The sequence below is a fragment of the Podospora anserina genome, chromosome 7 (genome assembly GCF_000226545.1).
Source record: "Podospora anserina S mat+ genomic DNA chromosome 7, supercontig 1".
Classification (NCBI taxonomy): Eukaryota; Fungi; Ascomycota; class Sordariomycetes; order Sordariales; family Podosporaceae; genus Podospora; species Podospora anserina.
Window position 1 is genome coordinate 151,514 of NW_001914854.1, and position 257,029 is coordinate 408,542.

The 257,029-nt window shown below is 52.6% G+C and overlaps 88 protein-coding genes across 88 annotated transcripts, besides 27 other annotated features; 47 read left to right on the forward strand and 41 right to left on the reverse strand.

The window, feature by feature from the left end:
- Positions 1-3: 3 nt before the first annotated feature.
- PODANS_7_4590 (uncharacterized protein) lies at positions 4-885 on the reverse strand (the record flags this gene model as incomplete). Its single annotated transcript, XM_001907512.1, has 1 exon — positions 4-885. A coding segment is annotated over one exon (882 nt), but the record flags the coding sequence as incomplete, so codon positions are not given.
- Positions 886-1,943: 1,058 nt separating this feature from the next.
- PODANS_7_4580 (uncharacterized protein) lies at positions 1,944-2,932 on the reverse strand (the record flags this gene model as incomplete). Its single annotated transcript, XM_001907513.1, has 3 exons — positions 1,944-2,310; positions 2,375-2,457; positions 2,771-2,932. 3 exons carry the CDS (start codon positions 2,930-2,932, stop codon positions 1,944-1,946), a joined length of 612 nt encoding a protein of 203 aa, XP_001907548.1.
- A 312-nt stretch (positions 2,933-3,244) lies between these two features.
- Positions 3,245-3,760, forward strand: PODANS_7_4570 (uncharacterized protein; the record flags this gene model as incomplete). Its single annotated transcript, XM_001907514.1, has 1 exon — positions 3,245-3,760. The coding sequence occupies one exon, from the start codon at positions 3,245-3,247 to the stop codon at positions 3,758-3,760; it is 516 nt and encodes a 171-aa protein (XP_001907549.1).
- Positions 3,761-4,570: 810 nt separating this feature from the next.
- On the forward strand, positions 4,571-5,788 carry PODANS_7_4560 (uncharacterized protein; the record flags this gene model as incomplete). Its single annotated transcript, XM_001907515.1, has 3 exons — positions 4,571-4,775; positions 4,848-5,076; positions 5,140-5,788. 3 exons carry the CDS (start codon positions 4,571-4,573, stop codon positions 5,786-5,788), a joined length of 1,083 nt encoding a protein of 360 aa, XP_001907550.1.
- Positions 5,789-5,915: 127 nt separating this feature from the next.
- On the reverse strand, positions 5,916-7,726 carry PODANS_7_4550 (uncharacterized protein; the record flags this gene model as incomplete). Its single annotated transcript, XM_001907516.1, has 2 exons — positions 5,916-7,356; positions 7,428-7,726. 2 exons carry the CDS (start codon positions 7,724-7,726, stop codon positions 5,916-5,918), a joined length of 1,740 nt encoding a protein of 579 aa, XP_001907551.1.
- Positions 7,727-9,088: 1,362 nt separating this feature from the next.
- On the forward strand, positions 9,089-11,436 carry PODANS_7_4540 (uncharacterized protein; the record flags this gene model as incomplete). The annotated part of the gene is made up of 2 exons (XM_001907517.1): positions 9,089-9,478; positions 9,544-11,436. 2 exons carry the CDS (start codon positions 9,089-9,091, stop codon positions 11,434-11,436), a joined length of 2,283 nt encoding a protein of 760 aa, XP_001907552.1.
- Positions 11,437-12,241: 805 nt separating this feature from the next.
- Positions 12,242-12,721, reverse strand: PODANS_7_4530 (uncharacterized protein; the record flags this gene model as incomplete). Its single annotated transcript, XM_001907518.1, has 1 exon — positions 12,242-12,721. The coding sequence occupies one exon, from the start codon at positions 12,719-12,721 to the stop codon at positions 12,242-12,244; it is 480 nt and encodes a 159-aa protein (XP_001907553.1).
- Positions 12,722-15,366: 2,645 nt separating this feature from the next.
- PODANS_7_4520 (uncharacterized protein) lies at positions 15,367-18,422 on the forward strand (the record flags this gene model as incomplete). The annotated part of the gene is made up of 3 exons (XM_001907519.1): positions 15,367-15,486; positions 15,694-16,045; positions 16,165-18,422. 3 exons carry the CDS (start codon positions 15,367-15,369, stop codon positions 18,420-18,422), a joined length of 2,730 nt encoding a protein of 909 aa, XP_001907554.1.
- A 3,383-nt stretch (positions 18,423-21,805) lies between these two features.
- On the forward strand, positions 21,806-23,164 carry PODANS_7_4510 (uncharacterized protein; the record flags this gene model as incomplete). The annotated part of the gene is made up of 3 exons (XM_001907520.1): positions 21,806-22,571; positions 22,631-22,870; positions 22,935-23,164. 3 exons carry the CDS (start codon positions 21,806-21,808, stop codon positions 23,162-23,164), a joined length of 1,236 nt encoding a protein of 411 aa, XP_001907555.1.
- Positions 23,165-24,006: 842 nt separating this feature from the next.
- On the forward strand, positions 24,007-25,698 carry PODANS_7_4500 (uncharacterized protein; the record flags this gene model as incomplete). The annotated part of the gene is made up of 1 exon (XM_001907521.1): positions 24,007-25,698. The coding sequence occupies one exon, from the start codon at positions 24,007-24,009 to the stop codon at positions 25,696-25,698; it is 1,692 nt and encodes a 563-aa protein (XP_001907556.1).
- A 444-nt stretch (positions 25,699-26,142) lies between these two features.
- On the reverse strand, positions 26,143-26,616 carry PODANS_7_4490 (uncharacterized protein; the record flags this gene model as incomplete). Its single annotated transcript, XM_001907522.1, has 1 exon — positions 26,143-26,616. One exon carries the CDS (start codon positions 26,614-26,616, stop codon positions 26,143-26,145), a length of 474 nt encoding a protein of 157 aa, XP_001907557.1.
- Positions 26,617-27,216: 600 nt separating this feature from the next.
- PODANS_7_4485 (uncharacterized protein) lies at positions 27,217-27,854 on the reverse strand (the record flags this gene model as incomplete). The annotated part of the gene is made up of 2 exons (XM_001907523.1): positions 27,217-27,280; positions 27,343-27,854. 2 exons carry the CDS (start codon positions 27,852-27,854, stop codon positions 27,217-27,219), a joined length of 576 nt encoding a protein of 191 aa, XP_001907558.1.
- Positions 27,855-27,974: 120 nt separating this feature from the next.
- PODANS_7_4480 (uncharacterized protein) lies at positions 27,975-29,451 on the reverse strand (the record flags this gene model as incomplete). Its single annotated transcript, XM_001907524.1, has 3 exons — positions 27,975-28,665; positions 28,708-28,985; positions 29,044-29,451. The coding sequence occupies 3 exons, from the start codon at positions 29,449-29,451 to the stop codon at positions 27,975-27,977; spliced, it is 1,377 nt and encodes a 458-aa protein (XP_001907559.1).
- A 1,661-nt stretch (positions 29,452-31,112) lies between these two features.
- On the forward strand, positions 31,113-33,093 carry PODANS_7_4470 (uncharacterized protein; the record flags this gene model as incomplete). Its single annotated transcript, XM_001907525.1, has 2 exons — positions 31,113-31,273; positions 31,341-33,093. The coding sequence occupies 2 exons, from the start codon at positions 31,113-31,115 to the stop codon at positions 33,091-33,093; spliced, it is 1,914 nt and encodes a 637-aa protein (XP_001907560.1).
- Positions 33,094-33,692: 599 nt separating this feature from the next.
- Positions 33,693-35,740, forward strand: PODANS_7_4460 (uncharacterized protein; the record flags this gene model as incomplete). Its single annotated transcript, XM_001907526.1, has 3 exons — positions 33,693-35,176; positions 35,246-35,659; positions 35,734-35,740. 3 exons carry the CDS (start codon positions 33,693-33,695, stop codon positions 35,738-35,740), a joined length of 1,905 nt encoding a protein of 634 aa, XP_001907561.1.
- Positions 35,741-38,843: 3,103 nt separating this feature from the next.
- Positions 38,844-40,889, forward strand: PODANS_7_4450 (uncharacterized protein; the record flags this gene model as incomplete). Its single annotated transcript, XM_001907527.1, has 3 exons — positions 38,844-39,213; positions 39,281-40,091; positions 40,157-40,889. 3 exons carry the CDS (start codon positions 38,844-38,846, stop codon positions 40,887-40,889), a joined length of 1,914 nt encoding a protein of 637 aa, XP_001907562.1.
- Positions 40,890-41,957: 1,068 nt separating this feature from the next.
- Positions 41,958-43,435, forward strand: PODANS_7_4440 (uncharacterized protein; the record flags this gene model as incomplete). Its single annotated transcript, XM_001907528.1, has 2 exons — positions 41,958-42,419; positions 42,476-43,435. 2 exons carry the CDS (start codon positions 41,958-41,960, stop codon positions 43,433-43,435), a joined length of 1,422 nt encoding a protein of 473 aa, XP_001907563.1.
- Positions 43,436-46,202: 2,767 nt separating this feature from the next.
- Positions 46,203-46,221: a sequence feature (primer 7G7B).
- Positions 46,222-46,337: 116 nt separating this feature from the next.
- Positions 46,338-46,422: an STS (microsatellite 7G7 NON POLYMORPHE).
- A 74-nt stretch (positions 46,423-46,496) lies between these two features.
- Positions 46,497-46,514: a sequence feature (primer 7G7A).
- A 135-nt stretch (positions 46,515-46,649) lies between these two features.
- Positions 46,650-47,243, reverse strand: PODANS_7_4430 (uncharacterized protein; the record flags this gene model as incomplete). The annotated part of the gene is made up of 2 exons (XM_001907529.1): positions 46,650-46,997; positions 47,064-47,243. 2 exons carry the CDS (start codon positions 47,241-47,243, stop codon positions 46,650-46,652), a joined length of 528 nt encoding a protein of 175 aa, XP_001907564.1.
- A 625-nt stretch (positions 47,244-47,868) lies between these two features.
- Positions 47,869-51,800, reverse strand: PODANS_7_4420 (uncharacterized protein; the record flags this gene model as incomplete). Its single annotated transcript, XM_001907530.1, has 3 exons — positions 47,869-50,797; positions 50,853-51,575; positions 51,637-51,800. The coding sequence occupies 3 exons, from the start codon at positions 51,798-51,800 to the stop codon at positions 47,869-47,871; spliced, it is 3,816 nt and encodes a 1,271-aa protein (XP_001907565.1).
- Positions 51,801-53,294: 1,494 nt separating this feature from the next.
- PODANS_7_4410 (uncharacterized protein) lies at positions 53,295-58,691 on the forward strand (the record flags this gene model as incomplete). The annotated part of the gene is made up of 1 exon (XM_001907531.1): positions 53,295-58,691. One exon carries the CDS (start codon positions 53,295-53,297, stop codon positions 58,689-58,691), a length of 5,397 nt encoding a protein of 1,798 aa, XP_001907566.1.
- A 406-nt stretch (positions 58,692-59,097) lies between these two features.
- Positions 59,098-60,777, reverse strand: PODANS_7_4400 (uncharacterized protein; the record flags this gene model as incomplete). Its single annotated transcript, XM_001907532.1, has 1 exon — positions 59,098-60,777. The coding sequence occupies one exon, from the start codon at positions 60,775-60,777 to the stop codon at positions 59,098-59,100; it is 1,680 nt and encodes a 559-aa protein (XP_001907567.1).
- A 2,667-nt stretch (positions 60,778-63,444) lies between these two features.
- Positions 63,445-67,214, forward strand: PODANS_7_4390 (uncharacterized protein; the record flags this gene model as incomplete). The annotated part of the gene is made up of 2 exons (XM_001907533.1): positions 63,445-65,257; positions 65,317-67,214. The coding sequence occupies 2 exons, from the start codon at positions 63,445-63,447 to the stop codon at positions 67,212-67,214; spliced, it is 3,711 nt and encodes a 1,236-aa protein (XP_001907568.1).
- A 569-nt stretch (positions 67,215-67,783) lies between these two features.
- On the reverse strand, positions 67,784-68,551 carry PODANS_7_4380 (uncharacterized protein; the record flags this gene model as incomplete). The annotated part of the gene is made up of 1 exon (XM_001907534.1): positions 67,784-68,551. The coding sequence occupies one exon, from the start codon at positions 68,549-68,551 to the stop codon at positions 67,784-67,786; it is 768 nt and encodes a 255-aa protein (XP_001907569.1).
- Positions 68,552-69,239: 688 nt separating this feature from the next.
- Positions 69,240-70,347, reverse strand: PODANS_7_4375 (uncharacterized protein; the record flags this gene model as incomplete). Its single annotated transcript, XM_001907535.1, has 3 exons — positions 69,240-69,290; positions 69,432-70,031; positions 70,114-70,347. The coding sequence occupies 3 exons, from the start codon at positions 70,345-70,347 to the stop codon at positions 69,240-69,242; spliced, it is 885 nt and encodes a 294-aa protein (XP_001907570.1).
- A 3,587-nt stretch (positions 70,348-73,934) lies between these two features.
- On the reverse strand, positions 73,935-75,224 carry PODANS_7_4370 (uncharacterized protein; the record flags this gene model as incomplete). The annotated part of the gene is made up of 4 exons (XM_001907536.1): positions 73,935-74,144; positions 74,204-74,459; positions 74,513-74,895; positions 74,967-75,224. The coding sequence occupies 4 exons, from the start codon at positions 75,222-75,224 to the stop codon at positions 73,935-73,937; spliced, it is 1,107 nt and encodes a 368-aa protein (XP_001907571.1).
- A 1,463-nt stretch (positions 75,225-76,687) lies between these two features.
- On the forward strand, positions 76,688-77,962 carry PODANS_7_4360 (uncharacterized protein; the record flags this gene model as incomplete). Its single annotated transcript, XM_001907537.1, has 1 exon — positions 76,688-77,962. One exon carries the CDS (start codon positions 76,688-76,690, stop codon positions 77,960-77,962), a length of 1,275 nt encoding a protein of 424 aa, XP_001907572.1.
- Positions 77,963-78,475: 513 nt separating this feature from the next.
- Positions 78,476-79,811, forward strand: PODANS_7_4350 (uncharacterized protein; the record flags this gene model as incomplete). Its single annotated transcript, XM_001907538.1, has 2 exons — positions 78,476-79,536; positions 79,592-79,811. 2 exons carry the CDS (start codon positions 78,476-78,478, stop codon positions 79,809-79,811), a joined length of 1,281 nt encoding a protein of 426 aa, XP_001907573.1.
- Positions 79,812-81,235: 1,424 nt separating this feature from the next.
- Positions 81,236-82,324, forward strand: PODANS_7_4340 (uncharacterized protein; the record flags this gene model as incomplete). The annotated part of the gene is made up of 1 exon (XM_001907539.1): positions 81,236-82,324. The coding sequence occupies one exon, from the start codon at positions 81,236-81,238 to the stop codon at positions 82,322-82,324; it is 1,089 nt and encodes a 362-aa protein (XP_001907574.1).
- A 504-nt stretch (positions 82,325-82,828) lies between these two features.
- Positions 82,829-83,955, forward strand: PODANS_7_4330 (uncharacterized protein; the record flags this gene model as incomplete). The annotated part of the gene is made up of 3 exons (XM_001907540.1): positions 82,829-83,368; positions 83,432-83,618; positions 83,693-83,955. 3 exons carry the CDS (start codon positions 82,829-82,831, stop codon positions 83,953-83,955), a joined length of 990 nt encoding a protein of 329 aa, XP_001907575.1.
- A 1,683-nt stretch (positions 83,956-85,638) lies between these two features.
- Positions 85,639-86,071, forward strand: PODANS_7_4320 (uncharacterized protein; the record flags this gene model as incomplete). The annotated part of the gene is made up of 3 exons (XM_001907541.1): positions 85,639-85,813; positions 85,877-85,962; positions 86,024-86,071. 3 exons carry the CDS (start codon positions 85,639-85,641, stop codon positions 86,069-86,071), a joined length of 309 nt encoding a protein of 102 aa, XP_001907576.1.
- Positions 86,072-86,563: 492 nt separating this feature from the next.
- PODANS_7_4310 (uncharacterized protein) lies at positions 86,564-87,514 on the forward strand (the record flags this gene model as incomplete). Its single annotated transcript, XM_001907542.1, has 1 exon — positions 86,564-87,514. One exon carries the CDS (start codon positions 86,564-86,566, stop codon positions 87,512-87,514), a length of 951 nt encoding a protein of 316 aa, XP_001907577.1.
- A 1,055-nt stretch (positions 87,515-88,569) lies between these two features.
- On the forward strand, positions 88,570-92,076 carry PODANS_7_4300 (uncharacterized protein; the record flags this gene model as incomplete). The annotated part of the gene is made up of 3 exons (XM_001907543.1): positions 88,570-88,987; positions 89,056-91,382; positions 91,456-92,076. The coding sequence occupies 3 exons, from the start codon at positions 88,570-88,572 to the stop codon at positions 92,074-92,076; spliced, it is 3,366 nt and encodes a 1,121-aa protein (XP_001907578.1).
- Positions 92,077-92,472: 396 nt separating this feature from the next.
- PODANS_7_4290 (uncharacterized protein) lies at positions 92,473-94,212 on the forward strand (the record flags this gene model as incomplete). The annotated part of the gene is made up of 1 exon (XM_001907544.1): positions 92,473-94,212. One exon carries the CDS (start codon positions 92,473-92,475, stop codon positions 94,210-94,212), a length of 1,740 nt encoding a protein of 579 aa, XP_001907579.1.
- A 1,075-nt stretch (positions 94,213-95,287) lies between these two features.
- On the reverse strand, positions 95,288-97,625 carry PODANS_7_4280 (uncharacterized protein; the record flags this gene model as incomplete). The annotated part of the gene is made up of 4 exons (XM_001907545.1): positions 95,288-96,553; positions 96,612-97,317; positions 97,385-97,507; positions 97,573-97,625. 4 exons carry the CDS (start codon positions 97,623-97,625, stop codon positions 95,288-95,290), a joined length of 2,148 nt encoding a protein of 715 aa, XP_001907580.1.
- A 673-nt stretch (positions 97,626-98,298) lies between these two features.
- PODANS_7_4270 (uncharacterized protein) lies at positions 98,299-100,149 on the forward strand (the record flags this gene model as incomplete). The annotated part of the gene is made up of 2 exons (XM_001907546.1): positions 98,299-99,771; positions 99,901-100,149. 2 exons carry the CDS (start codon positions 98,299-98,301, stop codon positions 100,147-100,149), a joined length of 1,722 nt encoding a protein of 573 aa, XP_001907581.1.
- Positions 100,150-100,907: 758 nt separating this feature from the next.
- On the forward strand, positions 100,908-101,349 carry PODANS_7_4265 (uncharacterized protein; the record flags this gene model as incomplete). Its single annotated transcript, XM_001907547.1, has 2 exons — positions 100,908-101,137; positions 101,229-101,349. 2 exons carry the CDS (start codon positions 100,908-100,910, stop codon positions 101,347-101,349), a joined length of 351 nt encoding a protein of 116 aa, XP_001907582.1.
- Positions 101,350-101,778: 429 nt separating this feature from the next.
- Positions 101,779-103,329, reverse strand: PODANS_7_4260 (uncharacterized protein; the record flags this gene model as incomplete). Its single annotated transcript, XM_001907548.1, has 2 exons — positions 101,779-103,055; positions 103,107-103,329. 2 exons carry the CDS (start codon positions 103,327-103,329, stop codon positions 101,779-101,781), a joined length of 1,500 nt encoding a protein of 499 aa, XP_001907583.1.
- Positions 103,330-103,831: 502 nt separating this feature from the next.
- Positions 103,832-106,067, reverse strand: PODANS_7_4250 (uncharacterized protein; the record flags this gene model as incomplete). Its single annotated transcript, XM_001907549.1, has 4 exons — positions 103,832-105,105; positions 105,166-105,298; positions 105,440-105,600; positions 105,719-106,067. 4 exons carry the CDS (start codon positions 106,065-106,067, stop codon positions 103,832-103,834), a joined length of 1,917 nt encoding a protein of 638 aa, XP_001907584.1.
- A 365-nt stretch (positions 106,068-106,432) lies between these two features.
- Positions 106,433-108,758, reverse strand: PODANS_7_4240 (uncharacterized protein; the record flags this gene model as incomplete). The annotated part of the gene is made up of 3 exons (XM_001907550.1): positions 106,433-107,986; positions 108,049-108,477; positions 108,531-108,758. The coding sequence occupies 3 exons, from the start codon at positions 108,756-108,758 to the stop codon at positions 106,433-106,435; spliced, it is 2,211 nt and encodes a 736-aa protein (XP_001907585.1).
- Positions 108,759-110,167: 1,409 nt separating this feature from the next.
- On the reverse strand, positions 110,168-111,258 carry PODANS_7_4230 (uncharacterized protein; the record flags this gene model as incomplete). The annotated part of the gene is made up of 2 exons (XM_001907551.1): positions 110,168-110,372; positions 110,432-111,258. 2 exons carry the CDS (start codon positions 111,256-111,258, stop codon positions 110,168-110,170), a joined length of 1,032 nt encoding a protein of 343 aa, XP_001907586.1.
- Positions 111,259-112,078: 820 nt separating this feature from the next.
- PODANS_7_4220 (uncharacterized protein) lies at positions 112,079-113,001 on the forward strand (the record flags this gene model as incomplete). Its single annotated transcript, XM_001907552.1, has 2 exons — positions 112,079-112,264; positions 112,348-113,001. The coding sequence occupies 2 exons, from the start codon at positions 112,079-112,081 to the stop codon at positions 112,999-113,001; spliced, it is 840 nt and encodes a 279-aa protein (XP_001907587.1).
- A 1,209-nt stretch (positions 113,002-114,210) lies between these two features.
- Positions 114,211-115,443, reverse strand: PODANS_7_4210 (uncharacterized protein; the record flags this gene model as incomplete). Its single annotated transcript, XM_001907553.1, has 1 exon — positions 114,211-115,443. The coding sequence occupies one exon, from the start codon at positions 115,441-115,443 to the stop codon at positions 114,211-114,213; it is 1,233 nt and encodes a 410-aa protein (XP_001907588.1).
- A 1,723-nt stretch (positions 115,444-117,166) lies between these two features.
- On the reverse strand, positions 117,167-119,164 carry PODANS_7_4200 (uncharacterized protein; the record flags this gene model as incomplete). The annotated part of the gene is made up of 3 exons (XM_001907554.1): positions 117,167-118,613; positions 118,668-118,879; positions 118,937-119,164. The coding sequence occupies 3 exons, from the start codon at positions 119,162-119,164 to the stop codon at positions 117,167-117,169; spliced, it is 1,887 nt and encodes a 628-aa protein (XP_001907589.1).
- A 4,317-nt stretch (positions 119,165-123,481) lies between these two features.
- PODANS_7_4190 (uncharacterized protein) lies at positions 123,482-124,240 on the forward strand (the record flags this gene model as incomplete). The annotated part of the gene is made up of 1 exon (XM_001907555.1): positions 123,482-124,240. One exon carries the CDS (start codon positions 123,482-123,484, stop codon positions 124,238-124,240), a length of 759 nt encoding a protein of 252 aa, XP_001907590.1.
- Positions 124,241-124,372: 132 nt separating this feature from the next.
- On the reverse strand, positions 124,373-124,913 carry PODANS_7_4180 (uncharacterized protein; the record flags this gene model as incomplete). The annotated part of the gene is made up of 3 exons (XM_001907556.1): positions 124,373-124,643; positions 124,691-124,763; positions 124,838-124,913. The coding sequence occupies 3 exons, from the start codon at positions 124,911-124,913 to the stop codon at positions 124,373-124,375; spliced, it is 420 nt and encodes a 139-aa protein (XP_001907591.1).
- Positions 124,420-126,418: a repeat region (rgion duplique sur le chromosome 2).
- PODANS_7_4170 (uncharacterized protein) lies at positions 125,731-125,954 on the forward strand (the record flags this gene model as incomplete). Its single annotated transcript, XM_001907557.1, has 2 exons — positions 125,731-125,826; positions 125,898-125,954. The coding sequence occupies 2 exons, from the start codon at positions 125,731-125,733 to the stop codon at positions 125,952-125,954; spliced, it is 153 nt and encodes a 50-aa protein (XP_001907592.1).
- A 922-nt stretch (positions 126,419-127,340) lies between the features above and the next one.
- PODANS_7_4160 (uncharacterized protein) lies at positions 127,341-128,276 on the reverse strand (the record flags this gene model as incomplete). The annotated part of the gene is made up of 1 exon (XM_001907558.1): positions 127,341-128,276. The coding sequence occupies one exon, from the start codon at positions 128,274-128,276 to the stop codon at positions 127,341-127,343; it is 936 nt and encodes a 311-aa protein (XP_001907593.1).
- Positions 128,277-129,092: 816 nt separating this feature from the next.
- Positions 129,093-130,064, forward strand: PODANS_7_4150 (uncharacterized protein; the record flags this gene model as incomplete). Its single annotated transcript, XM_001907559.1, has 1 exon — positions 129,093-130,064. One exon carries the CDS (start codon positions 129,093-129,095, stop codon positions 130,062-130,064), a length of 972 nt encoding a protein of 323 aa, XP_001907594.1.
- Positions 130,065-130,514: 450 nt separating this feature from the next.
- Positions 130,515-131,597, reverse strand: PODANS_7_4140 (uncharacterized protein; the record flags this gene model as incomplete). Its single annotated transcript, XM_001907560.1, has 1 exon — positions 130,515-131,597. One exon carries the CDS (start codon positions 131,595-131,597, stop codon positions 130,515-130,517), a length of 1,083 nt encoding a protein of 360 aa, XP_001907595.1.
- Positions 131,598-132,085: 488 nt separating this feature from the next.
- PODANS_7_4130 (uncharacterized protein) lies at positions 132,086-132,973 on the reverse strand (the record flags this gene model as incomplete). Its single annotated transcript, XM_001907561.1, has 1 exon — positions 132,086-132,973. One exon carries the CDS (start codon positions 132,971-132,973, stop codon positions 132,086-132,088), a length of 888 nt encoding a protein of 295 aa, XP_001907596.1.
- Positions 132,974-133,284: 311 nt separating this feature from the next.
- PODANS_7_4120 (uncharacterized protein) lies at positions 133,285-134,692 on the forward strand (the record flags this gene model as incomplete). The annotated part of the gene is made up of 2 exons (XM_001907562.1): positions 133,285-133,657; positions 133,713-134,692. Coding segments are annotated over 2 exons (1,353 nt in total), but the record flags the coding sequence as incomplete, so codon positions are not given.
- A 525-nt stretch (positions 134,693-135,217) lies between these two features.
- On the forward strand, positions 135,218-136,159 carry PODANS_7_4110 (uncharacterized protein; the record flags this gene model as incomplete). The annotated part of the gene is made up of 1 exon (XM_001907563.1): positions 135,218-136,159. The coding sequence occupies one exon, from the start codon at positions 135,218-135,220 to the stop codon at positions 136,157-136,159; it is 942 nt and encodes a 313-aa protein (XP_001907598.1).
- Positions 136,160-136,792: 633 nt separating this feature from the next.
- On the forward strand, positions 136,793-137,479 carry PODANS_7_4100 (uncharacterized protein; the record flags this gene model as incomplete). Its single annotated transcript, XM_001907564.1, has 1 exon — positions 136,793-137,479. One exon carries the CDS (start codon positions 136,793-136,795, stop codon positions 137,477-137,479), a length of 687 nt encoding a protein of 228 aa, XP_001907599.1.
- Positions 137,480-140,761: 3,282 nt separating this feature from the next.
- On the reverse strand, positions 140,762-144,871 carry PODANS_7_4090 (uncharacterized protein; the record flags this gene model as incomplete). Its single annotated transcript, XM_001907565.1, has 4 exons — positions 140,762-142,749; positions 142,935-143,009; positions 143,126-143,235; positions 143,442-144,871. The coding sequence occupies 4 exons, from the start codon at positions 144,869-144,871 to the stop codon at positions 140,762-140,764; spliced, it is 3,603 nt and encodes a 1,200-aa protein (XP_001907600.1).
- Positions 144,872-147,909: 3,038 nt separating this feature from the next.
- On the reverse strand, positions 147,910-148,977 carry PODANS_7_4080 (uncharacterized protein; the record flags this gene model as incomplete). Its single annotated transcript, XM_001907566.1, has 1 exon — positions 147,910-148,977. One exon carries the CDS (start codon positions 148,975-148,977, stop codon positions 147,910-147,912), a length of 1,068 nt encoding a protein of 355 aa, XP_001907601.1.
- A 2,229-nt stretch (positions 148,978-151,206) lies between these two features.
- PODANS_7_4075 (uncharacterized protein) lies at positions 151,207-152,412 on the reverse strand (the record flags this gene model as incomplete). Its single annotated transcript, XM_001907567.1, has 1 exon — positions 151,207-152,412. One exon carries the CDS (start codon positions 152,410-152,412, stop codon positions 151,207-151,209), a length of 1,206 nt encoding a protein of 401 aa, XP_001907602.1.
- Positions 152,413-154,317: 1,905 nt separating this feature from the next.
- On the forward strand, positions 154,318-154,989 carry PODANS_7_4070 (uncharacterized protein; the record flags this gene model as incomplete). The annotated part of the gene is made up of 1 exon (XM_001907568.1): positions 154,318-154,989. The coding sequence occupies one exon, from the start codon at positions 154,318-154,320 to the stop codon at positions 154,987-154,989; it is 672 nt and encodes a 223-aa protein (XP_001907603.1).
- Positions 154,990-155,105: 116 nt separating this feature from the next.
- On the reverse strand, positions 155,106-156,338 carry PODANS_7_4060 (uncharacterized protein; the record flags this gene model as incomplete). Its single annotated transcript, XM_001907569.1, has 3 exons — positions 155,106-155,519; positions 155,583-155,726; positions 155,784-156,338. The coding sequence occupies 3 exons, from the start codon at positions 156,336-156,338 to the stop codon at positions 155,106-155,108; spliced, it is 1,113 nt and encodes a 370-aa protein (XP_001907604.1).
- An 849-nt stretch (positions 156,339-157,187) lies between these two features.
- Positions 157,188-158,400, forward strand: PODANS_7_4050 (uncharacterized protein; the record flags this gene model as incomplete). The annotated part of the gene is made up of 2 exons (XM_001907570.1): positions 157,188-157,535; positions 157,621-158,400. Coding segments are annotated over 2 exons (1,128 nt in total), but the record flags the coding sequence as incomplete, so codon positions are not given.
- Positions 158,401-158,474: 74 nt separating this feature from the next.
- On the reverse strand, positions 158,475-161,679 carry PODANS_7_4040 (uncharacterized protein; the record flags this gene model as incomplete). The annotated part of the gene is made up of 4 exons (XM_001907571.1): positions 158,475-160,741; positions 160,812-160,977; positions 161,102-161,341; positions 161,410-161,679. Coding segments are annotated over 4 exons (2,943 nt in total), but the record flags the coding sequence as incomplete, so codon positions are not given.
- Positions 161,680-162,476: 797 nt separating this feature from the next.
- PODANS_7_4030 (uncharacterized protein) lies at positions 162,477-162,995 on the forward strand (the record flags this gene model as incomplete). The annotated part of the gene is made up of 1 exon (XM_001907572.1): positions 162,477-162,995. One exon carries the CDS (start codon positions 162,477-162,479, stop codon positions 162,993-162,995), a length of 519 nt encoding a protein of 172 aa, XP_001907607.1.
- Positions 162,996-164,031: 1,036 nt separating this feature from the next.
- PODANS_7_4025 (uncharacterized protein) lies at positions 164,032-164,445 on the forward strand (the record flags this gene model as incomplete). The annotated part of the gene is made up of 1 exon (XM_001907573.1): positions 164,032-164,445. One exon carries the CDS (start codon positions 164,032-164,034, stop codon positions 164,443-164,445), a length of 414 nt encoding a protein of 137 aa, XP_001907608.1.
- Positions 164,446-164,689: 244 nt separating this feature from the next.
- Positions 164,690-165,505, reverse strand: PODANS_7_4020 (uncharacterized protein; the record flags this gene model as incomplete). Its single annotated transcript, XM_001907574.1, has 1 exon — positions 164,690-165,505. One exon carries the CDS (start codon positions 165,503-165,505, stop codon positions 164,690-164,692), a length of 816 nt encoding a protein of 271 aa, XP_001907609.1.
- A 758-nt stretch (positions 165,506-166,263) lies between these two features.
- Positions 166,264-167,007, forward strand: PODANS_7_4010 (uncharacterized protein; the record flags this gene model as incomplete). The annotated part of the gene is made up of 1 exon (XM_001907575.1): positions 166,264-167,007. The coding sequence occupies one exon, from the start codon at positions 166,264-166,266 to the stop codon at positions 167,005-167,007; it is 744 nt and encodes a 247-aa protein (XP_001907610.1).
- A 3,499-nt stretch (positions 167,008-170,506) lies between these two features.
- Positions 170,507-170,694: a long terminal repeat (LTR centrolene).
- Positions 170,695-170,747: 53 nt separating this feature from the next.
- PODANS_7_4007 (uncharacterized protein) lies at positions 170,748-171,572 on the reverse strand (the record flags this gene model as incomplete). Its single annotated transcript, XM_001907576.1, has 2 exons — positions 170,748-170,941; positions 171,230-171,572. The coding sequence occupies 2 exons, from the start codon at positions 171,570-171,572 to the stop codon at positions 170,748-170,750; spliced, it is 537 nt and encodes a 178-aa protein (XP_001907611.1).
- Positions 171,573-172,384: 812 nt separating this feature from the next.
- Positions 172,385-172,530: a long terminal repeat (LTR centrolene).
- Positions 172,531-172,584: 54 nt separating this feature from the next.
- Positions 172,585-174,499, forward strand: PODANS_7_4005 (uncharacterized protein; the record flags this gene model as incomplete). Its single annotated transcript, XM_001907577.1, has 3 exons — positions 172,585-172,791; positions 172,877-173,592; positions 173,656-174,499. 3 exons carry the CDS (start codon positions 172,585-172,587, stop codon positions 174,497-174,499), a joined length of 1,767 nt encoding a protein of 588 aa, XP_001907612.1.
- Positions 174,500-175,583: 1,084 nt separating this feature from the next.
- Positions 175,584-175,663: a long terminal repeat (arthroleptis).
- A 1,017-nt stretch (positions 175,664-176,680) lies between these two features.
- PODANS_7_4000 (uncharacterized protein) lies at positions 176,681-177,982 on the forward strand (the record flags this gene model as incomplete). Its single annotated transcript, XM_001907578.1, has 1 exon — positions 176,681-177,982. The coding sequence occupies one exon, from the start codon at positions 176,681-176,683 to the stop codon at positions 177,980-177,982; it is 1,302 nt and encodes a 433-aa protein (XP_001907613.1).
- A 1,733-nt stretch (positions 177,983-179,715) lies between these two features.
- PODANS_7_3990 (uncharacterized protein) lies at positions 179,716-180,333 on the forward strand (the record flags this gene model as incomplete). The annotated part of the gene is made up of 2 exons (XM_001907579.1): positions 179,716-179,882; positions 179,946-180,333. The coding sequence occupies 2 exons, from the start codon at positions 179,716-179,718 to the stop codon at positions 180,331-180,333; spliced, it is 555 nt and encodes a 184-aa protein (XP_001907614.1).
- Positions 180,334-180,544: 211 nt separating this feature from the next.
- Positions 180,545-181,692, reverse strand: PODANS_7_3985 (uncharacterized protein; the record flags this gene model as incomplete). The annotated part of the gene is made up of 2 exons (XM_001907580.1): positions 180,545-181,228; positions 181,291-181,692. 2 exons carry the CDS (start codon positions 181,690-181,692, stop codon positions 180,545-180,547), a joined length of 1,086 nt encoding a protein of 361 aa, XP_001907615.1.
- Positions 181,693-183,654: 1,962 nt separating this feature from the next.
- PODANS_7_3980 (uncharacterized protein) lies at positions 183,655-185,508 on the forward strand (the record flags this gene model as incomplete). The annotated part of the gene is made up of 1 exon (XM_001907581.1): positions 183,655-185,508. One exon carries the CDS (start codon positions 183,655-183,657, stop codon positions 185,506-185,508), a length of 1,854 nt encoding a protein of 617 aa, XP_001907616.1.
- A 1,042-nt stretch (positions 185,509-186,550) lies between these two features.
- PODANS_7_3970 (uncharacterized protein) lies at positions 186,551-188,239 on the reverse strand (the record flags this gene model as incomplete). The annotated part of the gene is made up of 3 exons (XM_001907582.1): positions 186,551-187,311; positions 187,375-188,002; positions 188,087-188,239. 3 exons carry the CDS (start codon positions 188,237-188,239, stop codon positions 186,551-186,553), a joined length of 1,542 nt encoding a protein of 513 aa, XP_001907617.1.
- A 3,880-nt stretch (positions 188,240-192,119) lies between these two features.
- On the forward strand, positions 192,120-193,976 carry PODANS_7_3960 (uncharacterized protein; the record flags this gene model as incomplete). Its single annotated transcript, XM_001907583.1, has 1 exon — positions 192,120-193,976. The coding sequence occupies one exon, from the start codon at positions 192,120-192,122 to the stop codon at positions 193,974-193,976; it is 1,857 nt and encodes a 618-aa protein (XP_001907618.1).
- Positions 193,965-194,203: a long terminal repeat (schoutedenella).
- A 183-nt stretch (positions 194,204-194,386) lies between these two features.
- Positions 194,387-194,621: a long terminal repeat (LTR crapaud).
- A 156-nt stretch (positions 194,622-194,777) lies between these two features.
- Positions 194,778-195,180: a long terminal repeat (LTR crapaud).
- Positions 195,181-195,595: 415 nt separating this feature from the next.
- Positions 195,596-197,974, reverse strand: PODANS_7_3950 (uncharacterized protein; the record flags this gene model as incomplete). Its single annotated transcript, XM_001907584.1, has 1 exon — positions 195,596-197,974. The coding sequence occupies one exon, from the start codon at positions 197,972-197,974 to the stop codon at positions 195,596-195,598; it is 2,379 nt and encodes a 792-aa protein (XP_001907619.1).
- Positions 196,171-196,188: a sequence feature (primer 7G6B).
- Positions 196,259-196,316: an STS (microsatellite 7G6).
- Positions 196,407-196,424: a sequence feature (primer 7G6A).
- A 220-nt stretch (positions 197,975-198,194) lies between the features above and the next one.
- Positions 198,195-198,618: a repeat region (rgion duplique sur le chromosome 1).
- Positions 198,619-198,633: 15 nt separating this feature from the next.
- On the reverse strand, positions 198,634-198,918 carry PODANS_7_3940 (uncharacterized protein; the record flags this gene model as incomplete). Its single annotated transcript, XM_001907585.1, has 1 exon — positions 198,634-198,918. One exon carries the CDS (start codon positions 198,916-198,918, stop codon positions 198,634-198,636), a length of 285 nt encoding a protein of 94 aa, XP_001907620.1.
- Positions 198,635-198,932: a repeat region (rgion triplique avec 2 copies sur le chromosome 3).
- Positions 198,933-199,127: 195 nt separating this feature from the next.
- Positions 199,128-199,222: a repeat region (rgion duplique sur le chromosome 1).
- Positions 199,223-200,606: 1,384 nt separating this feature from the next.
- Positions 200,607-200,748: a repeat region (rgion duplique sur le chromosome 1).
- A 93-nt stretch (positions 200,749-200,841) lies between these two features.
- Positions 200,842-201,080: a long terminal repeat (LTR crapaud).
- Positions 201,081-201,114: 34 nt separating this feature from the next.
- Positions 201,115-201,385: a long terminal repeat (LTR grenouille).
- A 25-nt stretch (positions 201,386-201,410) lies between these two features.
- Positions 201,411-201,873: a long terminal repeat (bufo).
- A 260-nt stretch (positions 201,874-202,133) lies between these two features.
- On the reverse strand, positions 202,134-203,810 carry PODANS_7_3930 (uncharacterized protein; the record flags this gene model as incomplete). Its single annotated transcript, XM_001907586.1, has 1 exon — positions 202,134-203,810. The coding sequence occupies one exon, from the start codon at positions 203,808-203,810 to the stop codon at positions 202,134-202,136; it is 1,677 nt and encodes a 558-aa protein (XP_001907621.1).
- Positions 203,811-204,428: 618 nt separating this feature from the next.
- Positions 204,429-205,613, forward strand: PODANS_7_3920 (uncharacterized protein; the record flags this gene model as incomplete). The annotated part of the gene is made up of 3 exons (XM_001907587.1): positions 204,429-204,628; positions 204,684-205,364; positions 205,400-205,613. The coding sequence occupies 3 exons, from the start codon at positions 204,429-204,431 to the stop codon at positions 205,611-205,613; spliced, it is 1,095 nt and encodes a 364-aa protein (XP_001907622.1).
- A 2,377-nt stretch (positions 205,614-207,990) lies between these two features.
- PODANS_7_3910 (uncharacterized protein) lies at positions 207,991-210,029 on the forward strand (the record flags this gene model as incomplete). Its single annotated transcript, XM_001907588.1, has 3 exons — positions 207,991-208,279; positions 208,332-209,018; positions 209,071-210,029. 3 exons carry the CDS (start codon positions 207,991-207,993, stop codon positions 210,027-210,029), a joined length of 1,935 nt encoding a protein of 644 aa, XP_001907623.1.
- A 969-nt stretch (positions 210,030-210,998) lies between these two features.
- Positions 210,999-211,149: a repeat region (MITE discodeles).
- A 1,535-nt stretch (positions 211,150-212,684) lies between these two features.
- On the forward strand, positions 212,685-213,786 carry PODANS_7_3900 (uncharacterized protein; the record flags this gene model as incomplete). Its single annotated transcript, XM_001907589.1, has 3 exons — positions 212,685-212,754; positions 212,817-213,573; positions 213,630-213,786. 3 exons carry the CDS (start codon positions 212,685-212,687, stop codon positions 213,784-213,786), a joined length of 984 nt encoding a protein of 327 aa, XP_001907624.1.
- A 1,847-nt stretch (positions 213,787-215,633) lies between these two features.
- PODANS_7_3890 (uncharacterized protein) lies at positions 215,634-216,119 on the forward strand (the record flags this gene model as incomplete). Its single annotated transcript, XM_001907590.1, has 1 exon — positions 215,634-216,119. One exon carries the CDS (start codon positions 215,634-215,636, stop codon positions 216,117-216,119), a length of 486 nt encoding a protein of 161 aa, XP_001907625.1.
- A 2,431-nt stretch (positions 216,120-218,550) lies between these two features.
- On the reverse strand, positions 218,551-218,994 carry PODANS_7_3880 (uncharacterized protein; the record flags this gene model as incomplete). Its single annotated transcript, XM_001907591.1, has 1 exon — positions 218,551-218,994. The coding sequence occupies one exon, from the start codon at positions 218,992-218,994 to the stop codon at positions 218,551-218,553; it is 444 nt and encodes a 147-aa protein (XP_001907626.1).
- Positions 218,995-220,650: 1,656 nt separating this feature from the next.
- On the reverse strand, positions 220,651-222,702 carry PODANS_7_3870 (uncharacterized protein; the record flags this gene model as incomplete). The annotated part of the gene is made up of 5 exons (XM_001907592.1): positions 220,651-221,207; positions 221,319-221,593; positions 221,689-221,849; positions 221,920-222,250; positions 222,305-222,702. The coding sequence occupies 5 exons, from the start codon at positions 222,700-222,702 to the stop codon at positions 220,651-220,653; spliced, it is 1,722 nt and encodes a 573-aa protein (XP_001907627.1).
- A 3,282-nt stretch (positions 222,703-225,984) lies between these two features.
- PODANS_7_3860 (uncharacterized protein) lies at positions 225,985-227,828 on the forward strand (the record flags this gene model as incomplete). Its single annotated transcript, XM_001907593.1, has 3 exons — positions 225,985-226,332; positions 226,402-226,513; positions 226,564-227,828. 3 exons carry the CDS (start codon positions 225,985-225,987, stop codon positions 227,826-227,828), a joined length of 1,725 nt encoding a protein of 574 aa, XP_001907628.1.
- Positions 227,829-228,649: 821 nt separating this feature from the next.
- Positions 228,650-229,397, reverse strand: PODANS_7_3850 (uncharacterized protein; the record flags this gene model as incomplete). The annotated part of the gene is made up of 4 exons (XM_001907594.1): positions 228,650-228,659; positions 228,730-228,986; positions 229,057-229,323; positions 229,389-229,397. 4 exons carry the CDS (start codon positions 229,395-229,397, stop codon positions 228,650-228,652), a joined length of 543 nt encoding a protein of 180 aa, XP_001907629.1.
- A 1,201-nt stretch (positions 229,398-230,598) lies between these two features.
- PODANS_7_3840 (uncharacterized protein) lies at positions 230,599-231,730 on the forward strand (the record flags this gene model as incomplete). The annotated part of the gene is made up of 3 exons (XM_001907595.1): positions 230,599-231,243; positions 231,538-231,627; positions 231,686-231,730. 3 exons carry the CDS (start codon positions 230,599-230,601, stop codon positions 231,728-231,730), a joined length of 780 nt encoding a protein of 259 aa, XP_001907630.1.
- Positions 231,731-232,115: 385 nt separating this feature from the next.
- Positions 232,116-232,547, reverse strand: PODANS_7_3830 (uncharacterized protein; the record flags this gene model as incomplete). The annotated part of the gene is made up of 2 exons (XM_001907596.1): positions 232,116-232,408; positions 232,466-232,547. The coding sequence occupies 2 exons, from the start codon at positions 232,545-232,547 to the stop codon at positions 232,116-232,118; spliced, it is 375 nt and encodes a 124-aa protein (XP_001907631.1).
- Positions 232,548-233,590: 1,043 nt separating this feature from the next.
- PODANS_7_3820 (uncharacterized protein) lies at positions 233,591-235,615 on the forward strand (the record flags this gene model as incomplete). Its single annotated transcript, XM_001907597.1, has 1 exon — positions 233,591-235,615. One exon carries the CDS (start codon positions 233,591-233,593, stop codon positions 235,613-235,615), a length of 2,025 nt encoding a protein of 674 aa, XP_001907632.1.
- Positions 234,614-235,613: a repeat region (rgion duplique sur le chromosome 1).
- A 742-nt stretch (positions 235,616-236,357) lies between the features above and the next one.
- Positions 236,358-237,428, forward strand: PODANS_7_3810 (uncharacterized protein; the record flags this gene model as incomplete). The annotated part of the gene is made up of 2 exons (XM_001907598.1): positions 236,358-236,696; positions 236,757-237,428. 2 exons carry the CDS (start codon positions 236,358-236,360, stop codon positions 237,426-237,428), a joined length of 1,011 nt encoding a protein of 336 aa, XP_001907633.1.
- Positions 237,429-238,173: 745 nt separating this feature from the next.
- Positions 238,174-238,564: a long terminal repeat (LTR crapaud).
- A 59-nt stretch (positions 238,565-238,623) lies between these two features.
- Positions 238,624-238,990: a long terminal repeat (LTR crapaud).
- Positions 238,991-239,106: a repeat region (LTR hyla copie 86).
- Positions 239,107-244,413: 5,307 nt separating this feature from the next.
- Positions 244,414-244,500, reverse strand: a tRNA (tRNA-Lys).
- Positions 244,501-244,880: 380 nt separating this feature from the next.
- PODANS_7_3800 (uncharacterized protein) lies at positions 244,881-251,862 on the reverse strand (the record flags this gene model as incomplete). The annotated part of the gene is made up of 3 exons (XM_001907599.1): positions 244,881-246,448; positions 246,511-251,626; positions 251,686-251,862. The coding sequence occupies 3 exons, from the start codon at positions 251,860-251,862 to the stop codon at positions 244,881-244,883; spliced, it is 6,861 nt and encodes a 2,286-aa protein (XP_001907634.1).
- Positions 251,863-256,210: 4,348 nt separating this feature from the next.
- Positions 256,211-256,775: a repeat region (rgion duplique sur le chromosome 4).
- Positions 256,776-257,029: the final 254 nt, after the last annotated feature.

Below are 257,029 nucleotides of genomic sequence, written 5' to 3' on the forward strand. Positions count from 1 at the left end.
CCTAACCCAATCCAACACCCTGCCCCAAACCTCCACTCCATCGTGCTGCCTTTCCATATCCCTCTGGATCTTCCCCAACATCGTCACCCTTTCTTCCTCTTCAGACTCTGACGACCCGATCTCCCCTTCGCTCACACTGTTCTTCCCAAGACTATACCACCTAACCGCATCCCCCACCCTCAACTTGGCACACCGAGCATCCTTTTCAGGATGACCCTGAAAGGTCAGAATCGCGTTATTCTGGCTGACAAAAGCCTGGTTGTCAACCAACAATTCGTGAAACCCCTTTGGTGTCGTGCCAAGCGCGCGACGGTGATGCTGCTGAAGACTCAAAACCTTCTTCCCCACCTTTCCATGCGAGGTGCTGGCCCGGTGCTGCTGTTGATGATGATGGTGATGATCCCTCGAACCGAAAAACTTCTGCCCCAGCGGCGTTAGAGCCGCCTCGGTCACCCCCAGCTCGGGATGTTCCAGATCAATCACCTCGCCACCAAACAGCATCCCAATCGTCTGGTGTCCCCAGCATATCCCGCAAATTTTCTGCCGCGGGTAGTTCTTGACCGTGTCAAGAATGAACTTGTGAACCCTCAAGATCCACGCGTGCCTCTTCCTCGGGTCGGCGTTTCCGCCCCCGATGACGATCAAGTCGTAGTTGTCCCGGCTCAAATCAGGCAGGTCGTTCTCCTGCTTGTAGTTATCGGCCGGGTAGAAAAAAGAGAGTTGAGTGTCCGGGTGGTGGGTGACCTGGGAGAGGGAGCGAATGTACGAGTCCCTAATCTCGTGGATGAAGGGTGAACGGTACGAGTTGAGCAGGATGGCGAGTTTGAGAGGCCTGCTGTGGGGTACCGTCTTCACGATAGAATGGGGGGATTCTAGAATAGTCATGTTGAATAAATTTGGAATTGATGAGTTGTGTTATTGGATCATGAATAACATGTAACACACACACACACACATACCCGCGGGGTTGAACCTTGGGTGTTTTGACGTGTGTGGTGTTGCGAGTTGGGAGAGCGACTCTTTTGGGAGAAGAAAACAAGAGCCGAAAGAGAAATCAACCCCAGAAACAGTGGGGATTTGCTGCTTATATATGCATTTATTTTCGAATTCCAACACCTGCCGAAAAGGCGTTTGACAAGGGGGTGCACGGTTGGAATCGTGGATGGTTGAAGCTCAGGGGTGGTAGTGGTATTATTAGTGCGTCAGCTGATCACCCATATGGGGACCAGCCACCTGGCGCACCCGACGACACCATCTTCGAAACTCATGATATCACTGCTCCAGTTTCTCTCAATGATAAAGAGGTGATGGGACGGGCCTACATCATCAAACAATGCCTTGTTGCTCTTGACCATGTGGTTCTCTTCTTTGTTTTCTGCCCTTCCGCCCAGACTCTAGAAAAACAGGGCCAACGGTTGAACTCCACTGGCGGACAAGGTACCGCTAGACATCACTTCGAAATTGATGCTTCCCAAACACATGGAGGGCCGAACGTTACCCGACCCGAGGAATGCAACGCCAGGAAGAACGGATGAGGCCCCGTCCGGATGGCATGTCAAGAAGTGCATTTTCATATCACGGGACAAATAGCGAGGCCGCCACAGAAGTGATAGGTCGATCAATATGCATGTTCAGCTTCTCTGCGTCGGACGAAGTTGTTCCAATTGAGATGCGCACCTTCTGCGCAAGCCACGAACCAATATCACGCTCACACTATTGTCACCAAAGCAGCACTTTGAAAAGTACTTCATACCAGGCTTGTATTTCTGGGGTTGGGGGTATTGGACCATATGAATCAAGCTTGTATTTACCCCAAGCTAGCTAAGACGCCGTCCCATTTTGGTTGCCATGCATGCAGTGCACCCGACCCGAAACCCGAATGTCAAACCCAAATCAAAGACCCTTGTGACTCCCCATTGAACAAGCTCCAGTTAACGAGACCTCTAGTACTCGGCGGAGCCGGTCTGGGGGAACTCGAAGATGACACCACGGCCGGTGAGGCGCTTGTAAACCTCGGAGTAGGTGTCGAGTCTGTAGTCAACACCACCGCGCTCCTTCTCGTCAAGGATGACCTTGAGGGTCTTGGAGCCGTCCTCTTTGGTGCGGATACGCTTGCCGACGATCTCGACGGGGTAGACGAGGTCGGTCAGGATAGCATCGTGGACAGCGGTAAGAGTGCGGGAACGGGGACGCTTCTGCTTCTGGAGGTTGCGGGAGCGGGTGGAGCGCTTGGGGCGGGGGAGAATGCGGCGAGCAGCGAGGATGAGGACGTGGCGGTCGGAGAACTTCTTCTCGAGCTCACGGGTCAAGCTGGATGGCCAAGTCAGCAACAATGTTGTTGTTGACAACGGAAACATGAGAGGCAAAAACTTACCGCTGCTGGACACGGTGGAAACCCTGCAGAGAAGGAACGGGGACAAAGATGACAATAGCCTTCTTGCCGTGGCCAACCTCGATCTATTTCAGATCCAAGTCAGCATGCGAGCTCCTGGATGACAGTGCAATCCATGGACCGCTTCCCGTCCTATTCCGCGCTGTGGTATGGATGTCATTGATGTCAGGGCCAGCGGACATAGAGAGGGCCGGCGCTGGACTGGAGCGTCGCAACACTCGCCCTCGCCCGTTTTCCCATTGTGATATCAATCTCCCCAAATAGTGCGACTGCCCGACGCGCGGCGAAAATGTGTTTCGAGGTTCGCGACGTCGGTGGAACAGGATGTCCGGGTGTTTGGTTCGTCTGTCAGATCATTTGAGTTCAGTGTGGTCTCACCTCGCGAGCAGAAGTGAACTGCAGAGGGCGGAGGGCAGCCTTGAGGTCAGCAGTGTTGCTCTCGAGGTCGTAGAGAGCGCCAGCGATGGCCTGCTCAAGCTCAGAGGGCTTGGAGTGCGAAGGGCTGTTAGCCGCGATCTTGCTGAGCTGAGGGGTAGACATTTTGGCCGTTGTCGTCGATGGTCGGGTTCCGGAGAAGTCTCGAGATGGGCTCGCTGCGAGGTTGTCAAAGTGGTTGATGGAAAATGGATTGGCCAGGCCTTGGCGGATAGGGTTTGAAAGCCCTGGAGAATTTTCGGTGGGCCTGACTGGCAATAATAGCAGGCGGTGAACTGTCTGTTGCCCCACCATGGATTCTGCCAGGCAGATGGCCAGAGCTCGAAGCTTGGACCACCCGTCAGCTGCAATCCCCACAACATCCCCAATCACCTTTTCAGGGGCAGACATCACCGAGTGTCGATACCTAAAGTAACAATGGCCGCCTCAACTCAGTCAACGGCCCCTGCGCCTAAAGCTCAAAAGAAGGGCGGGTTTTCACTTCCTTTTCTCTACCGATTCTTTTTCCTCCTTGTCGAACCCATCTCGGCGCTCGTTGGCGCATATTTTGCCCTCTTCGACCAAGAGACCTACCTCAGGCTCACTCACGCCGCCTCTGCCGCTTCGCCGATCCCGACAAGCACATCGATTGTACTGTCTCAGCTTGGGAACCTGTATTTCTTCTTTGCTATCAACGAAGCTCTTGTGCTCAGAGCTACATCTGATATCGTCGTGTGGAGGACCGTCCTTTTCTGCCTTCTCGTTGGCGACCTCGGCCACCTGTATACGGTCAAGCAGCTGGGCGTGCAAATCTACTGGGACATCTTCAACTGGAACGCCATTGATATTGGGAACATTCCGTTTGTGTGTCTTGGTGCAACCATGAGAATTGCGTTCTTGGCCGGCATTGGTTTCTCGTCGACGAAAGGGACGAAATCAGTGAAGGCAGCATAACTGCACGACCATGGAAGACGCGGCAAAGCATCAGGAGCCCCAAAATGATACCCCATTGTCAGATCGCAAGCGAAGCGCAGGACTCTTGGCCCGTTGGTCTTCCATGTGCCCTGAGTGCTGTCCATCTTTGCGTCTTTCAAGATCGACAAAGCGGGTAGGCATGATGAGGCTCTACGGAGTCTGATATGGGGATCTGGGAATCGAAATATTCAACGGTGCCTGAATCTCCATTCTACCGCCTCCTATGCGCTCGCCTCGACGAACATGTTCTCCCGACGTATGCCAGCCCAGTCTCGGAACCTCGCCCTGTGATTTGTGGGAAAATCGGCATCCGTCAGAATACCAACTGTGGGTGCGACGGCAGCGTGGGGGTATTCTTTGGACCTTACCAAGCGCTGTCACGCTTTGAGCGACGTCGTGGCGGAGCATGGTGGGGTCGGAGGGGAACGAAGAATAACACGGCATTGGTCGGAATGAGGTGGGTGTTGACTCCATGAAGTTTTGCCTACCAACTTCCAGCAGCTCGGGAAGAACAGTTCTATGCAGGTGGAAGTCCGGCTTAATTGGTTCTGTTGCACCGCTGGACGGGTCTGGATAATATCCGTCCCTCAGTCAGGGGTGGTAAGAAAAGTTGGGTTTACCCCTCAGATCATGTCTCGATCAACCCAGGAGGGTGACTGAATAAAAGGCGGGGTGGCCGCTGTTACTATTGTGTTGTTATCTCGTGAGGGACTCCGTGCTTTACAAGAGAAGAATCAAGCGTCCTTGCCTTGCCGTTTCCCACGTCGCTGTCTACTACCTGTCGCCAACATGCCATATCCCGAGACCTTCACCGGGTTCCAGGTGAATGGACCGGAGACCTGGACCGAGTTCCACAAGAACGAGTTCCAACCGAAGCCATTTGGCGATTACGATGTGGATATCAAGATTGAGGCTTGTGGTGTGTGCGGGAGTGATGTCCATACCATCAGTGGCGGCTGGGGAGAGCAGCATTTCCCTCTTGCAGTTGGTCACGGTATGGCTTTTCATGACGATTTCGCCTGTTTATGCACGGTCCCTTCAGCTCGCTGACATGAGGGATGAATAGAAATAATAGGCACCGCTATCCGCGTGGGATCAAAGGTGTCTCTTATTAAAGAAGGCCAGCGCGTCGGTGTCGGAGCTCAAAGTTATTCTTGCCTCGACTGCCGACAATGCAAAAACGACAACGAAACTTACTGCCAAAAACAGCTGGACACGTACGGCGCCAAATGGCCCGACACAGGCATCGTCTCCCAAGGTGGCTACTCCAGCCATGTGAGAACACACGAGCACTGGTATGGTTGTCACCCTTCCACGATTTGACTTTGGAAAGGCACATACTGACATCTCGTCCCAAGGGTCTTCCCCATCCCCGACGCTCTCCCCTCTACCGTTGCTGCCCCTATGCTCTGCGCCGGCTTGACCGCCTACTCCCCCCTCGTCCGTAATGGCTGCGGCCCCGGCAAGAAAGTAGGCATCGTCGGGCTCGGCGGCATCGGCCATCTGGGTCTCCTGTTCGCCAAGGCCCTCGGCGCCGAAGTCTGGGCCATCTCCCGCACGCACAGCAAGGAAGCTGATGCCAAAGCCATGGGCGCTGACGGGTTTCTGGCCACGTCAGACAGGGACTGGAACGTGCCTCACAAGATGACCTTCGATCTCATCATCAACACGGCGAACTCGTTTGAAGGGTTTGATCTGGACGCGTATCTGAGTTTGTTGGATGTTCACGCCAAATGGGTCAGTGTCGGTTTGCCAGAGGATGACGGAATCAAGGTCCGGAACCAGACATTTTTGACCAACGGGTGTTTCTTTGGAAGCTCGCACTTGGGGAGCAGGAAGGAGGTGTTGACTATGCTGCAGCTGGCGGCTGACAAGGGGATCAAGACCTGGGTGCAGGAGGTCCAAATCAGCAAAGAGAATCTCGCCGAGACGCTAACAAAGCTGCACAACAATGATGTACGGTATCGGTATTGCCTGACTGGCTACGAGGAGCAGTTCGGGGCCTGATTAGATCTCTTTACCGATTTGTTGATTCGTAGCAAGGGCAAATGTAGCGAAGTAACTCTTGATCTATGGTATCAGCTACCATCATGATGTTTGAAAGAACGGGGGGTATCTACCATGACCACTCTCATCAACCCTGTTTGATCCTTCCCAGCCCAAGCACACACCAATATGCCAATTCTTTCTTTTCCTTTTGATCCTTGTCCCGGCCGGTTCCTGAAGCAGCATCATCACCTCCACCCTCCGCCTCCCATTCGATCCGCACAAACATGGGAATCTCCAACACATCCTCATCCTGCTTCAGCACATCCCGACCTGGTTCCAACTTCAAGGAAGCAGGAACAACCTCGACGATAATACTAACCCAGTTCCGGCCTCGCTCCCAAATCTTACCGACCTCGACCTGAAACTGGCTCTCGGTCCCCGCCCGGCGTCGACTCCTACCCGACGACTCGCGGTCGTTTTCCTTGAGCGCCTCATCCCAGACGTCGGTGTTGGCGTCAATGTCAAACTGCGGGCAAAGAACCGTCACCTTACTGGGGAACCTGCCTGGAGTTTTGGCCGGGGCACCGAGGGTTACTTTGAGGGATTCGAAAATCGGGTTCTTAAACGTCAGAACAAAGTGTACCGGCTTGAGGGGTTCGAGGAGATCGCCCAGGATGGCGGGGGCAGCGGGCCCATTAGGCCCCGGGAGGTTGAGACGGCGGATGGTGATGCTTGGGATATAGCTGCCTGCTACCAACCTGATTCTGAAGCGCGTGGTCTGGACTTTGGCTTCGGGCTTGGAGATGATGTGACGGCAGACAGGGCAGCGCTTGGAGCGTTTTGTACGCAAGAGGTAGGGAACTGGCCGCAGAGACGAGTTGAACCGGGCAGCTCCATAAATATAAGTTTCTCCCAGGTTGGGCGGCTGGGAGCAGATTTGGGTGCTTGACGCTGTGTCGAGAAAATCTGATTGATGGAGTTGAGTGATCAGTGAGGATTCGTCGAGGTCTGTCTCGAGTAGGCCTTCGTCGGCCGTGATGGCTTCGCGCATGGCGCCCAACTTGGACTTGGCTCTTGGGTCATGGAGCTTTCCGCCCGTGTACAGGTTCATTATTCGTGACAACGAGGACGGCGACGAAAAGCCGAGATCTCCCAGAGACGAGAAGCCGTTATCTCCCGCGTTTGGATCGGCAAGCTGACTGTTATAAAAAAGCTTGAGATTCGCAAACTGTGTTTCCAGGTCCATATCTTGCCCTGCAGCAGCTTCACTTGACGCTGCTAGTGCTGCCTCCCCTCCGCGATGGGACAACTCCTTACGCCGTTCCTTACGTTCCTTAGCCGTGAGTCTGGAAGCGCCCCCATTGCGGATTTTGGCGAGCTGAGCGTGAATACTATTCGGCTTGTCAAACTGAATGCCAATTTCGGTCGAGCTCCAGCTGCAATAGGAGCAAATCAGCGAGTATGTCGTGTGCGGTGTGCCAGCGCGGTCAGGGACAAGTAGACTTGGGTCTGACGGCGGTGCCTCTATGCTCGTTACGGAAAGGGGCCCAATGCATATTGGGCACTGGAAACAGCTGCGAGTACATCTGAAATTGATCTCTTATTAGCAATGCCTACCAAGGGCAAGCCGGACACCAGACATAGACGACGAACGGACCTGTTGCCTTCACTCTTAAGGTTGCTGCTCGGCACTTCAAACAGACAACTGGGACAGAAGTAGGTCGCAATCTCCTCAGTGATACAGCGAGGGCAGCGAATCTGGTGACAGTCTTCGCAGTACAAGAGATACTCGAGGGGGTAAAGACTGAAGTTGGCTCGCGGGGCACGGGGATCGAAGGCGTTATCTTCTTCGTCACCGTCAGCACTGGTCGGCGATGTTGCGTCTGAAGGCCGCCCAAGCGATGCTGAGTCGGAGCAGGGACATTGAATGTACGTGTATGGATTCAAGGGCGCCATTACGCCCCAGCACTATATGAAAACTGCCACAAGCAAGAAATGGGAAGTAAAAGTCGTCGGAGGCTGCCGATGCGTGGACACCTTCATGTGGCCCCGCACCTTTTCGAGCTGGAGTTTAATTGTAGCTTCCAAAAGTTGGGAGCTTGACGCGCTTGCTGGGCAGTTGACACGCGCCGCCAGTTAATTTTGGTGGCACCATTCCAAACCCTAACCCTTTGCACCCAAGCCACATCATCCCATCTCCTTCCTCTTCCACAACCTGGAATCCCCAAACATCAATCCCCATTGTTTTATAATCTCGTACAGTCAAAGCTACTCGCAGTTGCGCGTGAGTCGGTTAATTTTCGTCTTTTCCGGACCTAACAACAGACGATGATGGATCGCGGCACATCGCTTGCAGACAGGATAAGGATCATGCATCATTCGGTTTGGAATGCTGAGATATCTCATCCCGCAGACGAATCCGGATGTGCGATACAAGCGTATCGTGGTGACACCCATGTGCCCTGGGTCATGCAAAGCTGAGGTTAATTCCTGTGGCCCCCTCGCGGCTCTGCTTCACCGTAAGGTGAAGCAGATTTCACATCCATACTGTAGCAACACGTCAAGTGAATGGCGATAGTGGTCCTGGAGAGATGGCATATCTTACAGACTTTACACATCTTACCAGCAGCATAATCACACCATAACCTGCTTTAGCAGTGGAACTGAATGACCCGCCTGGTTCACCTACCACCGGAACTGGCGTCCGTCCAGCTAACCTTATTCTTGGTCGTCCGTTCTTGGGGCACTGGTGAACCAAACACCTCCCGGCACCCCGCGCTTCCGCCATCCCATCGCCGGCAGAGCTGCTAAGTGGCCAGCATCGAGCTCATAACCGACATATCTCTCACCCGGCGAAGAGACGGCTTCTCCAGCCAGGAACTGCCTCTGGCAGTGCGTTGACTTGTGGCTCCGAGTCTCCGTGGTCCTCTCGGATCTTTTGGAGCCGGTGAATAGCCACCTCAGAGCTTATGGAACGTCCATCAACCCCAATATCAAACCTCAAGAGGTGGGATGGCGATACCAAGGGGTGTACGGCTTGGGATAGCCTGAGAAGGGTACTTTTTCCATCAGCGTCTAGCACTGGGTCGAGGATAATCCTACTAACTTGGATTCCAGGACCCGGAGCTATGGTCTAGGGACGGGAGCTGCCTCGTCTACTTGTACGAGCAAGGTATCTCACGGCGGGGTCCCTCGTTCAAGGTCAATCTTGATGTGCTATTTGCGGCCAAATGCCACCCCTTGGTGGCGAGATATGCTTTGCGAGATACTCCTGATTGGACATCGTCAGACGCCGAAGAAGCTCTGGTGAACGAGCTCATGGGTGACGCCATTTCAAGTGATAGGGTCGAGCTCTACATCCCAAATCCTATATCTGTCGGCAGGCCAGATGTTCGGAACCATCAGATTTCTATTCGCAACCTCTTTGCCTGGGTGTTTCGTCGGCCTGTTGTGGGTGAGCACCTCGGGTCGGCACTCATCAGTCTGCTGAATAGCTTGAGAGAGTATCGTTGCCCTGATGAAGATAACATGGACAGCATCCTGGGCTACATAGATGAGCTGGGCTATCTGAACATGTCAAACCGACCCTTTCACGCCCTCGCTTTGGTACACTTTGCTGAGCACTTTCGACTAAAAGATCTATACACTGATGCTCTGTGTCACTGTGTGGGTATGTCTGACCATCTCAGTGACATTCCTGAATTTCAAGTGAGTTTGGACAGCATCTTTGTGAGGCTGCTGGGTATCGGTTTGTCTGACACATTGGGCTACAGATTATTAGCTCTCCAACGCGGAAACTGATACGACAAACCAAGGCTGAAATGAGCACATACTTGGGCAGAGCAGGTCAACAGCTCCGAGACTTTCTAGAAAGCGACTTCCGAGAAAGCCAGACGAAACTCACCCCAGGAGAGCATTCGCACTTGGATCGGTTTCGAATGTTTCTTGCGGCGTACTTTACAAAACGGCTAGGAAGATACCCACCGGCATCGATTGAGCCACCATATCTTGTATTTGAGCGGGATGTCTATGCCACAATGCATCAGGACCTGGACGCCCTGTACCAGCACCTTGCGGACACTACTCTTTGCACCACTAGCATGCCGACCTTGGCTCACCTCAAGACCGGCGGCACAATTCTACAGATTGTTCATGGATTTGACGAGCGGAATAAGTTCACGCCGCTGGACCATCCTCTACCTTTGGTGCCGGAGGTGATTCCGAAGCCGGCGACCCGCAAGTTATCATGGCTCAGCAGGAGTGACAAGGTGAAACCTAGACAAACATTGGTTGATCATGCGTCTTTGATCAAGGCCACCAACAAGCAGAGATCACTGATGGCAAATCCACTTGTTGTCGCTTATCGGAAGCTCGAAGAAGATGCAGTCTTCTTTCCTTCCAAAGCAGACAAGAACGAAAAGCTGACACACGCAGACACACGCAAGGCCCGTTGGGTTCTGATTTATTGCATCAGCCAAATACTGCGAAGTTGTTCATACTCCCCACCGACATGCCGGAACATGGAGGGCGTTCGGTACAACATCGCCATTGACCCCAGCACCATCATACATCCATGGGGAGACGAGCCAGAGCCCCCTTCTTCTCCGGCTCCAGCGTGTCCAATGCCGAAGCGATCAAACACTCTTGCCAACAGGCCATCATCCCCGATTTTGGGAAGGCCCGCTTTATCCGAAGCCAAACTTTCTGTTCCACCATCCTGCGACAGCCTCTTGACCGTGTCACCACCCAGTTACACCCCGGTGACCGTCGGGCCACCTATCGGGTCTCTCTCGGCTCGAAAACCACATCACTTCCGCGCGTCATCCTCATTTGCCAAGGCAACCCCTCTGCGTGCCTTCTCGACCTCCAGCCGCCAGCAACACCATTATCCCCATATTCCCATCCGAGTCGGCAGCACCCGTCGTGGCAGATTCCGCCGCCCTTCCTGTCACACTTTTGGCTCTGTCGACAGGTTTTCAGTCGAAGATCTCAAACCTCTGCCCCTCAGCCTGACAGCCCGCGGGCCACAGGCGAGCGGTATTTGCTCCTCATCAACAGATGGCTTGGCTTGGGCCAGCAACGATGCAAGCAGCAGAAGAAGCAGCAACAGCAACAGGAGCAGCAGCGGCAACAGTGGAGAAGACAGCATCGGGGACACCAGCAGCAAAGTCTCAGACGCGTCCACCGAGGTTACCACACCGGACAACATTAAATCCACTGAAGTTTCCGTCACGTCAGCTCCCGATGTTCTCTCCGGCCTCGCCGGGCTACGTCCCCCTCCACCACCGCCGCAGTCAGCCTTGCCACCTTTACCCCTTTCGTGGCCGCCTCACGAGGGGCAGCTTCACGGCGATGGTAGTCGAAGCAAGGTATCGTCTATGGGTGAGACAAACGGATATGAACAGCAGCGAGACGAGACCATCAATGATTTAGAGGTGAGCATGCAAAAGATGGCGTCGAGCGATTCCGTGTGCACGCTGTCCAGCAGCGTGTGCTCGGATGATGCGCAGTCACAGCATAGTTTGAATCAATTGCCACTGCCGCAGCCGCCTCCGTTACCTAAGAAGAGCAGCAGGAGGAAGCTGGCGGGATTGCATCCTAGACCTCTGCGGATCAGGAAGGTGGCGGCTACGGTTGGATTGGGTGGAAGTTCCCAGCAGCAGTAGAGCCTGAATGGGGGCGGGTATGGGGAATGGGCATAGGAGGTAAAGGAGTGTGGACAGTTTGTTGGATTGGTTCAAGTTGGGTTGACATGCGCACCTGGTTGTTGGGTTTATGACTTTGTACTGTCGATATCCACTCGGCTTGAATTCTGCAACATGTATCTATAACATGAGTACATAGTCGTCTCTTGTCAGGAGGGACAAAGCTTGTCCTCCTTACCGAAACTTTGGCTCGGAAATCCACAAGGTGATAAGAGTTGTAGTCCAGAGTTAACTTGGCAGGAACACAACATGGATTACACGGCCCCAAAGAACTCAAAACGCATTCCACGTGGCAAGGTGTTACTACTTTGGTGAAACAGTAGAAGCATTGTAGACACCACAACCATCATGGTACCAAGCAATACTCTCTTATCGTACAAGTTGTTGAACATAGGAACAGACCATAGCAACACAAACTTCCATGGTTCTCGGTCCGATGACTGGACACAACCTCGAGGTACAGCTTACCTGTGGGACAGAAGATGTGAACAAAGTTCGTATGCCCTTGTCTTGTACGCCGTGGTTATCCAAACTCTAAGCTCCCTGCTTGGATATGGCTATGTCGCGTCACGGTTGCAACCGAATGTAGATTAGAGTGTATCGTGTTTGTGCTGGCAGTACTACAGTTGCCCCATTCTCTCATGTCTATTTGTCCCGTTCTGTCCAAATTCTATCCAGGTGATCATATCAAGCCAGGGGTATCATCGCCCTCCCTCCCTCTCCCTTAGTCATACAGTAAACTCGGTATAGCCCACATAGTACCTTCTCAAGGCGCCCGGGTCTTGAGCTGGACACCGTGCCACTCCTTGACTAGGTCCCCCAGCGCGGCGTTGACCAGCCTCTGCTGCTTGAGCATGTTCAACCCCCTGAACTTCTCAGAAGAAATGTCGATGCCGTACATGGAGCCGCACCCGCCAGAGATGTCTTGCACCAGGAGCTGGGTCGGCGCAAACTCTGCCACGAGTATATCCCACACTTGTGCTTCTCCTTCTGTCAAGTCTTCTGGTCTGGGAAGAGCTGAAGGGGGCTCTGAGGACTGGGAGGCGGAAGCTGCGCTCTCTGACGAGTAGAGCCGTTGTGCATGGGCTGCGATTCGTGGGAATTGGTGTTGGGGGCGAGCGGGGATAGCGAAGTTGGTAGTGATTGCTGGTGCGCAGCGGGTGGTGGCGGCAAAAAGGGTTCGCTTCGGGACGGTGGAGGGGAGCCTTTGGGCGAGACGGGCGCGCAGACAGGTACGGCAGATCATAGTGGGCAATCTTTGGGTCTAACGCTGTGATATACTGAATGGCAGCGTAGTAGCGGTTGTGTGGCCGAAACGTGCTTGTATGGGGGGCTGACTCGGATCAAAATGCGTGAATGCCTTCACCAAAGAAAAAATGACGATGCAGCAAACAGGCCGAGATGGGAATTCCAGAAAACCGTTTGGCAATTCAATTGCTTGGCTGTGAAATAAACGGCCTCTGATTGGATGCCAACGGTTCGTGAGGCCCCACCCCCTCCGCGTTCCCCGCGATCTCCGGGGCCGGCAACTGATGGCCCCACTTTCATTCTTGAGCCATCCCGCCATGTCGAACAACAACCACAGTAGGTGAGCTGCCGCAATAAAACCAAACGATAAGGTTAATAGAGCAATAGATCTCGAGAATGATGTGCCTAAACAAGCAATCAACGGTCTGCGTGTATACTCAATATACAAGCCGCTTCAGGATTGTTGTGATGCTACTTGGGCTTACACCTTCCAATACAGGCGAGCAAAAGAGACCTCCGGCTCCAACTGGCAGGCATTCTCGTTCCACCGATGCAGAATAAGCCACCAGAACGTTGCTCTCTCGATGTCCGAAGCGGAGGAAACAGGCCAACTTCTCAACTCTCATCTAGGACGGTGTAACCGGCTGTGATCTCGCCATCATGCCGTGTGCTCGTGACACTGTCGACATGCTTGTCCTAGGAACCCAAGCAATATGTCCAAGAACCCTCGCAATCTATACTCAATACTCTCGAATCCCTGATCAGCAGCATGAGGCCTTGAACCGGCACTCGTATCGGCAGCGGCAGCACCGTGACAATCTGGACAATATATACGCAACGGCTAGATATACCCGATGCGTGCGACTTCGGCATATTTCACACCCTCTTCTCTGCGTTTCCAAGCATGCTGCCGAGAGCGCCCAATCTGGTAGGATGAGCAGGTTAGGATGTCATGGACATGGAATGGGAGATGCTACCTGTCAGCCTAGACTTGGTGGGGGGGAGAGAAATACACGGAGTCATGCCTACTACATTCACATTTGGCGATTAATTGCAACCATACTCAACTCCACAGATCGCCCAAAGAGACGGGAGTTGGCGCTCGTCTTGTCAAATTTCACTTGTGAGGGTGACTGTTGTCGACAATTCGGAAGCCCCTGAACCGGTGGATGCATGGCTGGGAGCAGGGGATCGTGCGGGGCAATGCGGGGTGCCCTCCCGGTTGCTGCCAGGGCTGGCACGAGGCAGCCAAGGGGCCGCCGCCATTCTCTCCTTGAGCTTCTCCAGTTCTCCAGCTTCTCCAAGCAGTTCCAATTCTCCAGCTTCTCCTCATCAACCGGCGTATGTTGCGCTGGCAGCAATCTGCAGGAACCGCTGGGAGGTGCAGAGGTGCATGCTTCAGCGAGGCGCAGCACAAGAATGTTTGGTCATGGCAACCTCTTTTTGTATGGCTTCCACCGGAGGATGGCATCCGCAACCCTGCCAGCTTCTCGCATCTTGTCGTCCCGATCCAGTTCGCTCATGGTGAGAGACACACATTGCGCTACTGTGGGTGTGGGTGGCTGGACAGGGGATCAATGCCGCTAACCTGAATATTCCCGACTGTGTAGCACCCTGTTAACGCCGTTGGGCAAGACTCGATCGATTCCATCGCCACAACGTCGCAACCCTCCAAGCCAGCCAAGCATGCTCCCAAAAATGGAAGCCGCCCATCTGCACCCACGGATAGCCTCTGATGCGCCAAGCCAAAACTGGACCTGGAACAAGAGGACCCTCGATTCTCTCACCTACCTCTCTGAGCCTCCGAATGAGCTCCCCCAAGATATCCCAAGACCCTTCCAAGAACCTATGGAGCACGGAGGATCCTGGAAACTCACGAAGGACGGAATATACGGGAGACTGATCAAGACGGTTCCCTGTCTCCGTCATATGGAACAAATGCTGCACCTTGCACATCTCTGCGCTCTTTCTGCAGATGGCCATGGTCTCTACCCGTGCAATGCCGTGCCTGGCCCTTCTTCAGCAACCTCAAGTCCCGTGGACCTTGCTCCCGTCCATATTAATAACGCTTGGCCATAGATCCCGAGGCCCAATCGAGGTTGCATTTTCCTCGCGCTGCGAGATGGGAAGGGAATAATAGAGCAGCAGCCCAAGCTGCCCTGCCCTGGCAAGGCAATATGGTACCACCCAGCGCTCTTTTTGCCAGCGCCCGGTCCCGGATCCTCTCAACAATAGGTGATTGTCCAATGGGATGCTCCAATCGTGCTGTCGATAAGAAATCTGGGTAAATTCGATCGCAACCTCAACTTGACGTTCCTGACCATTTGGGGGGGGGGGGGCGACATGATGGGACATGGGCAAGCGAACCGTAGCAGGCCCGAGGACGGCTCTGATGAGACCTCTCGTCACTCCCGAACGAATTCTCCGCGCAGTCATGGTCATATATATAATAGCGAAGCCATGGCACCACTTCAGCCTCCCGAGGACGACGCCCTCGCCGGAAGCCCGAGGTTGGTAAATCAAGTTCCAGGCCTTCGAGGAAGAGCGACTCGCCATCCCTTCATTCCTCTGCCTGTCTAGACGTCCTGCCTCCCATTTCGTCTTCTAAACGCCAGTCCCCTCATCCGGGACCACCAAGGCAACATGGTCCGGTTAGAGCTCGCGACTGTGTTGCTGGCGGTGGCAGCCGCAGTGAATGCGGTACAGGTTGACACGCCCGAAGTCCTGCCAGGTGCATACATTGTTGAGTATGAGAACGATCAGGTATGATACACCAACCAGTCCCGGATCTACGACACCAAGGCGTCCGTTGTATAATGCTGCGCACAAGGCGGTTCATACAAGGCAACTGTGTGCCCTGCATTATGCAGATGACGTTCGTTGGCAGCATCATCTTCCTCGGCCAACTATCCGAGACATGTCGGGCCGCTTCCCTAGCTTCTGCTCTGACACTAACAAACTCATCTTCAGGATACCAATGCTTTTGTCCGCAAGTTTGGGGGGAGGGCGTCACTTCGCAAAGACTTGCGCTTCAAACTGTTCAAGGGTGCGTCGATTCAGTTCAAGGACACCAAGAATGCCGAAGAAATGGCGGCCAAGGTGGCCAAGCTGCCCACCATCAAGCGAATCTTCCCTGTGCGACGGTACCCGATCCCACAGCACGATGTTCTTTCGACGGGCGACGATGCTGCTGCCCTCGTCAAGCGCCAGCTTGGCGGCAACGTCACCAACAGCTTCTCGCCGCACCTGATGACACAGGTAAACAAGTTCAAGGAGGCAGGAATCACAGGAAAGGGCATCAAGATTGCCGTTATCGACACGGGTGTAAGTTGATATTCAGGGCCATTGGTTTGGTGGACGGACGGACAATGGTTCCGGCTAACATCGGGGTGCCCTAGATCGATTACACTCACCCGGCTCTCGGGGGTTGCTTTGGTCCAGGCTGCTTGGTTTCCTACGGGGCTGATCTAGTGGGTGATGCGTTCAACGGTGCGAACCAGCCGAGACCAGACAACGACCCCGTTGATAACTGCAATGGCCACGGCACACACGTTGCGGGTATTATTGCTGCTCAGTCAAATAATCCCTACGGTATCGTCGGGGCCGCCGAGGGCGTGCAGCTGGGCGCCTACCGTGTGTTTGGCTGCCAGGGCGATGTGGGCAATGACCTCTTGATTGCTGCGTACAACATGGCATATGAGGCTGGAAGCGACATCATCACAGCCTCTATTGGCGGTGCATCAGGCTGGAGCGAGGACCCTTGGGCTGCCGTCGTCTCACGAATTGTGGAGAACGGCGTGCCATGTGTTGTGTCGGCTGGAAATGATGGCGCTGCCGGAGTCTTTTATGCTTCGACCGCGGCCAACGGCAAGCAGGTGACTGCCATTGCATCTGTCGACAACGTCATCACGCCCGCGCTTCTTGCCAACGCGACCTACCAAATCGATTCCAAGAGCGAGTTCTTTGGCTTTACTGGCGGCGACCCGCAAAGCTGGAACAGTGTCAGCCTCCCACTATGGACTGTTAACTACAACACGACAGATGAGGCTCACGGATGCGACCCTTATCCTGCCTCCACCCCCAATCTCTCTGGCTACATTGTGCTGATCCGTCGTGGCTCTTGCACCTTTGTGCAAAAGGTCGAGAATGCTGTTGCGAAGGGAGCCAGGTATGTCATATTTTACAACAACGTCCCAGGCACACTCAGCGTGACAGCGCGAGTGCCGGGTCTGTCGGCTGTTGCTACCATTCCCTCCGGTACGGGCGAGCTGTGGGTGAAGGCATTGGAATCCGGGAAAAGAGTGCTGGTCAACATGGCCAACCCGTCCACGGCCCCCAAGTTCCTCGCCAACTTTGACAATCCGACAAGCGGTGGTTATCTCAGCAGTTTTACCAGCTGGGGTCCTACCTTTGAAGTGGAATCCAAGCCTCAATTCTCCACCCCTGGTGGCTACATTCTGTCAACCTACCCTCGTCTTCTCGGTTCATATGGCGTTCTTTCAGGCACCTCGATGGCTTGCCCCTTGGCGGCGGCCATCTACGCCCTGGTCATGAACGTCCGCGGCACCAAGGACCCAAAGACGATTGAGAACTTGTTGTCATCTACAGCAAAACCCAATCTGTTCCGCCGGGATGGTGTATCCTCCCCATATCTGGCTCCTGTTCCCCAGCAGGGTGCTGGCCTGGTGCAGGCATGGGATGCTGCCAAGGCTACGACCCTACTCAGCACCTCTGGCCTTTCTTTCAACGATACAGATCACTTCAACCCTGTTCAAACATTCACCGTCTCCAACACGGGTTCGTCATCGGTCACTTACTCTCTGAGCAATGTCGGTGCCGCTACTGCCTACACTTATAGCTCACCCGGCGCTCTCACGCCTGCTTCTCTCCCCAGTGTCGAGCTGACAGGTAACTTTGCCTCCCTGGCGTTTACCCCTTCCACCTTCACCCTCGGAGCTGGCCAACGCAGGATCGTCACAGTCAAGGCGACGGCACCCACCGGCCTCGACGTGAAGCGGTTGCCCGTTTATTCTGGTTACATCGCCATCAACGGCTCCGACAGTTCGGCCCTTTCCCTCCCCTATCTCGGTGTTGCTGGCTCCCTTCACTCGGTTGTTGTCCTTAACAGCGACAACACCCTGCTTGCACGGGCCCGCGACAGCACCAACTCTCCTGTGGCGGCAAATCTGACCTTCACCTTGCCCCCACCTGGACAATCCAACATCACAGCCGTCCGCAACCGCGCCGATATGCCCAAGCTCGTGGTGACACTGGCTATGGGTAGCGCCATGATCCGCGTCGACGTCGTGCCCCTGACCAACTGTTCGACAGCAGCGCAGAACGCCAAGGTCGTGTTTGGTACTCGCACTCTTGGCCAGCCAGAGGAGTTCCCCAGCTGGTACAACCCCCGCGGGACCTTGCAGTACGCCTGGGATGGCAGGCTCGCTGATGGAAGCTACGTTCCTGCGGGTAGGTACAAGCTCACGGTGAGAGCATTGAGGATATTTGGAGATGAGTCCAAGTCCGAAGAATATGATGTCACGGAGACTGTGCCGTTCAGGATACGGTATCTTACTGAGGGCAAGACGCAAAAGAGGAAGAGGTTTGTCAAGGGGGAGAGGGCTCTATGGACGGTCGGGGTGGAGAGGAGGCAGACGCCGGAGCAGTGTGAGGCTGACGAGAGGACTCTCAAGCAGTGAGCTGGTCTGTTGGCATGAAGGGAGGCTGGAGAAGAGAAAACCAAGGGATGTTTTAGCATGAGATTTTCTTTTTTTTCTTTCTTTCCCTTAGTTGGTCGGTCTTTCTATTTTGGGTTTTTTTTTTTGGATCATGGGATGTACTGAGCAAGCAAGCGTAGCGCTGACATGCGTGAAGCGTACATGTAGCAAAGCAAAGCAAATTGGTAACAAAGTACTGGCTCATGTGATTTTGGCTCAATGTATCGTCATGAGTAAGGGAGAGGAAGAGACGGGGTAATGAGGGCTGGCTGGTGGGAGGCTACTGCAGGTATGGTTTGTTCTTATCTTCTTGTAATGACGGTAGTGTGTTTCATTCTTTTTCAGCTCTCTCTCATGGTGTGATCTATCGTTTTTTGTTCTTCTCCCTTAAGCCCGGCTCCACGATTGCCAAGTTCTCATGATGTTGCTTTTTGGTCAAGGTGTGTGAGGTGGCCTGCATTTTCAGCTCTTGGGGCTGGCGTCCCATTTCCGCCCTGGATTTGAGGTCCGAACATCCGAAGCCGAACACACGCCTGAGCATCCCTTGATCTTGCCGTCGGATTTGTTGACTTTTCATGGATGGCAGGTACCAAAGTTATTTTCGGAGAGTCAGTGGAGATGATTTTGATTTCTTGGAAAGTCTTGGTGCCTTTTTCAAAAAAAATTTCGTCGTTTTTACTTTTTTGAAGAAAAGAGCGTTGCATGTGATTGATGTCTGGCTCGGTTGTGTCATTGGGTCGCTTGAAATCACGAACTATTGGACGGGTGCAGTGTTGAGTTTTTTGATGGCGGTTTCGTTACCAGCAAAACACAGGTCGGTAGCGAGAACAGACGGACCAAAACACTTGAAGAAGGGTCATGAGGTTCCCCCCCCTCCGCAAGGGACTAGTTCTCGTGGAGGTGTTGCTATTTTGAGAGCGAGTGTAACCGCAACCCAACCCAACCCATCAGTCTCGGTTCAGTTTACCTGCCTACCTAGGTACTTGGACAAAAACATGGTGGCTTATGTGTCATGTGAAAGCGTGACATGGTGACAACCCGGGTCTTGGTGTCGTGCTGGATGTCCGTCACCGGTGTATTGCTTTTTGGTTGGTGACATCGCCGACACATGGAGTGGTATGGCAGGAAGGCTGACAGGAAGGACACACTCCCGTTACCAACGGTTATGTGTGTGATTAGAGAGACAATTGATGCTCAAGGGGCCAATACGAGGCATGAGTTTGTCATGACGTACACAAGAACAGAATCAAGTTTTGAATTCTGAAGACTGTCTCTTACTACTGGGTTAGGGATACAAGACAAGACATTCTAGTCAGCGGGTATCTGTTAATGCCGTGATACCCGAGCCGTGAATAACCTAACTATGAGGGTAGTTGAGTAGGGCGGGATGCATGAAATTTCCGGCTGTGTGAGATAGCTGTGTATGTGATTCGACACCTCTGTCACCAATGACCGTAGGTGTATGGCGTAAAAGCCCCGAAGAGCTGGATAATCTATGCACACAGCAAATGATCGACAGGTACCCGTCATAAATCAGGCAGGCAATCTGGGATTGGTTATGGTCCCAAGCCCTTGGTACGGCACCCAAACGAGGGACGGATATGTAAGGGAAAGAAAGGTTGTGACAAAGTTCCTTTTTTTTCTTTTTGAGAAGCAATTCGAGTACGAGCAAGCCACGAGGACGAGCAGCTTTCTCATTCGAGGTGTACCAAGGTTTTGTATACTACTTCAAACCCGTTGCCTCAATACTATGCAAACGCTCGGAGGACATGTCTCGCATTTGTGAATCACTTCAACCTCACTCTGTCGCCGGCAACCAGATTCCCGGCCTTCCGGGCAAAGAAGCAAGACTCAGACACGCATCCTGCAATTTGCTTCCTCGTGTTTTTGCTGCACGCATAGACCCCCAAAAGAGCGAAATTGGAAATGGCAAACGACTGAAAATGCAGAGAGAGATGAGTGGCCGACATCAAGAAACAGAAGCGGGAGGTCAGTTCAGGAAGTCGAGGGGATGATCGTGAGCCCAACGCGATGTTTGTTGCTTTTGAAAGCGGTGTATCACCGCTAGCATCGACGCCGTTGAATTTCTCTTCAGCAAAGGCGAAACGATTGTCAAATGAAATGTTGGTGAACGGGCGGTATGGATCTCGCGCAACAAAACTAAGGATCGCGGACCACAGGAGTCCAGCTCACGCGACTTCAGGGTCTCCCACCGCCGTTGTTGTAACACCACAACTCCACCAGCCACTCCCTATCTCAACGGTGTTGGGCGCCTCCAGAGCCTCTTGGCCACACTTGCCAGCGCCGTTTTCTTTTTGTGTGGCTTGAGCCTAGTCGGGGACCTGGTTGTCGATCGTGATACCCCTGGCAGGCCTGCAAGATGCGGTCTAATGCGATTTAATGACATCAAAAGGGGGTTGGCAGGATTGCTTTCGGGTTTGAACAGTGGCATTGTGGTAACTTGACGCTCAGCCGTTGCAGAAGAACAAATATTGCCTTTTCCCCGAGTCATCCAATCTGTATGCGTAGGTAAAAGAGATTCACAACAAAACTGGCAGTTTGACGTGCCAAGAGACAGGCTGCCCTTGTCCAGTTTAGCTCCCGCAAGAGCATCGAGCAAAGATCGACGCCACCCCGTTTGCTGTCAGGGTAGAGACGCTTCGGTCTGGACTGAAGTTAGCCAGGACTAGGGTTATGTGGGGGTTTATCTCTTGGGATGAACATCATGATGGATTTGCAGTAAGGTGCCGATAGGGGAAATATCTCATACCTGGAATGATCAAGTAAATGGGGGGCTTCCAAGACGATAACTTTGCAGCAGCAGCTGACTGCCATGCTTGATGGTGCGACAACGCCTGCCCTCATCCAGTAAAAAAAAGAAGAAATGATGAGGCTCGATATCAAGCAGTGCAGATGCGGGCAAAACACCACGCTCTCGGCCCTGCATCCAGTGTCCACATCCAGAGATAGGGCTGGCGATCTCCCAGCGGGTCCGGCAGCTTGGCGCGGACTATTGAGATCGACGACGACAAACTCCAGAAGACGAGTGTCCAGGTTTGTAAGTGCCTGTCTTGGAAGAAATCGCTGTGCTCATCTCCGTCAAGAACGGCATCATCCGGGTCAGGTTTGATTGTCACGAGACAGGTATATAAATCTCATGATGCCCTCGAGTAGAGACACATTCTCTTTTCTCATCCTCATCATCTTCACCCTCACCGCCGCCCTTCCCAACTAGTATTCCCCCTAATCAATAATATCCAACTCCAGTCGCTCTTTCGAGACTCTCCCATCCCTTAGTATTGCCTTAATATCATCTTTAATCACCACCACCACCAGCACCATCCACAAAACACCAAACAATCAAGATGAAGTTTCTCAACGCCGCCATCGCCGCCGCCAGCTTCGGGTCCGTCCTCGCTGCGCCCGCCATTGACGCCCGCCATGACAAGCCTACTGCCACGGTGACTGTCCCAGCTGATTGCCCATGCAACACTGGCTCTCCTGCCGGCAGCAGCAGCATCAGCCTCCTCACCAACCTTCCCTCGGTTTCTGTCCCGGTCAACATCATCCCCTCGACCTCTTGCACAGATGATGCCGCTTCTTCAACAGGCGCTCCAGGCACTCCCGGCACTCCCAACATCCCCGGCATTCCCAATGTTCCCGGCACCCCCAATGTCCCGGGTGTACCCAATGTTCCCGGCACTCCTGCTGTTCCCGGTACCCCCAACGTTCCCATCGTTGATGTCGATGTCGACGTTCCAGGCACACCAGGCACACCAGGCACACCAAACACCCCAGACATCCCAGGTGACGACAGTGGCGATGACGACGACAACGACGACGACAGCAGTGACAGCGACAGCGATGATGAGGACAACAACAGTACTCCCATCGTCGATGTTGATGTAGACATTGATGTTCCTGGCACCCCTGGCACACCTGCTATCCCCACCACTTCTGGCAACCCTACCATCGACCTTGACGTTGTCGCTAGCCCCATCGTGGACCTCGATGTTGAGATCCCTATTCCTGCCATTACTGCTGATGTCGATGTTAACGTTGTCATTGCCGACCTCGTTGCCATCATCGTCCAGATTGAGGCTCAGGTCCAGACCGATATCCAGCTCATTCGTAAGACTCCCCGTTTTCATCATGATCAAGACGTATATGTTGCTAACATCACGGCCTAGTTGACATTATCGGCGCCGTCGACATTGATGTTGATGCTCTCATTGCCGTCCTCATCGACCTCCAGGCCCAGATTGACCTCCTCGTTGGCGACATCACCCCCACTCTCAACGCTCTCCTCCTCAACGTTGACCTCCTTGTTGACCTCAACCTCGCTGTCGTCCTCGACCTCGTTGCCGATGTCCAGGCTCTCCTTGGCGAGATTGAAGTTACCGTCCAGGGTCTCCTTGCCCTCGATGCTGGTACGTCTTGCCGCCTCAGTAGCTGCCCCCACAACTCAGATAGAGATGCTAACATGCCAATCAGACATCCTCCTCGTCATCTCCGCCAACCTCGAGGTTATCCTCGGCCTCGTTGTCGACATCTCTGTCCCCATTGTTGACGTTGTCGTTGACATCGTTGCCAACGTCGGTGCCTCTGTTGGTGCCGTTGTTGCCGGCGTTGTTGCCGACATCCAGGTCGTCCTCGATGCCATCGTCGACCTCACTGCCCTCCTCCGGGTGGACCTTGGCACCATCGTTGCGCTCCGCAAGTAAATTGCAATTCTGAGCTTGCTGATGAAGGAACAACGGTGTTGTTGGTCATGAGACATGCATATGACTAAAAGGGATTGGGTTAATTCCCGGCTGCTAGAGTAGAAGCTGGGTTGCGAGCAGGAGTTGGTTTTCAGCTGTTCCTTGTCAGGGTCTTTTCTTTTTTTGTCGATAGTTTGTGCTTTTGTATACTTAGATTGTAATTTTGATTGTCTTGTGTGTTTTGCCAGAACTAGTTCCTTGTTCTCTTCGTGCTTTGTGAACAGTCAACCAACCCAACTCAGGGGCATCGGCATTTGTCAGTCCCGCAATGACATCAGAGCCACCTTGAGGTTGGTGAAGCGCGAGGCTTGCATCCGTCAAAGTTTGTCTACACTTTGGACGAGTCGGTCAGTTTCGGCGCCGGCGCTAGAGATTCGCAAAAACCACCCACCAAACAAATCACACCTGTTCAGGTGCTGGATGGAAAAATAAGGAAGGAACGATGCGAGGGTTTCCAGGGGGCCAGACTCATCTTCACATGCTTCGGGAACTTGACCATCGCGGCTGATGGCCCCCCAAAAAGGTCTGGCCCCGTCAGAAATAAGTTAGTGTTTTCATCCTCCCCATCACCCCTTTGCCGGCTGGCTGAACATCAGTTGCCTGGCAAATATCCCAGGCTGTCACGACTCAACGCTTCCCTTCGGTTTCATTGGCCTCTTTTCGAGTCGCGGGTGTCCCCTTTTCCTTCTCCGTTATGAAGCTGGTACCCCAGCATCAACTGGCCGCGGCCACCCATTCATTGTCACCCATTATCCTCCATGTTGTTCCCTTGACTGGGAGCACGACATTGACAGCCGCGGATTATGGCTGATACTATCGAGCCCGTGGCTCGCCCACCGCCACCACCCAACTTCAACACACTTGCTGAGATTCAGCAAGAGGCAGAGTCACCAACACCGGCACCTTTCATCCGCCTGATACAATCTCCTGTTCCCCAAAGCGGCGACATACCAGCCGCCACCTTCAGAGTACCTCGTGCAACACTCCTCCGACCGAGCAAAGATCCAGCCCGCAAAATCCATCCAGTTTTTGAAGCAAAACTCAGAAACAACATGCTGCCCGCTTTGGGCTTTATCGAGCTGGCCAACGCAGGCGACGTCGCCGCCAACGTGTACAACTCGACACCAATACCTATTACCATTGTGATCTGCATGATTGCTGGTGGTACCGCCTGCTTCAGCCTGCTCTTCTTCCTCATATACGACGCGACTCGAAGCTGGAAAAACATCTGTGGACTCAGGGTTGAAAGGTGGTTTCTGCAAGACCTACAAAAGGCCGAGGACGAGCAGCAAGACTTGGAAAAGAGAAGTGCCGGCGCAGGCATTGCCCGTTCATTCTCTGGCTCCCATACCAGTGGTTCGAGCAAAGAAAAAAGAGCTGATGACGCTGCAAGGAACTGGGGCAGAACCCTGGCTTGCTTTCTCCATATTAACAACCAGGACCTCCGTTCTGAAATTGTCTACCGCTTCGGCATGGACATTGTCATCGGCGTCGGTATACTGTTGGTCAGTGCTGGCACCTGGATGGCCACCCGGGGCGAAGACCCCTATCTTTTTGATCTCTCTAACCTCCTCACTGGCTTCCTCGGCAACTCCCCACTCGCCTTTTACGCAGTCATCAACATGCTCTGGGCAGTCTACCTCGACAATGACCAACGCAAGAAAACACGCATGGTCGCCTCGTCTCTCTATTCCGACTTTCCCCCAGGACGTTCCTATGTAGGCGACCGCCTCGAACACATGGTCTCCACCAGAGCCAACTACCTGCGCATCCACTTCCTGCTCAACGGGCTACCCGGTCTGATAGCAGGCGCCATGTCCCTCGCTGCGGCGACGCAGTGGTGGGCTTATGTAGTGCTGATCCCTTGCATCGTCAACTCGGTCATGGCCAACCGGCTGTGGCGGCACAAGATCGGCTATGACCGGCCGTTCTTGACCAACATCGATCTAAAACCCCTCAGCCGGGACGAGCTGCTTGAATCCCTACTCTTGGTGGATAGCCGTCGGCAGAATTTGGCCGCGACGAGGTGGGCGGCGATCACGATGCCGTTTTGTCCGTTACTGCAGTACATTGTTCAGTTCAACCTCTTTGAGCAGTTTTGTCTCCGACTGCTGTCAAAGAACCCCGACATGACCAGACGTTACTTCCAGGGTGATGTCGAAAATGAGCTGGGCGGGGGTACGACAACGGTGACGATTGACGCGTACCAAGTGTTGAAACTGGCTGAACTCGAGCCATGTACAAGAGATGTGGTCACCCAGGCCGCGAGGGACACGATCTGGTTTGATGCGAAACGTGGATTGGAGTCGAGGGAGAGGTGGCTGATTGAGATTCTGGAGGTGTACCTCGTGCTGGGGGCGGTTGAAAATGATGGAGGCCGTGATACGCGGCCTTCAACATCGTCGTTTACAGAGAAGAAGTCGGGGTCTGTCAACTCGCTGTCTGAACAGGAAGACGTCAATGAGAAGCTTGAGATCAGTTTCAGCAGAGAGTAATGGAATACGAAACCGAACAAACACATGCTACGAATTCCTACAAGAGGTTATGTCAGTCGGCGTATTCCAGCGTATCTGTTGCTTACGGTCCTGGTGTGGGTGGAATCTAGTCTCACACAATTCGGAACACGCCGGTCTCGATGTTGGTAAAGGCAACGCAGCTTCCCGTTTCTCGTTCGTATTTTCCCGCTACATCTCCCACGGTTCACCAAGCCATTGCACAACCCCCGCCCTCAGAGCTCCTTCTTCTCGGACCCATTCTTCACCACCTCGCTGTACGTTGGCTCGTCTTCAGTCTCAGCACCAGCAAGCCCATCAATGATCTCCTTCCCAAACCCATAGATAAACTGCGTCGCCGGAAAAACAAGCCACAGCCCACTGCCAGTTTCGTTAGTATACACACCCTCAATTTCCAGCCACCAGCCACAAACACAAAAAGCAAACTTACTTCGGCACCACCCAAAGAACCACCAGCCTAAAGAGATCGTTCTGCCCAATGTTCTCATACCCCGAACAAATCTCATTCAGCCAATACAGCACAGTCTTGCTCTCGGTCATAACCCCGGCCGCAAAACCAGTCAACACCGCCGCCGCCGCCCTCTTTCCCCTAATCTCCCCAGTAACCTGATCTTTACTCGTCCACCAAATCCAAGCATACACGAGGTACATGGCCGTCTCGATGGCGTTCATCCAGCTCTGTGCAGCCGGGAACCCAGACCCGGCGTGCCACTGCTTCCAGCCGTAGTTGCCGTCCACCTCGCCGTAGAGCGCGTAGGGTACCCAGAAGGGCGAGTGTATGGACCCGCCAGGCATTGTGTGAGGCCGGAATATGACATAAAAAAAGTCCCAGGTCACGGCGGGGAGGGAGAAAGCGAGCCACAAGAGGGTCAGCTGGGTTGGGGTGTGGGTAAATGTCATTTTTTGCAGTTGTTGGTATGCAATATTGTATCTCCGTGGGGGCGATTGAGGATTGACAACGAGGACAACAATGTTGATGAGAATAAATATTAAAGGGTGAAGATGAAACAACAGCAAGAGGGAGTGGACATGCCAGCTTACTTAGCCCATCTCATCTGTTCCGCTTCCATGACATCGGATGACTTGCGTTGCCGTGATGTGTGAAGGATGAAACATGCCGAAAATGAGGGGCTGTCCAATCAGCAGCCAGTCTTGTTGGTCAACAGGCACGTCCGTGACCAAAAGAGCCCAGACAAGACATCGATAATATGGACCTTGTGATGCTATTGGTCCGCCAAGAATGTAACTCAACCTCGTCTTTTTGAGCACGGGGGTGGGATTGGCTGATGTCACAGACGGCCCTGGTTCAAAAGTTCCCGAGGCCAAGAGAACATCTTTAATTGACTGATCGTGGAGATGGTTGCGCATCCCAACATGTCATAATCGTCCACCCTTCCAACAAGATATGTATGATAGCAACTTCCAACCCGGGTGATATCAATACTCGATTCCTTCCTCACGCCCGCCCTTCGAGATCCTAACCATGCCCGCCAAACCTTGCTAGCAGTGGCCCAAAACCTCGAACTCAGAGCGCCAAAGCCAGGAGAAAGCCAACCGCCATTGCCTGGAGGCTTCTAGACACAGGGTCAGCAAATTTGCTCAAGCCATAGGGATATGGGCACATACCGGCCAAAAAGCCCATTCGTGTCAGCAGCTTGATTTGTCGAATTGGTCGTCGTGGGGGCAGACTGGGTAGCTGTTGATACCTCTGGAGAGCCTGTGCCTGTTGCAGCCGACGATGTCGCAGAATCTTGAGAGGTGGCAGACAAAGTCAAGTTCGAGTTGGCCGTAGGAGCGGTCAAGTTGGATACCACGCTCGTGATGTTGGCAAGGATAGAGCTTGTGAGTTCCGACAGTTGGGACGCGTCAATGGGTGGCAAGGTGACCTCCAAATCGCCAAGGCTGTTCCCGGGCGTGAAGGTGACGGTGGCCTGAGGTGGCTTCTGCTGGTTGCTGTACACTGTGACGGTGCTGAGGCCGACAGTGGTGAGCTGAGCCAGCTGCTGGGTCCCGTTGGTCAACCCGTTGCCAACGATCACGGTGGCTGTTGTCGCAGCCACAGTGACGAGGGACACGTTGTCGGCCCTGGCGAGAGCGGCGGCGAGCAGGGCTCCGTGAAGAAGCATTGTCGGGAACATCTTGAGAGGGCCGATGGTGAGAAGGCCGTGATGCGTATTTGTCGGCCGAAGGACGAGGCAGATGGGATACTAGCTGAATCGGAATGTTGAGAGACAGGTTGGAATAGCGGCTCGATGTATTCATTTGGTTGTGGAGAGGAATCTTGCAACACGGGGGAGAAGACAGGACCGGGGAGAAAGCCTTCCACATTCAGCTTCCCAACCAAATTCCGCCCAAGTCACCTGGATGCAGGACCGCAGAGTGGGAGGCACCTTCCTCATCAAAGGCAACTGAAGGCAGCAGCCTGGCAATGGCATCATCCGCCCTGTTTCCAGCTGCGCCCAAGTACCTAACAAACCAAAGGGAAGCTCCGAACCCCGTCCATGATCACTCTGCGGACTGGCTGTGGCAGAAGAGAGAGAACATGATGGCCTTGTGCTTGTTTGACGACAGGGACGACAAGTGGACGACCACATTTGGATATTCCCCGCGAACAGGAGGAGGTCGTGGGTGACCGCAGGCTCCTTCCTGAACACACCGTGGGGCTCGGGGGTCGGTGACGGGAGTTGGTGGAGTCTTGTCGAATTTGTACGAGCATGTTCAGTCGAGACTTCCTGACTGGCCAGCTCAGGTGCCAGTGGCGGGCCTGAATAGTGGAAGTTGCTTGCTTGATGCTGTGGCAGGAGCGTTGGGCGATATGTAGGTAGGTACCTTAACTCTGAGCAATTCTCAGCTGCATAAATGAGAGCAGAACCACGGCACTGTGAGATAAACTTGAACAGGAAATTGGTATCATGATGTACAAAAATGCTCGGTGTATACAAAATGTAACTGACATGGCCTATCAACCGCCCCTTGACTATACCTCTTTACAGCAAAGCAGCGCCGACGAGAAGCATCACGCCTGTGAGAGCGAAGCTTCCAAACGATACCCTCTCGCCCATCATTGGTGCGGCGGCACTAGGTTGTGAGGTGGTCGCCGCCGGAGCGGGCGCCGTGGTTTCCGACCCGCTGGACCCCGAATTGGACGATGAGCCAACGAGCGCCGACAGTGTGTCATCCGGCTGAAAGGATGCCGTGACGGCGCTGCCGTTGACACAAGAGCCGCCGGGGGCTGGCGCGGAACCAGACACGAAGTTGACAGCGGCGCACTGTTCCCTGTGTTAGCGTATCGAGATACCGGGACATGTCGGGGAATTTGGCACATACCGCGTATAGAATGCCATCGCCAGCATTGCCGCTGATGCCTAGGAACCCCTTCTTCCCAGCCCACTCACCGGGCACTGTCACAACAGGCTCGCAGAAGTTACCACGCCCAGTTTGTTGCACAATGGGGAACAGCTGCTCCCAGTCGCCGCCGGCTTTGGGGTCAAGGGTACCACGGATCAACCAATTGCCCTGAGCATGCCCATTGAATAGTTGTACGTAGTCGCCTTCGACGTGGAAATCGGTCGCCGTGTTTTGATCAATGTCGGCATTGGCACCACCGCATGGTGCCGTGGCCTGCGAGCTGCTCTCAGCCGTCAGAGGAGAGGGATGTTGAAGCTCGAAGTGGGCATTGGCTGTTGTCGACAGGAGAAGGAGGCCGGCAGCGAGAACGGATCTGAGAGACGCCATGTTATCGTAATGAGAGACTGAAGAGTAAGGTGGAACAGGAGGAGCAGACAACAAAACAAAGGCAACGGGGCCAGGGAGAGTTTAAAGGAATTGAGGCGGAGTTCCCCTTCGAGCTCCAACAGGGGGGAGCTTAAAGAGGGACAGTGCCGAGTCGCGAGACAGGGACCAGATGGTTGTATGGGTACGTACCTTTGTTGATCCACTTGGCGATATCTGCTATCAACCATCAACTTGACATGCGTTTCTACTTCCTATTTCATCCCATTTAGTCATGCCAATAACTCTGCCCGACAAACAAAAACTAACCAATTGACGTCGACAGCATGCTCTCTTCTTCACGATATCTCGGGAAGCATTCCATGCCGTAACACATTGATGTTACGACTGAGAAACCGGGATCCTGGGTCGCAGTGACATAAGACCAGCACCGGCAGACTCGGCACCGCCTATGTATGTGACCTGAGCCTCCACGAAGAGGTATCTATTTAGAATCGGCCTCGCGTTGAGATGCTCGACATCGCTACATCAGGTCTCGATGTCAGTGGGAGCTGCTTGTCACCATCTGTCAAGCTTTCCGCCCAGATGTTGCGGAGCTTATCAGGACGACATCAGGTAGCTGATTTCCACCAGATAATCTCAGACAAGTCGCCTCACCACCATATCTATCTCTGGGCCGTGGCATGGAGGGTTTCCCAACACATCCCAATGTTCTCTACTTAGGTATGCTTCCAGATCAACGTGTGGAGTGAGTGTACCTACTCACATATTTGAAGAAGTGAAGCATGTCGTCAGCAGTTGTGTGGGGTAGATGCATCTTGTGCATGAATAACGGCGCCAAACCGCAAATGGAAGCTGCCAGGGTCTTTGTGTGCGGGTGGTCTTTCCCCAGAGGGGCATAGCCTGGCGCAGGGCGAGGGGGTTTGAGCAAATTCTGGGCCGCTAACGATCTGATTTCTGGCAACGCCGCATCCTCATGCGCACGACAATGTTCTCTAGCCAGTGACAACTTGCTCTGCCCGTCTCAGCTTCCTTGCTGGGTGAGGATGCTGCGGCTTCACGATGATCGCAAATGATGGAGCTGTGTCTGTGGTGTACGACCTTTTCCATGCCTTGTTTGCCTATGGGGGCGGTGTCCTTCGGCTTGTGTGGGACTATGGGACACCTACACGGCAGGCGGATCTCAAATGGCTGGCATTTAGCCACCAGGGACCGGTGACTATCAGGGCCATCATCATTCGATGCTATTCTTCTTGTTTGGCGACTTTTTTTATCCGTTGTTAATGAAATCGCATCAAGATTATTGACCCGGCAATCCACCCCGCCGGTACTGCTGCTGAAGTTGCACTGCGCTACTGTGTTCCATCCACTCTCGCTCACTGCTCGCCTCCCTGGCCATTTGGGTCCAGATTTTCCAGATCCCCGGAGCCTCCTTGTTTCCCGTCATTTGCCGCCAGACAGGAACCTCACCCGGCGTTTCCTCGCGAGATTTTTGTCCTGCGGACCCATTCATCACAGGAGACTCACGCCAGGCTAGGAGACTGATTAGTGGTAAAAGAGTCAGGGTATCACAACCTCGAGCCCGGTGAAGGGAAGAGTTGACCGACATATAAGGGAGGGCCTTGCCGCCCATTTGGTGACGGCAGCATCAAAAAGCTGTGGGAATGGATCATGATCATGGCTCCCACGGGGGCGGTGGGACGGGAAACACGACCTACCCTGTTACAAACGAAGAACTGGCGCAGCGGTTCTGGTACATTGTCGCGGGGTTTGTGGGCGCGTTTCTGGTCTGCCGGGTTATAAACTGGTACAAGTTGGAAAGAAGGTTAGCGGTTATTCCTGACATTTCTACCAGAGCTTGACTCATGCTAACAAGGGGCACTTGTTCTCAGACTACGACGGCACACGTCGAGTTCCGTCCAATCTCCAACAAAACCGGACACGGCCTTTCTAGAGCTGTGGGCAACCTTTACGGCCGTGGTTCGTGAAGTTAGCTATCCCCAGCTGTATGTCCCAGTAAGGGGGTTTTCCTGGTTGACGCCGCCTCCAGGAGGCCGCGTCATTGTCCTGTTGGTGTACTGGATCATCGTGATTTACATGGCCACCGATGGTGCCATATTTCCAGATGTCTTTCATTGGGAACGCATTGGCTATCGCAACGCTTGGGTCACTATCACCCAGCTGCCGCTGCTCTATCTGCTTTCTTCCAAGTGCAACGTTGTAGGCTTCATCACGGGTATCAGCCATGAGAGGCTCAACTGGCTGCACCGATGGGTGGCCCGCACCATGCTCGCCACAGGAGCTGTTCACGGCTTCTACTTTTATGCCGATTGGGCGCGTTCTGAGCTTGTCGACTATCAGATCAAGATGATGCCCATGATCAAGTATGGGTTCGGCGCCTGGGGTCTTTTGTTATGGGCCTGTGTCTCGGGGCTGGCCCCATTGCGGCGGTTGTCCTATGAGTTCTTTGTCTTGCAACACATCGTCACTGCTGTCTTGTTGCTATGGTTGATATACGTCCACATTCCTGTCGACGCCAGATACAACCTGTGGTTTGCCATTGCGGCCCTCTGCTTCGACCGGTTTTGCCGAACAGTGATGTTGGTTTGGCAGAACGTTAAGGCGTTGCCTGACAAGAAGAGATGCACGGGAGGACAACGGATTGGGCATCAAGCCCAGGTGCGTGCGGTTGGGGACTCGATCACGGTAGTTACCATCAAGGATGTCCACTTCAAGTGGAGAGCTGGACAGCATCTTTATCTTTGGATGCCCCGAGTTGGTATTGCCGAAGCTCACCCTTACACCATTGCCTGCGCCCATCAGCTCCCCGAGACTTGCATCTGCACCAGCATTCAACTTGTCGTTCGCAAACACGGTGGATTTTCCAAACGACTGCACGAATTAGCGACCAAGGCCCAGTTGGCTGGGAAGAAGGAGAGGCTGACAGCATTTGTCTCCGGGCCGTATGGAGCGCCACCGCGGTGGGACATTTACGAGACCATAGTACTCATCTCGGCTTCTACCGGTGCATCCTTTACGCTGCCCATTCTCGAAAGTGTGCTCCAACACAAGGGCACAAACTGTGTCAAGAGGATTGACTTCCTCCTGACCACCAAGCAGGGCGAGGAGATTGACTTTTATGTGACGCGACTCCACGAGCTGATTGAGCATGCCAAAGGCACAGGCATCGAGCTCCACGTTCACATTGCCGTTACCCAGGGGCCGACATCGTTCCCGGTCAGCCAAGATGGCGTGACTGCCGACAGCTCGTCTGGTTCCTCTACAGGAACCAACTTTGGACGAGGGAAGAAGGTGGCTGATGAGAAGATCACGAGCCAGAGACCATTATCCAGTCCCGGCGACATCGAACAAACAGCACGGGCGATTCCAGTGGAGCGGAAGAGGTCGAGCCACGCCAGTACGGACTCGCACGTATTTTACTCGAGTGTCCGACCAGACATTGAGGCCTACATCAGAGGACCTGTGGAGGCAACCGGGGGGGAGACCAGCGTCGTTGTATGTGGCGGCCCAAGTCTTGTTGCCAGGACAAGAAATTGCGTTGCGAGCCTATCGGATGAACGGGCGGTTCACAAGGGAACAGGGGCACAAGGGATACAATTATTTGCTGAAGAGTACAGTTTCTAGATGAGGTAGATAGATAGATATCTTACATCTGGTCTCAAATGATACCAACATCCATCCCAACACCAACAAGCAAGGCTGTGCGACTCAGCCCTGGAGAAACTGAGAGTTCTTATTGGCTGTGAATTTGTAGTGGGGCGACTGCAAGGCGTGTTACGGAGTAAACATTTTTTTTTTTTGGCTCGTCAGTTGGACTGGTCTCAGGCTGGCAGTCACCACCAGCGACTCAGCAGTTGTGAGTCAACGTTGGCCCACAGATGTGACTGACGGTCCGCCATAGGGTTGGTACCAGTTGAGAGAGGGTGAATCAACCTACAAGATAAAAAGCACCCATGCTTTCCCTACCGGTCCGCCCAAGCGCCCTTTTGCCTTGCCTCCCGCGCTCCAGGTCTCTTCTTTTACACAGACACTTCTTGGCAGGCACGCGCACACTGCATTCTTTTGGGCCCCACTTCCAGACACTGAACCCCTCCATCCGGAAGCCGAACCCCTCCACTGAGAAATTGAGCCCCTCCATTCTTTCGCGAACCGGCATCACCGTCACCTGCAACCGCTACAACTCCTGGCAGTCACCACGACGATACACACACAGCACCACAGCCATGGAACAGCTTCAGCAACAGGTCGAGGGCCTTAATCTCAATGCCATCACCGAGTTTCCCAACTGCTACCCCGATGTCAACCCCCTCGATGTCTACCGCGCCCATCTCGCCAACGTCCTGACCGAGGTTACCGGTGTCGACAAGAACATCATCTACCCTGCCCTGTCATGGACTCAAAGTCTTGACAAGGGCGACTTGGTCCTCGCCGCGCCCGCCCTCCGTCTCCCCAAGGGCGGTCCCAAGCCCGACCAGATCGTTCAAGATTGGGCCGCCAAGTTCCCCGAAAACGACCCTCTCTTCGAGAAGCCACACGTACACAGCTACTTCATGTCTTTCTTCTTCAAGGGCGCGCCCCTTGTCAACAGCATTCTCCCCACCATTCTCCAGAAGGGCAAGACATTCGGTACCAACCCATCATTGGGTCTCAAGGACCCCAAGGAGCCAAGCGCGGGACGAAAGAAGATTATTGTCGAGTTCTCGTCGCCGAATATTGCGAAGCCTTTCCACGCTGGTCACCTTCGCAGCACGATTATCGGCGGTTTCCTCGGTAACCTGTATGAGGGCGCAGGATGGGACGTGACCAGGATCAATTATCTTGGTGACTGGGGCAAGCAATACGGTCTTCTGGCCCTGGCGTTCGAGAAGTTCGGTGATGAGAAGGCTCTGGAGCAAGACCCCATCAACCACCTCTTCCAACTCTATGTTCGCATCAATACGGAGATGACCGAGGAGAAGGAGCAAATCGCGAAGCGCAAGGAGGCTGGTGAGGATGTGACAGAGGCCGAGGCCAACAGCTTGGACGAACAGGCCCGTCGCTACTTCAAGAAGATGACCGACAGGGATGAAAAGGCGCTGGCCATGTGGAAGAAGTTCCGCGACCTCAGCATTGTGAGGTACAAGCAGACCTATGCCCGTCTCAACATTCACTTTGACGAGTACAGCGGTGAGAGTCAGGTGTCCGAGGCTGACATGGCTGATATCGGAAAGCAGCTGGAGGAGAAGAAGATCAGCAAGGAGGACAATGGCGCGCAGCTTATTGACTTCTCCGAGCTTGTCCCCGGCAAGGAGGGCAAGCGCCTGGAGAAGCCTCTTGTCAGGAAGAGGGATGGCACTGCTCTCTACCTGACCCGTGATATTAGCGAACTGTTGGCTCGTCATGCCAAGTACAACTTTGACAAGATGATCTACGTCGTCGCCTCGGCCCAAGACTTGCATCTCAAGCAGCTCTTCAAGATCATTGAGCTCTTGGGCCACAAGGATATTGCTGATAAGTGCCAGCACATCAACTTTGGCCTGGTTCTCGGTATGAGCACTCGCAAGGGTACCGTCAAGTTCTTGGATGACATTCTCCGCGATGTTGCCGACAAGATGCACGAGACCATGAGGAAGAACGAGGACAAGTATAACCAAGTGGAGAACCCCGAAGCTGTTGCCGACGTCCTTGGTATCAGCTCTGTCATGGTCCAAGATATGACTGGCAAGAGGTAAGCAAGCAACATATGCCCCACTGGGTGCGAATTGGAATCAAGAATACTGACCTTTGGGGATAACAGGATCAACAACTACACCTTCAACATGGATCAAATGACATCGTTTGAGGGCGATACCGGCCCGTATCTTCAATATGCGCACGCCCGTGTGTGCTCCATTAAGCGCAAGGCTGGCCTCAGCGACGAGGAGATTGCTAGCGCCGACTTCTCACTGTTGACGGAAGCCCATGCTGTCAACATTGTCCGTCTTCTGGCGCAGTGGCCCGATGTCTTCAGTAACACCTTGAGGACGCTGGAGCCCACAACCGTGTTGGCCTACCTCTTCAAGATGACACACGCCCTGAGCAGCTCCTATGATGTATTGAGGATCATGGGTAGCGAGCCTGCGGTTTTGAAGGCCCGCATGGCGCTCTACGAGGCGGCCCACATTGTGCTGGGCAACGGCATGCGCCTGCTGGGTCTGAGCCCCGTTGAACGGTACGTCTCCATCCCATCATAAACCTCCTTGACATCATTTCTCGTGGTCGTGCATGACACTGACACCTTTTTAGTATGTAAATTTGTTTGTTTTTTATCGGGGAGCGGGGGCGAAGCATGGTGCCATGATGGTATAGTAGGTACGAAAAGCAATGAATGAACAACGAAGAATTACCAAGGTCATCTCAAATTGCTGCATGTTATGCTTCTGATGCATGGTTGTCAGGTGGACAACAAATGACTTCTAACCGACTTGACGGGCAATGTCATTGCTGTCGCCCCTCTGCAGACTCGCAGGGGAGCGCGGCGATCGCATACTGACTAGCACGCTGACCGCACCAACGCTTGACGTTTCTGTTGGAAAGGCAGAGGCCACGAGGAGAAGGTGGAAATGATTAGGAAGTGGGGTTGGGGAAACACCGATGGAGTGGAAGGGGTGGAAAGGATGTCCCGCTACTTCATGATGAAGAGATGTGTATCAAGCACAAACGCCCAACCCGGCGATTTACCCTGTGTGCAAGCCACTATTCGGCACTTCTTTATGGGGTGAGATACGGAGTGAGGGGGGGCTGGGGGGGTTCGAGAAGAGGTTGGTGGATATGGAAGCATGGAAGGGCACTCTCGGAGACATTTGAGATCCCGTCTTTTGTGTTCTTCCGGCTTGGTTGTCCGACAACTGTCATGCAGTTTGCCGGGGGTCGATCATGTCTGTGGCTCGGTTTGCTGCCTGGTGGTTTGCTGGCACATCACCTGTGGTGACTTTGTGTAGGCGGGTGGGGGTATTCGCTTGTCCAGGCTCGGTGCCGTCGGGCACTCGCAAGGGGCGGTATGGTTGGTGTAGGTTGCCATATCGTATTTGTATACACACACATGATACGTGCGGTTGAGGTTGTGGAAAGAGCCCCAACTGTTCCCAGTCCCACGTTTTGGACGGTTACGGGTGGCTACGGCGCCGGCGGTGGTGGTGGTGGTGGCGATGATCCAACATCTCGGCGCTGATGCTGGATGGGTGGCACGATGGGTCGATAATGTGGAAGGGAAAACAATGCTTCGGCGAAAGGGCCCTTGTGGTTGATACGGTGGAATGCGATGGGATGCGATTGGCCTGAGGACAAGAAGTTGGTTGCAGGCGAAGTGATAACCAAACATCCTTCCCGTGTTCGGTCCGCATCAAGGCGAGAAGGCCTTGTTTTATCTTGACTGATGATATTGCAATCAAGCATTGCCAAGCGAGCCGATGCTCCAGAGAAATAGATGCGACGCGATGGATGATGTACCAAGATTGCCGACTACTACCTTACCTTCTTGTCGATATCAACTTATTAGCCAAGCCACCAGCTCGAAGGAGGTCAGAGACTCGGAAAGATGGTGGGCTGTCCAGCCTTTGAAACCACTCAAAAAGTTCCGGCAAGCACCGTCTTTTTGTGCACGGGGAATTGGGAAGGATCCGGCGTCCCGAATACTCAGAAGCAGTGTCCCTCTGTGCGACGTTCGCTTCAAGTTGTTGGCAACACAACAGGAGCGAGTAAAGAAAGGAAGGGTAAAAAGAAGTGAAGATCCATGGATGACGTTGCAGCGGGGCGAAGCTGGGTTGATTGCTGAGCAGCAGCTTGGGAGGTCAAGGTAGCCAAGCCATTGGGTCACAGTGGAAGGGAAAGAAGGTTGTGACGGAGTATCCGTAGTGTGGTGGAAAAGGGACTTGAGTGGCTTCCATAAGGCGAGTGGGCTGCGTGGGCGCCGAGGGGCCAGGGTCAATCACCGAGAGATGCATACCTAGTCTTGGCTGTCATTGGTAAAGTCAATTCCCCCATTATTTACCACACTTTTCCTCTCAACGATGAGATCGATCGATAAGCTCAGATAAAGACATGCTAAGAATAGCCGTGCGGGACGTCAGGTCAAGTGGGCGAAGTGAGTGTGGGGAGTTGCTCTCAGACCCTTTACACACAGCAAAATAACAACAACAACAACAACAGCAACAACAAACACGGACTCACAGTCAGGTCGGGCACAGATGAGGTCAGTTGTCAGCTGGACACAGCAGCCGAGGGGTCAATCAATAATACACAACACGCTGTCAAGCTGTGGAGAGAAGCTAGCTACCTTGCCTGGGGAGCCGGGGTCAGCCGGGCTGTGATTCCGGACAATGTGCGTCTGGCCTGCTGCCGTGAACGTGTGGCTTCGGCTGTTGTGGACAACTGAGACCAATAAGACATTCGGTCTGGCCTTGCCGAAAAGTGCGGCTCACAAAAAACATCCCGAAGGGGGGGGCTGAGTAGGAGGGACGGGTTGTTCGGTCTTGGCTGGTCGTTTTCTTCCCTCATCCCGCAACCCGTTGGCAAGTGGTCAGTGGGCGATTTAGTGCCGCCGAGAAAAACCGGTTTCAAACCTTATTTTAGCTGCTTGTATTGCCGAAATGGAGGGTACAGCTTTCTCCTCGCCCTCAGGTTTGTCCTCCAAGGCCAAGCCAAGTCGTTCGCAATGGGATATGCAACGAACCACTGTATGCCATGGTCGTCGGCATTACCACCGCCCTGCGACCCTTGGTTCCATGTCATGTATGCACCAACAACCAGGCTAGAGCAGAGTGACTGATCTTCAGGTTCTGATGGCCAGTTGCAACGACCACTTTTGTTTTCTCTCCTGCAGCATCTTAGGCGAGGTGGTTACTTGTTTTGTTGAGATCCTTTCATCATGATCCCAGCAGTCCAAGGAAGACACATGCCCGTAGGGTCCATTCCGACGTGATGGGTAGGAAAGAGACAAGCATGCCCTGTGGGACTAAGGCATGGCTGTATGTACTATGTAGAGCGGGCGGCGAATCTTGTCCTGCGTGTTTCTTTTCCTTCGGTGTCTTGGTAATTCCTTGGTAGTTCTTCGTTCCCTATTGGCTGGTGGATGATCCCACTGGTGAGCTGGGCTGAGTGGGCTGTACTGGAACGGATTATCTATGTTGTCGATACCCCGAGTATCACCACATATCATACCCCTTCTTCCTCGCTACTGGCATCAGGTTTCTCTCCTACCCATCATCCGCCCACTTTACTGCCTACCTCTTTGACATATACCGGTCCCCGTACACCCTGAACCAAGACATCCAGTTCCTTTCAAACTACCTACATCGTACCCGGTGGTTAGCAGTCCGAGACTCATCATCCTCGTTGTGGTTCACCATCTACAGGCCATGGCCTTCGCTTTACTTCTCTTATTGGCGACAGTGGTTGCCCTGGTGGCAGTACATCGCTACCTCAACCGACAAAAGCTACCAGCAGGCGTCCGTCCCTTACCGGGCCCTCGAGGCATCCCATTCATTGGCCGAGTACACGACATCCCGGAGAATGCCTCGTGGCTAAAGTTTTACGAATGGAGTAAGGAGTATGGCGCCATCTACCAGATGGAGATCTTTGGCACTGTCCATGTCTGGATTTCGTCTGAGAAGGTTGCCCATGATTTGCTGTCCAAGAGGGCTCTGATCTACTCGGACAGACCGACGATTCCCAACTTGCCTGATAACAGGACCAGTGGTGATTACCTTGCCTTGTTGGGCCGCACTGGTATGCGCCCTCCTCTCTCATCCTCGAACACAATCCGGTGCTAGAATACTAACCAAGACATGAACAGAAACATGGAAGCGCCAACGCAAGCTCTGCAACCACTTGATGCACACCTCGGCCCTCGCCTCGCTTCACTCATATCCCACCCGTGAGCGCGATAGATTTCTTTACCTCATGGGAAGCGACCCTTCCAAGTACCTCGAGTGGATCGAGCAGTTCACGTCTCGCACCGTCTCTCGCCTGTCCTGGGGAACCGCCAAACCAGCCCAGATCCTCCGGCACACGACCTTTGGCCTGCTGCAGACCATCTCACCTTCCGGCGCGTTGCCAAACATCATCTCCTTCCTGCAGCACGTCCCTCTTGCGCTAAGCCCGTGGAAGAAGAAGGAAGCGGCTAGACACGCGCTCGAGGACAGGTTGTTCAAGGCCAATATCGACTTTGTCAGGAGAAGTCTCGAGTCTGGAAGGGGTGAGGAGTCCTTTGTCGGCACGTTCATGAAGAGCCAGTTGCCTGCTGAGGGTAAGGACGAGAAGGAGAGGTTGAAGTGGGGAGATCAAGAGGAGGCGATGCATGTTGTCGGTCTGATGGCGATCGCTGGGGCGTTGACGATTGGGAGCCCGATTCAGAGCTACATCCTGGCCATGTGTCATTACCCCGAGGCTCAAAAGGCGTTGCAGGAGGAGATTGACCGGGTTTGCGAGGGGAGGTGCCCGCAGTGGGAGGACAGGGAGAAGCTGCCTATGCTGAGAGCGGTGGTCAAGGAGGTGATTCGGTGGAGGCCGCCGGTGCCCACGGGCATTCCCCATGCGATTGAGAAGGATGATGTCTATGAGGGGTATCTCATTCCCAAGGGGGCGACGATTCATGCGTTGGAGTGGTGAGTTTTTGCCTTCCCCCTTTCCCCCCCCTTTAGTGTGATGAAGCTAACAAGTGGAAAAACAGGGGCATCACCCGCGACGAGGAGACCTACCCCTGCGCCGATGAGTTCCTTCCGGCCCGCTGGGTCGACCCGGCCTATCCTACCTTCAAGGAGCCCCTCACACAATACCCGAATCTCAACGGCTTTTCTCAGTTTGGTTTTGGCAGGCGAACGTGCCAAGGCATCCCCATCGTGGAGCAGGATCTGTTCCTCTCGATGGGCGGCATGGCCTGGGCCTTTGACATCCGCAAAAAGGTAGACCCGGTGACCGGCAAGGTCATCCCTGTGCACTGGAACGACTACACGCCTCTCTTGATCGCCAAGCCCTGCAAGTTTGACTTTGACGCCATCCCAAGACAGGAGGGTAGGATGGAGGAGCTCAGGCAAATGTTTGATTCTGCGAGGGAGGAGGAAGAGCAAAAAGACAAGGCGATCGCGATGGATATCAGCCAGTTTGAGAAGGACCTGGGTGCCGAGAAGATTTACCGCGACAAGGCATGTGAGATTAGGTATGCCGACGCTGCGGCGCAGTCGGATGAGCTTGAGCAGACGGCCTCTGAGGGGTCTTCGACGCCACTGGAGCCTGGGCTTGAACTTGGGGATTCGAGTTCCGAGGCCGATACCGAGAGCGACTTCGGAAAGGAATCGCTCAGCACGGGGATGAGGGTTGTGTTGGACGGCCGGGTTGAGAAGACGCTCGGGATTGAGCCTGTGGTGAGCGTGACGGGAGTACCAGGCGCGTGGAAGTGGGCTTAGTGATGATGGCTGGCCATGATTTTGCGATGTTTCTAATGAATGAGGGCTGCATTGGGATTGGGACTTGTGCTGGGTATTTGGGTCTATCAAAGTGAAATACCCAAAGGAAACTGGTAGTATTTGGATGGACGGAGTTTGGAAAAATGGGTTGGTTGTTTTGATGATCGACAGGGCGGGTGCCCTCTTTTCTTTTGTTTTTCTTTCTTCTTATTCAATTAGTATTAGCATAACCTAAGGTAGGTTTCTTGGAGCAGATAGCAACTGAACTCTCCTCTTGAAATGACTAAGAAACGTGCCCTACATGGCCATCGAGGTAGCAATTTGACTCTCGTTGTCTTGTAACTACGCTTAAGGGTGCTGGTGTTGTTCAAAGTTTAGTTCAATGTTAACTCGTGCGACAAAGAGCCGGGATGACTGGATGTTGATGGATTCGGATGCTGACGAGAACATGAGGGCGCCCGCATGATGTTCTGGAATGAAGAGAGGCCCGGAAAATGGCTTTCATCTCGCGTTGGGCGACTCTGCATAGAGCATTGTGTGGTGGAGTGGCAAAACGGCTGGTGGCTTGACCAATAGCACGGCCATCTCTCCTGCCCAGGCATTAACATGGAACGGCGAATCTTGCGAGAAGGACCCTTCTTCTGGCGTTGACCTGGCTAAATGTGTTTATGGTGGTATCCAAGCCCGGTAGCGTCTTTTCTACCCACCAACGAGAAGCGTCAGATGCCTGTTGGTGCTGGCTGTCACTAACGGCCCCATGTGACTGCTCCGCCGTACAGTCTTCTTAGTGGCCGCCATGTCCACGACCCCAAGGCACCATGCTCTCCCATGTGGCCAATCCAGCGTGGCGTCTTGCAGTGCCGCTGCCAGACAGCAGCATGATAAGCAGGAGAGATGACAGATGACAGGGGGCTGGGACAGTTAGGTGGTATAGGTCGATATTAAAAACCTGGGGAACTGCCGTATTCACCTGGATTTCACCCAGGCTCAGGCTCTCAACATCATCATCACCGGGCAACCTCCTTCCCACTTTTTCTCGACCTCTCCCATCACCTTGACCAGCACACAATGGGCCAGGGACCCAGCACCAGCGCCCTGCAGCAATGCATCCAGGGGGTTGCCAACAACCGAGCCAACTTCGCTGCTTTTGCCGGGAGCCCACTTTACCAGATTCAATGGGTCAAGCCGTATAATCTTGATGTGCCCGTCGAGCCTGCCGCCGTGGTGAGGCCAGAGACGGCACAGGATATTTCCGACATTATCAAGTGCGCCAATGCCAACGGCGTCAAGGTGCAGGCCAAGTCTGGGGGGCACTCCTATCAGAACTACGGCGCTGGCGGGAGTGATGGGGCCGTTGCCATCGACATGGTCAACTTTCAGAAATTTTCAATGGACACCAAGACATGGTATGCTACCATAGGGGCTGGAAATCGCCTGGGAGAGGTGGACAAGAAGATGCACGCTCAAGGAGGACGGGCCATGGCCCATGGTGTCTGTCCTGGTGTTGGCCTTGGTGGTCATGCTACGATTGTAAGTGACTCTTCAAATCATGTCTTGCTGGATGCCTGCTAACTTGACCATCAAAGGGAGGATTGGGCCCCATGTCGAGAATGTGGGGATCTGCCTTGGATCATATTGTCGAAGTTGAAGTCGTCACCGCCGACGGCAAAATCCAGAGAGCGAGCGCCACGCAGAACGAGGATCTTTTCTGGGCCCTCAGAGGCTCTGCGTCTGGGTTCGGAGTCATCACCGAGTTCGTTGTGAGAACACATCCCGAGCCGGCCAACGTTGTTCAGTACGAATACACCATCAAGCTCGGGAAACAGGCCGATGTCGCTCCTTTGTACTCGAAATGGCAGGCTTTGATGGCGGACCCCAAGCTTGACCGTCGGTTCGGATCCATGTTCATCATGTTCCCTCTTGGCGCTATCATCACTGGCACATTCTATGGAACTCAGGAGGAGTTCTTGACAACTGGCATCCCCAACGCTCTTCCGCAAGATGGCAACGGCCATCTGGTCATCAACGACTGGCTTGGGGGTTTGGCTCATGATGCCGAAAAGGAGGCACTGTATCTGTCTGGGCTTGCTATGCCATTCGTATCACGCTCTCTGGCCTTCAAGCGACAGGACCTCCTGGGACCGGAAAAGATCAAGGACATTTTCAACTGGGTCGACACCCAAAAGAAAGGCACGCTCCTGTGGTTCATCATCTTCGACGCCGCAGGGGGTGCTATTGAAGACGTACCGCAGAATGCCACGGCCTTCGCTCATCGTGACAAGGTCATGTACTACCAGTCTTATGGTATTGGACTGCCCGTGACAAAAACCACCAAGGATTTCATCACCGGATTTCACGACCAGGTTGTTCAGAAAGCCGGTCCAGGCACTTGGGGCACGTATCCAGGGTACGTCAACAACGCTTTGGTCAACCAGCAAAAGCAGTACTGGGACTCCAACCTGCCCGCATTGGAGCAGATCAAGGCTCGGTGGGACCCCAAGGACTTGTTCCACAACCCAGGGAGTGTGAGGCCTGCCAAGAACTAGTGTCTTGTCCTCATTTTCAGGCGATTTGTACTTGTAGAATAGAGATACCCGATTGCATTAATGTTTACGTGTTATCTGGCTTCCGAATCAGGACATGACTTTCACTCAAGTGATCCTTGGACTAGGTAGTTGGATGTAGTTGAGGACGGGTGAATGTGTGCAAAGCCACTCAAAACAGCCACCCAACCCCAAACATTCAGCCGCTGGGCTCCCTCGTGATGCTTCACCCCTTGCCAATAAATATGTATACAAAGTATGCGGGATCCTATCTCCGACTTTCACAGCTAAGGTTCTCTCCATCTCTCCACGATCATCTAAGCGACCAACCCCTTTCTACAGCGATGACTGACACAGATCTTCTGCCGGACGCCGTGATTAGATGGGCTCCCACAATTGATGCACTTGACAAAGCCATCGCCAAAAACATGCCCCTGTGTCCATCCACAAGCTCCGGCGAACAAGCATTCAACCATTTCTGGCATAACGTCTTTACCTCCCTTGCCGCCGAAATCGAAGAAGATGACACCATCCCCTTGCACCTGACTTCGCCTCCCCGTCCCACCTTCTACATCAAGATTTTCACGAAACCAGTTCGGGACAGGACTTGCTGATGTGATAACACTGGCTATAATTTCCAAATCGTCCTTAGAAACCCATCTGGTGTGACCAAAGGGGATTTGGTAAGGGGCATAAGGGATTATCTGTATAGCGAGGAAGGGTCACAGACAAGGGTTTTCTACAGGCCAGGACAGCCGGGCGATGAACTGGGAAAGCAGGAGGTGGATATGAAGCGGGTAGTGGTTTATGATTCGACTTGGTATATCATGGACAATGAAGAGGACATACCTGATGAAAATGAAACACGTTTCAAGGGATGCACATGGAAGAATCCCGAGATCGTGCTGTTTTGTTGCACGATGGAGAAGGTGGAGGAACGACGGAAGGAAAACAACAGAATTGGGGACACGCATATGAAAGATGCGGCGGAGTGACCCAATTGTAGGTGTTTCCAAGCGTGTGCCTGCACGCAAACCAAAATAAATCCAACTCATGACTTACCCCAAACGCCTTGATGTAAACCAAAGGGCATTGCGCTGATTCCTGAGGCCAAAAACCGCCTGAAACCCTTAAACCCAAAATGCAAAAGACATGACAGTGTGCCCGACCCGGCTCCTTTCTGTCCTTGATCCTCGCCCTCGGACCTTCCATCCATGACGACACGAGCGTCCCTTGTCCAACCAAATTCAAAATATTATAAACAGCTCTTCACCAACCACAGTGCGGGCATGGCTCGTTGTTGTACGTCGCATTGGCCAAACAGATCTCAGTCCCACTGTCTTCTTTCTTGCTTCCTCTGCCTGATTCGGCTTCCGCATGTTCTTGATCCTCCTCTTCCGGCTCCTCCATGACGACACGGGCGTCTCCTTGTTCTTGCCCTCCAGCTTCCTCCTCTTCTTGATCCTCCTCGCTGACGACCCAGCCGTCAATCTCCCAGTATCCTGCCTCTTCAGTTTGTTCCTCGTCTTGCTTCAGCCACTCGCGTTCTTGCTCTTTCTCCTGCAGTATCGCCATGACCGCACGAGCGTCGTCCTTCATGCGTTCTGGCTCTTCAAAATCTGGTGCCAAAAGTGCGAGCGGATCAAGCTGGCGGTAGAATTGTTGCCACATAATTCCGAGTTCGCTGCTCGACAAAATGTTGTGATACACCCCCGTGCGAGGAAAACTCAACACTCGGGCTTCGAGCGCATGATCCTCGTTGTTCTTTGCGTTTTTCGTGAGCCTCTTCATGGCTGAGCCGAGTTCGGAGCCAGCTGCCTTGAGAACTTTTGTTGTTGTTTGGTCTAGCCAGTCCTGGTTGGGGAGTCTGCCGCTGAACTGGTCCCGGAACCTTGACAGATTCTCTGTCATGTCTTGACACGCCCTAGATCGGGCTTCGGCGGATTCATTGTTTGGAGCGGCCACGGCTTCCTTGCCAGCGAAATATGTGGCTTGGGAGACTGTCATGTAATATGCCAGCTGAGCAATGGTGCCGCGGACTTGGCGCATTTTCTCGCCGTAGATTGGTGGCAGAGGTAGAAGGTGTTCTTTGAGAGTGTTCCGATAGGTCTTGCTGGCGGCAGCGATGCTCGGGCGGGCTAGGTGGTTGTAAAGCGGTACGAGTCTGTTGCGCTCGTACGCCGGCGGAGTGTCTTCATTGTCGATTTCGCTGCAGTGGCAGTCGCAGGCGTTTGGGTGGTGGCAGTGGAACTGGCAGTCCTGCTGGTGGGTGCTTTTCCCGCAGCCGCAATCACAAGGGAAGTGGAATTGGCAACCGCAGCCAGGCTCGTAGTCATCATCATCATTCTCAGGTTGTCGTCATCATCCACGTCGAGTTCGTTGTCGTCATCCGCCTCCTCCTCATCATCCTCGGATTCGGCGTCATGATGGTGGAGAGCATTGTAGCTCTGGAAAGCTGTGTATGCTGGTGGCCTGTCATACGAAGGAGGGGCCCCAAGTTTCTCCTTCACCCCGCGGAGAGCGACGTTAGTAAACGGGTTCCTAAACCCAACTGAACATCCACAAGCGGCAATCCTATCGTCTACAACAAATTGATTGGCGTTTGTCAACGTGATCAATTGGCATTCATAAACGCTGTTTTAACGTTTGTACACGCAATTAAGTGTCGTTTACAAACGCATTTTTTCACGTTTTAGAAACGCTGTCTTGACGATTGACGTTTGAACACGCGATCAAGTGTTCTTTACAAACACATCTCTTGACGTTTAGAAACGCAGTTTTGACGTTGGTAAACGGACATTCACAAACTATCCATCGTCTACAAACGCATCTGTAACGTGTGTAAACGATAAGCTGTTGACTGAAAAGCAAAAGCAAACACTCGATACTTGCAGTTGATAACTGGTGATGGTGATGATGGTGATGGTGATGATGGTGATGGTGATGATGGTGATGGTGATGATGGTGATGGTGATGATGGTGATGATGATGGATGGTGATGGGTGAGGGAAAAAAAAGAAAAGGTCAGAGTGCACAGGAAGACGGTTGATATAGATTCAGATTTTAGGTTGTGCCCTAGCGGCAAGAAAAAAAGACCACGTTCAAAAGTTCGGTTGGGTATCATGTGGGTGTAAAAATTCAAAAACTGGAAATGGCCTCCATCGTGGTAACTCCTAAACGCCCATATTTCCACCATGACCTTCCCTCACGACCTCTCTCAAGACCTCGCGCTTCCGAAACTTGAACTTGTCCTCGTTGAGCTTGCACTGCTTCGTCTCGTCCATATTGAACCTAGCCCCTGGGCTTCTTGATATGTTGTTCGCGTGGGACCCGGTAGGCTCACGGCTTGCAGCTTCTCCAATCCCGACTTGAAGGCACTGTTGATGGCCACTCTGAGGCCCGAGATGAAGGGGTTGTGTGCACGGTGTTGGTGCTGTTCTGCTAGTTGGTAGTCGGCGGGGTGGGAAACGTGGTGATGAACTCGCTCAAGACGCTCCATGTCGTCGAGCATCATGTGGTAGTACTCTTCATCCTCCATAATGCGGTGGTGGATATGATGGTGTCCCTGATTGTCACATGTCAGGATTAGGGCTGTGTTATTGTTTTACTTCATGGCTGAATACACATACACTGTGTGGAGAAAACAAACTCGGAAGCTTTGGGTGGAAGAACTCAAGTCAGAGTTCGATGGTGTGTCTGAACACTTCAAGATGATGGCTCTTGTGAACTTTGACAGCTTGACCGTCGGTAAAGTTTGATGTGATGCGATGGTGAATCGTTGGTGATAAAAACGCTTTGGAAGGCCATCCATACCCTCAAAGGGGACATGGAGTTGGGATTTATATGTCACATTGTGATTCTCTTGTTCATATTGAAGTTGCAGCCCAAACGCGTCAATCGCACCACCACTGCTGTGTGGCCAGTTGTACTGAGCTGGGGACTGCCGTCGTCGTATGATTTTGGTTCAATAGAGTTGGTGCCATTGGCTGCACCAACCACAGCCACCCAGACACCTCCCCAGTTGTCAGTCCACTACAGAGCAGTGCATCCTGATGACATTGAGCCCAGACTTTGGCATTGGGCCACCGGGCGAAACCGGGCTAGCATGGTCCAAATATTTGTCGTGATTCGAGAATCACCACAGTTGGTAGCTAGACACCTCTTGCGCTATCAATAAAATGCCATTCAAAACAACAAAGGAAAGGGTATATAATAACCTAGAATGATACAAGACGCAAGCGAGTGCTGGGCTCGGTCCCACCCCTTCTTCACCTCCCACCTCTCAGCCCATTGCCAGGCTGTTGGCCCTCCCACGCTGGCAAAGGAAAAAACAAAGGAAAAAAAAACAGTATTACACAAGTGACTCATGAATTATCATTATCTCGTGCTCCACCACCCTAAACTCTCCCTTCTTCTTTACACCGTGGCTTGGCCCTTCACAGTTCATCATGGCCCTGAACCTTCTCCTTGACCGCTTCGGTCGCTTCGCTCGCAACACTTGCCACCTTCTCACCGACGCTTCTGACCTTCTCGCCGGCCTCACCGACCACTTCGCTAGCGGCGCTGGCGGCTGAGCCAACAACGTTGGTGCCGGTGGCATAAGCAGCATTCAGCCTGGACACCACGCTTTCCGAGAATGTTGGTTCCTTGCCGACCAAGAGTTCAGACACGAGCGCGCTCACGGCCTCATAGCGTTGAGCAGCCGCATCACTGGCCACAGCAGCGGCACTCGTTACTGACCCCGCCCCTTCACCAGCTGCCGCCGAGGCAGAGGAAGCGTACTCGCCAACACCGCTGTAGAAAGCTTCGTACCATGGAGTAGGGGCTGGAGCACCGTAGACCTGTATGCTGATCTTGGTGACAATGACATCCCAGCCATCAGCCACGTAGTCAGCTGCAGCAGCAGCTTGCTCGTATCCGGCGGCAGCCGCAGAAGAGACGTTCTCGCCGGCAACCGATGCGGCGGAGGAAACTCCTGCACTGGCAGCAGCCGCAATAGAGGATGCACCTGACCCAATGACAGAAGCAGCAGAGGCACCAGACTCGCTTGCCGCCGACGCAGCAGAAGCGGCAGCCACACTAGCTGCCGAAGCGGCAGAAGCAGCCGACTCGCTGGCCACTGAAGCGGCCGAAGAAGCAGACTCGCCAACGGCGGCGGCAGCAGCAGCCGCGGACTCGCTGGCGACCGAAGCAAGCGAAGAAGCAGTACCGGCAAGATCAGTCGGTGTAGGGGTGGCCGTCATGGAGCTCACGGCTGCGCTGGCTGCCGACAAAAACTCGGAATACCTGGCATGCGCGAGGCCGAGACCGGCGTAGTAATTGTGCCGGGCATTATCCAGAAGCTTGTTGACATGTTCAGCTGGGGTGGAAGGTGTTGGGGTGGCCAGACCAGCTGCAATCTTGGCACTTTCGTACTGCTCCAGCGCCCAAGACCGGCCCTGTTCGAGGCGTTCCGAGGCAATGGACTCGATACGGGCCCAATCGACACTGGGCACGGGGACAGTCGGAATGGCGACCGTGGGCATGATGTTCTTCTTCGTCTTGGTTGGTGTCCCGCGCAACTGAGTCGACACAGCCTCGAGCGCAACGTCCATCCGAGAGCTTGCTGAGGCCATGGCCTTGTTGTAAGCAGACGTCACCGAGGCTAGCATCTGTTGATGAGCAGGAAGGGGAGTGCCGTGGATCTGGGCTGAGACAGCCGACAATGCCTCGGAATATTGTGCGTTGGCACGAGACATGGCTGCGGAGTAGACCGATCTCAATTCGTCTTGCATTACCTGAATGGCACCGGACATGTCCTCCTCGTCATCCTCCTCGTCATCGAGGATAGGGGAATGACGGGGCACAACCTGAGCGGCGGCGCCAAATAGAGCGGGCTTGACAGTAGGCGCCGCTTCGGCTTCCGCGACAGGACGAGTGTCAGGAGCGTCTCCAGCCTCCTCTTCTTCCCCCACGGCGTCCTCGTCGACTGGCAGCTCAACTGGGGCTGGGTCAGCTTTGACGTCCTCTTGAATCTGCGTCACATTATCAACAATAGGGGGGGTCTCGAACACCAGGGACTCGCTGGCCGCAAGATGGGTAAGATCGTCAGCAACTGGTTCTGGAGAGTTGTCGACATCGGCGGTGGCCTCGGACGTGGGCTCAACAACGCTGGAGATCTCTTCCGAGGCAGCGCTAACTGCCTCAGCCGGCTCCTCATCGCCCTCACCAGCCATCGAGTCCTCGGCCCACAAGTTGTTATTGCCAACCGATTGGGCAGCCTCAGCTGTCTTTTCCGATACAATGTCCTTGACACCGACAACAGCCTCGCTTGCCTTCTCGTACCCTCCCGCCACCTTGTCGACGACGGCATGCTGGGCCTTTTCCGCGGACTCGCCAGCCTTGTTGACCACGCTGGTGGCAGCAAGTCTGGCGGCTTCGACAGCCTCGGCAGCCTGCTGTGTCAGGGTGCTATCAAACTCCTCCGTCACATCGCCAGCCACAAGCTTCCAGTTGGCCACTTGCTTTAGACGACCGAGCTCCTTGGCTGCCGTGGCGGCCAGTTTCATGGCCTCATCCTCGATGTTGGCCCCCTCCACCTGCGCAGCTTCAAGGTTCGGGTGGGTAACGATGAGGTTCTCCAGATCTCCCTTCCACTCGTCAAATCTGCTCTTCAACAGGTGGTACTTGGCCCAGTCCTTGTATGTGATTCCATCCGTCCAGGCCCACTTCATGCCAATCCTTTGCAGTGCCAGATCTCTGATGCCTTGAAGAACGGTGAAGTGGGTTTCAGCCGCTTGCGTGATGGAAGCCTGCAACTCGGTTTCGTACTCCTCACGCCACTGGCGCACGGCCTGCGCCTTGTCTTTGATAGCCATACCGGCCTGCCTGACAGCCTGAACGATTTCCTCCTGTGCGTCCTCGGTTCCCAGCTCCTTGTCGTTGACTGCATTGATGATGTCGAGAATGTCGCCGCGGAGCAGTACCAGCTCAGAGACTGTGGCCTCTTGAAGCTGGTCGAGAAGAGCCTTGCCTGTAATTCCAGCGTTTCGGCGAATCATCCTCTTGGCAATCTCCTGGACGCGGTTGTCAATCTCGGCAGCCCCTTCATCCACGGCTTTGGCGTAGCGCTCTTGCCAGTCCTTGAGATCTGCAGCCACCGTCTCACGAGCAGCGCGGCGCACCGGATCCTCATTCTCAACTTGTTCGGCAGTATCGGGAGGAGTGATGGGATCGACGCTGGATTTGGATCGATGGGCTTCTGGAGCGTCCTTGGCTTGCGGTCGACCGGCTGTGGAAGAAGGCTTGCTCGAGGCAACAACAGAGGTGGTCGAGGAGGCGGATGGTGCAGGCTTGACAAAAGAAGATATCGTTTTGGAAGCAAAGCTAGAAATACGTTAGCAAACTGTGTGCTGCATCACTGGTAAAGACTCAGACTAACCTCGAAGCTGAGTCTACTGCCGACTTGGGAACTGACTTTTTGGTGCCATTGGTGCTGCTGCTATACCGGCCCAGTCGCTTGCCAATCTTGACAAGCTGGGGCTCCACATTCTCAACGTAGATGACTCTCAGATGCGGCCAGACAGTGCTGTCAAGGAAGAGGTTTGTCTTATTCCACGCCCAGGAGCATGTAGGCGCTACGGTTCCCAGCGCAAAGTCCGAGGTGGCATGATAAGCCTGCAGTGCGTAGGGCTGAGCAAACTGATATGAGGGTAACAGAAACTCGTGATATGTCTGGAGAGAGTTGGTTCGCACGATCTCGTAGTATGGCCCAACAGCTGCCGAGAGCTGGTCGAGATGTGGTGCGAGGGTGTGGTCGTATTGGGTCTTGGCCAGATGCTGGACTTTGGTGATTTGAGGCTGTACAGACTTTTCCCACTGTGCCTTTCCGTAGACACGGGCCTGCTCAACCTGCGGCGCACCATGCTGCTTCGCGTAATCCCAGGCTGGTGTGATGACCTTTTCGTCCACAGCGTTGTAGTATGGGCGCGCCAGCTCAACGTACGGTGCCGCGTATGCGTCGTAATATGGCTCGAGATGTGGGGTGACGGTGTTCTTGAGCTGGAAGTAAGGTCTGCACACGAGCGGGGAGTTTTCATCGCAGGCGTCGAGGGTAGCTGGGCACCAGAACAGAATCGCGTAGATCGAATACCATGCCACCAACCTGGGACGCAAAAATATGTCAGCTCTTCTCCTCTCTTGTCTGACAGCTAGTATTTGCTCACCTGGCAGCGAAACTGAACAGCCAGGACGGCCAACCTGGCCCACGACTTCTGGTAGTTCTTTTCTGGACAGTGTTGTGGCCATTCAAGGCGGGCGACTTGATGGCGCCGTTGATACCATTCGCAGCCCGGTGGGCTTTCATTGTGGTGCCGTTTATGTCGTCCATGGCGCAAGACGATTCAGCACCAGGCTGAGGAGACGAGAAGAGAAAAAATATGACAGCGCCAATGCGTCAAGCAATGAAGCCGAAGAGAAAGGGCGTCAGGCGAAGTTGATTTCGCGCCGAAAGAAGGGAACAAGATGCTACTCGGTGATGGGAGGTCAGAAGTGAGGCACTGTTGGAGAAAAGACAGGTTTGGCCAAGGGAAGCTCGGACGGCTTGGATGGCTGTTTGGAAATGCAGGGGACTGCCAAGCGGGGGCGTTGTTGGGTTTCTCCTGCAGTGCCCTGGTCTTGTCTTGTTGCCTTGTTGGTTTTGAAAATGGATACAGGTAGCAAAGTCAATGTAAAAATTAGCTGCTGCTTGTTGGATGCAACTCTGAATCTTGGGACATCTGGATGCCTGCTCGATTTTGTGTTAATTTTTTCTTGGGAAAAGCTGCAAAAGCGTGACGACATTTGGTAGCTCGACTTCCTTGACAGGGCTCGGTCCTTAGTGCGACGCGGCCCCCCCTCCATGGACGTCATAGGCGCGGGTGGTACACCCCAATCCCACTGCAGCCCGAGGAATAAACACAGTGCCCTATCTTTCACCAGTATTGATGTCAATCAGTCATATACAGAGTTTGTGTCAATGAAATATGGATGGACCTTGAACGAGAAGAGGTGAAACTTTTCCTGAATGTTGGGTCGGCTTGTCAAAATGTTTCAGATCGGCGCCGGGAACGGCGAGGCAATGGCACCTTACTACGGAGTTCTCTTCAGCCTTGGGCTTCAACCTACCTCGGATGAGATGGCAGTTACATACTGTGTATGGATTATGATCCGATTACTTCCATTTCCTACTGCCTTGTCGGTCACAAAGCACAGAAAAGCGAACAGCAGATTTCATCACACGCTTTAGACTAGTGTAGATGAATGAATGATACCCATAAAACAGCATATGATTGATTATATCAGCGCAGCCTGGTATTTTGTGAAGTCATTGGGCACGTGCAAACGGCCCACTTTGTAGCAATCACCGGATGTTGATTGGCCCTGACACGGCGTCTTTGTGATAAGCAAAGCCCCGGTCCTTTGGGCGACGACCCTCCTCCGCGCTGAGCCTAGGCCTGCATCTCCAGCGTGGACGTGGAGTTGCACCTCCTGGTGGGATTTTGGAAATCTGTTGAAGATTTGCCATCGCATCCATCCATCGCCCATTTCCCATCTCAAATCACTATCTGACTGTCCCAACCAACAACCCATCACCCGATCAGCAGAAATCAACCCTTTGCTGTCGACAACAACGACAACGACAACGACCACTGCCACATCTTGCGCTCCCCTGTCAAACCGCCACCGACCTCATCTGCCTCTCGATCCAAGGCCACGGTCCCGCTGGAAACCTTCTCATAGTTCCCATGCGAGGTTAGAGTAGAGGCCTCGGAATTCCTGCTACGAATGGCGTGTCCTTAACGTCTCCCGCCACGCACAATCACTCGACAAAACTCCGGTGAAGATGGCGGACCCCCAACTTCTGGGCCCCTTTCCGCCCCCCGACCCAGATCGATTTCCAAACACTAGGCTGCGAAGCCATCTTCTCAGGCCAGACTCGACGCCGCAAGAACCGCAACCATCACATTCTACGAATGATCCAGACACATGTCGAATATGTCGCGGGGAGGGGACGCCTGAAGAACCGCTCTTCTACCCATGCCGGTGCAGTGGCAGTATCAAGCACGTCCATCAGGATTGCTTGATGGAGTGGCTCTCCCATTCACAAAAGAAACATTGCGAGCTTTGCAAGACGCCCTTCCGCTTCACCAAGCTCTACGATCCAAATATGCCCAGATCGTTGCCATGGCACGTCTTTGCCAGCCACATGGCCAAATATTTCTTCGCCAACATGCTGCTGTGGATGAGAGCGTCGCTGGTTATGCTGGTTTGGTTTGGAGCCTTGCCGTACGTTATGAGGAATGTATGGAGCATGTTGTTCTGGTTCAGCGATGATGGTATGGCTGCTTTCCTCTTCCACAAAAGACGAGATCAAGCCCATCAGCTGGCCTCGGCCGCTGGGACGACACCTAACCCGGCCATGAACCTGTTCAGAAACAACACCACGCTAGCTACTAACCTCATATTCCCTGGCACAGCATGCATCGCCAAAAGCACCTCTGGTGCCGCTCAGGCCTCCAACGAGCACTCGGCCACTTCTACCATTTTACGTCTATTGTTTGGAGCACCCGATACATCTGGCGCTGTTTCCACCGAGGCGGTTGCTATCCCAACTAGGAACAACTCCCTTTTGAGCGGCGTCCAATTTCTTCGCAACTTGACGCGGCATCCTTGGCTAAACGACAAGGTCATAGAGGTCCTAGAGGGCCTGATTATAACAATTCTGGTTATTGCTTGCTTCATTCTCATCATCTTGGTCAGAGACTATGTCGTTCAACAACAGCCCGAGATCAATATGCGTGCTGCGTTTGCAGCTGCTGAAAATGCGCCGCATCCCGCACCACCACAGGAGCCCCTGGCACGACCAGAACCCCCACCTGTCGAGGAGGAACATCATGACAACCCTGCTCAGTGGGAGGATCTACAGGGTCAGTGGGATCCCGCCATTGTCGAACCACCTCCGCACTTGGCGCTGGAGGCCAGGCGCCAGATTGCGTTGGCTCGCTTGCAAGCTCATGAAAGACGGCTTCAAAGACAGTGGGCAGAACCCGAAGCTCGATATCAAGCAAGGTATGCGGGTGACGACCATGCTCCTGCACACGAGGCTGCTGAGAATAATCCAAATAGCTTGGCTACTGGCTCACGAAATAGTTCGCCCTTTTTGCCATCGCCCTCCTTCCTTCCAAGAGCGGAACTGGACGCCATCGTCAATGGTGGTGAAGCTGCTGACGTGAAAAGCCGGCACCTCCATGACTTCCTTGCCATCTATCAGCGTGCCAAGGGAGATCCCCATCGCATTCTCGAAATTGCCAGAGAACAAGGGGCTGAGGAGCGACTGGATTACTGGCTGGCCCTTACGAGGTCGCTGCTGGATCGTCAAAACCGTACTGTGGCCGGTGCCGATGACCACTCGGACGCCAGCAGCGCTGCTGAGAATACTCCAGCATCGAGCACGGATGCTCGCTTCAAGAATATGGATTCTCCACCGTTTGGAGGCCTTCGTCCAGCCACCCAGGCTATGGAGTGGACGACCTTTTCGGCTGGCGAAGACAATTTTGGACCCCGACATGATAAAAAAGGCAAGGGCGTACTAAGAGAGGATTCCGACGGTGAAAGCGCCCACACCGAAGACAGTGAAAGACCTTTAGCAAGCCCGCTTCGACCAAGGGCCAACACAGATGGTCCCAAAATTAGCGATACAATCCACCCCTTGGCCAACAATAGCTGGTCGTTCCAGACCTTGACAGAACAAGAGCCTGATGGGATGTTGAGTGACCAACACGGGACTGAGTCGACATCTTCGGGGCACTCGACTTTCGGATCACCCAAACAACCGGCGTCTCGACAAGATGCTGCGTCTGCCTTCTTCAAGAGGCCCAGATTCACCGAGGCTGCATTCGAACTTGACCAGACCACCCAGTCTGTGCCGCATCTGAGCAGCAGGGCTGAGGAAGAACTGCCAGCTGATCATTTGACTTCAGGACAGGAATCAAGCGCCGATTTTTGGGACATGACCTCGGGTGCTGAAGCGGCCCAGTCAGAGACAACCCCTCCGCCAGCCTTACCAGAGAATGGGGAGGATGCCGATGCGCAGGCCGAGCCCCAAACCCCGAATCCGCCAGCCCCGCGCCCCCAGCCCGTAGGCATTGTCGACAGACTTGCTGATTTTATGTGGCGGGATGTGGATGGAATAGACCCGGCCGAGCTTGCTGCAGCTGACGCTCTGCAATTCGACGTGGGGGAAGGTGATCTCGCCAACGATGAGGTAGAAGAGGACGACCCCGAAGTGCCACAGCGAGATAGAGAGGTGGTTGAAGCCGCTGTGGCAGCTGGGCTGGATCCAGACGCGATCGAAGATGCTGAGGACTTGGAAGGGATCCTGGAGCTCCTCGGTATGCGAGGTCCCGTCGCTGGCTTATTTCAGAATGCCATATTCTGCTCTTTTCTCGTCTCTATTACCGTCTTCCTCGGTATCGTAGTCCCCTACAATATCGGGCGTATGACAGTTTGGATGGTCGCGAATCCTATTCGACCGGCGCGGATGCTCTTCGGCTTATGCATGCTCGTTCAGGACATCGCCATTGTATTGTTCGGATTAGCAGTTTTGTTCGGCGCGAAGGCTCTTCTCGTGCTCACGAAAGTCGCCCCCAGTTTGCTTGGCTCTGTGGTCGACCTTCTCACAACCACGTCGGCCATGTCCTATGGCACCATGATGAGTGCTTCCAACAGAGTGGGGAGCAGTTTCTTTGCCGAAATCGTCCACATTTCTGGCACTGAGATACAAAACTTCTCTGCCATCAGTCATGAGGCATTGCTTCAACTGAAGGGCCACATTAGTCTGGGGTTCGCTGCACTTGTCACAGCGGTGGACTACCTCTTCTCCGGTGATTACGCCGAAAAGAGCTCCGACATCGTGTCATTCATGGAAGGGCTCGCTACGATAACGATGGGATGCTTGAAGCAACTCCCCGGCATCCTCACCAACCCCAACTCTTGGGTACTTAACCTCAGCGTGCCAGATTCCACGTCAACGGCCTTTGATGCAGAACTTGCTCAGTGGAGCGGCACCGACAGACTCTGGGCTATCGTGGCTGGTTATGTTGCCATCTCCATCATTGCTGGTCTCTACTTGCGACGAGGAAGCCCCTTTTTTACGGGTCCAACAGGTCAGGATTGGGAAGCATCCATTATTGATGGCCTCAACCAAGCTAGTGGCGTCATGAAGGTGATCCTGATCATTGGTATCGAGATGCTCGTCTTCCCGCTCTATTGTGGGCTGCTGCTCGACCTCGCCTTGCTGCCCCTTTTCGCGGGCGCCACGATTAGGTCAAGGGTCCTCTTCACCATGAACTACCCAGTCACGTCCATCTTCGTTCACTGGTTTGTCGGAACAGGGTACATGTTTCACTTTGCCCTTTTCGTCTCCATGTGTAGAAAGATCATGCGCAAGGGGGTTCTCTACTTTATCCGCGACCCCGACGACCCGGAGTTCCATCCGATCCGCGATGTTCTGGAGCGCAGTGTCGCGACTCAGCTGCGCAAAATCCTGTTTTCTGCCTTGGTTTATGGCGCACTCGTCATGGTTTGCCTAGGCGGCGTCGTCTGGGGGCTTGCCCTTTCTGCTTCGAGCGTTCTACCGATCCACTACTCGTCCAATGAGCCTATGCTGGAGTTTCCCGTCGATCTGCTCTTTTACAACTTCCTCATGCCACTAGCAGTTCGTCACTTCAAGCCCAGTGATGGTCTACATGCCATGTACACGTGGTGGTTTCGGAAATGTGCCCGAGGCTTGAGGGTGACTTGGTTCTTATTTGGGGAGCGTCGCATCGATGAGGAAGGCAAACTTGTACTGAAGAGCGACTCACCCGATGCGGCCCTGCCGTGGTGGCGGACATTGTTCCTTGAGGTGAATAACGACCAGGTGCGGGCAAAGCAGTGGACCAACCCTTTCGAGCCCAGCCCGGAGAAACCGACCGTCATGCGAACGGAAGACGCTCTCTTGTGGAACACAAACAAGAAGGCCCTCGTCGAGTCAGGCCAACTCATCCCTGACGGACGCTATGTTCGGGCGCCATGCTCTGATCAGGTCAAAATTCCCAAGGGCAAGAGGGTGTTTCTCGACGTATCCGAAGATAACAAGCGACAGGACGAGGCTGCACCAACTGACCTGTACAACTCTGAAGAGTTTCAATTCGTCTATGTGCCGCCCCATTTTAGGCTCCGGGTCTTCCTCTTCATCACTTTCATCTGGGCCTTCGCCGCCATCACGGGTATTGGTTTCACCATCGTACCGCTCGTCTTTGGCCGTTGGATGTTTAGATCTCTTCTTCCCAGTCACATTCATACCAACGACATCTATGCTTTCAGCATCGGCATCTACATTTTGGGCTCTGCTGCTTATGCCGCATTTCATGCGCTGTCCATCTACCGTGCCGCACACGATTGGGTCGACAGCTTTACAAGGACCGTCGTCAATGGGGAGGCTGTCCGGCCAATGGTTGATGCAGGCATCCGGGTTGCCAAGATTATTTACGCCCACGTCTTTTACCATATCGTCTTTCCCCTCATGCTTGCCTCATTGGTGGAGTTGTATCTTTTGACGCCGGTGAATGAGATCCTATATGGTGCCCTACCTAAGAAGCGAGCTGATGCTTCTGAGCTTGCGCCCATCATGACGCCAGGTGCTGAACTCAATCCGAAGCATACTGTTCGTTTGGTCCAGGCCTGGACCATTGGCCTGCTCTATCTCAACCTCATCAACCGGATCATCAACCGCTGGTTTTCGGGTACCCGCCTTGCTGCAGCCGTGATGGCTATCTTCCGGCGTGGCTGGCTGCATCCAGATGTCTCCATCCTGACTCGGGCTTTCATCGTTCCTGGACTCATCCTCTGGAGCAGTGCCGTCATCGCGCCGCTCCTCCTTGCCAGACTTGGCGTGGCCAACGGGCTACATGAGGCCATGCTTCACTCATCGTATGGCACACCTCTTGTCGGCCATGCCGAGTTAAGCCATGCATACAAGGTCCTCATCTACCGTCTGAGTTACCCCGTCATGGCTGTGTTGGCTGTCTGTGCAGTTGTGCTCTGGAGTATGTTTGGTGTGTTCAAGAGGTGGAACATGCGTATAAGAGACGAGGCATATCTAATCGGGGAAAGGTTGCATAACTTTGGGGCGTCGGTGGGAAATAGCACCCCAAAGGGGAAGGCCACAGCTTGGAGAGGCGCTCCGGGAAGGATATAGAAGGGTGCAATATCTTTTGCATTACAAACGTGTTCATCGTCACGAGCGCGACGTCTTTTGTTCTGGGAAGGTAGTTATAGACGGTCAGCATGGGTTGGTTGGTTGGCTTGGCGTTTGGCTGAACAGGTGATGATTTAAGGAGCAGAATTATAGCAGAAGCGATAGGCGGAAATTCTTCAGGTACTGGGAGCTACGAGTGTACATCTTCATGTTTTGTATGTAGCAGTTACAAAAGTACATACCCTATCCATGAGCTACTGATGAATTGACGCTGTGACAGGCCCTGGTCTCCGAAAATAGCGGTAAAGTGGGTCCTGGAAAGGGGTTATGATGGACAAGCTTGAGGGCTTGGCAGTCAGCCATGTGTAACTTTTTTTATTTATCTATGTGCACGCCGACATGCCGATCAGTGGTCTTCCACGTCTTCATCTCGGCCTGGATATACGATGTCTCTCACCACCACTGCCCTGACACAGTGGAACAGAACAAATCCATAGACCAACACCAAAACAATCGAGATGGCCGTCGAAAACCACAGGACGAACTCGTTCTGAAACACCTTCCCCAGAGAGATGGTGGCCAGGATAAAGCCCGTGTTTGGAAACACCGACGCCCACCACCCCAGGTGGAAGTACCTCGGTGGGCTCTGCACCACGGCCAGCACGGCAATGGCAAACCACCAGAAGCTCAGCGCCCAGAGGAACCCGGCCCCGACGATGGCCATCATGAGCATGATGCTCGCGTCGAGCAGCCCGTCCATGTTGGCGTCGAAGCTCCCCGGGAGGGACTGAGCAAGCCCGATAAATGCCAGCGCGGTGAAACTCGGCGGGCCGACGCACATGAACAACCCCGGCCTGTGCTCCCTGTCTGGAAGGCCCGACTGCATCAGCCGGCCGACCATGTGGGCGTACATCATTGCCGCGACGCTGATGCCCAACCCCTGACAGCTGAGGCCGCTGACGATGATGGGGAGGGCCATGGCGGGCGGTTGGGTGGAGGCGATGACGGAGGCGATGGTGCCCGAGAGCATGACGGGGAAGATGGGGAGGATCCAAGTCGGCATCATGGTTTGAAGGCTGAAGGAGTGCCGGCGGCCAAAGACGAAGGAGTATTGTGCTACTGCTAGGCAGGTTGACAGGGCGACGTAGATCCAAAAGGCGATTTGGATGGCCCAGCGGAGCCCCTGGCGTTCACCGTCCCATGATTGGATGTGGGAGGGGATGCAGTATTTTTGTGTCGAGGTGATCAAGGTTGCGATGGAGAGCAGGAAAGTGGGGACGAAGAAGCCTTCGCGGGGGTGGGTGATGGAGGCGACGAAACTGCCGGTGTTGAGGAGGAAGCGAGCCAAAAGGAGGGAGGTGATGAGGGTGAAGAGGATGATGTTGAGGATGTAGACTGCTAGGCCGAGGACCGGGGTAAGGGAGGGGAACTGGTGGGGTTGGGCGTGGATGAGGAGGGAGAGGCCACCAGTGGACATAGAGAGGGTGTACCATGCCCAGGTAAAGTGTTTGAGGCGGGAACGTAGAGAGAGAGGTGGTCGGGGATGGGTGTGGTCGTGAGGATGGCCCGGAGAGGGGGTAGGAGATGGTGAGGGGCGGCTGTCGAGCGCGTCATTTTTGGCGGCTGCGATAGCGGCGGTAGCTTCGATGTCCTCTGGGGATGGCTTGAGCTCCTGATCAGTAGGGAGGCGACTCAGTCGGCGTCGTTCGGGAACGACATATGGCAAACTCGTGCCCGAGATGGAGCCCCGTAGAGTGGGCGCCCGGGAATCGAGCTGGAGATCGTGGACCAGATCGTCTTTTTCTGGGTTCCGTAACTGATCAAGGGATGGGCTTGCATCGTCAGAGCTGATCGATAGCCGACTGAGACGACGTTGCTCTCCTCTCTGTTCGCGGCCTTCGTAGAGGTATGGATTTTGTTGAGAGACGCTGGAGGGTCGACGGCGCATGGACCGCCGGGGAATTGGGGGGGCGGGACGATGGGATGCAGGTGCTCTAGCGCCTGCAGCTTGTGGCTGGAACTTTTCGTATTCTGCGTCCTGCCGGTTGGTTTCAATATCAGAACTGTCCAGCAGTGGTGCTGACATGATATTATGCGATTAATCAAGAGAAGACCTGCTTCGGCCAAGAACGTGGTGCAGGGGCGAAATGCAAGCCTGAGAGAATGGATGATGTTGCTGACCGAGACCGAGGAACTTGAGGGGATAATAATAAGTGAAAACTGAGCGACGGAAAGACAACAAAACAAAAAACGACTGCTCCAGAGCCTGTCGAAGAAAAATGAGCGTGATGATTAGGACGGGGCTTAACTGTCTGCAAGCGCTCGAGCTTTTGTACATGTTGATCGTATTCGCATCGAGACTTTTCACCGAATGACCACCCAGGCGACATTGGAGTGGAAGTGGCAAGATATTTCAAACATTTGATGTTTGGGTCACGGTAGGTAAGCAAGTTTCGACAGCTCAAATGTCGAGTCAGTCACGACAACTGCTCTGGTCAGAGCTTGCTCGAGCTTTTGGCTCTCATTTCGTCATCATGTCCAGCCAACACGAGATACGCGCCATGGTCTCCTACATGTAAGAAATAAAATCTAATTTTGCCTTGACGCTTTTATTGAGAATAAACAGGAAGTTTGCAGGCGGGTGTTGCCTTCATCGTCAACCTCCTCTTGGCGTCGGATCATCCGAACAAGAGTGGTGCTTGGACATGCCTGACTCAGAGGTCTGAGGACCTTCAGCCTTTTGGTAACAGCTTCAAGTCTTGAGAAACTTCTTTCTCAGCTGTGTGGAAATTTGCACACATTATGTGGCATGAGATTCTACTTGGATGCAGAACTTGAAAGTCATCAATATCAGGTTCTCATGGCTGGTGACTGCCCTCGTGTAAGGACCATTGACACTGTAACTCACAACGACCGCCATTTTGAATAAAACGAACACATCGAACGTTACCTTACCCACATATTAGAAGTTTCTGCTTACTAGTCTGGCAATATTTGGCTGCCATAACGCAGATATTGAAAGATAAGGGTAAGGTAACTAGACCAAATGTCACGTCATTCAATGTTCACGTCGTATCGATGCTGGGGGTCCAGTGAAATAAATGCACGTAAGATTTTAACCTCATTTTCGAAATGCTTAAATCTGTGATGACCGCGGCTAGTGCGCGTTGGCCCCGTAAATCAATCTCGCTGCCTGACGAGACATGCGCTCGATAACCCGTGGACGTGGTACCCTCAGCAGAGAAGAAGACGCCACCATACCCACAAGAACAATAGACATTTCTTGGGCATCATACGCAGTGCATATTGACCCGACTCCGTCCCTGGGATGATGGCCAATGATACCCCTTTTGCCAATATTTAGCACCTTAGTTAGTGGCCATGGTCTGGCATGATGGTGCGATCAGTGTCATGAAATCGCCGGCGGACGAAGTGGACCAACCCAAACCGAGACATGCTGAAGCCTCGATAATCAAGATGCCTATGATTGTTTGAGAAATTCGGGTGCCTAAAGCCAAATATGTCTGTGGAGCGCGACTCGAGGCAGGGTCAAGTAACGTCGTATGCATGAAGAGACTGAGGGACAGCAGCCTCGACGCACACCGTGTCACCAACCTGGCACAGAGCATGCAGAAACACAGTCCCACAGAAGCAGAGGCTTCAATGATATGTCTAGAGGGAGAGTGTTGCTTTCTTCTTCTGCACGGGCACCGGACGGATCTTATATCCAGTGCCGCATCAGGCAACATCGAAACTGAAACGGGCAAAGTTCGAACTGAGAAAAGCACAGTATCCGCCCTGATTCCAACGTCAAAAGTGGAAGGTTTACTGCTTCAGCTCTGGTAAGGTGATAGTCAATCTAACCTCTCCGCTCTGTCTCCATAGTAAGCACTGTGATGACCGGCGGAAAGGGGGCGGTTGGAGTTCTGGGAACCCTAACCCTATGTAGGCCTCTCGCTCGGACTGAAGTGCCACAACAGGTAGGAGTGCGTGGCAGCAGGGACCTCACGTGAAGGCCCCCACTTTACAACGGGAAGTACCTGCCAACACCCCCAAAGTTGGGGCTTCGAGATTGGCTGCAGGGATCCCCGCCAGAGAAGCCCAGGCAGCAGCTTTTTGCACCCTCCATTGCCTGCTTCGGGATGCGATGGGCCAATGCGGCATCGCAGCGATCCCGCCCATCACAGGCACCGAAATAACAACCACCAAATCCCGAAAGTGTGATGCTGCCACGATAGAGGATGCTGCACTGGTGAAGGCCGTCTCTCTTCCCATTTTCGCCTCCCTTCTCAACCTCAACTTTCAAGGGGGGCAAACGGCTGCAGCCTGCCTTCTTTTTCTTTTCTTTCTTCCTTTCTTGCTTCTCCTCTCTAAGCTCACTTCGTTTCTCTCTTTACTATCTCCCGCAGCGTCTTCAACCTTCCCACAGGTACCCCTCATAAACCCGTTGGTGGATTGCCCGATTGACCTCCAGGTCTTCACCAACAACAAACTTGGCGTGCATTGTGTATTTCCCGCAGGCAAGTTCCAATCAGTCTCACCAACAGCCAACGCCAGCCCACCATCGACCATAAACTGTCCCCAGAACCCCGCACTACCTTGCCGTGACGAGTCCCTCTCTTCTGTCGATAATAGAGGCCATGTATTGAGACCGAATGCCAAGTAGTAGCTTGGATTGGAGTCGACTAGGGTGTGAAAGACACCAGTGAACCAGCAACACCGAACCGAGCATCATCAACACAGGTCTCCCGCCATGGACCCTCTCAACCCCATGGGTGATGCCCAGCCGGCCTTCCAGCGCCGGCTGAGCAGGCTTTACAACGACACCAAAAGGAGATCCGAGTTTGTTCAGACCTCTGTCCAACACCCCGAAGCCGATCCCGAGGTCAGGTCGTTGCATCGAAGGCTCAGGATTCAGAAGGACCGTTTCGTCACCTGGGGTTTGGAATGGGCTGACCCTAGTCAGTCGGCCGAGGTGTTGATAGACTCGTCGTTGAACAAGGCCGGAATCAGCGAACTGGTTAGCAACATCATGTCCAACATCAAGGAAATTCTTGCCGAAGCCGAGCCACTCTGGATGAGTTCAAGACGACTGGCGGGAGAGATTGTTGAGCCAGCACAGCCACCCCGGAGGGGAGAAAAGATTCAGATGGTTGTCTGGGACAAGAGCAAGTTTGAAGGTTTGATCCGCGATCTTACCGATGCTATCGACACCCTCTACGAAGTATCCCGAACAAGATCATCATATGCAAGCTCTGCCGCCGTCGGGGGGCGGCCGGCCAAGTCCTCGGCGGTAGCAGAAGACCTGCGTCCCTTTGCGTCATCACGGCTACAAACCCCAGAGCAGATCGATCCCAAGATCTTGACCTCGTTGCGGTCGGTGCAGGCAGCGCCTATGACCGAGCACGACGAGAAGGAAAAAACCCACGAAATTGTCTTTATGGACAAGCAATCTTACGCCAAACTCACACGAACTACTGCTGGTGCACGCCATACCCAATCGCCACTTCTTCTTGAATATGCCCCTTTCAGCTCCCTATACTCTATCACGGGTGTCTCACCACCGATGCACCGCTTCGAGAAGCTGTTTTCTGGCCTTCAGCTTGAACCTCAAAGGCCGGTCCAGCCGGGATCGTGGATTGGGTTACCGCGTTTGTTGGGCTACTTTGAAGACATGGAAAACTCAAGATTCGGATTGATCTATCAGTTTCCCCAGAAGTTCAATGCCGTCACGTTTGAAACTTTGACCCAAAACCCCCTGAACAACCTCTGCACACTCGCCGACCTCCTGGCCCGCCCAGACTTTGAGCCTAGGCTTGAGGCCAAGTTCCGGCTCGCTGCCAATCTGGCAAACAGCGTCTTTGACCTGCATGACCGGGGCATCACTCATGGGAGCATCGGCGATGAAAACATCTCTTTTTGCAATGCCGTGGGCACTGACCCCGAAGTCAGCGGAATCACTCAAGGAGAGGTTGATATTCGCAGACCTCTTATTTCTTCCTTTGATCTTTTTTCAGAGACAGAGCCAGAGTATCAGGAAGGTCCCAGAGAGTTCTCTTTGTACAAACACCCCCTTGACCCACGAAACAGTGTTCAATCCCCCCTCGCCAACAATGCCGACTCCAAGACCTTCGACCTCTACTCTCTCGCCATGATTCTTCTCTCGATTGGTCTCTGGACTAAACTTGAGAATCTTGTCCCTAACATGGCCCCGCCAGTGCTGCCCGAGTCCGTTCTCACTCAATTGGGTATCCGCTGTGGCACGCTTTACATGAAGGCAGTGCAGACATTGTGGTCTGCGGTGGACCAAGAGTTGAGTGGCACGCAAACGACTGACAAAATTGTAGAACGGGTCGAATTCAAGGCTGGTCGATATCTGGAGGCATGCTGTATCCTGGATGGTGTCAGCAATCTTGAGGAGAGACTGGGTGATGACCTAGGGGATGTGCGCCCGGAGCACGCACGGCTGAGCACACCATCGATCGCTGGACCTTCAAAGGACTCGCAATCAGAAAAGCCGTCCGCCTCTGTGTTATCAGCCGGCCAAGTCCAAACAGAAGCGAGAGGTAAGTCTGCTGTCGTGGGTCTTCAAATCCCTCCATCGGTGCTAATCCGTTTATCCCAGCCGCCGACGCCAATGAAACTTCAACCAAACCGAAGCTACGACTCTTCAAGCACGTGCCCCTACCACCCGAAGAGGTCGAGCGGTGGAACACCAACATCATGCCACAGGTCAACCAGGCTCTTCGGCACTTTTATCGAAAAAATCCCGAGTCAGTCGAAATTTCGCTGGAGTCTGTTGGAGAGAGTCCTCAAAAAACAAAACCCACAGTTTTAGTGGTGTGCCAATCCACAAGCTTGGTCAAAACTATCCTGAAGAAGAGGCTTGGCAACATTTTGGCTGCGGCCGGCCTCGGGTTGAGGGTATGCACTGGCCGAGTCATCAAATCTCGCAGAGACGCTGTTGGGAGAAGCATGGCTGGTCCAGAAGAGGAGGTGGTTGCGGCCAATCCAGAACACCAACAGCAACCCTTGAATGGGGCAAGCATCGGGGCATGGAACCAAAGTCACCATCTGCCACCTGTCAGCCTCGGAGGGATGCTCGCAGTCGATGGCAGATTGTACGGCATGACGGTACACCATATGTTGGACGAACCGGGTCCCGATTCGGGAGGGAAGTCAGGTGCTCCAAGAAGCATGGCAGGGCCTCCCGGAATGACAGATCTCCATGCTTGGTACGCACAGCAGTACACGAATCCCAGCGACTCGGACCAAGATACCAGCAGCAGTTCCGAGTATGATGCCTACGACCTCTCTGATGCAGATTCTGATGCTTTTTCAGAGTCGGCCATTACTAGCGACTATTCGGAGGAAGACGACGACGACGACGGCGAGTATCAGGAGAGTGAGCCGGGAGATATACCCGGAATTGAACCCGGTTGTGGGGACGGGTACATCGTCACACAACCTGCCCTGGACGATGTGGATGCTGGTTTCTATCCTTGCCTGGAAACCCAGGATGAAGACCATCTCGACACGTACAGAGTTGGGGAGATGTATGCATCAAGTGGTATCCGACGTCGTAGGGAGGGGGGAATGAACCACGAGATCGATTGGGCCCTTTTTGAATTCTTCGACGAGCGACTGCCCTCTGGGAATTTGATTCCCTCCCTCGACCCGCCACTGACAAAAGCACAATCACAAACCACTTCGTCCAGCATTTGTCCTACAACTGTTGCACCTATGTCAAGCTTGCCGGGCCTAGGGGTTCAATGCATGGCACGCACTTCAGGCCTACAGACTGGTGTTATCCTCCCAGCTATGGTGTCCGTCAAGATTTATGGTCGGGTTTCGCCAAGCGAGACATATCAAGTGTCGGGAACCCGACCGTCTCCAGACCAGCCTCGTCACCCAAAACAGTCGTCGCTTCCGATGGGCATGCCGGGAGACTCGGGGGCATGGGTAGTTGATGGTGCGAATGGTCGAGTATGCGGGCATATTCTTGCCTGGAGTGAGCGCAAGAAGGTTGCTTACATCTGTCCAATGGATGTGCTGATTCTTGATATTGCCGAGACGTTGGAAGCCAATGAGATTCGTCTTCCGGGAGGTGAAGTTGTGTACTCGCGGGAGCCGCTGAGTGCTCAATATCCCATGAGGTCTTTGACGCAAAGGAGTGCAAGAAGTGACATGTCGGGCTGGCAACGTTCTGAGGGCGATGTTGGCGACGACGAGGGCGAAGAGCCATCTACCCCAATGGCTAGATTTGCCGCCAGGAGACACAGCAGCCGACGGTCTCAGAGGAGCGTGGTGGCCGGTAAGAGGGCATCTTACCTCTCGGCCAAAAGACAGAGCCAACAAGCAACGATGGAAAGCACTGTTGGGGAAGAGGAGCTGGAGCACGATGAGGGGGTCGAGGTGGATATCAGTGTTGGGTTAGCTAATCAGCTCAAAGCAATGAACCTGCCTCCGGGAGACTCAAGCCTATCTTCAGCAGAGATGATGAGGAAATGGGGATATGCCTGACTCAAGGCGAGCTCGGGTTATATACATCCGTATTGGGATGCGACAGTCTGGGCTGACTGAAACAAGAATATGATGGGTATGAATGGGGGGAAGTATAAGGTCATGATGACCCGATACCAATCTGCATCATGATATCCCCTGTTTTTGGCTAGCGAAATTTACTACTCTCAGTGCTTCTCGCACAAAAATAAAGCTGAATAATTGCTTGAATGTTGTCTGTTGACCCTGTCGAAATCAGCTTTTCTCTATGCACGGTAATTATGATGGATGAGATCCCATTGGTGCTGAGAAAGATTCTTGAGCGAATGAGGGGGTTGGCCATGAGCGACAAGATGCATGAGTTTATGCAGCCCAATTTATGCACTATTCATAACTGACTCCCTACTTAGGACTATACGCAAAGTTGAAACAGAAACGCTGACCTGGACTCATCCGTTTGTCTTATCTAGGGAGTTGCCCATCCTGCCTCCGCCAGGCGCATTTTGCGGAGCTGTTGAGCATTCATTTGCTAGTGGTGGTAAACGTCTGAGATCGAGGATCTCAAGGGAGTGGGGAAGGCAAAGGCAGTATCATACAATCTCCACGGTGCCATGAACCAGGTATCTTGTGACTAGGACAGTCTTCTTCTGACCACGGCGGGCAACACGACTGAGGGCTTGACTCTCGACGCTTGGGTTCCACTGGGGCTCGAGAATGTAGACGTGGTTAGCAGCTGTGAGGTTGAGCCTGGAAACACGGGAAGTCGGGTGGTTAGCAAGGTTGGGATACCTAGGGGTTGGCGGAGATGGCACGTACCCGAATGCACCGACACCGGTAGTCGTGAGCAGAACTGGAACGGAGGTGCCCTCGTCAGACACAAAACGGCTCATGTTGTGCTGTCTTTCTGCCAGTTTTTGCCTGCCGTCAATTCGTTGATGAAGGATCTTCATCCGAGTGAGATGGAGTGCGACCAGGTCCAGGGTTTTTGTCCAGCAGGAAAATACAATGCTGGGTGAGTTGATGTAAGCTTGGTTCTCAAGGACTTCGGCCAGTCTAGCAGAGCCGACGTACCTCTTCGTGTCTCTTGGGGTTTGCTGGAGGTGGCGGATCAGGACTTCGATTTTCGATGAGACTCCTGATAGATCGAAATGGTCCACCTTGTCATTGTTGTCGTCACCGCTATTTGGCGTCAGGACGTCTGATTTTGGACTTATATGCCCACCACAATACAAGCACGAGGTCTTGTTCGCTGATCTCTGGTCATCGGAGGGGATGCACTCTGGACAAATTACATGCCCACAGCCATGACGGAGTTTTGGAGGTGCTGCATCAAAGGCAGGGACCGGTATCCCGCACATGGAACATTCAATATCAGCGCTTGAACCTAGAGCATAGAGAAACTCTTCCCGCTCTAGCAGCTTGTCTCTGCGGCCACGTCGTTGGAAAGGCTTTTGGAACGTCCCTTGGTTGCAGACCAAGCGAAGCTGGAGCTGGACTTGGAAGATACCAAATGGTCCCGTTGGTCTGCACGTAAGCCGGTTTTGTGATTGATCCAGTTGCTCATGTCAGCAGCTGTCTTGTCATAGCGGTTTCTTTCCTCTTGGGAGAGCGTGATGTAGTGGTAGCGTTCCTCAATCGGAGGCAGCTCGAGCATCTGTTTTGGCCTCCTCAGGCACAGTGTCTCGAACAATAGAGTGAATTGCTAGGTTACAGTATGTGCATCTGGCGAAGACGCATCCATGATCTTCTTCTTGAACATGGCCCGGTTTTGTAGCTGGTCGATTGGTAGGAAAGCAAGGGGCGACCCGAGCTCTTCCAGCCGGTTCTGAATGGGAGTAGCTGTGAGGCACCATCCGAAGTTTGCGCGGATTTCACACGCTGCCTTGAAAAGTGTTGTCTGGGGTCGCTTGATCAAATGTGCTAACAGGCAAAACTAAAGTCAGTACAAAGTATGTGCTCCTATAGAATTGGGAGGTCACTGACCCTCATCGACGACAACCCTGAACATTCAATCTGAAACAATGCACTTTATTCTTTGCATTGTTGCTAACCGCCACCGTATTGTATGTAGTGAAGACGAGATTGCTGTTGAGGTAACTGTGAATGTTGATATTGCGGTCTTTGCAATAGTATTTCGCTATGGTAAGTGAGAAGTCAAGATGCCTCGGCAATTAGAGAGATGTTAGAGAACAGGTTCAGTCTGTGGTCTCGATTAAGGCCCGGTAGTTAGAAACTTACTTTTTGATTTCTTCCAACCACAAGTACATGATGACTGCGACTGGTCAGCAAGATTTGCGAGAGCGTTTGGTCAAAGTGTTCGCGTTGGGAACGCACACCCTGCAAGGCTTTGCTGGTCTTGTTAGCAAAATCCGCCCCGGGCCCGGCAAAGACTTTAGGTTCTTCAAAACCGGGGAAGTGAATCAACTGCCTGTTCAGATACTCGATGTTTTCGGTGCCATATTCGGGGTCTTGAAGGTACAGCTTGGCAGTGCTGCCGAGATAAAGCCCTACGGCATCGGCATCGGCAGCAGATCCGTATATGTTGATGTCCACTCGTAGCTTTGCCTGGCCAGGAGTGTGTGACTGGTAAAAGAGGCTCTGTATTTTCCCTATTTGGGCAAACGCCTTCACTTCGAAAAACTTGAACTTGTTGAACAGCGAAGTGAGAGCTTGTGATACAGCCTCATTCACCTGGGCGAATATGTGATTATCTGAAAATATGACCATCAAGTAGTCGTCGTGTTTGATGACAGCAAATGACTGAACATGCTCGTTATTCAGAAGCCTGTCTCTGGACTCGGCCAGGTTACCAACCAGCTTCACTTCGGCATGGCTGATCTACTGGACATTGGCGTTAGTTAGAGACAATGGAGATGAGACGACCCGTGGCAGATAACCGTGAATGCAGACAAGAACTCACAGTCCCGTAGCAACAGAAGCCGCCATCTCCACTTTCTTGCTCCTCGATTTCCAGCAACTCAGCTATACCAGGTGCTATGGGATCATCTTTGATGCCACATAAAGTGGCCCAAGCCTTCATTTGACTCCATGTGTCCCCTAGTACTGCTGGATCTATCATGGGCTCTTCGTTGGCATTCTCAAAGAGTTCGCTAGTGATAGGGGGCGCTCCAAACGAGCTACTGTTGTGAATCATTTCCCACTGGGAAACTGCCGAGGTGCTCGGAGTTATGAGGCTGCACAGGTCAAAATGTCAGCAATTTTCCCTCTCGAGTAACAGGCAGTATGGCGGATCTCGTTATATTTCATGAGGACCGATTCGGTAAGTCGCTTCATGGTCTTCCTCCATGCTGGAAAGGGTGTTGAAGGGAGTATAGTTTTCGAGGCCTGGTTGCTTAGCAAAGAATTGCGAGAGGTAGGTAGCTGGACAGGGACTGGGGATCTTGTATAACAATTCAATCACTTGCTGAGACACAGGCGGGAAGGCACGAGGGTGCACTGCCCGGGGCGGACCACAGGGCGAACCACCGAGCCTTCTCACAAACTGCAAGCCAAGAAAAGGTCGCCTTGATCTTTGCATTTGTATTTTACATTAAAAAGTTGAACCAGTCCCGCGTGTCCTTTTGACAAGCAGGTTTTCGACCTGTCCATGCACCGCAGTGAGCTGGCATTGTCCGCCCCAGGTTTCCAACATTCAACATGGCCTCGCAACCGACTCAAATACAGCCCGGAAATGCCTTTGAAACCGCGCTCAAGAAGTTTCGGATGAGACTGAAAAGCAATTCCAGATCACTAGCCTCGGTGAACTGAAAAGCGAGATTTTGTCCATCCAAGCCGAGCAGCGCGACGGGGAAAAGCAGATGCAGGTGGGCAGAATTCAAGGGTTCACTGAAGCCATCGAGCAGTTTGGCAAGGTTATCGAGGTCTTTGTCAACAGCAACGGCATCCTCGCATTTGTCTGGGGTCCTCTCAAGCTTTTACTTTTGATAAATCTCAGCTGTACCACACTGATAACCGATTTCCACTCACTGACCCATTGACCAACAGACTGCCAAAGGTGGCACCGACGCATTCGATTGCCTGCTTGATGCTTACAGCACAATCGAGAAAACTTTACCCATTTTTAAGAATTACCAGCATATCTTCGGTCAGATACTACAGTTCAATCGGTCCTGTCCTCGATATGGGAACCAATTCTTGATTTGCACAGAAGAGCTCTACGCATATTTGCAAAGTCGGGTAAGTAGGATACTCATAGGATCTCCATGGTAGCGAGTAATCCACCGGGTCAGGTCATGTAATTAATTCGCGTATCTTAGCGGTGAAGTTGAGGTTTCGGCCGCTGTGGAATGACTTTAAGAGCAGGTTCGGGGCACTCCTCGGTGACCTAGAACAGCAACGGTCGTTGCTTGAAAGCCATGTCAACCAGATTCATATCGAACACTCGGAGCATGACAGAATCAAGTTCCTCGACGAGATTGATGAGCAGCGGAGAATGCGTGCTTCTGAAAAGCTATTAGCCGTGCATCAATGGCTCCAAGCTCCAAGCTGCATTCGATATCACGAGGAGCACCAAGACGTGCGAAATGCACACAGTAACGGCACAAAGTACCAACCTGGACTCTGGCTACTAGACAACGATTACGTCAAGACTTGGATATCCAATCCTTATCCTAGAACACCGTTTCTTTGGATATACGCAAAGCCCGGGGCTGGTAGGTCCTGCCATGCTTACTCTCACCATTCAAGATATTTGTACATGGCTGATACTTCCTACGCCTAGGTAAGAGTGTCCTTTCATCAGCCATCATCGACCAGATTCAGGAGAAGAAGAATGGTCTTGTGGCGTTCTTCTACTGTAAAGATCAAGACCCGGAGAGAAGAACATTTCGATCCATTGTCAGAGCTCCCTACTTCAACTCATTGACCAACAGCGCGACGTTGTCCCCTACTACTATGGCGCTAAGGATAAAACGGGCGAATTACACCTGCAGTCAGAGAAGTTCACCAAACAGTTGTTCCAGGAGCTCCTACAAACCAGCTCCAAAACCTTTCTGGTGATCGACGGCCTTGGACGAGTGTCCCGACAAGGAGAGAGGGAAGCTTATGGACCTTTTGATTGAAACGATCATCTCGTGTGAAAATAAGAATCCTGGTAAAATCCGGTTGCTTCTTGTAACCCGGCTTGAGCCAGATATCAAGAAGCGGATGTCTTTAGTGTTGGTTGAAGACATGGAGCTAAATTATGATAACCTCAAGATGGATAGAACAGACGGCAAGTACTCCCCTATCAAATGCTCAGCAGAACGATTTGAAGGTGTCTACTGACTAACAGCCAAACTTTGGGAATGTTTCTATTTGCCAAGCTTGTAATGGAGAACTTGCAAGGCCAGCCATCGTTAGAGAGACTCCACGAGGAATTGCATCCGCGTTGCTTCCCCGACGAACTGGAACAGGCGTAAGCCATCATAACTCCCTTGTCACGCTGTGGATGTGCGATACTGATAGTTTACCTGCAGGTATGGTTGGTCGCACTCTAGAGCGCATCAGACCTAACCCAACAAGCATGAAGCGGAGCAGGCTCATAGTATCTTGTCCCTCATGATTTGTTTCATCCATCCCCTACGATGGCGAGAAGTGCAAGCGGCCATTGCTATCCACCTAGAGGAGCAGATTGTCCGATATTCAAGATGTCCAGTCGTACACATCAAAGAGATTTGTGGTCACTCGTTATAATTCTCAAAGAAGGAACAGAATTGAGTTTATTCATGCTACGGTGGTACAGTACGCGTGCTCCGTATCAGGTTGGCCGAAGTTGAGACACAGCTGACACATGAATTGGTAGTTACATCGCTAATCAAAGCAACTACATCGAACGGTTTTCCGCAGAGCGTGCCATGACCATGTTGTGTCTACAGTGCCTCGTATTTGAGTGCTTTACACCCGAATGGGGGGGAATCAGAAAGGGCGAATTCGCATCGGATGGGTACTATGGCTTCCAGGACTATGCTGTGGCACACTGGGCAGACCGAGTTCTTTCTTTCTTGGGGTTCACTGCCCCTAACTCCAACAGCACAGCAGAGCAGCCCACACCAGATCAGGAGTCAGATATCCTTGACATCGACGATGACCTGCTCTCGTTTGTGGGAAGATTCGATTAGGATGGGAAACTTCTGCAGGCCTTGAAAGATGACCCAAAGCAACTGAAATCAGCAGCACATCCTCCCGGACTTGGGAGGTTCAAGTCTGACCCGTACTTTCTCAGCATGTACAGCATCTGGTACCATGCCAAGTGTGTCCGAGCGTTCACCGGCGACATGCAAGATCAAGTGCACCCTCAAGGGCTTCGAACAATCCCCAAAGCAGCCGTCAGACACTCGAACAAATGTGGACAACTACACCAGCCCCTTCAGCCGAGGTGCGCGATGTGTACGGCCCACACTGGTTCAAGTGTTCCCGTGCCAGAACTGTTCCTTGAAGTTTGGCCTGAAAACAGAACTTCGGGAACACATGAGCGCACACATTCACTCGTTGTCACAGCTCGGGACCAGAGAGGTGGATGCAGTACAGGCTGCAGTCAAAGGCCCAGGTGTGAAGGGTTTATTCCAGCTGTCTATCAAATCATGAGGACCGACCGCAGAAGTTGGCTGTGTCTTTTGCCTGTGGATTTTGCAACAAGACGGTACACAACAAGTGGGTCAATGTTGGAAGATCATGTTTCTTTCAATTATACAGTGGTATTACACCTTGTTATCTACTTGGAACTGGAGTAAACTTGGCAGTTTACCACCACTTGCCAGGCTTGCCCTTCTTGGTGCCGTTCTTGAGAGCCTCCTGCACGCCGTAGTAGGCGGGGTGCTTGCTCCAGTCCTCAAACCAGAGGAGGGGAGCACCCTCGCCGGGGAAAACATAGGGCACCCAGCTGAAGGGGTCATAGAAATCCCAGATGGTGACACCGATGCAGCCCTTGACCTGGACGCAAGCGCCAACAGCCTATTGACATGTATAAGTATGAATGACGCCGGGAAGGGAAGAAAAGGGGTTTGACATACGTTCTTGTAAGCCTCCTTCTGCTGAGCAAGGTTGGTGGCGTTGGCGGGCACCTGCAGGCGAATGTCCAACTCGGTAAGGGCAACCTCAACGCCGAGCTTGGTGAAGCCCTTGATGGCGTCAATGTGCTGGTCGAGAGTAGGGGCCTGCTCGGCAATCAAGTGAGCCTGAAGGCCAACACCGTCGATTCTGATCTTGGCCTTCTGGAGCATCTTGACAATGCGCTGGGTGCCCTCAGTCTTGGCATGGGGCCACTCCCTGTGGGTGTATTAGCGTCAGGCATCAAGCTGGTCGTGGGAAATCAATCTTACAAGTTGTAATCGTTGTAGTACAGCTTGGCCTTGGGGTCGACCTTGGCAGCGGTCGCGAAAGCGAGCTTGATGTACTCCTCGCCCAGGACGTTGTAGAAGACGGACTTGCGGTAGCTCCCATCCTCCTCGAGCGCCTCGTTCACAACATCCCAAGCGTAGCACTGACCCTTCCAGGCCTTCGCAACGCGCGTGACGTGGTTGACGATAACAGCGCGGAGCTCGTCCTTAGTCCAGTCGGTCTTGGCCTCAACCCAGGGGGCGAGCTGAGAGTGCCAGACGAGGGCGTGGCAGCGGAGATATTTGCCGTGCTTCTTCGCGAGGGAGGTAACAATGTTGCCCTCGGTATAGTTGAAGACGCCCTGCTGTGGTTCGGTGAAGAGCCACTGTTGGTTGAGAGTATGTTAGCTACCACTCATGTTGCATGGCGACTCGCATAACGGATGCAAGACTGTACCTTTTGTCCGTTGGTAGGCGTGGTCTGGCCGAACTCGTCCGACTTCCACATGATCTGGTCATACTTGGGATACTGAGCCTCATAGCCAGCCCGCTCACGGAAACCGGGCGAGTCGGTGGCAGCACCAAAGTACTTCAGACCGGCCTCTTTGGCGTAGGTGTTGAGACCCTTCTCCTTGTGGCCGTGGCCGGGAGTAGGGGTGGCAACTGCGAGAGGCAGTGCTGAGAGGAGGAGCGAGGCAGCTGTCGGGAGATGCATCTTGTCTGGGGTGGCGGTCCTTGGGGAGAGAAAGGATGGAGGAGAAAAAAGACAGTCGAGATGGCCTGGGTCACGATGCCTTTTTATGGACGGATGTCAAGTCGTCATGCCATGGTGATGGGCCGTGATGGTGGTCCACAATGCTGCCCTCCACCAGACCATCAATGGAACTCTGGACATCGATCCGAGTGCTATGGTCCCTGGCGGGTTCGACCGATACAACCTCGCCTCCCCTCTACCGGGAACGCGTTCCACAGAGCATGAGGGAAGCATCAAGATGTTACCTAACGCAGCCCATACGGCACTTCGGGGCTGCCCTCCGAACCGGGCTCCTGGGGTCTGGGCTCCGGGGATCAAGTCATTTCGGGCTCGTGTTCATCATTCAGCCGGCCGAGACTGGTGAAGGCACAGTTCACCACGGTCATGATTTCCATGAGAAGCGAACGGGTATGGTCGGATTGTCACTGGCTTCCGATGCTAGCGCCCCAATGACCACGGTTGAGCGGCCGGATAAATGCGAGGTGCAGCGGTTCGTGAATTTTGCCGTTGAAACGGCAGCCCTTGGCAGACCGGTGGATGGCGCCGGGGCGACGGGAAACATGTTTATTTCCACGTTGGCGGTGCGATGGGTTGCGATGAACACTCTATCGTGCTCTTGGCCTGCTCGGATGGATAATTAAAACTGCAGGAACATGTGCTAAGAATACCACTCACACCAGAGGAGAGCCTCGTTCAGTCGTTCATGCCTTGAAGACTGGCGAGATGGGAAACCAGCACGACCATGGTATTCGTAAACTTTTGTTGTTCAGGGCCGGGGGTCAGCTCACGATCCCCTCATTGCAACCTTGGCTTTCTGGGCAAAAGGCGGAGACCCCGGAGCCCCCCAGCCGGGGAAGCTGCGCTAAAAGTTGGAGAAGGTGGCATTCCCCAACATCCACCCGGCGATGTGGGGATTCACGAAACGGGAGTCTCGGTGAGAGGTTCGGTGTGTGAAGCCGGAGTTCATGCACAACGTGAGGTTATCGTTATCTTATCGATCTTATCGATAATCCGGAGCCAAGTCCAGAGACCCTAACCCTGGCAATCTTCAGCCGGCGCAATGACATCATGGGGGTGGTGATGTCATGGCTCCAATTGAGACCAAGGAGTTTGCCAGCCAATCAGGGCAGGCAATGCCGCCGCGTCGACGCCTTTTCCACTGAGAACGTCATGATCTGAGTTCGCGCCGGTTGCAGGCGGTACAGAATCAGGTGTCTGCCGGCTCTGTTTCCCCTTTTAAAAGTTTCCTTGTGCTTTCTCTGGACTCTCAACCGTACCAAAGCAACATCGACTCTCACCAAAATATCAACACCACAACTTTCCATCCGTCACCGACAGTAAAGCAATTTGGCTCCTGTCATCCATACCTATACTCCAGTACACAACACATCCCCTGAAGTCGCAAACGAGCAAAGAACATCGCCATGTCGTCCAGACTTCCCGCCCGCATCGTACCCCGCGCGACTCGCGTGGCTCGCACCACCAAATCCACCCCTCGTCGTTTCCAGTCCACAGCTTCTTCCACCACACAAGCCGCAGCCAATGCCGCCCCCAGCGGGACAGGTCACTTCGCTTCCGGCGTTGCTGGCGGTATCGCCGGCGCTGCCCTCCTCTATGGAATTTACACCATGACCCCATCGGGCAAGATGATGAAGACGATGAACGCAACCGTCAAGGAGACCAACAAGAAGTATGAACAGCTCGCCGCCACCCTCAAGAACAAGACTCCCTCCACCGATGAGGCTCTCGGCAAGGTCAAGGAGGTCTGCTACTCGTATGCTGGCTGGGTACCAGGAGGCCGCCAGTATGTCGATGTTGCCTTCAAGGATATTGAAGACATTCGGGACGCGAACAAGGAAGAGGTTGACAAGCTCGTCGCCGAGACATACAGGGAGTTTCAGAACATCACGGCTGCCGGCCTGACTCTCGAGGCCGCTTCCCGCAGCTGGGAGGCCCTGCAAAAGCTGAGCCAGAGAATTGCCAACCTCAGCGCGAATGCTTCGGAGCAACTGCTCGATAACCACCCTCAGCTCAAGGAGAAGTTTGGCGGCTCCTTCGACACCCTGAAGCAGATGGGCTCTCAGTACGGACCAGAGGCCAAGAAGGTCGTGGACGACACATGGAAGCAAGTGAACGACATCATCAAGGGTGGCTTCACCGCCGAGAATGCCGACAAGGTGCGGAAGTTGGTCGAGGAGAAGACACAGCAGGTGCGCAAGATGGGTGACCAGGTCTGGGACAAGGGCTTGGAAACCGCCAAGCCTTATCTTGACAAGAGCCCTGCGGTCAGAGACCTGATCAACAATAACAAGGACATCCTCAAGCAAGGAAATGCCTCGGAGCTGTTTTCCAAAATCAAGAGCATGTCCGAGAGCGGTGACTCGAGCAAGCTGGAAGACTATGTGAAGCAGGCCGTCAACAAGGCCAAGGAGGCCGGGGACACGGGCAAGAGCTGGACCAGTTCTATTGTGGGAGGAAGCACTGGTTTCGGTGTGCTGAGCCAGTTCCTTGGTTCGTCATCCGAGGGCGTAACACAGAAGGTCAAGGACAACATTGGTGTCTTGTCCGAGGTGTATAAGAAGCATTCGGACGAGGGTCAAAAGCTGTTGGAGGAGACACAGGAGGACTTGCGCAAGCTGTTGGAGGAGAAGGCGAAGAAGGCCCAAAAGATTGCCGATGCTGCTGCCAAGGGGCAATGAGCTGGTCTCAGCTTCTCAGTTAGCATGGATATCGGAGAGGACTTGAGTTGTATGATAGCATGAACTTGCATTGCGTTGGTAGCATCACAGCCCGTAATAGTATTACCATTATAAGCTGAACATGTTGTCTTGAGGGGAAGTGATAGTCCTGGTGGCATCTGTAGGTACCTAGGTACACATCCAGGTGTGAAGAAAACGGGGAATCGAGGGGGGTCTGGTTGGTCAGAATGTACGGGATGCCCCGCGGTACCCGGACCTTCTGCTCCATCCTTCGTCCATCCTTTGGGTCCAGCTCCCCGCATTTCATTCTTTCACGGTAGTGCACATTGAAAGCCGGCAGCGGCCCCACCTTCCCGCCAAGCATCTGCTCCAGAGTGTAGACATCATGACGACGTGCCTGCGCCAGGCAAAGGTCAACGCCTCTTGATCGCTGTGCTTTGCTGCGGTTTGTTCGATTCGATAGCTCAATTTCGATTGATTCGTATCCAGCAGATCCCGAACCCATTCACCGAGATGCCGTACCACCCTTCGTCCCCGGCGCCGATGACCACGGGGGTGCCGGGAGCCATCGTGGCCATGACGGGTCAGGCTGGCTTCTCCCAGCCCAAGAAGCGATACATCGACGTTCCCTCGGAGGACCTCCTCGACGTCAGCGAGACCAGCAGCTACCTGATGGGTGCGCTCGAAGACATCATCGTCAACTTCCCTCCTCGAAGCCGATACCCGCACGAAGCTCTGCAGGGCCTCTGGTCTGGCCCCACGGGCATCGCGTACCTCCTGCTTCAGGTCAGCGCCAGACTCCCAGATTTGATCGTATCCGGTCAGCCGGCCTTGCACTGGGCTCAGTGCTATATTTCTGGGTCTAGGGGACACAACTTGCGGTTGGGGAGCCACGGTTGCGGGGTGTCGGATGAGAGACTGGCATTTGAAGCTGTCAGAGCTGCCCTGACAAAGGATCTCAGCCACGTCAGGGACTTTGTTGCGACAGTGGAGCAGGTCGCCGAAGTGGCCGAATTTCCAGACGAAAACCTGTATGGGAGGGGAGGGACGTTGTATCTGCTGAGAATGGTGAAGCATTGGGTCGGTGCTGATAAGTGCGGCAAGATTATTGACCCTGCTATGGCTGAGATTGCCAACACCATCCTGAATAACGGGCTGGGGTCACCAGGGAAAAACGGAAGTCCCCGTGAAGATAGACGAGCAAAATGGATCTGGCACGGAACACGGTACTTGGGAGCAGTGCATGGAGACATTGGCATCATTACTCAAGTGGTGCTCTCCATGCCAAATTTGGCAGACAGGGTGGAGAGGGTGCTGGAGAAGTTGTTGATGATGCAGCAGCACGATGGGAACTGGCCCAGCATTGAAGGCCATACGAGCCCTGGGAAAGGTTTGGTTCAATTTTGCCACGGCGCGCCAGGGTTCGTGATATCGCTTTGCTCTTTGCGGCCATATTTCCCACGACTACAGGACAAGATCGACGGAGCGCTCAAAAGGGCAAGGCAATGTATCTGGACGCAGGGGTTGTTGAAAAAGGAGCCGAACTTGTGCCATGGAATATTTGGCAATGCTTTGTACGTGGTCTCAGTAACAGGAAATAAGCTAAAACAAAGAAGCTGACACGAGCAGATGTTTTCCGCCCGGCCCACAGCGACAGCACTTTCTGGCAGTCGCTACACCTGAGAATGTGGCCCACATGAAGTGCTCAGATACAACCGGCACGGTATTCGAAAGGGCTGATTACGGACGATCATACTCAACCTTGACCAGCTACGCTCCCTGCGCGGTTTGGACCTGGCTAGTCGCGAGGGAACCAGACCCTATCATGTTGGGGTATAACGATGTCTAGGGTCATCATATGGACGAGGTTGGATGTTGGTTGGGTATTTTTCATGTTTCATCAGTAATGTGTACCTCGCAATATTCGATGCCTCCACCTCCTTGGCCAGCCGTTCCTTCATCACCCATAATTCCTTCTACTCTCTTCTCGGTGCTGGATAACTCGGAGATGACAACCTTCTTTTGCGACAGTTTCTCTTTATCGGTATCTCGTTCAGTTCTTGTCGTTCATAGCGTTTTTTTGGCTCTTGCTCATTTGGTGTCAGTTAGTCGGAGAATAGACGACGAGTTGAGAACGTGACTCACCATGTTACGAGATCTGTGTTGCTCTCTGAGTAGTTGCAAATACTTTGGGTATCGATGTTACTGGCTCGACCTTCGCGCTTGAATTGCGTGCCAAGCAAAGGAGACAATGGCGATAGCAGCAAGGACAGAGAACATGATAATAACTGGGAGGTGAAAGACGACCATCGTAGCTATGACAGAACCATGTGAAAAGGGGTGTTGGCGTGGCGAAGAGGTGAATCGAAGAGGGCTGAGTCCAGGAAAGGTTCAGAGGAAACCAACATCGGCATGCTTAGTCCGGGAAGGAAAAGAGATTTTAACCCCAGGTATTCGAATAGGCCTGGAGGAAAGGTACCTTGGGCAGATAACTTTGCTTGGATGCCCCTGATATTATTTCTCCGCTTCCAGTCCCATCTCTCATGTTATCACCGTCAACAAACATTTCTCTGTCAATCAGGTACCCAACATTTGTGAAGTTTGAAAGAGACTATAATTGGGCTTCGCTGGAACTTCTGGTACTCAACATCTCGCATTCCTCGTAAAGTTACCCCTGTGGCTCAAGTTAAGCCCCTGACTATTCATCCTGTATATGCATGACAGTTCTCAGCAAGGGTTCCAGGTTATCAAGACACTGTTGGAACATAATCCTTTGGTGTTGCATCACCGGCATCTGCCGAACACGCGTGTTGGCTGACACCAGACATCAAGAAGCAGGGCCCAACAGTGGCAGTAGGAATAAATCCCGGTAGAGATGTGGGGGCTCAATGTGCTGTGCCACCCTTGCTCAAGCTTTTAAAGCTGCGGCGTGTATGGAGTCAATCTCCCAAGACCTCGCACAAGTGTGTTCCATCGTCTCTAGCGCACGTTTTCCCGATACGAGATACGATGCGGCGCCGGGGCCACATCAAATCCCGGCGTGGCTGTGTGCAATGGTAAGGACAACGCCACTTGTCGATTTTTGACAATGGACAATTACCTAACTGACGGCTGGGACTAGTAAATTGCGGCATGTGAAGGTGAGTGTCTGGTAACTTCTCAGCGAATTTTCGTTGATGTGAATGATGAACTAACCTCGATCGGTCTTCGAAGTGTGACGAAGGCCGTCCAGCATGCTCACTTTGTACCGTTTCGGCAAGGCAATGCAGCTTCATGTCCGAAGCCCCGGCAGATAGCCCTTCTTCAAGTTCGTTGTCACGACGTCGCAGTCTCGCCGGCATTTCAACGTCCAGTGTCACCCCCCGGGAGACCTCCACACTTCTGTCTGATACAAGCCGGGCCTTATACAGCCCAACCCCCGAGGGGTTGCTCAATCTCCGTCATATTCACCTCTTGGTTCACCTGACATCCTCAAAGGACATCTTCGACTTCGGGGCCACCCCTCTTCGGGCGTCCGAGAATTCAGCAGCTCTCGCTCTGGCCTTGCAAAAGGGTCTTCAGGACACCTATCTCCTCTACCAACTCCTCGCCTTTTCAGCTCGCCACCTTGCCTGCCTACATCCTTCTCAATCAGAAACCTACCTCGAGCAAGCCATAGCTCTGCAGACGCATGGCGTCTCTCTGTTCAACATTGCCCAGCTATCCCAAGTCGACCGGTCCAACTGCGTGAGCTTTCTCATCTACTCTGGCATCCTCGGACATCACCTATTGGCTGATGCTCTCTCTTTCCGAGATCAACCGATCGATGAGTTCCTCGCCGAGTACGCCTGGTGTGCGCGTCTTCATCGTGGAGTGAGGACGATAGCTGCATCATCCTGGCCTCTGCTGATGGAGTCGGAGCTCACTGGGATGCTGTCTTGGAGTCAGGAGTATTTGCTTCGAAAACCGACTGGGCAGGAGTGCTCTCGAATCAGAGTGATGGTTGCCGCATCAGCATCGTTGACCGGGGGCGAAAGACAGGCGTGCATGCAGGCGATCGATTTCCTTCAGGTTGGGTTCGATTCAGTACTGTCTGCCGACTGGGAGGAGCTTGGGAAAGAGGCCGGAAGCAAGGGGAACAAGCACCAGATGACTTATTCGTGGTCTGTGGTGGTGGCCCCCGAGTTCATGGCTTTGTTGGTGGACAAACGACCCGAGTCACTGGTGGTGTTGGGTTATTTTTGTGTGCTGCTGCATTATGCGAGGGAGACTTGGCAGATAAGAGACGCGGGGAGGTATGTTTTCGAGATGGTCGAGCAGTGTCTTGGTGAGGCTTGGAGGTGTTGGCTTGACTGGCCTCGAAGGATGATTGCAAGCGATTAGCCGCCATCGTGATTGACAGAATGCGGAAGGGCAGATTGTGTCAGCATCTTTTGGGTTCTAGGTAGCTGCATGGCTCGACTGCTGCAGTTCTTGTGGTAATTGTTGTTTGCCGAGCAAGACTGGATGTAACTGTTGTTAACTCCGAAGATGCCATCCAAAGATCGCCGCATCCTGCACGGCAGGTGGTAGCCGCCATGACCCCGCTGTCAGCAAGTCATTGGTAATGAAAGCAAGCAACTATCAACGAGCCGATTTGTCATTTTGGAAGAGAATAACAAAAAAAAGTACCATGCACTGTCGCCTCTGGTGCGTGATCACAAGTTGTCGATAGATGGGAATAGCCACCTTGGACACTCGCAGACTTGGCCTCATTGATATAAAGAGGACATATATCGACAGTTGAGTCGAACTGATCTCATCATCATACGCTGTCAACATCAGCTTTTTTTTTGCCGATATAATCATTCACTCGAAGCTTCATTCGCACCATTTCCCCAAGTCACTATGGCACCTCAATACAACGCCGAAACGACCGGCTCCGAATTGGTCACCGAATTTGCCGCCCAGATCAAAGGCAAGGTTATTCTCACTACTGGCGTCTCGCCCAAATCTTTGGGGGCACAATTCGTTCAGCTTATCGCGGAAGCTGAACCCGCTCTTCTCATCTTGACCGGCCGCAATACGACCAAGTCGCAACAGACTGCCGAGGTCGTGGCCAAGGCTCACCCCAATGTCAAGACACGGGTTTTGAAGCTGGACCTGGGCTCCCTGGCCTCAGTCCGGGAGGGTGCTGCCGAGGTCAATTCCTGGGACGACGTGCCGCACATCGATGTCCTTGTCAACAATGCCGGAATCATGGCTGTTCCATTCGCACTGACTGCAGATGGTTATGAAAGTCAATACGCTACCAATCATCTGGGCCACTTTTTATTTACCAACCTGATCATTGATAAGCTCCTCAAGAGCAGCGAACCCAGACTTGTCAGCGTGAGCAGTGATGCCCATCGTTTCAGTCCTGTCAGGTTTGACGACAATGACTTCCATGTGAGTGCTTCCCACCTGAAGTCGAAAAGCGGACCGGCATGCTGAAGTATCTATGCTCGACAGCGTGGCGAGAACTACAACAAGTGGATTGCATATGGCCAAGCCAAAACAGCCAACATGCTCATGGCTTTATCGTTTGCCGAGAAGTTGGGAAAGAAGGGGCTGGTAGCTGTGAGCTTGCACCCCGGCGTCATCGGTACCAACCTGGGAGATGCTGTCGATTGGACGGGCGGTGATGTTGCCTTGTTGAGTATGTCTTCTCGGTTGTCTCTGAGCGGTGTATTGAGCCAAAATCAAAATCAAAGCTAACCATGGAAAAACCAGATTCTGTTGATAAGACCTTGGGAAACAGGGAAGCATGGGAGGACGGTCTGAAGTGGAAGACACATGATCAGGGCGTGGCCACCCATGTCTTTGCTGCCTTCCACCCCAGCTTGAAAGAGCACAACGGTGCTTATCTTCAGGACGCGCATGTTGCCGATCCCTGGACCGAGACCGTGAAGCCCTGGGGCACAAGCCCGGTGGAGGCTGAGAGGCTTTGGAAGCTGAGCGAGAAGCAAGTCGGACAGGAGTTCACATACAACTGAAGTTGGTATGGGGCCTCCACGGCCTCCAACAGTAGGCAGTCGAATAGAAGCGGTTGGAACGTGATGCCGGAGATAACTTAGGTTGAATGTAACCTCGGTGACAGGGTGGGCAACAGAAGGAGCTGAATAAAAGCCCATAGTAGGATAATGATCAGCTTCTGTGGCGACGTCAGACTGTATGGTATCCTATCGAGTTGGTGAGTTCGGCCTGTTTCCTTTCTAAAATCAAGAGGTTCTGCTATGGAAAGCTAGAATCCTCCCCTGGATGCATCCTTCCTTGCGCGCCAAACGGGCGTCGACTTCCTCTTCAGGAGGTGATTGAGTGTGCCGAGCAGTACCTGGACAGGTTTTGTTCCTGCCACAAGGTAGCAGAGCGACGTCAACTCTTTCCTATTCATCAATGCGGGCTGCAGGGTTGGCCACAGGTTTGATCGTGCCTTGCATTTTTAAATGAAGTGTTCCAGATGTAACCTCTCTTGAGAGTTTTGCCTTGGGCGTCCCATTTCGCCCCCCTCATCCACCCCTGCCTGACACGTCCCAGCCCGTACTATGTTTACATCCAGGAGAATCACCGTTACTGCCCACCGGATAAAGTGTGGACCACTCATCATCGACGTGTACATTTCCCTTTCAGTCGATATTCCTTTGGCTATCAACACTCTCAGAGATAACCGATCAATGTCCTGGTGTGCCAGGCTTTTCTATTGATCGGTATATATTGAGCAGCCAGTAGAGTATCGGAGGTTAATTGCTTCTGTTGTTGTGGCGAGCTTGTAACCTGATCCGGGCACAAGTGACGTCGATCGCCAAGACCCTATATTCTGGAACCGAACTTTCTCAGTGATACCCCGGGGCTTATGCTGTGCGTCATGACTGCCATCTGCACCACCGTTGTGTTTCGGGGATTGGGTTCCTATACCCGGACCGGACATCAATGCAGGCGAGCTTACAGCCGGACGATTTAGGTGGATACTGGTGGGTACCATTCCTTCTTCTATCCCTTCCACCATGTGCTTGCGGACGGCACATCCAGATTCCCGGATGATGTCGTGATTCTATTGCAGAAAAGGGGTTCTTTTGTGGCACAGGCTGCCTCTTGATTATCTCGGCCTTTGTAAACATCACTTATCGAGCATTTTTGCAAGCTTCTCTCGCCACTCCAAGCCACTTGAACGAGTTTCAGTGGCTTGGGAACCACAGAGCCAGTGAGGTGTTTTACCCAAGCTATAAGATGCCATTTATAACACCCTTGTAATCAAGATCATCGGTCATAGCAACTGAGATATCCTTGCATGTGCCGTGGCTTGTTCCCCCCCTGTCCCTAGGCTCGTGTTGCATTGTCCTTTCTTGTGACGCCATAACATGTCTTGGATGTTTACAACTGGCCCAGGGCGGGTTTCGGCACCAAGCAGGTATAGGATGGAGATGACGGTGATTCTACCACCACAACATGGACTTGGAAAAAGTCAGCGATGACCAGCTATTGATGCGGGAGTGCAAAGGGGAACGGGAATGCGACACTGCCATCTATATAAAGATGCTGCTTCTCCCTCCCTCTAGATCAAACTTTTTCTATCCTCCACACAATCAAGCAAACAAGCAAACAAGCCCACAAGCAAACAAGCTCTACTACAACCTTCCTGCACTTCAACAACACATCTCAACTCAAATCAAACCGCCAAAATGAAGTTCACTTTCGCCATCGCCGCTGCCATCTTCACTGGCCTCGTCTCTGCCCTCCCTGCCAAGGAGGTCGAGTCTCGCCAAGTGCCCTACATCCCCTGCAGCGGCATCTACGGCTCGGCCCAGTGCTGTGCTACCGACGTTCTCGGTCTTGTGAACCTCGACTGCGGCCAGCGTACGTTCTACACATTTGTCCCGACTCTCCCGACCTTGAGCTAACATTTTCTGAACTTGGCAGCCCCCGAGACTCCTACCGACGCCGATACCTTCAGCGCTATTTGCTCGGCCATCGGCCAGCGTGCCCGCTGCTGCGCTCTCCCTGTCGTAAGTCACCATTGCCTCGGGATCTTACAAAAGACATTATGCTAACTGACACTTCCACTAGCTCGACCAGGGTGTCCTCTGCAACACCCCTGCTGGCGTCCAGCCTTAAGCACCTTTTTGTTGTATAAGGCGGGGGCTGTCGGTCTTGACTGAATTGTCGTTTGCGCAGCGATTTGTTTGGGTTATCTTTGGACTTTCCTTTTCGGCTTTTTTTTGACTCTGTTGGGGGTGTGAGGAGGTGATATTGCTGTATATATAGCTGTATACTATTAACGCTCCTTTGATCTACGTTGTACAGTTCAGACGTGATTACATGCTTTTGTAAACTTTACAAATGGTTGTATAAATGTGATCTTGCTGTATAAGCCCAAGCCAGACTGTGATAGGTTGACTGGCTTGGGAAAGCCTTTTGGTGTGCCAGTGAGGCTGTGTAGACCAGAACGGCATGGTTTCACTTGGCTTCAGCATCAGCCCCCTCAAACTATTCAACCTCGTTTGGTCGGACTGCGCCCTATCATGAAGGGCAGCATTTAAAAACTGAAGGGAATTTGTTGCATCATAAGGTTTTTACCACCACAACTTTCACGACCAAGCCATCACCATGCTTTTGAGATCACGCAGAATTATCACCCAAACCAATGCTACCCCAACCTTTCCTTTCGACAAACTACCCAGGGAACTGCAGGATGAAGTGTGGAAGAACTCGGATGAAGTAGATACTTTATGGAGACCCACGGTTCAGGCCCAGAACTCGTTGGAGTTAGCACGGGACATGATCGGCCCAAAAGACGCAAACGGGAAGTGGCTTGCAAGGTTTCGCTTTGAGTACTTCGTTTCCCGTCGTATCCCAACACTGGCTCACGTCTGCCGCAATTCACGACAAATCATCCAGGCACATGCTTCAGCACCTGAACAGACACTCAAAGATCGGAACCGCCTCTGGTATAAAAACACCTGGAACGACTTTTACGGCTCAGTCGTCGTCCTCGAGGAGATTTACGCCGAGAACAAACAGTCGCTGCTACCCATCCTGCCAAAAGGCAGTTATCTGGTTTTGGAGCTCCCATATGGTCGCCGCCACGGACCCATCCACAACCTCGCGCAGGGGAGGAGACTGCTCGAGGTGATCCTGGCAGCAAAGCACGATCAAATCAAGGTTCTTTTGCCAAGCCAAAAACATCACAAGCTTTCCAAAACACCGATAAACGAAAAGCTGGCTGCGCAGGCGAGGTTCTGGTACGACGATCCTCTGCTGGTGAGCATTCATGATCTTCGGTGCTGGAACGAACTGCGCGACTATTGCCGCAGTGCTGGTGAAACTTGGCCGTTTATTGAGTCTGTTTTGGAGGGACGGAAAACCAGGGACGCCATGGTGGAAGAGGCTCTCAGGCCACTCGTGGGTCTGTGGAACAGAGAGAACAAGCATCGAGAAGATCGAGGGTTCGACAAACTGAAGCCTTTGCCGAGCATCGACGTGGTGGCAGAGGTCCGGTTCACGCATTCTAGTGCTGGGTATAGTAGGATGGCTCTCAGTCGTGGTGGGTGGGATTAGAAAGGAGAGCCCTTAGTAGATAGCCTAGTTGGATGACAACAGGTTGTTTACTTTCCCCCTTTTAACCACCGTTCAGCATACCTAGCCACGCACCGCCAGTCTACGTGCAGACTTCGATAGACGATGCTCAAATTTTCGTTTTCGACTTGCTGAATCTCTGGTCTCACTCTGAAATTTTGAGGCTTAGCCCCCAAGAACTTGGCGACTCGATTATGCGTACTACCTATGAGCCTTGATTTCTATGATCGATCTCGTTACTCACCGGTGGTCAAAGATAACGATAACAGGCTCGAACCATGACTAATGGGTATTAAACGTGTTGACGAGTGTCGCTTGCTCTTCTTCCCACGGATGAGTTAAGGGGAAAAGGGAATTGATGTTCCCGTTCCTGAGCGCCGAGAGCGCGTGGAAGGCGGCCAGAACGAACCTGCGTTCTTCTGTGGCCTTTCCAAACAGGAAGTTCCCTTACAAATACCCCACTCTTTTGAGCTTCCAAGGCGCTGCCAAGGCCTTCTCTCCGGCTTAATGCTGGAGTGTGAGCGAAGGGGGGCCCCACGGCGCGGCGTCTTGACATAAAAGAATGAGTCGGCACCTGTAGACATGTCAGAGCATGGTCAATATCGAAGGCGCGAGAAAGGGCGATTAAGTGAAGAGGCGGTCGAGCATGGCAGCCAGCCCTACGAGATGGCCGTGTCAGAAGAACTGCCCAAAGCGGCAGTAAAAACACACGTCCTGCGTTTCCAGTTCCTCAAAACCGGCTCCACCGCCTCCAACCGGCCCCCGCAAAGCCCAGCACAAACCCACAATTCTCTCAACCAGGTACGTAATGTCTGTGGCCATTTGCGCCTTGGCTGCCAGGTTCGGGTTGGAGAAGAGCTGCGAATCCCTTCCTGCCCAGACATTCTGTGATTCTCCTTCTCTTGCTCGCGATGCGCCGAGCTACGCGATGGGCAACTTTCGCAGGCGGCCCGGGATGACTCCTCTACGTCTCCAGTGGCGGACCAACGGGGGAAGAGAAAACATCCAGAGGGTCCAGAGTGTTAATAAGACGGGACATGTTGCTGTTATATAATGGCGTCCTCGGCTCCCCTTTCTGTCATCCCAAGAGTCTTGCCAACTTCCACCCCTTCGAATCTTTCGATGTAGCACCCCAGCCAAGTTGCGGATCACACATTTTCGCTCCCCGCCGTTCATCTGCCATCTTGGCTCTGCCGCCCACCATGGCGAACCTTCAGCAGCAAATCGAGGGGCATGTCTCGGGCCAAGCCAACGAGCCCCTTTCTCTCCCTGCCCACTGCCTTTCTGCCTCCCAGGTTGCTCAGGAACTCCAGACAGACCCGACAACGGGTTTGACCTCCCAGGAAGCAACTGAGCGCCTGGCCAGATATGGCGCCAACGACCTCGGCAAGGAAAAGGGTGTCAAGCCCCTCGAGATTCTCTTTGCCCAGGTCTTCAACGCCATGACCTTGGTACGTACGGTATCTTGCCAAAAGAGTCTAGCAGCAGAACGCTAATCATCTCCCTCTAGATCCTCCTGCTAGCCCTTGCTGCCAGTTTTGGTATCCAGGCCTGGATCGAAGGGGGTGTGTTGGCTGGTCTGATCGCCATCAACATTGTTATTGGCTTCTTCCAAGATCTTCAAGCTGCCAGAACCATTGCCTCTCTCAAGTCTCTCAACTCTGCCACCGCCCGCGTGGTCAGAGATGGCGCCACAACCACCATTGAAGCCAGCAAGCTGGTTCCCGGCGATATCATCGAGCTCAAGGTTGGCGACAGTGTCCCCGCCGATGCCCGCATCATCGAAGCCGTCAACCTTGAGGCAGATGAGGCGCTCCTCACTGGCGAAAGTGTCCCTGCCCGAAAGCACCCCGACGAAGTCTACCAAGATGCCGATACCGGCCCTGGAGACCGTCTCAACATCGTTTTCTCGTCCAGCGTCTTGACCAAGGGTCGCGGAAAGGCCATTGTTTTCGCAACTGGCATGTTCACCGAGATCGGAGCCATCGCCGCCGCGCTCGATGATGATGGAACCAAGAAGCGGAAGCTGGAACGGGACGAAAACGGCAAGGCCTCGATCGGTGCCTACTTTTCTTTCGCTCTGGGAAAGACATGGGACTGGATCGGCGCATTCCTTGGGGTTACAGTCGGTACCCCGCTCCAGCGGAAGCTGTCGCAGCTGTTTCACTATATCTTCATGTTTGCCATCGTGTGCGCCATCATCATTCTCGCGGCCAACAAGTTCAAGGCAAGAAACGATGTCATCATCTATGCCGTGGCCACAGCCATCGGTACCCTTCCGGTGACCCTGATTCTTGTGCTCACGATCACCATGGCCGCTGGAACCAAGGTTATGGTGCAGCGCAACGTGGTTGTCCGCAACATGCGCTCTCTCGAAGCTCTCGGCGGCGTTACAAACATTTGCTCCGACAAGACTGGTACCCTCACCCAGGGCAAGATGGTAACCCGTATGGCCTGGATTCCCGGTTTCGGCACCTATTCGATTGACACCAACGACGCCTACAACCCTGAGGCTGGAGCCATCACCTTCACCGACGCGGAGCCCCGGAACATGAGACGCTCTGCCGACAATGGAAGAGCCGTCAGCCCCAAGGACGAGTCTCACCCTTCCCTCGCTCACTACCTCGACATTGCCTCCCTTGCCAACCTGGCCAAGGTCATCAGATCAGACAACGAAGATGGTTCCAACCAGTGGAAGGCCAACGGTGACCCAACCGAGATCGCCATGCAGGTCTTTGCGACTCGCTTTGGCCGCTCCGGCTTGGGCATCGAGGCCGGTTCGGGTTGGAAGCAGCTGGCTGAGTTCCCCTTTGACTCATCTATCAAGAAGATGTCTATCCTGGCCGAGAGTGAGTCCACTGGCTTGGTGCACATCTTCACCAAGGGTGCCGTCGAGCGCGTTTTGTCTAGCTGTGTCTCCGTGTCTGTTGGCAACGATGACAGCACTGTTGCTCCCATGACCGAGGAGTTCAAGACCACCACCCTGGCCAACATGGAAGCTCTTGCCCGTAGAGGTCTTCGCGTTCTCGCCCTTGCCAACAAGGGCGGTGTCAGACCTGTTTCGGAGGAGGAGTCCCGCCGTGGCCTGCTCAAGCGCGAGGAGTTTGAGCATGACTTGGTTTTCAGAGGCTTGGTTGGCATCTACGACCCGCCGAGACCAGAGTCACGGCCCAGTGTGTTCAAGTGCCACGAGGCCGGCATCGGAGTTCACATGTTGACGGGTGATCACCCCGAGACCGCACGGGCTATTGCGATTGAGGTTGGCATCTTGCCTGCTAGGATGGAGCTCGTCAGAGCTGATATCGCCCAGGGACTGGTTATGGCCGCGCATGATTTTGACAAGCTATCGGATGACGAGCTGGACAAGCTGCCAGAGCTGCCTCTCGTGGTGGCCAGATGTGCACCCTCTACCAAGGTCAGGATGATCGACGCTCTTCACAGGCGTGGCAAGTTCGTTGCCATGACTGGCGATGGTGTTAACGACAGCCCCAGTCTGAAGAGAGCCGACGTTGGCATTGCTATGGGATTGGGTGGCAGTGATGTTGCCAAGTCGGCTTCTGACATTGTGCTGAGCGATGACAATTTCGCCAGTATTCTCAACGCTGTGGAGGAGGGCCGCCGTATCTTTGACAACGTCCAGAAGTTCATGCTTCACGTCTTGTCGGCCAACGTAGCTTTCGTCACCACATTAATGGTCGGTTTGGCTTACAAGGATTCCGCCGGCATCTCCATCTTCCAGATCACCCCAGTGGAGATCTTGTTCATGTTGCTGGTGGCTGGAGCCTTCACAGAGACTGGCCTCGGCTTCGAGTCTGCCTCCAAGCACATTCTCAAGAGACCCCCCCAGAGTGTAAGTTTTCTGCACCCTTCGTCGTTACGGTATCAACATGTGCAAGGAACTTTGACTAACATTTACGTGACAGCTCAAATACGGTGTCTTTACCCCCGAGTTCATCTCTGACTTGTTTGCCTACGGCCTCATCATGGCCATTTGCCTGCTCACTGCCTTCATCGCCGTCATTTTTGGCATGTACGACGGCAACTTTGGTCACGACTGCAACCTGCGCTACTCGGAGTCTTGCGAAGGTGTCTTCCGCGCTCGCTCGACTTGCTACACGGCCATGATGTGGATTTTCGTCTTCTTCGCCTGGGAGCTCGTCGACAGCCGTCTTTCTTTCTTCCACGGCGCCTTCAACAATACAAAGAAGTGGGCCGACAAGTTGTGGAGAAACCCGTTCCTGTTTTGGTCAGTGATGGCTGGCTTCTTTTGCACGTTCCCGACGCTGTACATCCCCGTGCTCAACGACCACGTATTCTTGCACAAGGGCATCGACAAGGAGTGGGGTGTTGTCTTTGGCGTGACCATCTTCTTCTTCTTGGCGGCCGAAACATACAAGTGGGGCAAGAGAAGGTACCTGAGGAAGAAGGGTGAGATGGTGAGGAAGGGCGAGGGGAGTTCGGAGGAAGACCTGGAGAAGAAGACGTTTGAGAGATTTTACTCGTCGGATAGCGATTATGCCAGCGCCGGGACAGAGAAGGCGTAAGCATTTAGGTGTTGATCGTGGGTCTACCTACCACGTCGCCATTAATACTAGGTACCTAATATTTTGTTACCATTCCCAAAGCGTCCACTTTGCGTGTTTTGAATGCTGCGCCGCGGCCCAACAACGTGGTGTTGGTACCTTTGGTGGATACCCCTTGCACTGACAGGCCAACCAGTGGGTGCGAGCGGGACCTGGGAATATCCGAGGCACCAACGATACACTGCAAGACAGCGGCGCATGTTGAAGCTGACCATGCAGGGACGACCAAGCCGTCAAAGAGATTGTGAGTTGGCCCACAAGATGCTTCGCTTTATACACCACGACAACGCGCTGCTCCTCGATCATACTCGCTCGTGTTGATTCTGCCAAACTTGTCTTCCTGACCGAAGCACCAAAATGGGCCTCCTATCAACAGCCTTCTGGGCGGTTGCCAGTCCGATAGTTCTTTTCCTGGCATACACTTACCTTTCACTCCTTTGGAACTACATCGTCGCCCTTCAAATTGGCGTCCCGGTCCGAGCTATCCCCATCGAGCAGACCAACCCTTTCTGGATGATTATGGATAAGAAAGTCCTGGCCTTTCTGAAGCGATACCTGCCATTTTTGCGAGGCTCCAGCTTTGCGCGATTCAACTGGCGAGGGTTCGAGATCGTCGAGAGATACAAGCCGCATCATGAACTGGGAGATGTGTACATGGTCTCGACTCCTGGGAAGAACTGGTTGTACCTCGGTGACCCTGACTTGGTGACGGAGATGTTCAAGAGACGGAACGATTTTCCGAGATGTTCGAAGCTGACGGGTAAGTTTGAAAAGTCTTGGATGTCGAGTCGGGTTGATGCTAACCGAGGCTTTGCAGAGTCTCTGAACGTTTTTGGGACAAATCTGGGCACTGTTGACGCCGCGGAGTGGAAGCGGCAACGAAAGATTATTGCGACGTGCTTCACTGAGCAAACCAATGCTTTCGTGTGGAGTGATGCCGTTACTCGCGCCCGCGATATGCACCGTTACTGGACTTCAAAGCCGAGTTTGACGACAGCTGCCGACGACCTTCGCACACTGTCTTTGGGCATCATGTCCGAAGTTGGATTCGGACAGTCATCCAAGTTTCAAGGTCATGGAGAACGGCTGGGAGCAAGCGGCACATCGACGACCAGCTACAAGGACACACTGCAGGAGATTTTGGAGAACTGTGTCCTAATCATGGCGCTGGGGCCAGAGGTTCTTGCCAAGCTTGAAAGATGGCTTCCGAAGAAGCTGAAAAAGCTCCAGCATGCTTGCGTGGTGTTTCAGAGCCACATGACCAAAATGTACGAGGAGACAAAGGCCAAGGTTTCCAATCGGACCTCCTCTCAGACTTCGGCCGATTCGCGAAACTTCTTGACCTCATTGGTGCAAGCCTCACACGGGATGACATCGGAGGGTCTGACAGAAAAGCAAGTGTACGGCAATATGTTCATGTTGGCGTTCGCTGGCCACGACACGGTAGCACACACCTTTACCTTTGCCATGCTCTTCCTGGCAGGGTCTCCTGACGTTCAAGACTGGATTTCGGAAGAGGTGCGGGCGGTTTTGGAAGACCGCGATACGAAGGATCTGGACTACGAAAAGGACTTCCCGCGTCTTCACCGATGTCTGGCTGTGATGTGCGAGACTATCCGTCTGTACAGCCCAGTTGCTTTGGCCAAGTGGACAGATTCGGCTGCACAAACGCTACAGGTTGGACAGAAGGCGATTGTTATCCCCGCAAACACCATGGTCATTCCCAGCTACTCTTGTCTTCACACTGACCCCAGATGGTGGGGAGAGGACTCCTTGACATGGCGGCCCTCGAGATGGATCAGGAAGAGCGGGCCGAAGGGAGAGGAGGAGCTGATAACACCTCGCAAAGGGACGTTTCTTGGCTGGTCCGAAGGCGTACGGGACTGCCCAGGCCGAAAATTCTCTAAGGTTGAGTTTGTGGCCACGATCGCGACACTGTTCAAAGATTGGAAGGTTGATCCAGTTCCTCTAGATGGAGAAAATCTGACACAAGCAAGGAAACGAGTACTGGAGTTTATCGTGGAGGATGCTGCTCCCGTGCTGCTGTTGCAGATGAATCATCCCGAAAGAGTACCGCTGGTTTGGAAGAAGAGATGAGCGGTTTGATGGGAGCATAGGTTTATAGAAAGAGAGGGCTTTTGTCATTATATCGAGAGTCTCTCGCAAACCGCCGATATTTCTGTCCAAACGTTTTTTCCGCATGAAGGACTGATGATATACGTCAAGCTTTTGCTATATTGTGATTTAGCATCCTTTATAGCAAGGAACACGTACGTGCATGGCATGTGCATTACGTACCATGATCCGGGCTGTGGTGACACTCGTTCATCCCCGCACACATCTCCCACTTCAACTTGCGTGCTCAATTTACGTTAGCTCGCTGACTTCGTTCAAGTCGAGAGGTTAGCAATTAGCAGGCACTAGTCAAAATGGCGCTACTCAACGATGTTATTCCGGTTTTTTGCACTGCTGAAATCCGCGGGGATGTCCTGGACGAATTTTTCCGTGCTGCGTATAGTTCTCCAGAGTTTGTCAATGAAGGAATTCATGGTGACATCGGTGGGCTCTTGTATTCCACTACCTACTGTGAAATAAACCAGGCAATCTAATTCCTTTTGGGTCATGCCCATAGCGGTACTCATCCATGATACCAATACCGAAGGCATAACCCACCCAACAAACCCACCTGTTTCCAAACCGACCTCTTGCCCCTTCAAGAACAAGACGGCTGAGGAGATCTGGGATTTCGCACAAGAAAACCTGCGTTACCCCATTTTCAACCGTGCCATCGCCATACTTGACGAGCAAACAGTCGTTGACAAGGAAACATGCTTGCTCGTAACTACTTGGGAAAACCCCCCGTCAGAACAAGAGAACGGGTCTGCGTTGTTGACCGTCAGGTCAGACTTTCGATCAGCACTAGTGATCCTCAACATCAAAAACTTGGGCATTGGAGGGGACGAGCACTTCAAGAATGGCAAAGATGCGAAGGGTGTGATCCGCCTTTATCGGAGATAAGATGGAGGCCAATAATACTAGATCCACGATCAAAGGTGTGGAACCTACGTCGCCCTTCCAGTGTTGATAGCTTTTGGATACACGTTTCATTTGTTTGTTTACATTGTGTCCCCTGAGCCCCTGGACCCTTACCCCTAATTTTAGACCCACGAATTCAAAAATGAAACTCCGGCCAATATATCCCCCCTCCCTGCTGAAACAAAAGATCGGAACTCGACGGGTCCTCCAGGAATTGCATGCCCATAGCCGGCTGCATGAGAAATTCTTCCAAGGACGGTTCGGCAAGAGCAACTTCAGCAGTCACTTCCAGCCCGCCCATGTCAGGCATCTGATCCCTATCCTCGGTGTGCGGTACGCCAAAGTGACCCGGGGCCCCATGTCCCATGTAAGCATTTACATCGTTACTTGGACCAGCCATATCAACTCGAGAGTTCTTCTCTTCTGTCTTTTTGATCGTTTCCATCATCAGCTTAACATGGCGGTAGTACTCTCTTGCGGGAAAGTTGCCGCTGTCTTTGAGTTGAGACATTAGCTGGGCTGCATCCTCGAAGCACTCCCTGTCACTGGCGCTGTCCTCGTGATCGAGAAGACTGGACACGGCGAGGACGGTGAGTGCTGAGAATAGGCTCTGTGTCAGGTCGTGGTACAAGGCCGGAAAAGCACCGTTGACCCAGCTTTCGGACAGGATGCGGTAGGAATGACGGGCACATCGAATACAAGTGTCGATGAGTGTCTTGGCGGAGGCGGGAATCGGCTTTGGTGGTGAGCTGCCGGCGTGGAGACGCAGACCGTAGAGGAGGATTGGACGGGTGGCTACGATGATGGTCTGTAAAACACGGGGTCGGTCTAAGTAAGGTACCTCCATATTACTCGAGAGAGAAGCACTTACCGCATTGAGTTTCAGGTGCAAGGAAAGCATGTCATAATTTGGGTAGGAAGATGTCGTGGTGCTAGTGGTGACCATGTGTAAAGCTGGTGGCAGTTCCTCCACCCAAGCCTTTAGCTCTTTCAGCCGTTGCTGCACCTTTGTAAAGAGATCGGCTGGTTGATCCTTTCCGCCGTAGATGGACTGTACGACCTTCATAGAGATGGTAGCCAACTTGGCGTATGCGATGTAGTACCCGGCGTCGCTAAAGTCTCCGTTGGTCGGGACGTCCTTTTCCACCAGCTTGTTGGACGGCATGTCCACCCTGATGTCTTCGTCCTGGATCGAAGGGAGACAGCCAAGGGTAGCCGCCCATGACCGATCCAGGATGTAAGCCGTCCACCATACTCTGACTCGGTGTTCACGGAGAACAGGATCTGGAAGTTGCGTCGGGGGTATGTTGAGATGAAGACCCAAGAGAACAGCCATCCGGACGGCGCTGCCTGCAAAGGTATAGGAGGCATAGATGCGGTTGAGTGTGAATGAGTAGACTGACTGATCATAGCACCAGTCTGTTAGCGCTGTAGGCCGTTCTCAAAGTGTATGAGCCTACCAATATCAGACGTATCTCGATAAAGTCCATGGTCGGGTGTTCTCCAAGATAGCTCAGGACTTTTGTCGCTTGTGCAAAATGACCCAAGCCAGGGAACGCCTGACCCGGAGGAACGAATCTAGAGGAACACAGCTCGCCAAGAGCAAAGAGTGCCCTCAGCTTGCCAGCCATGATCGGATCCCTCCAGTTTGGATCGGTAAGGCTGTTTTCCAACGCTCGCAACACCTCACCTGGACGCACAATATACAGACATCTGCTCGCGTGCATCAATGCGACGTTCATGATCAGACGGGCGCGGGAGGGTTTCGGCCAAGGCCAGGGTGTCTCGGCCAACGACATGATGGTGTCATCACCAGCGTACTCGTTATGTGGAACATGGGAGAATTGAAGGTCACTCGGATCTGAAAGAGCCTGTCTGAACCTCGTTGCAAATGCTGTGTCGGCCGCCTCGTTGATTGGTTTCGGTGTCTGGGGAAGATCGATGTCCAGGAACCACGGCTGCGCATCAGTCGAGCCATGAAGGGCAGTTGTTGAATCCGGGACAGCGAAGGGCCCAGTTGAGCCGCGATCCCGGCTGGGGCCTTGCTCTTCCTGAGCTGCCGATGGTGTACTGACGCTGGATTCACCGCCACTAGGTGGGACTTCTGCTCTATGTGTAAGTTGAGCGCGCAGCCGCTTGTTCTCACCTTCGAGTTGCTTGATATATCTAGACCGAGATGTAAGCCCGGTTGCTGGTTGAAAAGTTGCATCAAGGGTTGGGATTGCCAGCAAACCTTTCATCGACCCGGACTCGTCTATTTCGATTGGGATAGATGCACTCTAACTTTGACTTCTTGCAGTTTGTGCAGGGCTGTTCACCGGAGCATTTGACCTTCCGAGAATGGCAGCGATGGCATCTGGAGATGTGATATCAGTGGAAAGGTCCAAAAACGGGCACAATAAGGGGTGGGGGGGGGCTGACGCTGTTGACTTGATCTTCGGAGCTAAGGTCCCGTCATTCTCTCGGTCACCCATTTTCTCTCTGTGCCTGTATCCAACACGGCATTTGGCCGGTCGTTGTCATGTGCTGGCCCGATGCTATCTTCATCTCGGCGCGGGCCTGAGTGCAGCATCCGATGCTCGGAGCCGACAGTGACAGGGCACGTCCCGCCGTGGATCCAGTTCTCGACTTGTTGGCAAGTTGAGTCAGACAGTATCCGTAGACTTGGGCCTTAAAAGTAGGGCTTATCGGTAGCCTCCCAGCGTGTTATCGCCTGTGGTCTAGGCCTGGGCCCTGGCTCGTTTGGTTGCAGTGAGAACGACGGTGTGTCTTGACCGTCTCCACCACATCGGCAAAAGAACTTTTGCCGACCACGCTGTTTTCGGCAAGGGTGCTGTGGCCGAGCACTTCACGAACTTCAATATCACTCGGCACACTGCAAGTATGCCGAACTATGGATAACGGTGAGAAAATGATGCATGAGCACTACGGCAAAAGGCCTGTAAAAAATTCGTAAGAAGCACTCATCATGTGTCCCAAGGTCGACGAGATGAGCTCGGTAATGACGTGTTCAGACATTGACGTTCCAAAGGAACTGTATTTAAAGTCTTGAACCAGCGTCGATCATGATGACTCTCTTGCCACAGTTTTGTATCATCATCTAGTCTTTTCTCTACATAGGGGGCACCAGGCTCGTCAACCATCACCATGCCCTCGTCTCTTTCTGATAGCAATGAGCTTGGCATCACCAAGCACGCCAAACACGGTGGGTGCGCCGTCAAGGTCAACACTGCTCCATACGTTAACCCTACCAAAGAATCACAATCCTCCCTTCTCAAAAGATTTGTCAGAAGCAATCGATGGACGCCACCATGGTGTCGCCAACAACAAGGGCGGGAATTTAGATACAATTCTGGTATTGTCTTGCTATCCGCCTTCGCCAGCGCCGTGGCGGCCGCCAACTTGTACTACACCTATCCTGTCCTCAACAAAGCCGCCGACGATTTTGGTGTCAGCTATGAAAAGGCCGCTCTCATTCCCCAGCTGTTGCAGGGCGGGTACGGCCTCGGCATCCTATTCCTCTGCCCCCTCGGGGACGTGTTTCGACTCCGGCCCCTCATCATCACCCTGACCCTTGCAACCACTTGCACTTGGCTCGGGTTGTGTTTAAGCTCCAACTTTGAGCTCTTCACCACCCTGAGCTTCCTGACTGGCTTTGTGACGGTGAGCCCTCAAATTCTACTCCCACTCATTGGCACACTCGCGCCACCGGCACAACGAGCCACGGCTGTCTCCCTCGTCTTGGCCGGCATGATGATGGGCCTGGCAGTCCCTCGTGTCGTCGCTGGCATCGTCACGCAATATACGCCCTGGCGTAACATCTACTGGGTTGCTCTCGGCCTCCAGTGCATCCTTGTTGCCCTCATGTGGCTTTTCTTCCCCGACTATCCACGACCAGACCCCAACAACACCCAGACCTTCTCCCGCAAATACATGAATATTCTGGGGAGCATCATCCGCATGATGGTCACACAACCGGTTCTGGCCTACGGCTGTCTTGTGACCTTCCTGGTCAACGCTGTTCAGGCATCCTTCTGGACAACTCTGACAGCCCACCTCGCCGGCCCACCCTTCCACTTTGGACCCCTCCACATTGGCCTCTTTTCCATGATCGGCATCGGCACCACCATCCTGATCCCTGTGTACGCTCATTTCGTGATTGAACGGTTTGCGCCTTGGTTTTCGACCATCAACGGACTGTTGCTGACCATCGTGACGGTTGCCTTGGACTGCTACACCGAGAATGTGCTGAAGATCGGGGGGCCTATACTGCAGGCATTGGGCGTCGACTTTGGGGTACAGTTGGGAAGTGTGGCCTATCGAGCGGCTGTGTACAAGGAGCTGCCGGCCAATCGGGCCAACGTTATTTTTACCGCCTGCGCATTCATCGGACAGCTGGTTGGTACCAGCATCGGGAACACTGTATATGCCAGGAGCGGTTGGTCAGATGTTGGAATTTTCCACATTGCGTTTGCTTTGGTGACGATGGTGGTTATATTTTTGAGGGGGCCAAAGGAAAAGGGGTGGTTTGGATGGACAGGGGGAGCTGGGCTGCGGTTGGAAAATGGTGGTTCGAAACAAAAGGAGGAGGGTTCCGAGTCGGATGACAATTCGGCAAAAGTCTGATGTTGTTTTGATTGTATGATGGTATAGATAAAAGTTTTTGGGTGTCTTTGGGGTCTTTAGCGGGTTTATAATGATAATGAAGAAGACGGTGAAAAGTAATGGGTTAGGGTGAAAAACGTCCAGGATCTCCATGTTCACGAAGGGGCAGGAAGTGATTGGTTACAGTTTGACGAGCTCCAGGGTGCCTATGAAGACTGTGTAGTTTCTAGGGGTGGAATTAGGCACCTTGGGCGGATCATCAAAGAAGTGTTATCAAACTTGATCTGGCAAGCCAGGCCCAATGTGGAGGCAAGGAGTCAAGTGGTCAATGCAGCCATGGTTGGAGGCTTGCAAGACAAGGAGCAAAGGCGAGCAATTAGGGTAACAGTATAGTTATAGCCACGGCCAATCTACACTATACTGCACTTGGGGGCTCTCTTATGATTATTGTCCAACTTTGTGCATGTTAGTGTACCTGGGTAGGTAAGATAAGGTACGTATCCATCATACTAGTAGCAGCCAACAACATGAAACGAAGACACGATGCTACACCAAACCTCCAGGGTCACACGAAACACCCTACTGTATACTCAGATGAGCAATATCTTTTTTCTTCAGCACTTTCATGTGACATGATGGTGTGCTAAAGATCCTTCCGTCCTGTCACCAACTGCACTGCTAGTAGCCATGGATAACCTTGGGAGTGTTGGGTGAATGCAACCTTCAACCAACAAAGACTCACCAGGTGTCTGAATACCGCGTATGGGAATTAGCCATCCGGTCTCCATAATGGTTATAACTTTCGATACTGCCACCAACAAAATTTAGTCAACTCTTGGTATACCCAGTTCATTAGCCCTGCATGATCAAGCGTATTCGGCTGGCCTCCAGCATCCACTGTTGGTTTCTCCAATGTCACTCTCCAATACCATTCCAATGGATGTTGGGGTTTACCAAGAAAAGTCGGTGAATCTTAGACATGGCTGTTGGCAATTATGATGCAGCTTGGCTCATGCTGCGTGGCTGTAAGGTATCGGGAATGCCAGAAGGATTGAGACTCGTGATACATATAATGGCCCGGGGGCCGCCGAACTATCTTTGCCTACTGAGTCCATCACCTCTCTGCTTCCACCGCTTCCTTGACACTCACCATGAAGTTCTCGACACTCTCTGGTATCACAACCGTGCTCCTGACTGAGATTGGTGGCGCTCTTGCTCAAGGTGGTGGTTTCTTCCAAAGTTGCAACCAGGATTGGTACATGGAAGGTGACCGATACATGGTGGCGACATGCAGAACCAAGAGTGGTGGTTGGAGGCGGACAAGGCAAGACATGAACAAGTGCATCACCAACCTCAACGGGAATCTGCTCGCGTGGAATATGTAAGCTGATGGCCATGTTTGTTTGAATTTAGTTCAGTACTGACATGCAAGCGTCTAGGGGTGGTTACCATCCTACATGTGGCATGTGCAGCCAAGGCGGCCTCCAATATGACGGAGCACCAAAGAACAGTCGGTTGAACTGCATGTGCATCAATGCCGCTGGTCAGCAAGACTGGAGTGAGCTTGAGCTGAGTAAAGGGTTCCTCGATTGATGACATTCCAATGGAGACTTGCAAACTGACCATGTGATCAGACAATTTCGTTTCCAATGAGGATGGACATCTATGGTGCTTTGGCCATTGGGCCCCCGAATACTGAGGTGCAAGGGGAAAAGTGATGGAAAGGGCCGGGGTAATGTGTTATTGTGCTAATGTGCAAATGTGGTAAAGTGGTAAAAGGGTAAGGGAGCCAACAGCTCCACATGTTGTCGTTGCAGGAAAGAACGGTGTGCATGGGGAAAGAGCATTTGTGGAAGACACCATATAGGGAAAGAGCCAAAGGAGAAAGAGCCAAAATGGGAAGGGACGACGGTGGGTAAGGTCAGACAATGGAAAGAGCAACCCTGGGAACGAGAAAGGATGAGAAGGAGCAAGAGATAGTTAGGAAGGAGCAAGAGAAGGTATATTCCATGACACCGCCTCTCATCGCTCTCTCCTCGCAACGTAACAGGGCCAGTCCTTTGGAACAACGGTAAAGTAGGCTTTCCACCTCCACTCCTTGGCTTTGTCAACCTGCACAAAATCATAATCCCTGACCAAAGTCGCACATGTCTTGCTGAGCTCAATCTTTGCAAGATTCTGACCAGGACACGAGGCGTACCCAAAACCCCAAGGCACAAAGTATTTTTCCAACCTCACCGCGTCAGGAGTGAGCCATCTGTCAGGGTTAAACATCCTGGCATCCTCCCCCCAGATCTCCTTACTGTGGTGAATCACCCACACGTTCACGGACACGGTGGTGCCGCCAGGAATGCGTCTGTCTCCAATCACCAAGGGGGTTCCTTTCGGCACCACTCTCGGCAACCCCATCGACGCAGGACCAAACACTCTCAACGCCTCTTTGATGCACGCTTGCAAGAACGGCAAATGCTGGGCGTCCGCAAATGACACTGATCTACCACCGACAGTCCCAACCTTGGCAGCATCAATCTCCCTCCTGCATCTTGCCCACGCAGTGGGGTGTCGAATCATGTAGTACACAAACGCCTGCAGCCCCGTCGCCACCGTCTCATTCCCCGCAGCCGCAGCGTTGAACGCCGCCGAGTGTATCTCATGCATCTCCATCTTGCCCTTGCTCTTCTCCAGCATGTGGAGCCAGTGCGCCAAGGCATCAAACTTCTCCACGTTGGGATTCTCCTGCCGCTCTTCGATCGCCGTCATGGCCGTGTCGATAAGGTGCCCCCACGGTGTCACTCCCAGCCAGGTGATGAATCTGTTGCTGAGAAACAGCACATGAAACCAGCGGAAGAACCCGGCGATGGAGACATAGGCCGCTTGAGGGTGTGTGTTGGCGATGGTGTTGTTGATGTCTTTGCCCTCTCTCAGAAAGCCGAACTGCTTGGAAAAGATGACCTCGCCGATGACGTCCGAGGTGGCAAAGGTGAAGAACTTGTCGAGATCGATGGGCTTCTTGGAAGAGCTGAACTTGTCGAGCCAGTCAAAGAGGAGCTCGAGGGTGTTGCCGATGGCTTCTTCGGAGCGGAGAAGGTTGGGAAGGGTGTATGCTGGGGCGAGATGGCGAGACAGTTCGTTTTTGACGGCAGGATCAGTAGCTGACATGGGGTTTTGGAAACGCCCATCGGGGAAGGCAATCACTTTGTACCAAGGGGCTTTGTGTAGAAAAGGAGAAGCGAGGACTTTCTTGATCGCGTCAGGATGGCTGATGCTGACTTCATTCGGAGCGATACGGACAAAGTGACCTTCAGATATCTATCAGCTGTTTGCTTTTTGTACAGCCAGTAGTGCGGAACACCCACCATGCTTGTCATGCAGCCTGATGAGCTCTAAGTTTTGGTCGCCCTTGAGAATGTGAAGGACGTGCCATATTCTGGTGAAGCTGGCCGTGAATGGGCCGGGAATATCGCTGATTGGAGAGCAGTATCGCCGCCAGAAGAGCAATGTGAGGAGCAGAGTACCAACCAGACTGGCCAACTGAGAGAGGCTCAGGCCCAAAAGGGCGAATAACCCTGTCATGTTCGACGTCACTTCAGAATACGCCCCGATGCTCTGGAACTGTGGCTGGCACAGGAATGCAGTAGGATGTCGGTAACACTCGGACTTGGGGAAGCCAAAGTGAGAGAAATCCTCTTGCAAGAATTTCCCCTCTTTTTGACCAACAGTGAGATCGCTTGTGGGCTTGCAGAGAACTTGTGATGGCAGGGGTGAGATTCCCCCTCTGTCGGCGGGGCTAAACCGAACAAAAACCGACAGGACGGCCAAGAAATATTCATGGATTCTGAATGGAAGCTTCATCTGCTCGATTTCTTTGGAGGCATAGCCATAGATATGTGGACTCGAGTCAATACATCAACACAGAAAAGATTGGCAGTGCGTGTTTTTTCTGCTTTTTCAACCCTCTATAATAGAGGTACTTATCACTCTTATCGGTTCTTATCGCCCCTCTTACCCCCTGAAGCCCCCTTTCCGCCCTTTCCTTTCCATGTCTCTTTGATCAAGTCGGCAGCCTATAAATGTTTCAACACATGAAATCAGTTTCCGGGCAAGAGGCAATATGTGAATATGAGAGTACCACAAAACCTACCTTCTCCCCAATCACATAAACCGTCAATTGCGTCGTGCCCCCCGGCAAAATCGGGATAACACTCGCGTCCGCCACCCTCAATCCCCTGGTCCCATACACCCTCAGCTCATCATCCACAACCCCACCCAACTCCCTCCTCATCTTGGCCGCCGTCCCAACAGGGTGCCACGCTTGCGGTATGTAGTTCGCCCTGATATACCCCGCCAAATCCTCCCTGCTTGTCACCTTGGCGCCCGGCGCCGTCTCGACAGCGCGATATCCCGCTAATGGGCCCTCGGGACCGAAGAAGCGGCGGTAGAACTCGAGGTAGGCGATCATGAGGTCAGTATCGACGGGGTTGGTCAAGGCGCGGTAGTCGACCACTGGGTCTGGGGCGTCAATGTTGTCGGGGTCGACCGAGACGGTACCGCGGGAGGTGGGGTGGAAGTTGATGGGGTTGGCGCCGGGGGCGGTACCATACCCGATTACCCAGTGGAGGAAGGAGAGGGAGCCGGGGGCCGAGGAGAGCATTTGCTCCGCGAGGAGGTTGTTTTGGGCTTTGTAGCCGCGGAGAACGGAGCTGTCTGTGCCTGGTGCTGCGAAAGAAGCTGGATCCTGGCGAGCGAGGGAAGAGGCGATGGCGGGAAAGGCAGATGGTGCCGCGACGGGGAGTGGAAGATCTGCCACCAGACCTTGACCTTGTCCTTCGCTGGGCGGGAGATGGGTCGAGTTCGAGGTAGGTGGTGGGGGTGGTTTTGTAAAGTTGAACCGAATAGGGGGTCCGATTGGGTGATCTTGAAAGTTCGCACCCACCCCAGGTAGGCTGACCTTAACAGGGATTTTGGCCTTCTTTAAGAGCATGCGTGGACCTACTCCGCTCAGTTGCAGAAGCAGAGGCGTATGGATCGCTCCTGTCGATATCACAACTTCTTTGTTGGCCTTCACAGTAACTCTCTTTTCTGTGTCTGTCAAGATGCACTCGACTCCAGTTGCCGCGTTCTCCTTACCACTCAGGACTATCTTGGTAGCCCGTGCGCTTGTCAAAATGTCATAATTTGGCCTGTTCAGACCATCCCAATGGCCAGTTCTCGAATAGGAACGCTGTCGGGTCTTTGGATCCACTGATAATGGATAGTAAAACACTCCATGGTTGCCGGCGTGTCCGTCCGCTGGGAATGGAATTCCTGGCGTTTGGATGAGACCGTCGTAAATTGTTTCTATGCACCAATCTCATGTTAGTGTCTGTCCTACTATGAAGGTGAAGGCCCTTCAATGTTTTAAAAACATACTGATCGCAGGATTAAGACCGCCTGGGAACGATGCGTAGAGGCGGGTGTCATTATACTGTCCCCAAGCCTGAATGTCATACGTAATGTTGAAGTCCGCGGCAAGTACCGGGTTCGGGGGAACAAAATGGATTGCCTGTTGTCGTCAGTACATGGCACTCATCTCGTGACGGAAGGTGAAGAGGCTAGGTGCCTTCTTGAAGTAAGGGAGCAATTCTTTCCAGCTCCAATTCGAGCCATTGTTTCCCAACTGATCCCAGATGCCATAGTCCTTTACAGTGCCACGCATCACAGCCATACCGTTGACAGCTGAGCTGCCGCCCACGCCAAAGCCCATGCCCAGCGGTATGGTTCTGTTGTTTAGACCTATTTGTGGAACAGACGTGAGATTGTACAAATGCGCAGTTTGACGGTCGCCATTGGGGTCGGATGGATTCCCTTCCAATGCAAGTCAGTACTCCCGAACAAGTAAATGAAAATGAAGTTGGCAACCTACAGAACCTTCCATGTTCGATCACCAGGACAGAGTCTGTTTACAATGAATTAGCATTTTGACACATAAAGCAAGGTATCCGACGCGTACATTCTGGCAGCTCAGTCAGACGATCTGCAATTGTAAGGCCAGCGGTTCCAGCCCCAACTACGATGTAGTCGTATGAATCTCTTAGTTCTTCGGGAGTTTGAACATGCCTCGCCCTGAGCACCGAGTCTGGGACCGCCACTGCAACAGGCAGGATCCTCGTTATCAGGGAAAGGGCAGCCACGACAAGAGAGATGTTGAATTTACGTGCCATCATCACTGACCGTACGAAAGCAACATAGTTGAAGACACGATTTAGACAGAACAACGCAAAGGACTTGGGCGGGGTCATGATTTGAACTTGACTTACCTGACCTTGTTTCATTGCCAAGAGACAGCTGCGTCGGTGCAAGAGACGTAATGATTGTAGGTGACACAAGATGCGAGTAAGACGCCCAAATTACCATTCCTCCAATTAGTTGCTAGTATTGCTGTGTCTAATGCATCCATTGTCACGTTGGCTGCATGTGGACCGTGAAGGATTCAAGCTCTACCGGCATACATCACCACAATACCCCTGAACAACTACCACTATTGGTAGAGTAATTAATGCAACGAAGTGAAACGACAGGCAAGAACGAACTCAGTTCCATGATATTAACACTAGGTATCACCACCGACTCCCACAAAACTCCTTACTATCGTACAACTTGGTTGGCAAACTCTTGCAGAAAAGGAAAACGGAGAAATCTAGTAGGCCACCTGGCTGTGGAGGCCATCCAGCTCTCTGGCCCAGCACCTGTGCTGGGCAATGTTGTGGAAGAACTTCTCCATAAAACCAGCACCGGCCTTGACGATGTCCACCGCCTCACTCAAGCTTCCTGGCTTGGTCTCACGCATAGTCACGACACCATAGCTGTCCTGGACCTCGGCACTCTCCGAGACACTAACAGCTGGCAGGCCGATGGCCTTGTTGACCAAGTCGACAGCTTCGCCTGTGGCTCCAATAGCCTTGAGATGACCAAAGGCCTCCCTGATCCAATGCAGAGCTCTGCCGTTCTTGGACAGAGCGCGAATGGAATCAACACCGCCGGGAATGAAGATGGCGTCCACCATGGTGGAGCGGAAGCCTTCCAAGTGATGATGAGGTGTGGTGCTACCAGCTCCACCGGCGGCAACAATCTTGCTTCTCTTGGTTCCGATAACCAATGGGATGGCCAAGCCAGCCGAGATAGCAGCGTACGCAGCTGAGTAGGCGACCTGATCGTACCCATCGGCAACCAAGATGGCGATTCTCCGGGACGCAATGGTAGGCTTTGATCCGGGGAACTCTGTTTGGCTCAAGCCTGGTGCCTTGCGGCCGTGGTTGGGACGGCTGGCCTCCTTGGGGGGCTCACCACCAACCATCTCGGCGACTGTCTGGGCGAGACCCAAGTCGATATCGGCCAATCGCGTCACCATGCGCTCGTACACGACAGGATCCTCACAGTGGTCAAGCTCGAATCCGAGGGCGTTGATGATGTGGTTCTTCTCAACCGCCGACATACTGTTCCAGAACAGTTGCGCCTGAGCAAAATGCTCCTTGAACTTGGCACTGCGGGCGCGGGCCTTGATGCCGGCAACCTTCTCAGCGTATTCAACATACCCGCCTTCCTCGTGAGTAGCAGGCTTGACCTTCTCAAACCGGTTGGGCCAGTAGTTGACGGTGCCTTTGGTGATGGTGTGGCGCATAGCACCATCGCGGTTGAAGTTCATGACGGGGCATACTGGGCGGTTGATGGGAAGCTCCTGCCAGTTGATACCCAGACGGCTCAATTGTGTATCGAAATAGCTGAAGTTGCGGCCTTGGAGAAGAGGGTCATCGGAGAAGCCAATACCGGGGACGATGTGGCTTGTGCAGAATGCAACCTGCTCAGTCTGTGGGAAGAACTCGTCTGGGTTGCGGTTGAGCTCGAACTCGCCAATGTAACGCACAGGTACCAGATCCTCGGGCCAGATCTTGGTAGCATCCAAAATGTCGAAGTCGAACTTGTGCTCATCAGCTTCAGGGATCACCTGAATACCGAACTTCCACTTGGGGAAGACACCGTTCTCGATGGCCTCCCACAGGTCCTTGCGGTGGAAGTCTGGATCCTGGCCGGCAAGCTTGAGGGCCTCGTCCCAAATAAGAGAGTGCACGCCGAGTTCCGGGGTGAAGATGAACTTGACAAAGTGACGCTCTCCCTTGGCGTTGATGAGCGTGAAGGTGTTGACGCCAAATCCTTGCATCATGCGGTACGAACGAGGAATACCTCTGTCGCTCATCTAACGGGCCCGGCATGTTAGCTCTCCAGTCACGTCAACAGAGCCATCAGGTCACAACTTACCGCCCACATGAACATGTGCGTCGCCTCGGTGTGGTTGTACTGGAAATCCCAGAAGTTGTTATGGGCTGTCTGGGCTTGGGGAACCTCGTTGTGTGGCTCGGGTTTGCCAGCATGGATGACATCGGGAAACTTGATGGCGTCCTGAATGAAGAACACGGGAATATTGTTGGCGACAATATCCCAGTTTCCTTCCTGTGTGTAGAACTTGATCGCAAAACCTCGCACATCGCGAACGGTATCAGCGCTGCCACGGCTACCGAGCACTGTCGAAAACCGGATAAAAATGGGCGTCTCGCGCGATGTGTCGGTAAGGATTGGAGCAAAAGTGACATCCTCGGCACTCTCGAAGAGCTTGAACTTGCCGAAGGCACCGCTGCCACGGGCATGGACGACGCGCTCTGGGATTCTTTCGTGGTCGAACCTGTGGATCTGTCCAGGTGTCAGTTGTGAGTTGGCAAGAAGTGAGCCATAAAAAAACATACTCTCTCGCGAGCAAAGGGGTCTTCCAACAGCATGGGACCAGTCTTGTCGTTGTTGACGATCTTGAGCCAGTCATCGGCAGAGGTCTGCTTGACACCATAGTCTGTTGTGAGGCGGGCCTTGTCTGACATCTCCTTGGTCTCCTTCTGAAGGTCGGCGACCTTGTCACCCCCTCGGGGCCCAAGAACGGCGTGCTGTACTTTCTCCATGGAGGGCAAATAACTGGCCATACAACGTGTTGGTCGAGCTGGAGTTGTGTGCAATTGGTGGGCGAGGGTACTGAGAGTTGGTGCTCGGTAGCGCTGATAGGATTCGGGATGGAAAATAGAATCAGTATACTACAAGAATTCCATTGATAGAAACAATGGCATCTGGGGAAGCTGCTATAAAGGTGCGGTTTGGGGCAGCCGGCACTTCAATGTCCATGACGTCAAAGAAGACGGAGGACCAGTCGCGTCAGCGGGGTATTCACCCCGGTGGGAGATTGCAATGGCCATGATTGGATGCATGCTCTGGCATTCCCATCTGAAAACATCTCGATGAGCCTCCCAGTCACGATCGTCCCGACTTTATTGCTCATCCAGAGCTTGTTGCACTTGCTGCAAATGGTCAAATGTGGATGCAAAGCCGCGACTTCAGAGTCTCTGATGTCATGCAGCCCAAATAGCTCCGTCTGGCCTTGATTGGCCAACCAAGCACAACCCTGATGCCCTGGAACCCCCGCCCCCACCTTCTAAGAAGCCAAGATCACACCCGAAAGGGAATTTCATTTTGAAGTCCAGGCAACATCCATTAGAGATTAACCGTTTGTTCATTATTACATGCATGGACATAAACTTCTAAAATAACGCCCTTGAAGTATACAGCCCCCCTCAACTCACTTAGCAACGTCTTCCATACCCTCCATAACCACCATGATGTCGCCCGCCCATCCTCGGCCCTGAACCCATCATGACAGGCCCATGTCTTCTTCGACCGCCCCCCATCATTCCACCAAACCCTCCTCCGCCGCCATAACCATGTCCTCCCCCGCAGCCGTTTTGGACTACCACTGGTCTGGGTCCTGCGCCATAGGCACCCCCGTAGCGACGGGATGATTTAGATCCGAAACCGAAGCACATGGTGTTTTGACTTGTGAATGTTGCAGCTTAAGGTAAGTATGCTGACAGTTGGTGGTCTGATGTTGACTTGTGGCAGTAGACGTTGATGTGTGTTTTGAATTCTGGTCTTTGATCTTTTGGATGGAAATCGTGTGCGTGACAACTTGGTTGAGGTTGAATGTTCTGTGATGAGCCCGTTGATGTGTTTGATGAGAACCTTCAACTGTTCATGTCTTGACAGACTTTATATCCCCAAGTCTTCAGCGTTTGTCTGGCTGGCGTCGTCATCGCTTCAACCATATCTCAAGAGTCAGATGGTGAGGACGCAAGCCAAGCTAAACTGTTATCACTCTCAACTTGGCATGATGTCAGTCCAGCCTTTGAGCCTCTGTGAGATAGCGAATGCCAGCTTCGAAATGTGGGGTTCAGGGTGAAACAAGCTTCACGCTCGTCCCGGTAGGGACTTGGGACGCGACGACAAAGCCGACAAACCAAGGAGAACCAATCGCCACCCTTGCCGAATTCCGGTCTATTCGTGTCTATTTCGTTTTATCACCGGATGCAAGTGCCGTTGCCAACAGCTGGTCGGTAACCAACTTAGCCTTGTGCGCGAAGCCCATCAAGTCATCACCATACTTTTCTTTAAACTTGCCATCAAACACCTCTACACTGACCCAGCCCCTAAAACCTGTTCTGAGCACTGCTTCTGCGAACTCCACGATTGGGAGGTATCCCCCGTCATATCTTTGGTTCTCAATCAGCTCCAGTACACGCCAAGTGTTGAGTCGTGGAACGGAACTTACGGCAGGGGTCTCCAGTCGTGGCTCCATCTCCCTCTAGGTCTCAGGCCTTGTTCTACCACATCTGCCAGCGGCTCATCCATCTTGTATGCGTCACTTATCTGCAGGAAATAGATCTTATCTGACGGGACCGTGCGCGACAGCTCTTCAAGACTGTCCTTATACCGCACGGTGAGGTCTGCAGCCGAGACCCCTTCAATGAGACGTGACGCTGTAGTTGGATCTCCCCATTCCCCACCAGCTGTCTGGAATGTATCTAGACACAGTCCAATGTTGGGCCGATCAACCATCTTGACAATTTCCCAAACCTCCTTCCATGTGGGAGCCCGTGTTGCCCAGCACCAATTCTCATAAGCAAGTTTGAAGCCGTGTGGTGCAAGCATATCGGCCAGCTCCCGGAGGTCCGCTGCCAGATCCGAAAAGGAGGATGAGATGCCCGCCGAGTCGGACGAACCAACTTGGAGCATGTCAATGCCTGTGGCATCCATGATTCTGATCCAGCCTTTCGCGCGAGCAAACGCGTCCTGACGCTCACGGCTTCCAGCGGGCCAGCCTTCAAAGTTTGCAAAGGGTTGGAGGACCATGATGACAAGTTCGTGGCGGCTGCAGAGATCCTTTACTGCCTTTGCTGCCTCACAGAGGGTACCGTAATCGTCCTCGGCGACATCGCGGCCAAAGTGCAGCGTAGCGTATGAGAGCAAGTCTGGGAAGGAGAGTTCTATGCCTTGAAAGCCGGCTGCGCGGATGGCTTCGATCTTTTGGTGCAGTGTGTGTTTTGGCAAGCCGATGGAGCATGATGCGAAGGCGAGGGGAACCTGTGTTGTCGACATCGTCATTCGTTCGGATACTTGGGCGGGATTTCGATATTGGGCGAACAGAGGTGGTAAAGTGAGGCCACAAAATCACCTTTTAGGAGACTTTCGAGAAAGTCGTGACTTCGATGATGTCAGCGTTACTCGACACCACCCCACACCATCACCCTTCAACCAATCCCGACAATTGATCAACAAATGCAAAGAAGAGGTCGAGCCATCATCGAAAAAGATATATCATGAGCATCATCACACAAAATGCCGACTCTAAAGAAACTTGGTTCATCTCTCGCCATCCCATGACAATGCCGAGCAACTCTCCACCTCACCGACACGGGCAAAGACAGATATTTTGTAAGCATCACCATGGATGTCAACAAAATTGGAATGATAGGCACAGGCTCCATGGGGGGCATGATGTCTCTCCTCCCAGCCGACCACAACATCCACGCGCACTTCTACGACCCCGACCGCCCTAACGTCAAGAAGCTTCTCTCTCAAGCAGCCGGCACAAACCACTCAGACAAAATAACCCATCATGAAGTCCACAAGTCTCTCTGTTCGGCTCTCCCTTCCGACTCCCCCAAGGTCTTCATATTTTCCATCCCCCACGGTGGAGCCAGATGCCAGCATTTCTGACTTATCCCCGTTCCTCAAGAAGGGCGATATCATCATGGATGCCTAAAATGAGGACTACCGCGCCACCGAGCGCAGACAGGAGGAGCTCAAGAGGATCGGGGTGCATTACATTGGTATGGGTGTGTCTGGAGCGTACCAGTCCGCAAGGCAGGGCCCAAATATATCTCCGGGATGAGCTGATCAGGCGCTGGACGTTGTGATGCCATTCCTGGAGAAAATAGCGACAAAGGATGGGAAGAGAAGACCATGTGTGAAGAAGCTGGGGCCGGGCGGGACTGGGCACTACGTCAAAATGGTTCACAATGGAATCGAGCACGGGATGATGACGGCGTTTTCTGAGGCTTGGGAAGTCATGATCACGGGGCTCGGCATGAGTTACGATGAGGTGGGCGACGTCTTCGAAAATGAAACGATAATGGTCCCTTGAGAGGGAACTTTCTGGTTGACATTGGCGCTCAAGTGTGTAAGATGAAAGGAAAGTGTGGCGAGCATGTACTGGGGGATTTCAATGACAAGGTCATACAGGACCTCGACAATTCCGAGGGGACTGGGACGTGGGCTGCTGAGGAAGGAATTCGATTGCATGTGGTGCACCCGACGATAGCTCTGTCTCGCATCTTTCGTGCGGCATTGACTGATGCGGCCAAGAGAGAAAGCATCAAAAAGGCACTGGGCGGAGGTGTTCAGCCAGGCAAAATCAACGGCATTGTGGGTAGGAAGAAGTTCGTGCAGGAGGACGTCCAGCAGGCGGTGCATGCCTCGTTATTGATGTCTTTCATTCAGGGGCTACACATGCTGTCAAGGGCGAGTCAGGAAAATGGATGGAACATCAACTTCCTAGATGTTCTGCAGGTCTGGAGGGCTGGGTGCATCATTCAGAGCGATGGTATTGTTGATTTCCTTGAAGGCGTCTACAAGACCGGCAAGTTGGACCATGATAACCTACTTGCTTCCACGAGTGTGGCCGAAGAGCTTCAACGAGATTATCCGGGACTTGAAGCAGCGGTATGGCGAGCAATTGAGGCAGACCTTCACGTGCCAGCGTTGAGCGCCAGCCTAGAATACTTCAAGTACTCAAGCTCCACTAGTCTTCCAAACCAGTTCGGTAGGTTTAATTTTTGATACGTATCTTAACCCATGCTAACTAACAGGCGCCTTACGGAGGAAGCCGAATTGGATTACTTTGGGGCTCACATGTTCAACCTCAGGTTCGAGGGTCCAGGAAAGCCCGAGACTGGCAGTCATCATTTTGAGTGGAAGGGGGCTAAAGGCAGTCAGGAGACGTAGTTCCATGTTCAGATCGACCTTGTTCAGTTCATTAAGTGCCGTCAACCAACCTAGTGACTTCGCCGCGCCTTGGCCGCTCCTTGGCTGAGCTGAAATATTATCAGACCGAAGTTGGGTCTGAACAGACAATGTTTACAATGGCTGAAGTACGACGAGAACCGTCGTTATGTAATGTATTGGAATCTATGTACCTACGGTGCCACCTGATGTGACTGATAGGTATTCCATCATTGTTAGAATAACCCGCCGGACAAAGCTAGTGGACTCGATGAAAGAGCCACTTTGCAGCGGTGAAGAGACTTGACCCTGCAGCTCCATCTTGTGAACTACTTGAGGGCCCTGGGGTGGGTTTGGGCGGACCCTCTTTGATGAAACCTCGAGTCCTAAACTACATGACACTCAAGCAGGCACTGACGAATTACACCGCACTATGTCCACGGAATGCATTGCGCTTACTCCTTCGTGTGTCTGTCCCGGCAAAAGCAATCCTTTTCAAGTTGAAAACAGGGGCTGGGGGTGATGGAGTCTTGCTACTACTCTCAGCAGCCAGCTGAGAGTGAGACAAATCCGGACTCGGTGGTGGAATGTCGGCCTTTTCGTCTCTCCTTGCCGAGAGAGTGAAAAAGTCACGGATAAAGCTGTGGTCCAGTTTCCGAGGCCGCCTGTCCTCAGTCCAGTACCGCTCTTCACTGAGCTCCTTGGACAGATGCTGTCTGAAGAACCGATCCTGCGATACCCACCACGTCCGCCAGAGAATAAAGATAATAAAGGTGAGTGGGAGCGCAAGGGCCCAGTAAAGCCAAAATCGTTCTGGCGTTTCGGGCAGCCTATCGCCATCGTATTCCTCGTCATTCCATTTTTCAAACATGGCCATGCCAAGGAGGCTGGCGATAAAATCACCCGGAAGGAACAGGGCTGTGATAACAGCTAGTGCTTTGAGGGAAGAGGAATCTCGAGTCGAGGTAACTGCCATGCGAGCTGTCAAGATATTGTCTTCCTGCTGCATCTTGGCATAGATCTGAAACGCTCCATTAGCACGTTTGGTCAACCATTAGAGCAGAGCAGACTCACAATATCGATCTGAGATTTGCATCGAACTTCCAACATGTGTCGTTCAGTTTCCAGGCTCTTGCACAGCTGCTGCAGACTCTCGAGGTACTGCCTGATCTCATGCCAATGGGCTGACATTGGATCCTCAATGATGCGGGCACGAGCAAGACCTGTTACCGTCCGTCCAGATGCCGAGATCAAAGCGCCCTGAAGGTCGGGGCTGTCAATGTCATTCTCACTCTCGTACCTCACTTCTTCTAGCTCGTCACCTGCCCGCAAAATAACACCAACTGCCCTATCCATCCAGGTGATTGTGTCCAGCAGCTTGATAGACTTCTTGAAGGCGTCGTGTGCGTTCTTCATAAGTTCAGTGGGCCGCTTTGGATGACTGTACCCGCCGGTTGCACCTGAACTGGTCGAATTCGACCGGCTCTTTGGGCGGGAGTCGATCGTTTCGAACCCAGCCATGCGTTCAACATCTTGCTCCACCTTGGAGATGTCCTTCTCATTCTCAGCCACGGCGCGCTCAGAGAGCAAAAACTGCATCTGGAGCAAAACAACGGGCGTGACCAATGGGTGGGCCCAATGGGGTTTGCAGGCCTGCATTCGTTCGCCATACTGCTCCAAGTCATCCACATCATGAATGTGCGGGTCATAGGACTGGCGCAAGAGCATTGTCGCCGTTCGGTCGGGGATGCTGTATGTGAAAGACATAAAGTCGTAGGCTGGCCGCGGCTCTGTGGAGAAGCAGAGGATGATGCTAAGCTTCTCGTGACGCTGATCCCAAAAAGTGGACTCGGTCGTGGTCCGGCGGAGATATTGGATTGTCGACGGGTGTAGTTTGAGGGCTTCGTAGTCAGCACGTGTGAGGTTCAGACCGTCGAGCGCGCCCTTTTCATCGGAGCTATAGTTCAGTCTGCGCCGCGCTATCACCTGCCTCACACGGCCTCGAAGTGCTGGATGTACGTGGTCGCCCTGGAGCACAAACTCGCCATCTCGGTCCACAGCATGGTTTTGTCGCAGAGCAAGCTCAAACATTCCACGCCCCTCCCAGTCCTCGGACAAGGCACACCGGCTCACCTCGCCGGCAGAAGACCCCGCCGAGGTTGGCTGGAACTGCTGGATGCGTGGTCTGGTGAAGGCAGCATACTCGTGGTAGGTAAGCTTTGGCGCGCCTTCGTGCACCAGGATGTCACTTTCAAGGGCGTCGGTATCGTAATAAAACATGGCTGTGTGCCGTCGCTTCCGTGTGCCGAGAGAGTTGCCCAGAACTTGGGAGCGTCAACCAACGCGTCGCCGGCGGTGTTTTCAAGCATGTTCAAATCTTTGTGGCGGTGAGATGCCCAGACTTCCACGTGGACATCCATGACAACCCACCCTTGGAAAAGGAGGGGTCGGACGGTGATGATCAAATCCACACTTCCAAGGCCGTGGCAGAAAACAAATGGCTGGATCAAAAGACTTTTTTCCATAGCCAATCGTTGGCAAGGCGTCGTTGACGAATACCCCACAGAATCCCCACAAGGAGCCGCATCAACCCGTGGCGCTACATCATTTTGGGATGATAGTCCATAATTGCTGTTTTCAGCCTGAACAACTGTCTTCACAACATTCACAAACTCATGAGAATTCATAATTAAGGTGCTGAGGCAAGCTTGACAAGCTTTTAGCAACAAGGATCGCTTTCTTGGCGGAGGACGATACATGGAAGCTTCAATGTTGTTCATCTGTCCCCAGAAAGGAAACCTGGAAGCTTGGAAGCTGAGATCTTCACCCATCAACGAGAATGATGTTTTCCCTTAGGGCTCAAGCCACAACAGTGTCCAATTTCCAATTTCCTTTTTTGGAGTCTTCGATGGGCTGGATGGCCTCACACTGTGGCTTTGGGTGTTGCTCAAAAGTCAAGGCATACCAAACGGAGACGGGTGTAATCTAGTAGGCTTTTAATCCGTCCCCGATGCTTTTCACCACGCTTTCCCATAGAGCAGAGCGGGTACGAACAGTCCAATAGCTATTTGACCTGTCTTGTAGATAAGTGAACTGCCTCGAAGTATTTGTTTGCACTTTACCACTTGATATACATATAGATAGGTAATCTAATCGACCACGCCTTGACTCCTCGCAGTGAAACCTTGACCCTATCATCTCACTCTGTCCTTATTCCTTTAGGTACTTTATACCAAAGCGTGCAAACTCAATCATGACAACCGAATCTAACCATATCGGCGCCGAAGCCATGATCGCTCTTGTTGGGGTCTGTTTGGCGGTGCCAGCAGGAGCTGTGGCCCTTTGGAAATGTGTCAAACGATTCAGGAAAGGACCCCGTCAGGGAAACTGCGAAGGTAGGAAACACTATCTCCTACTTCAATTGTGGCCACGGCGTGTTGAATCTTCTGTCATTGCAGTAGGGTATAGTTCCGTTCGCTCTCCTTCCTGCCCTTCTCCAGTTGATCAACAGTGCCACCGTTCAGCATGCCAAGTGCGGCCAAACTTCACCCGAACGACGATACATTTACATTATCATTGTGCCCTACCACCCACACCTGCGCAGAAGAAGCTGGCATAAGCAATCATCCCTCTCAGTGATTAACGTCTCAGCGATTCAAATCAGATAGGTATTCCATTTTCTAATCATGTAGGTATGTTGTACGGCAGCGAAGATCTTGATAATTGTTGTTGTTCTTAAGTACAAGTTAATCAGCTCCAGAGAGCAACACCTTTTCCATATCCTTTGCATGTGGACCTCAGGGCCAAAGCCCTAAACACCTGACTGCCAACCCACAGGAATATTGCTCCCACAAGGTACTTGTTCATGTATGATGCCCTTTCAGCAAACAGCCACGGTCATCTTTTCCCCAGACCATTTCTGCCCACATGTCTCCACCTCACCCTTGACAACGTCTTGGACCCCTGAACCCCTGAACCAACCAAAATACGATATAAAGTTTGCTCACGCAATCCTCCTCCAAGCAGGCTCCCTCTTTTCCACCTCTTCCCCCTCCCTCCTCCTCAACCCGCTATCCAGCTTCGGCAGATACGGACTCGTCTTGGCATATCGCCTCCACGCATCGCAATTCGGCACCAGCTGATCCAACGGCATCATCCTCTTGATCTCATCCTTCCTCTCCAAGAACTGCACCCCCAGACCCATAGCCACATGCCACCCGATATGGCAATGCATCAGCCACACACCAGGGTTATCAGTCTTGTACCCAATCACCAGCCAGCTATTCCCCGGCATCTGCACCACGTCTCGTCGAATGGGGTTGTTGAACGTGAGCTGGCTTTTCATCGTGTTGATGTTGAAGGTACCCGACCCGATGCCAAGGGTGAGAAAGTCGTGGCCGTGGAGGTGGATGGGATGGGGCAAGGCGAAGTCGTTTTGGATGACCCAAAAGACCCACTGGTCGGCTTGGGGGACGTCGATGAGGTTTGCCGCTCCCGGCCAGGAGCTGTTGTTCTCGAGGACGTACTCGAGGATGGGGTGGTCCCACTCGATGTTGATGGGGGTGTTCTTGACGCGCCACTCAAACACCTGGCCCCGGCCGTGGTTGGGGAACTCGAGGGTGACGGGGAGGGTTCCGACCGCGGAGCCGGCAAAGGCGGTGGAGGGCACGGTGCGGGTGAGGATGGGAGAGAAGCCGGTCTCGCCGTTGCAGGTGGCGACACGGGAAGTGCCGCGGTTCGTCGGGAGGGCGGTGGTGCTCGCGCCTTGGTAGCTGATAATGGCGGCCGGGAAAAGATTACGGGATCGACCGCAGTTGTTGTTGGCTTCGAGAGTGGCATTAAGCCAGTAGTTGCCCACAGCTTGGTTGGCCTCGATGATGACATCGTAGCGCTGGCCCACGGCCATGAAAAGGGAAGAGCGCACGACTGGATTGACTGGAACAAGGTCGTTCGTAATCACGGTGAAGTTGTGGCCTACGAGAGAGATAACAAAGGAGTTGTCGACACTGGCATTGATGAGGCGGAGAAGATGTTTCTTGCCGGGGGTGAGAGTGAGACGGTCGTAAGAGCCCCCACGGCTTGCGCCAAGTGGATGAATGTTCTTGCCTCTGAAGAGGATATTGTCGCTGTCAGGAGGAGGGCCATTGCTGACCAACTCGGCTCGCAGGTGAAGTCGATCAGCAGTTTCGTGATAGTAGTCATTGATCATGTAAGGGCCGAGGTCGATGTCATAGTTGGCCGCTGCAGGGCCACGCACGATCAAGGGTCCTACAACACCATTACCATATTGGTTGGAATAATGGCTGTGATACCACGAGGTGCCATATTGGGTGACGTGGAAATCATATGTCTTCATGGATCCAGGTGGGATAGGACACTCGGTCACTCCGTTGGCACCATCCTGGTTACTTTCGCCGTACTGGCGAATTCCATGCCAATGAATAGACGTTCTGTTCACGAGTCAGAAATTAATACAACTGCCATTGACGGTAAGTATATCGTACCCGTTGTCTTGCATGTCATTGTACACATTGACAATGATATAGTCACCCCAATCAGCTTCAATCGTGGGTCCAGGGAATTGGTCTGCCAGCATGTTAGAAAGCGACATCAGACAAGAGTGAATGGATGATAACGTGCTATTGATGAGCATCGCTGGTTTCCTGACACCATCCGGACCAAGCCAATTTGTGACATTGGTGATGTGAAAGTCGTACTATACAAAGTATGAGTTCAAGTCAAAAGTTCGGGATAAGATGAGGGGACCACCTACCACTCGGTTGTTAAATGCTGGTGGGTTGATGTTGTCATAATCTGTGCTGATGTTCCAGTTATTCTTCCAACACCGTCGATTTGTGGCATTATTTTGCCCGCATGGCTTGCCTCCGGGTATGATGGTCTGCCGGGGGAGGAGGTGTATGACTGGAGAGGGTGCTGGTGAAGCCACAACTAGTGCAGCAGTGGCCAGCAATACTGCCGAAACTTTGGTGAGCCCCAACATGATGATGGACTTGAAGAAGGCAAAGGTTTTGATAAAGTAGGTAGGTAGACAAGAGGGTCAGGAGAACCATGGTGGTGAAGGAGCCCAGATTTATACCTGTTCCCTTTACGATGCGGCACGGACAGGCGGTGCTACTGGCCTACCTTCACAGCATGATCGGATGCACAGAACACCATAGTATCTTGTCTCGTTTCCGTCTTGCATCCCAAGATAGTACCCCCAATGTTCTCGGTACTGCATGTTTACGGCCTCTGGCTTGAAACCAAGTCCGAAGTTCGCAGCCCACTTGTCAGAGACGGGATTTTAGGACAGGGGGATGCAGATCCCAGTCTGCTTGTGAGCCTTGGCTGCTTTTCCGTTAGTCCACCACATGACGCATGTCAGAGCATGAACTATCTCTCACAACTTGTTGGTGATGGTGAAGTGGGCAGCCGGCCCGGTAAGACGGTCCGAGTCCATGGTTAGCTGAGGGACCCTGACTTTGATGGAAAATACGGGCCTATGAAAGCGTGTCACAAGCGAGAATAAGGTAAAAGGTAACAAGCCACAATGCAAGACGAGCAGCAATAGTCTGCCTCGAGTTTGTGAGGCTGAGGGAACCCGTCTCTTCTCTGCATGGAACTACCAGGGGGTCAGCATCAGCTTGGTTCGAGGAGGACTGATAGGATGCGCCAACGCATTCCAGTCCATGTACAACCGGCACCGTAGAGTGTGTTTGGGTCCCGGAAAGCCAAGATTGGACTACATATAGAGACCGGATGGTGCCGTGTGGGGGTCAGCCATTCCAGTCAAAGAAGACCTTCAGCGTGCTATCAACACTTGAGACGAATGCGCGGTTGCTCTGATAGTGGAGGCTCAAGGCAACCACTTCTGCCAGTCAAGCAGTGTTGACCATCTGATTACGACCTCATGAGAAGCGACGGTCCCGAGTGCAAGACAAAGTTGCCGTTACTATTTTTGGTCTTGATCAGGGCTACCGTAGGTAGGTGCGGGATGTCTGTCAATGACAGACAGATATGTGTTCCGAGGAAGTTGGCCAATCATGTGTAGTTGACAACTCGAAGCAAGTATTCGTAGCACCGGCTCTGCCGACAGTACTACCGTGGCTCGTGTTTCATTCATGTTCGCTTACGAACTACCTTCTCTCTGATGGGCAGGCAACACGGCATTTAGATTAATCGACGGGCAGACTGCAACAGCACGTTGTACGCCTAGTGCCAGAATTGGGAAGGTGTCAAATATGCATGGTGTGCGAATGCGACCGCTCTCCAGGCGTATTTCTCACCCGCAGTCGCCAGGTCTAGTTCACAGATATTCGGCACCGAGTTTCGGTCAGAGACTCAGTGGATGCCGATCCCAAGCTATTGGTAAATAGTGCCGTAGGTCTGCGTCGTGATCCTCCAAGAATACGGCCCATTCATGACGCGATGGGGAGCTGCTGCCTTTATCCGCCCCTGAATCGGAGGGGTCCATTTACCCGGATTCACGAACCAGTTAGAGACAAGGCCACCATTGTTCCAGACTTCGGTGTTTACTTCTATGGGTGCACGAAAATGGCCAAAGGTCATGACAGTACCAAGTTTGCCAAATACCTGGTTGCTACTGACCAAAAAACGTGGGATCCTACAAAGTTGAAAGCCCTCAATTTCAGGAGTTGCTTCCCGGTTTCCCGCAATGCTGGGAACTGATCGACGATGAATCTCCAAAATAGGACTGTTGAAGTGTGAGTGGCGTGAATGAATGTGATTGGGCTGATAGGGGTTGCCCGGTTTATATTGCGTGCAGGAACTCATCAAAATGGTGATGGAACCTTAGCCAGCTTACCGGGTCAAACGAGCTCCCCTTAATCAACTGAGAGTACTCGCCTCTAGCCGTTTAATCTGGCACTTGAGATGTGACATCACTAATGTTTGCTGTGAGTTTGAAACTGCGGTGCTGCGTGATGTGACGACAAGCCCAATCCCAAAAAGTTGGAATAGAGAAAGAGAGAGGCTCGCCGTACTATGCGACCTGTCAATCCGTACTATGTGGAGCAGGCCCAATGTACTTTTTGACTGTCAACCCGTAGTTTTTTATATGGGAAATACCCCCTTTTTAGTCCGTCGTACTCCTACCGTTCCTCCTCTCCGTTACCGTTACCATCATCCATACCCACAACGCACCTCCCCGCCGTTAATTTTGAAGCTATGAATAAGTGCGAGACTATACTGAGCCTTCGTTGTGCGCGTAGTATGCTTCGAGACACTCCTACTGGCGCGCCTTTGAGCCGTTAAACTAGGGGTGCTACCCTACCTATCTATAATTATTAAAGGTAGTGGGGAAGGGAATAAGTAGTGATTTGGTTAGTAAATTAGGTAAGTTGGTTAAAGCTAAATAGAAAGGCCGTTAATTATAACAAAGGTAGAGCGGAATGGAAGTTATGGGTGTATTGCAGTGTGATGGAAACAAGGAGTATTGAACGATGTTGTGACACCTGTAGGATTAGGGATATGTATGGGAAAAAAGACGCCCTACATAGTACGAATTGACATGTCGCATAGTACGGCGAGCCTATCTCTAAAGAAAATGCTGTAACCTAACTTTAGCGTCGCAAAAGAGTACATGGTGATAGGTCAGCTTCCAGATGGGTTGAAGTGAACAATGAACAAAGAGAAACAATAATGCCTTTGTTAGTATGCGTCTCAACCGCCACAATGCAATTGTCCAGATGAGCTGTGGAGATGGAAATGTGGGATTGAGCGTGATCCCTTAAAAGGTATACCATGTTCGATCTGATTTGAACAGTTTTCCTAAAGTTGATGATATTTTCGAATTCCTAAGACACTCCAAACATTTCTACACACAACAAACTTTACCACTAGGTACCTAACAGAACCCAAAGCCTCTATGATGGCTAAAGTTACAGCCAACTCGCCAGACGATGAATGCAGACATTACGCCAGCACTGCAGTACCGATAGTTATGGCTTCAATAGCCTGGGCTGTGCATAATGGCCTCCAAGATTTGCTATCGGCCTGGGAGATTTATCTGATCGTCCTGTTCGCCTGGGTTCTTGTCTTGTCCATAGCAACTCGCGTTACACTCTACACAAAGTCCAGCACCAAACCCGCAGACCTTGCCTACGAAGTATCAAACGTCAGTTACGAAGATGTTTGTGGATATCTAGAAGATGGCTGCCCGCGGACCAGATGCCTACACAACATATGGTCCGACTATGAGCCAGTGCCGACGACGGATCAACCCCAATGTAATGATGAAGAACCCAAAACACCAAGCATATGGGACGGAAAGGCCGAATTTTCATGCACCTCATCGGATGGCGAGATCATCCCTAATGATTCTGTCACGCAGCATGGAATTATAGGCTGGGAAATCAGGGTGCTCATGATCCAACACGACAAGCTCCAAAAGCGACGACTCGAAAAGGCTGCCAAGAATAAATCTGGCTTCCCAGAGTTCAAGTACTGGCCTCGAGATCCTTCTTTGGCCTACAAACAAAACTGGAGTAACTGGTATGCCGCCCGCAAGGAATACTGGCGTTTGCATCCACCTTCGGAGGAGGAACTCGCAGAGGAACGGCAAAGAAGAAAGGAACAGGAAGAGAGAATCGAGAAGAGGTGGTATGAGAAGCATGGGATTCCTAGGCCTGCTCCCTTACCAAAGATCTGCGTCGTCGATGTGGAAGGGAAGGTGGAAGATCTGGATGGGATGATTGGCTGTGGTAACGCATGCAGGCGCGTTGAGGAGAGTTACCGGAAGCCCGGAGTGGATGAAGCGTTTCTGTGGCCTTATTGGACACCAAAAAATGCCCAAGAAGAGTGGGAGGGCACCCTAATTGATGAAGGGGAAGAAGTTGAAGACTTGTGGACAAGTTTCGGCTATAAGCACGACGAATTGAAGGCTCGGTTGGTGTGGGACGATCTTCAGACGTGTTAAGATGGGACAGCCCTGAGAGTGGCAAGTTGCTGGCCGATTTTACCGTGGAGATAATGAATTGAAAATGTTAAGAACAATACCAAAGAGAGTTTCAGAACCCTGGTGTGAAAGACGTGAAGCTTGGCCATATGAACCCTCAATTGTGTGGCGAGGTTTTCGGCGGATGACTCAGTGGCCGCGGCCAGGGCACACCGAACCCAGCTTTTGCGGGGGGTTGCTCCTTCTTGCTCTCAACACGGATATGCCCAAACGTGAGCTATAAGCACATGGCGCCTTGTTTCAGTCCAAATCATTTTAATTGTCTAATACCATCAGCCTTTTTTTACCCCAGGTACACGACACAATCTTTTGGGTGATTCTCAACCTACACCAACCACGACGATGGAGCCACAGCCACCATCTCCGCCATCTCCTGCCAGCAGCGCTCTAAAAACTATTGCCAAATACAAACAACGTTCTTTCGACACCTCACTCAACTCCCACATTCCCCTCCTCGAGTCCGCAAAAAACCCCTCCTCTCCTGACGTTGTTCTCATAGGAGACTCCATGATCGAACGGATGCTCACCACCGCCAACTGCGGCCCCAACCTCGTCTCGCCTTGGCCATCACAAACCATGCTTCCAAAGGATAACAGCAAGCAGTTTCAAGCAGGCCGAGTTCTCAACTTGGGAGTGGGAGGTGACAAGATACAGAATGTGGCCTACCGCCTGGTTGGTGACCCAACACATCGTCTCAAAAGTGTTGCAGACATGTTGGCCGCGCGGAGAAGTGTAAAGCTGTGGGTTTTACAGGTTGGGACTAATAACCTGAGCCCCAAGAAAGGGCTGGGAGATGGAGATGTCGATGCTCTAAGGGCCTTGGTTGAGGCCCTGCTGGACATAGGAGCAAAGGGTTGTAAGGTGTTAGTGACGGGATTGTTCTTGCGAAAGGATATACCCTGGGAGAAGATTCAACAGGCGAATGAAAAGATTCATCAAGTGGTAGAGAATTTTGCGAGTGGCCACCCAGCAAGTGTGTTGTGGCTTCCTGCGACAGAGGAGGTCAAGGAGGAACACTTGGTAGACCACGTGCATTTGAGCGAGGCTGGATACAAAATATGGATTGGGAGGTCACTGGCTGACGAGACTATGAGGGTATGAGTATGGCAGAATGCACAGCCAAGGATTAAGAACTGGACTATTGAACAGTCATGAAGGTTGTATTTTCTGTCAATGGAGCTATAGTGTTGTTGGCCTCTGCGCCAGCCATTGCTCTTCAGTAAAATACCTTACCTATTTCTTTTCCAGATGATTCTCATTTTGAACTTTCTTCACCACCAGGACGGGCTGCCCCTTGGCAGCCGCCTCCTTCTCAGCAAGCAGCTTCTTTTCCTTTCCTCCCCAGTAATGCCAATCCATGAAGCGGTAGCCTTGCACGCTTTGAGCAGTGGCATTAATGGTGTGGCAGCCGAACAAAAGACGGTTGGGTGGTATGACAGCAAGCGAGAAACGCATGAACGTGAAGGCGTAAACGATGAGGGCGCAGGTCATCTTGCCGGATATTCTGAGCGCTTTTGTTAGTGTCTGTTCACTGTTATGGTGAACACTCACAAGTCAGGGCTCTTCTGCGTATCCGCTATGGCCGCGAGAGGAATGGTGAAGTTGGAAGCCGGGCCCCAAAAGTCTGCACGCATTGACGCCGGTCAGTTTTTTGGTCCTGAGTGCGGCCAGGTCACGTAGGTAGGGAGGTGGACTTACGCGTCGAGCAAAAGTAATCGGTCCAGGGATTGGACCTGATCTTGGCATTTGCCGCCTTGATGAACACAGAGGCCATTGTTGATACTTGATGTCGACGTTCAATGGTATGGTATTGAAGAACAAGTGAAAGACGAAGGGTGCGTGAATCCTCCCGCAGACTCCGGTTCGGAGAAAGAGGGGCAGTATTGGTGAGGTAATTCATGTTACACAGCCAAGGGGAATTTTGCGCTCCGATATCAGATCCGGCATTTACCCTTCTCTTTCTCTCTCGCCGTCACGTGGATGGCTGAGTCGCATCTTTTCTTCAGCAGGACAATCCTTTTCATATGTCAACCTTTGCGCTCTTGCAGGCTGGGAGGTGCGTACGCAGGTGCTATGGTGAAGGAAGCGCTTTAGGCTTGTCAATAGGGCTGTGCTAGCTCTGCCATTCTGTTCGTGGGATTTGGAACTGATCGCAGATTAAAAATGGAAGCAGAAGGCGGTAGTCATGTTTTATAAAATGACTTTGGCGTAGGTTTGCAGTGCTCCCAGTGGTTGCTGTTCCCGGGATGCGGGAGGGCCTGAGGATCGCCGGCCGGCCACATGCGGCCAGCCTGGCTGGGTTCAGAGGCGCAACCAAGACCTCGGCGGCTACTACGTCCTTGAACCGCCAGCCTGGTTAGGGTGTACACGTCAGATGTTTGGGCGTTGTTCTTTAAGGTTGAACATGTCCTTGGCTTCGGGCATGTCGATATCGACATGTCAGGTGTCTCAGTTCTGATGTATTGTTGATGTTGAGACTATCTTTGTACTCTCAGCTTCGTGACAGCCTTTAATGCGTTTTCGGTTTCTCACCTTTGGCATACATCCACCGACAAATAACTGTTAATACGACAAAATTCCACTCAGCCGGCATGCGAGCCGCTATCGTCTTCCTCGCTACGTTCATTGCCCTGGCGGCAGCAGCACCGGAGATGACCATGGAGAAGCTTCAGGAGCGGGCGCTCTGTGTAAGTACCTTCAACCTTTCCACAGGAAGGCGCGCATTCCAGCTAGCCGTAACTAATAGGTAAATGTACAGGAGTGCAATGAAAACCGCTGCCGTGGCCCGAGTTGCTGTGCGAACGGAACGTGCTGATAATTCCTGCTATCGACAGGGTCAGCAAGTACACAAGACTCGAAAATACTTACGAGAATACGATGTACGTTGTAACGACTTGGAAATGGGCTTTCGGCGCTTGTGTATTGGCTTTGGGAATAGGACTTGGTGACAAGAATAAGGTGGAGTTTTGGTGAAATGGGGACCTAGTGTTCCAGCTTCAAAAATTTATTGAAAGTCTATTTTTCCATGCTTAAAACATCTCAGCTCAGAAAAGGTTCCCTCTCAGTAGCTAGACAATCGTGAACTCTAGATTTCGGCCAGCCACTTCGTCCGTCATGCCCTCTCCATCTATAAACCCATCCATGTACCCGTCTCCCACAATCCTATGTTTGCCCCTTTCAACACCATCCTCTCTTAAAACAAAAGGGCAGTCACCCCTAAACAAAACCACCACTATGTGTCCCTGCTGAATCGACTTGACACCCCGTCCATATTGTCCTGTTGCGGGTTCGTGTGGTAGGTTGAGCGGGCGGTAGGGATACTTTGACACCATAGCAAAGCGGTGACAACAATCTCCAACTGCTGTTGAAGTCTGAACATGTCTTGCTTGAGTGGTGAGTGAGGTCGCCATAGGAGCGTCCGCGGTGCAAAATCTCCTCCTGATAGCGTTGACCCGATAACCCTGAAAGCTGCCGAGTTCATTAGACGATCCCCAAGAATACATGATTGAGCATATCTACTTGATATACCAAAAAATACACCCCGAAAATTATGCCCGTCTCCAGGCCGATGTTGGCATGTTGAGCAAACAAGAGTCGAAGCCACCCAGATGACCCCGCCATTCTCCGCAATTGGCTCCCCCGCACCCCGCATCCCCAGGTTTGTGGGCCGCGACGGGTTGACACGTTCAGGGGTTGAAGCAATTTCTCACAACACAGCTTGGCTGTGACCATTGCTTAGAGGAAGATCAATTGCTTTTTGAAGATCACTAATACTATGAGTCTCATGCTAGGTTGTTATGCCATCTGAAGTCAAGTGTGGAAAGAAATGAGTGAGAGGATGAAGTTCAGGCGGGGTTTTGGCTGCTTTTCTCCTGCCCGCTTGGTGTCTTCCGTACACATGCATGTTTGAGCAGCCACCACCGACTTTCCCGAGTTTATCACTGCATCCTCCAACGACAGTAACGATCTTATCTTCGAGTACAGATCCATGTGCAATGCTCTCGTCCGGTCGCAAGCCGAGTCGCCGACCGCCACGACGACAAAGGGGTCAGTTAACCCACAAACTACATGCCCCGCCTACACATAGTAGCTGGGAGCGACCGAAAGGGTGTTCGCGTCCTCGCAGGTTAAGAAACGGTATGCTTCATTACAATGAGGTTAAGCTGACGCTACAATAGCCCCTAAATTTCCCTGCATCACTTTACAAATCCGCATCATTGCTGATGGTGCTTGATCCTCCGCCCTGAGCCTCTGCGATAACCTGTGTCCGGGTCACCTTGCCTGTCGTATCGACAAAGATCCAACTAGTCACCTCAACGCCGGGAAAGGGCTTATAATCATACTGCAGCTCAAACTCGACAACATTGCCCTCCTCTTCAATCGTCCGGTTATGTCCGTTGAACTCCATATCCTTGTCGTATGATCCCACCACGACCCGCGACTGCTCGTTGCCGTCATTGTCGAGATACTCGTCGTAGATGCTGCCGTCCTGTGCGAGGACACGGTTCTTGTGTGCTTGGCCGGTGTAGTCGTTGACGCTGAAAAGTACATTGCTCTCGAGCTTGTGGCTTCCCTCGAACGACCGTTTGGCGTTGCCTCCTGCAGCATCCTCTTCCCCGGCCCCAGCTCCGCCTCCAAGTCCCTCACCAACACCATCGAGGAGGTCAGTGGTGGAGTTGATGATCTGTGTGACTTCCTGTCCCAGGGTCGCAATGATGGGATTGAGATCGATGCTGTTGAGCACATCGTCGACCATCTTGACAACATTCCCGAGACGCGCCTCCAGCTCGACCTTTGCAGAGACATTCTCAATCTTGAGCTGGACGCGGTTGATGCTCGCGTCAACGCCCGCGCTGAAGTGCAACAGCTTCAGGACGTTTGCGTCGAGGTTGACCTTGGCCGTGAGGTTTTGCACGTCAACCCCGATGTACCCGACGCTCACCGAAGCGTTGAGATAGACATCAGGCTCTTCGGCAAGCTGGACACCGCCGGTGTTGGCGGTTTCGTAATTTACCGTCTCGGGGTCGCCGCGCTTGTCGAGTCGGTACCCGATGTACCCATCGTCTCCATCATCTGCGCCATAGATGGGGTTGAAGAGGAGGAAAAGGGCAGCTGCCCTAGTGAAAAGGTCTCTCATGATGGGCAACTCTTGAGGGGCTTGGCAGAGATGGAAAGAAACAAGCAAAGACAGAAGACAACCAGCAGATTACCGTGGGAGTTGGGTAGGTGGGCAAAGAGCAGCTGTATCAAGTAGGTGTGCGTTTCCACACCTCCCACATCGTCATCCAGCGGGCAGAGAAATGGATAGCTGAGGTATTGGACGTGCCCAGACACGGTCGGGCATTATCAAGCTGGATCGCAACCTGCATGCATATATTCCGGATTCTTGGTTTTGCCTTATTTGGCTGTCTTATTGACGAGGTTCATGCCAAGGTACAGGCCTTCAAAGTCAAGCTCAGGCTGCCAAGGCCAATTACCGTTGTGATGCAAGCACCAAATCATGGCAGAGCCCCTGACCGCCCGCAGTTCAACACCCCTGACAGGGTTTCATCCAGCTCAGTGGAAAACATGCCGAGTGGACGCTTCTCAGCAACGCTTGGAGTTTGGATCTGGTTGTTCCTGAATGCAACACCACAAACCGGATTCATGGTGGTTTCATTTTAACTTTTTGCTGGCAGCCATCGCAAAAACAAGGAGTGATCGAGGTCATAATGGACACCCAAATAAGACGTGACGGAAAGTCCTTTCTGGGCATTGTGTTGAACAACCAGGACGATCACTGGCGAATCAAGTCATTGAATCGATGTGCCTGGCAGCCTTTTTATTCCTCCAAGTTGACTAGACATACACACCTCACCCATCGCCAGGTGAGACGGTCTTTTGCTTTCTCTTGCGCGTGCTGGCCTTTGGCATCTTCACTCGTTTCCGAAGACTCCGCTTTCCACCGCTCACGATGAGGACCTCCTCGCGCTGGTCCCTCCTCAGGGCTATCCTCCTGCTCGTAGCTCTGTTCATCACTCTCTCAGCTGCGCAGACCGAGTCTGCCGAGCCAGCACCATCATCAGAGCCCGCTGCCGAGCCCAGCACGGAAGCACCCTCGCCATCCGCAACATCCAGCTCTCAGACTGCCTCCCCATCCACTGCTTCGAGCGGAGGCGGCGGCAGCGGGACACCCACCACCACCACCACCCCTCGACCCTCGGGAAGCAATCCCCCTGACGTCTATCTCCGCGTTCCTGAGCTCTCAGTCGGCCGCATCGAGCTCGACGTGGATGACCTCAAAGCGGATGTCAACCTCAACGCCGAAATCGCCAACCTCGTCTCCATCAACGTCGGTGTGGCGGTTGGCATCCAAAAGGTCAACATCACCATTTCTGACGTAGAAGCCGAGCTTGAGCTTGTTATTCGTTTGGGACATTTGGTCGACATCGTCAACCGAACCCTCTCATCTCTTGACCTCAACCCACTGCTGATCAACCTGCTGAACAACGTTTCTGACGTTGTTGACTCTGTTGTTGGCGCCGTGGATGGCTTGCTGGGTACTATCACGCAGGGCGGCAGCACGTTGAGGTTTTTGATTGACAACCTGGGGAATATTGTGCAGGAGGTTGCTGGGGAGGGAACAGATATCGTCAGCAGCATTGTTGGAAACTATCAGAAGAACATGACGTTTACTGGTGTGGCTAAGGAGCTAGGGAACGGGTTGACACAAAGGACGTACCGGTATGATGCGCTGGGGAGCTTGGTGAATATCATCTTTAATACCATGGGACAAGTCGTGCAGGCTGTCGTGGTCGGGAAGGATAATAGCGGTGGCGGCGGCGGAGGAGGCGGCTCAACGACGACAGCTCCTGCCAGCTCCGCACCTGCCACAAGCGTGGCTCCGGCTCCAACGACAAGTGCGCCGGCGGAAGAGGGCGAGTAGCAAGGCTGTTACGGAGAGATCACCTATACCTAATGATACATTATTGGTAGCTCAATGACATTTGAACAGAAACCATACTCACGCCATCTCGTTCCCTTTAGCGTTGAACTGCTTCATCTGAAATACTATACATTTATTCCCTTAGACCCCCTGCCACCTGAACAGAAACGCCGACCTGGAACAATATCCCCGATATTTTAGGTAGCTAGGTATCCCATCTAGTACGAGGACCCCTTACGCTGGCTAACTACCTATCATCTATCGCTGCTGAAGGTGATGTGTGGGACCCCGAGGGCCAGTGGATGCCGGTACTTTGGGGAGGTGCGAGTGTCAACAATGGAAAGGGGGATACAGCGTGATATCACTACAGCAACAATGTTTACTCTCGATGTTCAATTTCATGTGCGGTCAAGTTACTAGATACATTATACACTGTCACCATCCCACCACTCAAGCGGGCATCTGAACGGGAAGAGGGGCGTAGGCGGTGACGGGCTCCGGGTCATCAGCACCAGCCTCCACCATACCACCAAGAATCATCGTCTTGGGCGCCTGAGCCTGGTAGAACCAAGGGTCGGTAAACGCCTTGAACTTCTGGTCGTGCCAGTCCTTGGCGGTGACATAGCGTCCCTCCGAGTCCATGAACATGGTGTCGTCCTCGGCGCGGAGGAAGTAGGCGATCGAGTACCGGTGCTCGGTGGGGTCGAAGGGTACGACGCGGTGGATGCACGACTGGAACTTCATGCCGCTGGCAAAGCGGAGGGAATCGCCGACGTGGACGAAGGCGCAGTTCTTCTGGGGCTCGACGAAGCCCATCTCGAGGGCGCCGCACTCTCCGGGGGGGCGGACCTGGAGACCCCATTGGTCGCTGAAGAGGAGGGTGAGGGAGCTGATGTCGGTGTGCTTCTGGTGGCCGACCTTGTGCTGGCCGGTGATCTCAGCGGGGAGGTAGTGCATCATGGAGAGAGTGGTGGCTGAGGGGCGGTCGTTGCGGTGGGAGTTCTCGAAGCGGTCCTTGCCAGCCAGGTTCAAGCCGGTGGAGAGGGCTGCCAAGATGACCTTGGTGATGGTGTTGCAGCTGCCGATGACCTGCTCCAACTGGTGGAGATCGCCGCTGTTCTTGATCGGGGAGGGGACGCGAGGGCTGCCCTGCTGGATCTCGTCTCGCGAGACCTTGAGCATCTCATAGCCGTCCTTGGAGCCAGCACCAAAGGCGCCAGTGCGGTTACCGACAGGCTCGTAGCCAAGATGGGAGTCGATCAAGCCATATTCGTTCTTGGCCTCGAGGGGGGCATCAAAGAAGCGGTTCATGAGCTTGAGAAGTTGCTCACGGTCCTCGAGCATGCGACGGCCGTCGATGCTGTCGAGATCGAGCTGGAAGTAACCATCCTGAAGGCAAGCCTGGAGCACCTTCTCGACCTCCTCAGGATCCTGCGAGAGGAGCAGATCGTACTTGATGGTCCTCATGGGCCAGACAGGAACCTGCCTGCCTTGCCATTCGACGGTCTTTACGGGTTCGGTGGTAGGAGCCATGATGATATGTGGGCGGTTGAGAAGTTTACCAGCTCTGTTCTATAGATTTCCCAAACTCACGGGGGACAGACTGGGCTACAAATAGTTGGACCATTGCCTCGACCTTAGCTCAACTAGTACCTAGCCCTGCGCGAATCGGAGGCCATCTATTGCAGTCAAATGAAGCATATAGTCAATGAGCTAGTTTTCCCAGCCTACCCCACACTTCCAGTGTCCCTGAGGGTACGTTGCCGGATTCTCCCATAGTAATTGATGGGGGTCTTTCTCCACCGATCGGCATTTCCGTTGCAACACCTGACGCCCCCCGCATCTTGGGTGTGTTTACATCGTCGGGCGGGTTGCAGTCCGTAGTTTGTAAGAGGAACAATCAAGATTACAAGAAGGGAAAGTGATATTGGGCTTATCTACCTGCAACTGGGGTCCTTTATGAAGCAGACTATCCGGAGGCCCGGAAACCAACCCTGAAGGCTCGCTCCCTCCTTGACACACTATCTACTTCCCCTTTTCGGGTCTTGGTGTACACGTACACATGGCGAATCTGAGTACAAAACTAGACACCGAACTTCGATGCTCTGCCGAGACTCCTCGTCACGGCAGTCCGGGTCCTCAAAGGCCGAGTGCAATGCTCTGCGTGCCACTGACGTATCGGAGTCAAAGCACTTGATGAGGAGTACGTCTTCGGGTGTCATCCGATATTTGAAATACCACCGATGATGCGGGTTGTGGCGTACTACCCACGACTCCCCCTGAAAGCCGTCCTCGACCATTTCTGCCCCCACCAGGTCCGAGTCGGGAACCGACTTTGCATCCGCCACAGCAATAGGATCTTTGAGAATGGTCTGAATCGGGCGCCATATGTTGATGATTTGATATCTTCTCGTGATCAGTTCGTCTGCTTGTTGCTTATCAGGAAACTCCCATCTCAACCTCCTTTCGGCACCAACATAAGACTGATCGACGTGTGTTCTGGTGACTGGGCCACGGTTGGCGAGATTCTTGCCGTTGAACCCCAAGTGGTGCCATTGTGTTGGACCTCGGCGGACTTTGTGGTTGAAGATGTGGATGTGACTGGCACCCGTGATGTCCTTCAGAAGTTCCTTGCATTCCTCATAGTAGACTGACTTGATCGACTCCTCACTGGTGAAGCCCTCCTCCTCTTGACTCTTGTGCCGACAGTACTGAAACCCATGGGTATCCAGGCGGTAGTCGTCTTCGTCCCCTGTTATGTCCGTGACGGTGAACTCGTGAGGGAGGTGTGGCCTCTTGTTCGTCACCTTTCCTTCGCCGATGAAGATGGGGGTCGGGGGCAAGCCATCTCCCGGGTCGTCCCAATAGTTGAGTGTGGTCCGTACATTGTGCTTCTCCGTCAAGGCCATGGTCGCTTGCTGTCTCTCCAATAACTCTAACAGCCCTCTCGGAACAAGCCTGCCACGGCGTCACGTTTTAAGGTGGTAGCAGCACGCAGACGAGGTCGCCAACTGCCGGTATTTTCCGGTCGAATTATCCACGAAGGACAGCTTCCGGAGGAACGCATTCCGGTTGGCAGTCGGCTTGGCAGGGTACCACCCAAGATTAACCGCCGGTCGGGTCGTAATCGTGACACCAGCCAGAGTCCCGTGACGGCTTTCCACTCAACTTCCAACTAATGAGCCAGGACTGTCCGGTCTAGTCAACGCTTGGTACCTAGTCGGCCAGAGAAAGAATGGCCCAGGACGGTTTTGTCCTTGTTTCTCGAGAAAGCCAGATCACCAAGAAGAGCCACGCGGCGGCCAACACCGCCCCAACTCGCCAGCATGAGGGCCCTCACGACCATCTGGCTGAAATTGCCTCATTTGTCGACAGTCAGTCGGAGAAGCTGTGGCACTTGAACAAGTTCATCCACAGTAATCCTGAGCCGGCTTTTCAGGAGTTCAAGGCTCATGAAGCTCTCACCAAGTTTATGCGCTCGCGGCCTGAGCGCTGGCAAGTGACGTCGTCTGCTTGCGGAATCGAGACAGCATGGATAGCAGTCTACGATAGCGGCAGAAAGGGACCAGCTGTCTCTTTCAATGTCGAGATGGGTACGTCGACCTCTTTTGGACTCGCCTCTGTGCTCATAATGTTGACATTGGTCAGATGCCCTCCCCAATCTTGGTCATGCTTGTGGTCACAACCTTATCGCCTCTGCTTCCCTCGCTGGAGCACTCGCGACGGCCCATATCATAGAGAAGCACTCTTTGGCCGGAAAGGTTTATGTCTTTGGCACCCCAGGAGAAGAAGGGTACCACGGGGGTAAAATCCAGCTTCTCAACCGAGGTGCCTACGACAAGGTTGACATCTCCCTCATATCTCACCCTTCCATCTTGAACAACTCGCCATTTGTTCGAACCACAGCCTTCTGCCGACTTGAGGTGGAATTCTTTGGCCGGGCAGCCCATGCGGCCAATGCTCCGTGGCAGGGAATCAACGCTTTGGATGCGCTGGTGGCGTCCTACAACTCCATCTCGATGTTGCGTCAACAGACGCAGCCGAGCGACATCATCGGTTTTGCCATTACCAACGGCGGGGGAGATGCTACCAATGTTATCCACGCGTACTCGTCGGCTGTGTGCACGATTCGATCCTCGAGCGCGTCCCGTGTCGATACGCTGGCTGACAAAGTCGGCGCGTGCTTTGATGCCGGTGCTCAGGCTACTGGTTGCACTGTGGGGATCAAGGTGATCAAGGGATACAAAGATCATGTCCCCAACATGCATTTGGCCGCTTCGTTTGCTGAACATTGGAGCTCACTGCCAGACCCGTATCCCGTTGGGCCGGAATTGCGGGCTCATGAGAGAGGGTACACGTATGTCAAGGCGAGCACCGATCAGGGGGACATCAGCCATGCTTTGCCGTCGATCAATGTCAGTTTTGCGATCCCTGCCGGGCCGGAAAAAGGTGGCCCTCATAGTGCCGACTTTGAGAAGGCAGCGGGAACCAAGTGGGCTTTTGACCGAGCCTTGAGGGTGGGCAAGGGGATGGCGGGTGTGGCTGTTGATGTCCTGACGCGAGATGGGTTTCTTGACACAGTGAAGGGAGAATGGCGAGAGAGGTTTGGGGTTGAGAACAAACTTTGACGCGTGAAAGCTCTAAAGTCTTATAGCTCTATTTACTTTACGTTAGATAAGTCACGAAAATACCTACGTTCAATGCCGTATCATACCTTGCCTGAACGTTATTGCTGCCAAAGGACTACCGTCCAGCCAGTGATGCGGGCAAGGTGGGGGTCATGCGCAACTGATTCCAGCTCGACGCGCTACCACGACGCGCCGCTTTGGTTAGTTGTGTGGCGCGTTTGCGAACCGCAAGTGCCATAGAGTAACCAAAACTTAACAAAAGGCATTGAACCTTCGTATACCCAGGCCATCGGGGCGATGCGACTGCAAAGTCAAAGTTACTGGTGATGACAGTGGTTGCTTGGAAGTGAAGCCCCCCAAAATTTGGCGTTGTGGTGCTAAGAAGTGGTGGTGGGGCCAGTGCGGGGCAACTTTAATTGCCTTGCTCTCCTCATCCCCAAGCTGTGGCAAAGTCAATACTCCGTATTGGTCAAGCATCACACCAAGAGAGACCATACCAAGGTTGAAGGTGTTCTTGAAGCAACGATGGAATATTATACATTCTCTGCCAACGATGGCACCACCCTAGCCTTCCAATCCTCCACCCCCCTCACACCAAGCCCCTCACCCGTCAACGACAGCATTATTCTCTTCTTGCATGGGTTCTCCGGCTCCTCCGCCTACTTCACCCGCAACTTCCCTGCTCTCTCTGAACGCTCTTGGGTGCTCGGCCTAGATACGCGGGGTCATGGCCGGTCCAGTCACTCCAAAGGAGGATATCACGTCGCCCGTCTAGCTTCTGACTTGAGAGATTTTCTCTTACACATATATTCCCTCAACCCTGGAAAGAAGTACAAGATCACAGCAGTTGGACAGTCAATCGGCGCCGCTATTCTCTGGACCTACACTGAGCTCTTCGGGGATGCCGAGTTTACCTCATTTCTATTTGTCGACCAGGCACCACTTCAAGATCGGGATTTGAGATTCGAATGGGACGAGAAAAAGGCCCACAGGGGCTGCTATGACGAGGAGAGCATGCTCGCAGCACAAGCGGCCTGGGTTGAGAGACCAGAGGAGACATATGTTGGATTGGTGGACGAATGCCTGGGGTATCGCTACCAACCTTCTTCCCAGGATAGCGATAGAAGTCCAGAGGAGCGACAGCAGGACGAGGAGTATTTCACAAGTATCAGCAGGGTTTGTGATGGGAGGTGGTTGGCGAGATTGCTGGCTGATCATACAAGGTATGACCACCGCGAAGCATGCGAGTTGATCACTAAGCCTACACTGGTGATGGCTGGGAGAAGGAGTGGATGCTTTTCGCTGGAAGGAATGAGGGAGGTCGTCGAGAGGGTCAAGAATGGGAGAGGGGTCAACATGGAAAGCAAGGCCCAGATGTCAGTCTTCGAGAGCGGCCATTGGTTGTTCTGGGAGGAGCCGGAACGATTCAACCAGGAGGTCTTGGAATGGGTACGCCGGTGGGAGTAATTTTTAGTGCACTCAGGAAGCTCATGGTGCGTGCAATGGGATGTTGATAGCTGTTCTTTGTCCGGATGCGGATGCTTTGGCCCCCATGTGTCGACAGCCCGAAAAGGCCCTGCTCTAGGAATCCGAGCTCGGTTCAGCTGTATTCTCGTTTTACCACAACCACGTTGTTGCAGTGTAGTATAACTCGTGTAGGTGCCCCTCGCGGTTCAATCATGTGCATTGTTTATGTCCCCTGACTTTACCCCTGAGTCCTGGCGCGTGCTCAGCACAGTCTGCACCTCGGTCTGAATAATGAGGAAGATTTTCCACTTCAATAACTGTACGCGGTGGCATTGATTGGTACACTGCAGGAGTAATTTCATCATGGTCATAGCTTGCCTGTTTTCAAGCGTGGATTGCGGTTGCAGTTGCCCTTCACCATTGTGTCTTTGATATCTTCTTAAGATTGTTCCCCCTGTCCAAGGTATACCTCAATGCAGCACACAGAAACCAGCAAAGAAGACCTGAAAGACCGTTGGTCGCTTATAAGAGCAGCTGTTCCGAGAAGCTCCTGCTATGATGCCTCAAGATGTTGCTGCAAGTGGAAGCTTCTCTGAGTAAAAGTTTCACCCATATCTCAACAAAAACCAAACAATGGAGTCCCTCACGGCAAAATTTACAACGGCCTTCCGGTCAGAGCGCCTTATCTATCGTGCAATCGATATGCAGGACATCCCCCTTGTGGCCCGCATGCTCTGGGACCCTGTCAACCAAGGATTTGGCGATCCTACCTTGTACGCCCCTCTCAGCGGCACCGTCGGTAGCGTCATGGTCCAAAAGGGACTTGAGGCAAGCCTCCTAGCCGTATTGATCTGCTTGCCCAATCCTCAGGCACAGCAAGATGCTGCACCCGGTCTCCCGGGCAACAATCTCCGTGCAGCCCAGGAAAGTGCCATCCCCATCGGCAGTCTGATGCTGGGCAAGCCGACTGCGCCCCAGACTGACCATTGGCGCTGGACAAGAATGGGACTGGGCATTGCGGAGGAGCACCAGGGTAATGGATACGGAAAGGAGGCTGTGAATTGGGCGCTTGACTGGGCCTTTGAGTTTGCAGGCATGCACCGTGTCGAGTTAACCACAGCCTCTTACAACGACAGGGCTATTGCCATGTACAAGAGCTTGGGATTCAAAGAAGAGGGCAGAAAGAGAGAAACCATCTACATGGATAGGCGGTGGTGGGATATGGTTGAGTTTGGGATTCTGGAAGGTGAATGGGAGGCGCTGAGAGGCAAGAAGTCTGGCCAAAGCGGTGGACAACGCATTGTTCAAGGGGGCTTTTGAAATATGAGACGAGGTTCAGGGCTCGAGATGACATGAGAGCGCCTGATTTACGTTGAAGAAGCTCCATCCCATAGGTAGAACAATCGCTATGAAGGTCTGCAATACAATGAATTAAAAAAAGAGCTGCATATGGCATTGTACCTGGCACACGTGATTCTCATTGGGAAGAGGTCAGAGAAACTCGACATTCACAATGTGCTGAGGCGTGCCAATACATCTTTCTTGGTATCTGTATATGCAGTGAACTTCTAATGTCTCAAGCCAACGGCTCTGGTCCCCTCAGGCCTAAACAGTTACACACTAATTGAGTTAGCAGAAGGAACCTTCCAGACTGATGAATTCTGTTTAGCAGCCTTCGATACCTACTAACCTTACTTGCCCTATATATCCCGAGTGTTCCGCGAAGAATACACTGTTGAACGCTGTCATACTCTAGTATTGCTCAGCTTGTTCTCACCTATTTGATCGCCCGAAGAGATTTGTTTTGCGGAGCGAAAGGCCACCACATTACTCACTCATCACCATGACACCCCAAGTGACAAAAAGAAAGCGAAAAACTTCTACCGCGGATCCCATTTCCACAGGTACTGGTCGGGCACTCCACTTCCAACCAGATATTCTACTGCTTCGCTTCGACTACACCGATCATCCAACCCTAAATCAGGAAATCGATGACCTCCACAAGGCATTCGAAAGCAAGGGCTGTACAGCGAGTGTGCTTGTCATTCCGATGAAGAACTCATGGGACTCCATACGGCCAACAGTGCTATATCACCTATCAGTCTATGAACACGGCCAGGCTCGGAACAAAATCATCATTCTGTCTTCACATGGTGGCTGGTCAGTCAATACAGGACTGTCGTTCTCAAGGTAACTGGCCGATACTTATGTAAGGTGTGCATGACTGTGCCACAAGGTGCTGATAGTTGTTCAGTCACAATGTCCCCAGGCAGATGAAGAGACTCCGATCAGACGTTTTGACTCTACTTCGGCTTCATGCAGAGCAGCATGACAATAGTGTGAACCAAGACATGCGAGACCGGCAAGCCTCACAGGCGGCCATTCTCATCGAGGGAATATGAGTGCTTACATACTCATGATTCCACCTAGGACCTTTTCTTCCAACTAAAGTCCTAATTGTAGCAAGCAACGCTACCAACCCGAAGCATCTTTCCAGTGGTCTCATCTCAAGGGCTTGATTCGGAGCGCAAAGTGCCATGTGCTTGTTGTCCTCGACTGCTGCGCGGCTGGTGGAGCACTTTTTTTGCAAAGTGACAACCAGATTGATCGCTTTGAGAGGTCCGAGAAATATGCCAAGTCGGTCATCTATGCTTGCCCATGGAAGGGAACGACGACTGGGGAACTGAGCACGGCGCTTTTGCAAGTGATCAACAATTGGAGACCGGATACCACCAATCTATCGGCAGGGACGATTGTTGAAGATGTCGGACTGATCCTGGCAACAAAGATGCTGAAAGCCCAGAGAGAACTCACTAAGCAGAACCGCGGGGACAAAAGGTCGGACTGCTCAGACGGAGAGAGGTCGCTCTCGCAGCCAGGACTCTTTGATCTGCACAGCGCAAGGGACGACGGAACAAAAGAGCAGTTTCTTCTGACAGGCAGAGAACTCAAGATTCCTACGCTCAAAAAAAACAAAAAACAAAAAAAAGAAGCCCGCGACTGATGGCACGGATATACCATGGTAACCGATCATCATCATCGATCCAAGAGAAAGTCAATTGAAAGTTGCATTAGGATAGTTGGAGCCAGACCTTCGCGCAGATGAACCTTAATAAATCCTGGCTTTATTTTTGAACTTTTCTGACGGTTTAAACCACCTTCTAGGCGCACATGTGGCTTGCGATGACTATACCTGCGGTGTAAGGTAGGTAAGGTAGGCTTAAATAGCGGGCGCCCACCACAACCTTCAACAGTCACCTGCCCAGAGACATCCAATTCAACCAGCGGGCACCGAAAGACAGATCGCTCTTTTCGCATTAAAATTACTGCATACAGCACCGAACAAAGCCAAAATGTCGGCCAACAATCGTGCTGAATCCAGTTGGATTTCTGACCTCAGCAGCGCGTTGCCCACACCGTCCCATAATCCAACCACCGCTTCCTTGGAGTCCTCCATCATCGCATTAATCTACGGCTCCAATCGTATCGAAACTGCCGGCACAACACTTCATATACTGCCGAACTCTGTCGCGAGATCTTTCGCAACCCACCACCCAACCGCGCCGAAGCAGAGTCCAATAAATTTACAGCCACAACCCCCTCTCATCACCGTGACGCCGTCCTAGCCGATCTCGCCCTGAACGGTCGCAAGTCCGCCGACCTCGAACGCGCCTACAAGGAAGTCGCTCAGCACGCCGAAGCCTTGGTTCACCTTGTCAACCACATCATTCTGCGAAACGAGCGCTGGTCAGAAGAGCTTATCCTCCAAACCCATCGCATCCTCTGCAACCAACTCAGCACAGGTAGCCGCTCTGCCAAAGAAAATGACGAGATCGGCGCGGGCAAATACAGGACCCACGAGGCCGCTGTGAAATACGATCTAAAAGGTGGTGGGAAACCAAAAAAGACACTCTGCATCGAGCCAACGCCGTGCCGTCGTATATGAAAGAATTTGTCGATATGCTGAACCAGGACTGCACGGAACAGAGGGCCTAGAGCGAGCCGTATGAGCTTGCGGCGAGATATCACCACAAATTTGCCTTCATTCATCCTTTTGGGGATGGAAATGGGAGGATGGGCCGCCTGGTGTTGAATACTCTGATGTTGAAGTACGCAGGTCATGTCATTGTCCTGGGAAGTGAGCCGCTGTGGGGAGAGAAGAGTGAGGAATTGGATGTGGAGGATTTGACGGAGGATCAGAAGGTACATGCGATTGAGAAGAGGGCTCAGAGGGAGTATATTGATATGGTCTCCTGGGGAGGCAGAGTGTTTCAAAAGGAGGATTTGTAGGTTGAGCCGGAAAGCCAAACGTGGCATGATGAGTGTACGGGGTTGTTGCAAGATTTTTTCAGGAAGCCATGAAACATATTTTGGGTTCATAATCGAGGATGGTGAGGCCCTCAACGTGAGGGTCAGCAGTGATATTGACGGGGGCTCTATACCTACCACGCCCGATACAACACTTTTCATGCCGGTCTTCATAGTTCAGCGAGTCTTTTATTCATCTTGCAAAACCACCAAAGGCTCCTAGCCCGATAGTGTCGATAGTAACTTGCAGCGATACGCCATCATCATCGTGAAAATTCAGTGCACCTCCCAACATCAACCAGAAGAACGCATGACCTCGTGACAGAAATGCCAGTAGCTGATCCTTGGCTCTTTGCCTTCCCTCTCCTCTCTTTCCCAAACCTCTAGAGGCTTATTCAGGACTTCATGTGATACTTCGTGAAAGTAATCGATGGTAGGAGATTGTGCATCACTGTCATCGCCAGTGTGGGGTTCGGGGGCTTCCAGAGGATCGAGTCGAGTGCTGCAAGCGCTGAAACTCATCTTCTTGTAATACCGGTCATCCCCCAGCACCATTTTCTCCGCCGCTTCCTTGAGCCTGTTTTCCTGAGATCTGATGAAGGCATAGTACTTTTGCACATCAGTTGCCATCATGGTCATGGTATCCTCCGTGTACGCCCAAGGATAGGCCAAGTGAGCGTAGAATCGATGCAGAGGGCCACGACGGCTATCCTGAAACCGGGCAAGAGGGCTCAAGATGTTGTGGTAGGCCTGCTCGATCTGCCTTCCTTGATCGACAGTCAACCTGTCGTGACCAACTGGTGGGGTGCCCGGGGGATTAATCGTGATGACTCTCAGGGTGAGACCTGGGCCGTTGATCTTGTCGTTGACATACTTAACCGTGTCGACCCAATCTGTAATGGCCGGGTGGTCAGGGCTGCTGGGCCAAGAGTGATGCATGTAGGCAGGGAACACAAGCTCAAGAAAGCGAAGAGACGCGAGGCTGTTGGGGGGCACTTGATCCCTCAGAAATCTACTAGCCGTGAGCCGAGTGTTTGGGTAGGTGTCCACCCAGGGCAGAGATGGTATGATGTCAGGGTCCAGCATGTCGCCATAGTCGTGAACGATGAACCGGTTGGTGGAAAAGAACACGTGCTGAGCCTCGTAGTACAGAGTTCGGCATACGAGGAAGAGGTCTGTTGGCGGAGCCCAGCATCGACAGTGCGATGAGACGGCAGTGTGTTGCAAACGACAAAAGCAGCCGGCGTGGTAGTTCCCGGGTGTGATACACTCAAGCCAGCAGTTGTTGAACCGGCATCCGTGGTGATGGTCACGACGGCAAGAAATATGCAGGTCGTTATTGTAGCCCGCCTGGTGCCGCATCGAATATGTCGGTCGATTCGCCCTATAGGCCTGCCCATCCCATGATACCTCTTTGATGGGGGTAACTAGATTGGTGAAACCCAAGATCCGGAGCCTCAACTCACGAGGAAGGTCAAGGAAGTGCGAGGCAACTTGTGAAGAACTTGCGGCTGAACACTGGGTTCTTGGGAGAGGTACGAGTCCAAGACACTTCTGGACCACTTCATCTACCAGGTTTTGCAGCTCAAAGTCCGGCCTATTCCCAAGTCTGACATGGCAGCCTTTGAGACGGGGCAGCGTAAGGAGAGGCGCGAGAGCAAGCTTTCCCGCCTCAACATCTCCATGATCAACGTCGCAGACGAAAAAAAGCGTCAGGCGATCTTGTGGTATCTCCGAAAGATGGCGTGCTGCTGCCTCCCACTTCAACAGCAGAGACAGGGCAGACGGATCTGTGCTGCGCAAAGGGGGCTGGTGAGCTTTGCTGTGGGTCCTTTCACACCAGGATCTTCTGACAGAGGGGAGCTCGTCGGTTGCCAGGCAGCAGTCAGCAACGTTGTCCCCTCCTGAAGTCTCTTGATGGCAGGATGTATGGTTTAGTACCACCTTGAGGCAGGTCAGCGAACCCAGAGCTGTACCTGTCAGGGCCAACAGTGGGTCGGAAGGGCCTGGGGAAGAGTGAATGACGAAGATGTTTTCGGCGTACAGCAGACCAGCGGCCTCTTTATAGATTGTACGGCATGATAGCAAAAGACCATGAAATCCAAGATGTCGTTTTACCGGCTTATCCGTTGCGGAGATATGGTGGTTGCGGTGTAAGTTGAAGACAAGACTTGCAGCGACATGCTCTGTAGCTGCGACGCCCATGAACTCGTAAATGCGGCGGCGTGTCTTGGGCGAGAGGCGCAGCAGCGGGTTCGCACGATCAGACCGTAGCAGCATGGCTGAGAGACGGCTGTTTGTTTCGATGTTGGACAAAAGTGAAAGAAAACCATGACTTCACCTGTTTTGCAGAAGTTTTCCAGGTGCCTTACCTAGGTAGGTATGCAGGTGTTCAGTGCGGTCGTTGCTTTGGCCAGAGGCAAATGCGTCCCGCATGATATTTGCTTGATCGCCAACAACCCCTGACCGCATTTTAACTTGTTTGGTCCTAGCAGCAGGCCATCGCCTGGTCCACACTGTGTCACCAAACAGGAACCAACGGCTGTATTATTTTTTGTTTTATTTACAAATCCGTTTTCGACGAAGGGTGCGAGGCGATTCTCAGTCAGTATTCATCAGCCCAAAGCAGTTCCAGCTTCTGGTTGTACAGCCAGTTACTCTCCAGCGGCTCCTCTCGCTCCCGAGATTGTCTCTCGTAATGCTCATCACCTAGCACATATCGCTCCCATCGCTCCTTTAACTCGCACTCATCCTCATCCATCATGGAACTCCGGTTTAAATAGGCTTTTGACAATTGCCAGGGCACTGGGAAATGGCAATAAAACCTTCCCAGTCCTCCCGGTTCGGCCCCGGTATCCATGCCCCAAGACGCAAATGGTGCCATGATGCGTGCATAGCCATCCAAAATCATGTCGCCCTGGATCTTTGTTAAAGTCGCGTGGCTCTCTGGCCAATAACCGTTCGGATCCCCCACACATAGAGCCGCAGCGTCAGGGCTGGAAAATTTAACTTGCTATATGCCCATGCCATGGTCTCGGTCCAGTCCTGTGAAGCCAAATGGTTTGCTCGGGGCCATGTGAGGTAGCTGAACGGCGGAAGTACGAGTTCCAGAAAGCGAAGATGAGATAGGCACTTTTCGGTAACCACCACTTGCTTTAAAAAGTCGCAGGCTGCAAAGCTACTATGGGGGTAATCGACTAGATCGGGAATATAGCTAAAGTCGTCCCAAATAACGAAGCGGTTGCGGGAAAAGAAGATGTGTTGAGCTTCATCGCAAAGCTTCCGGCAAACGAGAAACAAGTCCGTAGGGGGGCCCCAGCATCTGCAGGATGATGAGACAGAGGTGTGATGAAGGCAGCAGAAACATCCTATCGGAGCTCTCTGGCCTGAACTCTCCCAACACCAACCGAAACGGTAACCATCCAGAAACTTTGGAGGGCATTGAAGGTCGATGGCTGCGTATCTGGGTTTCATCTCACTGGCCCAGTATCGTTCGCGACGAGCACCCCAATTGATCTCTTTGAGAGGAGTCACAAGATCGGTGTACTCGAGAATGCGTAGTCGTATTTCGCGCGGGAGGTTGAGCACATGACAAACAGTCGTTTGTCTACTGCCGAGTATGTTGGAACGAGGTTGCATGTTGCCAGTCAGGTCGGCCACCACGGATTCCAACATGCGTTGTACTTTTGGCTCTCGAGCTGCCGACAACCTAACGTGACAATCCTTCAGGCGAGGAAGAGAGCGGATTGATGTCATGACAGCCATAGCAATACGTGAGTCCTGGTAAGCAACGTCGCATACAAGAGCAAGCTCCAGACGGCCTGCTGTTACCCCCTGGGATAAGTAGGCAACGGCAACCTGCCACTCTTCCAGGATCAACTGGGACCGAATATCATCGCTCTTCAAAGGTGGATTGTGTGATGCCTGCCACTCTCGATCCCCTGGGTATCTCGCAGCACGAGGCATGCACACGTCCCTTGCGCAAGCATCCTCAGACCTAACATTCCACCCAGAAGAAAGAGGGGGCTTACGACAGCAGCCAACGAAAACCTTATCATGGCATGCAGCCTGGTTGAGGACAATCTTGAGGCAAGTTAAAGAGGCCAGCGCGGTAGTTGGCAAGGAAAGTAGCGACCTCAAAGAGCCAGGCCCGGAGTAACAGATAACAAACATGCTTCTGGAATACAGCAAGCTCGTCACCTCCTCGTGAACGGACTTGCAAGTGTGCAGCAAGCTCCAAATGCTCCTCTCACCCTCATTGTCTTGAGGCTCTCCACAGCTGTTGAGATGGAAAATCAATCCTAGTGTGGTAGAATAGGGAGAGCTGGCGCGAGTACATAGGTAATAGATATGATTTCGGACGCTAATCGGAAGTCGAAATAAAGGACTGTGTGGGGTAAACATGATGGTGTTGGTTGGGGATGTCGAAGAAGCTTGGAATTGTTGCCCGCATGTTGGGGAGAAAACTTGAAGGCAGCGCAGCGACAGGAGCCACAGTGCTAACACTGTGCATACGACTATGAAGTCGACTGTGCCCAATGCCGGCGAAGGTTGTTACATATTCACGGTCGATCCAGGCTATTAATTACACTGAGTACATTTGACTTGTCGACCCCAGGCCAAGGACGAACAGGCATTTGACTATCAGATATAATCCATGCAAACCAACAACGCACATAGGATACCTAACTTCTGAACCAATGCCTGCGTTGGCATTTCGTTTAAACTACATGTGCACCCACTGTACATAGGTTCGACCGCATGGTCACGGCGGTCCCGGGCTCCAAGAGACCGACAATGCGGTGTTTACCCACCTAGGTAGGTAGGCGAAGACCCCGTCGACCTGTTTTGAATCAGGCATGTCGTTATCGAAACTCGATGTCTTGAACATCAAATCTACACCCGGAAATACTTACTTAAAGTCCACGATCCTCTGTATGTGAGCCTTCTTGCTAAGTCTTAAAGTACAATATCCATTTTCCTTGACGTTGATCAGCTTACACTATCTATTCATTTTCCTCGCTGGCGAGGTTCATGCTCGAATCATACCCTAGCGGGCAAAGCTCTTCTCAGAACATATTGGTCCCTGTGGCACTATTCATATATCCCCTTTCTTTACCATCGACCCTTTGATTCCCCTTGCTCTGTCAGACTTGTTCGACATTGTCCATATACCAGGTACCGGCTTACAACCACCTACATCCAACAGGGGCTTCGATATGAATTTTCTTGGCAGTATTCCGCCTAGCCTAGAGCTCAAACGTCCCGAGAATGGAATAGGGTTGAACGAGGCAACTTGGTACCGAAGCTGGATCGTCTACTCAAAGCCCAGCTGGCGTGATCTAGAAGACATCGGACGCTGGGCGTACGACGACATCAACTGGGAAATACAGAATGCAACACGCGTGAACCCGGGCGCCTACACCCGCAAAGATACCTTAGTTGCTATTTTATGCCACCAGGAGAAGCGTGGACAGTATTGCATCAGGCAGTCAATGATCCCTCGAGGGCGGGTCTGAGAAGGCATGAGGGACTTTGGGCCGGGTAAAGCGCCATCCTGGTGGAATGCTAATAGCATACCGGGAAGACCGGGCCCAGTTTTCCCTGGTGGATATCATGCAGAAGATGCTGTTTTATTTCGCCATGAAAGGGAATGGCGAAAAGCACACCCCACCCGTGATCCTTTCGACGATGGGCGTCTCCGGATGTACGTCTATGGGCTCCAGGCAACATTGCAGGGAAACGCCCTAACGTAGCACGCCAGGTTAACCCATGTTCCAAGAGCCAGTCCAAGCAGCCGCGTTGCCAAGATGTACTGGCGGATTTGCGTGTACAGTTCTTGGTACGAGAGAGGGTAACGGCGAGGAGCAGGGATGCCCAGGCCGACACAGGAAGTGTTATTAGCGGGACCAGTAGTCTCAGCAATCCAAGGAGCGAGCAGAGTTCCAGGAGCTTTGGCAGAGGACCCGATGTGTACGACACTGGTATTCCCCTCACGGCTGACGACTGGGCCGAGATTGACCCAAACAAGTACGACGTTGGTATACCGCTGAGCTCCCAGGATTGGAACTCATTATTAGATACATCACTTCCGGCAACAAGGGGCGAACCCGACTCCGATCAATACCGGGGACGTGGGAGTGATGGACCATCAGCACCACCGCGCTCCAGATCACGCCACTCCAACGACCGGATTCGGCGATACGAGGACAACCGTATTAAGAGGGAGCCCTCACGATATTAACAGGAACCCTCACGATATGAACAGAAACCCTCACGATATGAACAGGAACCCTCACGATACAGCTCGCGAAAGAAAGGCCGGGCAACTGATGAGGACTATGATAGCTATGGCCAAGAACATCCCAGCAGCTCAAAGACGAAGCACGACTACCACAGTAAATATCAGTACGATGGCTCTGGATATTCCGGTGGTAGTTACAGCCGTGCGCTCCCTCCCCGTTCAGGGGGCGATGATGTATACCTTGATCTGGTCAAAGAGCGTGGCTCTGCGAAAAAGACCCCAGTCCTGACCTCTGGACTGGAAAAGACAATGGGGCGGTTGGACCTTCGAGAGACGCGGTCGCCCAAACTGTCAGCCGAGCAGACGGTGGGCAGACCCAAGTCCAACGCCACCCCATCCGATATTTCACCCAAAGTGTCGGCCGGTCGATCTTTAACAGCAGGACTCACGCAAGAAAGAAAACCGGAAAGAACCAACCAAAGCCTTATTTCCCCTTCTCGTATCTCGCAAACAGGATCAAGCGTAACGGTTCCAACGAAATCAACATCCATCATTCCGCTAACTCGTGACTTGACTAACAATGTCCAATCTGCCAACAAACCGCAGACATCAGCTACTCGACCCGCCCTATCCATTGGCGACAGGAGCAGCAAAGGCAACTCTGCTGCAACGCGATCTGTTTAAACCACTTCTGCTTCTACCACAAACCAGCGCAATAAGATAGACAGCCCACCGACGAGCAGGACCGCCCGAAATTCTGGGTCCGCTACGGGGTCTCTTGATCGAACCAATCGGCGTAACCCCGAAGGAGCTTTGCAGTCTCGGGCAGTAGCGGAAGTGAGGCGAGTAGAACGTCAAGTGAGACTGACACCTCATTGATTCCATTTTACAGGTAGGTACCGCGAGATGGTTGAACAGTTTTGGATACGCCTTCTGGACAGGATATTGATGTAGTTTTGCTGTTGCGTTCTTTTTGCGTTTTTTGTGGTTTTGCAATTTCTTTGATCTCCTTGGTTCCTTTTCTTTTTATTTTTTTATCTTTCTTTTTGTTCTGGCTAGAATGTCGTGTTCATTGTCTCTGAGTTTGAATTTCATTTTGTTGTATGGTAGTGTTAATGCATTTCTATTGGCTTGGTGCTGGAGTGCTATTGTACATGAGTTTTCTTGCTTTGATCACGCCTGTGTACCGAGATAGAAATTAGTTGCTCGTGTTCCAACCAAGCTCTGCTCCTGTACTACGCCCTTCTGTGTTCGTCCGGGAAACAACTGGTCGTCTGGTAGACTTGACATGCAGATACCCAGCAAAAGGTATTGAGGGCGTTGTCCCATCTACTGGTAGCGATCCACTGCTCGAGAGAGGAAACGGCGGGGGTGGCATAAGACCAACATCCCTGTGAGGCTGGTAGTGCACTGGCCCTTGAAGAGGGATAGGTGATTCGAAGTCCCCAGCCATGTCTGTTGAGCCCATTTCTGACGTGGGCAACGTCGGCATGCCGGTGTTGAGAGGGCCTCGCGGGAGTAGCAACGGAGCTTCGCGGCCTTTCTGAGATGCCCGACTCTCTTTCCGCCATCGATTTGTATGCGAGCGGGCGTTGGACTGAATGGTGCGGATGCCAGCCGACATACACGCCGCCTCAACCACCTCCCATTTCTCCCCCACCCGATCCGCCAGCGGAGTCCAAATCTGCTTACGCAGGGCCATGTAATCGTGAGAAATGCGCTCTAGCCTTTGACTGTCTTGTTCAAGTGCGCCTCGTCTCTCCATAAGCCGTTCGTATCGTTTGCGGCACGCATTAGCCGTCTTGGTCGGAAAGTAGGTTCGTTGCAATTCCACCCAGTGCTTGCCACGGGACCGCGCCAGTACAAGCGTTCTATCATCCGCCGCACTCCAAGTTCCGTAGTTGTAGGCTGAGTGAGAGTACTCTGGAACAACAACATCATCTTCTGGGGGCAGTTCCCCTTCCCCCTCTATATCTCTGTTTTTGTCCTTGTATCCTGCAGTGGCTCTGGAGCTTTCGTTCTCGCTAGACGTTCTCGGCGCTGGCAATGGTATCCCATCATATGAAGTGACTGGAGGCGCCATTATCGACTGCAAGGAGTACTGCCAGCTTGGCTCTTGCGAAATAGTCGGCTGTGGCGCATGTGACGAGGCCCCATGATAGCTGATCTGGTCGTCGGTAATCCAGCCCCTGGAAGATCCGGGTTCCTCTATTAACGGAGGTTCTCCACTTCTGGTTGGGGGCTGAAGGCTTCGTGGTCTTGACATTGCTTTGGCTTGGAATCGCTACTTCGGCATTTCACACGGACGAAAGATCCTGTAGCGTTCAGAATCACTTTCCGACCTCTCCCTACTGCTGAGCTGGCATCCTGAAAGAAGCTGCAGGGTTTCTGAGCTGGCCAAGCAACATATACCGACAAGAGAAAGCAGCTCGCATGGCTCGAACCGCACTGATGAGGTAATCCTCCCCATCTGCGCAGATCGGATCCATCAGGCAGACTGGGCGAATATCTCTGACGAAGAAATCGACCTGGACTTTTCGCAAAATGGATCTTCGGGCGAATGAAAGCGGGTCCGGAGGCCGCTGCTGCTGCATGACGTGCCGCATAAGTGAGGGTGTGGCTCTAGAGTATCCTGCATGGACGAACGAGAGGCCAGACTTTCACCGAAAATGAGACCTGGTGGAGCTGATGTTGCAGGTTCGGAGATATTCTCCAACGGGTTGAGGCTTGCACCTGAAGCCATCTTGGAGTCGCATGTGATGACATTTGTAGAGTTAATCCCCGGCCATAGTAGGGACCTACCTAACGTACCTAGGTAGGTAGTCCAATCGACGAGACATACTCCGAATCCAAATCAACAGACATAAAGTGCTACTGATTGTGTTTTAGACCACGTCTCCCTGGTGCCTAGCCATGAACAGCGGCAGCTATCTTTCTCCAGAAAACCCTCCTTTCTTTGACTGCTGGCCAGCCATGCAAAGCTAACGCATGCAGCCTCTATCGAGCTGCATCGATGGTGCCATGCATGGACCAGTCGTCCAACCAGTCAGGGGGCTTCGGGACATTGGCAAGCGAACTTTTTGTCTGCAGGGTGTCACTGATCGCTTTGTCGACGGCTCGGAATTACTGTCATCCAGACTTATTTGCAGATTCCTTCTGCTTTGACGCCCGCTCAGACATCAAAAGGGTCATTGCACATGCATCTGAATATCAACTTCGCATAACTCATAACTTCATACCTGCCTTTTGTGCACGGTTATGCCACCCCTTTTCCTACCCCTTTTTTCGGCCCCTTTTACTTACCCCACCTTCAAACAACCGTCCTTACCCGCAATTCATTGCGCCACACAAAAAGACTTCACAGTAAATATCCAAAATTTCTGTCTCATGTTTTCCATGTTGCGATGGATGGCAATCAAGATGACAGGTTTAGCTCTCCCTACATCCTTCTTTCTCGGACACTCCCCCCATCCTCTCCAACACACGTAAACATTCCGTAGCTAATCCCCTGAAGTCTCCTTGAAGACTACAAGCCCCGACGTCTTTGTCTTGCTCTACGTCACGTCTTCCATGTGTCATTTTTGGGTATTCTTCACACTCGTTCGCTGAGCGGGGTAAGACGACTTCGCGACAACGTTTCTCAGCTTCGACAGCCATTTCCACTAGAATCGTGTCGACATGTCCTCGGAGCCTGATCATCTCCAGCTGTTCTGAGAGACTTGATGGAGAAGGTATCAAGTGAATTTCTAAACGCCCTTCCTCGTTACTTTTTCCAGGTATGAGAGGTTGAGAGTTCCAAATGATAGATGAAGTGGACTGGTAGGATCTGATAACAATCTCCGGGTCTTGGAAGATTTCTGGAGATGAGAAAAAGATGTGATTGAGGCAAATCGCATCTAGAGACCGGAGAAAATGAGCGATAGATGGTGTGATTGTTTTCAAGGAGTGGGCAAAGGTGGTTGCTTTGGACATCGGCTGTTTGAAAGTAGTATGACCTTCGCAAGTTGGGTTGAACGATGTGCATTCGGTGCTGCTGGCAGAGCTGTAGATTGTAGAGTGGAGTGTGATGAGAATTAGAACCGTGGGGCATGGGTCAAGATCAAAAAGATTCATGGCTTGCTCCTGAAACTTGTGGGGGAGGTGATTGGTGGGAGATAGTAACAGATTTTGCGTTGTTGCGAGAGCGAAGGATTCTATTTGACTGCCACCTATCTCTTCGTTTCTTATCGACTAGTTTACGGGCTCAAAGGAGGATTTGCTGACAAAGTTGAGCAGAGAATGGAATGCCTTGACGCTTTGACTGTTCCATTCAGGCTATAAGGTACCTTTACAATTTGAGACAAGCATAATGGAGCACGCGGAGCAAAGAAGGATGCGACATTTGTATGAGACCAGCTACATACTTCTTGCCCCTGAACCAAAACGCCTGACGCCATGATTGTTACCTTGCCTCCCTAAACACCGTCATATGCCATTTATCTAAAGCCCCTCTAGCTCAACCTCTGATCACACGACGAACCTCCCCATATCGGTCCCGCTCATCACGATAGACAGCCTCTGTTGTACGCCTGCTGCTTCTTCCGTCATCGCGGTAGGGATCCCTTTCAGAGCGCCTGGTGCTCGAACGGCCATCATCGCGATACACATCCTCCCTCCGAGAAGAAGAACGGACCTCTTCTTTGCGGCTCGAGTGACGGCCATCCGTGCGTACCGTGGTATCATCCCGCCTGGAACTCTTGACGCTCATTCCGGACATCTTCATGGTTAATTCCGTCATACCACCAGGATGTCCAGGCCGTGTTGAATCGGATCGGCGGGAGCTGTCTCCATAAGGGTCCCCTCCTCCAGCACCAGGCCGACCACTGCTGGGACCCGAGCGGCGACTTCCATCACCGCCGGCTGGAGGTGGTGCACGGCTGCTTCCAGCACCGCCGCCACCGCCACCACCAGCGCTGGTAGAGCTCGTTGCTACCCGGAGAATGCGCGGCTTGATCCAAGTGCAGCCAAGGCGGGCGCAGATATCCTGACAGCAGGCATTCTTTTGATGACCCGGGGCGCAAAGCTCCTGGACTCCGATGTAAGGGTCCCTAGTCTGCTGCTCGCGAGGACGGTAGTCGTATCCGGGTCTGAATCCATACACGATGATACGGATAGGACCATCGCGCGCGTAGAACTTTCCTCCACGGATGAACCTATCGCGGTAGTTTCGCTCGACGAGGTAGTAAAGGACATCCTCCGCGTGGATGTGGTCGGGGTGGGGCCCGTCTCTGTTGCTTCTGACCTCCCGCTGGCGTGTGGTAGGGTTGGTGACTGTGACGAAGGACGAAGCAGCATGCCACCAGTTCACTGCGTAGGTGGAGCCGTACTGTGAGATTTCCTGTCGGAAGACACCTCGGGGAATGGTGCTCTGGTAAATAACACCGCCGTCAAGTCCAAATGGGATGTACATGGTCGCAACCAGGAGAGATCCAGTTCTTCTGCTTTGTCCGATAAAGGCTCTGGATCCGTACTTGTTATCGAGCCAGTCATATGACTGTCGTCCGAATGCTTCCAGCTGCTCATCAGTAGGAGGGTAAGGATTATCCCACATGATCTCCCTCGTCCAAGTTGCAGCGCTGACGCGGTCAGTACCTTCAAGTCTCTCATCAACATGAGTGACCATCAGGGGAGGGGGAGAAGGGGTGCGGGATTGCCTGGACATTTTCAGCAGGAATTTTGCAAGACAAGAGAAACTGAGATTGAACCCTGTTCAAATAATAACAAATAAGGTAAGGAATGGATAGTGTGAGTTGAAGATCTCGACCGGCGAGATGGGAAAGAAAGACGAGAATGACAGAAGTGATCGAGCTGATGCTGACGAGGTATTGAAAGGGGAAGAGTGGTGACACAAGTCGGGTTGATATACATTTTCTATCACGCCCTATGATCTCATAGTTCTTCCACATTCAACCCAAATATATCGCCAACGTAGCATTAACAGCCGTGGCCATGCCCAGGTTTAGGTGGCCCATCTTTTTCGCTATACGACGCCACCGTTCTATCATGAAGTTCGAGCTATAGTGGAGAAGAAGCTAATCGCAGAAGGGCTGATGGGCCTCTGGGAGGTCACAGTCTCCCCACCTTGACCAACATATGTGTTTCTGTAGGATTTTGACTCTGGGACCAGCCTGAATATACGGTTAGAGAACCCATCTTTGACCGACCCGCCGCGCCGTGCCTTACGGGGGTAGCCGAAGATCGAAGATTCCATTACGTTTGATGGCGGCACAGCCACCTATCCACCACCAACTCGGTACTCGGCACGGACACAAAATGAAGTAAGACATGGCGTTCTGCTGAGTTGGATCAGGTCCTGATTTAGCTAAATCCCATCGTGGTAGCTTGACCCACAATTATCGAAGAGCTGCATGACTGCTTGTCGATATATATCGGTTAAGAAGCATTTACAGCCTTGTGTCTAGTGTGGCAATACCAGCTATATATTCAGTAAGTTGGCTCCTGAAGCTTTCCGTTTATTAACTAGATCTAAGGCTTCTTTTTTCTTACCTAGACTTCACCACCTACCTGACTCATAATATCTGGTTGGAGCTGACGAGGCACTTTCTTGCTCGTAACTGGCTTCCATCGGGTAGCTGAAGCACATGCTGTGCCGCCACCACCACTGACCCATGTCCATACAGCCAAGTTCCATGTCTGTGGATATCTGGATGCACATCTGCGCCGCACTAAGACTGGTGACTTGGGCCATGGTCATCTTGAAACTTGTGTCCTGCCTCGACCAAGAACGGTGGACCACCTGGGCCCTTCACTGGCCATTCGTGCCCGTCGAACATGGTAGCTTATTTCAACATGTTGTTGAAATGATCGTTCGATAACCTTCAATGAGAAAGGTTCAATGAGAGATAAGGTGCCCGATATCGAAAAATGATCAGAAGCATTTGCACATGAAGTTTACAAAAGTGATTGGTTCAAAAAGACTGCCGGAAATCGCCCCGGTGCATTAATCGAGCAGCGATTGGTTGAACCAGCAAGCCCACTGACCCACTTGGGCAGTTTCTTGGGAAATCTGACGACATGGTTCGAGTTGCCAACTTCGTTGAACCAACCACCTGCCGAAACCAAGTCCGCTCGAGACTTCAACCATCATCACAAGGCTACCAAGTACACATGTAAAGTGCCTCCGCATTCGGTACCACAATGGTGCATCCCAAACACTTTCATATGGAGCTCGACGAGCACGCGCTACTGGAGGAATTCGATGAACGAGTGAAAGAAGGTGTCGTCATATACGAAGGTGACCATCAAGTCATCAGAGAAACGTACAATGGCTTTCCAGTAAGTTCCCAGGTTTGTTCCTGAACGCCATGCTGTTCACTCACGGTTAACACTCTGACTTCAGTTCGAGTTCCGAATCCTCAAAGGCCACGCTTCCAAACCCGAAGTCTCCAGTTCTGGCAGTACCCCCTCGGCTTCCTCAGCCTCTATCTCGAGCAATGGGTCGACAGCCCACCGGCCAAAAACACCCGAATACCTGCCTGGAAGCGACATCAGTCTCACTGGTTTTGAGGTCCGCAACTCCAATGCCGATGTCGGTCTCGGGCACTACATGATCTTCAACAAGTTTTGCGCTGCCCGGCCTCATTACTTGCTCCTGACGCAAAATGGACACCGACGACAGCACGAGAGCCTGAATTTCGACGACTTTGGTACTTTGTGGGGGGTATTGTCGGTGTTGAACAAAGACTGGGAAGCGAAGAAGCCTGGCGCCAGGCGGTACATGGGAATGTTCAATTGTGGAATCGATAGCGGGTGCAGCAGGTTGCACAAGCACATGCAAGTACTTGCAGTTCCAGATGAGGCCGAGTTTGGACTGTGGCCGGACTCGGCTTCAAAGTACGAGGAACCAAAGTGCATTCCGTTCAAGTACTACAAACATGATATTGATGGGCGTTTGGATGAGCTCTCCAGAGAAAGAGAGGCCTGGGAAAGGTATTTCGAGTTTACAGCTGTTGCGCAAGAAGCATTGATGAAGGCAGGTCATATCCCAAACGCGCCGGATGGGGTTGATGCTACCGAGATAGTTCCACACAACATTATTCTTACGCGGGAGTGGCTCCTGGTGATCCCGAGAACCCAAGCTGGAATGAACGGAGCTGATGCTAATGCTGCAGGGTATTTGGGCATGGTCTGGGTATCGGATGAAGGCAGGATGAGGAAGTGGACAGACCAAGGCCCTGTCGAGTTGCTAACGCGTCTGGGCTTACCCAAAGACATCTGAAGTCCGCCGTCTTCCATATCCAAGAGTTTTATAGTAAGCAGATAGACTGAAGATGTCTGTTTACCAAAGTGACTTCACAAAAGACCTGACTCATTCCTGGATATGTGTCAACAGCCTTAGCTCATCATCACGACTGCACTATTGTTATCCGGCCTCCCCTTTGACACTCGTCGAATTGCCCGCCAGGCAAGATCAAACCTCTTGTCGTTCTTCCCAAACTTGCACATGCTCGAATGATCACCTCCCATCATGACCGCCTCCTCATGTGCTAGCCACAAGACGGCCGACATTTTCTCCACCACCAGGCTGCCCAAGAGACGATGCGGTTGCTCTTCGTAAAAGCTGGCAATGGCGTACTGATTGACATAAGGCTTGAAGTCCTCGGAGAACTCAAGTAGATGTGGTGAATGGGTTTCGAGCACATTGATGAATCTCGACTTGGGCTGGTTGGTGGCTGTTTGCACAATGCGTGAGACAAGACCGAGCCACTTTGTTTTGTCAGCACCTCGGTGAGGGGTTCCAAAGAAGACCTATCTTCTGTCAGCACTGACTGGGAGGAGTTTATACGATAGGGAGGTACTCAAATGACTTACTATGCCTCTGGTGCAGTCCGCTATGTCAGCGTACCAGGGTTGTGAGAGTCGCCGTCGGTTCTGATTAGCTGTGGATATGGCCTGTTTGATGACAATGCCACCAAGACTATGCCCAATAAAGACAATCGAGCGGCCTTCTGCTTCCTAGATTCCGATGTCAGCGAGCCTGCGTGAAGACGTTTGCATATCAAGGTCACCTACGTCTTCCCGCACATTCCACAACTCTTCCAGAAGTTTTGCGGCATTCTCTTCTATCCCGAATGCTGACCTGTTGCCAAAGATGGATGAATCATACTCAAAGGTCATGATGCGAGCGTTTGGCAACTTTTCGGGCAAAAGGTCACGCAGCCATACTGTGTCTGTGTCGGTTTTGGTAGCACCCTTCCGTAGTAACCTACTCCAACGGCGAACCGGCTTGGCCGGAGCGTCCGTGTGAGTCCAGGTGTGAAGGTAATGTCCGTTGAGGCCATGTACAGCGATGATGCTTATGGTCAAGGTGGTCAGCGTATTTGAGACTGATAGGCATTTCAAAGGTAGGTGAGAACTACTCAAGCTCGATGAGGCCCTCTTTGGGGGCATGTAGAAGGTGTATAGATCCAGATTGTTGGGAGTCGCCGGCCATGATTGGGAATCACGACGTGGCAGTGAACTAAGGTGATGTCTCTTGTTCAACTTTTGATGTTTAGTTTGACTGACTGGGGGGCTCTGGAATGCGCGTATAGTATTATACGTTTCGGCTATCATGCGTCTTAACATTATAGGTTCCCTTCCTATTTCCTGCTTCCATATCAAGTTGGGCACCCGTTTGCACTTCGGTACAGCGAACCTTCAGCTTCTCCTAGCACAGACAGAGTGAGTTGGCAAGGTCAAAATGACTCAGATTAGTCCCTTGCAGAGTCTGTACCTCTGACCTGGACCACTTGGAAGCACCAGATGCATCGCCACCTTTGCGGGCGTGAGCTTGTAAGTCGGGCAGGTATCAGGCAGTGTTGGTTGCAGCAGGCACAGGCCTCGGGTCTGATTCGACCAATAACCGCTGGATCCAGTATTTGCTTGGCATAGGACTTTTGATGGCCATTCCACCATTTTTGTTGTCTTGGTTATTGCACAAAAGAGAACAAGTCAACATAAGGTAGTGGGGGCATACGTTAGTCTCCCTCGAGCCGGACTTGCCGCATCAAGTTACCTGGGTGCGTTGGGTTGGGAATTTGCTCCATTTCTTGCTTGCAGTCTTACAGGTTGTCAAGGTTGATTGACTACCCGATCCAAAAGTCAACACCAAATCACCTTGGTTTGTCGGCTGGATAAGGTCAGCAGGAGCTTATAACAACCACCGACTCCAGCCTACACATGGCTTCGACAGCTTTCGGTCCGATTCACAGGCCACACCTCCACACGTGACCTGACCCTCGCTACCCAGCCGCCATTCTACATTGAACTCGGGCTATATCGACACTACGACGCAGATTTCAAGCCTCTGAAGCCATGGCCCAGCCCAAGAGAATGCTCATCAAAGAGCTCCACACACCCGACTCATCCGACCTCGAGTAAGTGCCTTGCTTCTTCTCGTCTCTGTAAGTATCTCAGATGTGCTAAACTCGCTGTACCAGTCTTGTCCTCATTCACGGCCTCAACGGTGATCCAATCGAGACATGGCGACATCAGGACACCAAACAGGTCTGGCCCCAGGCGCTGTTGCCTGACGCTCGACCCAAGACCAGAGTGCTGTCTTATGGTTACAATGGTGATATCTACCTCAACAACTCTGCCGCCAATATTCGAGACATGGCCAGATCAATTCTTTCCAACCTTGATGCCGGCCGGAGATCTGACCCTCATCGTCCCATCATCTTTGTCGCCCACTGTCTGGGAGGTTTGATCATCAAACAAGCATTGTGCTTTGCCCGCGCTGAGCGCCGGTTTCACAACATTGGCGATGCTACAAAGGCTGTGGTAAGTTTTACGTCTTGCTTGCATACATCACACCGTCTGCTGACATGTCAAGTTTTTCTTTGGCACCCCTCACTCCGGAGCAAAGAAACAAGACTGGAAGCGCATCGCTGAAAGTTATTCCGTCCTTTCCCCCCGCAGGGGCTCCGTGGCACCCATTGTCAATGCCATTACCACCTCTGCTCCCAGACTAGGCAAACTTTGCGACGACTTTGTTGAGCTTACAGATCGCTATCTCATTGTGACATGGTATGAGACTGTGTTTTGGCCTGGGACAAAGAAGTGTATCGTCGACCAAACCAGCGCTAGAATGATGGCAGGTGGCAACGAAGAGGCTATGCCAGTGGAGGCTGATCATGTCAATATGTGCCGCTTTGCAGGGGGAGATGATCCAACGCTGCAGGAGCTGCTGATGTTTGTTCAGAGAGCCCTTGGGAAGGAGGAGAGAATGGTCCCTTTAGGACAAATACCGAGTGGCGAGGTATCCGACACTCAGGGACGCACCGCCAGGACTACAATTCGGCAGCCCTACACCATTTTCACGGAAACAGTGAGGGAGAGACACATCATGATTGGCGCTGACCTCACTGGCCAGGTGCACAGCCAGCAGAGGAGTGTGACTGTGGAGAGTGGTGCTTCTGAGGCAATGACGCTTGGCCGTGTCGAGGAGGTGGAGGATGATGACTCTAATAGAGCCAATCATGCTCAATCTCCAAGTCAAATCGGGGCTCCTCCCGTCTCAGAGGCAGAGGAAATGCCTTGGGGAGCAAAACTTGATGCTTCTGACTCCGGCCGGGACTCGCGGAGGCCGAACTTCCTGAAGCGTTTTGCCGGCCGTCTGCGTTCGAAGCAGACCTTGATCAGATAGACCATTTTGCTAGCTTTTAGACATATAAAAACGGTGGCTTTGTGTCAGCAGCGATGTTCATACTCCTATATTCTCTAACTCATGTCTGTCGCGTTGCGGGTATCAGTAGGTATATAAGTCATCAACAGTAGCCGAATCTCAGTCAGAGTCAAAATCCTTGCCTCGGACTGCCTTACCTGTGATATTCTCGTTAGCTTAGGCCAGACCAAATCATCCGAACTGTGGTGCGACGTACCAACACTACTGACTGCTTTCTTGATATTCCCGAAATAGCTCCTTTGTTTCCTGTTCTTCTTCTTCTCGATGTATTGTATCCTGTCGATCTGCTGCACCTCTGGTTTGATCACTACTTTGACAACGTCCCTCGGAACTTCTCTCACGACGTCCACTTTGACCTCTCTTACGACGTCTACTTTGACTTCTTTCACGACCTCTTTGACAACTTGTTTCTCGACTGGAACCTCCTTTACGACCTCTCTCTCCACCTCAATAATCTCCTTCTCAATGATGATCATCGGTTGCGAGGATTGCAATCGTATCTTATCTTCCTTCCAGCTGGCCCTCTTGACGTGTCCGGATCTCTCGTGCGGAGGAAGGGTGCAACCCGATGTATCGGCCTGGCGTCGGGTTGTCTGGTGCCGTGGAGGCAATGATCCAGAAACCTCACTGTCACCGCCTCCTGGGTTGTCAGGCGGGCTATTGACAATCTTGTCCGCCAGACGAAGGTCCTCCTCGGGGAAGGCTTGCTCCGACCCCCTTCTCATGAACCACCACACTTCGGTCCAAGACTTGGCACGACCATCCCCTTCTTGCGTCAGCAATTCTTTCTGTCTCTGGGTGTCTGCGTCAACGTCTTCCCCTGCTTGATGATAGTGTTTGTGCCAGTATAGCGAAGCATAACGCATGAACGGGCGGTCCTTCAATGTCTTCCGGATTCGAGACTCCCAACTGGTTTCGGAGCTTTCTCCAGCCGGTCGTTCTGCCTCTTGCATGCTGAGGTACATTGTGCAACTGCTTGCGAGTAGGCCTTGAGGGGTGAGTTCCTCTGGGTTCTTCTCAGCAATAGTTTCGAGCTTGGTTGCAATATGGCTCTTGGCGGTTCGGTGAAGAGACGAAAGGCGTCCATCAGCGAAGTTGACAAGCGGTCCGCAGTAGAAATCGACTTTGGCCTTGAGGTTCTCGTCGAGGCAATCGGCTAGCTGTTTCTCTGTGATGATGGCTCCTGGGAACTTGCGCATGGCTTTGGCCACTGCCAAAGCGGTGTTAAGTTCCGTGATGTTGAGCGCATCTTCCTGAAAGGCGGCCCAGGTGAGGACATTTTTGATGAACCGGGATGTGTCTGGATCGTAGCTGTTTAGCAGGCGGTCTGAGTGGCGATCACAGAGATGCTGTGTATCATCTGGAATCTCTTTCAGAGCCTTTAGAATGTCGTCTTTGTCCTTCAGGCGTGTGCGTTTCAGCTCTTCGCTTCTTAGAATTGACCGCAGATACGAGTCATCGACCCTGTTGCCCTTGATGTCACCCAGCACCCTCGTTCTGAAATCTTCGTCACCAGGTGCTACCTTCTCCAACAGACGTGTCAAAAGGCCGCTGATACTTCTCATAATGTCTGCCTCATTGTCTCCTCGTTGAATGGGGCAGTCGTTGATTCCCAGGCTTTGAATGTGCTTCTGGATCGTTGAGTTGTGTTGGGAGACCACCAACAATCTCAACTGCTTGGACTGACCGAGGCCTTGGTCTAGCTTCTTGATACATTGTAAAAAGGCCGTTTGGTCATCAGAAGGGATTTCATCTAGCCCGTCAACGACAAGCGTCATGGTGTGTTGATATCCCATGATCACTCTTGCCATTGCTATGGGCCACAGCTCCACTAGCCTTTCTGCCGTCCACACCGATCCTTTTGATCTTTCTCGTGATTGAGCATCCTCAAAGGTTGGCAGGAGGAACTCCTTGATGATTTGAGGCTGAAGTCGCAAGGCCTGGTGCAAAGTAGATTGTAGAAGAGCATCGATGTTGTTTCTTGATGCATACATGTTGCTGAGAAAACAATGAATGACCTCCTGCCTTTCGTGTGGAACCGTGCTGTCAGATCGGACAATGTTGTTAGGCTGTAGGATGTGTGTAATGATGTGCTTGGTCAAGAAGCTTTTACCGCTGCCTGCCGGGCCGTGTATCCACAGCTTGCCATTCCCAGCCTCCCCTTTGCACCAATATTGAAACTCGGGACGCTCTTTTATCCAGTCGCCCGTTCCAGGAGTGTGCTGTCTCCCGAGAAAGTAGGCGTGGAATTTGTCGGAAGAGAGTGAATACAGGGCTCTCTTGGCTAAGTAACCAGCCATGTCTGAAGGCATGTAGAAGTCTTAGTCAACATCCACATGAATAGACTGGACACGGAATCTCTGCATACGTACCCAGTGCATTTGGTTTGTCTTTTTTGAGAAACTCGACTCCGTCCCAAATGAGCCGAAACGCACCAGTTTCCTCTCTGGTAAATTGGCAGATTGTGAGATGGTTACCTGCGAGCATGTCGTGCCTCTCATGACCATGATGCATTTTCCCATAAAGACTATTCACAAGCTAAGTAGTGAGGGAGCCTGTCAGCAGCTGCATTTCAAGCTTTGGGCTTTTATGGTGCATAACTGGACAAGATGGAGAATACTCTAGGATACTGCAAGAGAGAGGTAGTGAAGCATGTACATACAACATGTTTCAGACCCGGCATTGGTTCTTCTTCAACAAATGTAACAAATGCTAGGCTGTCATACAAGGGCTTGAAATCTTCTGTGATATCTCGGAGATTATCACAGTTTTTCTCAAGTTGTCGGACCATGGTGCGGGTGGGCATTGCTCCCTTTACTGGAGCGTCGTGTTGAAGCACAAATCGAGCAAAGTCCCTCCAAGTGTTCCTATCGAGCCCATGGTGAGGAGTTGCAAAGAACATCTGAGATTTCATTAGCGTCAGCTTCTCAGTGTTAGCCACCCCGATGACTGTTGCCGGTTGAAACTTACAACGCCGCGGGATGCCTCCCAAATCCCCCTATATCTTTGCTGGACAAAGCGAGCCACGTACAATGCCCTCTTGATGATCATCCCTCCCAGGCTATGGCCGACAAATATTATTGGCCGCAAGGTAGCGGGTTCATCATCTTCTCGATTGTTGTACAACCAATTCAGCAAGTCATTTGCATGCTCTGTTATACCAAGCATGCTCATGGTGCCATTGAGCGAGGTGTTGTACTGGAATGAAAGAACTCTGATATCCGTAACGTAGTCAGGCAAGAGATCTGATGGCCAGACGGTTTTCAAGTCGTCTTTCGCCTGCCAGGTCTTGATGAAGTGTCCCCCAAGTCCGGGCACAAGGACAACACTGTTGTTTGGGAATACTTAGCACTGATCTGATAAGTTCATTGCAAACCTATAGGATGTGAACTTACTCGGCCTGTACCCTAGCTGTGGGCTCGTTCTTTGGATGAAGGACTTTAATAGCAGAGCCACCGCTGTCATCAAAAGCTTTCTCTTCTTGTCTGGGTCTGTAAATGGAAGTCGTCATCGTAAACTTGGGATTGTGTAGTTTGGAGTTAGTGGGGCTGGTTTCAGGGGTACCAAGAGCTTGGTGGACATGGCGAACCCATTTCTCTGCATCAGTCCGGGGGGGGTTAAGTGAACATGTCACTTCTCGCATCGATTCATCACAATGAGGCTCATGGGACAGCTTCTTACTGGATACCGGGACGCTCCGAACCTTGGTGTGGAAGGGCACCTTGTGTGGGGGTCCTGTCAGGGACTTGGCGTGGGTGATTGGGTTGCTCGTGTTGGCTGGTGCCCAACCTGACCCTCAAAGTTGAAGCCAGTCCTGCCTTGCTGCACCACCTGCCTTGCACATGACCGGGATAAGGGAGAAAGATTGACAGTTCAATCTTCACGTAGCACATGAAAAATCTGCATGTAGTTGGAAACGACGTCACCAAGCCTCGAGGTACGCGTCCACACACACCAGATCATCGGACTTCCACTCCAGCAGCAACCCGGAAACATCTCTAGGACCCATCACGCTACTGATCAGTTCCACGTCGCCTATGGACGCAAACGCCCAACTCAACCCTCAGGCCCGGCTGGCACTAGAGCGAGTATCGCGGCTGGAAGTAATAACAAAGGAAAATGTCTCGAGAAAGTGGGAGCTAGAGTACCAATGCAACGACCTGAAAGACAAAGTCCGCAGATTGGAGGCACAACTTCGGGATAGTATACCTCTTAGCGATCCCAACAACATGAACCCAGCCATGATACCCGCAACAGTACTGGAGGTTAGCCTGCAACACAAGATTGCAGAACTTGGAAGCAAAATCAAGAAGGTGGAGCAGCGACTTGGCGCGGAGATATCTCACAACTGGGAGTTGACATATCAATGCGAGGATCAAAAGGAGGAGATATCGCGGCTGCGGAATCAGTTGAGGAAGTACATCCAGGTGGATGACACTGAGTTCACCTTCTTGTCATCCCCGACAGCCTTGGAAAAGCTACTGGAGGAGAGAATCCGGGAATTGGAGGGTGGGATAAGGTACCGGACAGGCCGAACCCGATCAAAGTCGTTCTGATTGTCTGGTTGTCGGTGTTGTCAGCGACAACCATGTGTCGTCTGGGATGTCACGGTGTTTGGTAATTACCTAGCGCATAACATCATGTTAGAATAGCTACACTCTCGTCATACAAGACTGTCCTTGTGATCATAACTACGCATAAAGCCGCATTTGTTGGCGAACGATAGTTCGCTAATTGCCCCGATGCTTGCCAAGCCTTCTGTCATCTGCATGCAGGTTTGTCGTCGGGCAGCTGTACACCACCCGACATTGCGCATGGCATGCAGTAGCATAAAAAAGAGGTTCAAACCGACTTTGCCGACCCCGAAAATACAGGGAATGTACCTGGTTCCGCAACAAGGTGCCGACAAGTAGTTCAAGGTGGGGGGCAAATGGTGTGCTCTGTGAGATGCCGGTGTTGATAACGGCCTTACTAGGCACGAACCCGACGTGTCTTATGCATGCAAGCAGGGCTCTGCCATGTTGAGCAGAACGGCAACACCGTTTATCCCAAGCCTAACTTCATCAGGCGACCAATCCTTTACGCCTTGGAACCCGGCCACAGTCTTAGAATGAGCTTAGACGGTGCCAGCTGTCCCAGCCTTCCGACCGAGATCCTCAAAATTGAGGACAAAGAAAATGAGGGAAGCATTTCCAGGCTATGAAGTTAGGCATGAGTGCAGTCAGTCTTGGATTGGCGTCGACATCGCCGTCTGAGGGCATTCACAGCCGCTAGTCTCATCGTCTCCTATGGCTTCGAGGACGGAGACATTCGGGATCAACAAAGGCGCGAGGATGTATAAATCGTCTAGTTTCCTTCAAGGGAAAATAGAGTAGCACAGAGCTCGATAGGATATCACTTACCAGAAGTCACTACTACATACCTTACAGACCACACCTCTCACCAATCCCCTACTGACCGGACGCTCAGTGGTAGCCCGGTCTCTCTTACTCATTTCTAGCAGAGCTTCACGTGAGTTGAACTTGAGCTCCATCTACGCACAACCGTAACAGCACAGAGTTAGCTGACATTTCCAGACACTCCCATTCAAAGATGTCTGAAACCGACTCAAATCAACAGCTCGAAGTGTACACCAAGCCAGAGGGAGGCTTTTTCAGCCTCACATCCATCACCGAAGCCTACAAAAAGGCCCTCAGCGTTGCTTATCCGGCCACCAAGGACATTGCCGACGAGTTCACCGGCAGGATCCCCGACATTGTCAACAAAGCCCGGCAGAGAGTCTCCGACCTCGTCTTCAACGTCCAAGAGCTGAAGTGGGAGATCGAACAGGCTCGTCGCACCATTGTCGAGACCAATGACAAGTTGCATGCGCTTCTCAATCAGGAGGAGATCAAGGACGATCCGTTGGAGTGGGACATTGAGGAGCAGAAAAAGAACATCGACGGACCACCGGAGAAACCAACCAAGAGATATTATACGCCGAAGAATCAAGAGGAGTTGGCCTGAAAGTGGAAGGAAAGCTAGAGGTTTTTTCGCAGCGTCGGAGTCTGGAGAAGAGTGAATTTACATTATTTCGGATAAGCTTTGCATGGTTCAAGATCCATAAAAGTAGGGACCGATGTCTCCTTCCTTCTGATTACACATGTAATACGCCCGTCCACAGGAGAAGCTCAATGTTTATAAACCCCTATTTACCCCTATTATTTCAACATTTTCAACATCATCGTTCGTGTTAAGTGCCATGTACCCTCTAAATCAACATGGATCCCACTCCCAAAACAACAGTCATCATAAACCCAGGGACGACAGCGCCGCTCATAGCAGAAGACCCAGCAGGGGCGGTAGTACCAGCAGGAGTAGTCTCGGTACTGGTTGTAGGATCCTGAGTTGCAGATTCTTCAGCTTGGGTGGTCGTGACATCCTGGCCATCCGTAGTCGGGGCAGTGACCGAGCTGGTAGAAGTAGTCAGGGTGAGGGTCGTGCTGGTTCCTTCGTCGTCCGAGTCCGAGTCCGAGTCATCTCCATTGGGGTTCACCAAATTGAGGGCCCTCGTTCCGTTCCCTTTCTGAGCCTCATCGCCATTCCGACCAAAAACCTCATAACTGGCCCAGCTGTTGCCATTAGGTTTAAGTGAAACACAGCCTTCAAAGTAGTAATTGCTAGCGCAAATGCTGCTCCCATCTGCAGTGACACCTCCGCCAGCATTGGTGCAGGAAACCAACAGTTGCGAGAATGTGCGTGAGAAGTTGTCGAAAAAATCGTTGATGTCGTAGCTGCCTGGGCTGAGGCAAGCGCGGCAGTTGTGGATGTAACCATACCACGCGTTTTCGCGGTCTTCATTGGAAATACACACGCAGTCGCGGGTTTCTTTGTCGGACCTTGTGTTCTTCCAGTCGATTCCCTGGCACTTCATGATAGCGTTTGCAATCTTGGTGCAACCACACTTTTCCAGCTTGTCGGGTCCATCCTCTGCTGAGGGGGGGCCAGAGCCGGGCGGGCCGCGGGCGAAAACACCAAGGCCGGTAAGAAGAGCCGAAGCGAGGAGAAATTGCATAGGAAGATGCATCTTGTATGCGCGCGTTGGTGCTGCTGAAAGAGTGACTATAGTTGGTGGTCAACGTCAGTGAAAGACAATGTTAGGCCAAAGAAACAAATCACCCCGACGCGTCTACTAGCACAGGGGCCAAGATTGTTTTCCTTTCTTAGTAATCCGATGGGATTGGGATCCTGGTCAGAAGGGATAAGGCCTGTGCAATTGCTCTCAGGGGCAAGTGGGTCCAAATAATGGGGGTAGCATCTCTTGCACAGCCTTGACCAACCCTAACCCAGCGAGTGTATGTGCCAAGGCTTTCAGCTCCGATAAGATAAAAGCCTTACCTTATCGATAAGCAGCTTCGGATCAGCTTACCAAGTTCAAGCAGCGACAGTTTCTGGAAGTTTCCAGCACTCCCAAACAGCTGTGGGTGCAGTGACTTCCAGTGGTTTCCAGCACTTGCTGGTCTGCTTTGGTGATGCTGTTTCCAGGCATCAGAGTGTCGCGTTTCAGCAAGACGATTCTGGAGCATTCGCAACACCTTCAAAGCTTCGTAATGTAGTGTAGTCTAGATACAGCTCAATTGAATACTTAAGTTGCCAGTTTTGCGCTTTCTTTGTCCAAATGTTCTCATCGGAATCAGCATCAGCATCAACAAACAAACACTTAATCGCCAGCTTCAACACAACAACCCAAGCCTTCCAACCACGCTCAAAGAACATCACTCAGCTACAACAACTTCAAAAATACAATCTATCACCCGCATCAACAAGAACACTCCAACAGTCAATATGTCGATGTTCTTTGCCCCCGCTTTCTGCGCTCCCGAGGAGCCCAACTTCATGCCTCTCTTCCGCTTCCTTGATGAGTGGGAGCAAGCCCAGCAACAGCAACAGCCTGAGCGCAAGCACCAGCAGCAACAGCGCCCCAAGACGCAGCAGCCCCAGCAGCCTCACCTTCAGCAGCAGCCACGACAGAGGGCTCTTCCCCAGGCCCGGCCTCAGCGCTTCCAGCCAGCCTTTGATGTGCGGGAGGTAGAGGATGCGTATGAGCTCTACGCCGACCTTCCTGGTGTTGCAAAGGAAAACATCACCATTGAGTTCCCCGAAGACCAGACAATCACCATCTCTGGCAAAGTCGAGCGCAACTACGAGCAGCTGTTCGCACCATCCCAAGAGACCATCTCTGAGAACCCCGAGGAGCAGCCAAGACCAAGAAGCCCTTACCAGGCGACTGTCGAGGACGACACCGAGGATGAGGAGTACGACGCCGTCACTCCTGTGACCAGCCGCCCTGCCTCACCCACCACCCCCACTGCCATTGTCAAGCAGCCTGCCCAGCAACAAACCCAGCAGACACCAACACCTGCCAAGTACTGGCTCCAGGAGAGAAACTTTGGCGAGTTTTCCAGGACATTCCAATTCCCTGGCCGCATCAATACCGACGAGGTCACTGCCGCCCTTGAGCACGGCATTCTTAGAATCCGGGTTCCCAAGGCCAAGGCTTATGAGAGGAGACGGATCACCATTTTCTAAGCGGAGGGTTGCGATGAATAGCAGCTAGAACATGTACTATCAGGAAGGGAATTTGGCGTTCTGGAATTGGGATTTTGAAGGCTTCAGTGCAATAGTGTAATGGATGATTTGATCTCAGTGTTTGGGTGGACTTGTAACAACATGGAATAGAAGTGACTTTCATAAACATTTTTGCACTTGCACCTATTCTGCTTCTACCTAGTGACATGGAAGTATCGTGACTAAAACTGACAATATGTTGCCTCGAGTATGCTACACTCAAACAATCTGACTATTACAATCTAGACCTCCTACGTCAACTGCAATGCCCTTCCACTGTCTTGTTGCTGACAATCGTCGAAACTGTTTTCCTGTGATGTTATTAGTAATTGCAGCGGTTTTGCGTACAACCAAGATGGGCAGAACCTACGTCGAATAGTGTACAGTTGTTGCTGTTCGCAAGGAACGAGTGGTAGTACCCGAATCACGATTGTGAGGTTTATGACTCGTCGTGGTTGTGGCAGCAGATGAAGTTGGATAATACGGCACAGATCTCGCCGGTGAGCCAACGAGGCCTGGGGGTCTTAGTTAGAGAATTTTGTTTGGGACCCCTCTAGCCACCTAAATCCTAACCCTGAGAAGAAAATCCAAAAATCCAGCACTCACTTCCCACTTACTCCGACTTCCAAGATGAATTCGATTTTACTTACACTGCTTTTCCGAAAGCTCTGCATATATATTTTAAATATTTACCTTTTTTTAAAAAAGAAATAACAGTAAAAAATATCGGTAATACTTATTTTTGGGCTATTGCAGACTAAATATTTTTATTATCTTTTTATAAAACAGTAGTAAAAATTATATCTCCTTAAAAGTAGGTTAACGTATCTCGTAATGTTAAAAGCATGGAAATGGGGAGGGGTGTCCACACCAGATCGAAGGGGTCCCAAACAAAATTCTCCTTAAACACCGGGTTAACCAGTACGTTTAGCTTTCATTTAGTGATTAAAAGCGCATCATACTTGCGTTCTCGTCACCACAGTTGTCACAGCTTGGTCCCTCTCAGCATACATGTACATTCGTAATTTCAACCCAGGATCGCTGACTTACTTGCCGTGACGGTCACCATCACCGATCTCGTCCCGCTCGGCGTGATATCTGGGGTGGCAGTTTGCTGGCAGGGTGGTGCAAATTTTTCCGTTATGAAAAACCTGAACTCACTGTTTCGATAACATCGACGTGACCATAGTCCTACCCTGTTGGATCACCTGTTGAGATTCTGGTACCAAGATCGATCATTGTTGTCACGACTTGTGTTATAGCGCAGGTGCTTGTAGGGTATGTGCTTGTATTGTAGGCAGGTGACGTAAAATTGTAACGGGTATATGTCATCATTGCTGTTGTGGTTCTGGTTGCAGTTGCTAGTATTGGGATCGAAGGACTTCCGACGTGATTTGACTCAGCGGCAGGGGACTAGAAGACTGGTTAGGGAGGGGTGACATGATAGGTAGCCTGTAGAACTGTGCACTGCGTGTCATGAAGAGAGCCAAGTTGATCCTCGCCTATTTAATGTGAAGCCAACGCTGTTGCAAACATATCGGGTGTCCTTCTTTCCGGACTGGGCCACGGTTGGGATGACCTTGAACCCAATGGGACAATCATCTGTTCAGGTATTGGATTGGCTCTTCCCGGGGCGCTCCGACTGCTATGTTGTTCACCTAGAAACACTTCCACAACCATGAAATTCTGCGGTGAACTTCCATTGAAAAGGTACGAACCCCCGTCCACATAGTCGGCAATAATAGGTCGGCATGCATCAGGTGTGAGTTCTTCTGAAGCTCTAGTCAATCACACAAGCGCCGTGAAGCTGAATAGCGCATATGAAACGAAGTTGGGCATCTTGAAAACAAGATCAAGGTACCCTGTCTGTGCATGTCCCTGAAGCCTGTCATCTCAATGGTGTTATGATATAAATGTCTGGAAGTCCTCCAGAGAGACTTCTCATAGAGGGTTATCCCGCGGATATGCATGTTGATATTACCCAAGACTGTTGGACTGCAGGGGTTCTCTCGAGGTTGCAAGAAGAAATCTATAAATACATACTAATAGATTAACCGATGTCAAAGTAATGAACATTTATCTAGCCCACATATCACCACGTAACCCTCGCTCATATTTTAGTGCGAATATGTAACCATTGAACACCCCAAGCCCCGTGTAGTTGATCCATTTCCATAACCTCAACTATGCATGATTGACCTGTGCCGTTGAACCGTTACCAACGGGCGTCTTCGGTTCGGGAACGGAATCTGTCGGTGGCACCACAGATTTTTCTGATTGTTGGGGAGGGTCTCGAGTATACTCGGGCAGGTCGGGAGACCCGTCCCCAACCTTCATCTCGGGTGCGCTGGGTCCTGAATAATTGTCTTTGCTAGCCTGATTCGGATCAAACTGTTGGTATTTAGGTAACTGCTCCAACTCAGAGTCCGTGGTAGCAGAGGTGTTTGTGTTTGCCACAGGTGTGTTTCTGGTTTGTCGAGCGTAGAAGGACCATAAGAGGACACTGAGGGCCAGAAGACCGACAACTCCTCCTACTACGCCGCCAGTGATCGCTCCATTGGAATCTTTTTCCCCATCTTCCGATCTTGCAGTTACTGGCACGGAAGATGTCAGTAACCTTCTAGGGTACCTAGACTAAATGTAAAACTTGTGAGTCGGTACCTGTTCTTTGCCAATGATTACCCGTAGAGGGCACATAGAGCACTCCCGCCTCGACAAGAGCTGCTCCAAAATTTGCCACCAAAAGAAAGGCTGACATTGACGCCCCTTTGCAATTCATGATTACTGTGACAAGAGACGACAGAAAAGGAGGAAAAGGTTGATGTATGTATAAGAACGTATTTTATGCGAGATGTAAAAAGTGAATGAAGGAGACTGGACTTGGGCCAAAGAAAGATGGGAGAATTAGTGACACAACAGAACTCAGGAACGCTTTGAATGGGGACTGGCTTGTACTTCAATTTTATGCGAGACGTTTGCGCATCTGGGGGCTGTTGAATTTAGAAGATTAAACGCGACATTGTGCGGTACAGTTGAGGCTGAGACCTCGTTGTAGAGTCCGACGCGACCAATTGCTTTGAGAAACATCAGCTTCAGCCACAGCACGATGGTTTTCAGCCAGCGGTTAGCTAAAACAAGATCGGATGCGCCGCTGACACAATGCGATGCTTACTCTTTGAAAAAGATGAAACAGCAAAGCAAGCGCATTTGATCAAATCAGACAACGTTCCAAACAATCTCACAAATAACTTGAATTACCAACTAGGTACTTGTCCCCAGCTTGCAATCGTCTTTCGCCCACCATCTTCCAGACCCTGCGCTCTAACTTGGCCTGACGGCCACTTGATGGCTAGGCATCTCCGCAGGGAGATGTTGAGGACTAAGCTCTCCGATTTGAAATGCGGATTGCAACAGGTGCTCCATTGTGCCTTTGCGCATACCCAGGCAACTCCGAGTACATGTGTGGGACACTGAAGGGCCTGGGTTTTCCCAGACCCACACCGGTTTGCTCTTGGGGCTGGATTTTCTTACTGTTTTCTTTCTAACAAACAACCAACTACTGTAATACTAATTTGTTTACCATTTTCTGGCCAATTTTGGCCTCATTTTCGCAGCCAGTGACTTTCCTAGGTCACCAGCCCTACAACATGTACTGATACCCGGCGTCCAGCCTGGGTGTATTGACACCCAAGACAGTGTAATCACCCTTGTTGTATGCTTAGTTGCTGATACTCTGCTCGACGGCGGTGGAGGAGCCACATGACAATAGCCAGGATCGCAATACCAACAACACCTCCTACCACACCTCTAATGATTGCTCCTGTGGGAGTAGCAGACCCCTCGGGTTCGGAATCTGCCGCCGGGTTCCCTCCTCCGCCTGCTGACTTGGCATTCACTGTTAGGAATGGGGGTCAATGCTCTGCCTGTCTGCAAGAATGACTAAATAAATCTGCTACAGCTAGCCTCGGGCATTCAATTGTCAATTACAAAGTCAAGGTAACGAGCACCCCGTCGTTACATACTCAGGAAACGACCATTTCATTCAACGCATTGGGTCAGGAATACCACCGATAGTTTTAAATTGTCGCGCAGCAGGAGAGAGATGGAATACAATGTGGTGCTACCTAGGTAGGTAGGTACCTACAAAGCAAAGCTTGCAAACTTGAGCCAGGGTACGATGCACCTGCACGCCCCCAGTCCCAGAAGCTGTCTTTCTCGGCGTACGTGTTGCCAGCCGTGACACGCGACTCGCCTCCGGCGCGCAGGGAGCTGATAGCCACGGTGCTGTCAGTCTGGGGGAGATTCATCTCCTCTTTCCAGGCAGTGCTGACGAAATTGCCGCTCCGCAGCCTGGCCTTGTCCGTTACGTCGACAGACCCGATAGAAATACCATGGCTGGCGGCGGCCTCTACCGCCTTCGCGCCGACAGCGCCGTCAACTTGGGCGGCCAGGATGCGGAGCAGTTCCAGTGTATCCTTTAGCTCCGCCGGCGGCCCTGCGCTGATCTTCTCGGTGTCTGTACACATGGGTTCGGCACCATTTCCCACCTACAACATGAAGGCGCCGAGCCTGGGCGGACGCAAAGTCAAAAGATAGTCTGAATTCACGTCTAGATATTTCCAATTCCATGAGTGGCTGGGGTACCTAGGTACCTTAGGTTTCGGCGTCTACAGGGTGCATGTTTTAGGGAAATCCTAGTTACCTCTAGGTACATCTACTTTATCTACCCTGGTCATCAACCCCTTTACATATAATCTGACATACATTAGCATCAGCCGCCGGGACCGCTGTTTTCTTCCTTCTTTTCCCCCTTTTCTCGCGGCGGGAGCCTTGCATCGGGTGTTGTTACTTCCAGGGCGATACGCACACCATTACCCTATTTGGTCTTTCAGTGCAGTGCCAGAAGATGAACCACACTGAGCTCAACTAGACGATGAGGGCGGCACCGAAGGACAGGGGCTGGGCCGAGCATGATGAAGAGGGCCTAAAGAAGCAAGGCACGATCTCGATAGAGAGTCAGGTCGTCGACGGCAACGCGCGAGTCCACAACGGCAACAACGTCTACATAACCAGGCGAGCATCCACCTTCAATAGGCGCGATGCCGACATCCTGAACTGGCTGGCGCCACGCGTCAGCTTCTACCAGACACACGGCCGCATCCAGAGCAGGCGCACATCGCGCATCACGCCGACTCGGGCGACAACGACAATTACCCGGGGAGGTGGCTCATCGAGTCAGACAGGTTCGATAAGTGGAGATCCGGCAGTCTGCTCAAATTATGGTGCTTAGGGATGCGTAGGTCGCCCCCATGTCACAGGGTGTGGGGCACCAGACAAGGGGCCCAGGTTTCACCAAACCCACACCGGTTTGCTCGTAAGGCTGGATTTTCCTACTGTTTACTTTAAGACTTAAAAACCAACAACCAACTTACTGTAATACCAATTTGTCAACCATTTCTGGCCATTTTGGCCCTCATTTTCGCCTTCATCGTCGTCGACGCTTTGGACGAATGCAAGCCCGAGTACTGGCTCCGGCTCATGAGCCTCCTCCAACCGGAGTCCAGCAACGTCAGGCTTTTGGTGACGTCTCGGCTGCTGGATGAATTCGACGAGGTTTCGAGCGACTCTGAGCAGATTCAGATCACGGCAAACTCGACCGATCTCGATCTCTTCATCGACCACGAGTTCAAATCATATCCGCGGCTGAAGAAGTTCCTGAAGATGGACCCCACGCTCCAGGAAGAAGTGAAGAATAGCATCAAGAGCGCGTGCGATAGCATTTGAGTGACCACGACTAAAATCGGCGCGGTAGAGGTAACGGGGCTAAAAGGTCGTAATTTGCCTAGGTTCTTGGTCGCCTTTCTCCAGATGCAGTCTATCGAGGCTGAGCGGACCTAGGGGGGGGATCCGTGGCAGCCTATGTAGCCTCCCGCGCAAGATCGACGACCTGTACGAGCACACCATGGCACGCATCTTCGGCATGGAAGAGGCCGACAGGAAGCTTGCCGTCGACACTCTGTCGTGGATCGCGTGCGCCAGCCGCCCGCTGGCCACCAAGGAGCTCCAGCACGCCCTCTCCGTCGTCCCCGGCAACTTTGAGCTGGACTTGGACATGATATACCCCGAAGATGACATACGGGATGTTTGCGGCGTGCACTACACCACCCAGGGCTACTTCAGGGACCGCTTCTCCGGCTTCCACGCTACCATCGTGCAGACCTGCACCAGCTACCTATCCCTGAAGGTCTTGGAGCAACCCGATGACCGGGACGGCCAGATCTCGTTCGCCGACGACGACACAGACGAGTCACGGAACCCGCAGGAGCTCCAGAGGTGCTTCGAGGCCCATGGCGCCTCGGCCGACAACCGCCTCTCATACTCGAACAAAATGAACAAGTTTCCATTCGCCGAGTACGCAGCGAAGAACATCGCCTATCACCTGCGGAAGCTGAGCAATGCTCCGACAGCGCCGAGGATCGCGCAGTCGCTGGTCGAGTTCCTGCAGAGCGGCTCCAAAAGGAGCTTCCTTCTCCGAGTTCTTGATTCGTCCTACTATGCGAGTTTCTAATTTATGTCTGGGGGCGGTGACGGTGGCGGTGGCGGAAGCAGCGACGCCAGCGATGGGTTTGACGAGGTGGAAGAAGAGGAAGAGCCTGGGCCGAATAATCTCTGGCACGATATGATGGAAGACTCGCAATTCGACTGGTCATCTGATGAGGAGTCTAGCAACGACAGTCATTTTGCTTCACAGTCGACCGGATATATGCCGAGACTGGCGCCAGACCGTGAGGCCAATGCCATCCACCTGGCAGCCTTCCTCGGCTGGCCGCCAGCCGTGTTGTGGATACTTGAGACAGCCGACGCGCCCTTCGACATCAACATCCTCGATCCGGTTTCCAGGATGCCGCTGTCGATAGCGGTTGCCGAAGAGAACTGGGACGTGGTGGACGTCATCCTCAGCCACGGCGGATCCATCAATTTCCTCGACAAGGCAGGCCATAACATACTGCGGCACGCAGCCAAGAGCAACAAAGTCGACATCATCAAGCGCTTGATCACCACAAATCTCACCCTTGCTCCTGATCCTGCTCCTGCTCTTGCTCCTTACCCTCAAGCCCGCTTTCTCAAAGATGCGTCGCCGAAGGATGTCGTGATGGACGCGCACTCGCTTGAAATGCTCAAATCTAGCCCTTTCTGGCTGCCCCTTCTTGCCATTGTTCACTACATAATATCTCTACTTATGCTGCTCTCCGGTGGCAAGCTCTGGCAGCCAGAGAAGCCAGCGGAGGGCCCAGCGGAGAAACCGGGCGCCATTCCTGAGAACTGTAAGGAACAGGCCGTGTTAGAGGGGCAGGCCGCATCAGAGGCGCAGGCGTCTACCCCGGCGATACAGCCTAGTACTTACCTTCAGCTGATGCTTGCCGCAGGCCTAGGCGATATCGGCGCAATCTAAAAGCTGCTCGCGGCGGGCGAGGCGACCTTCCCGGCGGAGATGTCGATGTTTTACATCACCGCCTCCTTCCTCGCCGTCGAGGCGAACCACCTGTCGGTTGTCGAGAAGATGCTAAAAAGCGGTGTCGGGGTTAACGCGCGCGGCCTAGGGCGCAAGACGGCGCTGCACATCGCTGCGGCCCAGAACTACGTGGAGGTCGTCAAGCTTCTTCTCGACCGAAACGCCAAGCTAGACCTGCGGGATGCGGAGGGCTAGATAACATACACAGCGAACGGAGACAGGGAGCACAAAGAGGGTGAGCATATACATATATAAGAGATTTCTCTTTGTTCCGTACGCAAAAGCTGACAGCAAGCTGGGGGAACCAGTGGTCCAACTTCTGCGAATCGCCGGCGCCGATCCCAACGAAAGAGGTCCGGCCGGCATCACGAGGTTATACCAGGCGGCGGCAAGCGGCGACATCGAGAACGTCAAGTTCCTGCTCCAGAACAGTGTCAACCCGTCCATCACTACCAATTACGGCTAGGCTCCACTGCACTGGGCCGCCAACAGCGGCCACACCGACTGCGTGCGTGAGCTGCTCAAGTGGAAAGTGGACCTGAACACCTTGTGGGATATCTCGACGACGCCGCTCGACATGGCCCGCCAGATGAACCAGACGCACATAATCAGGATTCTGCTCGACGCCGGCGCGAAGACAGCCGAGGAGGTTCTGAAGGAGATTTAAGGAGATAACATCCTCGACGTGGTACGCAGAGCAGAGACGGACGCAGGGGTCTCCCCCAAGGCAAACGCGTTTTTCGCTTCTTACGCCTCACTAACGGGAATCTCGACGAGTACGACCAGGAAGCCGACCCGGAGATTCTTTGAAAAAGGGCCAGCTTGTCACGTATCGGGAGATTCGCGCCTTCGTCGCCCTCAAGCATGAGAAGTTCAAGGGCCTTGTCGAGGGCGGGTCAACAATGACACTACGGCTAAAGGTCTGCCAGAGGGCGGAGATGAGGAACATGCTAATCAATAGTATGGGCGGCAATGCGAGCACGTATTGCAACTACGTAACTAGGTGAACTTGTTAAGGTTAGGTACTCTACGAGTACACTGAATCTGAAGAATAAAAGGAAAAGAGCAAGAGAAGATTTGACATAATGAGCCTGTGATATGGCTTCTTGATATGAGGGACGAACAACTGCCATAAATAAGTTTTCCAGGTACTTGTGTGCAAGCGGCCTCTCGTCAACAATGGGGAAGACCACAACAGAGACACCCCTGAATGGCACACAACTGCCAGCCAGCTGTCGGCAGAATAACACCTGTTCACAGTGCTGAATACGTTCTTCATCCAGACACTTTCGGAAGCACAGCCTTGTCCGCCATTCCATAATGCTCTCCAGCCTAAATCTCAGGGTTGCTCCCATTTTAAGAGTCCCATGGTCCCCCAGTTTCATACCTCTTAAGTGGCCTTGTATTGACAGCCATACCCCGCCTTTCTAATCTCAACTGACACATGTCAACTTTGAAAATGAAATCTTTCAACATTTGCCTTGCCATTGCTGTCATCCGTTCGACAATCGTTGCAGCAATTGGTGACACTATTCCCTGCATCTGCAACTCAGGTCTACCAAAGGGCAACGGAGGCGATTGCAACCAGTGGTGCGGTGACGCCTGTTTGAAGTACCTACGGGAAGAACTCTTGATCATGGACCTAGCCCACTGCTTGGACTCGACTGTATGTCTACACGCCCTGTTGACTGGTGATGGCATCGACACATTGGCTAACTACCTACGATTCCTCCAACAGTGTGATACCGACAGCTCTGCAGAAGATAAAGCTCGAGGTGTCTGCAATTGCAGCTGCAAAAGCGTTCGCCAAGTTTCACAGGAGCCTTGAGGTGAGAAGGCCGGGACGAAAGCGAATTGATGGGAATGTAACATTCGGCGCGGAAGACCTTGGCTGGAGTTCCATCCCAGTCGAGTATTCTTCTCCGCGTTTCAACGCCGTCACGTCCATAACCACGCGCTAATCTATTTTTTCCATAAAAGCCCACGAATGAGAAGTCACAAAGAGAGATACAGACGATATGAATGCCGGTACTTGTCCATGTCGATGATTGTACATAATGAGGCCATTGCTCTGTTGTTTTAGAATAATACAGACCACCACCATTAGACTGGCCAACCATCATGAAGGTATTGACTCAGGCCATCTTCTTAGCGGGGGCGTCAACACTTGTTGATGCCCTGCCTTCAGCTGGACTTGTTTCACCAAGAGCACCACCAGCCGAGTTTACAGCCAATCCAAACGTTGGCCCTGGTGGTACTAGGTGGAAAGACTCCCCCCATTTCCGCATCTACGGCGCAACCGACAATGCCGTAGCCGACAGGACCATCGCCATGCTCGAGGCGGCATACACCTGCTTCGTGAATGACCTCGGATGGCGCAGCCCTGGACTCAGCTACAAACAAGATCACGACAATGGGCCCTGGCACAAGCTCAATGTCTACCAAGTGGAAACCCTTCCCGGAGCTGCCGCCAACACTCCCCTCGACCTCAACAGAGGACTGTCATGGCTCAACGTGGTCAAAGCATGGATGGCAGAGCCAGGTGTCGTCGTTCACGAGTTTGGGCATGCCCTGACCTACTCGGCCGGGTGGTGGATCGACCAGTACCGCACCGGTGCTTGGTGGGAGACCGTCGCCAATTTCGTGGCGGATACCTACCTCACCTCTCCTCACTGCGCCCCAGCACGGGCAAAGTACAACCAACCTGAAGCCAACACCATAGTTGAACTCAAAAAGGTCATTGGCGACTCATATCAGGTCATCGTCGACGGCACAGTCGACACAGCCAACCACTACCAGGCCTTCCCCTTCCTGACCTACCTCCACAGCAACCCCGATCAGATTCAGGGACTGGGCACCAGCATCTTCCCCGGGGTCTGGACACAGTACAAGCGATACAGCGATGAGACACCGCTTCACGTGCTTGAACGCCTCATTGCACCTGGTGGCACGAAGATCCAGACTGTGGTGGCAAAATACTGGGCTCGGATGGCCTTTGTGGACATCAACCACCCCAAGGCTCAAGCCATGTGGAGGAGCCAGAGGTCGCAGATCAACTACGGCAATCTGGATAATCAGGGGAATGGGCGGTATAGAGTCAAAAGTGCGAGACGGCCTAGATATATGGGTGCGAACATCACCCCGCTCAAGACCAATGGGGCGGTGAACGTCAGTGTCACTGTGACGATTTCTGGTGCGGGGAAGTTGACGTCTTTCCTTGCGGTGAGACAGACGAGCGGGGCTGTGAGATATGTTGAGTTGGTCAATAGTAGTGGGAATGTTTCGGTTGGAAATGGAGAAGAGGCCATGCTTGTTGTGGTCAATACTCCGGCGAATCTGGTGCTGTTTGACCCGTTCAAGTTGACAGCAGAGACGAATACCGGGGTTGACTATACCGTTCAGATCTCAGGAGCTACGGTTTAGGCCTATCGGAACAACATTCAGGCACCCGGTCGGCAAGGCAGCATGTGCGTCGTGTACATATGTTATTCGAATCGTTTTTGCCCATCTTGCATCCCTGATGTGCTTGGTGTAGGCACCATTGGCCTTACACTCTGTGGCCTTGCAGATTCTTCGGAAGCTTTCTATCTACCGGCTTTATCACTCTGGACAAATACCCTGCTGGCACACAACTTTGCGGGTAAAGGAGCATCAGCCTTCGGCTAAGCTGTGGGTGCACGTAGCTGAACTCCGCACTTTCATGGTGCTTATATGTACAACCCAGTATGCCAAGCAGACGCAATGTCTTTGCATTGAAGACCTGGCTGTTGAAACAGACAGTTGTGACCTTGAAAGACAACATCAGCAGTCTTTAGCAGGCCATGGGCCCCACATACCAACTGTGGCTCGCCGTAACCCTAATCAGCTCAACAACAGCCCAACCACCTCCCTCAACCACAACCACCTACCCCACCACCATCACAACAACCCTCACAACAACCTACACCAACCCCTCCACCCCATCCGCCACCACCATCGACTACATCACCCTCCTAGACCCCTGGCCTGTCTCTCCCGACTTCGAATCCATCTTCCCCTACCCCCTCACCCAAACCGAAATTCTCTCCCGCACTATCATCCACTCCCCCTCCTCAATCTCCATCTCCCCGCCCACCAGCACAACCCTCACCTGGTCCCTATGGGCAGTCCAAGCGTTTGACATGTCCCCTTATGTCCCCCCCATCTGCCCCGGTCCAGAAGGGGAAGAAGGCTGTGCATACGGGAGCATCAAGCCTCATTATCGATGCGAGGAGTTGGGACTAGAGACGAGGTGTGCGAGGCAGTGCGAGTTGAAGAATTGGATTTGGTGGTGTAGGCTGCCGAGGAATGATGGAAAGGACTCGTTGGATGGTGGTTTGGGTGGTGCGCCGGTGGGGAGGGTTTGCGCGGATAGGGTGGATGGTCGGGGGGGGGACGGGGGAGGCGGGGGGTTGGCTTGGGTGCCGTTAGTGGAACCTTGTGATCATACTGATTTCAAGGTTGGGTGTAAGGTTTGTCGGGAGGAGGAGGAGGAGGAAGGGCGGGTGGAGTGGAGGGGCTGATGGGAGTTAGGTTGTTTGTCTCGCATGGTGGATGGAAAGTGTTGAAAGGAAGGTTTCTCGGCGGCACCGATCGGTTGAGGGACTTTTGGGCATCGGGCCGAGTGCTGTCTGTGTAAATTGTTCAATCTTGTTTTCTGGTTGCGCTAAGCAGTTGGACAGATAGATTGTTCGGTTTGGGACTCGGGCAGAGCTGAAGGTGAATGTGGCATTGCTGTTACACCCTAGAACTTTTGGCAGCCGGTAAATGAGACACTGTCTGACAAGGCTGAAACAAATTTCAACTTACCTTAATATGGGATCCCTCCCTCCTGTCCGAGCTGTCCGAAACATGGTCCATAGTCACTATGCAGAGCTTTTGTGTGCCTACCTGAACTTGAGCACCTGGTAGGCGATTTTCAGAGCCCAGCTTGGCCCACGGTAGGCAGTCTGAGCGAGACAGTCTTCAAGTACCTATCTACTCCATCAATACACGGGTAGGTACTGTCTCGGGCTGTCACCGGAGTGTGGCAACAAATCGGGGTTGGTGGGCTGTATAAGAGCAGGTCAGACTTTCTGACATCCAAGAACCGCAGAGCATAACTTCACCCACAAATTCTTGCAAGATTTTGATAAACAATGCTCAGGCTACTGCTGATCTACCTGGCGTATTACGCCTTGAATGTCTTCTCTGCACCTCCTTCATCTGCAGATCATCGAACGGACCATCAGAGCCAGTCCCAAGTCCTTAAACTTGGTGATGACAAACCTTGTACTTGGGATGATACCTTCGGTGAAGTAGATTGGTAAGAGACTTCAGCTTATCCATACTCACTTTCTGTGCTCCTACTGATACCAGTCCAACCCAGCGGGTCATTCACCATCACGTTTGGCGACGGTAGTTTCCTGGGCTGGAAACTCTACACCACCCTTCGCCTCCCAAACTTCTCGGTTCACTTCGATCTCAACTGCACACATATGGGTGACGTTTGGACAACTGCTCCAAATGCCCCTGGGCTCCCCTACGTAATCTCGATTCACGGCGGTAACGGGTGCATCTCAACGGACTTCTGGTGGACCGATTGGGACAACCTCTGGATCAAGTATGCAAATCAGTGGGTCGATGTGGCCAGCGATTCAAGATGCACAAGTGTGTATTGGAATAGAAAGGGGAGAAGATGCGTTATTGAGACCAGACCCGCTGATCCACAACCCAAATCTGGTGTGGAAGTTGGCGGGGCAACGGTCAGGGGCTAGGGGGGCTTGGTGGAGTCGGTAGCCATGTTCACGATTTGATGTCCCAGCGATTAGGCACGTTGTTGATCACGGTTTGCGTGTTCTTTTAACTTACACTTTCTCTATATACTTGTTCTGATGAAACCGAAAAGGTCACGAATGTATCTATGTATCTACTCTAATTGTGAGCCGGCAATCTATGTGCAAACTTTTTACAAAAAGAAACCCTCCCTCAAGCCCCGTGGTAAGCAAAGAACATGTTGGCAGCACCAGCTGGCAGCACAATGGGTGCCACGCCTGACCCTGCCACCTTGGTATTTGGCCTTTTCCTGCCTTCCTCCCGACTCTCAGACCCTGGTTGGAAAAGAGAAACCAATGGATTCTGTCCCTCTACCACCACCACCTTCACCGCGTAGCCACCCTCTACCTTGCCGGTGCATATCCCCTTCTTTGGAAAAATCTTCGGCATCATCCACCACTGGAAGGCCCGAATCTGCGTCCTGCACGCCCCCCAACCCTTGCTGTACTCCCGCAACCCTCTGTACCTGCTGATGTCACTCATCGCCCACCTCCCCGCATCGGCAAAGTCTTCCTGCCACGACGCCCTAGAGTAAGGAGTTGGCACGGCGGTGTCGTTTCCGTAGGCGTACTTCCAATACTTTGTTCTCGAGAAGGGCGTTCCCTCGGGAAACCCTTGACTCTCGAGGAACGGGGCGAGGGCTACCATGTCCATGATGTGGGTGATCTCATGGAATAAGACACCAAGCTTGAAGTAAGTGGGAGAGAAAACCAAAACGGAGCCGCGGGTGTAGGCCGCAGCTTGGATGGTGGAGCCCTGTCCGCCATCGATGGGGCCGGGCAGGATGACCAGGTTGGCGACGTACTGGCGCATGCCTACGGGGACTTGGCTGAGGGTCTGGTGAGATGTCAGTAATGTATCGCCAGATCATCTCTCGGCTTTTGTTTGGAAACACTGACATCCAAGATGCTATACCACTTTTCCTTTGCATCCTTGTGTCTACACACCGTCCACGGGACGCCGCAGTCTTCGAACCACACATCTCGGACTTGAAAGTCTAGAATCCAAAAGTTGTTGAACTGGGCTTCATGAACGCAGTGAATGGGGTAGTAGCCCTCTTCCCATGGTCTTGATCTCCAATGCATCCGGGGGTAGTCAAAACGTAGGTGCTTGTTTTGCGTGTCTTCGGAAAATGGCGGGTATATCGGAGGTTTGTCGAGCTCATCTCTCTTCTCAAGATCGTCTCTTCCCTCAAGCTGGTTTTTAAATGAGTGAGATGAGGCAAGGATTGCCAGGCTGTTTCCAATGAGCGGAAAGGCAATGGCTGCAAGCAGGGCGGAACAAAGGAGTGAAGCCCGCATGGTAAAGAGAATGTGAGCGTTCTTGATATTCGATCCCAACTGAGAAGCTCTGAAAAGTGGCAGGGGCTTCCTCTTTTCCCAGCCTTCCCAGCCAGAAAAAGGCAGGTACACAGAAGAAAAAAGATAGAAGCAAAAAGCCAACTTGACGCATACACTTTAAGGTATGTGGTTGACTGTCCAGGAAACCCCTGATCATCATCACAAGCAGCCCTGCCACGGGGCAGTGAACTTGTCAGACCGTTTCTTACCAATGCCAACCGGGCCGTTCCTAGCTTCAGCCGCCATTTTTGACATCTTTACAGGTCGACGGTGTGCTTTAGTACGGATAGCTGAGGAAAAGCATCTGAAAAACGGTCTGCAGATAGTCCCACGTTGTTGGTTGAGGGAGACGCCTGCCCCTTAAGTAGAAGCCGTGCCCAATAAGTGATCAAGATTCGTGCACTGCAAATCGCGCCGCAAATGAGTAATAGCTTCGAAACAAGTCTGAATTTCGAGTCATAACTACCGGTTCAATCTCCTGAATCATGGATTCATGATGGTCGTGATGCTAGCTGCCGCTTACAGATAACAGTGCAATGGTTAGCTGACAACGGCCTGTCAACCGTCAAAAGTGTTGACGATTAGTAAACCGTTGGTGAGTCGAGGTTCCAACTACTGGTTGATGAGTTAACGATACTCTTCGATAAATCTCTCGGGGCATCGCGAAGTCGATTCGTCGTACCTTAGGTTGGATGTGGAGAAACTTCTAGGTTTCTTCTTAGAACTTGATGATGGTGACAATCTGAGATTGGACTTCTGGTCCACTCAAGACAGGGTGCCTAACGGCGCAAGTTGTGGAAGCATAATCCGACAAACGGCTCTGAAAAATAGGGTTTTGGGTTTTGCAGCCCTTAGCGCCACCTTTCTTGGCTGCCAGGCTGTATCTAAACATTTTTTTTGTTACACTCTGCAAGTTCCATTCTTTCTCCATGCACTCCGCCAGCTACAAGATGGATCCTGAAACGAAGGAGCTCCTGGACGGCCACCCACTGACAGATTTCTTCCCACTGATTGAGAAAAATACGTTGGTCTCCAACGGTCGCCCGACATATAGGATTCTCTACTGCGTGGTTCCATTTCACCCAGCATATCAGAGGAATGTCATGAACAAACAGCCCTGGTGTATTTTTGGCACATACACCTGCTATCTTGATGATTTGCAAAACTTCTTGAAAAAAGGCTTCACATGGAATGCATCCAACTACATCCCGGAAATGTGCTTCAACACAGAACCCCCAACATGGATGGAACCTTCTGGCTGGAAGCACACTCGTTGCTGGAGTCTTCGACAGTTTCCGAAGCATCCCTCCAGGTCACAGTGGATGGGAAGCATCACTCGGTGCTCGACGTCACCAAAAACACTGACCAACTTCCGTTTCGACCGTTTATCGGCAGAAAATATCTGGTTTGTGACAGTGGACAACTCTTTTGGTTATGAGGGCTTCGTATTTGATCATGGCGATCCCGACAAGAACATCGACTGCATCAACAATATCGCTGTATCGCTTCCTTGGTGGGTGTGGCCGACGAAAGCATCTCGCTTCCAAGTCCTATGGACTGGGTCGACTGTTTGGAGTCACAGTGAACAGAACCGTGGTGTTCATGTTGATTCAGTGTGTTTGGACATTGATCATAATCTTTCTCTACGATTTATACCTCTCACTTTTCCTCGGAGATTCCGCAAAACATTCTGCAGTTTGCAAGACAGAGTTGACGTGCTCGGCGATAAATGGTCCAGGGTTAGGGTGTTTATCTTATCAGAAATTCCCACCCACTCCCAAAACACCCCACCAGCAACCACTGCCTGCTGTCCCCCGGTGAAGCATGGAAACTTCAACAACTTCACTCCGGCCTCGTGACATTCCAGCACCTCATCGCCCCATCGGTATCAAGGGTGCATAAAGATACCGGTCGAACTGCATCATGGATATCACCAGCCATGCTGCTGCACGCAGCCCGCTTACCTTGGCAACGCTTCCGCCAGAGATTCTGATGGGCATCGTCGAGTGTCTCATTCCAACTCCGCCTGAAATCGGCGAGACAGGCCCTGTCGCCCTCGCGCAGATGTTTGAAGGCGAGCCATGGTATGAGTTCATTCTGTGCCGTCGCGCCCTCGCCAGTCTCTGCCTCGTCACGAGGACCTTTCGTGAAATGGCTCACCCCCTCCTCTACCGCGTCATCGCCATCACCAACCCACGAACCATGCTCCTTCTTTTCCGCACCCTGGCTGAGTTTTCACACTACGGATTACACACCCGCTTTCTCTCATGTCACATCACGCTGACCCGCAACAATGTCATCCGCGGGGTGAAAGAAGCGATGCATGAGCAGCTCGGCAGGTTCAAGCCATCCGACGCCCCCGGAGTCATTGCCCAGTACGTCCGCAACTCAATCATGCAGGCAGGTTCAGTCTGCAGTCACTGGATGCAGCCTTACTATGACGGTCTGCCTCAAAACATCTTCTCCATGGTCCTCGCCAGCTGCAAGAGGGTAGAGACGCTCCTCCTAGAGGTCCCCATCTGTGACGAGGACGGCGATTACAACATCCTGTTTCATAAAATGCACGGCGACTTACATGAGTTCGACCTGGCTCGCGACCCTAGCGTGAAAAATGAAGAGCGCCCTTACCAACACATTCATACCCTCCTCTTGCAGGGTGACACCGAAATGATCAAGCACCTCGAGATCGACGAGTGTGACTGCGACATCCCAGACAACTACGGCGTCAAATGCAACACCTACTTCCCCCTGTTTGCGGCTCTGCCCAAGCTCGCCACGGTCGAAGTCACCTGCGACAGCGGCGACTGGACCAACCCCATCGTCAACCTCAACCAAAACATCATGGCCAGGCTTCATGCCATACATCCTGGCTCTACCCAGTTTTACAAGACAATGGCCTCCCTCCCTCCAGACCACCCTTACCTCGGCGGCATCAAGCACATCTACCTCCACAACAGCATGGTAATGCCTCACCATCTTCACTACCTGTTGAGGTTCGCCCCTTACCTGGAGACACTGTACGTAACCCCTCGCCGGATCGAAGACGACGGGCCGGTAAGGTGGCCCCGCGTTCACGGCTCAGAGGAGGAAGACCACGAGTCGCTCAACCTGGGCTTGCAACAATACGGCAAGAAGCACCTCAAGAACCTCGATGTCGGGTGGACGAGCCTCAAGAACATGGAGAAGCTTATCGGCCCAGAAGGGAGGATCATTTGCCTGCCCGAGCTTAAAAACCTGGAGAAGCTGTGCATTCAGCTCGAGACGCTGTACGGAAACATGAAAAACGCGGCTGTTCTCCCTCTCCTGTCACTGCTCCCGCCCAATTTGATGGAGCTGACGATTGAGGACTGGTGGTGGCGGTATGAGAAGCTGTACTTTGACATGAAGATGTGGAAGCCGAAAAAGAAGGTGGAGCATTACACCCGGGAAAAGGCGTATCGTCAGGCGGCCGTGGAGATGCTGATGAGGTTTGCAAAGTCGCTTGATGTGACGACCAACCGGCTGAAGAAGGTGATGCTGGTGTGCAAGATTCCGTGGACGTGGGTGCTGGAGGGGGCGGTGGAGGCTGATGAGCACTTTATGGGGGTGAAGCTCGCGTTTGAGGAGAAGGGGGTGGTGTTTGAGGTGGATTGTGACGAGGTCGAGGAGGAGGAGAAGCGGGCAAAGAGGGATGTTCCGGTGTATCAGCCTTGCCCGAGGCCTAACGCGCCAGAGTATGATGAGTATGATGAGTTTGACGAGTTTGATGAGTATCCGTATGATGATTACCCGTACTAGTGAGAGGGGTTTGCTAGAAGATTTAGACCATCAACGAGAGCTGTTGCAATGTCGGTTGTTATCTTTGTGTAGAGTAGTCTTTAGACAAAGGTACATCTATTGCCCACCTTCGTCGTAGTTTCTGCTGTGCCACTTGCAATAGGCTTTGTTGCCCGACCTGCCCACGTTGCTCATGACATGGACTCTGCATGGAAAAATGGTTACCAAAAACCGCAGACACAAAGGCCTCACGTCCACGATGAACAAGGCCAAGAGACCCCCAGGTCAAGGTAAACAGGTTTCCTGCGCCATCGTCGTCACTTCCAAGAACTTTGGCCTCGTCGACATGCAACAAAAATCCGAACTCGGACTCAACAGCTCGAACCAACTGCAGCGAAGGAATCGACAGCCACACCTTCTTTTTGCTTGGGTCGTATCGGAAACACACCAGGTCAACTGCCGAGTTGCCGAGCGGGAGGAGGTCATCCTCTCGGGGCGCGGCGTATTCACTGCGTCGTTTTGCTGGCTGTCACGGTGTATACAGGTAGGCAGAAAGGATAGAAGAGGAATGCAATAGGCATCAACATTATTCTCTATTCTAGAACCCCCCCCCCTCTTGACACAAAAGATTCCTTCTCCTCCCAATATAGCCATCCATCATCCAAGCTGCATTATGTTTGCTCGTGTATATACATATCTTTTGCAAAGTGTAAATAAATATGGTAGGCAAGTTTGATGTCTGGCCCGAGTGCACTGCCAGAGGTTACTCAAGACCATAAAGAGAAGAATCGGTTGGCAGATATGATCTGATGACAAAGGAGAGTGTTCGCAACACAGACCACGTTTCACACAACTGTGGCTGCAAATCGGAATATCCCACCCTCACATATATGTCCCGGGTATTTCTGCCTGATGATGTGTTGATGCGAAATTGGCCTCTATTTCTTCCTCTGAGCCCTCGCCCCCTGATATCTCCGGTTTTATGACCTCCCACAAATATCACATGGTATCCAAACAAAAATTCTAGAAGTGAACAAATTATTATGCTGGATTAAACGCCCCCTTATGACTGGGCCTGCTTCGGCCTGTCCCCGTCGGCTGGGCTTGTGCCATTGCCGTTGAGGAGGAATCCCTTCTCGGCCAAGCCGGCCTTGCCTTCCTCGTTGTCATCGTCAAACACCTTCTTCTCCAGCCACTGGGTGGCTCTCGCGCAGGCCGTATCCACGTACTTCATCCAGGCCCAGGCGGCAATGTACGTAAGGGTGGTGAAAACCAGAATCGAGGCCATCTTGTGGGCGCGGGACTTGGGGTGGAGGTACTCCTGCTGCTTCTGGGACCCGTCTTCGTTCTTACCGGCGGGTTCCCAGGGCTCTCCAGTGATCCCATACACAATCCACATGCCAACAGTGCGGAGGATGGTTCCGTGGGTGAGGTAGACAGCGAAAGAGTGGTGTCCGAGCCAGATCAGAAGACGATGCGAGAGGAGCTTCTGGATGAAGGGCGAGATAAAGATGGAGATGGAGGTGCACATGATGAAAAAGGCCGATGTTCGTCGGTGGACATTGGACCCCTTAGGTACCAAGAAACTGCCCTGGTTCTGACCATCAACCGGATTCAGGAGGAACTTGTGGAGACTCATGGACCAAGGAGCCCAGTCCTCATGCTCTTGCGGGTACGAGCCGACATAGCCACCGACCAAGAGCAGGAAGGGGGCAACGACGCAGGTGAGAAGGCGCTGGTGAGAGGTGATAAAGTTTTGCGTGGGACGGTGCTGGGAGAGTTCGGCAAGAAGGGTCCCAAGCGCAAGCATTGCACCAAAGGTTTCTGTTTGTCCAAAAGATGTCAGTTTAAAATCAGATGTATGGTCCGTGCACGGCTATGACGTACCAGTCAAGTGTCCAACATTCATCAACCAGTACGTGATCAGGAGAACATGCACCAAAACACGGTACTTGAAACGCATCCCGATGGTGGCAGCCAACACGATATACACTTGGAAAGCTCCGATGAGCAGCGGGCGCATGGCCCACTGATGCCGGTCATAAACGTTCTCGGTGTTGGTCCATGTCGTCAAGGAGGAGCGGAAGAGTCTGCGGATGTTGTCGCCCAGTGGCATTGGGTCCGGCGCATCAAAACGCACCCAGAAAGCGTCACAGCGGTTGGCGGCCCGGTAGGCACCGAGAACCGACATGAAGAAGCTGATCAGGGTGGCAATAAGAGCTGGAAGCATCAGGCGCGGAGGGCGCCGGAAAGCGCTCCTCGCAATCGTCTTGAGCGCAGCTGGCGCATTGCCCTGTTGGTAGGCGAGCTTTAATGGCTTATTGGCACATACAAAGCCCGTCAAGAAGGCGAAGATGGGCACGCCAATTCGTCCTTGGTATGGGATGCGCAGGTAAGGATATTGCAGCAATCTGGGAGCCTCTCCCTTAGAGTCGGCTGGCCAGAAAAGTGGAAAATCCAAAGCGCGGGCAATGTGGGTGGTGATAACGAGAGCCGATGTGACACCTCGAAGACCCTGTGGGCGTAATAAAAAAACAAACAGTCAGCACTGGAACGGGTGGAAGCTGGGGAAACCGTCGTCTATCAATCGTCACCGGACCATGCAGGACCACTCGGAGCCGGACCCGGAGGTGGCTGCAAAGGCAAAGGCGGACACAGGCACGGGGACACCCGAGCGGTCGACAAAATCCGAGAAAATGTTGCCACGTACCTCCACCCATTTGATGTTTCGTTGATTCGGTCGAGCAGCCATGGTGAACTAAACAGTCGAAAAGTGCCGTCAAGGCCGGAAAAGAAGTCGGGGAAAAATCAATACAAGACAAGTCCCTATGCGATGATCCTCCCCCACAAAACCCTGAGGTGGAGAGAAAAAAGGGGACAAGCAAGCCACAGGATGTTCGGTCGTCGCGGCTATGTGTGTGTCGCCCAAAAGAGTGTGGTGAAGACAAGTGGAGAAGCCGCAAAAATAGAGGAGCCCGAGTCGTCGGAGGTCGGGGCCGAGATGGAATGATCCAGAGGTTCCAGATGTCGGCGGAGAAACAGGAAAAAAAAGGAGAGGCTAATTATTATTGGCAGCGGAGCATCGAGAGAGAGAGAGTCGACAGAAGACAGAGCGAGGTCGTCGTCAGTGCAAGCGTAGCAAAGATAGGTTGATTTCAGTCGGTGAAAGTTGACAGCAAGGCCCGTTGCATCTGGAGTTGCGCAGAGCTTGTCAAATTGGGCGGTCGTGAGGCTTCGTTCGCTTCTTGTCGTTGCCCCTGCGCCGTGATTGCTTCTTGTGCTCGCGTAGCACTGCTGAGGCTGGGTCGGACGTTGGCGTCGTCGGGGAATTGGGTGGTTTGGAAAGGGCAGCGGGCCTCGGAAGGGGATTCGTCGAGGGCGTCCCAAGATTATAGGTATTAAAAGGTGGTGAAAAACCAGGGCGCGGATTTGGTGGCGGACATGGAGAAGTGGAAGGGGAATTCCTGTTTTTTTTGAACCAAGAGGCGACATCAGTGCCCGGCCTATATTTTTACACGTTACAGGGAGATGGCATGGAACCGTAGCGAGCCCCCCAGCATGCCCAGAACGCCCAGCAAACCGCCAAGTCCTCCAACAACACACCACTACCACGCTTGATTGCAGGGGGCGGGCAGTGAAGAGCACAACTCTCCTTTTCCGTACAGAAGAGGGCTTCACCTCATTGCTCATTCAATTCGTCATCATCCAGCTCCAACACAAATCCTTCTCAGCCCATCAACAATTGGCTCCGAAGCTGATCAAGAAAGGCGTCACTCCTTATGGCTTCAGCCTGCACATCCCGCGCAGCCACATGCAGCCACTTGGGACAGCAAATCCATCCGGGCCCCTGGACAGACGGTGGACTGGAGAGCCGGGATTTGGGCTGCCCCACTTCTCCGTTTTTGTTTCTAAGACAGACTGAGGGCCCAGTATCCGTGTGTATAAAAAGAGGACGCCCACGACGACAGCGCCAGCGCCAGCGGCGGCGGCGGCAGCGACGACAGCTTACTGTCTTGGGCAGTCCTAGACAGTTGTTCTCCCTGTGCTACGAACTCGTGGGCTCTGCGACGGGTGTGGCTGCCTTTCCTCCCGCTGTCGTGCGGTGTGGGCGTGCACCGGTGATCTGTCCCTGATTTTTCTTTTGAAGGAGCCAAGGAGCCATTCCACTTACACTGCCCGTCATCCCATCTTGATTTGAGCAGACGAAGACCTCGTCCCCCGGCCCGACTGCCTCTTCCATATCCTCCGTCAGTGAGCAGAATGCGACATCGTCTTTCCAGTCAAGTTTGTCGAATGCCCTCACACCCTCCACCATTGCGTGGACACGGCACAGATGGTCTTGGCGATTTGCCGTTTTGCCGACAAACAGGCACAAAGGTTAGACACTGTGCACCACCAAACTTCTTGGCATTTGCCGCACGTTTCAACCCCACACCCTCCAACGATGCTGCCGGGACTTTGTGTTGACCGCATCGAGATTCTCGGATTTAACTTCATGACTGACTGTTGACTGCTCCGTCGCCAGCTTCCGGCCAACCGGCCACTCCGCCCTCTTCGCCGTCAACAAACGACAGCTCCGCGTCCCGTCGCCGCCCTGGAGCACGCGACACCTCAACCACCGGGCCAGGCCCGTGGCCGGGTTTCTTAGCGCCGTCCCGGTACCCGCTGAAGAAAAGGGGGACATCGCCTAGCAGCTTGGCGATATCAACACCGCTCAGCTGTTCATCTGTTCACACATACGGATACAATACTCCGTACGGAGTTATGCAATACATAATAATCCGGTCAATGTCAACACACATGGGGGGGGGGAGGGGGGGAACAGCCTGCGGATCTCTGAAACTGCGAGATGCCAGTTGCTTTCAGGTTGTTGCTCAACTTCCATCCAAGTTCCAGGTTTCTCCATCCGTTCTGGTGGATAATAAATGTGGTATATCCACCGGGCCCCAGAGCCTCCGCACCGAATTTGTTCTCGAACTTCTTCTGCCGCTCGCGGCCAGCGATGATCCCTCGCCCGCTCGCGCATCCGAGACTCCATGTTCGACCAGTCTTCTACCTGACGTGTCACCAACATTGAAACATTTCCTCTCCTCTCTTCCACAAGGCCGCAACGGTTCACTGACAAGTCTCACGCGATTGACATGTTGACAGTGTCCTTGATGGGAATCTCCGTTCTGGTGGACCTGATTGGCGGGGTATCCCTCCGAGAAAAGAGCAAGCACTAACCCAAAAAAAAAACTTTAAGTAGGCTGCTGACTTCTCTACCCCTGAAACACACGCGCTCGAGCCAGGGCAAGCATCCAACGCAAATCCACCGGCTTTCGTCTGAACAACGCCCCCATCCCTCACACCAAGCGCTGGGTCAGCTGATGGCAATCACGATGGGTTACAGGCCACAATGTCTGTCGGTGATGTTCGATGTCCGATGCCGCCAAACATATGCTCGGATGTCATCTCGCGAATTCAGGGGCTAAGAAAACGGCCACCAAGCGAAGCGGGCAATCGCGTCTTGGGTCACTTCGGATTGTGGGGGAGATTCATCATTCCGGCCCTAGCCTTCTTTCAGTGTCTCAGAGGTGACATTCAACTTTTTTTCTTCTCGAATTTTTAAATATTTTCTCGTCTGTTTTGGATGGTCCCCAAACTGACCCTTCTGTTCTTTCCATTCCGATCAAGCTGCATTGTCATCTCCGACTGTCCTGATTTTCAGGGACCAGCACCTGCATGCGCCGGAGAATGCTCCATTTGGGAGTGATAGGCGGCACTAGCAAGTTTAGCATTCATGTGGGAAACGGCTTTCACCGCTTTATGACTTCACACCTTTGGTCAAGATGCATCAACCACGCGTCCTTTTCATGCGTCAACCTACACACTTCAGTTGCATAACACCTACGGCCTGATGATCTCCGCTCTCTTTCTGGATGCCAAACTTCTAGGTTTATCACACCCTTGCTTCCCAGCATTGGAATGTCTTCCGTGTTGTATCCAACCTATCAAGTTAGCAGGGGCTCATGAAGACCATCGAGGCTTGACTATACCCAACTGCACACAGTGATTATATTACTAGTCCCACCACTTACCTAATCTTTAATCCAAGTCAGAAAGCTCGCATTGTACTATCACTGCACAACATCATCGTGAATTAAACAGAACTGTACACTAAGGGGAAAGAACCCTTTGTCCGAAAGAATACATTGTTAAGCCTCAATGTGTTGTGTTGAGCTGCTGAGGTGGCATAAAACTGGTCTACATATCAGGGAAACAAGACATGGATAAAAACGATACCATGCTTTCTCTCCTTACCTTATGTTGTCACAAGGAGGACTCAAAACCGGCCATTCATCAAGTAACCATTCAAGAGTTTGACTTCTTGTTTCTTGAGCTTGTCGTTGGGTATCATGAATGGCTGAGGCAAAGAAAAAGAGTTCAGTATAGTATTCCACGTGTGTCAATGTCTTCAAGGCAGCGCGAGTAGGCAGAGAAGGGCAACAGACTGAACAATGTGAGGAAGGTCGATGCTCCATTCTAGAAATCTCTATATAGACCTTTTGTTATAAGGGTTTCCGTCTCCAAGCACTCGCAATCGTGCCTGGTGACCATCTCTCCTCTCTCCTCCATGACATTCAGTTGTCATGATGCCTCACTTTGGCTTGGTTCGTGTTGCTTCCCCTGGTGGATGGTCGCGGGAATTTATCTTTTGCGATTATTGTCTACGCCAGGAGCGAAATGAGGACACCACAGAGAGCTACTGCTCGCTTCATCGACCTGGACGTGATCAAACACAAGCTACACCTTCTTTGAGAGAAGACCATGTCGAAAACGCCATCCAGACCACCCTGCTCGCTGCGTGTGAGGCTTCAGAAAGTGATTCCCACGCTGACAATGGGGAACCCTTGGTATTGTCAGCCGACTCGCCCCCGTCTCAACCATCTTCTTCTTCTGCCGAGAAGAAACACCAAACCGACCGGCCCACAGAGTCCCGTTCATCATCTCCCCCAACAGACGATACTCCTGACCAAACTGAAGCATCACGGCAGTCCTCATCGCAGACAATCCCATCTACTGCCCAAACCAAGCAACCAGGTCGTAGAGGCCCTGGTCGTCGAGCCGATAACCTCCGGATCAACCTTCCCAACCCACCCCCGCTTCCAGAACCCGGACAGCGTCCAAGCCGAGAGGTCCTCGCCCGACACGGCGTAATCGTCCCCCATATACCCCTCGTTCCAGCCCTGAGACCTTCCAAGCAACCTTCGGCGACCGCCACTGACCTGGCATGGTACAAAGCACATAGGCTGTGCACCAACTGCCACAAGGAGGTGGACGACCTCCACTTCTCCAAGTGTTCTGCCTGTCGGGCAGCCGGGCTGGAACGCGCTCGGAGATACCAAGCCAGGAAGAGGGAAGAGAAGGCGATGCAAATGAAAATGGCAAAGGAGAGCCAGGGGCGGGACGGAACCCAGTCGTCCGAGAGGCAGAGTGAACAGTCAAACGCCCGGACCTTGTGCTTGCCCAGGTTGACTACTACACCCCAACCAATCCACCTGATGCCAGACGCCAGCGCCAGAGACAGAATCTACATGACTTTTATCGACACGCTTCCAATCTACCCCCGGCGGCGCTCGATAGGTAGTGGTCAAAGGGCTGTGTTGGGCCCGAGTCGGGAACAAGACCTCTATCTCCACGCGTTGGACAGGCTGACTGACATACGCCTGTCCACAACTTTTTCCTCCCCCTCGTCATTACCAGAAGCGGCTCCCGGTCCACATCACACGTCGCCACCACCCCGTGAACGACCGCGCGGGTATTCCCCCCCGGACCCTCAAACCTCCAGGAATAAATCCAACTCTGCATGGCGCATGTCGTCAGGTTCCCTGCCCACACCTGCGCCGTCGTCCTCTCCTTTTGGACCTCAGTCCTCATCCAACGCCGCAGAACAACAGTCATCCCCTTTCAGACGCAGGGGTGAGGAAGGGGAATACCAACTCCACCCTTTACTGACAAATATCCCACCGGAGCAGTGGTCTTCGCTGCCATCATCATGGCGGCCGGAACCAGAGATGCCAGTGCGGGGTGGTTATCCATCTAACGCTGGCAACCGGGGGGTTGGTGTTGATCATGGGTGTTATAACAGACAGCAACGTGGCTTGCTGGGTGATGTGCGACAGGATTGTCCTTACCGGTATCATCACCCCAGCACTGCGGTCGCTGGAAGCGGTGAGAGACAATATGACGAAGGGTCTGGGGGCTGGGTTGACGGCCCGGTGGCAAAGAGGGTGGATATGAACGTTGTTGATCCGGCGTTGGTGAGTGTGCAGGAGGGTATGATGATGGGTGGGTTGGAGGAGGTGGACATTGAGGGGTTTGTTAGTTTGTCTGGAGCGGAGGAAGGGGTGGTGGAGAGGGTGGTGGGCGGGAGTCTGGGGAGGGTGAAGATCGAGAGGGTGGGCGGTCTTTTTGAGTTCGAGAAAGAGGGTTGCATACCTACATAGTCACACCTGACAATTCTTTTTGGCTCAGTCCGTATTGGTCTCACAAGGTGAGCAAAAGGTAAGCGCAGTGAGCATCACCCTGAGCTGAAGTGGGTTTAAGGACCGCTCGGCTATACTTACCGCAACCAAAACTAATATAACTTCCGTTTTCTCCTTACGCGTGCCAGTAGCCCATTATTAAGCCCACTAGAACCACCATTTATATTAAAATTACAACTTTATATATAAACAGACTTATCTATATTTCTAATAGAAAATGACATTTATAAATTATATATTTATAAATATTAAGTTAAATAACTTTAATTACTATAATTTAAAGATTATGAAAAGATAGCGGGAATATATATACTAGATTACCTATCCGTTACTCGAGGTTTAATTTTACCGTTCCTTTAGTAAAGGAATATATTGTCTCAATCACAACAGTCTAGATACCAACGATTGCGACTTGAATTGCATACTGCGGAACTGTCTATCTACACCAGCCAGTTCCTCCGTATATATAGACCAGTGGATCACCATGGATCACGGTGCCAAGAATGATCCTGGATCACTCACGTCACCTTAGGACCACTTGGATCACCGCGCTCCTGGCGCTCCCCAGCGCTCCACTTCCTATTGGTTCCCGTAGCGATTGACTGGCACCTCCTGTGCCCCACATCTGTTCATCTGGCCTGTTGGCTTAACTGTGACACTTTACTAGCGATCGCATCGGACTCTACCACACACTTCGGGACAGTCTTAAACTCGACATAAGTAATAGTAAGATCAAGGAGCGCTATATATTAGAAGGCGAACTGTCACAACCTTAACATCGGGAACGGTGGAGCAGTGCAAGGTCACCAGCCAATCAGAACAAGGTCGCGGCGGTCTGGGCGATCATGGGCAATAAGACTGGGAAGTGCAGTGATCACGGAAGTACAACCAATAAGGAACCAGAGAAGGATCATAGCGATCATTATAATCATTGGGGAAGAGCGGAATGATCACCATGATCGGGAAAATCAAGGTCTATATATATGGAGGAACTGGCTGGTGTAGCTAGACAGTTCCGCAGTATGCAATTCACAGTTGTATTCACGGCATCTTGTGTTTACATCGAGACATCTTGTTGTGCACTGTTTAGCTGCACCGAACCAATTGTCAGAAGTTACCTTCAACCCGTATCCCTTTCAGAGGTTCTGTACAGGGGTTCGTCACACGAACTACTAGTATAGAAGGATAATTACGGAAGAATCGAGCCTTTCTATAAAATCCGCTAGTACGTAAAACGATTAGGGCGTTTTCTCGGCACTACTTATAATTTACCCGTCGACTTAAATAACTATCTTATAATTATATTTTATAATATTTTGCTCCTGGACGACATCGTCTATATTAGAGAAAGCCATAATATAAAGCGGCGACTGCTTAAATCTGTAGTTCGCTATTCCCGGCCGTGCCGATATAGGATCCCGCGAAGTAGTCGCATTCTCGTCCTTGAATGCAGCCGAACGCCTCAGCGGAGCATTCGCTCGAGCCATTACACAGTGCTGGGAAGGATTTGTGCTGAAAGGCTGCGAGTATAGGGGTCGACGTATTAAACCCAAATGTAGGTCGCCTTCTGCAAATCCTGCTCAAAAAAGCTTATCATCCTCACTGAGGCACTCCGGCGGCAGCTCCTCCCCGTCTTCCGATCGCCCCAGCAACCCGAGCCGGCACGACGCCTTGGTGAGAACGGACCGCTCAAAATCAATGACCATGACTGGGTCGCTCGGCATATGACTCCATACCAGATTCTCCCGCCGGACGTCGCCGTGTGCCACCCCTAGGGCATGGAGGCTCTGCAGGGATCGGATCACGTTTCTCCGTATCCCGACACTACTTGGTTGCTCCCGAGCTTCGCGTAGATCCCTGCCGGCCCACGAGAGGAGGAGGAAGTAAATGATGTGGACATCGGCCGCGTAGAAATAGCGCCGTCCCAGCTCCCGAAGGTCGATGGTGCCCAGAGAGACGGGGACGTAAAGGCCTTGGATCGGTTGAAGCTGCTCGTATATACGCGCTTCGTGCTCGATAAAGCGTACTGATGACGACGTGGTCCCCTTGGCAGCCAACGTATAGCCGTGGCTGAGTAGTGTGATGCGAAATAGGGCTCCCCGAGCACCGTATCTCCCCAGGGGCATGATACCCTCGTCCAAGGTTGCGCAGAGCTGTTGGCGTAGCCGCTCTAGAAAGACGTGGATAGGTAGCGAGTGTGTCTTTTGGCAACGTAGGGATGGCGATAATGAGGACTTGATGTGTGATGATGACGACGACGACGATGATGATGATGATGATGATGATGACTGGACGTGTGGTGACGACTCGACATAGGGCCGGCGGTGGAGGGCTATGTTGGGACATGCGGGATCGAGAGCCCCCCCTCGGACAAGACCGAGTAAGCACGCATGTGTGCAGAACGGTGGTGTTTGTGGCTGGGAAGAATGTGTGCGGTTCTGTGTCTGCGTGCCACCAGGAGCAGTAGCCGCCGCCGCCGCTGTAGCTCCGGATGACTGCGTAGCGCTACGCTTCCTCTTCGACCCTCTTTGGGCGGCAGGAGGAGAGGGGTGGGAGCCAGGATTGGGGCCGGCATCGTCGTCGTCGGTCGGCGGAGGACCCTGCCCCCGGCCAAGGGATGGCGGCGGCTCATCTGCTTGGGGACTCTTTTCCCTTCTCGGGTGGCGGAACGGGATGGGGGACCGGTCGTACCCGACGTAGGTCCGCGGTTCCCAGCAGCGCCCCGACGAAGGAGGCGTGCGAGGGGCCGGCGTGTTCCCCATCCGGGCCAAGATCTCGTCCCAGTCCTCATTCCAGGTCGAGGCACCCGATATGGCGCGGTCCCGCGCATCTTGACCCTGCGACCCGGGTCCGAGCAGCGCCATCACAGTGAAGGCCAGCAGCTGGCTGACGGCGGTGCAGTAGGGGATGAGTTCGGCTGGCTGGGCCTGGCACTCGTGGGTGGGTTGGGCGACATGGTAGTACAGCGTGGATGGGTCGGCCCAGTCGATCTTGAGGAAGATCATGACCTCGCCTGTGGCAACAAGCCCCATCTCGAGCCCAGCCTGGAGCATGTAATGGTAAGTCTGGGTGGCAGCTGCAGCTGAGAGCCTCCTGGCAAAGTAACGGAAGCGGTCGTCATCGTTGTTCGGGATCTCGACGCAATTCACCACGTCCCGAACCACGTCCAGGTCTTCAATTCCTTCCCGCACATGCTGTGCCGTTAGCTTGTGGGGAGCCTTGTATTCCAGCACGTATGCAAGCGTTCGGTCACCGTTCAAGGACCGGTACACACAGATCTGGTCAGGCCCGATGGAGATCTTATTAGTAGGTGGGACGTGTGGTGGCGGCGGCGGCGTCGATGGTGCGGCGCTTGTGGAAGGAGTTGTATCGCTATTGAGAATGTTCATGTGGTTCTCGAAGAAGATACCATCCCCCACGCCCAAAAGCGGTGGTATTGCGTCTGGGTGCTGTTGGGCATGCGTGAATTGATCGATGATGCATTGCACAGGAAGCTCGACAGCAGTGTGATGAAACCGCTCAAGGTCGCGCTCGCTACCAATTGGGGACCCAGCTGCCAGGCGGCTGCCAATACCCTGGACAAAATCACGCGATTCAAGTAATTGGAGTGTTTCGGGGAAGAAGGCGATAACCTTGCCAAGCGCAGCCCTCTGTTCATCAAGGAAGCCATCCCACTTTGCAAGGCGGCGGGGGCAGTATTTTCCCGCCGGGTCTGTCCAGATTCCCTGGGTCGTGAACCATCGATCGGTCTGGACGCGGAATTTTGTCGACAGGTGGTCGTGGCAGAGCTGAAAGTACTCGATAAGAGTGGTCGGACGCCTTTGCTCCTGCAACTCTACAACTTGTTGTGCTTGTTTATCGGCGCGTTGTTTCTCGGCGATGGTGTTCTGCTCCGCTTCTGCACGGAGACGCTCTGCTTCCTGGAGCTGTTTGACAAGTTCCTCATAGCTTGGATCCATCTTGGTGTTTTCTCGTGCTGTGTGGTGTTTGTGCTGTGTGGTGTTTCTTGTGTTGTGTAGTTGTTTTCTCGTACGTTTGTTGCAACACACGTTATCGATAACGTCTACGCCATTGCCAAAGGCACGGACCCTTCATTGACTGTGCGAGTTATGATTGATTCACACGTCGCTGTCTCACTTCTATTGGCCATGCCATCTTTGCCCCCCCAAAACCAATGGCCTTCGTCTTGGCTGCGAACTGGAATCTCCATATCACTGAGGAAACCTCTAAGAAGTGGTCCGAATCAGTGCTCAAGCTCACGCCACAACCCCCCTCGCCTCCAAGCGGTTCAGCGCAGCGTCTTTGTAAGGAGCAGCGTAAACAATTTCAGCTGATCTACAGCTCCGCTGAGTGCCAGTCTTTGGGGTGATCTGGACGCGGCTCTTAAGCCTCGCTCGGTGCTGGCTGTTATGGAGCCGAGTCCCCCTTCGACGTGCATTCCTGGCCGTTTTGCACCTGCATTAAGTCTCTTGCCTACACCACGCATAACCCCTCAGACACGCGGGTTCAGCACTTCTGCTGTGAGTGCTGCTTCCCATATTCTCGGAAGAAGTCGTCGATGGGCTTTGCCATGGCTTAAGCCTCTACCACATCTGCTGCTCAGGCTATTACCTCGCCTTTACGAGAACTCGTTGTCAGCCTCCTCGATCTGGTTCTTGATCTTGACCAGCAGCTCCGTCTTCCACTTGTCCAATCGGCTCATCTGATCGTAGGCATAGAGCTTATCCGTAAACACCTCCTGGTTGCCCGCCTCCACAGCCTCGATCAAGTCTGACAAGAGCTGGAACTCGCGCTGACCGCCAAACGAGGGGTCCTTTTCCCTGTATCGCTCAATTTTGCGGCAGGCGCTGTCCAGATCCTTGGTAGCCAAGATGCAAATTCCAGCCTTGAAGAAGTACTCCATAACCGAGTACTTCACCTCGGGATTGTTTAATCAGCCTTGCGCGTTGGGGAATGAATGTGACTATTCGAAGTGGAAATAAGGTGGCGGAAGAGAAGTGGTCTAATATTGGTGGTAGCCGGTTTTCTGGACTGTCTGATATGATAAGATCCCTCGCTACTACCCCCTCTCGAGCCGGAAAACGTAAAGGAGTCGATAGGGCTTAAAAGATGACTCTAAAGGCCGACAAACGCAAGTAGATGACCAGCCGGGCGCTCTCCGGAGTAGATGTAAAAACCTTATTAATAACGATCTGTTGTCCGAAACTGAAACCTAGACATTTCATTATAAATTGCGGCTTTCATGATGTCCAGGACTCCACGGCAGAATCGAAAAGATCGGTCTCATACCTGACTCGGTTGTTGGTCAAGTCGGTTGATTTGTTTGCATGTAGTTTGATAAAGAGGATGGATTGACGCAAGAGTTGAGGGAGAGGGAGAAATGAGTTTAACTTAGTTGATCTACCTGTTCTTGCCTGGCTAACTGGGTATGTTAGCACATCTGATCCTGTCTATGGAAAGCAGCGCCTGAACTGGGACGGCAGTCATTAAATAGAAGCGCAATAAAAGCAGGAAGACATCGTCAGGTCTGCAGAAGTCACGATCAATTACCGTTCAGACTTAAAATGCTAAGGCGGCTCGGGCGGTTCATGTTATAGATGTCAAGTAGGTGGGGTTGATCAATCCGATCCAGGTAAAATGCCTCGTCAACTATTTCTCCAGAAAAAGTTGCGAGGAAATTTCGTCACGCCCAAAATACATAGCCCAAACCAAAAATTATCAGGCTGGAAATTACCACACCTCGAGGACTCGTAGAGCCCACAATAAATATCTGGCTGGCGGAACCCAACCTCTTCACATGTATTTTACCCTTACATCTCCCCTCGCACAAGACACACCACAACGCACACTATGGACGGGCCGCTCAAGATGAACGGGGCCTTGCGGGCATTATCACTAAAGGCCTGCCGCGAGAGCGATAATTGGGATCCGGTAACAGAAGGGCACACCTTCTCATACCAAGCAAAGGGTACCAAGGCACACGAAGACCTCGTCCTTCAATTCCTCGAGGATTATGTATGTATATACTGGATGTTACGAAATACTCTGGCTAACATATTCATTAAGCATGATGACATCCAGCACTGGGAGGCTGGCTGTGAGATCGTCAGGCGAGGACCGTTTATGTTAAAAGAAGGAGGTAGGACAAAAGCAAGCGGCATGATCATCCCTCTCTTGGAGGACGACAGCGAGCTTGGCGCAGCTGAGAAAACTCTTGTCAAACTCATCAAGCTCCCGCCGTCTAAATTCGAAAGCGATGTTTCTTTCGGGTGGCAAGGGTGTGTCTTTTTGTCCGGTCAAGATAATAGAATCAAGGTAGAGAAAGGTAGTATAAAGTTTATCCTGTTGCACGCTGTGCCCAAGAAGTAGGATACTATGGAAAGCACCAACACTGGGGAAGGGCAGGCTGTGGGGGATATGGGCAAGTTGTAGACGGTGGGGAAGGGGTTAGGGACCTATGAAGAAGTTCACACAGGATACAGGGTTTCCAGAAGAATTAAAATCAGTCCCAGGCAGATTGAGTACCTCGTCGGAGAACCACTGATGGCCATGATTATCAAGATCAACCTCCATAGACCCAGCCGCGCCCATCGACAAACTGAGCTGTCCGGGATATTCGAGCTCGTTTCCGGCCTCCCACAAATCCCTCGCTCTAGCCCCGTCACCTAGTTGCACCTCGCCTAGTCCCTGATAATGGATCCCCAGAAGTGGCCTCATGGCAGTGTTAGGTGGTTGGGTGCCTGTCGTCTGCCGATACCCATCCCCACCCCCTTCCACATACCGTTCCTTTAGTAAAGGAATATATATCAAAAAACAATAAGGGTACTGTGACGAACCCCTATCCAGAACCTCTGAAAGGGATACCGGTTGAAGGCTCTTCTGAACAATCCTGGTTCGGTATAGCTAAACAGTGTATAACAAATGGCTTGTCTCAATCACAACAGTCTAGATACCAACGATTGTTACTTATATTGCATACTGCGGAACTGTCTATCTACACCAGCCAGTTCCTCCGTATATATAGACCAGTGGACCGTGGACCGTTGACTTACAGACGGTCCTCGGTCCACTCCTGATTGGCCGATACTGGACCGTGACACTTGCTCGCAGGCCGCACTTCACGCAGGACAAAGAAAAGACACTATGGGCTTGCAGGCCACATAATAAGCACCGGATTGGCCTGATCAGAGGGCCAGAATTTCCTGCACGCGTGCAACGCACAAAATTTGAAGAAGTAAAAGTCGATGTCTTGTCTAAAATAGAATGTGAGAACCAGATAGCTTATATACATGACCCCTGAACCCCCCGAATCCTCCGAGAGCCCCACTTCCTCACTCATACCCTCAGGCTTGTAGCCGCACCCCCAACCAATATACGGGGTAGTAAGGACACGGGGGATGGGAGAGAAGAGTCGTGTGGTAGGTGGTAGGACGGATGGAATGGCCTCTTTATGTAGCTAGAACTAGAAGAAGAAATGTCGCGCAGTAGGCAGGTAAGGAGTGACGGATCTTTTCATGTCAAAATGGCTACCAGGACCCAGAGTCCCCTAAAACGGAGAGCAATACGCTGGTGAGTCCATTTCTCGGTCCCCGTTTTGGTGGAGGAGTTGTTTGGGGGTCCCAAAAATGAGACCCTCCCAATCCGACCCCATTTTCGTCCCTGTAGGAGAGGGAGGCTCCAAACTTGGACTATCAGGGCGTCGCGTAAAGTTGTCGTTTTTGGAGAATGGCGAGCGTAGTGAGCGTAGGGTGAGCGGTCGTGAGCTCAAGATGAGCAGAAAGTGAGCCGAGGGCGAAGCGAGTCTGATTCTGGGCTAACCATGTTTGGACGAGACACAAGAAGTTTTAGAGACCGACTACCTAGGTAGGTACCTAGGTTGTTTTGGTGTCGAGAACGGTTGGATCTTGGGTGAATGGTGCTTTGTTTTTACCCCATGTGGAGGGCTGGAGAAAGGGCTTGAGTGACTTGCTTGGACCAATGTCTTCGTTGTCCGTGTTTGGAGTGAGCGGTTATTTAGATCTATGTCTTAAGGTGGTGATAGTTCAAGAAGAGAGTTGTGGCGTCTATGTCTATGGTGTGCTCTGCAGCATCGTACGAATTATCGAGAAATATTGATCATCAGTCCAAAACCCTCAAGCTCCCTACAAACGGCCCGACCGACAGCCCCGACTCGGCCGCCCTTCTGACCAACAGCTCCTTCACCATACCCCTCTGCTCCGCAACCCCTATTTCCCCCATCATCAGCAGCGCCTTGAGTGCAACCGTAAGCGGAAAGATGGCAATATGACTCCCTGCCATCCCAGCTCCCTTCTCGAAAAAGATGGGCGCGGTTCTCATGATGTGCTTGCTGTCTTGCGTTATTGACATCCTCAGATCGCTTCGATCGATTCTTGAGACGTCGACCTGCAAGCCAGCAAGAGATTTTCTTACTTGCAGAATAAGAAGGGTGATCTTGATCTTGGTGGACCAGTAGAGACACATCATATGAGCAGTCGAGATATCATCGGCAGAAGGAGGGTCGTGTGATGTTGGATAAGCCAGGTTTACTGGTCGAGGGTATGTTGATGATGAGAGAAAGGCTTTCCACAAAGGAGGCGCGTGGTTGTCGTACCATGATTGCAGCTGGCTGAGGATGTGTTTGCACTTCCTGTTCAGCATCAGCAGCGCTTGTATCCCCACACTACTTGCGATCCTCGCGGGGGTGACATGGAAATGGAAGTGGTTCGGATTCATCTCTAAAGCAACCTCAATCCTTGTCGCGTCCTCCAGACATCCTGGCAGGAGAACAAAGATATCAAGCAGCAGGTCCCAGCCTGTTTTCTTGTGGGAGCCTGTCCAGGGAACAGTGAGCCAGTCTTCTCTTGCGAGGATAGTAGACCGGTGTACGCCCACGGCGGCGATGGTGATGCTCAGGCGACCGTCAGCCAGCATCTGGTGTGCAATGCCCTCTTTGTACATCTCTGGGGATTGTGACTCGAGCAAAGCCAGCTCGCCGAACCGGTGACGACGCCAGGCATCGGCTTGGTTATATGACATGAAGAGCGGCTCCATGAGCCCCTGTGGCTTGACGAGGGTGGTATCAGGACATGACGACGTCGACGCGGGGGCTAAGGGGTCGCTTCCGAAGAAAACTTCATACAAGCTTAGTATGCGAGTCGTGGCTATTGTGGTGTCGTCTGGAATTTGTTTGCTCTGAGCTTGCATGGCGATCGATTTAGCCAGCCCACCGAGGGCTTCGTTGTAGGCTTTCATGCCATTTTGGATAAGATGTTGCGCTTTGAGACGTTGGCCAACCGTACCTAAACAGATGGCGAGAAAGGAGGTCTGGAGAAGGGGGCTGCTCTGGTAGCTTTTGTCAGAATGGACTTTCCGCAGCCAGCTTGTCGTTGATATGGCGTTACCCAAGTCTCGCCGAAGGTGTGAGCTGGGATCGTACATGTCCCAGAAAAGTCCAACGTAGTTGGATTTATAAGCGGAGGAGACCAAGCCGGGCGGGAGAAGAGTTACTGCTCCAATCTTTGCCTCCAAGGGATGATTCTTGGTTCCATTCGCCGATAGGGCTTGCCGAACTAGAGTTGTAGCGACATCCTTCTTGGTGCCAGCTGTTGCAGGGCCGGAGTGGACAAACACAGTCTTGCGCTCGTAGCCATCACATTGGAGTCCTAGACGCCTGCATTGGCCACAGGAAGGGCGCTCGAAATCGCACTGATGACCGGTCAATACCAATGCGTGGCACGTGTGTTGGGGCATGTGAAAAGTCCTACCCCTTTCCTGCGCCGGCGACAGGTGTGGCATGCCTTCGAACGGCCCGGAACCCCAACCATGTTAGCTTCTGTCTTCGGAGAGTGGAAAAATTGAATGCTTTCTTGTTTTGAGTCGGACGGCTGGGCGCAGAATGCTTCGAGAATGGGAAGTACGAGCTGTAATACTAGGTAGTTTTATTTATCAGCTTCGGTCTGGTGAGACGTTCGTAGGAAGCTTACGTCACAATCAAGCCGCTGTTACCCCCATGGGTGTCCGAGGCTGTCCAATGACGATGAACCGAATCCCTCGTAAGTCCCGAAATGGAAGGATTTCGCGCCAATTCTGTTGGTAGTCCTATTAGAGCTGTCCTTTTTTGGCCGCCTGAAGTCCGAGGACTACGAGTCAAGGGCGATAAATACCAGGCAACGCATGTACGCATATCGGCCGTGTAGCAACAGATGAGACTTTGCAGGATCTTGGTGATGGGGACTTCAGGTATGCATCCAGGCTCAAAGGCTTGGAAGCTGCAGCAGGAAGTATTAAAGCAGCATTGCCCTACCCAACAGTTTAGGTGCAAGGTACTATCCTCTCACACTCTTTGGAGGCTACGTTACCATCGAAGACCTTCAGCCGCACGCACATCGCAGCACAAAGCCACCCGTATCAAAAATGTCGACCAAGGAAAAGGTGGCCGACGCGGCTCGCAAAATTTACCATCCCCTTGGTTTCAAGAAATTCTACAACTTTGTTCTATTCTTCATATTCGGTGGCGCTCTCCTGGGATTCACTCTTGCTCGCTTCCAGTACCTCTCTTTTGACCATGGGTTGTGTCCTGAAGGGGGCGGGACTCTTGACTGGTATGGATTGATGTCTACATTAGGTATCCAAAGTGTCTGATGCACTTCTGGCTGAAACATACTTTAGCTATTACTACACACCCGGATCTCTCGACAAAATCGGCATCCAAATCCATCTCAGCGCCATCCTCCCAGCCTCATTCCTAGCCGTCTTCCAGTTCGTCCCCATAATCCGCTACAAGCTACTCCTCTTCCACAGAGTGAGCGGCTACCTCATCGTCCTCCTCTCGGCCATCTCCACAGCCGGCGCCCTCATGCTTGTCCGCAACGCCCAAGGCGGCCCGATGGAAATTCAGCTCGCCATTGGCGTTATATCATTCATGTTCATTGTCAGCATCGGTCTAGCTATATACAACATCAAGCGGCTCCAGATTGAGCAGCACCGCGCTTGGATGCTGCGGGCTTGGTCCTATGCTGGTTCCATCGTTACCATGAGACTGGCCATGATGGCGATTGCGCATGTGTTGAGCACCTATGAGCATCTAGGCAAGGGTTATAGCCATGCCATACCCTGCGTCAAGGTCACGTACTTGATGTTTGGGCAGGTAGAACGGATACTGGAGAAGTACCCTGCTTGCGCGCAGTTCTTTGATGGGTCGGTGCCGGGACAGGCTGTTGCTGTGACGGCTGACGCGAATGGTGACTTGGCAGAGTTGACTGCGTTGTATAACATGATTTTTGGGGCGGCCTTCTGGCTGGCGTTTGCTTTGCATGCAGCTGGGGTGGAGATTTATGTGAGTTCTTCTGTGTCATTATTTCAGTAGACCGAGTTGCTGACTATAGTGTTCAACAGCTACACCTCACACCGGCTGAGGCAGATAGATTACGAAATGTCTCTTATCAGAAACAGCTTGAGGCTGGGATGAAGAAACCAGGGAGGGCTGGGCTGACAGCTGACAAACTGGGTGACGCACCCAGGTGGATTCCAAAGAGCAGAGTCTCTGTCTCTGCTCCGGGAAGTGGTGATGCTGCATCGAATGAGCATTTGGCCAAATAGGTGTCGGGCTAACTGCCAGTTCGAACCTGCCCCGAGTAATTGCCTTACCTATAGAGTTCAGTTTGTTGAATTTATTCCTCATACAGCAATATCATGATACACCTTGTCCCCCATATACTGTGTGATTAAATACTTCTTTTGCTAGGTAGACGAGCTGAATCATGTGGACCGTACCTCCCTTACCACATACCACGCGCAACTCAGGGGTATTTCAGGGGCGAGAGTGGGTCAAGACCTGACTTGGACCGCCAACAAAGATTGCCTGATTGGAGTTCTTCATCCACCCGGATTTTAACCAGGCACTGAGACGGAGTGTCATCTGGCTCCTGGAGTAATGCTTTCAAACGCGATTTGGCTTCAGCATGGCGTTTCCGCTTCGTTCATTCTCATGACGTATTTTGGGCACCACACCGAAGCCTAATGGACGGATATTCGTGTTCTGTTTATTGTTTTGATCTGTAATGAGAAGATAGCTGCCCAAGTCAAGAAAGACAACTGTCATCATCAGTGGACTCTCGTCTCAAAGGCCTCTTCACGGCGGGGTCCTTGTGTAACGACTCATCTGATGATGGATGCCATCCGCCAAGGAATGGCGCAATGCTACACCTGATTGGAAATTGGCAAACAGGCTGCTGGATGATTCGACCAGCTTTGTTTTGAGAGACAGATATCTCGGCAATGATGAGCCTGGCAGGGGGGGGGACAACACCGAGAGTGCCTACATGAGGGATCTTTCAGTCGTGAGAAGGCCACTGGAGAGTGTTCCGGCCAACGTCTCCCTAGATATGCTTATCTCCTGTGCATCGGCGATGGTTGACCTGGTCATGCATGGTTCATGATAGATAAGCTTCCAGGGGAGGAATTCCTAGCGTTATATTGTAATTCAGCTTCCAGAATAATTCTAGCGTGGGTTTGATACTCTTCCAAATCAGTTATGAGCTTGTTCAGGAGAGGCATGAGGAATGTGAGATGCCAGGAATACGGGTTGTCTACGACCCCTATTTTCAAGCTGAACCTGTCGAGAAACCACAGAAGCAGTCTCTGCAGCTGTGATTGCTGGTGGGTGGCACAACATACCAGGTTGCACAAAATTACCTCTTGTGTTCAAAATGTGACGCCGAAGCCGGTTGTCCTCCTTCCGTCTCTGGTCAAAAGCTGATGAGACCATCGCATCACGTGACCCTCGCCTCGCCGACCACGGCCCACATGGCACTGGTGCAAGTGCGCCAAGAACCTTGATGAACAGCAACTGAGAGGAGATGCAGGCGAGAGCTGTCCCCCCTGGGGAATAGGAAATGTCGAGTGGAGAGGCATGAGTGAATCTTATGGGGATGGCTTCATGGAAAATAGCACTCTTATCTCGACTTGGCGCGGCTTCCATGGGGGTTTTGGCTGTCAAAGGGCAAGGCTTGATGCCTCGGGGTCACTAACAGCAGCAACTTTTCCCCGCAACCAAAACTTCGGGTAGTGGAGTGACCCAGCTGAGTGACACAGTGACAAGCGATAACGCCATTCTTGGTGCAAAGCACAGCAGGGACTCCACCCAACCCGATTTCGCCATTCTTCGAGAATCTTGCAACAAACCGCATAGCATAGCACCATATCGCAAACCCCCCATCCAGAACCGCTGTGACCGCCACGCCCAGCTAGCTACAGCTCAACTCTGTCGCTAGGGCATCTTGGTAGATCCTTTTTCGGCGATATTTTGTTCTTTTACTCACAACTGAAACTGGTACCTGACCACTGCTCAGTCATCATCACCAACAAACATCGCCACTGGAACAACAGGTCTCTGCTTCTCTCTCTGTCTCTGCCTCTGACTCTGTGGAACCTCGCCCGAGACCCTGAGATTGCGAAGCAGCTGCCGCGCATTGCGTGCCACTGTGCCGTTTGGTTTCTGACGTCCCGATCGCTTGACCGCCCCGAGTTCCGCCTGGTCTTGGGCGCAGCGCAGCCCTCCAACAGCACTCCTGGCCCAGCACGCAATTTGCCCTCAGCCTGATAGATGCTGGCAAACGAGCCCAATGCCTGCTTGTCCCATTTAACTTTCTGAAGACGCAAGGACCACCGTTTGGTCGTGCCCCCTATGGACCGCTCCTCTTCTAGCACGATCGCCTATGGTCGTCCACTGCAACCAGGCTACTCTCCCCTCCAGCAAGATGGCATTCATCTCGATCCAAATGACGCCGAACCGGCTTACCTGCCAGTAGCAGATCACGCCACAACACCAAACAAAACCTCCGCTCCTCCCCCCGTCGACCTCGACCAAGACGAGGATCCCCAACCTACCGACGCCGACACCGTGACCCCAGACACTGCCAAAAGCTGCGATCGTCTGCGGCCCGAGGAGGAAGAGAGGCTCCGTCCTCGAGACAGCATGACGAACATGTCGTCGTTATTAATAGGAAAGACGGTCACCCCCTTTCTCAGAGAACACATCCCCAGTCTCTATGCTCCCATCGGCAAGCCAAACAATGAAGAGACGGCTCGGGCCAAGAACCCCAACACCAGATACTGCTACCGCCACCGGCCAGACTCCAAGTGTCGACGAGCTGCCGACGAAGCCAAGATGATTATGATCCAGAACGAGCTCGACAAGCTCACACCAGCAGTATGTCCTGACCTTTTTTTGTCGTTGTCCATTTTAAAGTTGCGGCTTATGGTTGGTCGTTATGATGGTCACCCAAATACTGACGAAAAGGGTATAGGATCAACAAGCCATCACCCACGTGTGGTCTCTGTTCTCTGCGGCCCCTGCCCGCCATCGCGAGCTCATGCTGCAAGGTGTCTTGTCACAGCTCTGCTTCCCCCAGCTTTCCCTCATCTCGAGAGAGGTCAACGAGGCCCTCAAGATCGACTTCATCACCGCCCTCCCCGTCGAGCTATCCCAGAAAATTTTGTGCTACCTCGACACCGTCAGCCTCACCAAGGCTGCTCAAGTCAGCCAGCGATGGCGCCAACTAGCCGATTCGGATGCTGTCTGGGTTTACATGTGCGAGCAACACGTGAACAGGAAATGCACCAAGTGCGGTTGGGGTCTACCTCTCCTGGAGCGCAAACGATTGCGCAACTATACCAGACAACGCCAAATGGCCAAGGACAATTCGAATGGCAGAATCGAGGAGATCCATGATTCGGAAAACAGCGTCGTTACCCAGAACGGTAAGCGACTAGCCGACTCGTCTGACGATGAGCCAGATGGAAAGCGCCGCCGCGTCGACGAGTCCGAGTTCAAGCAGCGCAAGTGGAAGGATGTGTACAAGGATCGGTGGGAAGTTGGCTACAACTGGAAGGTTGGACGTTGCACCGTGCATACTCTGAGAGGTCACACCAATGGCGTTACCTGTCTTCAACTGGATGACCATATCCTGGCGACTGGTTCCTACGACGCCACCATCAAGATCTGTATGTCGAGCTGTCTTCTTTGGTTGGTCTCACATGTATTAACAAGCTGCAGGGAATATCGAAACCGGGGAAGAAATCCGAACGCTTCGAGGGCACACACGGGGCATCCGCGCCTTGCAGTTTGACGACTCCAAGCTGATCAGCGGCAGTTTGGACAATACTATCAAGATCTGGAACTGGCACACGGGCGAGTGCATCTCTACCTTGGCAGGCCATACCGACGGCGTTGTCAGCTTGCATTTCGAAGGCCAGCTGTTGGCGAGCGGCTCCATCGACAAGAGCGTCAAGATCTTCGACTTCAACTCGAAGGAGGCCTTCTGTCTCAAGGGCCACACCGACTGGGTCAACTGCACCCGGCTTGACACGGCTAGCAGGACAGTCATGTCGGCATCGGACGATACCACCATCAAACTATGGGATCTCGACACACGGCGGGTTATCCGGACGTTTGAAGGACATGTTGGCCATGTCCAGCAAGTCCTTCTCCTCCCGCCAGAATATGAACCTGATGATGAGCTGCTGAACGGGCTTAGTGGTCCCGGCGACAACTCGGATTCGGTGTCCGTTTCCAGCGGCCGTAGCGGGACTCCCACAGTTTCCTTCGTCCACACGGATCGCCCTACCAGCTCACCTGCGCGTGATGACGAACTTAGGGCACTCTATGGCGCTGGCTTCGAGTCTGAGACGACGCGCCCATTACCGGCCCGTTACTTCCTCTCGGGTGGCTTGGACAGCACCATCCGGCTGTGGGATAGCGCAACGGGCAGGTGTTTAAAAACAATGTTTGGCCATTTGGAGGGTATTTGGGCGCTGGCCGGCGACACGATTCGCGTCATTAGTGGGGCCAACGACGGCATGGTCAAGTGCTGGGAGCCGCGGAGCGGAAAGTGCGACGCCACCTATACGGGGCATAGGGGTCCAGTAACGTGTGTGGGTCTCAACGACAGCCTCCTGGCGAGCGGGAGCGAAGACGGTGAAGTGCGCCTTTATTCCTTCAAGGCTCCAAATTAGACGGCGTTTTCAACAGCCACGCCACGGCCGCTTAGCGACAAGGCGACGGCGGGGGTTTTTTTTTGGTTTTTTTTGTTTTTTTATACTTTTTGGGAGGAGGGGCACACCGAAAAGGCGTTATCCTTGGTCTACTTTGGATGATACATATTACTTTTCTCTTTGTTTCTGTTTGCTCTGTGAAGCAAGTAGTGGGCATGCTTTGCGAGCCCTTCTTGCAGATGCGCGCATCAGAAAGCATCATTGTTGTGTGATGGGGAACGGGGACAGGATAGCACGGTTGGCTATGGGCATGTTTCCTGGGCGTATATTTTGTTTTGTTTACTTTGCGCGCATGGGCTCTGGGAAAAAGGGACACAAAAGCACTTTAGAAAGAGGCTTATTGGCATTTTCCACATCATCAGGCATGGGATGGATGGTAGGACGGAGTTTAGCTTGCTTTGCTTGTTTCGTTCATTCAGAGTTCAATACCCTCTACAGAAGAATCATATTATTATCGATTTTGAAAATATCTACACTACCGGTATTATCGGGACTCGGAACGGTGTTAAAGCTGAAGGCCGGAGCGGTTCACAGCTGAGTCATGTGGTCCCCCGGGTTCTGCGGCGGCATTTCAGTGGGATGGCAGGGCAATGGCAAGGCAATGGCAGGGCAGGGCATGGCAGAGATGGCATGGCAGCAGCATGATGGCAGCGGGTTCGGCACAGACGCCCAATGACCTCGGCATTGCGCTGGTTGCAGACGTCGAGGGCGATCCCGGAAGCGTCCGAGTCTGCGGTTGAAAGAGTGTGGAGGGATTGTGGGGACTGCTTGCACCCCTCGCTGCAGCAAGCTTCCCCGCAGTATCACAAGCTCGGCTTGGAGTCGGTTATGGTAAATACGTCACTGGTAGATCACAAGCCAGTTCGGACTTTTGGGACTGGGGGAGCACCCTTGCCACAAAATAATTGAGACACTGAAGTAGGTAATTTTGCCTTTGAAGATAATTTATAGGCCTTCAATGACAGTTAACAGGCTCTTAAAAGATTGTTCAAAGGCCTATTAACTTACTTTTTAAGGTATAGTTCATAGCATAATCTGGGTTAACTTACTTTAGTGTCTCAATTATTTTGTGGGCAGGGTGGGGAGCTGGTGCTGGTCGCCGTTGACCCTGAACGCAGCAGGACGTCACGAGGAAGAGGGGAAATTTCACAATTGATGATGATGTTGCCAGCCATTGATCCAACGTCCAGCCGCCTTCAGTGATGTTCACTTCTTCCTGTCCAGCTCGTCACTGTCAGGGGTAAACAACACAGAATGGCGGGCCACTCATCACCCTCCAATTTCCAGGAGAAAAGCTGTCAAAATGCTGTATATATCAATCAGCAGCACAGAATACATATTCCTACGCGTAACCACGGGGTTAAGGATGAAATACAAGCAACACAATACAGAATTATATACACACAAACATGGACAGGGAAAACGGCAGAGCCTCGAACCAAAGGAAAGCTCCGCTGCGCCGATGGGACGAAGGGGCCAATCACAGCCCCAATTGGCCCCTCGACAACCCCACCATCCACGTTCAACGCTCCCCGTGTGCCTGTGCCCGGCATGTTTTTGGACGCTTTCCACGCTCCTCAATCCGTCACATCCCGTCATGGCCCTTGCAGATCTCTCAGTCTTTTTTTCTGCTCTGCCTCTTGGAGGTACAGTAGTGTACATTTCAACAGCAAAATACGCTGCAACATGTTCTACGGTTCCCTGGCCAAATCACGGGTAAAAAGTCGGTTGTCCCAGCAAGGGGACTGGGAATCATCGTCTTCTGACACAACCCACAACCGTGGTGGGGATCTCGTTCTTGTCCCTCGTTTCGTTACAAGCCGAAAGAGAGAAAGGGTCGGGTCTTTCGGTCTTGTAAACACCATGTACCGGCTACAAGTGTACTGGTGCCTGGGCCTTGCTCGGTTTTCCTGCCTCTTCGGCTCGGCCCCCGTCATTACATCCGATCTGGCGGTTGTTGCTCGCTCCCAGGGCTCGAGATCATCCAGAGGATATTTGGAGTCATTGTCCTGCTGTCTCGCCAACTCGTCTTTTCCTCTCTCTCTTTCTTTGTTCCAGGTCTCCGTCCAACTGCCCCGCCATTCCGTCCCCGTTAGCCGGCTTCCCCCCGTATTTTTTACATTGTTCTTCCACATTCCCAGTTGCGGAGGTGGATCCCGTGCTATTTTCCCGGTGTTGTTCAGCTCCATAACCCGTCCCCAGTCTTGGGACCTCTTGACTCGTGTCAAGCCCCGGCCGGCCGTAACTCGCTGTTAAGAGATTTTCGATCAGAAATTACACATAGGCCTACTTTTTCCCACTCGCCTGGACACTCGACCGTTGAGCTCGTTATCCATCCAACGCTCTCACGAAACAACGGACTTCTTGCTGTTTGGCGAGCCTCCTTCCCCCTTCCTCCCCTCCCTCTCCGCGAAAAGCCGGTGCATACGACCAAACACAATAACGGATACCCCACGAGCTTTTTTTTTTTTTTTTTTTTGGATACCAGATCTTTGTTAACCGGACTTACTGCGGAGGACGAAAGACGAAGACACAAGGCATAGCCAGCCAGTAGGAGACACCGGTTTCGAACCACCACACACCTCTCTTTCCTCACACACAGAAAACATCGCAAAGATGGCCACAAAAGTATCAGGCGGCAAGGATGGCCAGAAGAAGCCTGCCACCGCCGCGACCAACTTGATTGGTGAGCTCAAGCCTTGCGACAAAAAGATATCGGGGACAAGGAATGCTGATGAAAGGAAACAGCTGGTGGTGGTGCTGGTATGATGGAGGCCTTGGTCTGCCATCCTCTTGACACCATCAAGGTGCGCATGCAGCTTTCCAAGCGCGGCAGAGTACCGGGCCAGGCCAAGCGCGGCTTCATCCGCACTGGTGTCGAGATCGTTCAGAAGGAGACCGCCCTTGGTCTGTACAAGGGTCTCGGTGCCGTGCTCACTGGTATCGTTCCCAAGATGGCCATCCGCTTCACCTCGTTCGAGTGGTACAAGCAGCTCCTCGCCAACAAGGAGACCGGTGTTGTTTCCGGCCAGGCCCTCTTCCTTGCCGGTCTCTCTGCCGGTGTGACCGAGGCCGTTGCCGTCGTCACTCCCATGGAGGTCATCAAGATTCGTCTCCAGGCGCAACACCACTCCATGGCCGATCCCCTCGATGTGCCCAAGTACCGCAACGCCGCCCACGCTCTCTACACCGTCGTCAAAGAGGAGGGGTTCAGTGCGCTCTACAGAGGTGTCTCGCTCACCGCGCTCAGACAGGGCAGCAACCAGGCCGTGAACTTCACTGCCTACACCTACTTCAAGGAGTGGTTGTACCAGTACCAGCCCGAGTACGTCGGCGGCAACCTCCCCAGCTACCAGACCACTCTCATCGGTCTCGTGTCCGGTGCCATGGGTCCTCTGAGCAACGCCCCCATCGATACCATCAAGACCAGACTCCAGAAGATGAAGGCCGAGCCCGGCACCTCCGCCCTCCAGAGAATCACCAAGATTGCTGGCGAGATGTTCAAGTAGGTCCACTTCTTTGTCTCGCTCCACAAAACGCCACTAACCCGATAAACAACAGGCAAGAAGGATTCCACGCCTTCTACAAGGGCATCACCCCCAGAATCATGCGTGTCGCCCCCGGCCAGGCCGTCACTTTCACCGTCTACGAGTTCCTTAAGGAGAAGCTCGAGAAGAGCGGCCCATCAGTCATCACTGGGGGAAGGTACGAAGAATAATTCCTCCCCATCATCACAGCCGTCACACCCATATCCTGGACCCCTCCGGACCCAACTCCCCTGGACCACCTGGACCCTCCCTGGATTTTGTTTCATATTCCCGCATCTGGCCTTTTGTTTTTTTGTATTGTTTTTTCAAGGAGTTGGAAGCTGATCAAAAACTGCTGTTTTGCTTTTTTGTTTGGGATAGTCGCGACAAGGAATTTGATAGCATGAAGGCCAAGGCTGCTTGAATGAATTGAGTTCGAGCAGTTTTTGATTTTTTGTCTCTTCCTCTCATCTTTTTTGTTCTTTTTACGGAAAAAAAAAGGAGCAAGAGATGCGACAGCAACACGGGAAAATAGAAGCGCAAGGGCTTTCAGATCACCGTGTTACCATCGAGGACGGTAATTCACCAACGCCGCCCGAGTCAAGGATACCACTTTGTTTGGATACGTCGATATGGAACCGGATTGGATAGGTACATAAAGGGACAGACGGACGGGAAAGGGATGGCGGTCTGGTGTGCTGTGATCTTCTTGAGGTGGGGGAAGAAGAGGAGGGTTTTGGAAAGGGAAGTGTTGGATGGAAGGGAATGGGCATTGCGAAAAGTCACTTTGTTCTCCAAAAGCATGGCAATTACATGTTTGGTAGAGAAGGCATGCATTGCATTGGGTGGCGCGATTTTGTTTATACGAGCAAGACCTTTTTTTCTTTTTTTTTTGGGTACCTTGTAAGATGGAGGTGGTGTATATATCCGAGGAATTTAGATGAATTGTACTTGATGCATGATGGGCTTGGTGTTTTTGACTTCTATTGTTTGGGTCATGTGCTGGTAGTTGACGATGCAGGTTCAGATGGCTGCATGGAACATGAGCTGAGGATGGTACACTTGCAGCTGTGTGGTGTATAGGTGTGGTTAAAATGAACATCTCGCCACAATGCATCTTGGTCATGAAAGTCTATGCTGACCTCACCGCTGAGTCCTCTTGTTAAGCCCCGATCTCGTACACAGTCCCTGTTAGTTATTCAACTCCAATCAGCATGCCCTTCGCCGTCTGCATCTCTCTGCCATGATACCTGAAACTGCCACATTTCCAGATCTACTAGGTTCGGTTGGTGGTGGTGATGCAAATTTGGCCATGGAGATTCGGTTATGAATGAGGATGAGGATTTAGTTATCCAGGATTGGCTCTGGAATTTTATTGGGAACAGGAGTATAGTCATGAGCAGCCTAACATTTGGGGGTTCAATGTTGAGTGATGATTTGGGTTGTGGTTTACTCCATAGGTTACATCAAAGTCATGTGAGAGCACCAATAAGCCTCAATGACCTTTGTCTTATTATTCGGAAGTAATGTAGGAGATACTTATCTGAAGAGCTTGGGGTGTGGAACGCCCAGAGTGAAAAGTGATGATTTTGGTGATGAACTGAGAAAATTAATAAAGACTCAAAAGCCATGTGCCTCAAGCCCTAAGAGCAACCTGCTCACCATTCACATCCCACATGTGGTGAGGTTGCGCCTGAAAGGCAGAAAAGAGGTGTGGGCACAGATGCTCTCGTGTGTTCTTTGTATCTGACCGTTTTTAGAAGCGGGAAAATCTATGTAGTGAATATGAATGGAAGCACCAGCTGAGTCATCACTTCCAAAACTCGTGAAGGAGCAGGCGGAATGAAAGCAACACCACAGCTCCGTATTGATACCACACCCCGTTTTGCTCCCACCAGTTTCGTTTTTCTTCTGCCAGTCTCTCAGGCCCAACACTGCAATCTATCTACCTGCCACGCGCCTTAGCGATCACCAAAAAATCAGCAAACATGGCAGGCCCTGACGCGGATCAGGATTTGATGAGGATTTCGATACGGAGATGTTTGGCCCAATTCTGAGAATCTCAGAAGAAGCCCTTGTCCGCCTTACTTACAACATGGCAATTCGACATGCACCAGTCTTGAAAACCCTGGATGGTCGTGTGGTCCGGAAACTTTCCGGAGGATTCAATTTCATCTTCATTATCGCTTACGGAGATTTCAAACTCGTGGTCCGCGTACCTGCTTTCTGGGGCAAGAGATGGACCGAGGAGGCGGCGCTATCCATGAGGTCAGAGGTCGCTACCCTCAAAATTATCCGCGAGAGAACCACCGTTCCCGTTCCGGAGGTTTACAGATTCGACTTGACCTTCGGCAACGACAATCGCCAACCGTACATCTGCACCAGCTTCTTGATTGGGACTCCCGTATCACACGCTTGGTACGACAAGGAGGGGGCCCAAGGATATGTTCGAATACTTCCGGCTCAGGGTCCTTTCCAGCATGGCCAAAACTATGGCTCAACTCGCCACCTTGCCTTCCTTTGACAATATTGGGTGCATTCAAGAGGACCCAGGCACTCCGGGCAAGTACATGGTTGGTCCCGTGTGCCATCGAGACGTGATGGTGGAGAAGGAAGATCCAAGGGTTGAGGCTACTGGCCCTTTCGACACTGCCGCCGAGTACCTCGCGATGCACACAAATGTGCCTGATGGAGGGTGGGGTACCTCGTGGACAATGGCAACTGGCAGACTTCTCCCGGTGCTCGTCACATATTTGCCGCAGGATGACGGCTGGTTCGTGCTCGAGCTCCCTGGATTCGACTCTTCAAACATCTTGGTGGACGCCAGCGGCAGGGTGACTGGGATTACCGACTGTGATCTCGCCCAGACAGTACCCGGTTATGTCGGTTACGCCAGGTATCCGGGGTGGATAACTCGTGACTGGGACCCGGTCTGGTACCGGCCTGACTCGGAGCATGAGGTCTCCCCAATGGAACTGAATGCGTATCGAGATTATTACGCCACCGAGCTGGAGCGCTCTTGTCAGAAGAGACGATCTTGTCTGTGCCTTTGTGAAGCACACTTGGAGACCTCACAGGTACGAGGCTATCTGGATTGCCCTGCATAGCAAGCCGACTCGCACCGAAATCGTCCGCAAGTTTCTTCAACTGGCGTTGCCCAAACATGAAAACTCGTATCATCATATGATCTGGATTGGGGAGGATAGATATGAGGATGAAGAGCGGGAGGAGCTGAAGGAAGGGTTCGACTGGCTGTTCCACTCAGATGATTCGGCGGCACTTAACCCACTGGCCGAGAGACCGCCCATTGTAGTTTCAGACTCGGACGAGTCGGAAGCTGGAGATGAAGCTGCAGCTGAAGCATAAAGTGCTTGAATAGAACATGCTATCTCCCACGCTTACCATCTGACAAACTGATATCAGCTTGGTATCAAGCGCCTAAATAAGCAGCAGTGGCTAGGGAAAATACTACCTACCTACCTACCTACCTACCTACTTAGATCTACCATCGTACCTTAGGTATTGAGAGCATACCTTATTCAAAATTCTAAAGCTGCTTACTGTGCTGCAAGGTCCCAGAGTGCCCACCTAACATGAGGGTAGCCAGCCAATACGCAGTTTTACTCAGACGGTATCACCACACTTTGTGAGTGAAAGGTCTTTGTTCTCAGCACTACCACTTTGTACTGTTGATAGCTCTGCCCGTGACAGTTCCGTAAATGTTCCAAACTGCGAGACTGCACCCGGGCTGCATGTCGAGCCTTTAGGATCCGCAGACATTGAAATGCGAGCTGATCAAAGGGCTGGACTGGGAGTCGAACAGAGGGGAATAATGGAGATCTATCGAAGGTAGAATAAAGACTCTCCCAAACCTAGAGGCCTTGACCAGTGTTGGATACTAGCCGGTTCGCCATAGTACTATCTATTCACTGCAGCACCTCACAACGTTCAGGGCCTCGTTAGCCATTCAAGAGACAACTCGAGTTGATCATTTCGTCAGTCTCTGACGTTTCGGTAACAACATCAGCGGGAAATCTACTTTAAGTTGGCCCCAATCAGAGCTAGCCGTGGCTCCAGCTGACATGATGCCGGGATCATATACTCATCATTGGTTCGTACACCCTTATGTTCTGAGTGAAACCCCCAGCACGGCTCACACTTCACCTGCCATGTAGCCCCGTATGCCACAAATCGCCAGATAGTCGCTGCAAGAATCAGGGGCACGTAAAGTGGTGTGGCGTCTGTTTGGAACACCATGTCGGACGAGTTCCTGAGTGTAGTCACTGTCTTCAGAAGCGGGAGGCCGAGGCTGCGCGGTTGCAAAGAGAGGCGGAAAAGGCGGAAAAGAAGAAAAACAAGACACCAAACAAACCGAAGAAACCGAAGCCAGAGGAGGAAAAGGAGACATAAACCCTGAGATGGAAGAAGCAAGATGCATAAAAGGTATCGTCTCTGGTGAAGGGCGCGGGGAAACGGACGATCTGACAAGCCGCATCAGCGGGGGTGTCACTTGGCTCGCTTGGTGATTCAATCCACCAGGAAACCAAGGTTGATTTGCTGGTGTCAAATCACAGCTGTGGACAATATGATTACGACGATGTACTGGAAGCAACTGGATATATACCTGCGGTATCTACTTTAAACGAAATGTCGGCGTTGGTGCTACGAAGAACACCTATGTTTGTTGTACCAGGTACCTACCCCTGAGATTTGCACACTGTGAGGATCTGGTTTGGGAGATGGAGGCTTCACTTGGCAAGGATCCTCGCTGCTGGCGAGTATCGCGGTTCAGAGAGTGACAACAAATGAGCATTAAACAGCAAGTCTATCGAACCATTTCATAACAGGAACAATCCTTCGCTTATATATCTCCCCACCATCAAAAGTCCCTTGATTCATTAACCCATTACTTCATAACAAAACCCCCCCTAAAACCCCTCCAACATGTCAGGCACTCAAGCCAAAGTCTGGGGAGCGTAGCTCTTATCAGGCACAACAGCCTTCCCGTTGACCAACTCCCAGTCAGCATAAGCAGGCCAGACAATCTGCTTCTTGCTCCAGTCGACCAGAGACCAGGTGGTGAAGCCGTTGCCCTCGCCGAACTGGCCGCTCCAGGACGAGCTGAGGGTGTAAGGGCCGCAGGTGACGCCGTTGGTCGGGGCGCGGCTGGCGGGGGCGCCGGTGACGGTGTAGGAGCAGTTGGTCACGGCAGCACCGGTCTGGGTGTCGACGCCAAAGGTGACCTTGCACGAGGTGTCGGCCTTGTTGCAGGTGCGGGTGAAGGACTTGACGACCCATTGGGGGGTGGCGGCCATGGCGGAGACGGCGTCGCGAGCCTCGAGAGCGGGAGCGGCGAGGGCGGTGCCGGCGAGGCCGAGGAGGACGGTGGTGAGCTGCATTTTGAAATTTGGTTGTTTTGTTTGAGTGTGGTAGAGTAGACTCGAGCGTGACTGTGACTGCAAGACTGGATGCTGGTGATGGTGATGAGGAAGTAAATTGGACCAAGACTGAAGACATTCAACTCCTTTTATACCTATTTACTCGCATACAATTCAACATGTTGACCTCTCCTGACATAAACATGATCTGACATAAGACCCTTCCAGGATTCCCCGGATGGCCACTGCCGAATACATGCTATGCGAAGCATCTCCAAGCCGCAACACGAGAATCATAGTTCCATTGGGGCTTGGTCCGCAGCTCGTCCGGCATAGTTGGAGCCACGGTGAGGAGTTATAGTGGGTAAGCAGATGCTGCGACGTTACTTCGTGTCCTTCGTATTCCCCCAACTCAGTCGCTCACCTGACCGCTCGGTGAATTCGTATCCTTCTTTTCTTGTGCCACCTCATCTCTGGGTCCTCTATGATTTGGTGGCTATTTACAGCCCTGAACTAACTGCATAGAATCCTTCGCTGTTGTCAAAGTGTTACGAGAAAAAGCCTCTGCTATTGACATGATTGTTTTGTTTCCGGTACTGCTGCAGAAAAACAAAAAGTCCGAGCGTTATTCCCGAGTAGGCCGGGCTGAGGACGTAAAAGGTGGATGACAGGTGAAGATCAGTTCAAGAACGAGCATCGGCTATGCCCGGATGGGCCGGAGAGGCATCTACTGACGATTCGAACTATGTAATGGCTCCACAGGGTCGAACTGCCGGGAGCTGAATATCAAGCTTGGCCTTGAACTTCAATCCTTTTTAACTTTTGAATATTACTGACCATCTGACAGTCCTTTTATCATATTTGTGCATTGAATACATTATTATACAAGTTTGCGTTCTTGTTGCTTCATAACTCGTCAAGGCTGCTCAAAGTGTTCCCCCATCGCAGCCATTACCCCAGACGGGCCAGCTCCTCGCTTGGCCCTACTACTCTCCTCCAAATAATCCGTCAACGCTTTCCAGGATACAATGTTATCAGGCTTGTGTTCCATCATTCAGATGACAAGCGTGCGAGACAAAAACACACAAAACAAAAGCCAGTGCTCAACCATCAGGGCTTACTGCTTGGTTGTCCCAGCGAACTCTTGCCCGTCTCTGTCTGCCCAGTATGCGCCGTGTTGTTGAAGTGTATATCGGTTCCGCCAACCATGCTTGGCTGATGGGCTTGGGCGGGGTATGTGGTGTTGAGAGCATGGTGCTTCTTCTCGGGAGCCGCTATACGAAGGGTCCAGGTCAGTCACTGGAGAACCTTGACAAAGAAACAAGGAATGACATACGCTCTTCGTTGATCTTCGTCGCCTGCTCGAATCCCTTGCGCATTGTGTCCTTGACTTTGTCCATTGTGATGAAGGTTTTCCGTTGTGTTTTGTTATGTTTTTGTAAAGATGAACTGTAGTTTTGCCGAGGACAAGTCGATAACCTATACACCAGACCTACTCTGGATTTTAAGTTCTGTCGTTCAGCTGGACTGATGCAATCATCGTCATGTCATCATCGTCTCGACTTCACGATGGTGCCAAGATCCAAACGCTTGGCTGATATCATCAAAACCCAACGATCAGATGAAGTGGGGCATTCCGACGGCAGATCTCAGGGGCAGTGCACCCGTAGAGAAACCTCACGAACCCCAACGAGCGATGAGCTCATCCTTCTTTGCGCTTCTGGCCCTGAGTTTGGCCATGCTGTTGTTGAGCCCTTCCTTCTCTTGGCGAATCTTTTCCAGTTCCTGAGAGAGCACATCGATCGAACTCTCGATCTCGGGGTCCACCAGTCGAACATGTCCAAAGGGGCTCTCCGCCAGGATCGAGTCACGAATGAGTTGGATGGCAACCTTTCCATCAGCAATCTGTCTGGTGGCCGTGTAATCGAACGATTCTTGTACGTTCTTGGCAATATCCTCAGTCTTGCTGCGCCTTTCGGCGAGAATACTGGCCAACTCCCTTGCCCGAGCTGGGAAGTCAGGTGTCCCCTCTTCCTCGTGGGGTAAACTGATAGCAAGCGATCGCAATATCTCGTTCAGTGGCGACTCTTCCATAGCACCGCCCATCCCAGAAGAGCGTCGCGCATGTCTGGGCCGAGGACGAACGGGAGAATCCATCACACCGCGTTGACTAACGGTCGGACGACGTGAACGCGGTGTTGCGAGTGCGACCTTGGTGGCAACCTCTGACTGGGCTATCTCGAGGAGAGAATCGGCCGCGAGTTGGTAAGCCTTGAACGCCTCTAGGCGTGCGCTTAAATCTTGCACATGATCGAGGAGGTAGTCGAGACAGTCGTGAACCTAACCCGCGGTTAGCCCGAGGACCCCTACTGCTGTGTCCAAGCCACCCACATATCCAGTTGCCTGTTTCGACTTTGCTTGCTCCTGGGCATTCTTGGCCTCCACCTTCTTCAGCGCCGGCTCGAGAAACTGCTGCTCGACAGACATCTGTGCAACAGGCAGGATCTCGGAGTAGAGGGATTCGACCTCTTCCTGCAGGGAAGAGACTTCTCCAGGTGAGACTCGGCTGCTGGACCCTGAATTCTTCTCCTCCAAGGTCTCAAGATAGATACGATCGAGTCTCGTCCGGACGCCCTCCACAGTACACTTGATCAGCCTGCCCTCGCGTGAGTCCCTGAATCGAGAAGGAAAACAATGGGGGATAAGGGTCCGCACCTCGCACATGTTTCACGCAGCATGACGACATGATTTTGCTCTTCAGGGTCTTTTGTATCCAGTTCCCATCCCAGTTTCTGGAGGCTTGCCAGGAGCTTATCGTCTGAGCGGAACAGGGTGTCGACGGTTTGCTGGATGGCCGGGCCGGCCCCTGTGGTTTGCTGTTCCAACTCGAGAAGTTGAGAATCCAGGGACTGAGACAGCTCTTCAACCTGAACACCTTGTTATTACCAAGCTCGCAAGGGTCGAGATAGGAGGGGACGTGTGTGTTTCTGAACGCACAGCCAGAGTAAGATCCCTACGTTGGGACTCATATTTTCGGTCCTGCTCCGACTCAAACACCCGTCTTTCCTGGCGAGTCTGGCGATCCGCAGCCACGAGGCGGTCAAGGGCCTCACGCTGCTGCTTCAGGGTCTCGGTCTGCTTGGTGATGGCTTGGGTAGACCTGTCCAGCTGTTCGATGGCGTCTCTGACATTCTCATCCGTGAGCCCCTGAACAGCAGCCAGATCCGAGGATGATGCCAGCTTGTCGACAATGCCGGCCTTCTCCAGTGCAGCATATCTCGTAAAGAGTTAGTATGAGAGGGAATATACAAGGACGACGACGATGACCTACTGGGCAAACTCGTCCGGGGTGAGGAGAGTGTCCGGGGTGAGATGGGATGTTGCCCACTGCACAAACTGGTTGCCCGTGGATGAGCCGTTGAAGGCGGCCCTCACCGCCGCTGCATCGAATGACGCGTCGTACGCCCTCAGCAATTTGACGAGAAATTCAGGGTCCATCGGGACAGGGATGGGTTTGCGGGCAGAGAGACACAGCAGCAGCTCAAAGCAAAATCCTGCATCCACGAGTCGAGTCGTGGTGATATGTGGCGTTTTGGTGTTTCTGTTGACTTTACAGCGCATCCCCTTCTGTTGTTTTTGGGCCCTCACACCCCTAACCCCGCTCCAATGTGGCCTGTGCACCACTGCCCTGGACACGCCAAGGTTCGGGGAAGGCTTCCGCTCCAACATCTCCTCCTCATGTGTTCCCCAGATTTCAGATCTTATCTCAACGACAGCTCAACTCATGCCTTATGCCTCCTGCCTCCCTTTTCATCTCTTACGCCCGTAGCTTTCTGGATGGCATTTCTATCTCCAACAGCATAAAGCACACACAACACACACCATGAAATATCTGACTGCGGTGTGCCGAAATTGACCAGCGAGCGCGCGACGGCCAGCCACTTTCTTGCCCAACATGACTGAACGAGTCCCTGCATATCTCTCCCTCGGTGACCCATGCGGAGAATATGGATGATACCTGTCCAGACCGTGCTTGACGCCGCCCACCTTCTCTCAACCGCCCGGTCTACCCTCGATCCCCCCGATCGCCTTCCAAGGTTCCCAGCCGCCGGTGACACACGCTCTCTGCCAACATTTCCATGGCTGGCGGCCCCTCCCCCCAAACCGGGGCCTGGAATGGCCCTGTCAACCGGCCTTCTCGAAGAATCGCAGAGGACCTTCTCCAGTTTGGCAAATCTAACCGAGAAAGCGGAATCCCGGTCGACCGGCCTTTGCCAGTCCGATTTTCTCTCGTACTCTGATCGGAAAGGGCGATCTAAGGGAAGAGGATGTTTCCTTCCATCGAAAGTCAATGATCCGGCCTTCGAGAATCGACACTGCCCTGATACGGGTTCGTGTCCACACCCGAAACTGGGACGGGGGAAACAAAAAGCAGCGGGTGCGCCTGCCCATTCTCGACCGCGGGCATCATTCGGAGCTTTCGTCGTGAGGCTTATTCGGAAGACGTAGACTCGGACCCGACCTGTCCAGCGGGCTAATCACGGCGGTTTTTGCACCAGAACTGGTCGCAGCAGCGTGATGCACAGCGTGTTGATTGGGCTAGCTCATGCGTGCTCGACAGGAGCGTCAGCCTTGTGGTGATGCCAACACAGCGAGTCCCAGGCTCTCTCTTTCCCCTTCTTGTCGCGATCCAGTCGTACAGCATGGCGCGACTGCAGTGGTTGCAACGAAAATGGACACGCTTGACGCTCAAAGGCCGACCGACAGCAGCATGCGCCCAGGATGTCGCCGATCGTGGGGAACAGCCATCTCGCAGCCCAAACTAAGGTGCCGTTGGAGGATGAAAATAGGAAGCAGGAAGACGCTCAGCTATTCAGGGCCTCGACCACGGTTTTCGAAGACGATCGTCTGAATTAGCTTCTCCGCGCAGCACAAGCACAAGCCGTTGTGGACAGGAGACGTACGACGGCTGGACCACCTTCTCCGATGTCCCTCGCCATTACATCCATCTTCCCCACGAACCAACCCAATCGCACCAGCACCAGTACACGACACAGACCACGGAGACCACCCAGCGTACCAAGCACACCACACCAACCACCCGGTCACCGCACGCTCCCCTCTACTTTTACGATGCGCATGCGTTGTACCTGCTGTGCTCTCAGTGAAAACATCGCTGATTATCACGCTTGGGCCAGAGGGCGGCTCGAGCCGCAGGAAACCGTTGTTTCGGGGCGGAAAGGTGCAGATTTACCGCCACATCCCCGAGCTCATACTACTTCATGACTGGACTGCTCTTGATGCTTTCGTTTGAGGCCCGAAAAAAGATACGACGTCTTGGCTTCTCGGTTTGTCATGGTGTCCCGATTGGGCTTCAGTGGACGCTTGTTGATAGCCCCCTGGTTCGCACCCTCTACGCCCGCAGCCACCACGGAAGCATCCGGACGCTGGCGCTTGTCAGATCTGACATGGCTCCTGTCTCTAGCCTAACGCAGCCCTGAGGATGATAGCTTGATTGCTTGCGGTCGTTTGGATGACTGGCAGCCACACCGGCATCTTGTTTGCGGGGCGTTGCAGTGGCTTGATATCCATGTATCGGGTAGCCTATGCGGCTTCGGCCCCCCTTCCCGGGCTCTGTGAGAGGGGCCTCCTGTCCGTCATTTTCATGACATGACAGTCAAGACAAGACCCCTCGCTTGGATGCGTGTTTGGGCGGTACGTGGCTGCGAGCAGGGGTGCGTGGGTTGCTGGACTGAACCTCGGGTGTGTGTGTGTGTGTGTGTGCCTGCGTGTGAGAGAGTAACAGTTCTGTAGGCACTAACTCGTTATGTGCCTGCTCCCAGTTGAGTTATGCCAGGGTCCTTACGCACCCCGGCCGTGTAAAACGAGAACGTCACCCCTCGAGCCAACCGTTCGGTGCTGGGATGGCGATATTGCAATAGGGCCTGGTTCCCGGCGGCACAGAACTCCTGCCGTTCCGGTTGCTTGGAGACTCAAAGCACAAACACTCGATCTCCCAAGATGTTCCCGGCTTCCCAGATACCCTTTGTGTGCCGCTTCTGTTTGATGACCCAAGCATGCAGGTCATCGCGGGCCGTACAGGTAGAGGGAAGAAAGGGACTCCAGGAGATGGGTAGCCTACACCGACAAGTTGACGTGTCGTCCTATTACATCACCTACCACCAACCGCCATGCTGTGAAGCCCAGCCGGCAAACACACCACGGAACCACCACGGCCACCACGGCCTGGGCGTCGTGTCTATTTTCTCGATCTCTGGGTTGGATGTGGGTGGACTGGGGAGAAAGTTCCGGTGGCACTGGGCCACAAGCCTGCTCGAGTATCGAATCACAGTCGAAGCATACCGAAATACTCCTGATCAGCAAGAGCACAGCGTTTGGTTGCGGGGCAGCACCCTCCCCCTCCCTTTTTGTCTCCTTTTTGTGCCCAGTCCTCGGTGGCTCTCGGGTGCGGGCGGAAGCAAGGAAAGGGTGACCTTCACCTCCGGCCGAGCGAAAGCTTGGGAGTAGACTTTTGCTTCCCAACCGACCCCTTGACCGCTTCGCTTCCCACAGCACCAGACTGGGCACAAGGAACAAGGTCAAACTCCACTCCATGCCATGACTGATACTGATTCGCATTTCCACATGGGCGCCGGGGAATACAAACGCGAGGCCGGCTGCAGTGTGTGTCCCAGACACCACGAGGTTCTGACAAAAAGCAGACTTGCCAATGCAGTCCCCTTTAAGTGCGACTATCGCCATCCTCTTTTCTCGTCTGCTGCTCCCGTCTCTACCGTCTTCTCGGATATCCTTCACGGCCGGCCTTGTCTCACTGCTTTGGCATATGTACGGCTTTGTGTGAGAAGCAAACACTACTGTCACTACTGTTGTCCTATCCTCTGATCCCGAAGAAAGTCGTTTCGGCCTTCTCTTGGTTTCTTCTTGATACTACACTAGTCCTCTCGGATCCGAGCACCGCTACCGTGGTGCTGGGTCTCGCTACATACTGCAATGGCTTCACAAGCAACCGTTCCAACGCCTCTCGCATCTACTTCCACAGTCATGAACACCGACTCAGGCCGGTTACTTGTATCGCCACCCCAGAACTCTGAAACGGCACCCCCACGGCGGTATCAGGAGCTATTATCCCGAGTTTTGGATGGTGGGATTGCTGTTGGGATTGCGGTGGTGGCTCAGTTGTTGATGGCTGGAATCCAGGGGGTGTTGAACGTCAACAGCAACAAGGTCGAATTTCCTCCATCAGTTGTAGCAATGGCGGCTATCTTTGGGCTGTTTTGTGCGTGCGGGTGTATCTTCCCAGGTGCAGAGGACTTTTACCGGAACCACCTCAAGAGACCGGTAAGACTTGTTTTCGTTGACAGTTGAGTGGAGGTATGCCACAACACGAGGCTAACAAGCAATCACAAGGCCGACCTCCTCAACCGGCACATGTCTATTGGTTTCACGATTCCATTTCTTATGATCTGCAAGGGCTCGCTCACAGATGTCTGGGTTATTGGGCCGATTATTGGTTGCTTTGGTAGGACGTCCTTCCCCATGCAAAGAGACCGGGAAGACTGACCAGCCTAGTCCTCACCGGCCTTTTCAACACAGTTTTGTCCTATGTGCTAGCTCTTCCACTTCAATGCCTCATGGTGCGGTGGGACTCTGGCAGCTGGTCTTCGTCAGACATCGAAAAGGGGTCACCAACAACTGAAAAAGAGAGACAGAACCCCAAACTTCGTTCACCAGTCAAATCAGTATGCGATTCCATGGACACAGAGGAGTTTTCTTTGGGTGTCACCCCGCCTGAATCGATGACCCCTGATTCCAAGGCCTCGCCAACTCACCCTGTATCGTTTTCAACATCAGCTAAGCTCTGGTGTCTTGCAAACCCAATGCTCCTTCTCATGTGGACCTTAACTCTCACCATTGGCCTACCTCTCCGCGTCTGCCTTGCTCTCGATACACCACTATCCACCTTACTGCTATTCGCCCTTTGGCTTTCAACTTTAGCCATTCAATCATCGCTCAAAACCTCCCCTTACCTCCGCCCATTCGCCCGCACACTCCTCTCAGGCCTCTTCAACGCCGTCCTCTGGACCTCCCTCACAATGGCAGCCTACCTCCTCCTCGACGGCCACCTCTCCTCCCGCCCCCTCCAAGCCATGCTCACAACCCTCGAAAGCCACAACCCTTTCTCCAGCGCGCTCCTCAACAGCTTTTCCGTCCCCCTCACAGCAGGGGACGTCGCCCTCTCCATCCTCAACGCCGGCCTCGTATCCTGGGGCCTCAAACTCTACGAATACCGCTTCCAGCTCTTGTCTCGCGCAGGACTAACAGTCTTCACCGTCTCGTCCCTCATCGCCCTAGGTAACGTCTCCTGCGGCCCCCTCCTCGCCCACACAATGGGCGTCGCCCCCCAAGGCCGCGCCCTCGCCTTCGCCGCACGGAGCGTGACCCTCGCGCTAGGCAACCCCGTGCTGGACACCCTATCAGCAGACAAGTCCCTCAACGCAGCAATGGTGGTCATAAGCGGGATCGTCTATCAAATGTCGCTCGGGCTTGGTGTCGGCCGGTTTTTGGAAAAGCATCTTGTCAACATTGGGGGCCGCGATGATCACACCAACGATACCACCACCACCACCAAAGGGGAAAACGACCCCCGAACCGTCGCGGCAGGCGTAGCAGTGGGCATCAACGCTGCAGCAATGGGGACTGCCTATCTCTACGAGACGAAAAGCGAGGCGGCGCCGTATTCGGCCCTGTCGATGATGGCGCTGGGGATCATGACGGTGGTATTTTCGACGATTGGGCCGCTGGTGTCGTGGGTGTTGGGGAGTGTGGGTGCCTAGATTGGACAACACACAAACTTCTTTTTTGGGGGTCAACAAACAAGTTTGGACATCATTCCGGGCACTCGGGACCTTTTGGAGAGATGAAAATTATGGGAGGGAATAATACTACTACAACACCAAAACAACCGAAAACAAAGTGGGCTAAAGTTGCTTCAAGGCTCCCGGAGAGCAACCAACAACTTACGAGACCAAAGAGGGATGTACGAAACATGTCATGAAGTGGACGTTTCATTTTTTCTAGGGGGAATCTGCGGGGCGGCGTTGGCTATATTATACCCATTGTGCAGTTTCTAGATTGGAACGGTTTCAGAGCTCCGACTCCCGTTTTGAGGTCTTTTGCTTTTTTTTCTTTTTTTCTGTCTTTTTGATGACAGCATTGGCGACGGAGTTTATCATCATGATGAATTGTTTATGTATTTGGTAATCGGGAAGTGATAGCAATCAAGTAAGCCAGAAAAGGAGGTTATTGTACCTGCTTCTGGTTATTGGATGATGATCTCTTTGACTTGAAAGTTGCCTGCGTGTGATCATAGTAAACTGTGGCGCATGTCTAGTTGGCGTGGCACCTAGCCAGGCTGCCGACGGCTAAAGCAGTCGATAGGATAGAAGGTAGACTTGGAACAAATTTTGTCTGGTAGACTTGGCAAAAAATCATGACACTCGCAGACCGGGGCAGGGCATTTTGCAGAGAACAATGCTGATCTATTGTCGACCCGATGTCCTCTGTTGGCTACTGAGACTGGACCTCAGATACCCTCTCATCCTGTAATTGATGCCTTTCACCCAATTTCTTTTTCGATCCATACACGTTCCCATCTCTACTCAAGTCTATGCATCCCATCTCCGTTAGCATTCATCCAAAACAAAACAAAACAAAGGTCACCAAGATAAAACTCACCTCTCAATCAAGTGCAACCCACTCGCCGTGTCAACCACCCCCGAGATCTCTCCCTTCTGCAGCGCAAAAGCAGCATCCTCAAATTCCTTCTGCATGTCCCCGCGTCCGAAATAACCCAGGTCGCCCCTCTTGCGCGCCGAGCTACAGTCTGATTCCGACAGGGCCAACTCCCCCAAGGTGATCTCCCCACTCTTGATCCTCTGCTCGTGTGCCTTGATAATCGACATGGCTTCCTCCTTGGACCGGGTGATTTCGGCCTGTTGCGACAGCCAATGGTCAGCTTACAGTCCTCCTTCAAGACATGATCAAAAATGACAGTAAACATACCTCCTTCCAGCTGGACGCCCGGCGACTGTCCCTGTGCTTGACCAGCAAATGCGCCGCCCTGATCTTGCCGGACTGGGCGTCGCCGGTGGGAAGAGGCGCCTTGGCCGAGTGGTAGGTCGCCATGTACACCTTGAGCTTCTCGGGGTCGGTGCCGGCGGGGGGTTCCCACCTCGAGGTGCGGTCCACGGAGTTGAAGTAGTAGGGCAGGTTCTTGGAGTTGGAGTGACGGACCTCCCAGTGAGGGGGGAGGCCGGTTTCTTGCTGGTTCTGGGGCAGGATACAGGGTTAGTTACATGATATAGTAAGCTCGAGATATTGACATTGAGACATACGCCGTTCATGATGATTGATTGTTGGTCTAGGATGGACAGAAAACAACAAATGGCTACTACTTTGTTGTTGTTGTTGTTGTTGTTGGAGAATGGACAACAAGGCTACGACGTGAAACGCTGGCTGGGTTGAACTGGTGGGACTTGGTGCCGTGGAGGGGCAACGGGTTGTGGACCCTTTTTAAATGGTGGGATTGGAGTTGGTATGTATCTAGACAAATACCTACCGAGGTAACCAAAAGAAAAGCAGTTCCTAAAAAAACACAGAGAAGAAGATGACGTGCTGCAGACGGGAAGGTTGGAATAGGTTGTCGAGGGTTGCACTGAGAGGGGTCAAGTGTGCAATGGAAACCTTTGGATGGATTGCGGAGTGCAGCGGGAGACCACCCCGCTCCTGCTTGGCGCTGTTGTCTCGTGCCGGAGTACCTCACAGGGCAAGCCCCGCCCCGGGGGGTCTTCAAGCTGGACGACTGAGAGTCTGAGACCATCCCGGCCATCCCGTCACCTGTCTTCCTCTTGTCCCAAGGTGTGCCACTCACTCTATGTACCGGGGATCACGAGGGACCCCATCTGATGCTGATGGATGCGACGTGACGCAGGTTAACTGTACCCTACATATCCGTACTCCGTATCCATCAGGCATTCAACCAAGGCCTCAGACAGCAAGATTATCTAGTTCCAGGTAGGTTGTCAGTGCCTGAATAAGCCAAGTGGGGCGTCCTGGTTGGCTGCCGACCTCAGGCAGCCGGAAATGGGCAAGGCGCGTTTGTTCCCAACTGTTGCTCTTGGTGGCGCGCCGCCCACAATGCACTGTGCCTGCGTTTCGCGCCTTTGACCACAAGCTTTGGTTCACTCAAGATATCCATAGAAAAAGATATCCATCTTCAACTCGCTCCCCATTCCACCCCAAGACATTTCCACTCGACTTTAAATAATTTCCTGCACCAGGTAAAATTCACTTTACTTTCTGCATCTTCTGGGGAACTCACCTGGCGACACGTGCTTGGACCATCTAGCAGCCTGTTCTCGCCTCCTCAAAACTCAAAAAGACCAACCGCAACTCTTTTACCACCAAACACAACCTTACACAACCCAACCACATCACTTCCAGGTTTCCGCTGCCCGAAAAAGTTTCAGTGCCTGCACCACCACCTGCTACCACCAGAAACTATCATAACACCACACAACACACTCCTCAGCCACGACATCAGCAATGGCTTCATCACCAGCCCCTTCAGCTTCGGGCGAGCAATCGCAGCTCCATGGCCAGAAGCCCCTCGAGCAAATCACGTTCCGTTTCTGCTCGGAATGCAGCAACATGCTCTACCCCAAGGAAGATGAGGCCGATCGCAAGCTCATGTTCACCTGCCGCACTTGCAACTTCTCCGAAGAGGCCACCTCGTCGTGCATCTTTCGCAATGTCCTCAACAATGCCGCTGGCGAGACGGCCGGCGTGACGCAGGACGTTGGCTCTGATCCTACGGTGGGTGATTCTTCTGTTGCTTCCCATCATGCTAGCTCGTTTGAACAACACCCGAACCCGGACCACTGCGCTTTTGTCTGCTGCCTGACATGCGGCCGCATGATTTCGTGTGAGATTTGCAAAGACCGTCTCGCCGTTCTCCCCACCGATGCCCACAATCCCGACATTCCCGTACCGCTCCAGAACTTCATGCGGCTCGATCAGGGCGACGCCGACATTTGCGCCTGGCAAGACAACCGCGAGAACCTCGCCGACTTCATGGCTCGGAGCGAGCAATATTTTGGCGACTTGATGGAGGAGGACGAAGAAGAAGCCATGGGATTCGAGCCCGAGAATAACGCCATGTCACACTACGTGCTCGCTCAAAGCGCTGCTGTGTAGTCGCCAAACTCTTTCGATACATATTCACTTGACACGACGAGGCTATGACGACATGATTTGACGTACAAATTGTACAATATTCCTGGCAAACACGGCGTTCTTCATTTTTCTTGCAGCGGCACACGCAATCGTTACCTTTCTCTCGACGATCATATCCCGCAGCGTATACCGGTACATAGATAGACAGCGGGTTGGGAGTTCCGGTGTTGATTTGGTTAAAGCGACGAAGTGCACGGGTTTTCACGTTACCTATGTTTGAGCCAGTGGCTGACGGGGTTTCTGCTCTAGCTGCCAAGAGAACAGCGCACTTGCCCCTCTTGCAACCATGGGGAGGCTGTCTTCTTTCAGTCTCAACAGCGAAGCGCTGAAACGGGAATGGTAAGCAGCTCCAGGCCTGTCACCTTCTGGAGTCCAACCGTTGCTGACCCTTTCTCAGAAACTCTTTTATGTGTGCTGCTATTGCGGTAATATTTACCAATGAGTTTGGTCTTTCGGCGGGACACTTGTACATCGGCGAGTAAGATACAGGAACATTTGCATGACACGGCGTTTGGCGAGATTGATATAGGAGTGGGAGAAGTTTATCACTGCTAGGGTAAACAAAACTTGGCTTTGAGGATAGGAGGAGGCATCATCGATGGGAATTAATTTTTATTACTGGGCTGTTTATTCATGGGAATGAGGGACAAATGCGTGAAAGGAGAGGTGATTCGAGTATTTTGCCTGTATTGAAGCTGTACAAGTAGTTTACACGACGCCGTATAACGCCGTTCTGATGCCACTCCCCAGTGGAGCAATGATATAATACACCCAAATGATCCCTCCCATGATTTGATTTTACGTTTTTTATTGGTGTTGGTCTCAGTTTATGCCTGCGAGGGGGCCATGCTGAGGATTCTGCTCCACTTCTTCTTGCGCAACTCCATGCCCACGACGCCGTTGATACGGGATCCGATAGGGTCGCCAGACTTGTTGATCAAAACGCAGGCGTTGTCGTCGAACTTGATGCAGCTTCCGTCTCTCCGGGTGACCTTTTGCTTCGTCCGCACGACGACGGCATGTCTGATATCACCACGCTTGACCTTGGCACCCGAGGCGGCGGCCATGCCGGCAGCTCCCGCATCTCTTTGCTTCTGCACGACCACCACGATCCGGTCGCCTGTATTGGTCAGTTGGGTGAGTTTTCTTCGGGTTTCTTGGGTAATTATCGTCGTACCGATCGAGGCGTGTCTCTTCTGGCCGATGACCATGGCGCATTCAACAATGGCGGCGCCAGAGTTGTCGATGCAGTTGAGCATGCTCTGGTGGAGAGGGTTAGCTTGATTTTATATTGGGCAAAAGAATAGAAAAGTACCTTTAGTTGAATCATCTTGTCGTCGGACGGCCAAACCGTACCTGAGGGGTGTCGTTGCTGATCGTGAAGCTCCCGGATGGGCAGCCAATTGCCATGCGGCGACGGGATGTCCTGGCCGTGGAAAATTGTTCGCGCCGACCCGAGGGGCACAAGGCTGTGCTTATGTAACGCTTGGACAGAGGCTGCTTTCTTTGAAACCATGCCCAATCGGGATCCTCATGCAAGCTCTTTAGCTTGTTCCAACATACCGGCAGCTGTGGATCCAGTCAAGACGAGATCTGGCCAATGGGAAGCTCAGCGCAAAAACTCGCGACAGGGGATCAGCTTGTTGGCACGCGCTGTCCCCGCCAGATTCCGCCAGATTTGGTGGTCAACTCGCCTAGCCCCCTCAATTTCCCTGGCAACGAGAGGGCAACCAGACAGCAACCGTGATCCTGTCTTTTTTCGTTCCCCTTTTCCCCGTCCGACCTCTTCTCCTGTACCTCATGCACACTTTGCAGGTTCGGGAAGTCAGAGTATCTGTAACGCGGGTAAAGTCACTTGAAAGTGCAGCTGCAGTCATCCGGTACAGACCAGCCAGTCTTCAAGCGTCAATCTATATCTGGAATCTGTTACCTAGGTTGCTCCCGTAACTTGCCAACTTATGACGACAACTGGCATTCGCAGCTCAATTTGCAGCCAGAGGCTGAGCCCAAGGTTTGCATCTGTCTCACCTCCCACACCTACCCATTGTCGGCCCAGCCGCTGCAGGTCGGCTCCCTTCCTTCCCACAAAGGAACCTAAAAAAGCCATTATTGGCACTTGCGCCGACCCGATCTGATCTGCCCGGGTCGCATGAAGGCAGTCAAGTCTCGCATTGAACATTGACCCCCTTCGTCCACTCCTTCTTTCATATTTCGAACATCCGACGCCCGACTTCACCTCACAACCCTCCCACCCACCTCGGTCGACCAACTCATCGATACCCGACAAACACACAACACAAAGATGCCTCCCCGGTCACAAGCCCAGGGAAAGAAGAAGCTCACGCTTGCACAGCTAGCTGCTTACGACGACATTTTAACCGATGCTCTGATCGACCACACTTATTACTGGACGACCATTCCCAAAAATCGCACATCTTACCATCCTTCCCGGGGCGTCAGAGAGGAGGAAATCGCCAAGCTCATCCAGACTCACCTCATCATCAACTCCGATCTCAAGACCGCCGAAGAGAAACTGCTTGCGACCGACGGCCTAAAGCGATTCTACAATGGTCTCAAAACATCCAAGGAAAAGGATGACTTCAAAGCCCACATGCGGCGCTACATGTCGACCTACCTGCCAGATTGCCCTTTCGAGGTCAATGCAACCAATCGCTACACCATCGTCACGTATGAGGCCAGCATCGTAGCCCGGCGCTTCATCAGGCGCAACGAGACGATCAAATATCTGGCCGGAATCCAGGTGACAATCACCCCCGAGGAGGAGGCAGACATGGCATCACGCAAAAAGGACTTTAGTCTAGTGGTCAGCAGCAGGAGCAAGTCAACCAGCTTATTCATGGGGCCTGCTCGATTTGCCAATCACGATTGCGACGCGAATGCCCGGCTCGTTACTTGCGGCCAGGCAGGGATTGAGATCATCGCATGCAGGGACATTGGCGTGGGCGAGGAGATCACAGTCAGCTACAGCGAGAGTTACTTTGGAGAGGACAATTGCGAGTGCTTGTGCCAGACGTGCGAGGCGAGACAGGTCAATGGCTGGCAGCAAGATGAGGGTGGCACTTCGGTAAAGAGAAGCATCGAGGATGATTTGGCGGCGTCACAGGGCTACTCTTTCCGGCGGAGGTTGAGAGACGAGAGTGTGGCAGGTTCAGGCTCTCGAACTCCGTCCGTCACCCCGGATATCCGCCCCAGGGTCCTCAAGAAACGGGGAAGCCAGATGGTTCTGAGCGACAGGCAGTCAACAGCGGAATCGACGGAGGGCTCAGGCCCGGGGCGCAAACGAGGTGCGGCAGCGCTCGGAACCCCGCCCATCACTCCGGCTAAGCGCCTCAAAACTATGCAATATGATCTGCCACCTACAACATCCGGGTCGCCAATTTCGAGAAGCAGCTCGGAATCTGAACTTTCGCGTAGTCCACTTGCATCTGAAGCCGGCAGCGCCAATCTCACCGACGTCACGACCCCCGCTTCAGACTCGGCAGATGGGCTCATTCTTTCACCTGAGCCGACGCCTATCAAGCAGGTGATCGAAATCCTAAGAAACGAGCAGCCTACAGCTGAGATAGACGTACAGCAACTGCCCGGGTCGATCTCCCCGGTGCCCCAAAAGTCGTACGGCTTCCCAACAATTCTCCCCACCACCGAGGTGACCCCTCCGGCCGAAGAACTGAACAAGACAGAAGCGACGAAAGCGACTCCTCCAGTAGAAGAGGTGGTTCCAGTGCCACCTCTCAGTGATGCGGCCGCTCCGACAACGCCGGTAGGAAAGGCGAAGGGTTCCAAGAAGCGCCAGGCCGCTCAGCAACGGTCACCACCACCGGCACAAAAGCGTCGTGTGCCAGGAGATTACACCCTCACACCCTTACTTCTCTCAGAGCGCGAGACTGCCTGGATCCACTGCACCAACTGCAACACTGCATTTGTTCAAAAAGACGCCTACTTTACGAGAGCCAATTGCCCACGTTGCGAGCGCCACTCCAAGCTTTACGGCTACGTCTGGCCCAAGACCCAGTCAGCAGGCAAGAACGATAAAGAAGAACGCATTCTGGATCACCGTGTCATCAACCGTTTCCTGGATCCGGAGGACGAGGCGAGGGCGCGGGGGAAGAAGGGCTGGCGGGCAGGCTCACAGAGAGAGTCGACGATGGACACCGAAGGGGGAAGCAACCCTCCCCAGCGGGGTAGGGCCAGAATCAGAGAGAGTTTGGTCCCGAAGGCGGAAGGGGCAACCGCTGCTGCTCTCGATGGAGTTCGGCGGAGTGGGCGGGCTCGTAGGGCGAGCGCAAAGGTTATTGGGGATGCATAAGGATGGAAGAGGTTCATTCAAACAAGTTGATCACGGTTGATTTTTTTGGGACTTTGTACATTAGGTGATGGGAATAGCGATTATGTTATGGTTTTCGATGGCTCGGAGGATGGCAGTGTCGAGGGGTAATATATATATATCATTGTGGTGGATGGAATATTGGTAATTATTGCTTCGTCTTCGACGATGAGGAAAATAGCGTAGAAAAAACATGCAAGAATATGTACACTCTGACACTCCCAAAAGATGCATTGGTGATGATCTGTTGATCAGCTCCTGATGAGCCATCGAGGTGCTTCCGGGAGGGTGGTCCAAGCTCCCATTGTACCCCTGAAGGCAGCTGTGAGCCTGCCTAGTATTTCAGACACTCGTACAGCTCCTTCCTTTGTTTGTCTCTTCGGGGCAACCGATGCAGGAGCTCCACAGAGAGAGCTTGCTTGCTTCCTTCCTCCTGTTCGCCAGCCTCTCCGTTTGCGCAAGGCTTCCGTCCTCTCTTTTTGCGACACGACCGACGGCGCATCATCCCTCCGACAACCATCAACCCCACCCATGGAGATATTTCCCTATCAATTCAATTAATTCTCGACTTTCGTTCTTATCGCCGCAGCATCATCATCATCGTTACTAAACCGCAACGGTTCTCCGGTCCAGCAGAACCAATCACGCCGGTCAGTTCCATCCATCATTTCCAATTGCGCCAATCAATTGCCTTGATAGCTTCTAATATCCTCAATCCGTCACAATGGCCGACAGCTTCAACGGGGTCATTGTCGAAGAGACCCCGGCCACCCAGCAGACTGGCGACGTCGAGATGACCGAGGAAGGCGATGCGCCTGCCACTGCCACCGAAACTCCTGCCGCTGCCGGCAGCACCGAGAATGCCGATTTGCCTTTTGCTGAGGGCGATCCCGACGACACCCCGGCGCCGCGCATTACCTTTTTGCAGTATCTGAGTAGCCCCGTCGTCACTCTGTTGATCGGTAGCAACGATGAAGAGACCATCCTGACGGCTCATCAGGGGCTGTTGACCCAGAGCCCATACTTTGCCGATCGCATCGCCGAGTTTGCCGATGATGGCAGCGTATGTCTTTCTCCTGACCTCTAGTAGCAGATGAAGGCTAACCCACCGCTTCCACGACAGCCCCGCCAGATTGAGCTTCCCAACGAAGACCTCGACGCCATGGGCTGCTTCCTCGAGTTCCTCTACACGGGCGACTACTTCCCCAAGAAGATCGCCGGCCAGCGCAGCCTGGAGAAGGACGCCTCGATCCCCGACGTGGACTACACCGGAGAGCAGCTCCTCAAGCACGCCAAGGTTTACACTCTGGCCGAGAAGTTTGGCCTCAACAACCTCAAGAACTTGGCGTCGAGCAAGATCCACTGCGTCAACTCCACCGCCAAGGGCGAGATCGCCTACGCGCGGTACGTCTACGAGTTCACGGCCAAGGACGACACGAGCATCCGCGCTCCTGTTGCCAACTTTTGGGCCACGAGATCGCACACGCTGCGCGCCGAGGCCGAGGATGAGTTCAGGAACTTGTGCTTGGAGTTTCCTCGGTTTGGTTACGATGTTCTTAGTAAGTTTTTGGTCGAGATGGTATGGAGGGAAAGAGATGGTATGGAGGGAAAGAGATGGTATGGAGGGAAAGAGATGGTATGGAGGGAAAGAGATGGTATGGAGGGAAATGCTAACCATGACATTTCAGCCCGCGTCTTGGACGAGAAGCTCAAGCGGGAGCGCAACGAGAAGATGCACCCCGCTGCCGGGAGCGGGAGGAAGAGACCTCGTCACAGCAGCGCCACCAATGCTTAAGGTTGTCTGTTGAGGATAAGGAAGGGAGACGGAGGAGGATAATGGATACCCATCACTATAGCCATGACCACCACTACCACCACAAGGGAGGGAGGGAGGGGAATGGTTGTTGGAAGAGAAAGGCAGCGACGGCGTTTTTGCAGGATTTTTGTTAACCTCTTTTGCTTCATTGGGGCTTATACCACAGCTATGCTTGACTTACGGAAGAAAAGAAACCAAGCGGGAGATGGACATGACTTTTTTTTGTATCATGTACCAAAATGTACTTTATTTTTCTTGTCCTAGCTTTATATTCTTGCCTTGGCGGGAGGAGGATTTCCTTGAAGTGGTGATAATTTAGGTACCATAGTGGAAAGAGGAGTTGAAACTAAATAAAAAGCAGATTAATAACAGTTCAATCTAGATGGCGATATCCTCAATCTTTGATGTCTTGCTTACTTGCTACCTCGGGGAAGGATCAGTGATAGGGATGAAGCGGGAAGGGGGTGTCCAAAGGGGAGGAAGTACGGTCGAGCCATGAAGTTAAAAATCAGGTTTTCAAAGGCACGGTAGAGTGACAAAATGAGAGTCTGATCGCACCATCGATATTAATCTCTTTTTTCAATGGACTTTTTTTTGGCTTGGAAAAGAGCACTTTGACCACCACTTTGGCCAAGGCTCTGCAGTGGAGCCCACCCAATTGAAGGCATTCACAAGGCTTACAACATTAACCATACAGCTAATACCAGGTGCAGCGAGGCCAAAATGTGACGAACCCCTGTACAGAACCTCTGAAAGGGATACGGGTTGAAGGTAACTTCTGACAATTGGTTCGGTGCAGCTAAACAGTGCACAACAAGATGTCTCGATGTAAACACAAGATGCCGTGAATACAACTGTGAATTGCATACTGCGGAACTATCTACAAGCTATCTAGTTCCTCCGTATATATAGACCTGTGGATCACCTGGATCGCGTTCCCTAGCGGTGATCCGGATCACATCCTCCACCTGAGGCTCACCATGATCACCGTGATCCTGTCGCTCCGCTCACCGGGATCACCATGAGCCTTTCGCTCCTCTTCCGACTGGTCCGTAATGACTGGCCAGGGGCGCCCCGCGCCCCGTGCGTTGGTCCCCCACCAACGATTGTGACATATAGCCACATAGAAATAATCCATGGTGGGAGATGGGTTCAATAACTCTGAACCAGTGTCACGGACCTGACATAAGTGGGGAGCGCGGGGCGCGACCCGTCCAACCACTAGGAACGGAAAAGTGGGGAAGTCAGATTATCACTAGCGCCAAGGGTGATAATCACGATTATCACCAGTCTTCGGTGAACGACGAGTGATAATCGACATTATCACTGGTGATAATGGTGATAAACAGGTCTATATATACGGAGGAACTGGCTGGTGTAGATAGACAGTTCCGCAGTATGCAATTCACAATTGTATTCACGGTATCTTGTGTTTACATCGAGACATCTTGTTGTGCACTGTTTAGCTGCACCGAACCAATTGTCAGAAGTTACCTTCAACCCGTATCCCTTTCAGAGGTTCTGTACAGGGGTTCGTCACATTTACCTTCCTTCGGCACTGCCGTCGTATCCTCCTGCTTCCGCTTGCGCACTGCTGTATTTTACAGCAACCCTGTATAGGTTCTATATTATAGGCCTATCAGGGCTCACCAGCTAACAGTATCAAAATGAAAACGATTACACCTCTTTGTATAAAGCCTTTGGCCAATAGTAAGAGCTAACATCGGGGGTGCGATTAGACCCTAACAAGGGGGGCTCCTTCTCTAAGCGTAGTGATGTCCTTACTTCTTTGGCCCTGCCGCATTCAGTCTGGATGGTCTGAACCCTCCTCGGCGCCGACGTGGTCAAGATAAGGTGTTGGGGGTCTTGTTTTGAAAGTTTGTACAAGTCCGCTGATTGGGATGTATTGTGATGAGAAGTGATATAGGGTCGATACTGGGAGGTTGTCGCTATAGCCACTATACAAGATGGGATCTCGGGTTGGGTTCGGTTGGGGTGGAGGATATGGTAGTAGTTTGTCATCGGCGTCGGTATGAAGTGAGAAGATGATGTCTGGTTGTCTGGAAGAGATTGTAAGGATCTAAGAAGCAGTGGGTTAGCTCTGGTATCATAGAGCTGATGGAAATGATGTAGCGTGGGTAGGTCCGTTTCATACTTGCTTACCTTCGGGCTTTGTGGACATGGAGCCTAGGGAATATTTGGTTGAGGTGAACAGGTAGGTAAAAGGGTGACTTATCCATTCCTTTGGTTAACCAAACTAGCGGATTGTGCTGGGGAGTGTTTGAATTAATTGTGGATAATGTTTAGCTGGTTCCCTTCGTTTGACGAGCGTCCAAATAATCCGGGGGATGGTTTGAAAGATTTTTGCTGTAATACCTATCGAGCTGCTGCAACAGCTTGGAGCAAGAGCATGGAATGATTGGCTTGTTTCAAGTGGGGATCAAACGGTAGAGTTGAGGTGTAAGAGAAATAATCTCGGGGGCAGCAGCATGTAGGAAGTTGCTTGGTGGGTACCTAGTCTCTCTGTCTCCTTCATTGGTGAAAGAATACTGGGTAGTGTGACGTCTGCGCGTCTGGATACTTGTGATATCTTCAAGCCTACGGTGACCGACCTCCGTTTACGACGCAGAGTATTTAACCCTAGGATTTGGTCTCTTTCATCCTACCTTATCTTCTTCTAACTGCGCTACGCTTCAAACTCTCTAGCGACGTCATGTTTGTATACATAGGACGCATTTCCGAGGTATTTTTGATTTCCTGATGTCTTGAACCAAACCAATTGCAATGCGGGCAACTAATCTTCCTGCAGGTCTGATCTTGAAATAACACCGCCTTTCTGACTGACGATCCTGCGACTCTCTGACCCGCCTGTTGATGGAAGGAACGTTGTGATCAGGCTGCATATGGACCAACCTTGCGAGCGTATTTGTGAGCACTTACTCATCCCACTCCAGTCGACGCCATTGATCGGTCAAAAAGACGCTCGGTTTGCTGACGCCATTCCCAATACTGGAAAGTAAGGGATGTTGACTCTTGGAACTTGCTCACAGCACATTCTCACCAGGCTTGCTTTTGGCACAGTGCCTTATTCAGCTCCACTCAGAACAAACTCGTCTTCTGCCCCCTGGGCCATACCTGTTCATTAATGGTGATATTGTCGACGATTTTCGTCGCGTTAGCAAACTTTCAATCGACCTCTCGGCATAGCATCCGAGGGCCAAAGTATCGGGTAGGTCTCATCCCGCACCCAGCTCGAAACATGATCAATCACATCAGTCACCATCGCAAGGCTGCGTCATTGAAGATGGACCCTGCATGTTGCACCGCATACATGTGGAGGTAAATACCACGCGGAGTCTTTGCTGCCACTTCAACGCCAAGTCGACTGGAGAGCCGTCAAAATACCTGCGGAAATCCCCACGTCTCGGAGAAGTCTCCGAAGTTCTGGTGGCAATGGAATCAAAAAGGGGGTGGCCACGTGCAAAAGGAATTTGTTGCCTGCCAAAGCCACCAACTGTACGTACCGTTGGAACATTGGAACATTCCTTCGTGATCTGCACATGTATAAGCGAACGCCATGATCGGACTCAACTGCGAGATTAAGCGGCTGCAGCAGTCACGCTATCTCGGATCGGGAAGAGATCATCACTAGTTTAAATGTAGTCTACCCTTGTTCCTCTTCAACGTGGACGACCTTTGTCAAGACAATTAATTGGTATATCGAAAGGTTATGTATGGTAGAGGACTTGAGACGGCATGGTGAATTACAGAAGTCACGCCTAGGTCGAAATCTTTTGCTAGGGCCGGGTTCTCTAGGAGATGCCGCGTTCTTTGGAGCTCGAAGCGAGCTCGGTACCAGCTCTGATCTGTATATCCAAAACTTGTCTGGGAATCGGAGCTAAAATACTATTCCCTGAGTTCTAACCGGCGAACGGTCTGGGGTCAGGCCAAGGAAGCTAACTTGGTTAAGCACAATGTTCAGCTAATTCGGACTCTCGAAACCAACGACGATGCTTTACCGTAGATACACCACGACCCATCGGTTCTTTTTCCATGTTCCCCACCATGAGGACCTGGGCATGGAGAAATCTTATTGGATTATAGACATCCCAGACCTTGCCGCCACAAAAGTGACAAATCATATCTGGCAGGGTCGATCGCGTTCCAGTTCCGTATTCTCGGGATAAACTTACACACCCTCGATCATGGCGGTATTTTTACCAAAGGTGAACGGGACTGGATTTGCTTACCAGAAGCGAAAATTCGCGAAGAAAGAAGAGTGATATCCTTACCTAGTACTCGGCCACAACGATGTCTACCTAGTAAAACTGAAAGATTTCAACAACCTTCAGCTGTTGTTGTTTCTGGTGCCCCCTTTTCCCCTTTTCCCTACCAGGTGACGAGGAAGAGCAGGGGGGTTTCATGTATTCGGCTCTGGTAGATTTCATCAACGTTTCCCCTGATCTTTCAATACATGTTCCATGCACAAGGGCCCCCCCCTCATGGCGGGGAGGATTGGGTGTGAACAAGGAGATCCGGCACGTCCCGGGTCCCGATTACCAGTCCACCCAGGCTCAGCAACATGAGATGCGAGATGGTGCCCGGTTTGTTGGTTCCTCAAGTCAGTATTGAAACCACCACGAGACCAGGATTCTCTCTATCACTCCTCATCAACGAATCCGATGACCCCTTGACCAGGTTTCTGAACAGGTATATGAAGCCGTATTCCCCCTCCCCATCTGCCAACATGCCAATCGCACACTGAGTTCTTCAGTAAATACCAACAGTCGACTCCATATCAGAAAGCTCTAAGCCTCAACAACTTCCCTCCACCTCTTTCACCATGGCACGTCGTTTTTCAAACCCACTCAGGGTTATTGGCCAACCGCCTGCAAGCGTTGGGATGAACGAAACCATCAGTCCCGCAATCGAGGTCTCATTCACTCTTTCAGACTACAAAGGCGTAGATATCACCAATATCGGCAATCTCTTCGCTACCGTCGTTCTCCATGAAGGATACAGCCAAACCGCTGTAGATGGCGGGTTGACAGGGGCGACGACGGTATCCCCTGACTGGACCCGCACGAGCAATGGTGTTGTTCACTTTACCTTCGATGCGGTTGCAACCAACTACCCCATGGCTGGAGCATATTACATCCAGGTCGCTGTTTATTATATCAGCAATGATGGCGGCTACTACAATCTCGTCGAGGGGAACGTCACGGCCTTGGACATCTTTTGATCTTTTGGTCCCAAATCGTGAAACATGATGTCTGTACGTACGTGTCTGAAGGTCTGTCAGTAATTACGAGGGTGGCAGCTAACGAGTGGTAACAGCAATGCCGCAGGAGGCCCAAGATAGTTTCATGTCGAGGCTCACAAAGAATCCTGGTTTTCCCTACCCACTGGATGGATATCAATCCTGGAGTACTGGCTGGAGTTTGCTCATGGCGTTTTGAATTTTTATGTACCTTTCCCTTCACCTTCACTTTTAGGTAGTTCGGGTTAACACAGCACCGGAATCTGATTTGGAGTCTGTCTTTTTGATCCTTTGACTTTCTCATGCTGTCTTTGAGGCTTCTCGGCAAACAACCGATTGGACAAACGCCCGCGGCATGTGCAAAAGCCACGCGAGCGCTACCAAGGTCTTGGATGAAAGCCGAGAACCTTGAGGGAAATTCTTGTGAAACTTCAACGCACAGTCAAACGAGATCCCCATACGTCATTCCAGGCTGGATGAGGCTGAGAACACCAGCTATTGGCCGTGTCACCACCAACATCCCACGTGGAACCAGGGTCCAACACAACAAGCAAGCCACCTGCTACCGTCGAAGTCCGATTGACGGACAAGTGCCGATTATGCAGTAGAAAATACCGAGATTTCTGCTTTCAAGATCGATCCAAGTCTTTGACAACTCCTTGCTCACGCGATTCCAGTGATTTGACGACCAAGTCAGCGCTGAATGCAAAACTTCCTTGCGCAAGTTCAGCTTTCTGCAGTCATCATGAAGAAAGCCCAAAGAAAAAGTTGAGCGCGTCCTTCTTGCTTATCATAACCACGCGGCTCAATCCCAACTACCTGACACCCATGCCCCCCTTCCCAATTACATGACAACAAGCCACTGACGTCGAAATCATACACTGCCTCCCTACATACACATTTTCTCGTCCGTTTTATTGCTTTGTGAAGCCCCCCTTCTCACACTCCCACAACATCTCCCTGGCACTTGTCACTCAACCGCTATCTCGCACCACCATATTTCTTCTTCTTCTCGTCCACCTCACCTCATCATCATCACCATCCCCAAAAGAATGATGCAATTCCCATGTAAGCACAACCAATGCAGCCTCCACATGTAAGCGGTCACTCATGTTTTCATCACCTTCCACAACCCAATCTGAACCTCCTGGTGGGCCAATTCATCTCACACCCACCCGCTTGGACAGACAATACACTACAAGCCGCCTCATCGGCTAGGACCTCGGACCCAAAATCTTGGAAGAGGTCTAACAAGATCACCAAACATGACAAGGCTGGCACGTGTCACTGGTGTGTGACCGTGCTTACACCAGGCTGACGTACCCGCCTCATTCGACCTCTTTCGGTTACACCCCCCCTCCCTTTCTACAAAAAAGTCCGATGTAAATACCATCTCCTCTCCTTCGCGGATCGAATTAACCAAAACGGCAATGAAAAACCAACTCTCTTCTCCTTTCGTACCATATTCTCACTCAAGCAAGGGACTTTTCCACCCACTCGGCTTGCATCCCGAAAAGAAAGATTGATCACGAATGCATATTCTCCCTCCTCTGCGCAAGACACTCTGACATCACAGCACAGGTCACGAAATTCTCGAAACGAAGAGATTCCATCAAGTTCCCCGAAAAAGGCAAAAATGAGCGACTCATCCAGTATGGATCAGAAGAAAAAAACGGCAAAAATAATGTCGTTCGACGGGAATTGAGCCCGACGTGGGGGTCGAACCCACAACCTTGAGATTTCGGAGCACTCCTTAAGAGTCTCACGCTCTACCGATTGAGCTAGCCGGGCAGGCTATTTGTTGAAACACCAAGCGGTATTAGGGTAGATGTTAGCGTGCATGATCCACCATCGTCACCACCGCCATCGCCGTCACCATGCTGATTCCTCTTGTTTCCAACCACCAGACAGATCACATTCTCACCGACATAAATCGTGATAACTTGGAAACATGTATTGTTACTATCACTGAAGAACTGTCCAATCCCAACCATGCCCAAACGAGAAAAATTAACACCGCTTTCAACCCATACATCCCGTCCATCATGTGCATGCAATTACAGAGTTCTGGAAGAAAAAAAACCATTTTAGTCTCGTACAATCGTCACCATGTATTTCTTATCCCTTTTCCCCCCCAATTACTGCCCATTCATGGCAACATCATGACCAAATTACACCTGCTTGAGATACTGGAGCATCTTCTCCCGTTCTTGTACCGGCATGGTGTGAAGGACATCGCGGATACCCTTCCAGGCAGGGTTGCTGGCAGCATCCTCCGTAGACTGGCTACCAAGGCGGACGAGCTCGCGCATCTCGGCCTGCAGAGCCTCGGCCTTGAGGTGCTCAACCTTCTCGTGCACCACCTTGCGGTTTTCCTCGTACCAGATGGCAACCTCGCGATCAGACTTGTCAAAGTGGGCAATACCGCACCAGGATTCGAGGAGGGAGAGGTGACGGGCGCGGGCTTGGGCAGCTGCCGCCGCATTCTTGTTGTGAACGCCCGAAACCGCAGCCGCCGAGGCAAGGCGGCGGAGGATGTACTCCTCGTTCAATCTTCTGCGCACGCGCCAGTAAAAGAAGCGGCGGGCGTTGCGCCACTCGAGCACCTCGCGAATGACACCCTTGGCCTTCATGCGGCCGGCGCGGTCGTGAAGATCGGCAAACTGCAAGCTGATCTGAGCATATACAGGCAGAAGCTCCTGCTCGCGCTCCGTCATCTTCTTCTTGATCTCATCGATCTCCTCCTTGGAAAGCGACGTGTCGGCGATCTGCCTCTTAAGGCCCGAGTAAACGGGATCGAGACGGGCCATGGTCTCAAGCTGCTTGTCCTTGCGGTACTTGATACCGATGATACCCTCAGGCTCCAAGACACCGCCGCGGGCGTCCACATCGGCGTACATCTCCATGGCGGTCGGGTTGATGGTGGGATCGACGACGACCCACGAACCGCCACGAAGCTCACCGAATGGTGGAATGTAGATGAAGACTGGCTGCTCGAACTTGACGAGAGCATCGACAATGTACGAGCCGTACTTGAGGACCTCGTTGTACATGTCGCGCTGGCCACCAGAGAATCCACGCCAGTTGGCAAGGATCATCAGGGGAAGCTGCTCGCCATAGTTGAAGTCGTTGATGGCCTGAGCAGTCTTAAAGGCAGAGTTGGGGTACCAAACACCACCGGCCTCGTTGCTGACTTGCTCGATCGAGTCAGGGTTGGCAGGGTCGGCGGGTGTGATGTTCTCGACAGAGCGGGTCTCGACACCGATGACACCCATAGGAATGCCGCCGAGACGAGCACGACCAACCACGACAGTGCGAGCCCAGCCGCCAAGGGTCTCCACGAAGGAATCCTTGTCGAACAGACCAGGCTGGAAACCATCCTCGTCCTGCTTGCCGGCAATCATCCACCTGACATCATAGGGCTTCTTCTGCTCTGGGGTGAAGACAACGTCACGATCCCAGGTGTCGATGCCAAGGCTGATGGGCACAGGGTTGTTGCGCTTATCGGGAACGAAGGACATCCACTCAACAATCTTGGAAACACCAGCAAAGTCGTCGTTGGCGGTCAAGTGAGACACACCGTTGCGGTACATGATCTGAGTGCCACCAAGCTGGAGGTTAGAGGTGTAGACCTCACGACCCAAAAGGTTGTTGAGGGCGGGGGCACCAGTCAGGATGATGGGCTGGCCCTCAATTTGCACAGCACGCTGACCAAGGCGGACAAGGTAGGCACCAATACCTGCAAACAGTCAGTACACGACTCATTTCAAAAGATCGTCAGAGAAAGGGGGAATAACTCACCAACCGAGCGGCAGGTGACGAGCGTGCAAGTAAAGATATCCTGGTAGGCTCTGCTAGTGGCACCGGCGATGAGGCCGGAACCACGCAAGCACTCGACACCCAAACCGTCTTCAGCACCAATGATGGTGACGATCTTGTGACGCTTCTCGCCACCCTCAGAGACCTCCTCGGTCAGCACAGTGCTCTCGAACCTCTTCTTGGCCTCATCGTTGAGGTAGAGGTACTTGAAGCCAGCCTCGGGCTTGCCCTCCTCGTTCCAGGCCACGCTGAAGTGAGGCATCAGCTCGTTGGCCAGACCCAAGCGAGCACCCGAATTGGCCGACAAGTAGATGCGGGGAACGCCCAACTTGCGAGCAAGCTCTGTGCACTTGTAGAAGAAGTTGTCTTCCTTGGGCCCGAAAGAACCAATGTTGAAGGTGATGTCGTTGGCGACGACAACAAACTTGCGGCCCTTGGGGTATTCGGGGGTGCGGGCGCTGATGAGCCAACCGACCATACCGCAGGTGTTGGTGCCTGGGTCGCGAGAAACCTCGGCCAAGTTGTCATGGTCATCCAAGACAAGCTCGTTGAACTCGATGCACTCGCCAACCGGGGGCTGCTTCTCGGCCATGGAGGGGACCTTCTTGACAGCATTGGCCCAGCTGTTCTGGATGGCCTGGCGGAAAAGCTCGGGGAAATCATACACATACTGAGTGCCCATCAAGTGAGCCTTGTACCGCTTGGGCTGGAGCCAGTTCTTGGTGGGGTAAGGGGTCGAGACGGGGAGCAGATGCATGGATCCGATCTTGGTGGTGCCACCGGTAGAGTAGAAGACCCAGTCGCCCTTATCCGACTTGCGCTCGGCATACATCTCTACCTGGATGACGTAGCCAGAGGTGTTGGTAATGATCACACGCAGAGGGTAGGGCATGCCGGTGGAGGGATCAGTGCAAATAATGCGGATCTCGACCTGGGCAACACGAAGACGCCAAGCGCGGGGACCGAAGCGATCCAAGAAGCCCTGAAGCGACTGCTCAACTTCCTGAGGCTGAAGCTGGAAGACGGGAGTAAAGTTGATGAACATATGGTTCAAATCCGAGTTGTGTGTGCCGATAATCTCGAGAGCGTCAAAAATATCGTTGATCACGCGGTCGGCTTCCGAAATCAAGTACTCGGCGGTAGGAATCTCATCCCGAAGTCTTCCGGGGCGAATGACAGCACGAGTGAAGAAGCGCCTATCAGTCTCAACACCCTTCCCAACACCCTCGTACATGTGGATGTTCTTGTTTTCGGTGAATACGGGCTTGATCTTGAACTTGGAGAGACGAGCCAATTCGAGCTGGAAGGCAAGAGAAGGCTCAATGTGGCGAATACTGTCATCCTCAATGTACTCGGGGCCACGGAAGGTGTAGTAACCGGGGTACGAGCCATCGTTGCGGCCGCAGATGAAGGTCAGACGACGGACGCGGCGGGCGAAAAGGTCATCCTTGAACTGATGGACCAGGGGCAAGATCTCCTTCAAGATCTCATCATCGCTGCGGCCCTCAGCATCGCGGATGGCAACGTTGACAACGGCTGAAAGTTCGTCGATGCTGTCAAGACGAGGAGGAGGGGGCGGGCGACGCTTGCCGCTGAGGTCAGGAATGAGGCCAGGGGTCTTCTTCTTGGCGCCATTCATCACCGGGAGGGTGTCGAGAGCTCTGGAGAGGAGGTCATCGGCATCCTCGAGGTACTTGCATGGCACTATCACACCCTTACGGGTCGGCTCCTCTTGTGTCTTCCTCTCGAGGTAGGACATGTCGCTGATGGAGTGGATACGCTTGAAGGTGTTATCAACCGGCGTAGCCGGAGAGGATGGGGCGGCGGACTGCAAGGGCAGCCCGAACTCGGTCTGGCCGATCTTGCGCAGAGCAAAGTCCCAGGAAACGAAGGATGGCGTCTCGGTCTCATCGGTGTGGTACTCAATCTTCTTCAGGACATACGCACGGTACGCGCGACGGACGTAAACCTCCAAAGCAGCCAGAGAAACCCAGGGATCCTCGTGAGCGAAGAACAATGTCAGGACATCGAAGACAGTGTACTTGGAGTCGACGACCTCCTTGATGACCTCAAGGTTAGGCTCCCGGTGGTCCCAGCCGGTCTCGCCGTAGCGGGACTCAACAACAGAGGAGCGCAAAATGTGCTCCATCTGGGCGGTTCTCTCCTCGAGAGACGGAAGAGCACACTGGATGAGAATCTCACGAGCCTTCAACGAGACCTTAGCAGTTTGGCGGGACTCGAGCTCGGCCATCTTGCGAAGCACTGGGCGAAGGTACTTGCCAACGTTGCCAACATTGGGCTTGTTGGGACGGTACTCCTCCAGAATGGCGAGAACCAGCGAGTTCTTGGCCGCGACTCTGGTATGCGACAGCACAGTCTGCACAACCTTGGAGGTGTCCTCCTTGTTCTGGTCACGAAGCTGCAAGATGACTTCCTCGTCCTGAGACCGGCGGCCAGAGAAAAGGCGCTCGACCTCGGCGTACATGTTCAGGAGCTCAGTAATAACGGTCAACTCACGCACCTTCTGACCTTCGGCATACATGTCGAGCACGTCGGTCAAAGGCTGAAGAGTGGTCTTGAGGACGTCCGCGTCGCTCTTGGAGGTGACGTTGTCGTCAAGGAACTTCTGGAAGACCTTGGCCAGGTTGCGAGCAGGGAACTCGGCGCCACGCGAGGACGCACGTTCGAGAACAGAGCTGAACTGAGCGTCGAGCTTCTGGGGCATGCGGGCATGGAGAGCAGAGAACTGAGCCGAGAACTCGCTGTAGGGGAGCTTGGGGTCGCGGAGCACCTCAATAAGCCCCTTCAGGGTCTGCAGCATGATCACCTGGTTGTCGAAACCCATGAGGATGTTCTTGAGGGTGTTGAAGAGAAGGGTGAACTTCTGGGCGGGCTTGTTACCAACCACCACAGGAGGGCCATACTCGGGAAGCTGGCCGATGAACGACTGAGCTTGCTTGACGCGGCTGGGGTCATCAAGAGCCAAGATACCGAGAATGTCACCAGCCTCGAGGGTAGCTCCGGGCTGCTTGATGAGCTGCACAATACCGTCCTCCTGCGCGATGAGGGGCATGTACATCTTCATGACCTCAACTTCGGCAAAGGTCTGGCCAGCGCGCACGTGGGCACCGTTCTCCACAGAGTACTTCACGAGCTTACCGGGAGATGGCGTGCGGAGCTGGGTGGGATCGTTCTCCTGCTCCAGCAGGCAGGTCTTGCTGTCGACTGAGATGCGAGTGGCGGCGGCCTCTTCCTTCCAGTACACGTTGTGACTGCGCCCATCGAGGAGGACCAGGAGACCACCGTCGCTGAGAGCGCGAACACCGACTGTGCACTTGGAACCGTTGATGAAGAGGTGGTAGCTGTCAGAGCTGGAACGACTGACGGTGAACTTGTACCGGTAGCCCTCATAGATGAAGTCCACAGGGAAGACAGTCTTGAGAATGTCCTTGGAGGGGACTTGGCCCTTCTCTAGACCGGCTCTGTATTCGGCAATGCAGTTCTCGCTGGCAATGTGAGCCTTGGTGACAGCACCGCAGACAACAGCGAGCATAGGGTCAGGTCTCTCGGCAGTGAGCTTCTTGGAAATCAACTCATCAAGCCAGCCGGTGGTGATGGTGTTGTCCTCGAAAGCCTCGGTCTCGAGAAGCTTGATGAGGTACTCGACAGTAGTACGGAAGTCACCACGGATGCTCAGCTCCTTCAGGGCCACAACCATGTGCTTTCTGGAGGCAGCACGGTTCTCGCCGTAGGCGAAAATGTGACCGAACTGAGAGTCGGAGAAGCTGTGAATACCACCAGCGGAACCGACAGAGAAGTAACCCCAGACGTTGGAGCTGGAGCGGAAGTTCAAGTCGTGGAGCACACCGTTGGATGGCTTGAAGCCCTCACCGGGATCCTCGGAGGTGATACGGCAGGCCGTGGTGTGGCCCTTGGGCGTTGGCCTACGCTGGGTCTTTTCACTTTCAGGGTTCGCAAACTGGAAGTCGATCTCGGTAGCCGTCTTGGGATCCACACCATACAGCAAACGGATGTCCTGAATCCGGTGAAGTGGGAGACCCATGGCGATCTGCAGCTGGGCAGCGGGGAGGTTAACACCGCTGACCATTTCGGTCGTAGGATGCTCGACCTGGAGACGAGGGTTCAACTCCAAGAAGTAGAACTTGTCATCGGCATGGGAGTACAAATACTCGACGGTACCGGCGGAAACGTAACCGACAAGCTTGCCGAGGCGAACGGCAGCCTCCTCCATGGCCTTGAACGTGTTTGGCTTGGCAATGGTGACGGGGGCCTCTTCGATAATCTTTTGATGTCTGCGTTGGACCGAGCAATCTCTGCCAAACAGCGAAATGTTGTTGCCGTACTGATCAGCAAGCAATTGAACCTCCAAATGTCTCGCACTGTCGGCCAACTTCATGACGAAAATGGGAGAGCCGGGGATCTCGCTCGCCGCCGCCTTGTAAAGCTCCTCGAAGGTCTCCTCGTTGACGACCTTGCGAATACCCTTACCACCACCACCCTCAGAGGCCTTGACCATTACTGGGAAACCAATCTCCTTCGCCTTCTCCAAGCCCTCTTGCCACGAGCTCACGCAGCCCTTGAGGTAGACATCATCTGGAACTGTGACGATGCCATCCTCGTCCACACTCACTTGGGAAACGCCAGTACCAGACCATGGAATACATGGCACATCGGCGTGCTGAGCTACAATGGTGGAAGAGATCTTGTCACCGAGCGAGCGCATGGCAGAGCCCGGAGGACCGATGAACACAATCTTCTTTGGTGACGCGGCGAGGGACTCTGGAAGCTTGGGGTTTTCCGAAGCGTGACCCCAGCCTGCCCACACGGCGTGTACGTCCATACGCTCCGCAATGTCAACAATAAGCTCGACATTGGCATAGTTGTGGTTGTTTGTGCCGCCGGGAACCTCAACGTAATGGTCAGCCATACGGATGTAGTCGGCGTTTGCTTGCAAATCTTCTGGCGTGGCCATCACGGTGAACTTGATGGCCCGCTCGTCGCCAAACGTCTCGTAGGCCCATTTTCGCACTGATCTGATCTCCTTGACGGCGGCGATACCGTTGTTGGCGATCAATACCTGTGAACAAGAGAGTTAGAAGTGTTTTCTCGGTCAAAAAGTATCAGGCTAGCACTCACATTTGTAATGACGGTGTGACCGTCGTGGTTAGCGACAAAGTCCTTCACCTTGGACGGCGGGGCATTTTCCAGCCGGTTGCCGCCAATGAAGTGGGAGGCGATTTTGTGCTTCTCGGCATACGAAGCCTTGCCGTTGGACTTGGGCACTATAACGCCGTTCCGTGGTGTGTCTCCCATGATTGCTGCTTTGGGGGGGTGGGTTGCAGACTCGTTTGTTGGGGATCTGGCGGGGAATTCGTTCGAAAATAAGAGAAGAGGTCGTCTACTCGATCATTAAAGTACGTAACGTGGTGTAGCGCCAGGCGGTGTGAAGCGTTTGTCGAGCAGAGCAGGTCGGCACAGGCAATCGGATATTTTCCCAAACCAGACGCCGATAAGAGGAAAGGGGTGGAGGGGGATGATGCTGGCAGGCGGCGGTGTCTGCTGTGCTGTGCTGGGAACTGGAACTGGCGGATGCCCCGGTGTCAGCGAAACTCTATGCTTGGCGATTGGGCTGCTGATTTGTATCCGTGGAGTCCGAACGAACCTGGATATGTGGACCGGTATATCCTTATCCTACTCCTACTCCTTTGCTGCAAGGGATCTAGATATCTGTTTATCAGACCACAATCAAAATATTACGATGGTGATAAGTGCAATAGAATGCAGCAGAACAGACGAGGTGAGGGACGAAGAGAAGAGGGGGGGGGGGTCGGCCGAGGGAGCTCCCAAGGTTGATGCAGACCAGGCAAGGAGCGAAGGGAGGGGAAGCAGATCCAGAAGGAATGGAGAAGAGAGAAGAAGGGAAGGGAGAAGTCCTTACTTCGGGGGGGATGAGGGGAGGAGTTGTCCGTAGATGAATGGGTCGAGTTTGGGTTTCTGGCGAGACGTTGTTCGTCCCTGTTCTAAACATTCTGGTTGACAGCCGGGGCCCGGGGCTTGGTGGGAAAGGTGGGATGTGGGGACCCCAAAATTGGAGCCATCCGCATCCGAGCAACCCAGCGCCCACCACACACCCAGACCACCACCGACCACTGCACTTTCCACTGTAACTTTTTTTTTTCACCCCTCGCACCCCCTGCGTGCCCGTGGCTCCGTCCCTTTGCTTCCCGCGCCGAGCCTCTCAGTGACATCTGAACTCGGTCGAATCAAGCCAATCATCGCTCACACCGCCGACGACCGAGCCGACATGTTGGGGAAACTCCCAAAAGGCCACACACAGCACGCCGTCTGCCCGCTTGCCGGGGCATCCAGCAGCAGCAACGTCAGCCCGCAGAACAAGTGCCCTTCCACCGTGGGCTCGGGGTTCAAGAGATGTACCTCCGTTAAGCTTTTGATATCACCGAAGACACTCATGGGACACCCTAGGTACATTTCGCGTCGTCGCTTGACTTGGAGCAACACCGACGGCGGCATTGCCTTCCAGGTTTCTATGCTTCTCTCTATTTCAAGCCTCTGCTTTCCCCATCTCCCGTCCCCAGATTGGCATTCCTGTTCCTGTTCCTGCATCCTTCTCTGCCATGCCACTGCCCGAGACTCCCGGTCTTCAACCCAGCCGCATGGACACCTTCATGTCAGCCCCGGCGCAGCACACGGCGGATTTGGGGTTCAATGTTTCGCCGACGATGCCGCTTCGGCGCTCGGGGCAACGCCAGATGGTGTCCGAATCCCTTCATCGACGATTTCGTATCTACGATCTCTCGAGCCTACTTTCCCAAATTCCCATTTGTGCCGTTTCTGTTTCCGTCTCCCCTTTGGAAATCAGCCTGCAGGGTACTTTGGTCCGAGGCATGCACTAACAAAGAGACCAGCAGCCCTCAACAACCAACCCCGATCGGTTCAACCCTTTTGCAACTGGCCCAGATGGTCTGTGCCCTTGGGCACTCGGGGCCGGCCCCTGGTTCGATCTCAGCCTGGTGGAACCGACCCCAGGGAAGGGTTTTCTGGGCGGTCATGGCTGGCTGGCTGACAGCGGACCGCCGAAGATGGCATTTTGATTTTTGGATCACACTTCACGCTTCAAGTCTTCAACAGCCACAGACAGAGCCAGTAACTCGTCCCTCAAAACTCTCCCTCAACCCAAGAGGACAGACACACGCCCAGCCACTGCAAGAATCGTGAAATTTAATGACCAGTGTTGGGACTGGGAAAGTGGCAATCAACTGTGGGTGAAAGATGCCCCAATTGTTGAGTTCCCGTCGTCCCTCGAGTTATGCCGGAACCCCCGGGTCCCTTTGATCGACAGGAAATTGTTAGCGCAAAAGACCGGAGTCGGACCCGCAGATCCCCAACATCTTGTCCGCCCAGGAATTGCCCTTTGCGGACTAGACTTTCATCATTTCTGGTCTTTTCCATCTCTCTCCCCAGGCGTTTCCGTGTTTTGGTTGTGCTCAGGGATCCGTCAACACGACGAGTTTCAACACTGACTCGGCTGGTCAACAACATTTGTAGTGGCCGACAATTCCCGGTTTCCATCTGTCCGGCCTCGTGGTCTGGAGACTCTCAACTCCCGAGTGAAGTCGCCGCTCGGTGATATTCTCCCGCTCGGTTTTGAGACGTTGGCCTCTCTTGATAAGAAGATCTTCCTTCCTTTGTGTTCAAGCAGGCCTCAGAGATGGCCTATCAGGAATAGGTCACGCCGTCACATTCATCTTGAGATGCAGATGTGGCAGCTGTATGGCTCTCTCGGTGTTATCAGTGGTGGGTATTGTAGTGTTGTCACCACTCGGCCATCGACAGCCAGATATGCTTTTGGATAAATCACATGCCACCTCACCATCGCGACAAACACTGTCGTCAACACAAAAGACCCTTGTCTCCAAGAATAGAGTCGTCACCGGGCCGCTCCGCACTGGAGAAACCTTGCCGCCATCACGGACCACAAGACTAGCCACATGGGACAATGGCCATCGTGATGTGGTCCCAGGCTGTTTACCTCTTCGTGATGAATCATGAACCTCCAGTCCAGTGATTGTAGGACCATCCATCTCGATCATGTCTATGTATACCGTTGGTAATGTCCATAATTTGCCAGACATATCTAGTGTCCAACCACACACCCCCCTCCTGCTTCCTCCACCGCGAGGTGTACCTCTAATCCCTCCACACCAACATGCCTAAACATACGCCGTACTCTTAAGACTGCGAACCATGCCCTTCTGCACATCTATCTGCAAGCAAGCAATCCAAGCAGATCGGAAGCCACTGCCGAATCTTGACAGGTCGATCCGACCCGACGGGAAGGCAGGTCAGCAGAAGAACCAGGCCCCACTGACATCAGAATCGTACGATTTTTCTCTTGGTTCCCTTTCCCACGAGGCCAACGGGGGGCTAGACCAGTCCAGGATCTGCCAGGCACAGCACCTTCAAAGACATGAAGCTCAGCCTTATAAAAGTTAACTGATGCTGTTGGTTTAAGGTGTAACATCGAGCTTCACCAAGTTTGCTGCAGCTACGTGGACAGAAGAAGGGGGTACATTTGTCTGTTCTCTTGACCACGCATCAATGCTTTCCCAAGTACCTAACTAATCCTTTCGTTTACCTTGACAAATCACAACAAACTTCAGCAAGATGAAACACCCTCTTTGACGCACGCACACACAGCTCTCGTAAACTCTGAGCCTGATATTTTGGCTCTATATTTCAACTGGTCAAGATTATTTCCCAAGGTACCTACCTACCTAGGCACGCGTCGTCGACAAAATAACTGGTACTACAAGTAAGTAAGACGTATGATAACCGTTGACTTCTACCTTTTAAACAGGGAATAGGCCTTTTGACTACTCCCTCAGGCCTATCGACTATCTCTCAAGACCTACTGGTCATTTCGAGGCCTAGTAGCCATATTTTAGGTATGGTTCAGAACTTTTGCAATGTCGTCCACAGCATGCTAGGTACTACTTGCGCGTGCCCTTCAAACTATCACTCGTTGCCTCTGCTGTACCTTATTGCATCAGTCCGTCTCCCGAAGACTTCTTGCCCTTGAAGTTTCCAGGAAGAATACTCCTCAAATGCCATGCATGTCCATACTCCTCAAGCACCATGTCTATACCCCTCAGTCACAAAAGAACAATCCAAACGCCATTCCCTCGCTCAGCACCCAAGTCACACAAAATCCCCAACCCCGAATCACAACACCCACCCCATTCGTTACATGCAATCATACCATCAAAGTTGAAAATCGCTACAAAACAAATGCAAAACTACAACAATATCATCTCATAACCACAACCCACCACCATGCTCAAGCCCTCCAAGCTCAATCCTCATCTCTCATGTCATCACAAAGCAAAACAAAAAACACCGTCAATCGTAATGCAAACTGTAAAATGCACAAAAGAAAAAAGAAAAAAAAATAGGTATCAAGTATTGAAAAAAAGTGTATATCAAAGCAACCAATTCATCCATCATCACTCTCTCACACATCAACGCCCCGTCTTTCTTCTTCCGGTAGGTTAGCACCCTCCCCATTCTTCCCGCCTCACCTCAGTAAGAAATATAAGGTAGAAGAGAATAAAGCCACAGAGTTGCGATGTGTGAACCCCCCGGGCCATGCCCAACAGGCCCACTCAATTATAGCGTGCCATCTCCACCCCCAGCCAATATTGGATTTGGCCTTGCGACCAGTTGACCGCCAAGAGTGATAATACCCGTCATGGTTCGATCACCCAAGGTCTTGGGTCGATGGGAGACGGACGTCAAGAATGACCAAAGAGAGCTGAGAGCTGAATTCTATCTGATAGCTTCTTGGAGGATCATGGTGTATTTTGCCCGGGGATGCTCCCTAGGCGTCAGCGAGAAACCCACGAAGGAAGATCCCGGCAACGAGCAGCAAACGCCCCTGTGTGTCACATCTGAAATCGGCAAATGCTATTGGTTGACGGGCTTCGAGAGGCCATCGCTGCCGAAGTTCCAGCAGACCAGGCTAGCAGACAATATAAATTCAAGATTGACCCGTCTGTGGGATCAGTACAAGCGATTTTGCTGACCGAGCTGTGGGATCAGTAAAAGCGATTTTGCTGACCCCGCAGGGCTGGAAAATGTCCGGTGGAATGCAGCTTTACAAGACGGCCACTGCCGGGCTGGGCTGATGGGAAGCAAAGCCCTGCCGGGCCACAGGGGCTCTGCTGGCCCATAGCACAAAAACCCGTGGAGGCCATAAATTTGAGGTCTTTCCCCAAAAGGCGAAAAAAGGGGCCCCCCACCCACTTCCGGGCGAGGACAGGATAAAACGCATGGGAGTCCTGCTGTTTGTTGGCCCCGCTACCGAACGAACCGACCGGAGAATTCCCCAAGCCCGCTAACCACCCCTTGGCCCTCCCAGCCGGAGAGGCGTGCTTTTTTCCAAGTTGTCCCTGTTTTAAAA